A 263722-nucleotide genomic window follows, 5' to 3' on the forward strand; every position below is an offset into this window, starting at 1 on the left:
CAGCACAGAAACTGTCAATAGCTGTCAATAGGCAGCTGTCAGTTGTCAGACAGTAGCTACAGACACTTCTCAGGGTAATCCATGATATTGTAAAGAGGCAAACGTTATTGTAGATTATGTAAATTAGCAGTATCCAGGAAACTATGGACAGTGTGACAAGATGTAATTTCCAGACTGCTCAGCTGACTGTGCTGCATCTCAAGCACTTTTCCTGATAAGAGATGGGAGTATCACCAAAGACTCTGTGCTGTGATGGTGGAGTCAGACCCTTGCATGAGAACCCTATTCTTTCCTTCTGGTTTGATGTGACCAAAGTACCCACACTATTTTGATCTGCTGTAGCACTACATTATTGTTGTTTCTCAAGGGGGACTAAACATGGGCTCTCCAGTGAGGCAACTGCTGAAGACCATGTGAATGCACAAGGAAAGAGCTGTACTGGCAGGTGTGAGCTCACCTTTGGAGTGTACCAGATAAAGACTCTCCCACAGGCCTGCCAGCATTCAAGTGGAAAAGGACTGTGATGCTGTGCATCTGGACAAACCTGGTGCAGGCAAGAACAGGAGGGTGGGAGGAGCTGGAGGCAGCCTAGGACAGTCCAATAGACATGGAATTAAGATGAGCCTCCCATTCTTATTACTGGGAAACACCTCCAGCAAAATCATCTCCCTGTCCCTATCCCTCTCTACTCTAAAGAAGTATGTCACATTTTGGCAGCTCAGCAACAGCTCACTGTCCTACCTATTCTAGCTTTGACCAACCAGTTTTCACTTCTTATTGAGCAGCTACAAGGCTGTCTATCCTAATAGATGTTTGCTGTGGCTCTTCTTGCCCTGTCTCTCCCTGTTACTAATTTACAAGAAGGAATGGGGTTCGCTTGCCAGCACACATGTATGTAAAACTGCTCCTCAGAGACCTAATAGACTGACTATTCTGTTCCAAAGGAGGATGTGCAAAAGCTAGGCACATAAAGATGAATTAATAGATTTAAAGCCTCTGTCTGGTTAAGCCCTCTATGTTTATTCATCTTCTCATTCTGTAATGGAAGAATGCTGGCCAGATTAACAAAGTACAACATGAGCTATTGCTGTGTTTTAACAGAGTGTTCTATATTTTTTCATTTAATGTAAAAACTGAGTACTGAAAGGTTAAGAGAACACAGATTCTAGACTTAATCACAACATTTTCTTCTCACCGTGACATAAACTCTCATTCACTATTTGCAGAACAAAGACAGGATATCCTAGAAAAATCAGTATTTTCTCAGTGATGGTGGTGGTTGTCCTTAGCTTGCCTCCAGGTAACACAATAAAAGGTTTTAAGAAACCGTCAGTTAGTAGAATTGATAGCAAAAGCTTTTGATCAGGTACCTTGTTTGGAAAGTGACTGCAGTAAGGATTCCCATTTTTAAAATGAGGTCTGTTGACTTTATATTGACTTACCATATAATAGATTGTGAAAAGCCAATTTTACTGGAGCAAAATTACACAATCTTTCACAAGCCTGGCCTGCTGATGCACATTTTTCCTTTTCTTGTAACAGTCTGCTATAGGATATAATATGTACTAAAAAACATTATTGCTCTACCCATGCAATTAGAGAATTTTTATTCAAATACAGAATCATAAAAAGAGAAGTCTTCCCTCATACTTTTTCTTTCAAAAGCTATCATAGTAACTCTGTAGTTTGTGTCACGTTGTAGCAACAAAAAAATGAGACAGATTCCGATTACCTTTCTGTCCACTTCAGCCTAGGCCATGCCACTTCATAAGTGTTGACAATTTGCTGGCTTTGGAAAGGCCAAAACATGTATTCTCAAGGGGCTGAATGGAAAATGTTCCATAAATGCCAAGAAGGAACTTGGCACCATGGTCATTTGGCAGATGAACAGCACTGTACGTAAACAAGTAGAGAGAAGGAGCTTAAATTCTAAATACTCTCTTGAGAAAAGATAAAAAACAATTCCTAGGAACAGTGAACAGAAGCTTTCAGGAAAACTAAGATCACTGATTTTTGCCGTGAATGATTTATGATTATGGCTGTGTGGTTGGGATGGGAATGGAAGATTATGCAGTAGAAAGTGCTGTGTTCTCCAGTCTCATGAGAGATTCTACTTACACTCATTAGATAAGGCACCGTGTCATATTTGTTAGATCTTAGGGTTTAAATACTGTATTTTACTCATTAATCCAATTATCTTCCTGCTTCACCACATCTTTATATGACATTAATGTATCATCATCATTTAATAGAAACTTTTTTTATTTCTGTGCATACCTGTGTAGAGGAAAATACACAGGCTGTAGAATAGCCACTGATTTTCCACTCAAATGATCTGCTTCAAAATGAAGCTGACCAAGCTGCAATTTTATTTCCATACCTCTCATACTTTTATTATGCAACACACAAACACTAAAAATAAGAATATATATGGCTCAGAGTTTAGGCTGCCAGTTGGCTATCTGACAAAAAACAGATTAAGCCAAGTAGTAGGATCTCTGATCCAGCAGATGAACAGGCTGTATTCTGCCTTCTGCATATTAACACTGTTCAGACCTCACGGGGATCTGCTGTGACCCACATGCATTTTATTCTGCACTGAACAGCACTCAGGATATTCAATAATCTGTTACCACACTCCACAGTCTTGATATCTTTCACAGTCACCATCCAATACCAATTCAGGGTTTCATAATGCACTCTTACAAAAGCTTTCAAAACCTTACTATGCACTGAAACAGTGGGCATCCTTCTCAGAGACCAAAGTATAGCCTTGCTCTTTACCTCAGAAGGACTTTAGTCCACATCTAGTCCCCTTCTCTTAAAATACAACCAAAGATTAACAGAAGGCAGAAAATGAACCTTCAAACTCACCAAAAAAGCATATTCAGTTCTAAATACTAAAGTACTGCTGTGCAAAGTGGCATTCTACTCTCTTCTTTTTTCCAGGTCTTTTGCAGCTTTCCTTTATTTACAATCCGTGACTTTCTCTTTGTGGGCCTGAACTACACCCTCCACCAAAAAAAATCTATGCTTGTATTCTGCTTTTTCTTGCACTTACTTGTGGCTTGAAAGAAATCTAGTTGTGCAGTTAGGCCAGATCCAGAAAAACACATGAGCACGAGATTTATATATATGAATAGTACCATTGTGCAGGATGCAGGCTCTTTCCCAATAATTGCCATCAGTCTTTTCCCTGCTACTGCCTCTTTGTTCCCTATTACTGCATGTGGCCTTTCTGTTTTTTTCCAAGATTTTCCTCTAAATTCAAAACCAGGTACAGTCTGTGTATATGATCATGCTCACAATGGAGAGGTGTGGGGTCTCAGATGAACTGAGACATGAAATACACATGCAACTGTGTTTAAAATGAGATGTCAGACAGTTCTCAGCATCACTTTCCATCTCAATCAATTAACATCTATCAGCACAACTGTTGAATATCCTGTTTGTTCAACTTGAACTTTGGGAAGCTCATTCTGGTAGCTCATTTAGTTAGAGAAACACCTTAGAGAAGAAGTAGTGAAGGCTTATGAGTTACAATATAGTTGGGACATTAGGCACTAAATATTATAAAACAAAATGACTTAAAACTAAATAGTGTGGATTCTGTGATATTGTGAACCTTTTAATATTCTTTCACCTACAAGCAGTGGTGTATATTTTGAGGTGAGCTATTAATATGCTTCAAACAGTCCCATAAGTAATATAAACATTTACAGGTAGGTATTAACTGATCACTAACATGAATTCTCCTGGAAGTAATTTCATATACTCAAGTCATTTCAATTATCATGCTTTTGACATAGGAATACCTCTTGTAGATTCCCACATGCTAACCAGGCATTTATAAGTGCTGCTGCAATATTTACTCTAGAATGCTAGATGTGAACTCTTCACAGATGTGCCTGACATGGTGCAAGTTCACACTGGATGATTTCAGTGTGAAGGTGCACCATGGTCTGCTATAATATTTCTTATAGTTTAAGTATAGCAGAAATACCAGTGCGGGTCAAATACTTTCATAAACCCTAATAGGAGTTAACAGCATAACTCAGGGAGTGTTCACAACCTTGCAGAGTCAAAGTGCTGGTATCACATAGCAGATTTCTCAGCTTTCTGAAATTAAAATCAGGAAAGAAATTTGAAAGTTGAAAGAGCAATTTTAAAAAATAATTGTATTGCATTAGTGACTAGTAATGCATGCAACATCATCAGTCTGGTTCTCAGAGAAAGGGGTAATGGTTTTGGTGAGAAATTTTGCTTCAGCAAGGCAGACAAGGTCAAGAACAAAAAGTTGATATTACTGTCAAAGTACATTCAATACTGTTGTCCTGATAAAATTATTTTCTAGTTGATCAAAGCCCTTTAATTTGATATTGCTGGGATATTTTGAAAACACAGATGATAAACTTTTGTGTTAGAGTTCATTCAAGTTGAATCTTAAGTCAGCTAGTGCTCTGGCACTAACAACTTACTAAATGTTTCCAGGCAACAGAAAAAAAAAGTAGCAAATGTAAATAATTCAAATATGCTAAAGAGGAACAAACTGATACAAAAATAAAACCTCCTGCTGTATGAAACTCCTCACTTCTAAGCAATGTTTACTTCTTCTCTGTTTCATGCATTAAGAGGAAGTACAGAGTGCCACAAAACATTTTTTCACTGTGTTATTTCCTCAAAAGTTACTCTGATTATTTTCAACACTTCAGCAGAAAATTGTTTCAAACCATGAAAACCATTAGAGTCTCCAAAGTCTTGATGAAGTCATTGAGGTTGATTAAATGTCTCCCTGTGCTTTACATGTGATTGAATGTCTCCCTGTGTTGGGGGTTAAGTGTTTGCCTACAACCACTTTGTGAGGCCTGCAGACTGGGACGTGGAGTCTGTATTTTGTGCCTTGTGATGGTTATTTTTTTACAGCTCTGGCAAACAAGAGGTGCTGAAATTGCAGTTTGTGCCAGCTGACAGCAGTTGCTGACTGTAGTGAACTCCCCTTGGGCCAGTCAGGGTCCAAACGTGCTCTCCAGCATTTTTCAGTGAGTTCTGCCATCAACACTAACCCATCACCAGAAAACCCTCCTTCTTCTCTGGACACCAGTAAACCATGCTCTCAACCTGCTGCCCTTTAGATACACTACAAAACACACAGGCACTCGCTGCAACATCTCTGATGCCCTGGCCTATAGGTGTGATGGCTTTATAGAGGCACCACAGTTGGTGAAGCTGAGCCTGGAATGCAGGAATGAGTGGCAGAAAGGTTTTTGAAGATTTGGGTTTCTTTCTTATTACTTTACTATGATTTGAATGCCAATAAAGTAAATTAATTTCCCCAATCTGACTCTGCTTTGACTCAGATGGTAATTGCTGAGATCTCTCCTATTCCTTATCTCGACCCAGGAGATTTTCATCCTATTTTCTCTTCTCTGTTCAGCAGAGGAGAGGAGTGACAGAGCCATTTTGGTGGGCACCTGGCATCCAGGTAGGGTCAACGCAATATACAGCCCCTTCTATCAGCAAGGGGTAGAATTTTTCCTTTGTCCCTGTTGATGACTCACTACATGTTTCAGTTTAAAGCATTTCTCAACTGAACTTCATGGTCCATTGTCGTGGTTGGCTCACAGCTGCTCGCCCCGGCCAGCCCTGGCACCACGGCCACTCTGGGGTCTTGTAGCCAGGAGAGCAGAGCCTCAGCTATGGCGCAGGGGAAATGAGAGATGGGACTCTGGAGACAGACAACTGAGGTTTATTCCTGCACCCAGAGACCCCTCAGGTGCACCTGTGTGCACCAACTTTTAAAGGGGGGAGGATCTCAGGGGAGGGTAGAGCAAGGGACAAATGAGGATAGATCAGGGAGTGGCTCAGGGAGTGACAATCATAGATAACAACCAAATATATGAAACTGGGAGGGGGAACCCCTGATCCTGACCAACCACGTGAAGCCTCTCCTGGAACATTGCAGGCGTGGGGTGAGGCCCCAGAGTGACTGGCAGGACCAGAGGGCTATATAACTTATGATTGATAGATAACCAAACAGGGGAGAAACCAACCAGGTATAATTGGGAGGGCGGTACGTGGAACAAACCATATGACAATTGAACTTATAATAAACCTAAGAAAACATGCCATGGAAATGGTGGTTAACTGTTAAAGTCGTCCACGCACCGACACAGTCTATGATGTGTATTTGTAGATGTTTATCATAAAAAATAACTATGTAGCTCATTACTAGCTCAATAGGGCAACCAGTAGGCTTGGTATGATCTTTCCCATCTTCTGTGTTGTCCTGGGTTGTAATGTAGGATGTACACAAAGTATTTATTCTATCACCATCTTCATGAACTGTTGGAACCAGGTGGGGCAGTGTTTTCCCAGGCCACCTGCCTTTGGGCTCTTCTGCTAATGGCCCATCAATGCCTTGCCCATGACTCACAGGTAACTCCCTCCAGGAGTTATCTCTGTTTAATGGGCCATCAAGGACCCACTTCACACTCATCATCCCATTGTGAGATGCTCTGCCCAGGGGGAGGAGCCAAGCATTCTCACTTGGATATAATCTGGGATTTGGGACAGGACAAGCAGCCCTGACCCACTGGATTCCCAGAGGAGCAGAGCTACCAGACCTTTCTACAGGATCACTGCTTCAGGAAGAGCCCCTCACCTGGACTGCTTCCACCATCCTGCTCAGGTTGTATTCTGACTCTGTCAGTGGTCCTTTGTGTTATTGCATTTATTTTATTTTATTTTATTTTATTTTATTTTATTTTACTTTTTTCTTTCTTCTTATTAAATTGTATTTCTGATGTGGAGCCTCTCACTCGTTTTGCTTTCAAACCATGTCCTGTTCAAAGCACCCTGTAAACTTACTATGCTAAGACAGGAAGGCACTTTTCAGGAGGCTGATTTTACATTTCAGTTCCTTTACCAAACGGATATGCTGTTGCTCAACTTAATGCACTTTGAAAAAGAGTTAAGACAAAAATAGGAGTCATGCTAATTACGGAACAAGGATACCCACATATGGAGTTACTCAGAAATAGCCATTCTTGTATAACATTGTATAATCAAGCATGGGACATATTTTTAAGTTTTTCTTCATAATTCTGGTAAATAGAGCTTTAGGAATTTATGGGTTTTTTACTTTGTGTTTCTTTCCAATTTTTTTTTAATTGGGTTATCATGGCCAAGTTTTTGGTAGTGGTGAGAGAGGTGGAATCTGTGAGAAGCTGCTGGAAGCTTCCACTGTGTCTGGAAGAGCCAATCCCTGGTGGTTCCAAACTCAGACATGCCCCTGGCCAACACTAGGCCAATTAGAAGTGGTGGTAATGTCTCTGTGGTAACATATTTAAGAAGAAATCAAAACAAAGGCTGCGGTGAAGTTGTAATTTTCCAGACAGTGAAGTATAGAGTGAGAATACGTGAGAACAACTCTGCAAACACCAAGGTCAGTGAAGAAGGTGGGGGGGAGAAGTGCTCCAGGTACCTGTGCAGAGATTCCTCTGCAGCTCACAGTGGAGACCATGGTGAAGTAAACAAAATCAAAAAGAACAAAACTGTGGAACCTGTGGCACGAAATTTGCTTCAGATAAATTGTTTAAAAAGCACAGGAGTATCTCCAACTTCCATCCAAAATTTCGGTAAAAGACACCATGCAACTAGGAATCTCCAAAAATTTTCCGCATTCCTAATATCAGAAAAAGTGATAATTATAGCAAGACATATTAATTCAATATGCAATGGGAAAAAGATTCTGGTCTCTCATGTTAGCTTGGTGACTCAGGCACCATGACAGGATTTCCTTCCCTCTTAAAAATCTTTAATTGGAGTGGATGATGAGGCATCTGTTGCCACTCCTTTGGACTCAGTACAACAGTCTATGGAAAGAAAACTGTTTTCATAAATGGACAATGGGAAATCTTTTTCACAGAGTACAAAAAGCCAACAAGCAGTGGAGTCAAATCCATTCCTGAGATCCCTGAAGAATATCAGTGGCATTATGGCAGAGGTTATTATAGCCTACGTGCTGGATGCTCTGCAACAAATGGAAAGTACTGAAATAAGCTCACAAACCTGGTCCACAGACACATCTAGCTGTTGGGGCATCTGGCTGCGGGTTAAAGTTCCACTTCTTCTAGGAAAATGTTGCTAACTGCTTTCTTAGGAAGACAATTGACTCTTTTGCCTTCATCCTTCTTTCCCTGGCCCTTCAGAAAATCTAGGCTGATATCTAAGGAACAGGATTATACTGTTGCAGCGACATTGCAATATAGTTATTGTTTCCAGCAAAAATGGGAAACATTTTTAAAGAGAAATAACGTCAATTGTGTATCTTTTGTCCTTCTGTATGTGCACAGAGTAGCATAGGGGAGAGGAGAGAGCAGGACAGGATCTTTGAAAGCACTAAGGAGCTAAGAAACAATTTGACCATATGTTTAGTGTCTGCTTATTAGGAATTTTTATTAAAGATATGAAGCCTTTTAACTTCCACATATTCATAGTCCAGTGATGAGCTACTGAAAATAAGAAGGAAAAGCTCCTCATGCAAGTGCATGCACACACCCCCAGCCCCATGCACAGGCAAGAAGAGGGGAATAGTTCTAAGGGAAGAGGAGATGCACTGTAAAAGCTGCCTTCCATTACCTACAACACTCTGCAGTGCTGACCTTGCCAGGAACTGCTGCAGCACCCAATTTACCAGCTCAGGAATCACTGAAGTGTTATTTTGCCAAGGACTCAGAAGCATTTTAAGGAGAGGTAAAATGCTTCTGTTCTCTTGTGTTCAGAAGAGTCAAGAATTCTCACACATACATTATGAGCCCACCCAACAAAGACTATGAAATCATCTCCCTGAGATGATCAAAGGTGTCTGGGTTAAAGACACCTTGTATTTTTGTGTACTAAAATATGGAAATGTATGCATTCTAGTGAAATCTTGCATTGAAATTGGCAATAAAAAAGGGAGGTGAGAGTGTTGTAAGACAGACACATTTACAGACTGATTTGCTGCACACTAGCATTTTTCTGAACAGAACAGTGCTGTTTGGAAAATGTATTAAAATTACTCTCAAACATTTATTGGAAGCTTTTATAATCACAAAGTTCAGAAGAAATATACATAATATTCAGGATCCTGAGGTCATAATCCGAAGGATAAATATTTTTGAAAATTCCTGCGAAAGCCTAATTTTTGCCAACTTTTCAATAAAAAGGGATAAACAGAGAGCAAAGTAGAAGACAAAAAAACAGATCCATGCATAGTTTTCCATCACTACTATTGTGAGTACTCTGAAGGATTAGACTGCATGGGATTTCAAGCAGGAGAGCATCTCTACAATATTATTTTCCCCAACCCCCAATAGGAATTAATGATGCTTCAAACAGGATTAACTCTTACAAATTTTTGTCCTACTGCTGCTGCTACACAACTATGGCATCATCATGGCTTCTGCCCAAGCTGTGCTCTTAGGGGAAGAGATCTGCAGCAGAAACAGAGAGGCACCAATTCCTCGGGGACATCTTACTGATCTGCACATCACTCAACACCATTAACCGCGTAAGTGGGATTCCCACAGTTTAACATTCCCACAGAGTGCTCCATCATCCCTAAAGCTCTGAGAGGACAGCAAATGCCAGCTGAAGCTCATGAAAACTCCTGCTTTGTTTCCCTTCCTGTGGGATGTTGTTTCTGGGGTAAAATGATAAATATGTATTTGTATACACCTTTAATTGAGCCTATATTCATCCTGTCAGCAAAATATTGGACTTATCAGAATAAATGAGTGGGAAAACACTGCAGAATTAATGGAAGCACTCAACCTTTTCTAATTATACTTTTATTAGAGAAACCATATAAAGATGCTTGCTATGAGTGTATTCTCAGAGTAGCTAATTTAGTTTGCTCAGTTTAATTGATCAGGCAAACAAAAGTTTAACCCAACAAAGTAAAAATATTCATGCAAGGGTGGAATCTCTCATTAATCTCAGAATAGAACAAAAGCTAAGAATCACAGAATCACAGAATGTGTAGGTTGGAAGTGACCTACAAGATCATCGAGTCCAACCCAGCCCTAAATCTTCACTAGGTCATGGTATCAAGTGCCACATCCAGTTTCCTTTTAAACACATCCAGGGATGGTGACTCCACCACCTCCCTGGGCAGACTATTCCAGTATTTAATCACTCCTTCAGTGAAAAACTTCTTCCTAATATCCAACCTGTATTTCCCTTGATGCAGCTTAAGACTGTGTCCTGTCGTTCTGTCAGTGCTGCCTGGAGGAAGAGACCAACCCCCAGCTGTCTACAACTACCCTTCAGGGGATTGTAGAGAGTGATGAGGTCACCTCTGAGTCTCCTTTTCTCCAGGCTAAATAATCCCAGTTCCCTCAGTCGTTCTTCATATGGCTTGTTTTCCAATCCCTTCACCAGCTTTGTTTCCCTTCTCTGGACACGTTCAAGCATCTCAAGATCCTTCCTAAACTGAGGGCGCAGAACTGGACACAGCACTCAAGGTGTGGCCTCACCAGTGCCCAGTACAGGGGAAGAATGACCTCCCTGCTCCTGCTGGCCACACCATTCCTGATACAGGCCAGAATGCCATTGGCCCTCTTGGCCACCTGGGCACACTGCTGGCTCATGTTCAGCTGCTGTCACCAACACCCCCAGGTCCCTTTCCTCCTGCGCACTGTCCAGCCACACCATCCCCAGACTATAATGCTGCAGGGGGTTATTGTGGCCAAAGTGCAGGACTTGACACTTGGACTCATTAAACTTCATTTTGTTGGACTCTGCCCATCGACCCAACCATTCCAGGTCTCTCTGCAGAGCCCTCCTATCTTCCAAGTGGTCGACACACACTCCCAGCTTAGTGTCATCTGCAAATTTACTAATGAAAGATTCAATACCCTCATCCATATCATCAGTAAAAATATTGAACACAGCTGGTCCCAGCACAGACCCCTGAGGAGCACCACTGGTGACTGGCCACCAGCTGGATGCAGCACTGTTCACCACCACTCTTTGGGCCCGGCCCAGGGTTTTATTTTTCCTAACCTTATCCCTGGCTGCTCAGACAATCTCCCTGTGTTCCTCCCAGGCTGCCTGCTTTTGCTTCCCTGCTCTGTAGGGCTTCTTTCTGTGTTTGACTTTGTCCTGGAGCTCCCTGTTAATGCACACAGAAGTCCTGGTGTTCTTGACTGATTTCCTGTATTTTGGGATGCATCACTTTGTATGAATCTGGAATGCATATAATTTGTACAGAATAAACATATTCATTACATATACACTCTATACACAGTATGGAAAAAAAGTTTTATGACAGTGTATATGCCATTTACACAGTACAATATGCACTATACTTACCTCAAAAAATTAGCCCAACAATCTCAGAGCAGTTTGATGCCTGCTTGGTATTTATTTAAAAAACAGTCTGTGGCTTTGTCTAGTAATTTGTAGGTGTTAATACCTGCTGGTTGCCTTGTGAGAAAGAGATAATTTCATGTTGCTGATTTGTGACAGACACTGACAGGTTGGTGGGTGAGCAGCCACACCTCCAAGTCTGTGATTTCAGCTTTTGAGAAATAGGAGGTGTGTGCACTGGAAGAGAATGTGGGCTAAGATGACATGACTTCCATGGCCAAATCTGGCACACAGGGAAGTGGCTTTTGAAGCTTTTTCAGCATGTGTTGTCATGCTGGGCATATCCTTTCAAAAGTTTCTCTGCTTGGCAGTTATTGGAGGAAAACAGAAATTGCAAATATGTAATAAAGACTAGACCTGGATGGAAAACAGAACTTTGCCTAACAAAATATTGTGATATTTCAAGTTGGGAAGAAGTCCTTCAACATTTTCAAAATTCTACAGAGGATAATTTTATTTTCCAAATTTCTGCTCCATCACTTTCACACTTGGGGTTTTTCAACAGAAGATAAGAAAGAAATTGAAATAGATATATGATTCCAAATAACAGCACAGAAATCCAGTAAAACTTTTTAATCTAAATGTGTCAAAACTTTTTTTAATTAACATAAACAAAACTAGCCTTTTAATGACTTCCAAAGTCAATATTATCCCTGATGTCTTGCCAATCAGCTGAGTAAAAATACCTACTGTTGTATAATTCTTTGAGAATCAAACTTAAGAGGTGGTATATGCATATAGTGAATAATAATAATAATAATAATAATAATAATAATAATAATAATATCCCTTGTAGATGGATATTGATTTAATAAATTTTTTTTAGCTAAGCTATAAATTCGTAACAATAAAATAAGAACTCCAGCAAAATAGAGCTGAGCTCTCTCGTGGGAAGTGATTGACAAAATAAAATGGTTATGCTAAAACCTATATTAAATGCTGCTAGTCTGAATCAAGATCTTTCACAACATGTTGTACTGAGTTTTCTCTGATTCCTACTGAATTTTTTTGTGGAAAATACTTATTTGTTGATAGCTTCACTATATGTATTGCAGCAATAATTTTAAGGGATATATACTGAATCTTCAAATCATATTTTGGAAGAACGTAATCAGGCTTACATTCCTAGAAATTCCAGATCATCATCTGATATATTTCTAAAGAGATACACACATTTTCAAAGGGAAATGTGGCAGTCAGTGCAGAAACTATCTAAAGAAGATCTTCAGCTGTAGCATGTAGAACCTCAATCTTGATGATCATGTTGTCTTTTTTTAAATTAATATTCTATCTTTTACTCATATATCATGATGGAAATTGCTTAAAATGAAAACAGCTGCTTCCTTATTGCAAACTTTGTGGTATTAGGCACAGTCTGAATTTTGTTTTGCAACAGCATGTGTCATTCGGCTGAGGGCAAGCAATGATTCACAATTCTTTGCTACAAACTTTATCAACCAACTTTAGCAGCTTCTCTGTGTGGTTTAAGGTGGCCATCCAGAATCTAAGAAAACAAGCTGTTTTCCTGACCTGTGCTGCGCAGAAATGTCTGATTTGCCTATGTGCTCAAGCTCTATGGCATACAGTGCTTCATGCTTCAGATTCAGTGGCTGTGATTACAGACACACATTAACCTTGTTCAGGAAGGAAAGCAACACTTTACCAGCTGATAAAGTGTAAACTTCTACTTCATGACCAATTCAGACTTTTCCAATGCTATCTGAACACACAAAGCACTGTGTGGCTTGAATGCCACAGCTCTAGCAGAGTGCAATACAGAGCACTGAACTGGTGTTTAGAAAACCTGAGCTTTGTAACTGGTCTGGTGAATAGACTAAAATCCTCCACTTTTGGAGCCATCGTCCATAAAACAGGAAAAAGATGATCTATCCATTAAAAGGGTAATGGAAAGCCAGTTACAACATACTACTAACATGATATTGCAATTCTTTTATGAACTGGATGGAGTCAGGTCCAAGCAATGAAGTCTAGATCCTAATGCTCCATTTGCAAGACAAAGTTTGCTTGCCTAATGTCACGTCTGAAAATACCCTCAGCATAGGCTTTATGTGAAATATACCATTTTATATGAAATATACCGTTTCTTTATATCAAATATACCATTTTTTATATGAAATACACCATTTCTTTATATGAAATACACCATGTCTTTTCTTCCAAGGCTTGTAACATTTTCTCTTAGGATTAAAAGAATAGCTATTGCTTTTGGGTTTTTTTGTTGGATTTGCTCATTATAAATCACTCAGGAGTTCAGAGCAAGGGTAGGGTACGCCACCCCAAAGGAAAAATTTCTGGGCAGTTATGAGTTCCTAAACAAGAAGCACAGAAAAAGAAGACCCTAGTTTGTTTTATTCCTTTGCCTGTCGAACAGCCATAGTAAAACACAGAAGGTACATAGTGATCTATGTGAACTGACATTATGTCTAGAATTCAGTGCCTTTATCTACTAGATTTTCTCCTATAGCTGAGGCACTCATTTTCCAGGGACAAACAAGTGTCATCTTGTCACACAGAAAGCACCTCAGATATTAAAATATTATCTGCCTGCAGCAAGACAGCAAAATTTATCTCAGTTTTGCATGATGATATAATTAGAATGGGAAAATTTTGAAAAAATCAATCCATCAAATTAAAAAGTTTTCATTAAATCCTATAGGGCAATACCACTAACAGTGGACACCTCTGACTTAATCACAGGGGAAAATGTGATTTTCTTCTATATCTAAGTTTATAGTTTTAATTTAGTTAGTAAAATCTATTTTCATATACATTAAAGAATTATATAAATAAGAGTTACTTAAGGACTACTTGTACACTTCTAACATTTCTGTGACTGCAGTCCAGCCTTTAAGAACTTAGCAATGCCAGGAATCAGAGTTTACAAGAGAACAAAATGTACTTTATGGAGAAATTAGTAGTAAAAGCAGATTAACTTGTTCTGAAGAAGGTTTCAGTATGTGCCCTTTAAAAAATACATGCCCCATCATTTACAGCTACAGTGAGTCAGAGAGGAGAACTGGGCAAGGCCAACTCCTCAGAGAAAAGAATGACTCACCAAAATGTGTTTAGACTGAGCACCCTGGTCCTAACTTCCTTATATTATGAAACAACACTATGGAAGACATGGAGGTGGTCAGATAAAGAAACATTTGGGACTCCAGTGGGACCACTTTTTTCTAGACCTTTGTCATCTGCCTTTATTGATAACTTCAACTTCCTAGATAGAGCTGAGGAATGAAGGAATTCTGATCTCACTGAAAAAGCAGGCATTTTTAGGGGAGGATAGGAATTATTCAAGTGCAAGTAAATAAAATACAGATAAAATGAAGGATAAAGTTCCTTGAAAAAAATTAACGATGACTTGATGGTCTCAGAGATGGTCTAACTTAGACAAAACAGAGTTTCATATGTGGCCACTTCTGTAATTATCAATCTTTTACTCTGTATGTATCCTTTTTTCCCAGAAAGGCTAAAAGCCCCCTCACTGTGCTGCAATCAGAGATGGCCAGGGCTGGTCCTGTGTTTCTGTCCCCAGGTCAGCAAAGACACAGTCATGGCAAAGAGCCCTTCAAAAGCCTGAATTATCAAAGCACTCAAACATAAGAAAGGAGTCTTTGAGTACTTAGCAGTATCACAGAGTAGGACTGGCAGTGAAATAAAATGAAGAGATTATTCTAATAAGCTACTCTGTGGAGCAATGTACACTAATCTCTGTAAAATGAATACCCAAAAATCTCTGCCCTAGAAAGAGCTCTGGTACTGTTGGGTGGGGAGCTTGATGGAGGGACTGATGCCCAGGTGGGCCTTTGACTAAATATTGCATTGCACAGAGCTGAGCTGTCACTGACATGGCACAGCTTTCTGAGTCAGCACAGGGGCTGCCTACGAGAGCGGAAAGAAAAGGTTCACTCCTTCCCAGGACATCCTACCAGGGCAAACATGACCACTCTCAACATAAGTGGATTTAACCAGTCACTAGGAACAAAAAATGATCCAAGAATTTTTGTTCACAGTTTTTATAATATTTCTGTCCTATTCTCTGTCTATAATGAACCAGCTGTTGGATTTAATTAGTTCTATTTTAAATGGTACACGGTAAAAGAGTATCTCACAATCGCATATGAATCTTTCTCCATACTAATTTTTTTAATCCTTTAGTCTTGGTGACATCCCATTCATTCCAAATACTTTCCCCAAATATTTATTTCTTGGGATATTACCTGTAGGACTATGCTTCTTCTTGATAGCTATATTTGATAGTAACCAGAGTGAAATCGATTCTTTCATTGTATAAAAGGGAATAAAAGCAAAGTTGTCATTCAACTTAGTGGCAGAATATTAGTGAGAGGCTTCCATAAGCTCCCAAAACCATGTTCTGCAATGAAATTCAATTTAATTTTATATGATCCTGCTCATCTTGAGAAATGCTGCACATTTCAAGCTGCCAGTCAGCCCCAGCTAAAACTCAAAACTGGCCTTTCAATGTACTTGGGCTTTATATACATAAATATATTTATTTTGGGTTGTCTGAGGTTTCTGTGGGGCTTTTTTTCCCCCGAAGCAGTGAAAATTATTTATATGTTGCTTTCAGAATTGACAGGCAGTTTATTTCATTATCAACACTAACCATACTTCTTGAATTTCCTCTCATTCAGCAGCATCCTAATTGATTCCAAAAGAAGAAAAGAGAATACTGAGTGCCTCTGCAAGAGACTGTGAAACTAATGATAGATATCAGCTAAATTTGAATGCTTCTGTAAAGAGGTTCACATAGACAATGCCTGAGGAGAGCAGAGGTCTGAAATGAAAATGTTTCTCAGCTTTTTGTCTAGTTAATCTCCTTGTTCAGAGATCACTTGTTCAGAGGTCACCTGTGATATTTTTAAAGTCACAATTAAAAGTTTTGTTATGTCTCAGTAAATATTTGAGTAGAAACTGAGACAATTCCAAAATTAAAAATCCAATAAAAATAGTATTAAAAAAAAAATCCCCCAGAAATATATGACTTTACAATCCATGTGTATGTATCATAATTAAAAATGTGCTTTGATGCAAGATATGAGTATCGATTGTACCTCTAGAAATCCATGTGATTCTTGATCCAGTTTTTCCCTGCCCACTGTATGATAAATAGTGGGCATAAATCTATGAAAACAACTGTACCAAATCATCTACTGTCTTGGAAACTAAGAAGGAAAAGAAAACACATCAACCTGTTTATTCAAGTTTTCTCCAGAGAAACCAACAAGGAAGTTCTGCCACCTTGGAAAGGGTATTCTTCCTTACTGCTATGTGTAAATGTGGTTCAATAAAAAACGTTCTGAAATGGAAATCTCAAAAATTAAAAAAAAAAAGGAAATCAACTGTTTATCTCTGATAGATATACCAATCCTGAGTCGAGAGGTGGAAGGTGGAGGTGAGAAGTCTAGGAGAGAAAAGTATGTTGTTCTGTGACAGAACAAAAGGAAATGGTCTCAAGTTGTGCCAGGGGAGGTTTAGGCTGGATATTAAAAAAAAAAATGCTCACTGAAAGGGCTGTCAAGCACTGGAACAGGCTGGCCAGGGAAGTAGCAGAATCACTGTCCATGGAAGCAATAAAGACCATCTAGTAGCACTTAGGGACATGGTTCAGTCGTGAAGGTGACAGTGGTAAATTAATAGTTGGACTGGATGATTTTAGAGGTCTTTTCCATCGCTAACAATTCTATGATTCTGTATATGCTATTGAAGCTGGGTATTATTTAGTTTTAAAATAGAACACGTAAAAGATTCATATGGGGAAAGGCAAAAAGGGAAAAACACTTTGTTCCCTTCATGAAAAAAAGAGGTTCATAGAAAATCTTGAACCTTTTAATTATAAAACTGTTTTATTTAAAAGACAGGTATTTTTTGACATTCAAGTGCAGTCTGCTTTAAAAAAGGGGGTGTGTTTCAATTTGTGAGCTCAGCATCTTTACCACCCTCAGAAGAGGATGAAGAGTTGATTCTAGAGCTGTTTTTGAAGCTGAGTGCTTTGAGACACATAACGTGACACACAAGGTGTCTTTGTGGCTATTAGACTTAATGCCAGTGACTCACAGCAGGAAGCTTAGCAGGGAAATCAGCTCTTCAAACAGCCAAAGGCCTAAAGGCCAAGTTACACTCATCATTTCCATGTATGCAGAACAAGAAGAGCTTCAACCAGAGAAAGCATTTTTGTACTGTTTGAGATTCTCCTCAAATAGCACTGGGAAAAGCTCCAGGGAAGCCAATGAAATCACACAAGGGGTTCATCTTTTTGACAAGCATCATCTCTGCAATGTTTACCATAGCAAACAGAAAGTATACAAAAGTAAACATAACTTTAACAAAAGTAAAAATATATTACCAAACAGAGCTGTAGAAAAGGAAAATATTACCAGTCCACCAAAAATAAGATCATGCAATCTCAAACTTAGCAGATTTTGATAGTTTTTTAAATGCCCTTCTGCAGTCAGGGCATTTACATTCACAAGCTCTCAAGCCTTTCTTCACAGAGGAAGCTTCTCTCTTCACAGTTCCTATGGCCAGGAGCTTTCTTTAATTAAAAACAAACACTCCCAGGCTGTATATAAACCAAGTGGATTTTACAGTCTGAAATCTCCACAGTGACGCTGGGGGTGCCTGCCTAATCCAGTAACAAATCAGTTCAAATCTCAGTCTCCAAGGTGACAATTTAGGGAAAATGTGCGAAATTAGGTAAGATGGTGATTTAAGATACAAACTGACAACACTCAAAAAAAATTTCTTTGCAACATGTTTATGGACTGTGCTATATAGCTGTAATGTGGACTCACTGTCTGGGGAAGTGACAGCCTTCCATCAAATTTGGGCAAGTAATTTCAAGTCTAGCACTGATTATAAACATCAGGATTAGAGTTATTGACTCGACATCACTAACAAAACTGAAAACCAAGGGTGAACAAAGAAGGAACTAATAGATCATTAGACTGTATCAATTAAGTTCTACATTCTTTTTTGTACTTAGACAAAAGCTCCAGTGAAGAATATAAGACTATGCTGTAAACCTGAGGAGATACACTAAAGCTGTGTAAAGAACTTGCAGTTCCTCATTGTCAAAACTTTCACTGAAATGATTTTTCCAAGTGACAGTTATGGTACTACTGCAGTGAAAAACAAGCTGTTTAAAAACAAAACAAAGCACTTCTGTTTTTCTTTTGGGTGCCATTGTATGCTGTTCTTCTTCAGGCAGTAACCCATATCTGTTATTGCTAAGCTTTGTGCATCATTAAGAAAGTTGTTTATGAAAATGGTGTTGTACAGCTTTCTGTTTTGGTAGAGAATGAGAGTTATCTGAAAAACATGGAAATTTTATTCAATCACAATTTCAGCTATTGGTAACTGAAGCGTTGCTTCTATGTGTCCATCTTCTACAACACCTCAATAAAATGTCCAATTAAAATGTTACAGCTTATGCTCTCTCTCTCTATCAAGCAGCCTTCACAATTATATTTGCCAATACTAACAAGGCCCCCTGAATCATCAACACTAGAAAAATCCCACTTTCTCATACAGGCTGTTATTCAGCCCTGATAATTCTTTTTGCTTTCAAAGTTACATCAAGATTTAATGAAAATGTGGAAACTTTTTCTATAAAAATGAAAACAGCCTATTTTGTACTCTTCATCTTGTTATATTCTAAAACTGCAGCTTCTTGTCCTGAGGGTATGGATGAGGTATCTGGTATTACTAAAATTTAGCAAAGGGCTGTCACAATCCATTGTTACTGATCAGAACAATTTGCAAATATCCAAAAAGAACTGCATCAAAAAAAAAAAAAAAATCCTTATCTGAATTCAACACAACTACAATGATAAAAATACAAGATAAATAAAAAAGAAACATAAGAAAAGGAAGTCAAAGAGAAAAAAATACTTTCTTCATTGTTTTGTAAATACTTTTCCTAGCATCACTGTGCAGTTCCCACACTTCCTTTATGTGCAACTATATCAGTGCAGCTCTGTGTGTGACATATAGCTGTGGCTCAACACCACAGTATTTGCTTTTATCATACTGAATAAAAGCAACTTGGCTATCTCTCATCTCTACCCTTTACCTTAGATTTCTGCTCTGATCTTACTCTACAGAAAAAAAAGTGTATTGACTGAATATTTTTCATATAGGTCTTTATAACCATATATGCTACCAAGTATTAGAGGTGGAAATGTTAAGCATAGGAATTGCATATATAAATGCAGAGCAGGGAGGTTTGTGTCAATCTCATTTCTGTGGCCATTTAGTGCCATGTCTGACAGGCCTAAAACACACCTGACATCTGAACATATGAGTTTTACCTATACATTGCTGCATTGTGTCAAGCAAAGGAAGTTAGTATGTTGACCTTTATTTAAGAGTTTTAGTTGGCTGTTCAGAATTAACATAGAAAATGTTGACTTACCAGGGTCAAGGGAGTGTTATAATTCAAAATCCAGTGGGAATTTTACCAGAGAAAAAAGAAGCTTGAGTGTGGCACTGATGATCTGTGAGGCAGAATACATTTCTAAGTGACATTTTATACTTGGTGGTGCTTAAGTGTAGCAGATGTCCCAGATAGACAGAACTGTTGTAGCACTACTGAGAAATCATAAAGGTGAAAATAATTGATGTCACTTTAAAATAATGTCTTTTAGCTACTCACTGACAATATAGGCTTGCAGATGGGGATAAACTCCTGGTTTCTTGATGGATCACAGAAACTGCTGTACAAAAAGTATATTCCAATTGTCTTCCTACACTGAGTTTCTAAGGCTGTGCAGTATGTTAATCTAACACCTTTGTCTCTATTCCAAATAGAGGAATAAAGGCATTTATGTAAACCAAATTAGTTAAGTTATTCTTAGCTCTCATTAATGTAAATAAGAATAAAATTCCATTTAATATGTAAACACAAGTGAACACACATCTGAATACAGTGCTATGCATAACAGTCTCTCTAGTTACTACAGTTCAGACACAAATTGCAGTTTTTCCCCACCACCCACCAAATGCAAAAAGACACATAAAGGGAACACATTTTGACCCTCTTGCCAACAAAACAGCAATAGATGCATATTGAAGTAGGAACAATGTGCTTCACTTATCTGGTGGTGTGCCAGTAACACATCAGCTGTGCTATGGAACAAATTCTACAAAGCCTGAATATTGGCACTGGAGAAAACAAAACAAAACAAAACAAAACAAATCCACACCTTGATATTCGGGAAGACAACAATGTGGCTGAAATGTTCCATACCAGGCATTAAGCACCCAGCCCAAGTTCCTCTGAAGTCAGTAGTAAAGTTCTCATTACTAAATGTTATGAAACAGGGTACAATAAGGTACAGTCACTTTTAAGGTATAGTCCTGTTTCTGACTTGGGTCCTCAGTGAAAGAGAATCAAATACTATATGAAAATGAAAAAAAATCCTCTATGAAATAAATTTTGGCAACATTAAACTTTATCAGTACACATGAAATAGCTGATACTGCTTTCATCATATTTTGTCAGTCTATGCTAGTTGGGACTGATATGTAAATACTTGCTTAAACATCTTTACTTCAGCACAATGCTTCTATAAAAATGCTTTGGTAGCCAAAAAATAACAATTCTAAGCAGGTTATCTTTACTGGTTTTTTTTTTTTTTTTCTACTTCTCTTTAATGCAAAACTGGCAGGTCTTCAGGACTCCATGCTGCTGTCTCTCACATTCTCATCATTTATTAAAAATCTGCCTGAAGAATGAATTCAGAACCATGGCAGTAGCACTATTTATTTTCTAGCTCCTTTACTCTGCTAATAGACTTTCAGCAGCAGCACAATCTAAACAATATATGGCTAATGGAGAATCCTAGCTCTTCGAAATAAAATGTGACTGAAAGCAGGTAATATAAATGGTTTACAACCCACTGGGAAGGTGTGACTAATGAGTGCCTGTACTACTGCCTGTTGCTGGATAGAATTAAAACAGTTTGCTTTCTATCTCTGGGTTAGAAACTGCTGGTTAGACTCATTACTTAATCTGATTTCTCTATGTATATATTTTAGAGAATGTACCTATCTGGTTTGGGGAGATTTTTTTCTCAGATTATTCTACTTCTGCATCCAATAATACTCAACACTACACTTGTGTTTTGCCTGGAAAGGAGTGTCAAAAATTCTAAGTCAGGGAATAGCGTACCAGGAGTGTTGATATTGCTGAGTACAGACACAGGCCCTGAGCACTATCTTCCTACAGAAAACTTCACTTATCTGGGACTGTAGTGAATTATTTACTTCATGCTTTCTATTTTACAATTCAGCTAATCCTGGAGAAAAATAAAACTGCCCACTCAAGCAAAACCCTCTGAACCCTCTTTTATTTTTTTTCCTTTTTCCTATTATTTGGACTGCTCATAAGAATAATAGAATATGCGGTAATCCAGTGTGTCTCAGGACCCCTGTCTGCATTGCCTGGCCAGCCCTGGCACTGGAGCTGCAGTGAAAGGTTTGGTTCTGTATGACACATCCCCAGTCCTGTGGGTTCTTGCCATCAGCAGAATGTGAACAGTGGTGAAGAATAAGGGAGGACTCTCGTCAGAAATTCAACTGGGGTTTATTAAGCCCATGAGGGACTTGTACACACCCAGGGAGACAGCCCATGAAAAAGTGAGTTTTCTCCCTTGTACAGCACCTTAAGTATGGGGGTGGGGAAAGGGGAAGGGGACAGCCTGGAACCAATCCAGAGGGTGGGGGGAGTGACCCAGAACACAAAGGATAATCAATAGAACCGATCAATACATTAAAGGGCGGGAGAACAGGGATCCTGACAACCACTTGACGTCCTCACTAGAATTTTCCAGACATCAGGGCGAGGCTGTAAAGTGAGGAATTCTGCACTCCTGTGTCAAACAGGGTCAGAATATTTACTGACAATTAGCAAAGCACTCATGAAATCATACTGGCAAAGATATTTTGCCTGGAATCAAAACCTTAAGTTTAACAGCAGAGTCTGTTTTCTCCTTTGTCATCAGAAGTTGAAGTGTGATTTTTTTTTTCCATGTTGGTATGATGACCAGTTTTCAAACCTAATTTTTTTGAAAACATATTCTGAATTTGTGAAATGTGTTCTCAGTGCATCAGCCACTAAACACAAAGATGCTACTATCTGCTATTTCATTCAGCACATCTTTCAAGCCTGAAAGAAAAAGTGAAGCTGACTGCAGGGCAGTAATTTCTACATGCATTCATGTAGAAATTGCTTTGTTCATGTGTTTCATTTTCTCACCTCAGAGAGTGACATCTTTGCAAAGATGGCTGCTATCACCCCTCCCATCTGCATCCTCTTTGATAACTCCCTAGAGACATGCCTGCCAGATAGACACAGCCTTTCCAGGAGAGGAAATATGCACTGGAATGTGATCCCATGGTTTCACATAACAAATTTTATTGTTATCACCTTAGTATCAGACTAAGCAACCAGATATCTGCATGAGTTGATCTTATTGGGAGTACTGTGAAGATCAAACTAAGGCTCTAGGAGAAATAATGAAGAACAGATGCACTCCATGAAACTATTATTAATACTTTTTTAAAAATAGCTATACAGTCACAGACAATCAGAATCCATTACAATTGAGAAACACACATGATCTCCTTTCAAAAAGTAAAATAATTTTTTTTTTCAATTATTGATTTTCACATGTATTATAGATTTTCAGGTTTGAACTTGAGTATTTTTCTATTTTTGGATAACAAATTATTCAACTTACTTGGGATTGCTGATGTTGAAAAACTAGCTAATGGAATTCAAATAGCATCTTTCTAAAAATTTGAAATGAATGGGAATGAGATTAGTTATGAATATTCAGCTATCAGATCTCAGATTTATTTTTTATTATTCTTAACACCCACATTCTGTCATTGCTGGTTTTTCTACTTTTCTCTGCATCTACCCATGACTCATTTGTCACTTGCAAATCTGAAGCATTTAATTTTAGGCATTTGTCTTCTGAGAATCAGTCATAAATACTATAAGAGCTGACAGTCTTTTAAGACAAAAATGTCACCTTCCTCCAGAGATGTTGAGCCTTATTCTCCATGCTCTTATCTTCCTATTCTTCCACTAATTTCTACAGAAGTAGTCTTAATTCACATCAGCCTCAATAAAGAATCAATTAGATAATTTCAAGGCTTAGCAAAGAACACCAGTCAACTAGGAGCAATGGATTCAAAATACTCACTTGTGCTGTATTTTACAGCACAATACAAGTAATGTATTTTCAGCAAATACTATTTTAAGGGAATTTGCACCTCCTGCAGTAGAAATGAATAAATGTCAGACCAAAAAGAAAATATAAAATCAGTATTACCCAGTTTTACTTTTTTAGAAGTAAAGATTATTTTAAAGCAGGGATTAAATTTATATGATGACTGCTCCAACCATTTGCATAATTTGTCTTGTAAATAATTTTAATTATCCTATGTTGTTTGTTTTCTTTCCCCTGCTTTAAAATTGAGCTAGTCAATTCTTTTTTGCTGTGATAGCCAGGAAAAAACCTGGTGGGATATCACAGCTATTGTGGAGCTCTGCCAAACGAGTGAGCCCACACAAACTGGCACAGGTCAAATGTAACCATATCAAATGTTCTTGACACCTTTTAAAAAGGTACGTTTTAATCATATTGCTCACAACAAATTGCACATGGGATTTCTTTGACTGTACATAAAGGCAGTTAGGCTGGACCCGTCTGGAAGAAACAGAACTCCATGAAAACCAAGCCCAGATTCTATTCATACTCACAGAATTGAAAAATCACAGAATCAACTAGGTTGGAAAAGACCTTTGAGGTCACTGAGTCCAACCTATGACCTAACACTGCCTTGTCAACTAGACCACAGCAGTGAGTGCTACATCCAGTCTTTTCTTCAGCTCTTCCAGGGATCATGACTCCACTATCTATCCTAACTGATATTAAACAAACAGATTTCTCTTAAGAAAGTATCAGTGCCTCCACAATTTTACTTAATATTTAAGTAATAAAAATGCTTTGAGACCATAAAAAACCAGATTTTGTTTCAAGTGGATTGCCTTAGAAAAAGGTGAGTCTTGAGGGCCATGGAAGACCACAGAGGAAAAAGTACATCTGAGGAACTGAGGGAATGGCATCAAAGTGCATCTATTGAGGTGTCTTCCACTACTCCAAGATAGCTTCAGATGTGAAGATAACCTAACTCAAAGTGTTAACAAGGGAAGATAGACAGAGAGATACAAAAGAGTAGGAATAAGAGAATATGGGGAAAGCCAATTGTGGGCCTAGGCAGGAGTAGGTAAACCAGCAAAAGAGCTCAAGACAACAGGAATGAAATGCCATTAATGAGGGTATTTGCATTAAAGCAAAATTCAGAAAGAAAGGCGAGGAAGGAGAGACTGGGAAGGTCAGCAATTTGCCCTTTATGTTGAGAGTAGTGGGAATGCACAGAGCTCTAGGGATGGACATGAGCCAGCTGGCAATTTTCACATTAGGACTGGTGGGCAGACCGTCATGGGTGACAATGCAGTGGGCCTCTGCTACAGCCCTCTTGTTCAAGAAGTAGATGAGGTGTTCTTTAGCTAACTGATTGTTAGCCTGTGTGAAAAATCTATGAGCTCTTCAGAGGCCCTGGGTGGGTAAAATCTTGCAGCCTGAGTACACTGACACTTCCATTTTAGTCACCAGTAGTGACTACATTAAAGTCATAAAAGTGATGACTACCAAGTATAAAAATAGGCCTTTTGTTCTTGTGCAGTAGTCAGGCACACTAAAGGCAGACTCAGACCTAGTCCAAATGTCTTTGCAGCCTCATGGGTATTTTTCCACTCACTCCAGCAAGAGCTGAATAATAAATACTGCAGCAAAGATGTGCAAGGCAGGCTCATCCTGCAATATATTCATAACAGTGACATTTGACTGAGCTGCAATGGGCCATGAGTCATGTACTGCTAGATGCAAGAGTCTGATAACAAAAAATGTTACACACATAATAAGGAGAGGGGGTGGGATAGGAATGCTTTGCAGGATAAGTAAAAGTTATATGCCTCCAAAAGCCACAGAAACTAAAATATTATCTGGCCATAAATACACTTGAAGGTCTGAAAGCAGAGACATTTTAAAAACTCAGTAAATCAAGAATGCAGGAATTGCCCACCCAGCCACTCGAGATAGTTAGGTGATACCTAAGTATTCCAAAGTTAAGAAATGACAGCCCGATAAAAGCTTCTTGTTTTGCAATAGATTTGAGTGTTATCTATAAGTTTGCTAAGTACAGTCCCAAACAGATTCAATTCTCTGCTGCCCATGGCCAAGCACAGCTCATGGCAAAGTAACAACTCCTTAACCACAGACTCATGAATGTAACCATTAAACAAAACCTTTTATACCAGAATTAAACTACTCTGCCTGATTTCTTTTTAATATTTCAGAGACTGATTCAACCCGTGATCCCAACATCCATGAGCAACATCCGTTTGCCCACTGGAAGAAGCTGAATCCAAGTTTTTCTATCTCTTTCTGTAGTTACAGCAGTGTACAGTAAGGTCTGATTGCTCCCTAAGGGATGGGAAGGTGGAAGCCAAGCATGATGTCCAGCCAGCAGATCAGGTGTTTTGCTAGCCTGGAACCAGCTCCACAGTACCCAGGCAAGGTGAACAGGGCAGGACCCAGAGATGGCATCCAAGCTCAACCAAGAGTGCATATCATCAAGAAAATTCCTGGTGATGAGGCAGGTCTGAGGTGTCCTGGGTTGCAGTGTAGGATGTACACAAAGTATTTATTCTATCACCATCTTCATGAACTGTTAAACCAAGTGGGGCAGTGCTCTAGTGTTGGGCTCTTCTGCTAATGGCCCATCAACGCCTGGCCCATGACTCACAGGTAACTCCCTCCAGGAGTTATCTCTGTTTAATGGGCCATCAAGGACCCACTTCACACTCATCACCCCATTGTGAGATGCTCCACCCAGGGGGAGGAGCCAAGCATTCTCACCTGGATATAAGCTGGGATTTGGGACAGGACAAGCAGCCCTTACCCACTGGATTCCCAGAGGAGCAGAGCTACCAGACCTTTCTACAGGATCACTGCTTCAGGAAGAGCCCCTCACCTGGACTGCTTCCACCATCCTGCTCAGGTTGTATTCTGACTCTGTCAGTGGTCCTTTGTGTTATTGCATTTATTTTATTTTATTTTTACCTTATTACCTTTCTTCTTATTAAATTATATCTCTGACTTGGAGCCTCTCATTCATTTTGCTTTCAAACCACAACATGAGGTCAAGCCATAAAAGCAGCCTTCATGCTGGGGTCTTGATCAACAGAGCCCATGGGCAGGAAGGGCTGTGGCTGAGCTGGAAAGCAGCAGTCCTCTGACACAGCTCAGACAGGGACTGAAGGTCCTGGGCTAAGCTGAAATCAGGCTCCCAAGCCTATGGACAGAGGGATAGACAGAGGCCCAACAGGAGGTTGGTCAGAGCAATTAGGGTCTAGTAGTGCCCTGATCATAGAATGTCCTGAGCTGGAGGTGACCCATAAGGTCACTGAAGTCCAAGTCCTGCTAAGATCCTTCACCAGCAGTAATCAGTCAAATGATTCACCATGCAGTTAAAAATTGTATGTAATGAACATAGATTAGTACCTGCTGAAAACTTTTGCTCAAAGGGCTAAAAATGATCAGTATTATTTCAGTTTTCATTTAGCAATGACAGATGTGGGTCCAGCTTTGTGACTTCTATCAATTAGGAAGGAAGCTGAGACATAATTTATGTTTTACAAAGGTTATGTTTTTATGTTTTGGGTTGGTTTTTTGTTTGGTTTTTTTTTTTTTTTTTTTTTTTTCTTATGTATTATAAAACACTATAAAACATTCTGAGCCACTACACATGAGAGAATTGCAGCTTTTACAACAATTGCCTCTTACAAGCTTAATGGTAATCTTGAATATGTGTCAATTTTTATTTTGCTACTTCAGTTGTTGAAATATAAGTGCTCCATAAAATCATGACCTAGTTAAAATCAATGATGATCATTGTAATTCCCCTTTTTTAGAGTTATGTTTTCAGTTTTTCATTCCTTAGTACTTTACTGAAAATCAATTGTTAAAATAAGCAACTCTTTCTACACTGACATCTGTCTCAAAGTTTCATTAAAATATTGTTAAAATGTTGGACAGATAGATTAACTGAGACCAAACATTACCCCATATAAATTAACCCTACAAGTATAATGAAAGCCCTCTTTCACACATGCCATTATAAAGCTTTTGTTAATAAGAGTTCCCCTCCTTGGATACTCAAAATGAAGTATTGTTCATTGCCATATGGCTCACATTAAATACAAAGAAACAAACAAAAACACAGTAAGTCTCTGACATTTTTATAACTGTGGATCAGCTACTCCTACCAGAGTAGGAGTAGCTAATTACACTCACTGGTAAAAACATTAATTTCAGCTTCTGCCTTTTTCCACTAACTTTGGGTTCAAATCTTGGTAGGTTATATGCATTATCAATAGATAAAGACCTTAAAGACCTCATCTGACATGAGGGTCCCTTTGGCATTTCATTACTAGAATATGAAAGAAAGCTTTTGAATAAGGTTGATTATGCAAGACAGAAATAGACAAATGCTAGAAGTGAATGGACATCAGAGCATCTCCATTTTAGGACAGGGAATTTTCTTCTGTGGGGGAAAAGGCTTTTATAGGATCCATGCTGGTGGTCTAGCTGGCTCCAAGGGCCAGTCAATAAAATTTTACACAAGCACAAGCTTCCCATTAATCTTAATTTTAGAATGCAGGTGAATTACTGAATGGTGCCAGCTCCTACTGCTACCAGAAGCATTTGTAGGTTTGCAGCAGTTCATAGGATCTTCTCCATTTGAAAAGCACAGATTTGCTATTGAATATAGATGAGACAGAAAATATCTTTTCAGTACAGTATTGTGTTAAATGTAAATTAGTTCTCTTTAGAAGGAGAGACACGACGATCAGACTTCAGAACCACCATCTGACTGAAGATGATAGTGGCTCATATAGAATAGGAGTAATTAATTTAAGTATATGAAAGTTAAGTGAAAGAGTGATGCATATGGTAAGGAGCAACACACCATTGAACTGCTGCCTACCATGACGTCAGGTTACTACTTTGTACCACAAGAGATGTCCAGTGAAATGAGGGCAAACCCACAAAGCAACGTTGTTATCTAATTATGAACATTCCCCTGAGACCAGGCTAACTGTGGCTGGCACCTTCGCTTGTAGTCAGTCTCATATTATATGGAGGGAAAATAATGAACCTTTGTGAATGGACAAACTGAGCTTGAGCATCATGGACTTATGGCAACATATCACAGATATGAAAAATGGAGTACCATTAAAATATTTCTTACTCTAAAACACTATTAAAAAATAGTATTTTAAGGCTTTAAGTGATCCCACATAAATATTTAGAAACATTACAGATTCCAAGGGAAAAAATACTGTTTTCAATAAAACAAAGTCACGCAAGCACAATGATTTTCCTAAATACCAATGTTGAGAAAACAAGGAATAGGTGTCGTGAATCTGATGGTGACAAAGACAGCTGCACAGACACATGGCTGGGACTCCTAAAGGCTCCAACTCTGGGTAATACACCAAAAACTCCAACATGGAAGACTGCGCTGTACCCACATATTCACATTGATAGATATGCACAGAGAGAAAATTATCTATTAGCTGTCTCCTTGGTCTCTACTGAAAGATGATTTTGCCTGTTTTTTTCCTTAAATAACTTAAAGTATTTTAAATAAAACCAGTGGAACTGGAGAAGATTACATCTGTACTTCAGAAAAGATTGAAAAGATAAGCATACATCTCCAAGGAACACAATTACTTTCAGCACTGACTTGCTCTGCACGGAATATTACTTGGACATGATGAAGGAAACAAGCACAAGAAATGCAAGGTACATAAGAAATGGCCTCAACAGAATATAGTGATATGTACTGAAAATAGAACTACTCATGTGAGGGGCAGGTCTTAAAGGAGATCTTCAAGGATCCATTTGAGGATGAGTCTTTTCTTAATATTTTCACTGATGACCTGGACACAAAAAAAATACATGTATTAATTACTGTTTGCTGATGTAAAACTGTAAAGCAGCAAAAGTCTTGGCTGAGGACCAGAATATTATTCACAAAGAGCTCTATGACCTTGAGGACTGAAGTAATAGAAACTGGATTAAATTTTAATACTGCAAAATACAGTGTTATGCACTTGAGGGCTGCTATGAAATACAGACAACTGAGGCTGTATAGAAAAAGGATGACCATCATAGGATACCCAAGACACCCATTTGATACAGCTTTGAAAAAGACAACTCAAATCATATGATGCATCTATTTCCAACAAAGAAAAGAAAGTATGAATCTATTGTATAAAGCACTTCTGGTGGTGTAGCACAAATGGAGTCTATACTTCTAAACATCTACGTTAAAAAAAGATATAAACTGGATCAGGTGCAGAGAATTCTTCAAACATAATTAAAAGAATAGACAGCTTCTCTGTGTTCTGAGGGAAGACCTAGAGACACTGACATACTTACACTGGGAAAAATAAAACTAAGCCAATTATGATACCACATATGCTTTTGGCTTGAAGGGCAGTTTTTTTATACTGGTAGGGCTACAGGGGAGGCTCTTGTGAGAGATTGCCAGAAGCTTTCTCAGTGTCCAACACAGCCAAGACCAGCCAACTCCAAGACAGACTGGGCACTGGCCAAGGCCAAGCCCATCAGCGATGGTCAGATAACAGATTTAAGAAGGAAAGAAAACAAATCTGCAGAAAAAGAAGCAGCCAGAGAGAGCAACAGCTCTGCAGGACACCAAGGTCAGTGGAGAAGGAGGGGACGGAGGTGCTCCAGGTGCCAGAGCTGAGGTTCTTTTGCAACCACTGATGAAGAGCATGGTGAGGCAGCTCGGCCCCTAAAACCCATGGAGATCTGTTGGAACCCTGGAGGCAGAAAATTTCAGGGTTTCTGTCCTAAAAGGTACTGACCCTCAAGGAAGCATCACATTTGACTTGAGGCCTTAGAACAGGCTTCCAAGATTGAGTGATAGCACTGGGGTTGTGAGCATGTAGTTTGAAAAGTATTGTGTGATCTCACAGAGTGAAACACTTAGATTTAAGATTTTAGTATATAGTAATACATGTGAGTCAAGATGGAGGACTTTGGGCATTGTCTAGGTTCTTCTTCTCCACCTTCTTCTTTTTTCTTCTTCATGGGTTTGGGTGGTTTTTTGTAATTGGTTGATGGAGTCCAGATTGCAGACTTCAAGTAGTTAGTTATTGGGTTTAAAATAAAAATAATTTAGGTGGCATTTCATAATTGGATGGGTTGTCCTTGAAAAGACCTGGTAGAGATAGAGAAGTACTCCATTTTACCTCATTTCTCTAACTTGCTAGTTAGAGCTCACAGCTTGTGAGTCTGTAAAGAGATAAGAAATAATAAACATCCAAGTCTGAACTAGTATTAATCCTGATCCTGGCAGGGAAAAAGAAGCCAGAATTGTCACAAATGGTGCCCCGTGTGAGGATCAAACTCACAGCCTTCAGAGAGGTCCATGGTGGAGCAAAGGTCCACTTGCAAGGCCATGGAAAACCCCACATCAGAGCAAGGGATGCCCAAAGGAGGCTGTGGTCCCTTGGGAAGCAGGTTTCTCTCAGAACCTGAGGACCCATGGAGAGAGAAGGCCACATTGGAGCAGTTTTGCTGGGAGGACTTGTAACCCCATGGGAGACTCACACTGGAGCAGTCTGCTCCTGAAGGACGGCAACTTGTGGAAGAGATTCATGTTGGAGAAGTATATATATATACACACATTTATACACATATGATTGATATATTGTTTCTCTGTCCAGAGCAAATGTACAATGATAATTGATACAATGATACAATGTACAATGATAGTACAAGGTAATGCTAAAATAATTTTATTGATGTATTGTGGAAGTGAATTCAGAGAATTTTGCATTGCCTTAGTATTGCTACATAAAAGGAACACAAATATTTTTTGTTACAGTAAAAAATGATAAATGCACAGGGCTGAAAACTATCACTTCCCAAGACACACCAATAACCCAAATACCTAGAACTGGTGGGTTCTAAGAGCTACTGACACTATGAGAGACTAAAAAAAGCAATTCATCAGGATAGACAGAGCTCCTGAGACCTAGGATTGAGGATGAGAAACCAAGTACCTATGAAATGCCAGTTACACTGTGAGCCATCATATAGCAGAAAGGAATGATGAGAGTGACAACAGTATGTTACCAACAGATTCCAAAAGATATAATTTCATAGTCTGCTTTCAGACGACCGAATATAAATGGGCAAAGGTCATTCATATCAGGGATACAAAGGCACTTGGACTGACCAAATAATTTATTTCATATGCTGGTAGCTACAGAATCTGGTTTGCAGACAGAAAGGAACATTATCATATGGATCTTGACACTGTGGATGTAATCAAGGGACCAAACGGAAAATGGGAAAATAAGAAGCTCTAGCACAAATGAAGTTAAAAGAAAAAGTGCAATTTTACCTACTGTTATTGTAACAAGACATATTTTCATCAGACTTTTAACCTTGCATAAGATTTACTTCCCAGCTGGTATGCACCAAGTGTGTTGCAACAGCAGACTCCATGGGAAGAGGACCTGACTGCTGGCAGACAAGACAATCAAGCAAGATGATTTTTACTACAACAGGAGTCAACGTTTATTTCTGCAATTCAGAAGTGGTAAGGACTAGCACAAAATAGGAAAAGCAGCAATAGAAGTATCTATTTCCTCCCACTACTCTACTTTTAGGTATTCAGTTAATAATTTATGAATATTCATCAATTCCTTAGATATTGACTAATGCTCAGAATATCCATGTCTCAGATAACCAAAGTGTCAAAGCCTAAGGCTAGGAATTGCTAGTAATTTCCATTGGCAATATTGAATTCAGGGACCACCATAAAGTTACTGCTGTAGGAAGAATAAAATTTTAGCTCAGCTTGTTTTGGGTATTGACAGAATCTTTCTACTGTACGTTATAATTCAGAGCTGCTCTAGTAGTATGAATTTAATTTAGCAAAAGCTAGCCTCTGTGAGATGAATATCATATTTCAAATATGACAACATAGCACATTTTAAAACTGAACAAAGTCACAGCTTTCCTACTGATAAAGAGTTCAACAAATATGAAGTAAGCTGTATCACTCCTTGAAACATGTTTCTTTAGTGTTAAGAATGGGCAAGGAGACCTTTTTCTCCTTTTATGAAGCCTTTATTGATCAGCCTGGGTGAGGTCCCTATAGAAGACTACAGGAGACTTCCTGTGAGGTCAGCGACCCCAGCTCTGCCTTCAGACAAAGCTGTTTGCACCTCTTCCTCCTCGTTGTCCACAGGGAGCGGTGGTGGTGAGCAGCACCCCTTGGGACCCCACCCAGGCTGATCAATAAAGGCTTTATAAAAGGAAAAAAAGGTCTCCTTGCCCATTCTTAATATTTAGCATCAACTCCCACAGAATACTCCTGCAGTGCTTCCTCATTCTTGTATCTAACTCCATGAGCCAAAAGGACATCTCTTCCTAGAGCAGTGATCACCAGAAACTAAGACAGGGAATTAGAAAGCGTTGGAGAGCCTGAGTAAAATTCTAATTTATGCAAATTCTATTCACTTACCATATGCCAGAAGAGAGCCACATGAATTTTTACAAACACAATGAAGTTTTTCAAGACACAAAAGAGAGATTTCCTCTACACAACAAAAGAGATTTCCTCTACACGAATACTGATGGAAGACACAAATACATAAATCTTTTGGACAAATAGACATTCAATTATGAGATTTTTTTTTTTTTTTCATTACCAACCCATCATAAGTTTTATCTTAGAAACACTGTAAAGATAACATAGGTAGTATAAAATCCTGGTCTCTGTAAGACAATAACTGATTTCCTGCAATAAACTGACAGGCTACAGTCCAGGACTTACCACTGTGAAATACATTTTAAGCAGCTCTTTCTTATCACCCAAATCATCTTGACCCAGTGTATGCACAAGTGTCACAACTGCAATGTTTAAAATATAAACTTAAACTACAAGTTTTCTTCATCCTCTCCCAAATGAAAAATGATAATTCTTTCCCAGTTTGTAAATAGATATGAAATTGTCTCGGGTGAACATTGTACATGGTACTTTTTTGGAAAACAAATCATAAGGATATCCTTTCTGGTTTTTTTAATTGTTGAAGGTTAAAAATACAATAGTGAATACAGATAGAACAACATTCCAAAAGGACAGAGTCTTCTTAAGACATGCAAACCAGTGCAGGATTTGTGGTAGAAATAGCAGTACAGGCTTCCACAGTAATGATTCAGTCATTATATGACTGTGAACTGCTGTTCTGCTCACATTAGTGAATTATGGTGCAGTTAGAATCATTCAGTGGCTGGATTTGTCTTGGGGGACATTTATTTCATGGCTGTGCTATTTCCACAATTTATACAGCAGAGATACCTGCTTTTAGCTAATTCAGATAACAAAGCAGTCTTCAAACAGGTTTGTAGCCTGAAACAATCATCCATTCTAACACCTAAACCTTTCATTTGCAGGACTAAATACTGTATTGAACTGCTATTTTTAATGCTCTGATGAAAGTAATAAGACACCACCTCACAAACTATAACTGGTTTGTCCTCTAAGGGGCATGTATTTGAGTAAGGATAACAAAAAACAGACTCTAAATTGATCTTGAGTTAAGGCCAAATAGCAGGAATCCAATCCATTTGTAGGTGAAGTCAAGACTTAGATTTTCATTTGATTAAGTAAACATCTAGGGGTCTTATAGATATTTTAGACACCCTGTTAGACAACCTGTTCTCTTCAGAGATATAAACACATCTGTATGCAGACCAGTGTTCTCAAAAGAGGAACAACTTGGCTATGTTTGTGGTTTCAGAGTTACCTTACACTCAACCATCACAGAGATTGTCTCATGAATCTTTTACTCTCTGCAGAAAAATTACTTAGGGAAGTAAACGCAGACCCTCTCCTCACTCTTCCTCAACACTTGTGCAAAAATGATCCTCCACACCATTATTTTCTGTTCATATATGATTTTTTTTTTTCCATTCAGTAAATATCTGTTTAAAGGAATATTATTTAGGGAGTCTTCCAGTGTACCAACCACTTGACTGGATCCTCTGATTTACCTCATGCATGCAGATATTTGACCATAATTCCAAAAGCATTTGCTTTGAAGACCAAATAGCAAAGCCCCTTGGAAGCCCTATATATTTTTAGTATTTTTGCTTTCAGAAGAAGGACATATTTACTAGGGGGCACATAAAGGAACTACAGTTCCTGCTCGACCTCATTTGCTCTGCAGAGATTGATGTGCTCTCCATGTCATATTACAGAGGATGTGTTGTGCTGTTCAATAGCACCCTTATTCACATCCTGACTGCATCCAGTCCTGCTGTATAGCAGTACTGTGTGAACAGATTGCTTTCATGACAGTTTTGAAACTCAGAGGGAGCCAGTTTGAATTGCAATTTTATTTTTAACTATCCTACAAGGGATGTCTACAATCTAAGACACAACTCTCTCCAACATGATGCCAGTGTAGCTTTAAAGGGCAAGCCATGATCCTGGAGAGATTCAGAGTCCTAGCACCTAGTTAAAAAAAAAAAAAAAAAAAAGGCTTTTTTTTAGTTCCCATCTTCTTTCTCTTGTAGTAACTACATAAAAACGTGATGAATTCAGGAAACTGCTCCAAAAACTATATAGAAGTATCCACGTTCAACTTGAATTCTGGATTCCTGGATAACCAGAGTTGTATGACTCAGAGGTCTGGATAAGCTTCCTAATCATCTATTTCACAAAAGTACTTCAAATACTTTTTAAACATTTTTAACTACAATTGTGTGATTATTTTAGCCCTTTGCACTTGCACTGTGAAGTGCCCAAATTAAACGAGACCAATTAAGCGCATTCTTTTTGTACAGGATGATATTTATCTCAAGTGGTGTAATTGGCACTTTGGTTATCTGTACACTGTAATGCAGTGCAATACAGAGATGGCCAGCCTAACAGGAAAGAACACAATCACAGTAATTACAACAAGAGTGCAGACAATGTGGAAGGGAGGAGAACTTAGAGCAAAATTAACTTCCGGAACAAAACCTTCTTTATCATCCACACTTGGGCTCCTCTAAACAGCTTTAGAATATTTTTACCAGTGAAAAAAATCAAAGTGCCATGCAATGCTTGTCTTTGATAGACAAGAAAAAAATGTCTGTATCTCATTACTGGGTCCTACTACAGCAGATTCATTTTAATCAAGTGATTCCAGTCTCCTTTACTAGACAGAAACCCGTATCTTCCAGAGTAAATGGCCATCTGATTACAGTCTCTATGGCCTTAGAGCTCTTTCCAGGTACTTATTATCCTATCAGGGTTTCCATGACAACTTTCTTTGGTCACAATGGCTACCAAATAAAGCCATTCATGTAAATGAACACATTTTGGTTCAAAGTGAGATGCAATGAACTTTCAGTTTCCATCTTATTCTATCTATTCTGAAGAATACTCACAAGAGATTTCCAACTTCTTTGGCCACATGTTGTATTCTCCACCAGATCAAGGCTCCTACAAAACAAAATCCACTTTTCACTTGTTCAGTGAAATCCAAGTAGGACTGAATAGGAGAGAGAAAATAAATTAATTACATGCAAATAAGATGACATGCACCAACGACATGTATGTAAGAAGTGCCAGATACCATGTAATTTACCTCCTTTTTTGAAAAAAGCACATGGACTCATTCAGCAGCTGTGCTGCATCCCTCTAGAGGCAATATCATACAGACAGAAAGAAAACACCATCCTGGAGAAGGATTTCTGAGAAACGCAAGGAGTTAGCAATTAACTACAAATTGCTTAATTAATAAAGAACCAAATTAATACACTAATTATTCTTGTGATCATAGACTGATTTAAGAGTTGCTGGTGAGTAATATTATTAGTCAGCAATGCAGCCATGTCATACAGTATTTCATTTGCTTTAGAAAAGATGAAAATGTAAGAGGTTAATGCTCTTTCTGATTTATGGAAATTGCCTCCTGTTACTGTTAGTAGCCATGTAGTTAAATCATCTTTCCCCATTTTAAAGAAACAAAAATAGAGGTTTTTTTAAAATTATTTCAATTCCTAATGTCTCTCATGACAAAACTCTCCATTTTGTTGACATCTTGGGTTTTGTCTTATACTACAAAAAACAATTGATTACCAATATCAGGTTATACGAAGATGATGAGTGTGCCATCAGGTGACAATGACAATGGTCCTTTGTGCTTTATATCCATTTCCAGATGTATGTACACACCATAATAACTGTAATAATCCTGGCCTTCTTCAAATTATGTTTCTGCTGGTTCATTTGATTTATTCTGGATTAAAAAAAAATATTTTCCCTCAAAATGAAGCTAAATCAAAAATTATTTTACATAAATGTTAACTTAAATGTTGCAAAGATTTACTTGCATGAGGGAGTGGGGTGGGGGGGGAGTTGAGAAGGAGGAAAAACATATTAGTCATATCACAAAGCAAAGCTAAATATATTAATGGTGTGAATATGAGAGAAGACAATGGCAAAGTTAAACAATAGCTTGTTATGAAGTACAAATCAAATTCTGTATCATTTCCTTATGACTCTAGCAGATGGTCACCTCTCATAACTGACTGAGCACGGAGCCTGCTTGCCACTGGAGTCCCTGCCTGCTCCATGGGATGCTCTACTGAGTGCACCCTCAGCAAATTTGCTTGTGACACCAAGCTGCATGCTGCAGTTGACAAGCTGGAGGGAAAGGATGCTATCCAGAAAGACAGGCTTGAAAGGTGGGCCTGTGAGAGCCCCATGAAGTCCAACAGGGCCAACTGGCCAACTGCAAGGTCCTGCACCTGGGCTGGGCAATTCAAAGGACAAGTACAGGCTGGGTGAGAATGGATTGAGAGCAGCCTTGAGGAAAAGGCCTTGGGGATATTTGTGAATGAGGAGTTTGACACGACCTAGGTAACATGTGCTTGCAGTCCAGAAAGCCAACCACACCGTGGGCTTCATCAAAAGTAGAGTGGCCAGCAGGTCAAGGGAGGTGATTCTGCCCATTTTGTTCTTCTGAAATGCCACCTGGAGTGCTGCATCCAGCTCTGAAGTCCTCAACATAAGAAGGACATGGACCTGTCAAAGCAAGTCCAGAGGAAGTCCATGAAGATGATAAGAGGGCTGGAGCACCTTTCCAATGAAGACAGTCTGAGAAAGCTGGGGTTGTTCAGGCTAGAAAACAAAATGCTCCAGAGAGGCCTTAGAACAGCCTTCTAGTACCTACAAGAGGCTTAGAAGAGAGACAGAGACCTTTTACACAGGCATGTTGTGATAGGACAAGGGGGAATGGCTTCAAATGGGCAGAAAGTAGGCTTACATTAGGAAGAAATTCTTTAGTGTGAGGGTGATGATCACTGGGACAGGCTGCCTAGAAATGCTGTGGATGCTCCATGCCTGGAAGTGCTCAAGGCCAGGTTGGACGGGTTCTGAGTCATTTGGCCTTGTGGAAGGCATCCCTGCCCATGGCAGGGGGACTGGAACTAGGTGATCTTGAAGGTCCTTCCAACGCAAACCATTCTGTGATTCTATGGAAAAAATACTGTTGACCTTTTCTTAAAGAAGACTTAGACAGCAAATGCTTTTCTACAGGGTTTCTGAGATGTTATTCCACAATTATATGTAATCAAGGTGTTTGACAAAGATCGTAGCCTATTTCATTCAATGGCTTAATGCCAGCTGGTCAGCTGAAAGCCACAGCACTTTGCACAACTGAACAATGGGCCTTGCTAGAACCTTCTAAAAATACAGGTGCCTACCTTATTTCTTAGACAATTAAATAATTACTGATCACAACACTCACATACAGTAAAGTACATAATAAAATGTCTTAAAATACGTTAGAATTAACTATTGTAACTCAATGCATTTTTCTGGGAAGTCTTACAACATTGTGTACACTTGAACATATACATCTGACAACAGAAACTGAGCACCTAACAGATACCAATTTGAAAAAATCAGTAGTGCTTAAGAGGGATATTTAGCTGTTTAAGAGGGTAGGGGACACACTGAAGACTCTGAGACTTTAAAAAGTTTGCATTAAAAAGGAGTGTGATTTAGAACATTTTAGTAACATCCAAGTTTGTTTTTTTCTTTACTAATAATGCACCATGGTCCAATTATAGTGAAAGAACAATTAACAGTAATTCAACAACAGTTTCCACAAATCCTTCTTGCAACATCCATCCCATCTGCTGGTCTTCATTCCTCCCCTTTTCCTTATTTAGCTCCCTCTAGTTACAGAGTTATTTGACTCACAGAATCAGTGTAAGAAGTTTTGCTATTCTTTTAAGCCAGCCTTGTCACTGTAAAAAAACAAAACCAAAGAGTTGCAACTCCCACAGAAATTAATGCATTTTCTGTGATGAGGTCCCCACCTAGTTTCCTCCTTTTCTTTTTCAGATGAACTTTTACACCTGTTATCTCTTCTGCTAGGCAACAAATGGGAGAGCAGGTAATTAGAAAAAAGAAATTGGAACAATTAAGGGAAAAAATAAGAAATTATGCAGGAGAAAAGCAGTTATGTTGAGATATGTTGCGTTTTGTTGGGTACTACACATGATTTAAGCTATGTCCTACTGAACAAACTAAAACCTTAAACATTTTTTTGCATTTAGATCTGTTGAAAACTGGGACTAGAAAGACAGGGGTTAAATGGCCAGGAAGCAGGTACAGCTGAGACCCTGCAACCCAAAAGCCAGTGCTGATACTTTGGTAAGAGCATACTGTATAAAAGAACAAGCCTCCTAGTAAAGAAGCATATAACTTTTTTCCTAGACTAAGAGCTTTTTGGCCTCCTTTGGGTTTTTTGGGGTTTTTTGTGACCTGCAATGGTAAGAATTTTCATTGAGAGTTGTTTGTTTTCTTAATCTGCTGGCATGTGTAATTTAATAGGAGGGTTTTAATTCCCTTTTGCTCTGAGAAAAGTAGAAGAATAAGGAGCTTGTCTTACAATAGCTGGTATATTTATCTTTTTGCTGAGAAAGCAACAACTGCTGATTAGCAGAGGTACTAGCTAAGCTGTCTTGAAATTAAGTACTATAAAGTATAGGGAAAAAAAGTCAAATGTAAGGGAGCTGGCAAGATCTGGGTTACTTGGTAGAACTGAAACAATTTGGCTTTAAATGTAGCACAAAATTGTTTGTGCCCCCCCTGAAGCATCTTATAGGTAGTGTTCCTAAGCTTAGAATATATTTTTAAATAGAACAGGTAATTATCAAAATATTTTCTTGTGTAAATACAGAATAACACACAAAGGGGATGAGAGACGCTGTCTTATAGTTTTTCACCAATGCAACATGAATATTCTTCTGCTGTTTGTTGAAAAAGGTGGTGTTGATAAACTTAAGATGATTGTTTGTCTCTAAACTGGAAAATTGATCTCTCTGGATGTGGAGATTTGCATCTGTGTAGTCCGGCACGACCTCTTGATGACTCTGGCTTTTCATGTGGTACTGCTTGTTTGGTTTGGTTTCGATGGCTTTTTTGTGTTTGTGTTTTGTTTGGGTTTTTCTTTTTTAGCTGTGGACATTTTTAAGGCTTTTTCTTGTTTTGGGGTTTTTCACGATTTTTCTTTGAAGGAGGTATGTGGTATTTTTTTAAAAGCCATCTTGGCTAGCCAGTACTACTGCCTGTTACATGAGGATTCCCTCGGAGGGGGCCATATGAGTTTGCAAGACAGAGGAAATGCCTGTGTATTTTTTTCAGTATATTATGAAAAAAGAGTGCTTAAAGCTTGGATTGTACTGGTTAGTACCACTAAGTTAGTGGCATATGAAGCTGTCATGCTACTATAAGTAGGTGATGAAATGCAGTTTCATTATACTCAAGAATATCCCTAAAAGCTGTGGGCATTTGTGGATTTTGAAAAGTAGCATATCTCAACAGAGACAAAGCTTAAATTTACAAAATCTCAGCAGGGAACAGTGATGATGCTGAAGACAAAATCCTACTGTGAAAGAAGTACTCATTACCTTTTGGGGCTATTAAGCAGGCTCCTTTAAGTTGAGGAAGCATGTCAGGCTCATCCTGTGGTGTGAAATGTCTTTTGGACATACTGTATTTGCAGCTTCCCTGTGGAATCTGTCATGATTGTGTAACTGCACTAAGAGTAGATTTAGCCTCATGAAAGGAACAGAAAGCCTACGACTACAGCATCAAGGGGAAATGCCAGGCTCTCCCTTCTCCCACCACCATCCCAGTGAGAGAAGGGTTGTTTCCCAATACTGGGCAAAGCCTGCCTCAGCCAGAGTCATTGTCTTTGCACATGCTATAGCCACGGGTGAGGGCTTCAGAGAGATTTTCCTACCGTGGCACTTGTTTATGGTAGCTTATAGTAACAAGGCAGATGAAAGGTGAATGAAATCACAGAAAACAGAGTAGGATGTTTTCTCAGTGTTCCCTATGTTGTGCAATGGCATGGGATAGCAATTCCAGGTGAGCATCACAGCTGACTGGTTCCAGACTGGAAAGAGTAGAGCTGTGGCAGCTTCAGTGCTGCACCTGATTTAATTAGTCATGCTTATAGGCAGAAAGGGTAACTTATTTGGGAACAGACTGTGCTAATGCTACACAGCCCTAGGCGCTGAAGCTGTTAGCTGGGAATGGCACGGTGAGAATATGTGGTATTTTGTGTTACTAGCTAGCAGAAGTTTACTTTACTGCTACACTAGAAGCCATATGGAGTGGAAACATCTGAGCAGGTCTGAGGGAAGAATTTCAAATATGAGTACAAGTCCAAAGTTGATGTTATAGTTCAGTATTGCCTTTAAGACTTACATTAAACCTAATTTTGGTTCCTTTTAATGTTTTGTGGTTGCCAGGGTGTCCAGAAAAATGCAAAAAGAAAAGCTTCTTACAGAAGTTTCTAAATATAACTGGATTGTTCACCCTAAACCACATACTCAATCCTCAAATTTAGGGACTCTCACAGCAATAATGGCTACAAAAGTTATGATTTGCAAATAGTTTATTGGAAAATCTAGACTACTGTCCCTCAGGATGTTAAAACACAAATCCAAATTTCCTCTGCCCCTGAAGAATCTTGCCTGTCAGTTATAGCCAGTAATTCTCTGTCAGATAACAGAAACATGATCAGTTCTCCCAACTGAGCTGCTGAGTTCCTGAGTCACTCTATCCTAAGCTGAAGTGACTCAGAGCCACAATTTTCTTCCTCCTCACCACATTATTTGTCAGGGGAGGGAGCCAAAGCATACATAATAGATCAAATGTTAATACCATGAACCAGAACTTAAGGGATGCATCTTATTTCTTTATTTGTATTGATTGTCACCTTAATATCCAGAAAGAAAGAAAGACATAAGAAGAAATAAGAAGGAAAGAAGAGAGAAAGACATAATAAGAGATATGATATGTCTTTCTCTCTTCTTTCTTTCTTTCTTTCTTTCTTGCTCTCAGTGTGAGGAAATGGTCCCATGAAAACAGGGTCCTGAGGTGCTGACACTGAAGACTGGGAGGTGGTGTGTACTAATACAACATTAAAGTCTTAGGAGTTACTAATGGTAAAGCAATGTATGAAGGGTTTGTCTTGTTGGGAAACATATTTATCAAGTGATTCTTCTTGCATATCAGAACTATGAAACCTTGCAAGGGGGTATCTACACAGTAGTCATTGATTTAAAATGACTTGCTATTAGATTACTTTTATTTTTATGTATCAGACCAAAAACTTTCCTTTTTCATTTATTGCCTCCAATAGCACCAATTTGACTTGATACCTTGATACTTTTTTCCTCCTTACCTGTATGCAGTATTTTGTACATATGCAGGCAAGTGTTTAAAGTTAAAATTATAGATTATGTGAACCAGAATACCTATATATGACAAAAAACCATAACCTCCTCCAAAAACAAACAAACAAAAAATGGTACCTAGATTATCTGGTTCAATCTATCCTGGCTCAAATGGCTGACCAGAAATAAAACTGGGTTAGACTTACCAACTCTATGGTTTACTTTCACAAGGGAAAACATTGTTTTGGCTGGTATTCACACTAGCAGCCCTTTTATAGGAGTAAACTCTTACAGGAAAACTCCTAACTTCCTGGGATAATGCATTCAGATGAACTGTGCCTCACTGTGTTCAAACATTGACTGTATTTCAAGTAAACCAGGCAACTTATAACAGTAACTCTATAGATGTCTATGGCCATCTGTAAGTCTTGTGCTTATGGCAAATGGTCTAACATAAATTGCAGTTCTGTACAGCCACAGGACTGACAAGTAATTTCAATGCAGAATAGTGTAGGTGTTCTGAGCACTCACAATTTATACAATCAGAGTGGTTTCCCTGTACTCAAATTAGAGCAGAAAGAAAGGGTTTGGCTTGCAGTAAAATACTACTGCCACCATAAAACCATAGTCTACTGCTAGCTGCCAGATCTAAATAATAGTGGTTCAAATGCTGGATTACAGCAGTATCAAGCTGTCAGTTTACACTTCTGTAAAGAGCAGTTATTGTAAGGCTCATTGAAATGATGTCTAGATAATACTGTCTTCTAAAATATTTATCTAACTTCAAGTCCTTCACAGAAAGACTACTTTGTATCTTCACCCATATTCCTTTTTAAACGTTCACAACACAAAGTGTCCTGAAGTCTCTAGGCTGTCTCAGGCAATACATGTCCTGCAGTATCCTGATCAGTATCCAGTTATGACTTTCCCTCTGTATTGTGCTCTTCCATTTATCCTGGTCTATGTAGCCTTCCTTGCAGAATTGCAGAGGGAACTGGCAGGGATCCAGAACAACCTGTCAGCATAAGCAGCAGTGAGGTGATGAGTCAGCAGAGGCACTGTGTGTCTTTGTGCTCTGCTGCAGCACCACTCACTCCCAACCCTCCCGGAGACAAGTCTTGGCTTTGACCTTGAAAACTGTCCACAGCTCCTGCTCATCCTTATTTTGATGAAAGGGAGGATGTGTCCTTCAGTGAACCTGAAAATGTGGAGCTGCCCTACAGAAGCTAATAACCCAAGGAACAGAGGCTCTGTGTGATCTGAGGATTATGTGAGGCTTACCATGAGAACAAGGCTGGCAATTTTGTTAAGCAATTCATTAAGAACAGTCACATAAACTGCAGTGTTAAAACTATTTTGAAATAGTGTAATTTCACTGCATTTGTACCACATTCAGTACATCCCTAACATGATAGCTGCACACAGAAAAATCCAGCAGAGGCTACGTGCACTGTGATAGTGTAGAATAAGACAAAATTATCTGTGGTTCAGAAATATTATGTGTACACTGAAAGGACATCAATGTGGCCACTTGTGTATTCAGGTATTTATTTTGTCTTCGTTCTTTATACTGCTTTTTTAATAAGAAGAATTTAAATAGCTCCCTCTTGTGTCAAGAAAAATGCAGTATTGTGTTTGGCAAAAATTAGTCCTTGAGCAGAAATTGGAATTTATCAATATTTACACTTCAGAGTCTAGTTATCAGTATGTTGTGGTGACTAAAGAGACTGGACACATGTATCCCTTGCTGCTCAGGTGCTCTTTGAAACTACCTAAAAGAAGTACCACAAACAGTTACCTTTTCACTGCATATGATGAAGGATAGGGAAAATAGCTTGTGAACCATAAGCACTGCATCCCATCTAATTTGCTAATGCAGTCTAGACTAGATGGATATCTTGTCTCGGAGATCCCTGTCCTTAAAGATCTGTAACAGCACAGAATATCTGGTTTAGTACAGTTTAATTTACTTCTGGTGTTTTTAATAGGTGAGCAAACCTTCATCTTGTAAGGGGTAAAGGAAAGCAATGAAACAGAAAGCTCTTGAGCAGGAAAGAGTCAGTAAATGGCAGCAAGGAAGCAAAAATCTGATTTCAACAACCCTGCAAGTCTTCTTTCCTTCTTTCTAGTACCTACTAGCTGATAAAGTTTTTGTTCTGGCTTTTGAATCATGAAAACTTTCTTCACAATAATTAATACCCATAAAACTCCGAAATTCCAACCGAGGTTTTTTTCTTTTGCATAGCATGAAGCATACTTTGGATATTAAGCAATAATCTTGGAAATGAACATAGAAGAGGAAAAATACTTATAAAACTCTAAAGTCTTGGTAACCTCAAGAGGCAAATAAAGTGTATCAGGAAATATGTGTGTGTATACACAGGGAGTATCTACAATACCTTTTGAGAAAGCTGGTCCGAGAAGATTTGTTTCAAGGAAACACACTTCAGTTCTGTGATTTCTCACAAAATCTGTTCCTGTATAGCTATCAATTAACAAAACCAAAACAATCTAAACAAAAAGAAACTAGACCCATTTCAGAGTGGGACTAATCATACTGATGACTAGAGAGCTTGATAAAGCTACTTTGCAGGTAATTATCTTGAGATAATCTCAGTTTATCCTGATTCAGGAGTCTGAGGATACACGCACAGGAGGCTATGTTTTCTAGCTTGAAGGGGAGGCTTTAAAATACTGTATTATGAATTCTGCTGTAATCATTTCTCCTTTGAAAAAAGTCATCCCTGTTATAGGCTTACAGTTACCAGAATGAATGAACATAGGACTATAAATATCAAATCATACATGCTTTTCAAATCTAGGGCTTTGTATCCTCCTGCAAATGATTTGTTCTTACTTGTCATGCAAGAGGGAGTTACCACTTGTTCACAGAGAGGAAAAAGTTACTGCGGTGCCCAGCACAATCATTCAGTATCTCAGAATTTCTTGTTTAAGGGCCTCTATAGTGGCACCCCACACCTTCTCTTTCAGAGAAGAGCTGATGAGGGTAGACTTAACTGAAAAGAAATTGAAAGGGTTCATTGAATCCAAAGCATGTACTTAGGTTTAAAACTGCTGTTTGGAAAATACCTCATCAGCGGCCACCTGGGACTAGATACATCTAAACTAAAAAATACTTTTTATCTATCCAGCCATGCGAAGTCACTTTTCTGAACACAACCACCAACATCATTTTAATGAAACCTGCCCCATATTCCAGCCCCGACAGCACAGGATGAGGTCGCTGGGCATTTCGTTACCTATTTCTTCTGAGGTACTCATTCCAAAATTGTTTGGAAGGCACTTACAAAAAGATTGAGTTGCACTACATATATATACACACACAAAAGTATTTTAAAATCACATTTTATCTTAAATATGGCCAAACACTGGCACTCTTTAACAATAATCTAGTAGCTGGGGTAACTGCCTGGAAAGTGTGAGAGACCAGGATTCTGAGATGGAGAGCACTTTGTATCCTCTCCCCTATATTATGTGGTTTTTTTCTGTCCTGGGTTATTTCCAAACTGGGCTGCTCTAGAAGAGAGGTGTTCTTGGAGTCTTTAATAGCTTGTGTGCAGAAAAGAATAATAATAAAAAAATTGATTGATCAATAAAGCTCATGAGCTGTAGGTAATGGCTTCACTGGTAAAATCACTCCAAGTTAGGCTTTAGACACCTAGCACTGAAATTTAGGAGTATTTTTTTAGTCAGTTTGTATTCTTTCCATATAAGTGTGCCTTGTGAGGTACTGGCATATCTAAAATGGGGCCACTATAAATTTATTTGATGCTTACATTACTTCTGTGTCAATGCTATAATGCAAACTATTGTAAGAGGCAAAAGTCAATTTCTTTAAAGGTGGAAAACTTTGCAAATCTACTGTTTTCTTCTTGACCCAAACTAAAGGTAGATGCTTTCATGCTGACCTTATTTACTTGTTTTTCCCCTGGGTTTCTGCTAGCATCTACTATGGCTAAGGTTTTGTATACTAGAAATTATGACTGAGACTAATATTAGAAAGCATTTTCCAAAGAAACCTCAGGCCAGTGCTCTTGACACTTTTCAGAAAGAAAATTAGGTTTGTGGTTTCCTAGTGAGCTTTTGTGCCTCGTTTCTGCTTAACCTCAGGCAATGAAATGTAAATCCTTGAACAAGGTTTGGACGTGAAATTTAATATTCCTTCCTTGTGTATGCAGGATTTTGGTAAGCAAACAACATGTGTGTATGCTGATTTAAACAACATCTGAGAAAGGAGGCTTCGATGCAGACTTTCTTCTGCATCTACATCATAGCAAACCTTGCTGTTTTATGCACAGGCAGTACCATCATCAGGCAGGATCAAGTTTCCTGTGACTTGTGTGTAACTCTCAAAACTGAATGCTGTAGCCTGACTTAGCATCATTGAGCTTTTGTGTGAGTTGTGCAGCTATCAGGTGGTTGAAATGCACTGCAGTTTATCCCTAGATCTAAGCTAACAATCTATACCACAGCAAATATTTACAACACTAACAGACTGCAGGATAAAAAGATCTCACGGTATTTATTTATGCCATACATGCATCTTTCTTTCTGGACGGCACCGTGAGTGCACCAATTCCTGTAGCTTAACTACATAATGCTTCTTTAAATAAACCCACTGCGATTTCCCTTACTGAAACCAAAAAAAAAAAAAAAAAAAGTGAAGATTTATATATAACCAGCTTCCCACTGCCACCTCCTGTGCTGCTGGTGTTCCAGGCCCTCTCCTCTGCACAGCACTTGAGCAGAGTAAGCGGATGTTGCATAATGTGATTATGGGCTGCTTTAACTGAGGGACGTGTCCCACTTGTGCATGTTACACGCGCCTGCCTCGGTTCTTTCACTGAACAGAAGCTGTGATATAGAAGCTTTTATATTCCTGGCAGCTGCCAATTGCTAAAGCGGATGATCAGGGGATTGGTTTGGTTTGTTGTTATTTTTTTCTGATTTGTACTGAAAACCTGTATTGCTTCCTCTCTCTTAGGCCTTTAGCTCTGAGGATGATTACGTTTCAGGTTATCTCTTTCTCTGTCTGATCCCAATACACCGCCCTAACTCATATTACAGGAATTTGCACGTATATGTAATCAGGATTTTAAAAAATCAACCTCAAAATGGTGAATTATTAAAAAACTATGGATATTGATCTAATACCAATATCCAACTATGAGGGACAAAGACTCTCCAACAGTTTAAAGTTAGAAAGTGTATGTTTATTACGACGCCGGGATCGCTCCCAAATACACACCTCAATCCACAGATGGTCACAGGGGCTTTTATGTACAGGAGTATTGAATACCCAAAACACAAATGCACATTCATAACTCTGGTACATCCCATTCCCCGCTTTGTGTGGTAATTAGCCCAAAAAGCCATTAACCGTGTGTGGTTTGTTCTTTAAAATGGGTCAGTGGTCTTTTTTATGGGCTGGGGTCCCAAAATGATGAAGTAAGATAAGTCTTCCTCTCTTTGACTTTTTAACCTTTGACAGCTGAATCCTGTTGTTTTTTTTTTTTTTCCAGGACTGTTTGATTTATGATTGTATTGTATTCATGGGGTCTATTGATTATTCAGGATGCAAAAGCCTAGTTTGACAGCTTCCATGATTTATCAGTTCCTTCAGTCTGGCTTCTGTTAACAAAAGGGAAGTCCTAGCTACATTATCTCAGCACTATCTATTTTGACTAAAGTCTAAATCAATGCTTCACGGGAGTGCCCGCAGCCCGGAGTGCCCACAGCCGGCAGCGCCCGTGGCCCCCTCACGCTCCCGCCCCTCAGGGCCGGCCCGGCTCTGGCGCTGGCGCGGGGCTGCGCAGGCGCGTTGCGCGCGCTGTGAGGCGGCGGGATGCGCGCGGCGGGAGCGCATGGCGGGTGGCGGGAAGCGGAGGCCGCGCGGAGCGGCGGGACCGGCCGGACAGCAGGTGGGGCTGGGCCTGGGGGGGGGACACGGCCGGACAGCAGGTGGGGCTGGGCCTGGGCCTGGGGACACGGCCGGACAGCAGGTGGGGCGGGTGCCTTGTGGCGTCTGTCGGTGCTCCGTCTCCCTGCCCCTCGTTCCGTGTCGCTCCGTCGGTCTGGGGAGAGCCACAGGGCCTCGGGCGGGCACCAGGGCACTCTGGGCCCGGCGGGACCTGACCCGCCACACCTGGCATGGGCCCTGCGTCAGAAATGGAGTCCGCCGGATTGCCTTCCCTTACAAACAAGAAAAAAACCTTCTTGCTTTTATTATTATTTTTTTTTATTATTATTACTATTCTTTCCAAGAGGAGGCGGTGTAGCGATTCTTACCAACTCATGGAGGCTTATGTGGTGGTTGAGGCTGCTGCTGCAGTAATGCGTGCCCGAATGCATCATTTCCTATAGCCTGCTTCAGCTCACCTTACATCCTTTTTAAACGCAATTTAACCTGTAAGCTGCTTCTGAAATGCTGCACTGAAAGCTGCAATAGTCGTGGTGTTGAATAGCATAGTGGTTAAAATAGGAGCGACCAGAGGATTTTTGCTGTATTATTTAATTTGACAATTTCCTGCTTTCCACATAAATGTACTGCATGCAGTCTGCAGTGTGATTGGAAATGGTCATTCTAAAACAGTGCAGAATTAGATCAAACTTTGGGATTGCTTGCTCCTTTGCTTAATTAACTAATAGAATTGTTGCTTATGTTGACCCATTAATATCAAAGTAGGAATTTGCTACTTCAGACGTGTTTAGTACATTTGTCAGACTGCACTTTTAATGGGTTCTGTCCAAAACAGATGATGTAGGCTGTATGTCTGCTGCTTTAACTAACAAACATGCCCTAATCCTTGATCCTCCATTAATACAAAAGCTTTGTAGCATCCTTTGGTAGAGCTGACAGAAAGCAACTAAATTAACTCTGTTTTGGCTTGTTTGAGTGTTTTGTTTTTTGGGTTTTTTTATCTACAGAGTGAAAAATACGGAGCTGTCAAGAAGAGAAGATCAAACCAGGCAGATAACCCCAGCAGTCTTTGCCAGGAAGCAGAAACATGCTATAGGCTCAGACTGCCGGAGGACTTCTACCACTTTTGGAAGTTTTGTCAGGAGCTAGATCCTGAGAAACCAAGTGGTGAGCTTTTAAATTTTGCCTCTTCTAAGTTTCACTCCCAAAAGCAGCCTGAAGGCAGGCAAACTGGAGGTGGTCAGATGCACTTTAATGAGGCATCAGTTTTTCAGCTGAGATGGAGGACGTGCCCCTGATTGATTCATGGTTTGCTTTTCAGATGCACTCGTGTCAAGTGTTGGACTTAAGCTGGTTGGACCATATGATATTCTTGCTGGAAAACACAAAAAAGCAAAATCAACAGATGTGAACTTCAGTCTTCATTGGAGATTCTTCTATGATCCCCCAGAATTTCAGACTATACTGGTTGGGGATAGCAGAACACAATATCACATGGGATATTTCAGGTATTTTATTTCCTGTGTGCTCTTGCTCTACTACAACTGTGCATAGCTTTTGGCACTTTTTCCATGTAACTTAACTTAGGCACTATCACCAAACAAGAATTTTTTTTTTTTTTTTTTTTTTTTTTTTTTTGTAGTAGTAGGATATTAACACATGGCTTTATCTTTTTATTAAAAAAAAATACAGGAACAGGAGTTGAAAACTAAATTTAAATATTTATTAATCTACCTCCTCCAGCAATCCAGAGCACCTTCACTCACTAATCTTTAACTTTTGTCATGGTACTGGGAAGAAAATCAAATTACCAAAAGGGAATGTATATTCTCTCTGCATGTATGGATGTGTGGTCTTTTCAAAGCTTGCTATAAGATTTTAGAGCTTTAGGCCTGAGGGCATTTCTTGGTAGGTTTCTGAAAGAGATGGCAGCATGGTGAGGAGACAAAATTAGTTTTACTTTGAAATAGGAGAAATGGACACGGCTTGACTATTTTGTGTGGACTTTTTCATCAACAGGGATGTGCCAGATGAGCTCCCAGTGTGGGTTGGTGCAAATGAAGCTAAGAAGGGTTGTGTGATTTCACAAGTTGGTGATAACGTCTTTGCTGCAGTCAAGTAAGGTTCACATTTACTTCTATTTATAAAGAACAGAATAGAGAGAAATTGATAATTGGGAGATGGGAGGTGGAATAATGAAGCTAACTTATTATATGTCCTTCTTAAGAAACCCTCACTTATTTTCTGCCCCTGCTGGCAAGTTTTAAGATTCTTTCAAAAGCCTTTGTAGGCTTTTTGACAGTGTTTTCCTTTCAGAACTAAAATAGATAAGTGTTAATTATGTCATGCCTTAAATATTTTGGCAGTGACAGGCTCTAAATTGGAAAAAATATCCACTGGGTATGTTAAAATAATTTTGTAAGTAGAAAAAGGGCATCTCAAACAGTGGTGAAGGAAATCTGAGTATCATAGTAGATGAATAGCATCTGGCTCTTGTTCTTGCCTAGATAAAAATACATTTTTTTGTATATAATTAATATCTCCAAGAAGTACCTTTTCTGCCCTGTGGCAGGATAACACTGACATGGATATGTAGTTCAGGCTGATTCACAGAGCTTTACATGCTCCTGTGTCAGGAATGTAAACAAGTGATCTCATCCCTGCTGGTTAAAAATAGAAAGCTCTCTGAGGACAGACACGTGTCAGTCAGTGAAAGCAGACTGAGGAATGGCACGTGCAGAACAACCCTTGTGCAGTGCAGAGTTAAATGAGGACGTGTTTAGAAAGTACCATTGGGAAGCTCATAAATATGTATTTGTGTGCATGACTTGGGTGATAAATGGTGTACATGGCACAGAAACAGCAAACTGAATTCTAGAAAGATGAACAGTTACTGAGGCTGGGAGAACCTTCAGCACCTGCAGATTGAATAAACTAGACTGTAATGCAGGTACAGATAAGAAAAGCCCAGGTACTACTTGTGCCAAACTATTTTCTTTCCTCCTGTTAAGAGGCTTGCATTTTCAAGGCAATTCTCTTGCATTTCTCTGTATAAATAAACACAGCACTGCTAATCTAAGTTGTTAAGATCTAGAGATTTAATGTTTTAAAGACTATTATTTTTGTTTTGTTTTGTTTTCTTGACATGTTTCATCTGTTTGCAGATTACTTTTGTCAAAAAAACTTAAGGAGGTGGCTGATAAAAAGAAAAATGCTGTTTTGAAAGATATAGATGAAAAGCTAACAAGAACAGCAAAAGAACTGGGCTATTCTCTGGAACAAAAAACCCTGAAGATGAAACAGAGAGATAAGAAAGTATGACTTTCCTCACCCTCTGGAGAGAACTAAGTTCTGTTAATTTTTTTTGTTTACTTCCTTCCATGAGTTTTTTCATCCTTCAAATCAGTAAGGATGCTTCATTAGGAATTTCCAGAGTAATCAGCTCTCTATAAAACTTCAAGAGAGGGAAGATTAATACAAGTGTGTTCCAAATAATAGGATTTAATAAAAACACTTTACTCCCATAAATCATAGCTTGGCGTTCAATTAAAAACAAAACAAAAAGAACAAACCACCACCAGAAAACCACAGTAAGCACAGTAGTCTAAAAACTGAAATATATAGAAGGCATGGAGAAAACTGCTTTAAGTGGAAGATTGTTTGAAATAGTTGAGTTGGATCTGTTAAAAACAGGACCAATAAGGATTATATGGATGGTAATAAAAGATGTTTTTTGCATACCTATCAAAAATAATTATGGTAGGAGGGGACTAAACCAATGTGGTACAGTGCAAGAGAAGTGACTACAGGGGTACCTAGATTTCAGAATTTGTCTGAAATGAATTTTACAGTTGTTTCAAACTTCAGTACTTGAAATTAACTGCAATACAATTTGAAATTAAGTTGATGTCCTGGAGCCAGGATGCTGTATTAGGTTTGACCAGCAGCAGTCAGGTGTTAGTGTTTAATGAGGTGAGTTATTTTTAGGTCACAGTACTGTCTTATGTGCTATGTTCCATTTCTGTGTCTTTAGGTGGTGACCAAAGCATTTCATGGAGCAGGCCTAGTCGTTCCTGTAGACAAAAATGATGTTGGATACAGAGAACTTCCTGAAACAAATGGTAAACATCTTGTTTACTATATCCTTCTGCTTTTTTGAAGTAAACAGCCCTCAGGAAAAAACAAACTGCATTCTTACTGTCTACTTGAAAATTTTGGTGGGAGTAAAACCTAGAAGACCTAACCATCATACTTAACCTCAAAGTATTGTCTTTAAAGGAACCAGATGAGACTCAATGAAACATGCTAAATCTGAGAAAAGAATGCCTGAAGTAATAGTTTAGATGGCCTTTTCTTTTGTATTGTCAGTATTTGTATTGTATCATGTCAAAGCCATGCAGGAAGTAGATCCAAAAAGCTGACCTACATTCAGGGGTGTGTGGGTTTGTTTCTTATCCACCCTCTTCTCCCAGTGATTTCAACCAGAATCAGTTCCTTGATGCAATCTCATCACACAAGTGCTTGTCTCCCTTTGTGAGCGACTGAGAGGGATTGGCATGGGGCAGGAATGAGCTTCCAGGGAAAAGGGGGAAACTTCACCAGCAATTCAGGGTGTGCCCACTTACCTTACACATAAGTGTGACACATGGGTATAGTTTGCCACAGAATACTTCTATACAATATTAAATTTCTTTATTTAAACATCTGCTTTTGGTTTTTTGTAGCTAATCTTAAAAAAATCTGCAAGGCCATTGTTGATGCTCCGACTGATGAGGAGAGAGTGAAGGCCTTTGCACCCATTCAAGAAATGCTGACCTTTGTGCAGTTTGCTAATGATGAATGTGACTATGGAATGGGGTATGAGCTGGGAATGGACCTGTTTTGCTATGGATCACATGTGAGTACTACAACAGTCCTACTTCACAAAATGATGCATTATTTTTTACATGGGCTAGAGGTTGTTCTGCTGTAGATTAAGTATCCCTTGGAATCAGAGAGGTCTACAAGAATATCCTTCATTCATGAAGACTGTTAAAAAGTCACACATCATTCCATGCTGAATTTAAAATTGTGTGTATGAAAGCCCAATCCTGCAATCCAGAAGCAGAGTGTAAAGGGCCTGATCAAATGTAATGAATAGCTGGAGTCCTCTGTCCCCAGCTACTTGTATAGGCGCCCATATTCAACCAGATCAAGAAACAGCTTGATGTTTGTTTTCCCTTCTCTCCTGCAGTACTTCCACAAGACGGTGGGCCACCTGCTGCCCCTGGCCTACACCCTGCTGAAGCGGAACCTCTTTGCGGAAATCATCGAGCAGCACCTGGGTAACCGGCGGGAGGAGGACCTGGATCAGCTGGCGCCCTGAGCCGGGGGCCGCAGCTGAGGGGCGGCCCTGTTTGTGTGTCTGTGTCTCTGGGGCTTTTTGTACACGGTGGCGGTGTCCCCTCGGTCAGTAAAGGTTTTCTAAGGAACGCGCTGCTTTCCAGTGCTGGCTGCGCGGAGCGGGGCCCAGGACAGGGAACGGGGGCCCAGGAACAGAGAGCGGGGCCGAGGTGCTGACACACCCACCTGGCCCTGCCCTGCCCTGCAGGCCCCAGGAGCCAAACTCAGGCTGGGGCTGGTGCTCTAAGGAAGGCGGGACAAGAGCAGGTTAGAATTTTGCTTGAAGCAACTGCGGGCACTGTGCCAGTGACTGGGCAGGGCTGGGCTGCTGTGAGTGGGTCACTGCCCACCTGTGCCATCCACGAACCGAGACCCATGTCCCTGCTCCAGGTGACGGTTCTGCCCTTCTGCCTTTCCCCCAGTTGTGTCCCACCCCTCAGGGAAAGCATTTCCTTACTGCAGCCTTCCCTTCTCTGGCAAAGCACTATCCCTGCTCCTACACTGCTGGAGCTGGCTCAGGTGGGAGGAAACTAATGGGATGAAGGAAATGCTGACTTACAAGAGAAATTAGGGAATTCCACTGTGGCTGTTACCTTGCTAATCAGAAGAAGCCATCTCCAGTTTTGAACATTTAAAAATTAAACCTACCTGATTTTGTACAAGGTGCAAATTAATTCTTTTCAAGGTCCTTAGCCCCAAGTTCTGCGTTGTTGGTATTGCACTTGGAGGTTTATTCTTATTAAAGTAACAGTCCAGAAACAATGGAAAATAACATTGGTTCTTGCTCAACAGCCCTGCCACCATCCAGTGACTTGACTTCCACTGTAGCAATTCACATCAGTGCTAACAACAGCAATAGTAATTACTACTGATAAAGAATATAGGCCACTAAATGTAAGTCATTTGTAAGTCAAATGTAGACAAAGGATTGCCAGTTATGTTACTTTATGACAGAAGAGAGCATTGGAGGTACAATGCAGAGTGCTGCACAAGTATTGTGAGTTTCAAATGCACAAGGGAATCACATGCCACAGCTACTTGTGTAAATTTGACAACTTCACCCCTTTCAGTCAGCATAGAATGTTCCAGTTATTCAAGCACAAACATACATGCACTCATTCACAGGCCTAGAGTTTTGGTTTATACATGAAAAAACAGGTAATTTCCATCTTATTTTCCTTTTTATGTTTCAAGTACAGGAGACCTTTATCTTAATGCCCTGCAAATCATAAAAGTACTAAAAAGGCAGAATCATGAAAGGTCTGCATTGGAGGGGACCTTAAAAATTCAACTTTTTAAATGTTACTTAATACGAACTTAGATCTGCAAAAATGAAGACCTGAGAACTGGACCTCCATACTCATGTATAACCCCTGATGGAGAAGGAAATCTGTTACAGCAGCTGCAAAATCACTGATGTGCTGTGTATCATGAAACTGGAACAGGCTTTTCGGCAGGGCCTGCTGCACTAGGATAAGGAGTAATGGTTTTAACTAAAAAAAGAGTAGATTCAGACTAGATGGGGGGAGACATTTTTTGTTATGAGAGTGGTGTAATATTGAAATGGGTTGCCCAGAGGGGAGTTACATGCCCAGCCCTCAAAGTGTTCAATGGATGGGGCTCTGAGCAACCTGGTCTAGTGGAAGGTGTCCCTGCCCACGACAGGAGTGTTGGAACAAGGTGATCTTTAAGGTCCCTTCCACCCATTCTATGCTGTGTACATCATTAACAGATGGCTTTTAGACAATAAAGCATCATCTGCTTTCAGCTATTTTAAACCAAAAAGATTTCATTTTAATTCTGCAGTTAAAACAAAATCTTAAATTTTTATTTTTGAAAAATACCCCACCTAAGGCAGATGGGTTTGATGGGGTTGATTTGGCTACTGATTTATAGCCAAATTCTAGGCAATGTAAATTTTGCATCTCCTCAACTCCCTTCTTTTCACCAAATCTTACTAGTTTTGTATATAAAATTCCTAGCTGAGTTTTTTTGGTTTGGTTTGGTTTTGGTTTTTTGGGGTTTTTTTTGTTTGTTTGTTTTTTTGTTTTTTTTCAGGGAAAATAAATGCAAAAATCAACACAAATCTTGTTTTTTGAAAACAATGAGAAAACATGACAGAACAATAAACGGTCATACAGAAGTTTTTAATGCTTGATTAAATCATCACAGTAATGAGAATTTTTACTGTAATGATATGCAGTTCTACCACACTATTATAAATAAAAACATTAAGATCAATATTAAATACAGCTCTAGGCAACATCACAGATTAACAAAGAATGCATTGTTCATGAACCAGTATCTGAATGATTTAAAAAAATAAGAAAATGCTGACACTTTCCCCCTCCCATCCACCACCTTTTTTTTCTTTTTAAATTAGTAACTTGAGTAAGGCGCTGCAAATTTCACGTTAGAAATTTTTTTGTTGCACAGCACAGGCACACATACTTCATTAACAACTCTACTGTATGTTTACCAGAGGACATTTTAAATGTCAACAGGGAAAGCTTTGCAGGTTAAGAAGAGTAAACAGAGATGTACAATTTATGTGCAGCACTCGGGATCCACACAGAAATGAAACACAGCAGGAGTGTGAACTGTATTTTAATTCAGACAGCAGTCTCTAGAATTAGGTGCAATACAGTACACACAGCAGTGTTTTACAATAACATCAGACATGGCAGAGATTATAAAGTGATTTTTGTATGTGCAGTGAGTTTGTATTCTTCCACTGTAGAAAAAAAAATCAGACAACAGAAATCAGTGTCACAGACAACTTCCTGCCTTCTGTAAATGGGCTAAATCCTGCTCTTTGTGAAGTTTCCTCTTCTTCATGCTTATGTAATGTAACGGAGCAATTTTTAACAACTAGCATTGACTTCTTATGGAAGAGTACAGCTGGTTGTTGCTATGCTCCCATTTTTACATGGCCCGATTCCCTGTTTCATTTTCAAACCTGTTTTTAATACAAGGCCTGATCACTGTGATCTCCGTGGCACATTTCACTTTCTACTGGTTCCAGTTGCTGCTAGAGCTGAGATGATAAAATGTAGATGGCAGTTTTTTACTAAGAAAAATCAGTTAAAATTCAACAGTGCACTTACCTAAGCACAGCCATTTTTATGCAACTCACCAAAAGTGCCAGAATTTTGGTTCACTGGTATTACTGTATTTAAGATAAAATCATACTGAGTACTTTGTGAATAAAGATGTTTGAGGTAATTGTGATGAATGCCTTAGAGACATTGAAATTATGCTGTTAGACTTTTAGTGTTTATATTCTTGCCCTTTTGTGAGCGTAATTGTTAAAAGACAGAAATTTTATCCAATCTTGTATTACAAAACATGATTTTTGTCAGCCAAATTTCCTAATTTTTTTTTCCTCCCTAATTTAGGCTTATAGCATATTGTCATTTTTGCTCTACATGCAGTTCTGGTGGTGGTCTGATAAAATGAATAGGAACCAAAACAGTGTCCTATAATGAAGTTAGGGATCTGTCAGTTCACATCCCAAGTGTGTGTGTGTGTTGCTGCTGAATTTTAAAGTCCTGCCAAAGTTTCAAGTACTGGATTCAATTCTGCCCTGCTGCTCAGGTGTGACTACATATAATTTACACATTTATGTAGTTGGGAGAAAAGAAAAAGAGTCAAAAGCAATCTAATAGTTGCTTTCTCCTATTATTTTTAAAACTCTGCAGGTTTGTTTTTTTAAATGAAACCCTACTATTACTGTTCCAGTTATCTGCTAGTAAAGAAAAAAGGAAATCCAAGGTAACGGCAGTGAAAATTACATTTGAAAATGATCGTGTATGTAAGCTGGATCATAAAGAAGCCATTTTCTTGAAACCCTTCATCTAGTTGTAAACATTTGCTAATCCTCCATTACTTGCAGAGGATTATGAATTATTCTATAAAATCACATTAAAAAGGTAATTAGTTATGTGAGATATTAACTAATTCATATTTAATAGATTTTTTTAAATCCATACAAATATAAATAAAGAATGGTAAAACTTCAAGAAAAATAATATACATTTAGTGCAAATTATGAGTTACATTTCTTCCTACCATGTCAGCAGTGGAGCGTCTTTTGTGAAGAAGAAAAAATAAAAATGACCATTCTCAAATTTTACAGGGGGGAAAAGATCTCCAGTGTTGAAGCATGCATTTTTTTACCAGATACACGTATACAGAATTGTTCCAGCTCTTAAACTAGTAGAATAGCAGTATTTTTTCTTATACTGCACAACATTGGTATATATCATAGTGTGTTCAATAATACAAAAATTGCATAAGACCAGGTCACATTATTGATATTTTCTGCAGCAAAACCAGTATTTTTCTCTAAAATACTGGTTTCATCTGATTTTAGTTTTCTCATATCACGACAGCACACGGGTTGAAAGAAGTCTCGCATGGTTCTTGCAAAGTATTACCTGTTCAATCTGGTTTCGTTGCAGTGGATCTGCACTGCCCTAAGCATTTCGTGATGTACGAACTTACACGTTTAATGGCACAAGAAAAACCTCCCTTCTTGTGATCACACCTCAGTAACTCACAGTACATCTCAATATGAGAAACAACTGCTTCAAAAGGGCACACCAATTTTAAAGGGACTTTGTTACGGCTCAGGAGAGAGAGAAATAAAGCTCTTCTGGAATGTAGAAAGGTGACGAGTAATAGTTAATACGTTTCATGAGTTAACACAACAGTTTTCAATGGTAAAAAGGGCAAGACCTTTCAGTCTCCACAAGATGGCTCAATTCAGAACGATCCCTCCATAAACAGGGATTAATAACACATCTCTTCAATGCTGAAGTACCAGGCTGGGCTGGAGAATGGCACCACTTTGCAGGGCTCACCCACTGCACTATCATGGCAGACCTGATGTGTCGGGACGCATCCAGTGCAGGACAGCAGCTCTCCCTTCCCACACTCCCATCAGCCTTCCTCCTGGCCACACGCTCCCCCAGACTGACTCCTGATTGCCAGCAGCACTGTTATGTAAAAACCCAGCTCGTCTCTGATTTTGGAAGTTTTCCCCAGACTAAAGTGTTGTGCTATTCAACAAATGAACCTCCTCTTCCGTTTCCTCTCTCTCCTCAGCTATAGGTTTCAGTTGAACATTATGGAGGCGGGGTCTTGGTTTGCCGTCTGGGCCATATGACGGAGGATATCTTTTTTTGTTATAATGCCAAGGAGGCGCCTGAAAAGGATAAACGGAAGATTGATATTAATCCAAGCAGGAAAATAATGAAGTGGAACAAATCTGTAGCCAAGTCCTTTTTGTTGACAGGAATAGAGCAAAAGTAAACAGCCTAATTTTCTTATTTAAACAGAAACATTTTATTTATCAAAATGTTGAGAAACCACCAGTTTGATAAAACACAGCAATGCTGAGACACCGTATCAGATGGTCTCTGACAGCTGTAGTCCATTTTAATGAAATACAAGTCATACAAGTAGAGCCCATTACAATTTTTATTTAACTTTTTGTTTCTACAAAAATCAAATTTTGATTAGCATATGCCAACAAAAAAGTAACAAAGAGGGACAAAGAAAAGAGAGGTATGAAAAAGAAGTGACAGTGATCCCGTTTCATAAGGGAGGCATGTTTCAACCTAGCCATCAGAAGTGATGTACCGTTTGATGGCCCCAAATCAAGCAAATCAAACTCCCCTCCTTTTTTAAACCAAAAGGATCCTTCCAGTCTGACACACTGGCTCAGATTGAATGTATTCATACGAGCACACTGTAGTGGCCATGAAACTTTTTATCATAAAGAACAGTTAATTAGTTTTTGGAGTTCATGGCTGTAGGAAAAAAATAAACTGTAAATAATAAAATTTTTATTTTCCAATTCAGATACTGTGCTCTTATGACAGGGTCTTTTAGAACTATAACTGCAAAACATTAAATAGAGTGAGACTGTCCAAAAGGATAATATCACAAGAGAAGCAAAGAGCAGAATGAATGAGCTGCTGCCCTTGTTATTCTGGTTAGTACATTTCAATTTGTCTTATTAAAGGATGCATGAAATACTTGTGAAATATTAGCATAAAATGAGAACATAATTAGCATGTTTTGCACATTAGCAGCTAAACATGGCAGGTATGTTTAGTAGACATGGAACTAGCAACCCATGTCCAAATTAAGACAAAGTATACCACCTGTCTAAGGGGTTAGTTCACAACATCATGGTTAAAACCATATCTAGATTGTGAAGTCAACAGTCAACACAGTAGCAGGCCACTTGGTGGCTGGTATCACTGCACATTTTGTAAAGGAGTACACTGACTGCTGTAGGTAACAGCGGCAGAATCACAGACTTTATATAAAATCTAATTTTGCTAAATCAGACTTTAGCAAATTTTTTTGCTAAACAATATTTTTTAAAAAATCATGTCAATAAAGGGATTACAGGGAAGATCTAATGATGCATTTAAAACATGCTTATCTTTGCTTCTCAAAAGATGTGATAACTTTGTTATTTAACAGCCATTTAAAGCTGTCCAAATCAAAAAAAGAAATTGGCATATATGAAAATCTTAATTTGCATTAGGCAGAGAAAAAGTATTCCTAGCTGCATGCCTTCCCACCAGGGGAATTCTAGAGATCAACCAGCTGGATCAATGTGATCTCAACAACACAAGTATCAGAAAGTTTATTGTTTACTTTCCTTTAATGTTGTGACTAACAGTATGTTCACATTTACAGCTACATTTCTACAAAAGGATTTTGCACGTTTATGTTTAATACAAATTTTGAGCATAAGAAGATTTCAGTGTTCAGCCGATGTCATAAAAGCCCTGAACAGTTCACAAGTTTCATGCTTCCTGACTTCTAATGTGTCTAATTATGAGATCTGATATATCTAATCACCAAGGGTTCGACGTGCTGCTTTAGTTGCTCGAGATGCTCTAATATGTTCTTCTTTGTGATGATCCCCAAGACAATCCTGCAACAGATTATGTTATGCTAATAACTGGGTGTGAAATCAAATTAAAGAAAAAGTTCTAATCATAATAAAAAAGGATTAGAGAAAACAAACAAACAAACAAAAAAACCCAGAAGAAAATAACAGAAAAAGGAAAAAGAATGGTTGCAGGAGAGCTAATGAGATAATTAAATGAGAATTTATTTGAAAGTCAGTAACCTTTCTCAGATTTTGCTTTTTTTCCTTTTTCTCCCAAATGCTGAACACAATTGGCTCTTCAACCACCCAGAGCAGTATGTTTCTCTTATTGGGTACACATCAGGGTAGCAAACTTTATCTCTTCACCCTAAATTCAGATATTTTTGGGTTTTAAAGGCACTGAAACTAAAATCTACTTTGTATTTCCTTTCTTTAATAGTTATTTCTCCTCACACAAACAGGTAATTATTCACATTTCAACAAGCCACAGTAGATGAACAAAGTAGTAACTGTGTAAAATCATAGTAACTGAGGTTCAAAGTTGCCCTGTAGAGCTGGGCTATCTGATGTCCTTAGACAAATTTCTTGTTCATGGCAGGACAAATCAAGAACAACTCCCTGGAATGGATATGCTGGTATAAATTTGGAGGAGTAAGGCTCAGTCTTCTCTCTGTCATCTGCACCGATTTCTGTACAATTCAATCTGGATTGGAACCAGTATGTTGATGCAAGTTTTTAAATAGGTATATTCAGGTTGTAGAAAATCTGCCAGCCAAAATATAAATTAGTCCTTGATATCCACAAGGCTATATGCCATGGCTAAACACCACCAGTACTAGTATTTATGATCTGTTCTTCTTGTAATGGACACTGTGCTCATGAAATGTCAGAAATTTGTAAAATGAGGTAGGATAAATATTAAAGTCATCTATACTTCCTGCTACTTTATCATAAAATAGTTAGTTAAAAATTTATAGCAGCTTGACGTAGCTTTGCACAATCAAGCTTTCTTTAGAGAAGATTTTAGCATCAACGTCAATGTTTGAGCACTCAACCACAACAGAAACTATGAAAAAAATTACCATAATATTTTTCAGTGAAGTTCCATCAATTCCATTTTTCCTCCCCAAACAAGAATAACTGCATGCCCACACTAACTTCTAAGCGTCATTATGTCCCTTCCCTACCAGAGAAAGGCTTCTGGAAACACTACTTGCCATTCCATACAGAGATGCATTGAAGGAAAAAAAAAAAAAAAAAAAAAAAAAGAGGCAGGAGAACATTTAAATAAATTTGTTCTAAAATACATCTGAAAAAAAACCTCCAACTTGGAAACTAATGAAGTATTTAAACATTTGCCACATATAGCAGCAGTCCTTTTGCCCACAGAGAAACTAAAAAAGTCCCAGTCATTTCAGATTTCTTGTCCCAAGAACATGGATCAATCCTAAACGTGAATGAGCAGACAACATTTCACTCCCCAGGTGCCTTAAAACACATGCTAAAGGGAAAGCATGATACTCTGGTGGTAGGAGCGTTGATGCTGCATGTCAAGTGTTTAATGCAAGAGATACAGGAAAGCAGAATGTTAAATGAACAGCTGCACAGAAAAAGATCATGTAAAAAAAACAAGGAGTGGTTTAGATAAGAGGCAATTACAGTGAACATTTAGTTTCCATGCTGGGGGCTGATTTATTTAGTAGATAATCACAGGACAGCTCCCAACAGTCTCATTTACAAACATTCTAAATCTTAAAATCACTTTCCTGAAATATTTTGAATTGTAGAAACAAAAGTTGCAGACTGAAGTTCCAGAACTAGCAGCAGTTTAGTTGTTAGTATTCCAAAACCCAAATGCTTGGTGGTAATCGCCATCACTAGACTCCAGAAGAAGAGATACTGACTGGATCATTTTCTCCTTTACTCTTTATGAACCCAGTATCTGTAGATGTTCAGTAACTGCTGATACATTGCATGTTGTCAGAACATGGATACTAACCAGGAAATACAGGCCTTAGTGCAGCACACAAGACTAAATTTGTGCAAGACAAGTTGTATCTCCCCCACAAGCAAGTTGCACAGACCAAGCTTGCTGAATGGCAGTAAATTCTTAACAGAACATCATAAAATGACTGAAATCATCTGCCTGCTTACTTGGAATACAAGGAAGGCATAAGAATTTCAGAGAGAGGTGCTACAGCACAGCATATTCTTAATAAACAGCTTGGGTCCTCAGCTGCAATACCAAACTTACGGGTTGAAATACCATGATCCTGGTGTATATCCTGGTTCAAATACTCTGATCCTGGAAGTGAAAATTACTGTATCTAACAAAATGCACAGCATTGCTGCCACTTTACTCACCCATTGTGTGTTACAAGGCACTGCCTCAGCCCCAGCTTCCGGAAAATATCCACCACTATTTCCATTGGTGTGTGGTCTGTCACGGTGAAAGGGCTCATATCAAGTATGCTTCGGAGCTTCAGAGGCCGAGGGCTTTCTGCTGGGAGCGATGGGGTGTGCTGGGCAAAGCATACCCTGGAACTGCCAACAATCCCCTCCTGCTTCTTTCTAGCACTTTCTTTAAGAAAGACAGGAAAGGGGGAAAAAACAGCAGAGGAGGAAGAATTTACATTCTTGGAGTAAGATGTTAGTGCAGACAGACAGTTCAATCAACACTACCAGGCTCTCGCATATGTTTCCAGAGCCATTGCTTTATCCCCAGGAAGTGGTTGTCACAAAATCACAAAAGCCATTTGCCATTCATCACCTTTAGTCATTATTTGACTAATTTTCTCACCCCAATAAGTAACTTTTGTTTACTTTAAAGAGGTGGAAAGGCTAAAAAAATAACACACTCATCTCCTGAAGTAACTGCCAGGAAAAAGCCAGTCTTAATTGACAGCCCTCTGAACCTTTTCCTAATATCCAATCTAAACCTCTTTGACACAACTTCAGGCCATTCCCTCGGGGCTTGTCAGAGGGCACCACAGAGAAGAGATCAGTGCCTGCCCCTCCTCTTCCCCTCACAAAGAAGTTGTAACTGCAGTGAGGTCTCCCCTCAGTCTCCTCTCCAGGCTGAGAGACCTGCTCCTCAAACAGCTTCCCCTCAAGGCTCTTCACCATCCTTATGGCCCTCCTTTGGAGGATCTCTAAATAACCCTCTGATAATCTGGCAGCCAAAACTATCCACAGGACTTGAGGTGAGGCTGCCCCAGTGCAGAGCAGAGAGGGACAATCCCCTCCCTTGCCCTGCTGGTGATGCCCACCAGGACACACTTGGCCCTCCTGGCTGCCAGGGCACAATGACTCTTAAGACAGACACAACCCAAGACTAAGCAACTTCCACTGTACAATCTCAGCATGAAACGAGTCTTATCTGTGAAAATGTATTCCTAGAAGAATGTTCTGCTATTCCCCCATTTACTCAAGTAAATTCAAACTTAAACCAGTATGATGTCAGTAATAATTTCCAAGTTTTGTACATTCATGTACATCCTACGTAATGTAATACCATGGTATGCACAGTAGTAAGAGCACAGGCAAAAATCTGACTGAAGTAAACAGTGCTATGTTCACAAAACATGTTTTAAAAAAGTTGCTGGAGTCTTCAGTCCCTTTCTCAAGTGTCTTTGTTTAAGAGGTATGTATCAAAAAAATGCAGTTTAAGATGCAACTTCCATCACTTATTTCAGGCACTAAATGTTACAGTTTTGTAACATTTTTTTACATAACAGTGTGTTTCTTCCTTTGGTTACTTGGTTTCTTGCCAGTGCACAAAGCATTGTCACAAGTATCCCACAAGCACTAATACGCAGCCAGAAAGAGATGTCCCAAACAGGGCTTGTGTGCTCATGTGCCCAGGGACAAATTTCCCATTACACAAACAGATTGAAAAGCATAAACCTAAAATAATTAATATTGCACTTATCTCTCCATAATACAACTTGGTTGTTATAAAAAAAAAGTAAATAACACACTGTCAAAAAGAAATAGGATATACATTTAAAAATTACTTGGACAGTAATTTTCACAGAATACTGCTGGTCAAAAATGAGAATTACTCAGTTTTGAATAATGTTAGTATAGCATTACTTGAGGAAATGAGGTACTATCAAAAGCTTCAAAAACCTAAAAAATACCGGATTAGATAATGTTTTGACTTACTTGAGTATGCGAACTTTTTTTTACAATAGAAACAAAGAGATGAGGATTTTCTTCATTTCAGAGCCTGCTACTGAAAATATATTATCATATACTTAAATCAACCTGGGGTCTGGAAACATACAGAGTAAATTCTATTTTAAATATAAAATAATATTAAAAAATTAAATTGGCATATATAGTAATGCAGTACTGAAAGTTAATTACCTATTGCAATAGTTAAATCTCTTCTCAGAGCAAACCCCACAAGTCTCTGCGATTCCTTTGACATAATAACAGGAAAACCATTATAGCTGGTTTCATTGATCAAGTTCTCTATGTCTTCGACAGTCATGTTATCCTGCGTCAGAACTGCCAGAGGCGGGTCGCTTCTCCGAGGTCTCATCACATCAGCAGCCAGTGTGGTGTGAGTGAATTCTTCCTTTGCATCCAAGAAAGGATACCCATTCAGTCGGATGTGTGCTTCATAGATGCCTTCCCTACCAAAGGCATCTCCTACCCACTTACTGGTCATGACTGCAGCCATTAGGGGCACAATATATTCCAGCCCTCCTGTTAGCTCAAAGACAATAACTACCAGGGACACAGTCATTCTTGTCACACCACCTGCAAGGAAAATGATAGCCAGGTAACAGCTCAGTATCAGATAACAATGATTTTAGAATTTTCTGCCTTCCTGTTGAGACCTACAAACATAACTTTGACATTAAGGTCATCTGACAAACATCCTTCTGCGTAATACTGACAGAAGCAGACAGAGAAAATTAACACAAAACTTCTAGAAGTGAAAAAGAAAGTTTTAGGGAAAATTCATAGAAAGGGAAGTAATAAAGGGAATTGGAAAATATGTACAGTTATTTAATGTAAACTAAGAATAACACAGTGTATATCTCCATACCACATCAGGGTCAAAAGTACTGTGAAATGCAAGGAAATCCAGTAAAATAAGAATTTGAAAAAAGAATGGAACTAATGCAAAAAAGTCACAGCTAACAAATCATCAGCTATGGTGTCCAAAGGATTAGGAATTTAATGCTGTTGCTTAATTGTAAAAGCTAACCAGAATTATGATCTGATGAAAAGAAAATTTTCTTGGACAACAGAAGACAGGGATTATATTACTATTTTGTTACTATTTAAAATAATTTTTTTCAGCTGAAGTTTCTGATGCCATATCCTCATTTGATGAAACAATATGAACTGTCTTTCAATGCATTTGAGAGTGATTCAATATGCATTATTAAAAACCAGAACAACCTCTCCAAAACCTAAATTTGATTCACTAGTTTGATTGCCCAAACACACTTTTCCTTAAAGAAAAGGTCTACTTCATGCAGAATCTGTCCAAACAGCTTTTACATTTAATTTCTAAGGCCACCAAGTTATAAATGAGGACAACTTTAGGTGCCCAACTTAATCCTCTTTCCACAAGGCCAATTTTCAACAATTAGACTTGTTAAAATTAACTTACACACTTCTAAAACTTTTGTTTGGATTATGAATTTCAAGAACAATTTTTGCAATTCATGTAGGTGTGGCAGCTGATCACACCACTTCCTTCTAATAGTTCTATCTGTACTTGACACTGTAAATGCTCTGTCATACATTTCAAGGAACTGATTTTTCTGACCAATGTGGTAGTGATCTCTCTTGATACCAAAAAGAGAAACCAAACAGTACTAAAATTTTCCTATTTCTCATCAATTTAGATTTCAGATTATTCTTCAGATCACAAGGATTTGAGGGTCTTATGTAGAGATGGGAATGTATTCGTCTGGAGGGAAGAGCCTATAAACAGGTGTTCCAAAACTGCACAAGTTTATATCTCCTTTCATTTTTTAATATTTTTTTTGCTATATGAAGAAATCAGATACTTATTTGGTATATTTTATTTACCTAAGCATGCAGCAGCACCAACCATGGCATAAAGACCAGGTGTAATACAGTCAGCTCCAACTTCACACCACTCCTTGAAAATGAACCAGTCATGATGGTAGTAAGCCAGCTGCTCCACTGCAATTCCTACAATCCTTCCTGCTATTGCTCCAATTGCCATACTAGGTATGAACAAGCCAGATGGAACCTGCAACAAAACCACAACTGTTGTTATGCTGCTGGGAACATACCTGATACATCGCTTAACAAGTGATTTTTTGTAGTTTTTTTTCTGAAAGAGATGCAAACACTCAAACACTTAGATTAAAACCATGGAAAGTGACCTTGGAAGGTTAGTAGAACTTAACAGAATGTTATTGATATCTCTGATTGACCTCATTAGCAGAATCCATTTTATGAGCATGTTTGTTTATATCTTATTGTATTTAAGAGAAAATCTACCACCAATACAGGACCGTGAACTAGACTTGGTGTCAACAGCACAATTCCCTACCAAGTGCATGTCCAGTGTGTGCTGTGCTAGTCATACTGGAAAGTGTTCCTTATCATTTCCTGTGTCCCTTATTCCTTCATGTTCCTCAGAGTCAACATTCACTTATTAAACTGCCTTCCTAACTGCTTCCTGACACTGCTATAAATTAACTGAACAGATGATTTTTAAAAGAGGTTTGTACTATTATTGCTGTTTCCTGTAGAAATGAGTGTACACAGAATGCCAAACACACTAAGAGAGAAAAAGGCAAGATAATCCCCACTGCAAAAAGTAGGTAACACAATAGGTTAAAGAAAAAAAGCTCCTACTGTAATTTTAGTTACTTAAAATATTTTTCTGCTACTAATTAAAGTCTTGTCACACAACCATGGCTTAGTAAAATATTATTGCAAACTTGCTTTTATCAGCAGTTTCATATAAAGAAACTGTTGTGTATCTTTTCTTCTTGTTACAAAGCTAATCTTTCCAAAAGACATACTGGTACCTAAATGTCTTAATAAACTGTAAATGCCTGCTGCTTCTCTTCACAGCACTTGTTAACATGAAAATATCTAATACTGTGACTGAGGTACAGATGTGACTACAAAAAAGGAGCAGAATTTTTACTTTGTCTAAATGCACCTCATCCCATCTTGTTGAAACAATATAATTAAATATTGCGTTCCTGCTGTAACAGGACACATCACGTAATTTTTCTTGTACTGTACAGCTCTGAAATTTAAGTATTGTAGAATTCCAAACTATAGATTCTTCCTGTTGTATTCAATAGCTGGTGCAGAAATATATTTCAGAATTGTTGTCAGCATTATATTTTGTCTGTATTTATGGTTGCAAAGAAGATTTCTAACAACGAACTAAGGAAAAGCAAATATAGCTTATAATTATTATTACTTTATATTTTGTCTATATTTTTGGTTGCAAATTTGATTTCTAAACAACAAATCAATGAAAAACAAACTTTGTGTTAGGCAGTCAGCAGCATGGGTTTTGAGAAAAAGTTTATTAATCCTTAATTCCTCTACTGAATTACCTAATATTTCAGTGTTTATGGAGGTAATGTTCAATGCTATCATTTTAGTCTAGTATTCAAATTGTGCATTTATACCACTACTGTTATTTCCCACAATTAATTATGCATCTAAGCCCCTTCCCAACTGCTAACATCACTTTTTTTTTTCCTGAGTGAAATTCTTTCTTGGTGAACAGTACAACAGTACCCAGAAAAAAAAAAAATCCGTATTTCCAATATAAAAGTAACTAAATAAACCTTTGAAACTGGCTCAGATACTGTGCTAGCAGTATGCCACAGAAATTCAGTCTCCAGGTGGAAATTGTATCCAAACTGTTTCTGGTCCTTTGGTAATATAACTTCTTATGCACTAGCTCCTTCTCTTCTTTCCATCATATGTGGATAATGGTTACAAGTCTAACTGTAATTATGATTTTAAAGGTCCATTAGTTCATGTAATAATGAATAACAAACCACAAAGGGGAGAGGAATCTTCCCAGAGAAGGGAAGACAGGGAAACAGCTAAGTTTTTCCTCTTCTCAACTTTCTTCCCTGGGGCTTGCTTTTGAACAAGCTCAAATGACGTTCCAGAGGAAAAGATTTGTTCTGTGTCACACGTGTCATCTTTGGAGGAAGCAAGGATTAGGATATGGGTACAACTTGCCACTTCTTTGGTAGTGCAGCTGTGTACCAGTCATGTTTTGAGGCAAAACTGTAACTTCTGTAACCTGTTGATCAGTAATGAGTCCACTGATAGTAAGCAGTACAGGATAGGTACAAAAGATGAAAGAAAAAAGAAAAACAAACCAGAATGTGCCAAACCACTGCCATATCAGCATCCTGGTAATGCATGTCCACAGCAGGAATCACTTTGCCCCACTGGCAGCAGCTGGGTAGCTTTGCCCACTTAACAGGAAAGCAGTTCCTGTGGGCAAGATATGTGTTTGCAGATGACTACAGCTCCAGAAACAGACCTGGAGAGCCCAGAGGATTCTTTATAGTGACTTAAATGACAATGTAATTTATTTTTTCTTCTATTTTGAATTTGCTTCTTTTATAGAGATAAAGCCTAAAGAAAATAAATATCATTAAAGTAACATCCTCTTCTCCAGATCCAGGCTGACATTCTAACCAACCAAACGCTTTAAAGCTTCCAAGAAATTCATGTAGCAGTTCCGTCAATGACAGCAATATGACTCCTTGTGTACTGGCAAAATAATAAATATATTCTCACAACTTCACAAAAATATTTTCACCATGCTGAAGTTCTGAGAAAAGGAGCCAAATCCAAACGAAGTATAAACTCTCCCATTCTGTAAAGCAGTGAATTCTAATATGCAGTGTGACCTTGTGGTGACAGCCCCATGAGAAAGAGCAAGATGCACATAAACATGTGAATGGTAAAATAATGTCCTAGATATAAATGAAACTCAGTAAGTGAATACAAAACTAAACAGATTGAAGTGGTCACATCATAGAACAGTGTTTGAATTATGGACCTTAGGAAGACTAGCTTTTAAAATACACACTCTAAGATTCCTCTTACCCACCAACCAACATATAGACCATAACTTCAAATAACAACCTGCAACATTTTCTAAATCAAAACATGAGAAACACAACATGATGTTATTGTTCTCGTTATAGAATAGTTGAGGTTGAAGATGACTGCCTCAAGCAGGGTCACCTACAGCAGGCTGTCCAGGCTTGCAACCAGTCAAGACATGAGTATTTCCAAGGATGTTCTCTGCACAGCATATTCCAATGATCAAACACCCTAACAGAAAGGAAGTGTTTTCTCATGCATGCTGTCACATGGAACAGCAACCTAAACTGAAAAGTTAGGGCAAATTAAAACACAGATCTTGCTTAGTGAACATTCTACAGAAGTTTGCATTAAGACACATTTGATAATGATGTGATTGCAAAAAACTGTGAAGGAAGCCTGACAAGACAGAAAATAATGAAGGCATGACAGTTATACAACATCATTCAGAAGGCAGCTACAGATTGGGGAGAAGCTGAAGCCACCTCCAAAACAGATTATGATACAACTGGGAAAACCAAAAACTACACTGCTTGCAATGGAGAAGAAATTCCCATTACAGTCACATGAACAAAGCTCACTTTCTCTTGATGATATGCAATACTGGAAAATACAGCAAAGGAAATCATCACTGTCTCCCTTTAACATCTGTACTAATTATATTCATGTGAACAGTAAGGAGAGTGTATATAAGAATTACCCCTAATGAGTCAGTGTAAGGGGTACAGTCTATTCTTCTTCCAAGTAACAGGAGTAGGAAACCTGAGTGGTTCTGAACTTTGCTCTTGGAAATTTTAGAATCATCCCTTATTGCTGAATCAGGCCCATACAAACAGCCATCCACTCACACAGTTACTGCTCCCTACTGCATTTAGCACATTTCTATTCAGCTGAACAAAGGGCTATTCTGAATTTAATTAAAGTTAATACTGTTTGCTACAAGACTTGCTTATAAACCAAAAGTAAAAAGACCTTTTTTTTAAAAGAAATAACATGAAAAAGAATAAACAAAGCTTCTAGCTTTGAGAGACGGGAAAGGAGAAAGGCAATAATTAATGATCACAGCAGATAAGAGCTACTGCATTCACACCTACCTTGATACCAAAAGTGAAGACTGTCATGATTATTTTAAATATGAGTGCTAAACACAACTGCCATATAGCTGAATAGACTCCAGTGCCTGCTGGACGGTCAGGAATATCATCTACTATTTTGCTTGCATTCATATCATTTCTGTAGTCACAGAGCGAGGAGGATTCCAATGGCCCACAGTCTGTGAAGAGCTCCTTAATAAGCTCACTGGTGTTTAGCCTTGTATATGGATTAGGAAACGCAATCACAGCTGTTATTGCTGCAACAATAATAACCTCCAGGACAGGATACTTCCCAAATTTTGTAGATTTGCGTCGACGACACCATGCAATATTTGCTCGGATGAAAAATGCTCCCCAGAGCCCACCAAATACTCCCAGAAGAATAAAAGGAAGCAGTTCAAAAAGGTACCAAGGAGTATGATATTCCACGTAAAAAAGAACTAGGCGGCTATTACCAAAAGGATTGATGGACCTTAAAACAAATGCAGCTACTAAAGCAGCAAAAAACGATCTCCATAAAGTTTTCAGTGGGAAATAGTAACTGACCTGCAAAAGACAATACATGAGAATTATTAGTGATTCAATTAAAAACCTGGAAAGATAGGTTTTATGCACTTGTTAGAATACTGCTGTAACATGGTATAAGCTAAAAAAAATTACTCCTGTCACCTGGAGCACCAGCACTCCAGCAGATTCTACATCTGTAAAAAGCTCAACAACTCTAAAGATTTAAAGTCAATACTACAGCAGTGTTGAAACCACTGCTGTTTTAAAACTTCAGGAAATGATGCACTGCAATTTATGCTTGGAAGCTGCTCTGATTTGTGTCTCTTACTAGCTTTCATGAGAACCAGAACATGTACTTGCTGCACTCTCAGATGTCCTGCTAATATTTTCATCTCCTTTCAAACTATATTGAAAGGTTTCCCACAGATCTGTTGTATTTTAAAAGTATAATTAAAACTAACAAAAAAAAATTTAAAAGGCCTTGAAACAGAACAGGCAATTTCATTCTTAAGCTCCACATAACCCGATTTGAATTTCAAGACAGTTTTCTTCTGCATTTTTCTGGCAACAGAGGAATTCCTCAAAATCCCCTAAGAATATAACAAAATTATACATGAAAGAGTATTTCCCCTACTTTTCAATTCTGAGATTTTTAGGGGTTTAGTTGTCTTTAAAAATGCCAATGATAGAAATAACACTCTGACATATTTTGAAAATTACAATTAAAACTAATTTAACATAAAGCATTTTTTTGAGAAAAGAATTTGCTTGCTTTGGAGGTAAGTTTAACAGGATATTTGCCATTTTAATAATTATCATATTCAATTGTGTTTAGGGTCTGAAGCTTTAAGTAATAATTTAAAAAATTGCTTTACAAAACTGTCCAATAAGTTTCTAAAGCCTTTTCTAAATTTAAGAGTCCCATTTCTTTTTTTTTTCACAATAAACTCCTAGACTGAAAAGCTGCTGTGTCTCTATCTGAATGTAAATTGTAATTATTAACAGGCTCAGCCCTTTTCCAGAATAAAATAATTGAGAATAAAGTAAAGCTGGCATTCATTCATTCATTCATTAAAAAAAAAAAAGATCTTTAGGAGTTTGCTGGTAACAGGACTCCTGGCTTTGAAATACATATGAGTCCAAAAATAATTTCTTTCTTAGGAGAGACTCCATAGCTTAAAGGATCTGAGACTATTTAAACTAAGAGAGATTAAAAAAAAAATTACTTTTCAGTGCCATCTCTTGACATACCTCCTCCAGACTGAAAAGGACTCCACCAATTGGGGCACCAAAGGCTACAGAAACTCCTGCTGCTGAGGCAGCTGACAATACCTGGAAAAGAATAAAGGTGAGGGGTTTGTTGCAGTTCATGTTTTAAACATGAACAACAGAATCTCACTATAGCTATAAGCTAAGTTTGCTGGTGATACCAAACTGGGACATGCCAACAACTCTCTTGAGTGACAGGAGGCCTTGCAGAAGGATCTAGATAGATTGAGGCACTGACCAGTGATTAATGGGATCAAGTCTAATGAGTCTGAGTGCTGCACACCAAGCCCAAGTCTAAATTGGGAGAGGAGTGGCTGGAGAGCAGCCCTGCCAAGAGGGATCTGGGGGTGCTGGTCAGCAGCAGCTCAGTGTGGGTCAGCAGGGTGTGCCCCCAGAACCCAGAAAGCAAAACTCCATCCTGGGGAGTATCACAGCACAAGCAGACAACCAACAGAGGGACAGCCTTGGGGGGCCTCATCCTGAGTGTTCTGTGCAGTTCTGGGCCTCCCATGTCAAGAATGTCCAAGTTCTTGGTTGCATCCAGGGCAGGGAAATGAAGCTGGTGACAAGGATGGAAAGAGTGTCTGAGAACTGGCTTGGAGAGGAGGCTGGAGCAGAGATTGCCCTGCAGCTCATGGCAAAGCCTATGGTGACACAGGTTGTTTCCTGGCAGCCCACAGAGGACATGGCAGAGCAGATCTTCACCCTGCAGCTGATGCCAGAGTAAGCTCCTGGCAAGAGCCATTGCCTGTGAAAAGGAGCCCAAGCAGGAGCAGGTTTCTTGCAAGCACTGCAGCCTGTGGGTGATCCAGGCTGGGGCAGTCCTGAATGGCTGTACCCTGTGGAAAGGACCCATGCTGAAGATGTTTGCAAAGGACTTTTCCCATGGGTGGGGCCCCAGGTTGGAGCAGAGAAAGAGTTTCAAGAGGAAAGAGCAGCAGAGACAAAGTATCCCCTGGTGCCACTTTGGGATAGAAGAGTTAGGAGCGAAGCTGAGACTTTTAAGCAGGGACAGTGGGGGCAAGATACATTTACTTTTGTTTTCCTTTCTCTCTACTCTACTATGGGCAGTCGAGTAACTTTCCTCAAGTCTAGTCTGTTTGGCCTGTAATGGCAACTGGTAAGGAATCTCCCAGTCCTCATCTTGACCTCTGAGCTTTTCATCTTACTCTCTCCTGCTGTCCTGCCAACACAGAGGGATGACAGAACTGCTTGGCCAGCACCAAGTCTAACTCACCACACTCTCATTAACAACAGTGAACTAAAACAAGGCAGAAAACACTGTTGTCACCAGGAGTACTTTTTACATGGGTTCAGAACACTCTGCTGTCCTCATAACTGAAGACACTCATCAATTACCAAAATGCAGAGATAAGCACAGAAAGAATTTAAATAAAATCAAATGGTCTCTGAAGTGAAGAAATACAAACTGACTCTGCCATGGAAATTATTTACCTGTGAGAATGCTGGGGATAATACATTGCTTTTAACATAAGAAATAACTATCGATAACCACTAAACATTGTCCAAGAGAACAAATACCATCTTTTAAACAAATCAGTGTAAATGCACCAATATTCAATACATTCTAGAAATGCTTTTTCAGGAACTTACCTCTCTTTTTTTAGCTTCATTTGTACTGTATTTTGGAAAGAGGTAGGAAAAAATATTCCCACAGCAGCAGGCAACATGTACCAAAGGACCCTCTTTTCCTAAACTCAAACCTGATGCAACAGCCAAGACTAAAGTAATTGTTTTTATCATCAAAGTCCACTTCCCCAAGTAACCTCTGATGATGAAGCCGCTCAAAATAGTTTTTATCTGGAAGAAATAAAAAACTGTAGCTGTTACTGCATTCTTCAATTTTCAGAAAATAATTCTTCCTTTTATTTTAGCTGCAGAACTTCAAAGTCAGCCTTTTCAAATGACTAGCTCTGTCATACTTTAAAACACATATCATTCAGATTACCACACTGAGTCTATCTGCTTGCCAGCTTTCCATTTGCAACTTACTCTAAAACACTGGATAATGCCAAACAACTAACTAAATTATCAATTACATTTAGTAGAAATTTAATCTGCAGCAGCTTCTAAGACTGGATTCATTAGTTTATTATGTAAATTATTGAGTGAAAGGCAGAAAATTTCCAAAGGAAAAGTAAACCTGCAAAAATCATACTCAAAGTCATCTATTGTAGCAATATCCTAACTTGCACCAATAGCATGAATACTTGTTTTCATGTTTACCATCAGTACATAAAAATCAACAGCAGATTTCTTCACATAAAGATGGAAAAGATCAACCTATCTCCACCACAAAAATGTGCCACTTGCCGAAAATATTACTTAACAATGTTGTATTATTAGCCTGGAAAATATGCCCATATAGAGTAAATAATATACAGGTACTATAGGACAACATGTCCATAAATAGGATGCACACAAAACACTGGGCAGCTGTGTCTAGAAAGTAAAGACAGCTAGATTTGACAACCAATTTAAGATGAAATTTCTTCTGGAATAATGGCACAGAACTACTCCAGGCTTAAACAGAGGTGGATTAAAAAAAAACATTTACAGAATAACTGAAGAAGCGAGACTGACCAGAACCAATCTGACTTTGGATTTTTCTCTCCCATTCTGTGCACAGTAGAAGACAGCAATTGTAAACAGTGAGTTTTTGAGGATATTACACATTTCACATTGTGACTGTCCACTGGTTTGTGCTAGTTAAGGCAACTAAAGCCATTCCAACAAAAGATTGATTGCTCTATCAAATGACCCATATTGTGTCAACAAATCACTGCTCTCTTATCACCATTGGGGAGGGTGTGAATTACGGGAGATGTGGAAATCATTCTTCAGAAGTATACTAATCCAAGTGCTTCCTTAAAAAGTGGTCCTGACAGAAGTAAAATATACTAACCCAGAAGGTTTTTGTAAAATTTGGGTTATTTTCTCAGAAACAATTAGCACAATTACAAATTTTCAATTTGAATGCTTGTATTAATATATTTCTTCAAAGACACAGGGTGCTTCCTCTTACCTTCCCCCTGACCCACTAAGGCAGCAATAATCTACACATTAATATGAAACACTTATATTACACATATATTCATTCAGTCAGACCTCACCTCAGGTATCCCTGAGCCACAGGCGTAGGGAGCAAATACCTTCACCAGAGAAACTGCTAAGAAGGCAAAGCTCAATGCCCAGAAAATGTACATTATGTAGTTCATTATGTATGAACCTGGGCCCTAAAAGCAAAAACAGAAAGTCAGAAAATAGATTTGACACAAGAGCAAAATCACTACTTGAAATAATCCAGAAGTACTCTTGCTGCAAGTACATTTATACGCACATTTTGAAGCACGATAATTACTGCTGAGAGAGTTTTGTTTGGAAAGCATAAAGTCATGACACCTACACATTAGCACAGACTGGGTTATAAAAGATAGAAAGCATTCTAACACTTCATGTTAAAAATAAAAAACAAATATAGAACAGGTTTTTTTTAATAGCTAATAGCTGCTAAAATCTAGTGAATATTGAGTAATTAAAAAAATGTGGTAGAAAAAATGAAACAAATCTATTCTTAGTTATCAGAGAACACCATAAATGGATTTAATTTACATACAGCTATGATCAAATTTTTGTGTTATTAACAGTTCTATGTTCTCATAACTTCTTTACATTTGCAGTACTCCAAGGTCCCTTGCAGTTCATGAAATACACATTTATTGCACTGTAATCTATTAATCAATTCAAATGCAGAAAAATGGCACAGACAGTACAACCCAAATTCATGTTTAGAATCCTAACCCTAAGACCATTGTTTTCTTTCCCTATTCAGTCAAGCTGTTGAACAAAACCATCAAAGAATACTCACTTCTGCTTGCCCAATTATTAGTTCTGCCCATGTTTTCCACTGCGGACATTTATCTCTCTCTTCAAATGTGGTCTCATTTGAACCCCAACAACACTGCTCATGGTTAAACCACAAAGCACTCAGGCAAATGCCTTCCTTTAAGTCAGTCATCCAGTCAGCAGCTATGTCAATTAATCCTGCCAATGCCCCTGTTGTGGAAACAGTTTTGTATTAATGTTCTGGTAAACAGAAATAACACACACAGCTAAAATGAAGCAATGTGCTTGTATTAATTGATGTAAATTGTGAATACAGAAAATTTAATTAAATAGATATTTAATATACTACTGATTTTCAGGATTGTATCCTGTTTTCATTATGGTAAGACTAATATTTGCTGAAGAATTAAGTATCTTTTCTATTTCCCAAATTGAATGAGATTTTTTTTTCTTGCTTTTTTCTTGTCCATACCACAGCTCTCCAACAGCCCACAGAAACCAAAGAGTTAAGAATAAAAAGAGAACTGTTACTTTTTTGTGATGTACCATTTTATATGGCACCAAGCCTGCTGGAAAGAGATGGGATTCACCTGTCTAAAAGATGGAAAAGGATTCTAGCCTGTGTGTTGGCAAGTCAAAGCAGTATCCAAATTATTAAAACACATAAACATAAGATCTCCTTGTGACTAAACTCAAAGGTGTATCATTTAAGATCCACTAGACATACAAGAGAAGGCATCTGAGACCAAAAAACCCACCAGTGTTCAAGACCAGAATTTGTTCACTCTGTTGCTCAGAAACAGAATTAAGGAATTTTAATAAACAGCAGCTTAGGGGGTTGAGAACGCTATACTGCATGTTCCCACTGAAATTATCAGAAACAATTTCCAGTAATTATACACTCCTGGTTTGTGCATCCAGAAGTATATAAACATGCTACAAACTCTGCAAATATAATAATTATATGCGATTTGTAAAAGTGATTATGTATATACCTAAGTAGTAATTATACTGTTACTATGGTTTATAATAGGTATGGCCTTACTTCACAACTAATTTTCCTAACATTTAAACTAAAATGTCTGTTTGAAATCCTTTTTTTAAAAAAACTGGGCACAAAGCTTGTGACCTCTCCTTCCTGCAGGTTTTATACTAACAGAAAAAGCAGCAGCACTGCCTGGTGGCTGGGCCACAAACTATTGGATGGTATTAGTTGCAAAATTCATTCTAAAATACGTTAAGAAGGAAAGAGAGAAGTGAAGTACAGGTCAACGAACTCTACCTGTTAAAGTCAGTATTTTCTGTGGAAGAACCTCTGTAAAGGTATGACATAAACATATAGCTAGAATTCACTAGTCCATACACACATGCTTTACAAGGAAGTGTGCTCACCAAAACTACACATATACCAGAGCTACTTTTACAATCATTTTCAGAAGAAATCCAACAGGTAAAAACCAAAACTTTGCAAAAAGGGAAACATAAATCTCAATCACAGGATTAAAGAACATTGATAGATTAGTAGGTGGAAATGCAAAAACACTTGAGAAACTCTCTAAATTCAGTGAGGATTTTGGTTCCCATTCCATCAGTAAACTTTTACCTCAAAATGGTGAAGCCTGTAAATCAAGATAGTAAACTTTTTTCTTCCCTTATGGAATTGTTGTACTAGACTGAAGCAGCTCTTAGTTGGGTTGGTAGAGAACAAAGGTAAAACACAGTAACTATACTTGCTGACAAATATAAGAAAAGAATCCTTTGTGTTTTCATTTACCTGAAGCCAAACCAGTTAATGTGACTACCAACCATCCTGACCATGCATCGTACAAACTTTTTGTCATCTCCCATGCTGATTCTTTCTTCTTGCTGTTAATCTGCAAAGAGAAATTGGTATGTAGAGTTGTATGTATTTCTGTAATATGAAAAACTAAAAAAAGGAAGTATGACATACAAATTGCATGATGAAAGCTGCAGGCAAATAAACCCTCTCTTGAAACCACAAGTGTTCTGCTTGTATTTAGATAGATAAATCTTGTATTTAGATAGATAAATCAGCTTAGTTATTCAGACATCAAGCAACTGACAGAGAAACATATACTTGCTTTATTTAAAGAACTAAAATCCAGGAAATACAATTTTAGGATAATTGAATATTTTCTATGGCACACACCTAAAAACATGAATTGCAACATTATTTCCCTCTTATAGATTAAATATTTTTGAACCTTAATTAAACTGTTAGCATACTAATAATAAGCTATTTCATATGACTCAAATACCAAAAATTCTACTTCAAATATAAACATCTTTATCTTTAGACTAAAAAACACATAAAAGTAAAATAAAACAAAAAAATTGGATAACTACCTTATAGTACTTCTAGACAACTATTAGTAATGGCATCTGAAGTTATTGCACTGAAAAAGTTGCTATTCTTATTTTATCCCTATTTACTCTGTGCACTTAGCTGCAGTGGCACAGACACACTTGTGTCAGTTTAAAAGCAATATACATCACACTTCACTTTTCTGTACAAGTACCACCAAAACCACTATTGTACTATTTCAAATACATTTACAGTGGGAAATAGCCTTAAATGAACTAACATGCAAAAAATGCAGTACTATAAAAATGGGACCTATTCCCACTCTATTAAATTACTGCTTCCTTTCCAAATAATAATAATGCTTCAAGACTGCAGGTATTGAACTAAGCAGTGCTTTTTAAACAGTATTCAAGTAGTTCTAGCTGATGTAACTATGTCCAAATGTAAAGGACATGCATCTATTTGTATGCATTACTAAACCAGACCTTAGCTCCAACATCCAACCAAAGGAGTACAGTTATTTATCTCATGTACCCGTCTATGCCTTTCTCTGTCCTTGCACTTCTCTCGGACCCAGTCGATGGTATGGAAGTCATCGTATGTTCCTACTCCAGGAATTGGCTCATCCAGAAGGTCCAGTAAATGGGTTGAACTGTTGATATTTCCACCATTTGTCATTGTATAATGAGTTCCTACAGCAGAGAAACATAGGAATCAATTAATTCTGAAATAAATGAAGTATTCAAATTATGTTCATAGCACAAAAATTTCTGAGCAACTAATTAAGACACTTTCCACAATATGCATGTTGTACCGTCATTCAGGTCTCTCAATATTGCAGGCCACTCCTTTTTACTGTCATTCAGCTGTAAGTTAAATTTGTATATTAGTGACTTTGTGTTTCCATTGGTTAAACAGGAATGTCCTAGTCAAATTATTGTTCTGTTTTCTGTACAGACTCCAGAAAAAGTTCAATAGAAGCAAGTGGAAAAAAAGAGCAGCTTTGACACACATTTAACTTGAAGTTTATTTCAGTTTAAGAACTACCAAAGGAAAATCTGTTTGTACAAAAACAAAGCAAAGATGATTAGCTAGGAAGTTCACAGTACCTTCATATGTTACCAGTTATTTCTAAATATACATTCTATTGATTACCAATCTCTCCTACACATCTAAACCAAACCTAAAATACATTATTAAAAGATTCTAAGTGCAGCTAAAAAGCAACAAATACTCATATTTTGTTGTTTTGTCGTTTTGTTTTTTTTTTCAGGTAAATCACAGAACAGTCCTCGGTCATGAAAAATTGGAAAACTGTATAAAGAAAATATCTTCTACTAATTTGTCATCACTAGCCAGTTTCTTCACAAGCAGCTTGCACAGCAACAGCCCAACAAGTATTTTACTGCACTGATCAGAATAAGAAGAGCAAGAAGGGTACTGAGAATTTTTCCATTTTCAAAAGTGATATAAGGAAGTTTTACTTTTTTTAAGCTTTCAAATGTCATAAATTCTGTAATATATTGGCTTTTTTTTCTTAGTTCTCAATTGTTTGACTAAGAACAAAATAATATGCCAAACAGTATACAGCACACCACAGTAATCTCTATTCATAAAGATGTAGGCTCAAGTTGACCAAGATGTCTATCAGTTCAGACAAACACCAGAACTCATTTCACTAGATTGACACTGGGACGTTTAGACAGGTGTTTTGTTTGGTTTTTTTTTTTAAGCTGGGTTTGGGTTTTGGGTGTTTTTTGTTTTGTTTTGTTTTGTTTTTTTTAGCCCAGGCTTCTTTAATTGAGCTTCTGGGTATTGTCAGCAGAAATTTTCAACTAACCAAAAAACCAAAACTAACAAACAAAAAGCTTGTCAAAGGATCTACCTGTAAACTTCCAAATGTAACAAATGCTGAGTTCACCAGCCCAATTTCTCACAACTCACAATTAGATTTATACCTAAGTAAAATGTGCCTTTTCCCTTTACAAATGTGAATTCTAAGATCTAGAAGCAGTGTGACACTCTAACCCAAGTGGTGCCTAAGTCGTCTATTGCTTAAGAGGTCATGTTGATGCCTACTATATAACACATTGTTTATTGGGACATTTGCTTAGTGGAGAAAGACAAAACAAGAAAATAATACAAGATTCATATTAAGACAAAATGCAACCTAAAATTTTCAAGATCCACAAACAACTACTATTACAAATTCTATGAAGATTAAAAGAAAAGTACAGAAGACAAGGCAAATGTAGCAGACAACTCCCCAGTAATACCAATACTATTCTTTTAGGTGACCCTGGCTGCCATCTTTAGCTTAATACTTTTTTCCCCAGTCTATGCCATACTAAATTCCCCCTCATCTACTTCCCATAGCTAAGCCCTGTAAATCTCTTCCCGAAGCTGCAGTTAGTCTCCTCTCTTAAGGCAGATGTAAAGAAGCATTACCTATGCTTCCATTAATAAAAGGCTAACAACAACAATTTAAATCAGATTTGCTAATAGAGGTGATTGTGAAAACCTTGCTTTAGGATATGGGATTCAATTCTCTTGCCATTTTCAATTCTCCCAACTAGAAGTCTAAGATACATGTCTGGCTAGCTGAAAGGGCAAGGTGATCTTGTGGAAGAGAGAATAACAAAATTCACAGTTTAATAATTAGTTTAGCTCTCAAAATTAAGACAGTAACAGAATATATTATTAAAATATACTTACAAGAAATCAGCTTCCTTTGGCAAAGCAAGGGACATAAATTAACCTCACCCACAGCTTAATTATTAATCTTCTACAAAGGTACAATGGGATCACAGTTTCCTGAACCTGAATGAGTAGGGTTGGGCAAAAGCTTGTCTTTGCTCTAGAGGAGTTGGTTCTATGCCCTGCTGTAGATGAAGCAATATCAAACTACAAAGGAGCATGCAATCCTATGCCACAGAAGACAAAGGAAAGTTGAGAGTTATAAATGTATCACAAACAGTAACAGATTATTTTATGCATATCACAAGGTGCTAAATTGGAATTCTCTCCAGGGGCTCATCAGAGATGCCATCATCAGAGATGGCACTATATTACTTGCACCTGACCCACAGCAGAACTTGGAGTAGACTACAAAGGATGGTCATGGTCTAGAGACAGTAAAAATCCCACTGAAACTATGGCAGGTCCCTACTTTGCCAACAGTCGCTGGCACACCAAAGACTGGAATATAAATGATTATTGTATGATGGGGAAGAGACGCAGAAGAAGATGTGAAGCTGAAGAGAAGGTTTTGTTGAATCCAGAGCTTCCATGAGTGCCTGATGTAATAGCTGAATAGCCTGAATAGCTGTAATCTTGTACCAATGAGAAAACAGGCAGCACTGTGGTAGAAAGGCATCCTTAGAAGACCATGAAGGGGACAATTCTACAAAATCTCATGCTCTGTATCTAAGATACAGAAGTCTGAGATGACATTTTCCTGCTAGTATTATGACCTATGTAGCATACAACTATTCTAAAGGAGATTTTAAAGAAATATACCTTTTACTAAGACTCAACACTTTTCCAAGCTTTTGCTTCCCTTTCTACCCTTCCTTCTCTAGCATTTCATACAGCAAGATGCTCCTTCCAGCTATGAAGATAATGATTCCCATCAGCATAAACACACAAATTTCACTATTTACTCCCAGTTCCAAATGTCATTAAACGTATTTTCAATGCAATGTTAAAACCTTCACCAGAATACAAGTATTTCATCACAACATTCCAACCACCAGGCAGGAAATCATCATTACACAGATAAATTGTAGCACTTAGCAAACCTTCGGAAGTATTTCCCCTTCCTTCCTCTCCCTCTTCCCCAAGTCCTCAAGTTTCAAGACGCTTTCTCAGGCTATATGCTTTTCATCAAAATAGGAGCAGTTTTAGTCTTAAAAACCACAAGCACTTAGCATACAAGATGTATAGGCATAGCCTCCAGCTACATTAAGAAAAAATTTCTGATGTTCATATGAGGCCACTTAAGCCATTCTGGAGCTGTAAAGAAAGTAAAGCATTTTTGTTACACATGAGTTTGCTTAAGTTTTTATGAGACTGGAAACTAATGGTAGAAGTGGCATGCAGAACTTTTACTATTACTGCTATTCCAAACTAACCCATGTCCTCGGAGAGAAGGAAACAGTAGTATAATGATCCTCTCAGAGGCTTAGTACAACTCATAAGAATCCTTACTAAGCAAATACAGTCTTTCCACACTTGACAAAAATAAGGCAAAATCACAGAATAGTTTAGGCTGGAAGGGACCTTAAAGATCATCTAGTTCTTGGGCAAGGACATCTTTCACTAGACAGGTTGCTCAAAGTCCCATCCAACCTGGCCCTGAACACTTTCAAGCATGGGGCATCTACAGCTCATCTGGGCAACCTGTTCCAGTGCCTCATCACCATCACAGTAAACAATTTCTTCCAATATCTAATCTAAACCTCTTCTTCATTTGAAGCCATTCTCCCTTGTCCTGTCACTACACACTCTTGTAAATAGTCTTTCTTTCTCCATCCTTCTTGTAGGCTCCTTTCAGGTACTAGAAGGCAAAAATAAGACCACCTCAAAATCTTCTCCAGGCTGAACAAACCTCTCAGCCTTTCCTCACAGCTCTAGTGCTCCAGCTCTGTGATCATCTTGGTATCCCTCTGCTGGATTTGCTCCCACAGGTCAGTGTCCTTCCTACCCTGGGGACCCAGAGCTGGATGCAGCACTGCAGGTGGGGTCTCACCAGAGTGGGGTAGATGGGAGAATCTCCTCTGTCTCCTGCTTTGGATGCAAGTGCACATTTGGCTTTCCTGGCTGAAAGTGCACACAGCTGGGTCATGTCCAGCTTCTAATCCACCACACCCCCTTGAGGTCTTGTTAAACCTCATGAGATTCCCATGGGCTGGAGCTTGTCCAGGTCCTTCTGGATGGTATCCCATCCTTCAGGAGTGTCAACAGCACCACTCAGCTTGGTGTCATCTACAGATTTGTCAAGTATGCACTCAATCCCTTCATCTGTGTCATTAATGAAGACAGTAAATAACACCAGTCTCAATACGGACCCCTGAGGGATTCCACTTGTCACTTATCTCCATCAAGACTCTTGAGCCATTGACCCCTACCTTCTGGATGTGACCATCCGAGCAATTTCTTATCCATCCAATGGCCTGTTCATAAAATCCATCTCTGTCCAGTTTAGAAAGAGAGCTCTTGTGGGGGACCATGTCAAAGGCTTTGCATAAGTCCAGATAAACGATATCTGTAACCCTTCCCTTTTTCACTGATGGACTCCCTCTGTCATAGAAGGCCACTAGGCTGGTCAGGCATGAACCCTGGTGAAGCTGTGCTGGCTGTCCTGGATCTCAACACATAACTCCTGTGAGCTGCTGCAATCACAGACTTCAAGCTTATAGACAGTAAGCTTCTAGATAATAAAACCAACATGCTTCTTCAGAAAAAGGAAACTCTTCTGGGGGATTCAGTTACAGTAAATCCTGAATGGACTGCCTTCTAGAAAGGCAGCTGACTTTTGTTATCCTTCCATGCATGTAATTCCAAGCCTTGAGCACAATCCTTTCTCAGCAATCAGCTCTGGTATTGTGAAGAACTGTTTCAACTGAAGTTGTTAAAAAAAAATACATTGCACAACACTAAAAGAAAGAATTGTAATAAGCATTAAGGTTAGCAGTAAAACACTATACTTTGGGACACCTGATGAGAATTAAGTGCAAGAAAAATGCTACACAAATGAAACCAGAATAAGAAAAGTGGATTCCAATACTATAAAAAAGCTTTTATATCTGAAGAAGCGAAGGATTTTTTTTCTTTTTTTTTTTTTTTTCTTTTTTTTTTTTTATTATTTTTTTTATTTTATTTTAATGAGAATGTAAAACATATAATCCAAAGTCCCTTCAGCTGATACTATGTCTGAGAAAAAATGAACAGTCCTTACCATACTGCTCTCCTGCCTTTCTCTTTGAACATGAAGTTATACTCAGTGGCTGTTGGGTCCCAATACTGGTCCAGCTTCCTGCTTTGCCTAGCTAGTTTCTCCTGATAGAACCACTAGGAAAAAAATTACAGAACTAATATTTTGCTATACTCACAGAAGCTGTTCTTTATATCAGGATTCCTCCCTGCCTTTTGTCCCTCATCAAGTCTAGGACTATATCTTCTTCTTTCATATTTTATAGATGTGCCTCATACAAGCAGTATTCAATCTTGATTGATGTTGGAACTATGATAAACATGACAGAAGGCTGATTTATGTAGATTACACACAGCCATCTTGAGGCTATGCACAGTATTTTTAAGGGCTGCCTCACCTCCTGCAGCAGTAATCCCATACTGCTTCGTCTTTTTGCAACTCAGGCAACTTCTTTCAAATTTGAAAGTAACCCTGGAACACATGCAGCTGCTGACAGGTGTGCTTTTTAAAGAAAAATACCCAGTAAATTTATAGCTGATTTATTTCACACAAGAAAGGGGTTTTACAACATACATGCTGCTCCCGATTATTTGCATAACTGTTCAAAAATCCTCCCCAACTCTTTCCTCGTAGGCTGTGCTCTTTGTTTTCTCATAAAAATAATGAGAAGAGAAACATCAAGATTTAAGATAAATGCTACATCCTGGGTAGTGAAATGATGCACAACACACTTTTATGTGGTAATCCCCCATGTGATTATCTGAACAATCACCCAGTATCACCTGGAGAACAAATCCCCACAGCTACACCCTCACAAGAGAATAAGGTACAGAACTGAGACATGAACAGACTTCTCAAGAGGGTGGCTATCAGAGTTAACAGGGCACCATAATCTTACGATAAAGCTTAAGACTCCTTCAATATCCTACACAGCACATGATATCCATCCTCTGAATACACATCACAAAATATACCATTGTCTCAAACTGAGCCTATATTACTTTTTTCCATTTTAAGAAATGAGACATAACTCTTGGGACATAATTACACAGTAAGTCTGAGCTGATCTAATTGACTGCTGGAACACAAGGAGTAGATCTTGCTCCCCCTATTTCTCCCTGCTGTTCTTGGTCACACACTCCCACTGTCACCCTCGGATCAGCTTTGTCACCCTTGATCTGACTGCACAGTAAACCAAGCCAACGTGCTAATCCAACTAAGCAGACAAAACTAACAACAACAACAAAAAGTCTGTCATTATATGGAACTAGAATCAAGTTTCTGTGCTGTTGGAGAAGAAACAGAGCCAGTCCAAGGGCAAAAACTGAGAGAATAGATGGGGAGCAACAAGTTCACTCCCTTCCATCGCAACAAACTGTCAGACGAGTTATCCTGAAATACATAAACACACCCCTGGGGTCTTGTTAGATTTTAATTATAACTTTCTGCCGGAAACAACTCAAAACTATAAATATTAATGTCAGACACTATACAGTAACATCTATTTCACAGAGCTCAAAACTCCCAAAGGTTTAGAAACATTCCAGAGTTGTGAAATCAGCAACAGGTAAACAATGTCGATGCTGCTTTCAAAGACAGAGCAATAAGAGGACCTGATTTCTCAAAGGTATTTCTCTACAAGCTACGTAATTGCTAACTCTTACAGCAAGAATAGTTGCTGCTGCTCACCCATCCCTTTTTCTAAACAATGCACAAGTACACAGCATATGCCTCAGCTGCTGTTCTTATGGCTGACAGCAGTGCAACGAGTCTCTTTTGGGCTACCCCTAGCAGTGTGAAAGGAGGAGGGAGAAATAAATGCACCTCTGGGAGTGAAAATGAAGCTAGTCAGATTACAATAAAGACTGGAATAAGCTCCCCCTGACATGACCACCCAAATCTGCTGAGTGTTAAAATCAGCAGGAGCTGTAGCTTTCCAGAGGCTAGACTCTAATCCAAGGCTTTGCTTCACCCCTGTGTCCTTGAGTATTAGGTGGCAAGGGGAGTGGAGGCAGGGAAACACCCTGCATGCAACACGGTAAGGGTCACTTATGCCTGTAACAAAGGTTTGTACACACGGGGTATGTGTTAGTGCCTCAGCTTTTTCTGTCTCCATATTCACACCTCAAAATAGGAGGATTTCAATTAAAAAGACAAGAAACAATTATCAGTTTGTTAAAATTTGTCTGTAACCATTCAAAAAGAGTAATTAAGCACTCTTTCCTTTTCCTGGCTAAAAGCAATTTTTAAATTTCAGAATCAGAAGTATAGCACACAATGCCACTGTTATTTGCTACTGTTGATGATTAACGATGTTGAAGTCTTTGTAATCAAGTAATACATTCCACTTTGTCTGCAACTATGAATTTTTGGCTCTTTTAACTGCATCAAAGGCATTCAAACAGAAACTGGTCTCTGCAATACAGTCAAAATGCATATAAAATTAACACAACTATATATACACAAACTGAAAAAAATCATCTGGAAAAAAAATCTGATAAACGGGAAACAGGAAGACACAGAACAAGTTTTGAAGAACAAGGATAAGTTGTACTATTTACCAAAGTACTGCATGATAATACCTCCCATTTCATCTGCCCTCAAATAGAACTGAGTTTTAAAATAACCTGTTAAAAAGTAGGAGTCAAATCAAAGTTCAATAGTAGCACCTCAGAGTTAAACCAAGACTTTTGAAGATTTGCATCCACCACAAATGGACATGGGAAAAAAACCCAACAAACCAACCAACCAACACCCTGAGCTTTGGCTTTTCAGTTAAGGTAAAACAAACATTTCTGTTTCCTAATGCAGCACCAAAAAAAGGATTCATTGTTATAGATTTCTTTTCTTGTAGTTGTAAAGGCAGATGGACTATAGTTATGTCTGCAATGAATAGAGACTTCATATATGCAAGTGAAAAGTTGTGATCCTCCCATTACTAAATTTACAACTGATATTTCAGATGAATAATGAGGAAAGAGATGAGAAAAATAGAAGGCATAAAATATATAAAGTTAGATAAAGCAAACATTGCAAAAGGGAAGTTATCTATGATCTAACAATGACCAAGGCTATAAAAGTCAGAACACCAGAAATTTAGATAATTAGATTTTTTAAATGCCACTGCTGCATGTACAAAAGAGCAACTTACTTACATGTTCTTTTAGAGGGCAAAGACAGATGCTGCAAAAGTAATAATTCTGCTAATATGATTATCCCAATCAGACCACATTCAGGCCCAAGGAGGGAATCATCTTTGTCTGTTCATTAGCTTTCTAGTATCCCAAATAAAAATACGTCAAAAATTATTTCCACAATTGAGAAACATGCTTTAGAGAGAATTTTACCAGTTCTATAGCACATGCTATACCCGTAACTACCTAAATGAACTGTAGTTACATCTGATGGTACTTTATGCTACAAAGTCAAATGTGCTAAACTCATCATTGAAAATCCTTATCCCTCTTTTATACGAGGAACTTTAAAACAAAGCACAACAGAAATACAGCACCACATTCACGCTGAACTTCTCCAAGTTATGTTTTTACTCCAAGTACTTGAAGTTAGAGGATGATAATAATCTTGATCACATTTTCTATGGAGAACATGTAATTAATCTAGAAAAGTAATTTTTAAACTCTCCCTCAGCAACCAATAAAATTTCAGAGTCAAGCTCTAGCTCTGAGCATGTGTACACAGCTTTCATACCCATTTATTTCAAAGGTCACACTGGTATTGACTTTTATTACTAATTCTTAAACATAAGAGGTCCTTGAGCAGAAATGCAGCCTAAAAGTACAAGTTTTATCACTTAGGAGGATCTGAACTGGCTCAGTATGCATCTGACTCAAAGTCTTCTAGGATATTATTAAATATTCTCTGCCCCACAGCTTACAGTAACAAGTAAGGCTCCAGGTGGCTGAGAAGTTTTCCCTATGTTACTATTACTATTGTCTAAGCAAGAGAAGTTGCACCGTCATGGCAGGTGACTGGTGCACAATAAATGAAATTGTGACTTATTTTGTCTCCCAAAAAATTTAGCTTTACTAAAACTAAGTCATCAGTAAACTTGGCAAGTTCTTTATATATGTAACTTTCACATCTCCTGGCTACTGACTCAATCAGAGATTATTAGCAACACAAAATTTCATTAATTTTGCTTGAGGACTTCCAATTTCTTAAATCTTAAATGTGTTTATGTAAATGCAGAAAATAACTGGGAGTCAAGAAAGCTTACACTTACTACAGACCAAGTCTTGCTTGATCTGGGAGCCTGGCCACTATACGTGTACTGCTATTGCTCAGATTTCAAATTTTTCAAGTGGGGTAAAATGAATGCTTAGTTAGGAATAACAAAAAGAGGGGCAGGGGTGAGAGAATCAGAGTGTGAGCATGTATGTGAATGGCTGGAAGACAAGCAAGATACTGATCATTCTCAACTTTCAAAAGGGTCAAGGTAGTAAAAATGATACAAAAATAAATCCGAGAGCAATACAAGTAATTTATTTACACAACATATGTTGCAGTATATGGTTTGTTATATGAAAAATTCTTTTAAAAATGTACATGCCAGTTACTTGGGATTTATGTGATCCTGAATCAGAACTTTTAAACCCTTTCTGAGAAGTAGTATTTTTAACTGTCATTTAGTAGAGAAGAAGTGAACTGTGTTCCTGAATTTTTATTTGTGTGTCAGGGAGGATAAGTAGGTCTGGAATGATGCATTTAGTATCACATAAAAAGAAGTCTTAGGACAGCACAAGTCAAAGGAACTTCTAGTAAGAAGTATTCAATAATATCTGTTTAGCTTATTTTTTAAAGAGATAGTAGTGAGTAATCAACATAAAAGATAAACACAATTAATAAATACATATTTTTAAATCTTTCCACTTGATGTTTCATAGTGTATTTGTGCAGGGAAAAAAAAATCTTCTTAATGCAAGCTAACAGATCAGGCCTTTAATAATAATGTGTTATAATACTTTGTATTTCATCTCACTGAACATTAGAGAAGGCCGTTAATTAAACCTCAAAGACCCCTGCTAATTTAAACAGTCATTTCATAATTGCTGAGGTACAGCTACTTTGGATGAACCACTGCAGTCAATTAGTGCAACAAATGCTTTGATGTTACAAAGCAATTTTGCATGACGTGAACATCACTCTGCAGGACATAGGAGTTGTCAGTATGTGAATAAGGGAAAAAATTCACCAGCCTTTGACAATTAAGTCTGCTTTCTTGGAATATCTTTACCCATGTTCTCCGAGTTTGTTATCACAATGCTGTGAAATCTACATGACAGGAAAATAAAAATCTTGGTAGCAAACAAGGCAAAGAATTTACTTTCAACTTCTGGTTTTGTCTGCTAGCATTTTGAGCTTTATTTTAACAGCTGAATCACAGTAACAGATTACTGTGACATTGTAAACCATCAGGAAGCACTCACAAATTTTGGTTACATCTACTGGAGTGAGTCTGGAGTCCTCTTCTTATGAGACATATTGTCATGGTTTGATAAGCACTTGAAAAATTCAGGAACGCAAGAGATTACGGTGACACTATTCAGGTTTGTTGTTGGTTGTTTGGGGTTTTTTTAAATCAAAACTCACTAGAGCAAGCCCAAGAAGCACCAGTAACACTGTTTTGAAATACAGTACTAGAATGTGGGAAGCATAAGCCCTAACAGAATTCAGTGAAACTGCAAAAATGACAAGTCACAACTGGGAATTGGCTTGCTTGCCCCCAGCAGTGTCACCACAATGGAACTACCCAGCTGCATCCTCCACATTTTTCATTACAGTATTTTCAAACACTATGTTTAACAGCAATACTCCAGCATGCCAGACATCACTTTGCACTGCAAAGGTCTACATTTTATATTGTAAAAATTCACATTTCAATGTCTAACTATGACTGCAGAGTCTGGAAGTGTCATGTTAGGACTGTTTTGCAGTTCTCACACTTAAATCTACCTACAAATCTAAACTCAGAGAATGGTTGAGGTTGGAAGGGATCTCTGGAGGTTATCTTGTCCAGACCCCCTACTCATGCAGGGCCACGTAGAGCTGTTTTCCCAGGACATGTCCACAGGGCTTTTGAGTATTTCTGAGGAAGGAAATTTCACAATCTCTCTCGGTGACCTGCTACAGTGCTCAGTCAAGCTCACAGTAAAAAACTGTTTCCTGATGTCCAGAGGGCACCTCCCGTGTTCAGTCTGTGCTCATTGCCTTTGTCACTGGGCACCACTCAGAGGCGCCTGTCCTCACCTTCTTTGCACCTTCCCTTCAAGTACTTATATTCAGCCTTGATAAGATCCCAAATTCACATTTTGCAAATCTTTTAAGAACATACTTGCCTCAATTTCTCAAAAGGGGTTCTAAAATCTGACTTAGAGAACTATGTAGCACTTGCTAGAAACTGTAAAATTTGCTTGTCTAAAATAAACTGTATTGGAACTTGTTGATGTTCTTAAGATATGCTGGAAAACATTCTAAGAATCATGAAAAGACAACAAATAACTTTCTACCCAAACTACTAAAAGATAAAATGTTAGATTAAGATAAATGATGAGCTAATTCATTTACAGAAGTAAGAGTCTGCATGGACAGTCAAACCAATAAATAATATGGAGAGAAAAAAAAAATCATTTTATGTTAATCATATCTCTATTCTCAGCATACCTCCTCTCTAATGCTTACGCCAGCAGCTATAAATGTTGATAACTTTCTAATTTTAGATTGCCCAATTTAAACAAAAGCATGAATTCATTACATTTGTTGTTTTAAATACCACATTGTGACTATCCAATCCAAACAAGAAAATATACTTACATCCTCACAATTTGAAGGCATAACTTTTATTCCTACTACAGCTTCTCAGGACAAAACCAAATCTTTACAGAACATATTCTGCTTTAAATTTGCCCTGTGAGAAACAAAATGTAAGCTCAAAAGAGGGTTTTGTTTCCCCTCCCAGAACACTGATAACACTTTTCTTTCTAAATCTGCTTCCTTACAAGCAACAGTGTAAAGAACGTACCCTAAAGTAGCAGTTCCTTATGAGTTCATCAATATTTGCTGAGCTGACATAATACCATTGCAGAGCTTTCCCTTGGCATAGCAAAGCCGGCAACAACCGGCCAAGTCTTAAAACCAGGTAGGGAAACTTCAAAGCCAAACAAACGCTGTTCCTATTCACGCTAGCGGAAAGCAGGTAAATATCCTCTTTGGTAATTAGCTAATCTGGTCGTAATCAAAGATAAACACAGTTTTTGGAGGGTTTTTTTTATGCACGGGATGGCTTTATTGATTAAAAAACACACACGAAAAAAAAATTAAAAAAAACGGAGAGAGAGCGAAAGGCAAGGCTGCCACATATCGAAGATGGAGTCCCAGGGCGATGAGATGTGAAGCAGGACTGATCTGCCCGCAGAGAAAACAACCCCGACAACACAGGAACCAGCCAGCACTGAATTCTCCTCCCACAAAAGGCATCGGGCAGGCGAAACAAAGCAGTTGGATAATCAGCAAGCCTTTACGTGGCCGTTTCAAAGGCGGACAGCGTTCCCGCACGTACAGCCAGGCAAACAAGTCACCCAAACGCCAATCCGGCATACCTCGTTTATGCAACTCCCGGAGCGGAATGCCGTCTCCTCCCCCTCCATCGTAGGGCAGATAGGGATCGGCAGAGACATCCATGGACGTGGCGAACAGGGAGCCCGCCTGGCGGCTCAGGAGGGCCGCGGCATCGCTCAGGCCAGGGCGGCCGCTGCCATCTTCGGCCGGGCCCGGCCTGCGCCGCCGCCGTGGCTCTGCAGCGCCCGGCTCTGCGGGGCGGGCTCGGGCTCGGGATCGGCCCCGCTGATGTCAGCGCGGGGCGGCCCCGCCACCTGCGCCTCCCGCCGCCTCCCGCCGCCCCATGGCCCCGCCACCTGCGCCTCCCGCCGCCTCCCGCCGCCCCACGGCCCCGCCACCTGCGCCTCCCGCCGCCCCACGGCACGGCACGGCCCCACGGCCCTGCCACCCGCGCCTCCCGCCGCCCCACGGCCCGGCACGGCACGGCCCCGCCACCTGCGCCTCCCGCCGCCCCACGGCCCGGCACGGCCCCGCCGCACGGCACAGAGCGGGTAGCACCTGCTGCAGCCCCCCCCCCGCAGAGGCCAGCCCGCCCTGTCAACAGGTGCAGGCTGGGCCCCGGCTCAGACAAACAGGCCAACCTGCCCCACAAGGGCTGCCCATAGCTCCTGCACCTTTCTGGAGCCGCGCCTGCTGACCATTCTAAACACCTATAATCGCGTTGTATCTGGAAGATTCACGCATTGCTGGGTGCGGGGGAGAAGCCTCCTTCCTAGGCATTTCATTTACTCTTTTCTAACACCGAAACGATTACCTCCAAAGAGCAACAACATAACGTGCCAAAAGCCAACCCCTCTGCTCCACAGGATGAGGGCACCCCACTTTCATCAACCCCCTATCTGCTATTCACATAGAACTTTCACTGACCTTTTTTTTTTTTTTTTTTTTTTTTTTTTTTTTTTTTTTTTTTTTTTTTCAGTGATTATTCTGCTATTACAACTGTGTAACATCCATACTCACACTACAAAGCTTGGGGTGGGGGTGGAAGAAAACGTAATAAACACAAGTCCACGCTTGGCTCACATTACTCCACACATTGATAAAATGGTCTGAGTCCCTTAAAAGTCACAGGCTCAAAATAGGCAACAACCCACATGAATGCTAACCGAGGCACTCGTGATGCATCATCAAGCAGGGGCTGTTACAGCACTGCCAAAGCACAGGCACTTCAAACAGCTGCTGTCTAAAGACAGGAAATCTTACACACGCTTCCATTTGAAGCAGATATTATTACATATTGAATCCATATATAATATTATGTTTATTTAATGTATGATCTTGTCCTGGTTCTATCTTGCAATTGCTGATAAGAAAAATTGATAAGAAAGCTATTTTACATGAAATTTCCATAGCTGGTCCAGTGGTAATGAAGTACATATGGAAGGTGAGCAAATTCTTCCTTTTCTTTCCCTTCAGCAGATAGCAAAGTTAAATACATTGCATGCCTACTGCACCAAGGCCCAGCTTTCCTTGCATTCACATAGCAACAAGGAATTAGTTTTATTGTGTATGCCTTTGCACCTCTGTGACAGACAGTTATTTTAGTTTTCAAATGCATTAGTTTCTTAAATAATTTTCCATACATGTTCTTAGGGAAGTAATTTCTTTTATAAGCCAATGTTACAAGCTGTATACTGCAAATGATCATTTTGAAGACAGAGCAGGACATAAAGAAATGTTACATTTACTTCACAGGCTTGTAAATATAATAAATGTTAAAAGTATGATTTTGATACAAACATTGAGAAAATGTTGGTATCTCTATAGGTGGAAAATCAAGTGAAAAAAGGCAGGGGGAAATGAGCATATAGCAAAATATGTTTCCAAACCTTAAAGACTACCTTATCTCCAAGATAAAGGGAATCTTTGAGCCACAGACACTCAATTCTAAAAAACAGACAACTCCATTTGCTACCACCTATACAAACAAATGCTTTCTTAAGAGTGGCCTCCCACAACAACCGTTTTAACAAAAAAACCTAGAATCTTTAAGATCTTGCACATCCAAAACTTTCAGAGCCATTATGTATTATCACCATTTATTTTTGCCTATGAAAATACAAACCTAAGCATCTCTTATCTTCAAATCATATCTCTTATTTCCAGAGAAGTACAACAGAAATTCTTGAGCATTCTTAACTCCTTACCTCAACAGAACCTGGAAGTAGTCTGAAATCTTATTGTAAGGCTCTAAATGAAAAGTCATTCACAGCTGGAAGAAATACAACAGTTTCTGTAACCTGAAGCAAGAATTATTACAGAATGAACCATTAGTGCATTTATTATATGTTGGTTATAGATGACAACACTATCAATTCAACTTCATACTTGAGAGAATATAAAATAAAGGTTATAAAGGACTTGCATTAACCAAGTCTGGAAGATCACCTCTACTTCAGGAGTTTGATATGGTTACTGAAAGCCTGCAATGTCTTACAACTGATAATAAAGATCAGTCAGAGCAAAGAAACGGCTCACTTGTTGGCCTATACCTGTTCATTGGACTAAGGCAAATGCAAAATTTCTGACCAAGACAAAAATCCAGTTTGAGTTGGAAAAAGGGAAGCATGTAACTTGTTGAAGAGCATATCTGATCAAATGTAGATATGAGGGAAAATTATAACAAGAAGTCTGCAGTGTAAAATAGATTATTTCATATTTGCTATGTGAAATTTCAAGAGTCCACCTAATAAAAAATAAAAAAAACCCCAGCTCTTCAAAGGCCACTGCTTTTAGACTGGCTGCCAAACACCGTCCTTTGTCTACTCTTAAAAAGCAGAGCAGTCATTTTCCCTTCTCAGTTACCAGCAGCTCGTGTTCTCATTGTTCATACCCACCACCATGTGTATTCCCTTTCCTACAGTACCATGAAAGGTGATTTTAGTTTTTGTGTTGTTTTGGTTTTCTTATGAAAGAAGGATACTATACATACTAATGTGACAAGCGGTCCTTTTTTTTTTTTTCCCCACAAATATCTAAATACCAAATTACTCTTTTTCTACCTTATCTGAAAAAGTGCATGGCTAGAACTGACAACTTTATATTCTAAAGAGCATGTCAGTTATTTCTTTTGTGAAGTTATGCAAATTCCAAAATGAAAGTCAGTGGAATGGGGCTCTAGCTAACTATGTATTTTGGATATTACAGAGCACAGAATATTATGAATGCTTGTTGTAAGGCCTAAAGCAAGTTTAACAATAGCTTTAAATGGCTGAGAGCCCCTTCAAATTGCCAATTTACTACATAGAACAGCTCACACACAAACAGCAGGTTTGTATAGCACCCTGTTTTCCAAATTTCATTGCAGTAATTATAGACTGAGGTCTCAATCCCGGAAATCCTCCATGCCCAAATAACTTCACACATCTGAGTGCTCCCATTGTTTGCTGCAGGCACAGGCTATGGTTAACCAGAACTTAGATGCACCTGTCTTTGCAGAAGCCCATTGTTCTAAAAATACTGGAACATACACAGGTGACACACCTTTATGGCATACTAAGAATGACAAACGACACTTTTATCCTCTCTCCACACTTTATCTTTTCCAGTTTAGGGAAAGAGAAGAACCATATTCAACGCAAAGTATCTGACAATATAAGAATAAGTCAGAGGTTATACAGATCAGATACACCCAAGAAAATATGTTTTGAAGGGACAAAACAAGGCAAATGAAAAGAAGGGGAGTACCATGGAGGTATGACAGCCTGCTTACCCAAAGCTGGAGGGAAGACCTAAACTCTGAAGCACTTCCCACAATTTCATATTAAAAGGTAAGGTAGGTTTAAAGAAGACAGACAAACACCTTGCTACATATAAAATAAACATGCTCTCACTTCTGCCAATTACTTGGTTTATTTTGGTGATGGACTATGTAACTTTGTCACACCAGATAATGAAAATTGAAACAGTGTCTTTTATGAAATTACAAATGTAAGTTTCAGGATGCTGAATGATTTCACCAGCATAACAAGAGATGCCAAAAATGTGACTGATAATTAGAAATGTTAGTGTGACTGATGCAAAAGATTTTGGTGAGTATCAACTGCCATTTTCTTTTCTATGGTTATTCAAAACTAAAGCTTCTCTTTCAGCAGAGGTAGAAGATAATGTCCTCTTGAAAAATGCTACATATAGAGCACTCACCAAAGCAGCTACCGTCTCCAACCATTTGTAAAAGAATTTAGCTCATATATAGCTGCTCTTTAAGAGTGGCATGAAAGCATCCATTTACAACAGAGTGCCCAAAGTATACCTAAAATGTCTCAAAACCCTCTGTGCCTCATCATTACTCTTCCTTCCAGCTTTACTCTCCCACCTTTTCTCCCAATTTCTTCTTTCATTAACCCTTTTCTTAAGCCATGCAGACAAATTAAGCCCAGGTCTAACCCCTCTACCAGCCTGACTTGTCCTAATGTTTCAGTTTAGTATCTTGCAGCCCCTTCAGGCTGACTTTGTTCCTTCTGCATAAAATCATACAACTTTCTCATATGGGTCACGCAGAGCCTGCTGTGAGAATACAAAAGATGATAAAAGGACAAGCACTATTCTCTCAGTTCTAATTCCCAGACATGGTCCAGGATGGTATAACAAAGAAAATGGGGAGGAAGAGAGGAGAGAGAGGAAAAAAGTACAGTTATACATAGCTTCAAATTGATATAAAGTAAAAAACAAGGATAAATTATTTTAGAAGCATTGTAAATTAGAGTCTTGAACTTCATTCCTTCAATAGTAGTATATAGAATTCTGTCCTTGATCAGTATATCAGGCTATATATAGAAGACTCTGTTACCATTGCCACCTCATCAAAAGCCTCAATAAGGCAGACAGGTAACAACAGGAAAAATTTTAGACGAAATATAATGTAAAAGCAGAAGAAAACAAACGTATAGCATATGCTGTTGAGTAGTTTAAGGTAGATGGGGTTTAAGCAACACAGAAGTTAAAAAAAAAACCCAGAAGAAAATGCACAGCAGTAATACACAGTAAGATTTTTCCCTATTTGCATTTTATTATACAGAAAACAAATAGCTTCTTAACCACAGTTTCTTTTTTCATAATCACTTGTCTCCCACAAATTTGTTACTTAATTTTGCTCACAATCATTTCACCCACCAGAGAACACTTCAGTTCAGGTTCTCACCTAATAAACTCACTTTATTGGCCAAGCACAGGTTTTTGTATTATACTCCTACAGTTTTGTATAACTTCCAATGGTGCTTTTATTCACTGTCCAGACACAGAATGTGGTAATTGAAGTCTAACCCAACCAGCAAACAGGTAGAACAGGTCATATAGCCACAGGCATGTTGTGTAATCAATTCTGAGACTGACTTCCCCTCAGGGAAGTTGAACCTTCACTGCCAATCAGGGAAACAGCAGTAAAGGCTTCCCACTGCCATACAAAACTTCAGGGCAGAAGAAAAAAATAGACTTTAAAAAGGGGAAATGATAAAATCATGATGCAGCATTAACATCTAAGACCAAAAATAAACTAGGGAAAAAAAAAAAAAAAAGTTTGATCCTAAAGACTGGTTTGACATCTTGGCCCAAAACACCGAAAGTCTATCAGTTTTCTTTCCACTTCCTTCTGGGCCTGCCCGTGACACTACTTATGGTGTAACCCAATGAGGCTGGAAGAAAACACCTTACATCAACAGACTACATATAGCTACCAGGTGTGAGAGGTGTGTGTTAGTCTTTTTAGTCTTTGGGGGTTTTGAGGGTTTCTTTGGTTGGTTGGCTTTTGGTTTGTTTTTGGTGGTTTGGTTTTAGGTTTTTTTTAATTGATCAGTTTTACACTGACATTAGAAATATCTACTTCTCTGTATTAGTCACATGAGGAGGACTTGGAAGAAAAGCAAGTTATTTTCTGCAAACAAGTTGCTCTCTCTGATTCTCTAAGAGCCTCTTAACTACTTTCTATATTTTTTCTGTACTTTCTGTTTACAGGGTAGACTTTTACTAAGAAAAAGTACTGCTGCATTTTCACCTTTGCATATGTGTTCTCTTCTCACATTCCAATTTGCTAAAGCTGTAGTTACAATGCATCAGTGGGAAGATTTGTCATCCTTCCCTGAAGTTCACTTCCCCCCCTTTCTCAGACTAGTCAAAATTCTGCTGCAGAGATTGTTCTATTTTTCCTCACATCTAGATGCATACAAGGATATAGGTCTTATCTGCTCCACTGCCCTTATTCTGTTCTAGGGTTGTTTACTGTTGGCCACTATTTCCAACTTGGTGTACAAAGCATATTGCAGGAGATAACATTCTAGCACCAAGGTGTATTCCTCCCTAGATCCAGCACTGTCCTGGTTCTGGCTCAGCTCAGTCGGAGGGACACGACCAAGACATGACATGGTTATTCTATACCACACCATAGCCCCTCACATCACTGCCAGGGCAATGGGACTCTCCCTAATTTCCAACAAAGGTATTCCTTTCCAACTGGGAAAACATACCTGCAGTAGGGTTTGGTTGGGTCAGGCTCCGAGGTGAGAATTTTTGCACGTAAATCATTCTCTTTTTTTGTACATATTGTTATTACTATTGTTGCTGTTACTGTTCATTTTCTTATCTCATTGCTATTTCCATTGAATTGTTCTTATCTCAAGCTGTGAATTTTGCGTTTTGTTCCTCCAGTTCTCCTCTTCATCCACCCATGGGGGTGGCAGGGATGGAGGGAAGGTGGAGCAAGCAGTATGGTTTCAAAGATCTTGGTGGAGAACTACATTGGGGAGTACCACTCCTAAACCACAACAGCCATACAGATATATATATATATATATATATATATATATATATATATATATATATATGTATATGTACGTTAAGTTAACCTTCTTGCTTTGAAAATATTACATCTTCTTCATAAAGCTTTGTGAAAATAGTGTCAACAGCAATTCTGTATGTTGTTAATACATAATACTACACTATGCCGGGTATGTTGGAAATCCATTAAACTATGGGCTCAGTACTTAGCAGTGGTCAGAATAAACTTACTCCATTTCTAGGACATGCCCATCCTCCAAATATTTTGTGAAGTTCTGACCCCTCCCTTAAATTAGAGATATTAAAAAGGGTTCAGAAGGGGGCAGTGAAGAAGATCCAGAGGATGGGATATTTACAAGGTTGAATCAATCAAACAAGACCTCAATCCGAAAAAGACATAACTAAGGAGAAGAAAAAGTAAGTTACAATGGAAATAAAATTTTCACCATCTGTTCTAATAACGGTGACAGCACCATGTAATTCATTTGTTAATCCTTGTTAGTTTCTACATGCGTATGGCCACTGCATGATAGGCTTATCAGGGTATTTGTGTATTTGGCACAACAATCAAGTCATCCTAGTTTCAGGTCACCCTGTTCTAGTTTCATATCAAACCTTTTCCTACCAACAGCAGTTTCACTTCAATAAGCTAATAATACCCCCTAAACTTTTTGTATCAGCAGAAATCTTTTCTGCAGTTACAACTGTAACTGAAAATTAAAAAATACAAAAGAGAACTTAAGCATTTATGCCATACAAGGGTAAGTGACAAGGAGATCCACGTGTCAGTCCATGCTAACACATGGTCCAGTGTTACCCTAAATAAGAGTCTGGCACTTTTATCTCTTCTCAGCAGTATTTATACCTGGATTTAGGTTCAAAATAAAGAAAAGAAGGTGGTGTTTTACATAAAATGTAGCTAAGCTATGAGAGCTTGCAAGGGGATGGTTTGGGTGCTCAAGAATGGTGTTTGTGAGAAAAGCTCAAAATTACACTCACTGATAAAGACTAAAATTAAAACCCACCATTCAGAAGAGAGAGGCCATCAGCCAGACAAAAACTGCTGTACAAGTACTGAGGTGTCTCTCTCACCCTGTTCCTACTCTTCTTTAAGCACTGACTTTTAACCCCTGTCAGAGACAGGATGCTGAGCTAGGTAGATTTGTGGTTGGACTCAGTACAGCTGTTCTCCTGTTTCAGTGACATCATGATATGCTCTTTCAGAATACTTCTGTTTACTCCAAGCAGATGAAAAGCTTTCACTTTAAAATGTTGTTAAACAAGAATATTCACAAAGGCAGAAAGCAAGAGTACAGCCTAATATCAATTTGGTTAAAATCCTATCTGCCTTCTTTGGCTGACTTGAGAGAACAAATAAAAACTAAAATCAATAAATGAAACATTATTAAATATGTAGAAAAATTGTCTATTTAGTTCCTAAAACTTTTATAGGCATATTATACTGAATTATTTTATTTTATATTTCAGACTCATCTTTCTACATGTATGCCATCACATTTCCTCTGTTTCCATTCCTTCACTTTACAGTATTCACACGGTTTGTATGGGAGAAGGACATACACATACTAACACTACACCAAGCTGTCAAGTTGGGAACAACTTCCTCAGCAGCATCTGCTGGCAAAGCCAAAGTGCTTTAAGCACTTCAGGGGAGCTGCAGAAGGAAGCCAACAAAATTATATAATATCAGAAAGATATTATATATAATATTGATATAATTGATAATTCATCTTCTTCCAGAGCATCAGGCTCTATGCTAAATGCACATATTTATTTATGTGCTAAATAAAACTTTGGCAGGAAGAACTAATTAGACAACTCAAGGACAGTAAGTGGGGTTGACAAACAACTCAAAGAGCTGACCATGGTATTGATGAGAAATTGAAATGATAATTATTTGTTTTCAATCACTTAAGAGAACAAGAAACTACTTGGTTACTAAAACTCTACATACACACTGCCATAATTTCCATCCCTCAGAAAGCCTAATGCCACACCAATCCATGTATAATCTCATGGCCTAAAGTAATGCTATAACACCATTACAGGCTACAGTTCAACTACAACAGTATCAAGTGAATTTACATTTTGGACAATAACTACAATAAAAAACCCAATTAAACAAACATTAGAGTTCGGGAAATCACTAGCATAATAAACAGATACTCACTGAAATTCACTCATTCGATAATGACATTCCATAAGTAAGATAAAACATTTTTTTTCCTTAAACTAAGACTCTTCCAGTCAGTTCAGGGGGCAGGGGAGTGAAGGGATGTCGACAAGAATTTTTAAATCCTTGAAGAAGAACCTTTTTAATTAGCCCAGTTACCCATGTAAACATAACGTATAACAATTTCTGTTCCAGAGAGGTGGGCAAAATACACTTCATACAGTAGTAATAAAAAAAGTAGAAAAAATCATTTTTTAATACTGCCAGATATCCTGTGTTTAGCTACATTAGTAGTATGAAACACAGGCAAAATGTCTGCAGCCTAACTACAATCCAACAGAAAAAAGTAAATTATAACTAGTTACTGACAATTTAATTTCATTTAATTTCATTCTATAAATTAGCTGTGTCTCATGGCTGCCCTTGTGATCACAGCAAGTCATGTTATCTCATGCTTCAATCTGTATGGCATCACTTGGGAGTGAACATATTCCTTAAGAATGGCAGTGAACTCTTCAATGCAAATATTGCTAACTTGGAAAATAAGTTGCATGTAGCTTAGCAAAGTGATGTGTCAAACTGTCATAATGACTGTTCAGTCAAGTCAGTTTTATAACACATGGGTGGAATGAATGGATAATAAAAACAATGCCAGTGGTGCAAAATTACTTCAAAGACTCTTCCTCATATCAGCTGTGAACAATAGGAAGAATCCATTAAGGTAATTTCCACATATAAAAAATACAACAGGAATGGTAAGCTATTTTATTGTTTTCTTTGTTTTCTTCCTCCTATTTATAAAGGGTAATATCTAAATAGAAACAAGTATATATGTGAAACAACATGCACATGTTGTTGGAAAAGATAACTAGTTCTTGCTTGAAAAATTACCCACCCCTGTGGTACAAACTTCTTGATTATACTGAACCACATGCACTTGCTGAAAGATGCATTCTGTTCCTCAAATAATGCCATAATATTAGTTCACTATTGTAAGATTTTTAGTGTCAGTATTTAAGGCACTGAAAATGGATTGTTTAGGTCTCTGTTTAAGCAAGGGACTCCAAATCATGGTGAAGGAGGTTTTAGCAGAGATGTAGTGTTTTATGCTCTGACCTGCTGGCATATTGTTTTTCAGCAGCAATGAGACAGTAGCAAGGAGAGAGTAGCGGCTGTAGCAGCAGCTTTTGAATTACCAGTTTACAGGTTGTCATACTAAGGTTAAGAATTGCCAATTTTATGCTAACACCATATGTCAAATTGTAAACCGTCTCCACACTGAACTCACAATATAAGCAACTAAGCTCCTTCAACTGAAGCAGGAATCTCTGTAGCTACCGAGAAGAATGCAAGCTCACTCAGGACTGATTCCCATAGACAGATCAAAGTACCTTGAGATGTAAACACCAGTGAGGTCATTTGTTTGCAAACCATTTTTACTGCAAATAAGGTTTAATCATCTGATTTCAGGAAGTGCCTTGAAAAAATTGCAGTCTGACAACAGTACAAAACCCCACCTCCTATTAAGCTTGCCCTACATTTAAATAAAAAACAGTCAAAACTGATGCAGTTCTCTCTTATATAAACAGCCCTCAATTCCGAACAAAATTATGGAGACCTCTCAGTTTCACCTCACTGGTTGGCTAACCCTGGGTCAGAAAAGGAAAAAGCCTGATCTTTTGAAGAGACTTGTTACACCATTCGAGCCCAGCTAATAGAGAGAATTGGCATTCTCTCAAACTTTGGAGACAGGCAAGAAAAAACACTGCTAAGAGAAAAAGAACTGATTAGACATTTCATCTTCTCATCCCATTCCATGGTTAAAATATTAATCTAATAATATATTTCCATTCTGGGGATTTCATTTCTATTTAGAAAGAGGTTTTGTTTTTTTCCCTCTGCTAAATTGATGGGAACCAATGATAATGAACTATCCTAGTGTAAGATTTTGTTTAAAATCTAAATAGTATAGCTCTGTAAAATTTAAACCAGTAAATATTAGCTTACATGACTTAACTATTAAAGAACTGATAGCTTTCCAGAGTTAAGTATAATATCTTTAAATTGACCTAGCAAGAAGCGGGGCAAAAAGTCTAAAAATAAAACACAGGTACAGATATAAATTCTCTGTACCAGCTCTGGTAACACGTCCTCCATATGCTTCCATTTCAGTATAAAATCACTGAACTCATTAGCCAGCCCTTTAACAAGGAAAAACACTAACTTCAGTACTACAAAGTTTTGATAAGCAACAAAAGCAAGTTTTGTTCAAAGCTGACAGGCAGCATCCCTTCAAGGCAGGGCTTTGGTACAAGCCATCCAAGCTCCCATATGCATGGCAATGTAATTATTTAGCATATTAAAATACACTACACTCACAGAATTCACAATTTCATAATCCCTACTTGTTGTCCACAACAACTGCCACTGAAAATTAGTCATTCATGCAAAGAAAACAGCTACCGGGGAACACAACAGGCATAGTATGTATATAATTACTATACATATGTATGTATTTGGTTTACAATACTACATCACAATTTGTGTATTTTCCTCATATGAGACACTAAAGGACAGGTCACATACATGCTTTCAGATGGTGTTAAGGAAAGCAAGATTGTTGTCCAGCATTGGCTTTAAGATAATGGCGATCACCCAACATGGAACATCCAGAACTCTTCTAATAAGATGACACTAAAAAGACAAATCACTATCAATCAAACATTTAAGAAACCTAAGAGTCTAGGTGATAGGACTTTCTGATTACTGGTTTCAGTTAATGCTCATTTGTTTAGTCCCGTGTAGTATCAAGGAATTTCCCTCACAAGACAAGGAATATACGAGGTAGCATTCCTTCCCATCATCCAATTTCCATGCTTCCAACAGAAGGCATATTCACCACTGTGTAAGAGCTGCAATGGCTTTCTAAACCTCAGTTAGGTACTTAAGTATGAGTGGTAATGTGAATAGCAGTACAGTGCAGGCTTTAGAATTGCTGTCCTGAGAGCCAAGGGACTCAGCAAGTCTAGTGAAATAAGCAGACTTCTGTTAACTTACTGCCCTCTGAACAAGGGGGAAAGACTGCAGTTACTTTAGAAATTCCATATTGTTAGACTTTCATCTATATAATATATGTGCAACCTATGTTTCCATTTTCATTAGCTGAAAAAAGAAGAAAGATATAGAAAGACTATTTTTTAACCCTTTATTTTCTTCTCACTGCATGGTCTTAGTTTTTAAAAAAATCTGCAATTCTATATTTTATTACATAAACTGTAAAATGCTGATGTGCACTCTATTGTCCATGGCAACTTAGGCAGACTGCAGAAATTCATGTCTATGCTTATTTGTACTACAGGCTTACATTCTGCAGCAATGCAGCTTCAATTTCAATTTATCCATATCATTTCCACAATAATTTTAATTACAAATACATTATTGCCATTTTGCTAATGTTGCTAAGATACCAGGCTTATAAATTCTTCCAGTCCCACAGTCTTAAACCACACCATATTTTTAAATAGAGGTTCTGATTTTGGGAGGGTTCACCTGCTAAAGCACAGAGCTAGACCTGAGGCCTCTGCATTCACATCATGCTCTGGAGGGCCTGCAGTGGTGAGAAGCATGTAATCTGCCAGTTGCTGGGATGGTCTTGCCCTTCCTCAGGAGGTAGGAAACATTCCATATTGTCTATATTGAATCCATCTGTACTTCGACTTAACAGAACAAAAGTACAGCTAAAGGATAAGAGCATTTAAGTAATAATAATACAAAAAAAAAAAAAGTATGATGCTAAGTGAGTGAGAAAGAATTACAAAATGGGCAGATGCAAGAAAGCCCTTGTTTTGTCTTATCAATGTGATTTGCTGTATTAAAACACAAAAGAAAAACCACCTGACTCATTTGGACACCTAAGGAATGAGAAACAAAGATGTTCACCTCCTGAATGGAAGTTTATGCATAACATTTTTCAAAGTCTGTTCTCACCACCCTAAAAAGAAAACTAACATCAGATACTGATCTACTTCTAAGGTATTTATTATGATTTGCTGTACAATGAAACATTTTCCACGTATGGGACACATAAATCACCATTCACTTAAATAGAACAATAGGACTTATTACTATTGCTGCCTCCTACAGGGAGTCCAGAACTGGGGCAAGCAGGTAAGTCATTAGCAAAAAATTAAAGTTCCAGGAAAGAAAATACATTCACATTTATGTACCAACCCACATTTTGTTACTTCAGTCTTAGAACAAGATGGGAGCTGCTGGCATGTGCAGCAATTAGCACTGATTTTGACAATGCAAACAAAACTATGGATCTGATTTCACAACAAGTACAGGGCAGAACACTGGCTCTGAAACTATTCATTTTACTGTAAACTCATTTCTCCTTCATGCCTGAAGTGATGGGAATTATCCATATGAACAATAACCAGAGTAGCTTCAGACTTTCAGTACAGGCTGTAAATACATTATCACCTTATTAGTAGTGCCAGATACTTAGAACAAAAAATTGTATACAGAAGCCAGTTCACCTAATAATTTCCCAACTCTTAAGCACTAGCCTTAAGCATGCTGGTTGTGCCCAAATAATCTCCCAGAAGGAATATGATTGAAGGTCTGCTGGCTTTCGATAGCTGTACTGGTATACAAGTTAAACAACTAAATATTCAAGACATATCTAATTAAAAGGAATATAGGTGAGAAGGATGCTTATAATGATATGGCACAACCATCAGTACAGTGCCAACATCCAACGGCCAAGTGCAGCAAAGGGAAAACATGGAGGAAGAGACACTGCAGGGGAGGAAAACAACTCAGTGCTAATGGGAGAAGAAAAGAGCAGTAAAAAAAGCAAAAAAATCCAGAAAGCAGAGTTCAATTTTCAACAAAGTGAGAGGAATTGATCAGAGTATACATTTAACCAAGTTTAGTATATTTAACAGAAATTACTGTCTTTTCCTCCTTCGGTTCACCTCTTTGACTATTGCTAAATGAATAATAATACTTTCACTACATGAACTGTTTTCTTAAGCTAAAAAAAAGAGCTTCCCAGTTCTTTCTTCTTTGTATTATTTCAGTGCTTTTATAGTGTTCACAGTAGAAAGTTTTCTTTGCAACTTTTTATCTAGTCAAAAATTCAGCTCATATTGTGCCCTCTGCAGCTTCTAACAACACCTCTACTTTTGGCATTGGCCTCTGTTTTACAGAGGTGAAGCTGAATGAAGCAAAACAGATTTATCTCTAGAAGCAATGATTAAAACAGCCTGCTAATTTTTGCACCAAAGAAATATTGGAGACATTGAGACTTCCAAAATCCCACTGCAGAGAAGAAAGACCAGGTAGCTGCAGAATAGCCATCCTTCTACTTCACAGCAAGTTTTCCATCTGTCAGCAGCATGTTAATATCTGCCTTGTATCAGAAGTCATCCCACACAATGTAATTGTTAGAGAAGCACACAGAAGAATGTTCAACCCTTTTCAGGTTTAAAGCCTCTCTCTGAAGGAAAGATTACCTTAACAGAAAAGGATCAGATTTGGTCATATAAACCCAAAACAAAATAAAAACCAACAAAAAAAATCCCACAACACATAAAAATACAAGCCAGAGAAACTTTTAAGCTGAAATTCACTTACCAATGGATGCATCACCATCCAAAAGATTGTCATCTTCAGAGGTCTGAAAATCCATAATGACACCTGCTCCATCTAAAAGCTCCTCATCACTGCTTGCACTGGTTATGCTGTTGTAACTGTTTCGATAATAGCCTCTATGAAACAGCTGCTCAGACTCCATTTAGCTGCTTTATAAACTGTATGGAGATAGAAAAATAAGTTATTTCCTATTGGAATATTCAAAAAACAGTAAGAAATTTGTATCAAAATAAAACAAAGTATTTCATGCCTTGGGGAAAACTTTTTTATAGTGACAATACTACAAGTTACAAGAAGGTAGCAGCAATACAGAACAAATATAACCAAACTGAAGAACAGAGAGTTAAGCAGGATATCTTACCTGTTATGACGAGAAAGAGCAAAGAAAGTAATGAGCACACAGGCATAGTATACAGTGCAAAACCTAATGAAATACAGTGCAGGCAGGAAGCACATTGGTAAAGGACAGCAGCAGACAAACAGCTACATTAATAGCAGAAAAAGCATGTAAGGCTGTGCAGTTTTCTGCAGTCTAGTACCACAGGCACTTTTCTGCTCTCCAACACAGACATCCTGCTTCCCTTTCAAGCCCTACAATTAAAAGGTCAAGCAGAGAAGCAAGTCAGCTGAGGGAACCACTTCCAGTGCACAGACGTGTCTATGGAAAAGGCAAAATTGGCCAGTAAAAAACCAGATTTACAAGGTATTTGCTGACAGCTGATCCAAGCAATCGGTTATCTCCAGAATACGCTCTGCTGTCCCATAAAAACACTTTTCTGTGTTTCAATAAAAAAAATTTTGTATCATCACCTCAAAGAGGTGGCAGGAAAAAAAAATAAAGGCATCTAAGGCTTGTTATTTCCTCAGAAGGGGGTAGAGTGAAAACTTTAAAGTACACTTCCAGATTCCAGATTACAAATTTGCTGTAAATAGTTCAAAGTCAAAAACAACTAAAAACCCCCAACAACAAAGAACTCAGCAAGCACAGTCGACACAATGAAACACAAACCAATAAAACCCCACAATGACTGATCTTAATAAAAGAGCTCTTTTTCAAACTAAGAATCTTGATTAAAAAACTCAGAGTAAAATCCAGTTTTTCTGTTCAGTACTAACAACTAAGCTAAAATGCTTATCTGTCCTCTAACTCTCATATATTTTCCAACAAACTCTACTTGAGTACAGCGCTTAGTGAGAATACTCTGCACTCATGAAGCAAAAAGAGATGAAATTAAAATTTATCAATACAAGATTTACACATAAGAATATGTTCTACAGTAGAGAAAATGCAGTGACAGGAACCAAAGAGTAAATTGCTGAAAATTTTTGAAAATAAGATAGAATTAAAAATGGTTTAACTGTTAAGATCTTTCAAAAGTAAATATTTGTTATAAAATAGTCAGGCATTCTATATATACATAATCTTATTTTTAAGTATGTAACTAGTGCATATTTTAAGACAAGACAAATAATATGACAGAGACACTTCCCACACCCATTCTTAAATTAAAATTATAACATGTATCAATATGTGTATGGGGTCTATGTCAGAACACCTGCCCAAGAGATGAAAGCAGAATTAAGCTTTTATCACTAAAATCTAAACCTCTCATATTAAATTAATTTAAAATCCTGTATCTTTTTTAGTTTTAAATAAATCTGCCCTTCAGAAAGACATTTTAAACTCAGAAATGACAAGAATTTTACAGTAGTTCAAAAACAAAAGCCATGTTGTGGCCACTCCTTCTCTTAGTCTCACCAGCATGAAAATTACATTTCCTTTTTGAGCACAGACTCAGCATATCTAGCTTTCATTTATTTATTCTGTTTGCAACATGAAAATGTTTAAGCAGAATGGGAACATCACTCATCTTCCAAACTCCAGGTCTGAAAAATGGGTGAATGAATTGTGAGGAATTTCTCACTGTATTTTTTTAGACCACTAGCGGATTATTTCTTCACAAAAAGGCACAAAAATCTTAACACTTCAAGTTAAGTTTCAACCACAAAATAGCAGTTAACTGAAGCTATTTGACTTTAAAAATAAATTTTAAAAACCCTAAAACTGTTTGAGCTTTTGTAGTAGACTCCTAGGTTGTCTTGAAATAGAAGATAAAAAGTCAGTTACCCAAAATATCCATAGATAAAGCTAAGATTAGTTTCATTCATCGCTGCTTCCAAAATACAACTGAAACTCATGGAAGAAACAGACATACTCAAATATGAACAGACCAACATAGACCAAACCACAGGAAAAGACAATTCTCGTAAAGCCCAGTCTTAGCTTTAAAACTGCAACAAAACCTCTCAGTATTCATATTTATGTTCTACTGAATGTTAACAATCTTAGTTAAGAGCACTTTATATCTCTTCAGCTTAAAAAAAAATAAATAAGGAAGCCAACAAAAAACCAAGGAAAACCCAAGAGCCTATTTACTGATGAATACCAAACTCATGCTTCTGGTCATAAGATGCCACTGTCATATGATGCATTGACTTTAGTTTGTATAAAGTATTCAAAAGCACTGTGTCTCCACTCCCTAAATGTCATAACCAGAGAGATTATGGCTGCCCATAGTTGTGACAACTGAGGAATTATACACACTGGCACAAAACCATCAGCCTACCTGATGGAAGGTATTGCTTCTTTCACACCCTGTCACTAATGAGAATACTTTTTAATGGCATTTGACATTCACCAAATTACTCATGTGAATACTTTAACAGTGTTCAACCAAACTAGCTGAATTATCTGAAAACTCCAATTTAAACTTACAAAACTAACCCCGTTTTATTGATACATTAGAAAAAACTCTGCTAGCAGAGTTGAAGAGTAGTCTCCCACACAGGTACAGAACAAGCAGCTCCATGAGTGGTAAAGTCTTGGAGGGGTTTTCAGTCAACAGTTTAAAAAGAAGGAGAGAAAAAAAAAAAGAAAAATAAAAAGAAAAGCTAACATGCAGATTCCTTAGCATGAATCTGAATTAAGTATAAAATTGAGTATGACTCAAAAGCTTTAGCTTCACAGGCAGGTACTGATCCTTAGCCCAACCACAGTAAAGAACTGTGTCCATGGCCACTGCTTTGGAGCAAGCCTAAAATATATGTAAGATACAGTACTAGTTTCTAAACTAATGGGTCAGTACCATAGCTGCAAATATGCAGTCCAGGAAAGAAAAGATGAGGAGTTCACTTGGCAAAAATAAAAAGTCTCTGGTATTCCTTCTGCGGTCATATTCAAATGAGAAATTGCAATTTGTTAAGACAACTAAAAGATAAAATCCATACTCCTCTTTTGAAGGGCAGGAAATATGACTGCAGTTTCCATTGTAACAATGTAACTTCTATTTGCTGAGTCTTCGGTCAGATGTTCATTTTCTGTTTGATGCTAAGACACTGAAACACTGTCTCTTTAGAGTTTTTAAAGGCTTTTGCTCCTTTTTAATGTGGACTTGTGTTGAAGTCATCTAGGGGTTATACAATGAAGCAGAACTTTTACACATCACCAGAATGACCAGTTCAGAGTCACAGCTGAGCTGAGAACCTTTCAGGCAATTTCGTTCTAGTTCAATGTAACTCAGGATTGTCAAATTGGAATGTGAAAAAGCACCTCTATCCTAAGTCTAACTCAAAGCATCTTCTCAATAAGAGGCAGCTACCACAGATTTTTAAGGTCTGAATTAAAATTTCTTCAGAGACATACTAAAGCCCCTGAGATCAAGGAAAAAATCCTATAGAGGTCTCCAAAACACAGCACAGGCACAGGACCAGTACTTGTGAAATCTTGTGGGGACCCCTGGTGGTTCCTGCTCCTTACTCTCCCCAGTAACAATTTTCCAGCTTCAAAGAAGTTAAGAAAACACCGGCCAAAGAGGAACATATGCAGTGTCCTCTATTAGAAGTGACAAGCCTTTGGTCACCTCGGAAACAAAAAAAGGCTGGGCACTGCTCTCTGTAGGTGTAAGTGCAGAATCCCAGAAGATAAGGGGAGATAAGAGGCTGATGTGTATGTCTCAAACAGGGCTGGCTGGATGGCTGTGGAGCCAAGCAAGGATTGGTGGTAATAACAGATGATTGCTGGTACTAACGTGAGAAAGAACAGGATGTGGCTGGAGAAAGGGCCATGCAGAGGCAGGGCAGCACTGCTCTGGGACAAACATCCTTGGGCGAGTTTCCAGAGACAAGCACAACACCGTACAGTGCAAGCGCAGGAGGGAGGCCAAGGTGTGGGCATGGACTGTAGAGAGGGATCAAGACTATCCAAGAGCCCTGAAGCTCTCCAGCCCATTTCCAGAAAGGTCTGAAAGAATGGACGGTGCACAACAGGTAATTTGCACCTGAAAACAAGAAACCTTCCTGGTGAGGAAACCTAAAAAGGACCCCAAGCAAGCCCAGGAGTGCCCCCAGGAGCCTGGACATGTCATCAGCTGCAATGATGCTAGAACCAGGACTAGTGATCTCTTTTTCTCTCTTTCCCTCTTCCCTTTCACCCTACCCCTTTATCCAAAACCCGCTATTATAGACTAAGACAGCAACTTTCATGCCAAGTGTGTAATGCACTAACAAAACTTCCTGATTGTTTGCAGACCCTCTGACTTTTGTTGTTCCTTCTGACTACAAGCATTTATGAGTCTTGAGTGTTTCCTTTCCCTTATGGGAGGTCCATCACAGTAGCAGAGTGATAAACAGACCCTGTACATACAGCTATTTAAACCTCAAGACCAGGAGCCCAGACAACAGACTTGCTCTTTCTTGCTCTGAAATAAATATATAAATCTGTCCAGAGAGACCTGTGAACCTCTGATGTTAAAAAAACAAGACTGTTAATAGCCTTTTCCCACTTTTAATAAAAATAGATACTCTAACTAAAAGGATTTAAAAGAAAATCAAAAGGCAGTGAAGCCCTAGATGCACAAACAGCACCAAGAGCAAAGTATTTACTAAATCCAGTGTGTTAGCAGTTCAGAACGCACAGCAAGTTCCCCTCACTTGAATATTCTTCTCTCCAGCTGTAAAACCTAGTTGAAACATTGGCAGAAACAAGTTTCTGGCAGGAGAGTCCAGAGGGAAATTTACTGTTCAATAGTGGTATCATGTTGAAAGCAAGACTCATGGTGGGGATCTTACAGGGAAAAAAGAAATTGGATTCATGTGAGATTGGCAGCATATGGAGAACTGATTTTTTTTTCCCCCAACATATACATGAGAAATTAAAAGCAGAAAACTCAGGGGAAAAAGCTGCAGTAGATCAAAAACTGCAGATAACACATCAAAATCCAAGAAATCTGCCAGAGAACACTAATTTGAAGATAAAAGTGGAAGGAACTCAAACACAAACTTATCTTTCAGGAAAAGAAGTACTTGAATTTACACTGGCAGGATGTCAAATATTAAATCACCCCAGTAACTCTATCTGGAATTGAAACAAAGTACCAAAGCAAAATGCCTTTTTTACTATTTCAATTAGGCAACATTGCTTTGTTAGTCCAGTATGAACACGCAAAATATATATTTGAGTACTTCATCTCCTCTGAACTTTTTAGAGAAATTTATCAAAATATATTAAAAAAAAAAAGGAGAAAAAATAACAGCAAAGGTTATTTTAATCAAAGGGTCCAAGCTCAATTCACTTTTTTATTTACTACTCCTCCTTAGCGTCACAAAGTAAGCACAGTCTACTCCTGTAACTAGAAAGCCTAAGGAAAATGCTTAAAAAGCAAAACAGCTGAATGCCTAGAAAGTTCAAGGAGAAAACACTTGACTAGACTCTCTGCAAGTTATTAAAAATAACTGCTGGTAGCCACAATGAAGTTCTAGATCCTGTTCTTTACATTCATTTCCAGGAGTATACACTCAAGACTACTTACTACATATACAAATTAATAAGGGTACTCCAGATATAAACAGATTCATAGCCATTTTAACAGCTTTGTCTAGAATTCTTTCTATTACACATGAAGCCTATGAATTACTTCATCAACTCCCTTCTCCAGTAATAAAAAATACCAGTTCATTAAGTATGATTACTATCTCAACAATTTACATTTTTCAGTTTCTATGTTTTTAAAGCAGAGCATATTTCTCAGCAGAATTAAAAGAATTTTCCGTTTTAAAACCCTCTTTTAAAACCCTCTTATCCTAATCAATTTAAATGAGCATTGTTTTGTCTAGACTTTATTCTCTCAGATCATTTTATAAAGGCTTCCAAAATTCAAAACCAAGTTTCAAGTTAAACATCTGCACTTTAAGGTTATGACATATATAAACAACTAACACAAGGAGGACAGAATTGGGAACGTGCTCACAGGCATTAAGCTGAAATCTTAGTTTTGGGAAAATAAGCAGAGAGAGTAAAAAAGCAGTTCCATGTACAAGATCACTGCCACTGTGAGTTTACTGGGTTACTGCTGCTATCAAGAAATTCAGGAACATGCAAAATAGTCTGAAATGGAAATTAAATCAAACTGGCATTATCACTCCTAGCACAAATCTCTTCAGCAGTAGAGCTATCTTATTTTTTTTAATTTATAACCAAGTTTAAAAAAATCTCTACTGCCAAATTATTATAATACTTTATCCTGAAAACTTGATCTGCACAGTTACACCTATTCCCATGCATATAAAGCCAGCTAAATAAGAGCAGGAAAGAACTATCTCAATGTTCCTAGAATGCCTTTTGGCAATGGTTGCAAACTTGGAACAACTGTCCTGGCTCTAATGGTTACACTCAAGGAATGCAGCTCTGATGTTCAAGGTAAGACACACACACATACAGACCCCAAAGCAAAGTGTGTGTGTGTGGGGAAATTGTATATGTAGTGGACAGGAGAACATACAGACCCACCTGCTCATAGAGTAACCAGCACAGTGGGTTTTCACTTCCAGGTTACTCAAACTTCAATTTGCTACAAATGTTTGGTGTGCAAGAGAGCACAACAGGAAGTATAAACATGCTTGTGAGAAAAATGCTGACAAATTCATCAAATAAAGCGGTTCAGAGTAATGCAATCACAAAGAGCAAAGGCCAACAGCTTCTGATCAAGAATTTGGATAGGCTTGTTCTTATTACAAGAGGAGAAGAGGAGAGGAAGGGGGGGAATTTTACCCAGGACTACTTTAACTTGCAAGTGCGCACCGCAGAGAGAACAGCGGAATAGTAAACCATTTAAAGACAGAACTGTAAACATTTGGTCAAAGAAAACCTTGGAATACAACAAGTAAAATGTGTTTCTAGAAACATTACAGTACACATTGTGTATGACATCTACCATTATCAGGCAAAGAATTTTTAGAACTGACATACCACATGCCACTACTAAACAGAAGCAAACAAGCAAGAAGCTCCATTTTTCCTGAACACCATGTAAATGCTGTTTTCACATGTGCTGCAGAGAGATGCAGAGTCATTGTGTTTCAAGCTACCTGTAGTTTTCCCAGAGCAGAACTCCTGCCCACTCTGAGAACTTTGCAGCAAGTTTACATCTGCTTGCCAGCCAAAGAGACAAGACATCAAATTTTCAGTACTTGACAGTTACTCAGTGAAAGACTTATCTTAGCAAAACCGATAGTGACAACTGGTGAGTTCTTTTTTATTATGCTTCACAAAGGTATGTTTCCTATAACGCACAAACATTTTTTTTTAATTTTACATTACAGTATATTGACATTTCTTTAAATAGAGAAACAGTTTGGATGACTACCTGCTTTCAAATCTGTCATACCAACGCATCCTTTATTCAAATAGCTGTATCTGCAAAGAAGTATCTCTGTTGCTAAGGGATACTGAAAATAAACCCCTTCACAGGTCCACCAAAAAGAAAACCATCTTAAAGCAAAAAGCACCAATTCACCTGATAATTCTTCCACAAACCCTGCACCAGAAACTTCAGAGGTCCCACAACCTCAAAAATGAGGTGCAAGTCCTCACATCCACACGACTATCATTTACTAGTATGTTGCCAAAAATATTTAAGCGTCTATTCCAACAAAGGTTAGCCTCAGAAACATTTTAAATTTGGTTGTAAGGCCATATTTTACCTAGTTTAGTACTTTAAAGTGTGACACAGCAAATTCACTACACTGAAGGTAGTAGTGAACGGTTTTCTGTTCAGCACACGGTTTTCCACTGTCACATTCATAATCATTCATTCTAATTGAGAATTGATGCACACCTGTTTTACAGCCATTTCCACGGTTTTGGCTAGAGAAGGGAAGAATTTTGGACGAGTAGGGAGGATAATATGAAAAAACGCAGTTAATATTCAGTTTTAACCTCGCTGACCTGCACACCCATTTAATTATGGGCTCCAACAAGAGCCCATTACCTCTCTCTCTCTTGCCTGAGAGCGGCCCTACGAGCCAAACCAACATAAAGTGAGCAACTCATGCAGAATAACCCTTCCAGCGCTGGCTGCGTGGGGAGAAGAGCCTGGACATTCCCATCCGCAGAGCCCTCGATTTCTGTGTGGGCACAAGCGCTGCCGGGAAGAACCCTGGGGTGACGTGACAGGGTGTAAACACGCGGGGCTTTCCCCCCCGATCTGATCCCGGCCTTTCGGGGGGGGCGCACGGACGAGGCGAGAGGTGCTCACGGAGCCACCACGTCTGTCTGTCCGTCCGTCCCTGCCCGCCCTGGGCCGGCCGGAGCCGCCTCGCCGGCGGGGCCCGTTCCCTGCTCCCGCCGCCGCCTGGGCCCCGCTCCCGCGCCGTGTCCCCGGGCCCGCCCTGCCCTGCCCTGCCCCGGCCGTACCTGCGCGGGCGGCGCCGCCCGCTGCTCCCCCGGGAGGCGCTGGCTCATCCTCCCTCCCAGCGCCGGCGGGACACGGGCGAGCCCCCAGACCCGCGGGCACGGCCCCCAGACCCGCGGCCCCCAGACCCGCCGCCCGGCACCGCCCCCTCGGCCGGGAGGGCGGGGATCCACCGCGCAGGCTCGGCCCCGCCGGGGTCAGCGCCGCCCGCACGGCCGGTTCCGCTTCCCGCGGTCCGCCCTCAGCGGGCCCGGCCCCGCTCCCGCCCTCACGGCCGGTTCCGCTTCCCCCGCTCTGCCCTCAAGGAGGGGCCGTGCCGGGCTCCCTCGCTGTGAGGGCGGGCCCAGGGCCCAGGGCAGGCAGGACAGCCCTGCGGTTCAGGACGGGGTGGAGGAGAATTCCCGGGTAAAGGCGGCAGGGAGATGCTCCGTACATCGCCTCATCTCTCGGCTTCGGGCTGAACCGTGCCGCCTCTAAACTTAAGAGCTTAAGGGTAAAAGCCTTGAGCGGAACTCCGGCCGAGCACTGCCAGCCGCGGTGCTGGGCCAGCGTGGGCTTCACTTAACACACAGCGAATCAAAGTTCCATCCACCGAAACGTGTCAAGTCAAGGAGCGGATTTTTTTTTATTGTTTTCCTCCCTAAGGAAAATGCCCGCTCGTTGTTTTATATGCAAAGCTAACGAGCGCGGAGGACGCCGTGCCCTGTGTGGCTCGGATGCGAAAGCGCGTTGTGAATGAGGAGCCTTGTTACCCATTGGTGCCACTGAGGCGCTTTGGAGCGGGAACGGAGGAGCCACAGGTGCGGCCCGGCCCGGCCCTCCCGGTAAGCGCTGCGCTCGGCCCGGGGAGCCTGGCGCGGGGCTGTCGCGGGGCAGACACGCACCGGGTGCCGGGCCGTGCGGGGCCGTGCAGGTCTGTGGGCCGCAGTTGCTGTTTTGGGGGAGTTTTCCCCGAAGCGCTGAGCCCCGCCCGTGACGTGACGCGGCCGCGCGTTTCCAGGGTGAAGCGCCGCTAACGCGGACTGAGGGGCGGGCACGGCCGCTGCGGGCTCGGCCAATGGGAGCCGAGCGCCGGGCCCGAGCCGCCAATGGGGGCGGAGGGGGCGGGGCTGGCCGGGCGCGAGGCCGGGCCGGGCGGCCGTGGCCGCGGCGGGCAGGTATGGCGGGGCGGGGACCGGACCGGACAGGGTGGGCGCGGGGGGAGCTCAGGCGGGGTGGGGATGGGGATGGGGACGGGGACGGGCCGGGCCGGGCGGGGCCGCCCGTCCGGGAGCTGGGCAGGTAGCCCGGGGCTCTGCCAGCCACCTTGGGGCGGGGGCTTCCCGTCCGCGCCTCTCGCCCCGGCGCTGGGCTTGCTGTGGCGGCGCGGGGGCGGCGGCCTGGCGGGGCCCGCTTGCGGAGCGCGGCCCGGTTCGGCCCGGCCCTGCCCGGCCTGCCCTTCCCCTCCCTGGGCCTGGCCGCACGCTCCGGGCCATCCCCCCGCCTCGGGCTGTGCCCTGTGCCGCTTTGCTGCGTGCCCGCGGTGGATGAACTGACTTACTGCCCTGGGCTTGAAAAGACAACGCCCTGTCAGCGCTGATGGCCTTTCTCTGCACGCCTCCTTTTCCTTCGCCACGCGTAAAAATAAACTAGATAGCTCATGGAAGATTATATAGCCGCTTTGGCTGAAGTGTAACTTCTCGCCCAAGGGCTGGTTACTGGCCAGTTGTTTTGCATGGAGCAGCATGCAGAAGCAGACCTAAGCTGTGCCTAATGCAGCCGGTTTAACAACGCTGATTGTTCCATAAAGCAGGGTAGGAGGAGAACTTCAGTAAAGTCATGCGAAATTCAAATTGTGTCTCTCCTGCTGTGTTTTACTGTTGCCTGAACGAGAATATTGAGGTGTTAATACCAAGTCCTTCTTACGTTTAGAAGTACAACTTTACATTAAACTATCTTTATGTACTGTAAGAAAAAAAACCCAACCAAAACAACAACCCAACCTTAACAAGACACTGCAGGCTTGTAATTTTAACATTTTCCTTTCCTGGTAGTGTTAGTAGGCTTTGCATCTCCTCTTTTGCAGAACAGATTGCTTTAGATCTCTCTTGTTTTGTCTTGCTATGCCAATCAAGCTTATTGATTTTAGTCTGCTTTCATGGTACAGGTGCTGTTAAGCAGCATCTGTGTCTAGTACATGGTGATTCTGAGAAAAAAAAATCTCAAGTGGAGGAGAGACCCTGATTGTGAGACCTGTGATGTGTGTGAAGTTTGGATCTAAGCTACCAGGATCTTCTCTTGGAGGGAAGCTGGGTACAGCAAAGCAGAAATACAATTAGTTCTTCCAAGTGAGGCTTAAGAAAATCTTAGGACACTTTTGTCCTTTTTTAGCTTATGGAAACTTCCTAAGGGTATGGAAGCTCTTTTTGCTTTAAAAAATATAATCTTTTAGTCTACTGTGAATTTACTCTGACATTTGTCACTTTGGTCTTTGTTTTGCCCTTTCCCTGTGCTGTTCTGACACATCTGTATATTGCCAAAGCTTCTGCTTGCAGCTCCCTAGTGTCCTGTTTCTAACAAAGTATTTTTAATATAGAATCTTAAACACCATCACAGTTCACCTGAATATTCCTTTTTTATAGCAAAAGGTAGTCTGAGTGAAAAATAGTGATTTTTGCCATTTTGTAATGATTTGTTTTATATACAGCATGAAGAGTCTTTCGGTCAGACTTAAGGTCACACCTTTCTGTACTGAATAATGATTTCAAACATGATGGGGATCTACAGGTCCTTTTCAGTCAAAATGAAAGATGAAATGGGTTTTAGTTATGCAGCCCTTGTTGGCCCAAAATGAGCCAACTGTACCAAAATACAACTGGGACTACAGAAAAGCAACAGAAGAGACAAATGGATCAACATTTTGAATGAGAAAAAAGTACCATGCCCTGGTCAGGCCAGATCACTAAGTACACCTAATAAATATGTTCATGGGGTTTTTATGTGTGTTTTTTGTTTTTTTTCCCAGTAGTCAAGTAAGGATGCCTTAAGACGAGAACTATGGATAAATATATCAAAGTACGGAAGATTGGAGAAGGATCCTTTGGGAAAGCAATACTTGTCAAAGCTAAAGAAAATGGCCAACAGTATGTTATTAAAGAAATAAACATCTCTAAGGTGAGTGATTATTAATAAATTCCTGATCCATTGTTTTTGTATTTCTTCTGTTCTCACAAATCATTATTTTCCTTCTGAAGATGTCAAATAAGGAGAGAGAAGAATCCAGGAGGGAAGTTGCTGTTTTGGCTAACATGAAACACCCAAATATTGTCCTCTATAGGGAGTCATTTGAAGGTAAGATTAACTAATACAGTACAGCCTGAAGTAACGTGAGTGACTCTGTGCACTGCTTACTGCACTTAGTCTAAAAGTCAGGGAGTTTTCTCTCTTTAATCAGTATTTCTCATACCTTTATTACTTAGTTCAGTTATTTTCCTTTTTTTTTTTTTTTTTTTTTTTTTTCAGAATTCCCATCCACGTTTAAAAATAATTGTAATTCAGGGGAAAGGGCAACAAATAAACTATTCATAAGACTACCTTACCTGCATTGGTTTTGATTAATGTTTAAATGAAAGATACTCTCTTGTTTCTCCAGAGCATAAGTCTCCTTGAATATACCCTAGCCACTGGAATGCCTGTGTGGGTTAAATTTGTGTAGATTAAATTACAGTCTAAATTTGGGTATTGATAACTTAGCAAGAGCAGTTTTGTGTCCAAGTCTGTTGTCTTAGAGTGCAGTCTTCAGTAACTGCAACCATATAATTGCTTTCAGAACTGGAAAAATAGATAGGACTGTTTAATTCATCGGGCAGTGAAGGAAGGAGAAATATAATTCTACATTGTCTTCACAGTGAATGTCTTGGGAAATCGGCAAAACAGAAAAAAGATTGCAAAAACCTATTATAAAAGTTAAAATATTATTAAAAGGCCCTAAATATTATTTGAAGTGCTGCTTAGAGATTCTGGTCTCTTCCTTTCTGCTGACTTTCTTATGTCTTTTGCCTGGGGCTTTCACTTTTTCTTTTCATTAAATTACATTTTTGTGACATAATCATATTACACAGCCACACTTCTGGTTTATGTATTCACACTGCTTTCTTCATTGTGGTAGAGGCCTGTTCTTTTAAGACTGCTTTTTTCTTACAAGGTAGATCCTGTAATCCATAATTCACAAGACTTTGTGTTGCATCTTTATTGCCAGAACACATTGGCTTTGAATACATTGAATATAGAATTTATAGAAGAAATTTATTTCAGCAATAGATGTGCAAGAAATCCAGACTCCTAGAATCATCTTCTAAAATAATACAGATTAAAGAAAATAATAAAATAACCAAACAGAGAAACAGCATTAAGGGCTTGATGTTTTGAAAGGCAGGTTTCAGAAGCGTTCTGTGGGAGTGAAATTTAAGTGACTTAGATGATTCAATTTATTTTAATTCAAAGTTTTTTAGGTGCTATGACTAGCTTTTTCATAAAATAGGAGGGTTTTTTTTCTTTGAGCAGCATGTGACTGATTTTCTGCAGTTATTCATCTCTTCTCAAAATCATGCCTAGCATGTGAGTAGTGTAGTTCTTAAGCTTTTGGCAACTTGCAATTTGCTTCTCCCTAATCTGTTTTTTCATCAGTAACTGGGAAACCTGTAACTCTGAATGAAATGTATTATGTTTGTTCATTCCTCATACTGGAAACTTGCGGGGAATTTTTTGAAGTTTCCTGAGATTTCATTCAAAAATGAGCAAATAATTGTTTCCATCTCTGGTTATTTGCTGGAAGTTCTCTTACTATTCTTCAGACTGAAATAAACTGCTTGTCTAGTATGAAAGCTGATGGCAAGTCCAGGTAAAATTCCAAGAAAGAACAAGGCAAATAGAGGCAACTTAAGATCCCTATTTTTTTAGGCTAGGGGGATCTATAGGATGTTTGAAGATTGGTTTTATATTGCATTTGTAAAATGACACCTTTAATTTCATAGTGGTTTTGAATGCCGTGTTGGGACATTGGTTCAGTAGATTTAATTCTTTTTTCTTCCTATTGAAGTAGTCTAGTGTTACCAGAATGGGAAAATTGGGTTGCAAAACTAAGAGTAATAAACTTTTTTTTTTTCTTGAAGTTTGAAAAAATGAGTTTTTTCAAACTTCAAAGCTGCATGTGAAAAAGTTAATTTTTTGTTGCTTCTTCTGTGACTGTAGTGAAGATATTTAGAAAGTTAAGTAAAGAAGGGTCTTGCTTTTGTCTTTTTGAAATACTTTGTCTTTTACTTTACAGAAAATGGCTGTCTGTACATAGTGATGGATTACTGTGAAGGAGGAGACCTATTTAAAAAGATAAATGCCCAGAAAGGAATCCTGTTCTCTGAAGATCAGGTAACAGCAAACTGCTGCTATGTGTTTTGTTGCAGGATAGTTTTTCATGAATTTGAAATTATTTTGGTTCAGGTTATAGATGTTGTTGCTTAATGTAAAAGGAGATTTTCAAATAGTCATTCTTGTTGCTGTTGGTCAATATAGTATAATTAAAAAAAAACAAACAAAAACGCAACTGCACAAAAAATACTCCAGAAAGAAAATGTGGTTGGAAGTCCTGGGTATGTTACTTGAGATTTTGTCTGTGTCTGTAAGATGCTTTTAAACACTGGATCTCTTGTGAAGTAAACCAAATCTGAGAGACGAAAAATACTGAAAGATTACATGAATGTCCTTAAACCTCTGAAATCATGTTTCTAAAGGTGTAATGGCAAAGGATTTTTGTATTGTAATACTGATTTTCCTGTGTCATAAGTATAAAATAATATACTTTGTAACTATAATAATACGAAATACGGAAATGCAGAGGTGATATCATTCAAAAGTTCATTTTGCCAGTAATAAAATTTTAATATTCTCCTGATATGCTTCCAATACATTTTTTTTTCCACAAAACTGGTTATAAAGTAATTTTTAGTGAGGGAGAAGTGACATAGTTTGGAATAAATGAGAGGATTTTAAGTACAGATTTGATTAAATTAAGTAAAAATAAGTAATATATGATTCAAGGTGGGGTTTTTGTTAGGACTGACAGGTTTCTTTGTTTATAAATTGCTTCTATGCTTTTGTGTCTGCATCCAGTAAAATCTCAATTTACCTGGGATTGGAAAGCCTTAGTAATATATGAAACATTTGGGGTACAATTTGTAGCACTTCTAATTTTTCTCATTTGACCTCACTTTTACAAGGACTTCAAGTGGAAAAGTAAAAATTATGCCTTGCATTATACTATAATTTTGTTATGTATGTACTTCTAAGCAGTGAATGTAAAACTATAATTCACGTGCAAAGTTCTTGTCATTAGTCACTTCTTAAATTGTGATTTTTGCAAATTTACCCAAAAAAGGGCATTGTTGCCTTGTTTGTAACAGTCTAGTTGGCTGTTTGTTGCTTTTTTTCATCAAAATCTACTTAGCAATATTTTTCTTTTTAAGGTAAGATACACAAAATTGCTACATGTATAATAAATGTTTCTGTGAGCATCAGTTGGCTTCTTAGGACTCTTGGTGGATTGAACAATCTTTTCATTTGCAAGTTCCACATCTTGGGCATTTTAGCCAATCAAATCCATATTGCATATCTTTGCTAGGTTTATTATACATAATGAAAATAGTGGTCTCAATCTTAATATCAAATTTGTGTAATAAGCATCTTTCATTAAAAGGTTTGAGTTATAGTGACAGTACTATTAAGTTTTTAAGTATTCTGTGGTATCAATGAAGCAGGTGAGGGGGGGAGAAAGGTAAAATCCATATTAATAATTAAAGTTGATTTGATAATGTCTTGTAAGTGTGGAAGTTTTCAGATAAATGACAAAGTTGATATTGCATTTTCTTTTATGAATAGATTCTGGATTGGTTTGTACAAATCTGTTTAGCACTAAAACACATCCATGATAGAAAAATCCTGCATCGGGACATAAAATCACAGGTATGTAGGTGGCTATTTTTTAACTTAACTGTCTTTCAAAGTGATTGCAGTTATATCTTCCTAGTTTGTTTATGAAAATGTTTCTAATACTGGAAACACTTCTTCAGTCTGCAGGAGACTTATGTATTTGTACAAACAGATGAGGCTATTTGGTGAAACTACAAGTGTTACTCATATATTTAAGTGTAGGGATAAAAAAGGTTACGTTTGACTATGTGAAGTAGTCTTTTCTCACGTTAATGAAGTAGGACTTGTGTAAGTCTGGTGTTCCAAAGTAGCCAATAACAATGACTTCAGGGGGATTGAATGGTAAAAAACTTTCTTCTTCTCAAACCATGTAGAGAACAAAAAATGTGCAATTGTATGAATATTTTAATTAACAGACTTCTTAACATTTCTATATCAAGAATATATTTTTAACCAAAGATGGAACAATACAGCTGGGAGATTTTGGAATCGCCAGAGTTCTGAACAGGTAACTCCTTTTTGATACTGTCTTTCCTCTGACTTAATTTAAATTGCTTTGATTAAGGAAAACACAATCTGTGTACTTTGTGTGAGTTAACCAGTTGTTAAAATCCATCCTTATTTTTGTCTTAGTACTGCAGAGTTGGCACGCACTTGCATAGGAACACCCTACTATTTGTCACCTGAAATATGTCAGAACAAGCCTTACAACAATAAAAGGTACTAATAAGGATTTTATTAAACATTTTTTGGTAAAATGTAAATGAGTTCTTTTAGGAATCTAAAGCGGTTCTAATCAAATGATGGTGAACATCTCTTAGTTTGTCTCTTACCCAAGTAGTTACTGAGCTTCACTGTAGAGGTGGTATCTTAGTAGGTCTGCAGTACAAAGCAATGTCATGGAGAGATGACTTAGCTTAATGCTCCAAGTTCTAGATCTAGTTGTGTTCTTAATTATGGCTCTACTTTTGCCTGTCTGTGCAGTGGTTGTGCTGCCTTCATTTATGCACTTCCAATGTGAAACTCTGTTAAGGATGAAACAGCAATTGGATTATCTGAGCACATGATGTGCACAGATGGGTGGCTCAGCTTGCTCCAGATAACAAAGTACTGCAGATACCTGGCTTACATCTTTGCTGACCTGGCAGCACTCTATACCTGGTGACAGTGTCCCCAATGTAATTAAAATAGCTGTTAGTAAGTTACCCTTCCACTGCACCAAGCTGTGGCATTCATTGCTGCGAGTGCCTTGTACTCATTTCAGTGGATTTCTTAAGAGAGAAAAAATGTTACAATTCCTTCCTCTTAATTTCTTGTACATAGGGTTTATTATCCAATGCTGTTCTAACCAAATCCTGTAATGAGTGAGGGTAAGTTCAGTCACTGCTAAACAGAATAAATTGACTTTGAGAATTGTATTTGCTGAATTAAGTTATGAGGTTTTTTTTGATTTTGTTTAATTCAGACATCGGGCAAATTTATGTAATTATGTATATATAAGCCTTCATCCATGTTTTGTCTAATTTCTGTGGCTGAGTTGGTTCTAAATTGGAAGCCAAAATATCATCATCTGGGTTTCAGGGTGACCTTATTTTGGTTGATGAATTGGTTTTGGGGCATTTTTTTCCTTGTGGTTTTACAGGGTCAAAGAAGTCCATAGAGGGGAGCTTGTACACCCTCAGAAATCTCCTCTTTTCCTCTTCAGAGACAGATTTCACATATATGAGTTACTAGGCAATGTTAACATAGAACTAAGTTTTAAAGTAATGTGTTCTCTTTGATTTAGTGATATCTGGGCCCTTGGTTGTGTTCTCTATGAGATGTGTACACTTAAGCATGCGGTGAGTAGAAACTGTGTGTCTGTGAGAGAATAGTGCTTTCAAACACAATTCATTTCTGCTGTTATGCAGATATATTTTAGTTGATGAAAGGCTTTCATGGTAGCTGTTTGAAAATTACCTTCAGCATTTTCATCTCCACATCCTGTGCCAACCAACATTTTTATTGGTGTTTCGTTTCTGCCAATCTCTCAGATATCTTGGCACTTTTGTTTTTAATGGATTGTAGTAGCTGAAAAAATTGAAATTGAAAAAATTGAAATAATAAATTCAAATTCAATTCAAAAAATTGAAATAATAAAGGATACTAGGAATAATGGGGGGTATTTGTGTGTGTGTACTTAGAAGAGTATGTCTTCATCATTCATTTTTCAGTTAGGAAGGGACAAAAATGTTTGGGGTTTTTTTTCTATCTTATGAATTTTCTTGTGGATTTTGTTTTGTTTGGAGCTTCAGTAGCTATTTTTATTAAAAGAAAAAGATTATAAAAACATGGAAAAGAAAGCTTTTCAAGGGATAAGGATTTAATTTCATTTCCAAATTTGTAATTTCTTCTTGCTTGGTCTTTTATGTGACAACACTGCTGACAATGTTTAATTTCTGAGAGTTAGTGTCAACAATATGTTTTCTGTAAGATGGGTGAGAAGTATTGTTTTCTTTTTATTGTACAAAGGAATTAAAGTGGTCCCTCTGTTACCTGAGCTTAAACTGAAGTCTGAGCATTCCCTTGGATTTCACCCTGAATGAGTGTGAATACTTAACATTCTGTAATTTGAAATGGGGGGTTGCTAAAAAAGGCAGAAGGCATGTTGTGGTTCAAAGCCTTTGGAATAGGAAATCAAGTAGATTTTTTTTTCTTAATTATATGTCATTGTCAGTCTAGATTTGGAGGGAAATAATTACTTGTTAGCCACATTTGTGTCTCTGTAGTATGAAATACCTGTATTGTGGTGTATTTTTAATTGGAATTTTAATTTGAATACTTGACAACAGATTATTTTGAGCTGCTGGTGTTGACCTTGAAAATGTGTATGTTGAGGCAAAGGAAGGTGCACTGTTAGTTTGGTTTCCTCATCATCTGTATGTGCAGCCTTGCATGTGGGCAGGTGATAAAAATAACTGTTTTCTTCCTTGTGTGATACAGTTCGAAGCTGGTAACATGAAGAACTTGGTCCTGAAGATAATCTCTGGCCCTTTTCCTCCTGTTTCTATGCATTACTCCTATGACCTACGTAATCTGCTGTCCCAGCTATTTAAAAGGAATCCTAGGAATAGACCATCAGTAAACTCCATATTGGAGAAAAACTTTATAGCCAAACGGGTGGAAAAATTTCTCACACCAGAGGTATGGAGTTAGTTCTAATTCTAACTTTGCTAAAAACATCATAGAACTTTCCTTTTTCTTTGTTCTAATATTAATATATTACATGGAAAACTGGAGTAATGGTATTCCCTAGAGCTCTTATAGACAGGGTCAGTTGAGGAAATAATAGTTGTACTATGAACTGTAAAGAAAAGTCTCAAATTATTAAGTGTAAATCTAAAGTGACATTTCCTCAAGTTCATTGTTTTGTGATTTCTGTATCATGAGGAATCACGACTGAGATGATTTGTTTATATATGCATCTTTTCATAAAATGCTGCTGTCAATTATTCCAGCATTGTTGCTGTATAGAATTTCTTCATCCATTTTTTGTTTGTAATTTGGAATGGCCTGAGAGCCTGTTCTGGAAATTAATGCTAAGTAAAATCATCTTTAAATTTCTTGAGTTTTAAATATAGCATGTGTATATACCCCCAAAGAAGTTCCTTTCTATTCTGTTTAAAGTCTATTTATATAATTTGATATCTAATAATGTCCTTTTAATATGAATCTGTCAAAAGAGGTGAAGATTAACAAGTGAATAATAGTACTGGTATGAGGTAAATAAATACAGAAGAGGGGGCATGGAGGAAGTGCAGTATAAATAATTCTAATGGATTCTAACTCACAACTAAAGAAATGTCATAAAAAGGCCATGTATAATTGGAATTTCTATTGTGTTGAAATAGACTTTCAACTTACTTCAGACTGAAGTCCCAAAGAAAGGTAAAATTCAGACGTCTTTACAAATAAGTTTGTTCTGACATTTACAACAATAATAGTTTGATCTGATTTTATTTCCAGTAGCTAGAATGGATATGAATTTTTTTTCTGGAGTTAGTCAGTCAAAGTATGATTAGTAATAGCCTGTCTCTATCACCAGATGGTGATACTAATTTGTCCTAGATTGAGTACATATACTTAGGCACAATTTTTCCAACTGTACCACTCCTGTGTTTGACTTAGAGGTGTTTTCTAATATTTAAAACAACAACGAAAAAAAAAATCCACACAGAAAACACTAAATTTATCATTCTGGTACATTCATATTCAGCAGGAGGTGGTCATTCTATGACACAGCTGTAATATTTATTTTCTTTCAGTATCATTCATGGCTAGTGCTATTGTCCTCTGTTTTCCTTAGTCTAAGCTTAAAAATTATTTCACAGTTGAGATCTTCAGGATGTTGCAACTGTTGCAGAAATCCTGTTCTTAAATGTCAGGAAATCAGCCTTTCAGTTTTATGTAAATTCTTTCTTAAGCTTCATAGTTACTAAGTTGCATTAAAGAGCAGATCTGAATTAGCCTCACTTTTCAAAACAGAGAGGGGGCTCTTTGAAAGATAGTGAAGAGTCAGGTTTCTTTTCTGTCAGTAAAGGTATTATCATGGAAACATACTTCAGTTGTTACAACTTACTACTCAGATAAAAGCTTCAAGATCACTGAAATACCATTAATAGGAAACTGTAGGAAACTGTGTGACTTGTGGCTTATGGAATCTTTGATGCCAGACTCTACAGATTTAAAATTTGCTCTGCCATCATGTGCAGAGTCCTAAGTTCTGCACTTTAGTTCTTGTTTTGGTTTGGTTTGGTTTTTTTCCCAGGTTTAACTCCTCAGCATCTATTGTAACTGACTAGTACATTGTACTGACTGGTACAAATCAAAGCAATCTGGGTAGTTCAAGAATCTATAAAGACTATTCCCGAACTGACACTTTTAATTTATCCTTACTGCTCTTCCTTGAATATTTTTCATTTCTACTATATAGGTTTTGAGGTGTTCGGTTCAGAATTACCTACAGTATTTAGGATGATGGCTCGTTAATATTTAAATATTATGTTAATATTCTTTGTCTAGTCTCAAATTTTTCACCCCAGTAAGACTGCTTTCCATGTTTTATTATCCTAATTTGATATGCCTGGCAGCACACCATATATGTTTTTCTAGATATCCACATATGTGGTCATTTTCCCATTTTAAAAAGGATAACAACACTTTAAAAATTGCAAACGTTTTTAAAGAACTATTTTTTGACACAAGCTGTATGACAAATTGAGGTGAATTTTGGCAGCTACTCAGAAATTAAAATGAATTGTGCATAAAAATTGTATTGAGGCTCACTTTAACTTTTCTAGATTCTTAGCTAGCTCATAAATGAGATAACACATGCCACACAGAAGTCAGACTAAATTGCTTTTTAAAATTACTCGAGTAATTATGCCAAAAATGTTTGAAAATTCTCCAGCGTCATATTGGTGTTAGTAATACTAGATTCAACGCATGAAGTTGAGTATTCATTTAAATGTAGTAAATTCTCTTAGATGCTTACTGCTAATGGCACACTTGTCTGAAAATGAGCTCTTCCTAGCTTTGGTCACAGGTACTATTGACTAACTCTTCAACTTGTTTAGCTTATTGCAGGAGAATTCAGTCACAAAATTTTCCACAAGTTTGGACCACATGCTTCACCAGGTAAGTTAGTATCTACACTGCTTTTGCTTTCAGCTCTGTCAAGGTCATGTATGTAAATTTTATGGAATGGTGTGTTCTCATACCTGACTGGAATTTACAGGAAAAAAGAGAAGTAATTTCCTCCCCTCCCCTAGGGAGCTGGACATATGTTGGGTACAAATAAATGCAAGTACAAGCTGTGGGCCTGTAATATATTAAGTGTAGCTTTTCCTTTTGCAATATGCTACACCTCCAAAATTTAAGAAGACAGTTTAGACTGCAATAATGGAACTAATTCATATGCTATGATTGTATGACTGATTTTTATCCATTAGTAATGACAAATTGCTAATGACAAAGTACAACTTCTTAAAAAAAAGCAGGAGGTTTTATTAGAGATTCCAAGATAAAGCCCTGGCTTCAGTCTAATTCAGTAAAATTTCTGCCAGTGATAACAAAGTAGATTCATTCTATCAAGATGGTCTTATTTAATTTCACTGCATTAGTTTGCTTTTTTTTCCCCCTAGATTTCTTTCCCAATTATTTCATTCCCCTGTCATTATTTGTTGCTCTGGCAAGGGCTTTGATATCTTTTGATAGTGTTTCTGTCCTCTTATTCTGTGGTAAGAAAGCCCTGCTAACCCAGAGTCAAACCCACAATATTGGTATATATTTAGAAACTCTATGGGGAAAACAGTATCCCTGAAGGCCATTGAAGATCTTTTGGAACTCATCTTCTGCTGACATTAGCATTGCAGGTTTCAGTGCAGTGTTGTTAGTGGAGACAGGCCTGTCTTTCCATTCCATTAGGAAACATCTTCCCTGTGTGCATGACCAGTGTGCAGTAAAGCAAGGCAGCTGAATTGTCAGTTATCCAGCTTGAAGGCTTAACATCTAAAAGCTTGGAAATTTTTTTCTTCTATTTTCTTATCAAGCATCAAACTTAGACAAGCTAATACATCAGCTTATGTGAATGAAATGTTAGCAGTTTGTTACGGCTTCAGAAGGATGACCATGCACAAAAACCCTGAAACCCAACCATGACTGCAAAGCAAATTTACATTTGTTACTAGCAGTAGCAAAAAATACATGCCACCCCCTGGTTCCTGCGTATCCACTGGGCAGGAGAAGGACATGGAGAGCATGGTGCTCGTGCAGGAGGGGCAGGCAGGCAGTGCACCTTCAGGGTGTCCCCTGGATCCACATGGTGTGCATGTTGTCCTTGTCACCCCTCCACCCCAGGAACACACCTCATGGCTTCTCAAGAGTGGAATTTTTCCAGTTACAACCTCATCTCACATCTGGGCAGCGCATGAGATGAGGCCACAGCAGCTGGTGATCCCACCTCCACGCTAACAGCAGCTCCATTGTGCATTGTTCCTCTTTCACAGGTTAAGATCCCACTGATGGACCAATACATTGTTTCTTTTTCAAAGGTCACGTTCCCACCAGTTCTACAGTAAAGTTTTTTTCATTATCTTGTCAATATGCACAAGAGCAGACCAAATATGGCAAGGCCTTAGACACGATTTTGGTCTCTGACACACGGTTCACCCATCTTTCTCCAGTTTTGCTGTTCTAAGACTTTGGAAAAGGGAAATACGACACACTGGCCAGCCTGGGTAGCTCAAAACCAGGGTTTTTTTATTGTAGGGTTGGTTTTTTTTTTCAGCTAAAAGACCAGTTCAAGAGCAAACACTGACTTCAGTTGCACCAGCTCAGAAAATTACCAAACCTGCTGCAAAATATGGAGTGCCTTTAACTATCAGGAAGTCTTGTGGTGCACCTAAAAAGCCTAATGAGAAGAAACCGTTGGCTAAAATTAGACAGGTAAGAAGCTAAGTTAGCTGAATTGAGCTGTTTTGTTCATACGTTATTTAAATGCTATGTCTTCCTTTTCAAAATGTCTTGGTATGTGGACATGCTTCATGCACCTGCAGAAAAGTAGAAGTAGTAGTTAAATGCTTGGCTTGCTTCATTATTGATTGTTTGTTTAGTTGGTTTTAATATAATTTTTGTAAACTCCTACTTTAGGCTTGGGTTTTAATTCCAAGGCTAAATTACATTTTTGTGTTTTCATTTGCTTTGTTGGTGTTAACAACTCTTAGAAATACTGGAACTCTGTCAGGTGTACCAAGATCATTGACACTGGATAGGAACCTTTGCATCTTTGTCTTTTGTTCCAAGAAAATTTCAAAGTTTCAAAATATTCTATATTTTTTCTAGCCATTTTACAAAGCATTGTCAGCCAGAGAAAGTGTAACTGAAATAGGAGTTTTCCCAGATTTAATTTCATGAGCTGATGAGAAAGTTTTCTATATATTGTCATAGAGTACTTCTGATCTTTCTTCCTGTTGTCTTCTTTGTATTACTTATTACATTAAAATTTTATTCTCTCTCTTTATTTCATTAATTACTGCATGGTCAGGAGTTTATTTTGCTACAGCTAGTTTTGAACTAGATGCACATGCCAAACAGCTAGCAACCATGAGGCTGCTGCTTCAGCAAGAGAACTAGTTCAGATTTTCTTCTGAATAAGTAACATGGTTGTTGTGGGGCTTGCTTTGTTTTTTGGGTTTTTTTTTTGTTTTGTGTTTTTTTTTTTTTTTTTTTTTTTTTTTTTTTGGTTTTTTTTTGTGGTTTTTTTTTGTTTGTTGGTTTGGTTTTTGGGGGGGTTTTTGTTTGTTTGTTTGTTTTGGTTTTGGTTTTTTTTGTGTGTTTTTTTTTTTTTTTCTTCTCCCATGGCACTTCAGGGAACATAATACTAAAACCTCCATCCATTGTCAAAGTTGCAGGTGGATAGAAAATTATCCTCAAGATACAAATTATCCATGAAGTTCAACAGTTATCAGAGGTTTAGAGAAAAGCTCATTGATCACAAAAGCCTTACTGGCTCATGAAACACAGTTTGAAAAAGCAAGAAGGGAGAGTGCAGACTTCTTGGCTGTCTTTATGAAATAATGAGGTTTATGTGTTTTCAGGCTTGGTTGCAAAGCCATCTCTTAGTCTTTGTCATGGGTTTCACCAGCCAACACTGATCCAACTTGCCCTGAAACTTAATGTGGCAGGGGACAGACTGAGGAAATATCCTCTTCCCACATGGAAGGAGTCAGTCTTTTTGTGAACTGTATCTAGTGATAAGATGCAGGATAGAAACAATGGCTACAACTTAATATGAATGTTCTCTGAGTCTGAGCTTGCAGCTCTTAGCTGCCTTTTCAGAGGTGGATATAACAGTCATCTCCTTTATTTAATAATATTACATTAACGTTATGTTATTACAAGTCTCTAAAGGTCTCCAACTTCTGCAATACTTGATTTTAAAGTACTCATTTGACAGGATTGTCAAAAGAAAATACTGTGAAGCTCTGTGTGTTCTAGTATGGTCAGAAAAAAAACCTCCAACTTTAAAAGTAATGATTGCTTTTTTAAGAAGATTAGAGTAAACAACACATTTTATTAACTATAGCTGCTTCTTTAGCAGGTATTTGGTAGTGACTCTGTTGTCGTAGGAAACAAGAACTGTAGTTAGAGTTAGAAGCAAGCGAAGTACTAAGCAAAAGAGGCCTAATATAACCTACCAAATCTTTTCTCCAAGTAAGAGAATCTTAATATCTAGGCACCCTCAAAGAGTTACTGTAAAGAAAAGATTGTCATGAAGACTGATACTACCAGAGAAGAAAAAATTAGGACAAAACAGATTTAAAAATCACTGTGTTCAGCTTTTGAAGAGCTTTTAGTACAGGATGAACAAGTATCCCTAGATCCTAGCAGTGCTTTTCACTACAAACCTCCTGAATAATCAAGTATTTTAAACCCCATTTAGTGCGCACTCAGTTGTGACTTAAAGAATGTTTTCTGATAGAATTTTTGTCTCATTCTGGCACTGTGCTGTCTAATTTGAAGTTTGACCTTTTATGCAGGCATTTACAATCCCGCTGACGAAAATTATTCCAGTAGAAAAAAGGAGAAAAATGTTTGAGGTATCATGAAATCATCTGTTTTCAAACTGAACAAAAGCAAGAATGGCAAAATACAACCTTCAAATCTTTCCTCCTCATCTTTTTTCCCCAACATTATATAGCAGTGATTTCTTTTTTTTAATCTTCATGGACATACACCAGCAATTGGATCAATAACCCGACTTGACAGAGTAATGGCTCAGTAATAAATACCAAACTATATGCTTATTTTTCAGGAACCTTCAAAAAAGAAAAGGTTAGAATTGCCTGAAAAAGAAAAACGCCAGAGAGAGCAGGTAGACAAGAGTCTTCAGATTTTTCTTTGTTCCCCCATAGTAATTTTAATTAAATACTTTGTGGTGTGGTGTGTAAGAATACGCAGTAGTTTGATTTCCCAGTTCCTTAACATCTTTAATCCTTACACATTGCAGATCAGTTTACCGAAGGCAGATGAAATGAGAAGATTGGAAAAAGAAAGGGTAAAATATGTTTAAAATGTGTTAAGAGTGAACTTCAATTTTTACTGAGTGGTTCCTTGAATTTTGTTTTCCTGTATTGTTTTCTCCTTCAGATGGAACGAATAAACAGAGCCAGGGAACAAGGATGGAGGAATGTGCTTGGTTCAGGTGGAAGTGGTGTTAAGGTTGGCAGCAGATGCAGAAATGTGGTGCAGTCTGTTCCCCCTACCTTTGATTATATGAAATGGTTTTCTCTTTTCAGAAAGACCTGCTCTTGGAGGTCAACTCTTGGGGCTGTCCATTATTAATGTGTGGATAACTTGAGATAGACTATAACAGCTCCTCCCTAGCCTTTTGAAGATTATATGCAATTTTCATTTTTAGTTTTGCCTAAATTTCTGAATCTCTTCTCTTTCTGCCAGTAATGGTTTTCATGCACCACTTTCTTATTTCCACACCTGCTTTTGCTGCTTTTCCTGTGCTGACTGTTTTGCATGAACAGCTTCTTTCACATTCAAGTTTTTTCTTGAATTTTTTTGTTCACAGGTTTTCATATTATAGTAATGGACCTCATTCCCAGTATTAAACACTTGCTTCTAAACATTCCTTGTTATTTAGCAACATAAGTTTTTCTATATATCAATAAGATGTTCAGGAGGGGGGTAAAAAATTCTGAGTAAATCTAATTCTTTTTTTAATGCACTGTGCTATTTAGCCATTCACTTTGTGCATAATATAATCTGATTCCTGTGACAGTTTCTTCTTCCCTATTTGTGCGTGTCATAGTTTCATGGAAACATAACTGTCCTGGAAAGTGGTCTCATCAAGTTAATTGAATATAAGGGTCTGGGTACTTTCATCAGACAGAGCCAGTGCAGGAATTTAAGTAGCGCTATGATGTAAATCTATCTGACAATAGGAAGTGGATTGAAACACAGAGATTTGTTGTGGTGCTAGTGAGTCTTACAAAAATACTGGGCATAAACATGCTTAGTAGGGTTTTTGTAAGCATTCTTTGAGCAATAAAGTCAAAATGGGTAGAGGTTTTATTGCTAGTCCTTGTACAAAAATGAGGAATACACAAACACCAACCAGGTTACAGTACCTGCTTATTAAATATTTCAAAATAGATATCATCTTTGGATGCGTGCCATACATTATATAAGTAGAGCTTAAATGTAAAAGCAAACTTAAGCATACCAGACTTTAAAAACTGCAAAGTGCTGATTTAATAAAAAAAACCCAAAAAATGTAATTTGCCTCCTATGTTGTCCTCCTCTCCCTCAGGATCACACTGGCAGGCACCAATACATCCCATACAACATTATGTGCTTGCATACTCACATTTGGATGAGGGCTGCCTGTGTTCCTGAACACAGTGTTTCTGATTAGCTCAGAGAGTTTTACTGTGAACATGTGAACTGTTCTGTTGTAGCTCCAGCTGCAATCTGTATTCTCAGTTATCTCAGGAAGCTGAGGCTAGTGAGTGTGTCTGTTTTCACCAAGTGTCACTGGTGAAACATCACTGTAGGTGGAAGAATCATTGAGATGTCTTCTTCAAATTGGAGAGTTAAGTACAAATCATGCTGCAGGCTGCCAGTTTACCATCATTTCAGGTTTCCATGTACTATTAGAATATTCTTCACTTAATTATCTTTTTACTTTGTCCAGCATGGAAGCAATATATCCAGCAACTCCCTGACAGTGCTGTTGAATAGCATTCTTTGAGCTTTCCAATAACACAAGCCATACAGCCTCTCACAAAGGCACAACAGAGTCATGCACTGCCTGACTCTGTCCACCTGGGGGTTTTTTGGGTTGGTTGCTGGCACCCGTTTCTGAGGAAAAGTAGAGAAAGAGGTGGCAAGTGTTTGGCTTTGTGCTTGTGGTTTTAATAGGAGCTGTAATAGTCTGTTCTTCAGACTGTTGGTGAGCACCTGCTTCATATCATTTGCCTAGAGAATGATGATTGTTCTCTGGTATTTCTTTAGATTTTGGAAACTGAACTGTAATAATGATAGGTGTCTAAAGTAAGACTTTACCTTTTATTTGTAGAAACTATAGTCTTACATACTTATTTTTATTCGGGCCAAGAGTCAAATATGCAGTCTACCTAAATAGATTTACTACTGTCATCTGGATTATGGGGAGCCACTGATGGGCACTGAACAACTGAAACTCAGAATGTGAGATAAATGCCATTGTCAAATATAGTCTCTTCAAGAATTTCTAAACCAGCAGTCTTAAACCTGTCACATCTGTACTCATCTGTTTGAATTTATATTAAATACTTCAGACCACTCTGGAAGGAAGATTGACATTGTTGTTAAAATACATTCCATAGATTTACTTCCATGGGCTATTTGAATGCTTCTCCCAGGTGTAAAGGAAACCTTTCTATGCATGTGCTGACAACCTTAACCTTGTTTTGCCAGTTTCACATTTTCTGCATCCATCCTTGGCGATTACTGTACATAGCTGCTTGAAACTTTTTTTTTTTTTCATTATTTTCACTTGAAAATCCTGCAGGAATTCTAATGCTTTGAGAATGACAGGGATAATTTGCATTAAGCAATATCTTGTGGTAGGTGTTCCCCTGATCTGAGCTTTAGTAGAGAAGCATCTCAAGCCTAGTGATGGAAATCAAGTTACAGATTGGTGGCAATGGGGATTCTCAGATAAATCTGCACTTAGTGCTATTCAGCAAACTTAGAACTGTGCTCAGCTGTTTCCAGCTTCATGAAAAAATGTGTGTTTGGCTATAAGTCACTTGTCACTACTTCAGTTGGAATTGTAACACTTTTTTTTGCTAAAACTTTGATTTTTACCATGTAATATTATCTATCTCTGTTTACACTTCAATGGAGTAGTTTTCAATGACTTTCAAAATGTGTGACAGACGGCTCATGTATGACTGGACTATTTTTAAAGGAAGCTAAAATGGTGTTTTATTCTGGATTGCTAACCAAAAAAAAAAAAAAAAACCCTAATTTATCTTGTAGTTCATTAAAGTAGGGGCATGCCAGGGATAAAACTAGGAGCAATTTAGAATTGTTGCAGAATATGTTAATATTACTCTGCTGAAAAGGTAAAAATTGGAAGAGCCTATTAAAACCAGTATTGGATATTTCTGCCCCTACCCCTTTTGGTTTCCAGGCACCATATTATGTCGGTGGAGGTGGTGTTGGTCCTTTCCCTATGTCTTCCAGAGGACGCTATGAACACTATCATGCTATTTTTGACCAGATGCAACAGCAAAAGGAAAATGTCTTCAGAGTAGCTGAAGAGAGGGAAGCCAGATGGAGGGCGAGACTACAAGACCGAGGAGTTGTTGAAAGGTATGGCCACTTTCCATTAGAAGTTACACGTGTTCTGCTTTAGACGAAAGTAACGAAAGTTACTGTGCGTATTTATCTACAGAGGAATTCCACCTGGAACACGTCCAGGAGTTCCTAAGGGACCTGCAGGTCATCACCATTTACCCGATGTTGGTGCAGTTAGGAAAAAAGGGAAAAGATTGAAGGAGGTGTCTAAACAAGCCAATGCAAACAGGTTGGACTATGATAATCCGTGGATCTGTCCCTACATGTTAGATTCTTGTTCTGTGTCTGCTTTCATTTAGTAGTTGAGCATGTCTCCAAATCACTTCTATTCATTGGTATTGTCCTGTCTGTTTGTGTGTTGGTCCCTCACAGACCACAATTCTTTTAGTCAGTGGAGATCTCTCACAGTCAGCATTGTGATTCTGGGTCTAGTTGAGCCAGGCAGAGCATGGCAAAAATGAATAGGATGGGAACACTGGAGTGCCCAAAAATAGAACTTTAATGGTGGTTCAATCACAAATGCAGCGACCATGTAGTTTGGGAGGCAGCATCTGAAGACCTGGGGGTGTGGCTAACTCTAACAATATATGAGGCTATCTGGGGGCAGGGCTCCAATCCTGAATGGGGATTAGGGGCATGACTTTGTGTCAAAGGTCCCAAACCAAATGAGAACTGGAACTAGAGATGTGACCTATTTTGGAATGATGCCATTAGCATTCTAATTTCCATATCCCACTTCCCATGGTCTCAGGTTTATGGTTTCTGCATAGGCTACCTGGACTAAGGTATTACTCATCTCAGCTAGCTCAGTTGCCACGGAGCTCTTGGCTTTTCCAATAATGGAAAAAATAGTTTACTAAGCAAATGTACCTAAAGTAGATTTCAGACAAAAATGTTGGCTTAACGTGATTGTAGATAACATCATAAGCCTTCTCCTTTGCTTTGTTCATCATTCCACTTTTTGTGTTACCTGGCAAGATGTGTCCTTCTCCCATCATCTTATTCTTCCTGCCTTCTCTGCACCTAAGTGTTTGTAGTATTGCAAAGCATCTAGAATGATCCCAGAATTGCTGGCTCCTGTTTATTGATCAGTGGAAAACTTATAGGAGCTTTCTTCATTGAGATGTGACTGTCAGGTGTTATAATGGTGTGCAATTTTATTCAAATAGTGAATTAGAAGATATAAGTCTAATTACTGTAAATAGGGTACTTTTATATTTAAAAGGATTGTAAGCAAATACTGATTTTCTTTTTAATGTTTTCACTCTTTCAAATAGCTTCTTCAAAACTTCTTTGCTCTCCTTTAGATCTTGTAATATTGCCCAAAGAACTGTGTTTGCAGTTGTGACTAGTAAATGGGAAAATACCATTTTCTGGAAGTTCAATACTGTTAATGTTACTAACTGACTTTCCTAGAGGCACAATTTTTCTCCTTCATTATTTAAACTTCTGCAGAGCCAACGATCTGTTCCATGGAGGAAGAAATAAATGGAGTTAATGTGAGGAAAAGGAAGTCCCTAAAGAAACCATTTATTCCTGTAAACTAAATTAATTCAATTTTATGTTCTAATATAATATGTACTTGCAATTATAGATTTTTTGCTATTTTAAAATATGCAGCAATAACATCATGTTTAACACTGATATTACAATTCTGAAAGCTCCAGGATATATTTTATATTCTTTATAGTAGGTTGGACTGTTGTGAGATAAATAAAATTCTTCCTGGTACAACCCAGTACTGGAAGGTATCTTTTGCCAGCTGTATTTAAATGTGTTTCCTCCTCTATTTATTCTCAGTGCTTTGCACAAAGCGCACAATCCCCAGCTCTTGCCTAGATTAGGAAACAGTTTGACTCGTACATTTGAAAATATTGATTATATTTGTCTACACCTGGATAAACTGTTTTAAATGTTTTAAATAAAAAATGAGAGCAGCTATAGCAGAGTGCTGTAATTTATAAATAACATGGAGACTGGGAAGAGAAATCAATTCAGTATTTCTCAAATACATGAATTCGGAAGCACTCAATGAAAACACTGTCCAGAAGTTTCAAAATAGGTAGAGATTGGTTTTTTTTCTTTGTATAAACTGGATTACTGTTAGCCTTAAACTGAGGTGCTAGGAGATATTTCTTAGCATCTTAAATGTGTTAAGAATTTGTATTTTACCTAGAAGCAATTTTATTATCATAGCCAGCCTAGCTCTATTTCTGTCCTGTACTTAATTCTCTCAGCTGAAGGCTAGTGTTCATGATGTTTCACTCAATGAAAGAATTTAAATAACAAAAATTTTCTTAAAGATAGTAAGTTTAGGGCATATATTGAAGAAGCTGAGAAATCTTGAAGTTGAAGTCTTTCTCATTGTACTACCACTATTGTAAGCTAAGTATATTCAGTGTCAGCAATCTTGAAAAATTGTCTCAGACAGAAGTGCAGCCCAGAAGGAATCTAGTTGAAATGTTATAATAAAATGAGTCACTCACCTTTAGAGCAAGAAAAAACATTTTCATAAAATATTGAGATAAGTTGTTCCTGTGAATTTGGTTTGAGACAAATAGGATTGTCTTGGTTTAGGTTTTTTTGGAAAGACCTCTCCTCCAACACTATAGGATTCATAATGTGTGACAAACTTCAACTGCATTGACAGGGCTTTGCACAGATTTCACAATCCACCAATTGAGTTCATATGGAATTAAAAGTGAATTTGGTATGTGTACACATAGATTGGCAAGTGTTTGTTTATTTACCAGTAACACCTGTGTGGATTGTCTTGCCTTTTCAGAGCAGTGTTTGTTTTATTGTATCAAAGTAGTTTTATCTCTGTCTTTTAATGAATTGTAGCATGTGGAAAAAAAAATCATTTCCTTTTTGATTGGGGGGTGAAGGGGCAAAATAATAAAATGCAAATATTTTAATTAGCTAATTAATTATGAATTACTGGAGCTTCCTGTTTTGCAAAATTATTTTTTCTTTAACTGCCTCAGCCTAATGGATTATTGCTATCAGTATATTCCAGTTTCTTCCTGACTATTTCCAAACCCCCAATAGTCCTCAGTTAAAGGAGGCTCGGGGAACCTTGGAAAGGCCTCATCATTCTACCATTTGTAGGATATCTCATACCATTTCTCTGTGGTTTGGTTTTATTTTGGTACAGAGCTTCTCTGGGTCCACTTCTAACAAATTTGTCAGAGTCTGGTTCCTCTATGATCTTACAAATGTACTCATAGAGTTGCAGGATGCTCAGTTAAATGTAGCCTTTTTGTCTTCCCAACCAGATCCCTGACCTGGGGTGAAACTTGTCAAAAAAACAATCATCTTGTTATGGCTAATTCTAGGGTAGGAAAATTCCTTCAGGGACCCTTTGAAAACAAACAAAAAAAAAAATCCCCCAAGGTTCCCTAAAAGGAATTGCTAGAACGCTCTGAGAATAGTAGCACTGTAATAATTCCCTAAGTGGCAGAAGCTCTTACTGCAAATGTAGGACAGTCTTGAAAAGATGTCACACTATTGACCTTACTGATTGGCTCATGTGATGAGTTCTTGCTCATCTCCGAGGGGAAATCTTGAAGGAGTCTTCTTTTTCACAAATTATAACAGTAATGAAACAAGCTGAGACACTTCCAGAAGCAATCATATCAAGATTGTGTTTTGACATTCATTTTTGTTTTGATGACAAGGATCTGGAAGGACAACAATACAGTATTTTGAATTTATTTTTTCATAGTTCTTCTCAACTTTAATAGTTCTTTTACTAAGCCTATTTTCCTCCATTTTGTGGAAGTGTGACTTGTATTTTGGCTGATGAAAGGCATTTTTTGAAGATGCCTTACTCATATAAAGTTACTTTTTTCCCTGTGCGGGGGGGAGGACAGTGGGGGTGGTGGTGTTTAGTGTGTCATATTTCAGAGACTTTCATCTTGCTGTGTTGAAATTACTCAGGCAGAAAGGATGGATAGCTGCAGATAGAGCAAAGCAAGTTGAAGAATTCTGGCAACGAAAGAGAGAAGCCATGGAAAACAAGGCTCGAGCTCAAGGACACATGGTATGAAATCTGGTCTTCCTGTGTGTATTACTGTTTCAGCATGCTTTGTGAGTCTTTGAAGTAGCATCATAAGTAAAATGCTGGCTTAATATTTTCCTTAAGTGTTGAAAAAAAGAGAGGGAATGGGAGATGAGTTTTCTGCATTTTGTTGCTCATTTTAATAAAATGTAACATGATTGCACAGTGCATTTCTCATTACTTTAAACTTATTAACAAAGGAAATTATTTTTGTTTGCATGTGTTTAACTTGCTGTTGTGAATTCTAGAAGATTCATTTACATTTTTTGCTGTTTATACTTTGGAGTTGTGGTTAAAATTAAACTTTGTGTTATACAGTAGCTTGAATCAAAAATGAAGTTTAATCAAACTGATGCAGCTAATGGTCAGACAGAGTAGTGCATGCTAGGAAAACACATTCTGCCTATTGAAGAGGTATTATAAAGTCATCCATGTCTGTCAATGTTGATCTTTATAAAACCTTTACTCTTTAGAAATTAAGTAAAGATATTGTCGTAAAATGTTCTTTATGCTTATGGTTCTAAATTCAGTATTCCTTTAGGAAGTTTGTTCAAAACATATATTGGAAATGACTATGTGTTTTGATAACATGGACGGTTTTATTTTTTGAGTGCTTCTCTGCACTGTTCATATGCAATTGTGTGACAATATTTTTGTCAGCTGCTGAAATTGAACTGTCTGTGCTGCAGTAGCAGTGAGAGGAGACCAACTGAAGATTTATAGAAGCATCTCCTGAATTATACCTGATAATCAGATTATGATTTAAAGCCAGATCTCAATGTCAGGGATTATTTCACTGACAGTATCAATTCTTAGTATTTTGATTCACTGCTTTGATGATGAAGTACCCTTAGATTAGTATATATGTTTTAAAACATGAGTCTTCCTCTCTAAAACCCTGGTTCTGTTTTCTAAAACCTTCACGACCAGTAAATAATTTTGAAAAAGATGAGCAATTCTTGGCACTACCTCTTCTTGGACAAGTTGTTAGTAGTACCTACTTCATTTTCTTGCATTGTTGACATTGATATAAATTTATGGGATCAGTTAATTTAAGATACCCAACTTTCAAGTTAACATTTCTCAGTTTTCTCTAATGTGTTCAATGAGCCTAAATGTTTCATTCTTAGATGGTTCCCATAATAAAGCAGGGAGGTCACTGAACAGTTAAGAAAAAGTAACTTCTAGATGTTTAAGACTTATAACTTGAAGCCAGAGTACCAAATCCATTCTTGGATTTGCCATTGAAAGCAGAATTTATCGACAGCTTCCTTCTATTTGTGCAGGACAATAATTTGACTAGCTGGCAGTATATAAGGCTCCTGTTTGGACAATGTTGATCTGAAAGGAGAAATCATCAGCTAATAGTCAACCTTTTGTCCGATGGCTGCCAGTAATTTACCCAGCTTCTATTAAATATAATTGCTGTCAATTTTAATTTTCAACTGACACTCTAAATTTGACTCACTAATTGAGTTGATGGTACTTTCAGACATCTGTTTTTTAGGATAGCTGCTGACCTAATTTGCTACTACACTGTAGCTGTGTGGCATTGCAAAATACGAGTCCTGGTCTCTGAAAATTTAATGTAGGCAGATGAGTAAAATGAACAATCTACAAAAAAGAAAAGCAGTTGTTAAAAATCTTGCTTCCAGTTTCTTTCTTAAGAGCAGTTATATAAATCGCCATCAGTGATGGAAATACCTAAAATAACTTCAATGCTAGAACAAAGAACAATGAAATTCTTTCAATAGTGCCAGTAAGCTTTTGTAAAGCTCAGGAACATGTATTAAAAAGTTTAAAAAGCCCCAGATGTTTTCTGAAAAGATTAATATGGAAAATATTCTGTTCTTTTGGGTTAATGGTCAAGCTGAAACCAGCCTTCATGGAGCCTTTATGAATGTATAGGAACTACTCTTCCACAAAATGGTTCCTTTAATTTCTTCTCTGACCCCCTGGTCACTAAACCACAGAAGTGCACTAATGTGTTATTTCCTTGAGCTATTAATTTTTCTCAATCTGAGAGATTATTTAACCAGAACATTTGAATTCCGTCAATAACTCACTGGAGTATTTACCTATGGTTGTCTACACACGAGGTTGAGAAAGCTCTTGTCTTTGTCTCTCTCTTTGGCTACTCAGAAGTTTTAGTTACTGCTGTCACATGTTTCATGTAAGTGAAAAAGGCTTTTTGGTTAACTTCAGAACATCTGCAGATCTTTGATGGATTTGATTTCTTATAAGTGAACAGTTATTGGATAAAGCAGATCACTTTCCTGCCCCAGCCACCTTAAATTTGATACCATTAAATGGCAAACAGGGTACACTGCAAAGCGTGGCAGATACCTGTGGAGGCAGGTCCATTTCTGCAAGAGGAAGGAAATCCAGAAACAAGGAGGAAGAGGTATGCTTGCTGCATGTTCGCCACTTTGCTCATCACAAAAATAGCACTATTTTGACCTTGACTGTACCCACTTTCCCTGCATGGTTCCATCTGTGTAACAAAATTAAAAGACTTTATAGATTTCTAGGAAATAATTTACTGTTAATGTCGATTGGGTGTGTTTAATTATTTTGGATTTTAAAATAATTAAAATAATAGTTGCTTACGTCAGTCTGTCTCAGAGAGGTTCTTGAATTTGATACACATAGGTATCACTATATCCTAATCCTGTTGTGATAAATGCAACCTTTCCTAGCTTTCAGTAATGTAAAATGTAGTTATAATTACTAGTACTAACAAACATATATTCCAATTTTCTTTATTTTCATTACATGAGAATTTTTCTGGAGGTTAGTAAATGCTAATGAAGTGATTACAATAATATTGGGGGGTGGTTCACCCATTTTCTTTTTTTGTGGAATCTGATATTATAAGTTAATTGTACTGGAGAGAGTTTCCATAGAGCTGAAACTTGTGTCCTTTCTTTGTGTTAGGAATATTTGGCAAGATTGAGACAGATCCGGCTACAAAACTTTAATGAACGTCAACAGATTAGAGCAAAACTTCGTGGAAATAAGGTTGGTTTAAAAATAATCCTAAATACATATGGAAGTTGTTTGGGGTGTATTCTTTTACCCCTGCTGGAGCACTTTTGTTCTAGGCAGTTTTATATAGAGATATATATTTTAGACATATGGTGAAAAAAACTGGAATTCAAGAGCATCAAACCTTTCTTGCGTACCTCACCCACAGAACATGCAGCAGTGATGAGGGGTAGCAGGTGAGAGCCCAGCATTGTAGACCACTTTCCTTTCAACAAGAGGCACATTAATTTTTTCCTGACTTATTAAAGCTTCATGTCTTTTAAAACCAATCCTCCCTGAAAGACCAAACAGATAAACAAAACCCCCACTGATCTCAGAGATGAAGCTCTGTTCAAGTAGACATTGCATTTAAACAGGGAGTTACTTAGTGAAACTGACCTATGTTAGTCATACAGTCAATTAAAATATTCTGAGTAGGCACTCGTATCACTCAGCTTTTAAATACATGAACTGATGATAATTCCCTGAAGACTTTCACTTTGCAGAATGAAGCTGCCAGTTCTGATGGACAGGACTCCGGTGAGGAGGCAGAATTGAAACGCAAGAAGATAGAAATGCAGAAGGTAAGCGTGGAGTGGGAGGAGATGGAAGTTACTGTTGTCAAATATGTTTTATATCTCATGAATGTTCTTGTATTTCGTTTTGGTATCAATAGTTTCTTCATGTATCCACTAAATGGTGGGAGGTTACCTGTTTGAGCAAACAACTCTGTTCAGCTGCTTTATCTCGGCAGTTTTAAAACATGCTGAGACATAGTGTAGTCTAGCCTTTCAAGTCAAGGATTTTCCCTATCCCAGCCTTTGAGATATATCTCTAGGGAAGCTTTAGTCCTAATGGCAATTTGGTATAACTAAAACAGCATTTTGAGACTGAAAGGGTAAGGAAAATACCTTAGACAGCAGCTTTATTTTAGTTAAAGAATAAAGGAAGGCAAAACTCATTAAATGGGCTGACATGGGCTATGTATGGATTGGAGTGTGAGTTATATAACCCTATGATGAATTACATTTAAAACAGATGCATTTCACAGAAATCCAATGTTTGAATAGAACTTTATTCCATGTAGTGGTTTTATATCAATAACTATTTCACAATATTATACATAGCAAGTATTGCTCTTTTCTATTCTATGATTTTTTCCACTCATCATTTGTAAAGTACAGTGTAAAAACAAGCTAACCTTGTGCCTAACCTGAAAACTGGAGATAAAACAGTGATGTTTTTTGTGTTTGAGTAAGTTGGTAAAATTTAAACTGAATATTGAATATTTTTTGATTAATGCACTTAGCTTCAAAGCAGAGAGTCTAAACATCACTCTGTTTAAGATTATAATATGCACTAAAAATACAACTGTGCAAATCAAGAATTAAATTTATTTAATTAAATTTGAGGAGTTGCCATTATTTCAGCATAAAAGATCAGTTATTATACTTGTGTGGTGATTTTGTCAGTGGAGTCCTCCTTTCACAGTCTATACAGTAGTGAGAGAAAGGGAGATGAGTAATCCAAGACTATTCCTCCTTATGATGTTCCATGAAATAGGTTGCTGATGATTTTATGTTGGTCTTTTCTTTGCTTGTTTACTGTAGGCCCAAGCAAATGCTCGTGCTGCAGTTCTGAAGGAACAGTTGGAGCGAAAGAGAAAGGAAGCATATGAAAGAGAGAAAAGAGCCTGGGAAGAACATGTAAGAAAATAAATCTGTTACCTGCAGTCAAAGTATGTAGGGCCATATCTTTGTATAAATAAAATCCTATACTGTGATTTTTCAAGACAAGTAGTTCTGAAAGTGGAGAGAGTATCTTGTATCAATCAGAATTCCCTAATTAGAAGCCTAATCTAAAGCTATACCTAAAGTCTTAGGTATGCTTGCAGGAAGACTTTAAAATGTCAAATCTAAGAATCACTAGGATTGCCCCAACTATTAATGGTCTATTAATGACCAAAATTTATTCTTCTTTTACTTCTGTGTGCTATGGAACAAGAAGTCCAACTAGTAGTAGTATGACTAGAAAAAGCAGGATGTAAAGCTGACAAACTGGAAGTGCAGTGGGTTGTTGTCTTTTATATGAATGTGTGGCATTATTGTCCTTTTGTAAGGATTACATGAGCCTAATTGATAATATTGTGTTAAATCTGCAAAGTATTCAAGTTAATTTTTGATTTTTTTTTAATTGAATCTATACAGCTGGTTGCAAAAGGGGTAAAGAATCCTAATGTGCCTTTTCATGTGGAAGCTGTAGAACATAGTCCTGTGAATGGACTACAAGAGCCTGGAGCAGCTCTTCCTAAGCCACAACATCCAGTGAAGCCTGGTGTACCTGTCATCTCCATGACTTCTGCTTTGAAGGAAGTGGGTGTGGTAGGTACTTTTGCTAAGAGGGTAAAATGAATGGAAAGGAAATAGATACTGGTTGGAAAGAGAATATCGAGAAAATGTTCAGGTTAGGTAGAAAAAGATCGTTAAGGACATTTTTTGTTTCTAATTAGGGAAAAGAAATCTTAAAAAAAAAGAAAAAAAAAGAAAAAAGAAACCAAAGCTTGGAAGCTGTTGAAACATATCTGTACTCTGAAACTGAAATTCTTGTTTTGAACAAAATAGCTTATGAAAAAACCTAGGCTGCGGTTTCCATTTTGACGAGGGGCAGTTATGTTTAGTCGAAGAAGACATCAATTTCCAGCATTTTCATCAGCCTTTTGAAGAGAGGAGTTAATGAGTTGGTTACTTGGAGGAAGTGAGCAGATAAATTTCAAATTATAGAATTATGTTATATTAATGATTGATTGTTTTCAGTGAGCTTGAATGTGCCTAATATTACAGAGAAAACAAAGCTTAAGATTCTTGAATCTGTTAGTGCTGTCTCTTCTTATTGTCTAAAAGAGCATCTTAATTTCTATTTTGCATACTCTTGGTCCTGATATTGTAAATACTTACATGTTTCCCTCAACTGCTTTATGTTACAATTGTGAAACTGAGCAGGTGTGTGTAACCTTGTACAGTTCAAAATTTTAAAACAATCTGTGTAAATTTGAATGCTAGCTTTTGTACTTTTACCTAATCTGTTTCTAAATTTCAGTGTAGTGTAGTACTTCATACTGCATTCAACCCTGAAGGCTATGACTATGGGAATAGAGTGAAACTTACAATAAAGAGCATATATACAATGTAATACACTGAAAGATGTCAGATGATAGCTGGAAAAATAAATCATGACAAATACTAAAATCATTAGCATATTTTTTCTACATGGACAGTTTGTCTCACAGTATTGTGACTATAACAAACTGAAAAATAGTGCCCAGAGCAATTGGAAATGGACAATATGTGCCTTGTACACAAATTATAAATTCTACATTTTTGCCTGCAATATGTAGTTTGCTTATTTACGTGTCACTTAAGTTGTCTCTTCTCCCTTCCATCTTTTCTTCACAAATTATCCTTGACTCTGTGTTTGCCACTTTTTTGGTTCTCTTGTGGAATTACTCATTTGTAGCATAGGAATTTGGTGGCATTTTGCTGTAGAGGTAATTTCTGGCTTTATCTCTACATGTTTTGTGCTCTGAAATCTCGTTTATCTGTTTAAATTGAGTGATACATTTGCTCATCAGTTTCAGATAGTGATTGGTTCAAAGATGGAAGGTGCTCTTGAAATGCTGTCTTTGGGACAGAATAAAACAGAATAATCAAGCATTCTGTTTGAGTCTACCTGCAGTTCTCATTGGAAAGGTTTTATTATGTCTATTACTATTCTCCAGATCATTTTTTTCTGACATGTCCTTTTACTTTTTATTTCATGCTTCTTTGACTTAAAGGATGAACATGTAATAACTGTTGTCCAGGAATCTGAGGAGGAAATAAAAAAGCCAGATTTTACAACACAAGTATGTCAAATTATATATAGTTTCATTTAGGTATCCTTTTAAGAAAGGCACTATTTTAATACATATGTTGGTCCTTCTTTCAGAACAAGCGAGACATTCTGAGAAGATTAAATCAAAATCTTAAAGCTCAGGAAGATGAGAAAGGAAAAAATGAGAGTAAAAATACCTCTGAATCAGCTGGATCTGAAGATGGTAAGGAGCAACAAGGTGACCAGCCACTTCTGGGAGATCGCAAAAAATGGGAATCTGGGGCATCTGAGTTGGTCGTTCCTCTAGCTCAGTTATCGTTGGAAGAGTCTCTCTCTGGAACAGAGTGTAAGTACTTCTCCTTTTTTTTTTGTCACCTTGGTATTAGTAAATCAGTTTGCCATCTTAGTGTGTGTTTTTATAAACCAAGTATTCTTTATTATTATCATCTTGTTATCAGTTACATGTCATCCTCTTCTAAAAAGTGTGTGGTTCCCTTAATTAAGAAATGAGGCACAGGCTGAATAGTTAAATGGGCCTGCAGGAGATTCAATAAATAATTTCATAATTTCAAAAACAAAGAGTTACCTAATTAAATGCATGGTTACTTTCTTTGTGTCTTTTAAATAGGCACTAATTTAACAGAAAGAATAAAAAGCATTTAAAATATATGAAAGTTTCTTACTTAACTTGAAAATCCTGTTATGTTATCAGTAGGAAAAAAAAAACTGAGTTTTTTTTCGCAGTTTATATCTGTTATTTCTGTTGTGCCTTTCTTAGCTTTTTCCTTTCTTAAATGAAGACTGTCATTCCAGATTTTCTAGTTGCCTTCTCTGATCCTTTGGTTGGAAGCCCTTTTTCCTGGTTTCAGTATATCTTACTGAAAGTTTGTTTCACATTGTAGAAAGAAATAATCACTGAGAATGTGACAGATTTCCATCTATGCATAGTAGTTTTATAGTGCTAGAATGTTAGAAGATCAAGAAATTTCTTTTACTCTGTTTTTCTTTGTTGCTTTATATCCTGTTTTCCTTGGAGGGATAATTAACAGAAATAAATGCCAAAGGGGATAGCAAGACAAGAAACTTTCTAGTTTACCATTTCAAGTGAAGTTCAAGACCATTCCATGCCAGTGTTAAATATCTCTCATACTGCTTTCTTTTGGAGTGCCTGAATTTCTGAAAAGAGCTACTGTGGCTGTTAAGTTGCATATGTCAGCTGGTATCGAATAACTCCTGTTATTGATTGGAATTGGCAGAAGAAAAACTCTAAATAAAAAGTCTTTAGGCTGTATGAGTTAGGGTGAGATGACATGAGTTCTGGCTTTGTAGCCTTTTTAGTTTCAAGTTTTATGGAGGTTGTTTGATTGTTTATTATATAGAAAATGAATAAAAAATTCTAATTTAGAAATATTTTTATGTCTGTGTCCCAAAGGTCAAACTCTGGGGGAAGTAATTAAATTAGATATTGGTGAACCTCACAGGAAAGTCTGGGGCAAAAGCCCTACTGATTCAGTTCTGAGGATCCTAGGAGAAGCAGAGCTGCAGCTGCAGACTGACATACTTGAGGAGCAAGAGGAGATAAATGGTAAGCACAGTGGGTAATTATCTGCACTGCAAGTGTAGTGAGAGTTTATCTACTGAGAAAATTTGAAGTAATAGGAGCATATCCTTATATTCTCTCTTGCTTTCTACTTCTGGGTGTTGTCTCAGTTCTGAATGTAAGCACAAGCTGATACTGGAGGACACCAAAATATTTCAAACTCAGTGAAGTGGTAAGAAATTAACCAGGGTTTGTGCTGAAAGGATCTTTGTTTTGCTGAAAAGTTTAAAAAATTAAACTTTAAAATTAAAAAAAATTAAACTTTGCCTTTTAATGGAAACAATACTATTTTTTGAAACAATGTCATCATCTGAATATTGCATTAGATGCTTCCTGTAACCTTGTTGGCAGCATGTGACTTACCATATCAGTTGATTTTTTTTTTTCCTGGTCAACTCCTGCCCTTCTTTCTTTTTAAGGACGAAAGGAGTTAAATTTATTCCAAATATAAACTTGTACTAATGATAATGTAACATATGAAATTCAAACTTTAATATTTCTAGCTTTCTTCTCTATAATAGATGTACTAAAAGCATGCAAATTTTTCTTTCTGTTTTCCTTTAAAGAAACAAAAATTCCCAAGTTACCTTATTAGCCAGTGTAGTTTACTATCCAAATATGGTAAAGCACTGTTTGAATAATAGAATAATTTTCTATTAGGTACTGCAGAACTTCTTGAAGGAGATCATCAGTCTTCATCAGAGGAGAAGGAAGAGAAGGCTTTTTCTCCTGTTGGAGCTCAGTCTGCAGTACCAGTTGCTGTTACGGAATCTGTCATGACTGTACCAGAAGAATCTCAAAGAACTGGACCCACCTTGGTACAGAGAAAACCTATTGTGCTGGATGGTAACTCATTTCATCAGTAATTCTACTTAAAATCTGTTTATCGAGTGCAATAAGTGAACCAATAATCCTGTTTACTTTTATATCTTCCCATAAGTAATATGCAGTTATTTATTAACACATTTTAGGTAGGACCAGGTGCTTTCTACACCTGTTTGTAATCTGATTCAGTAATGTATTTAGTAAATTTCCAGAAACATTTTTTGTGTGCTTGTAGAAAACTGCAGAGTACAAGTAGAATCCTAAAGTGCTTCAAATTTTTTGTTGTTAATTTGGTGGGATTTTGGTTTGTTTCTCCCCATCAATTGTGCTGGAATCTTTTCCCCTATATGATACCAGCATCCTTTTGATCTCTGGGGGCATGTTACTGAGGTTTTTAGAAGACACAGTTCATTGGAGCTTTAGGATACTCTACTGGCATCAGAAAAAAACCCAAAACTTTTAGCTCTGGGATTACAAAACTTCTGCTGTTTCTGCAAAATGAGGAAAATTATTAAAGCTAAAGTATTTAAGTGTAATCTTAAAATGTATATTCCCCCATCTTTTTGCTTGATTTGGATTAATTTTTAATAAGGTAAATGGCTATTAATTTTAGAGCCTGATGATTTGGAAGCAGAGGTGCTGGAAGAAAAGGAAGATAAAATGCACCAGAGTCAGGAGAATAAAGAGCTTCCTAGCACTGTTAATGAAGTGTGGGTAAAAGAGAAAGAGGATACGTAAGTACTCTCTTCTGACCTCTCTCTCCAGTTCAAACAACTGAGCTTTAACTGAGTTTTATTTGGACATGTCAGTTAAAATTACACTTAGTTAAAGCTTCATTGCTTGCTGCTGTGTTAGTTTTACTGCACTTGATGACTTCAGTAGACTAATGACCGTTTTTTACATGGTATTTCCCCTTGATGAATGTGCTATAATAGGGCACAACTTGATGGAATGAATGATGCAGAGTTGGAGAAAGCAGCACTCAACAAGTTGCAACCACAAAAGGAAGCTCCAGCAGGTCAGTGCAAGTCTCATGTTCCATGGCTTGGCAGTGTGGGGTGCTTGACACTTCCATTCTCACTGCATTAACCCCAAAAGAGCAAGTTTTTATTTATTTATTTGGTTCTTACTTCTAAAAAGGAAATTTCTGATGGATTAGGAAGACAAATTGTGGGTGTTATGTTTGTCACTTTGAAGGAAAACATGTTACAAGAAAGCTACACTGTATAGATGAACAGGACAGTGGCTGATACCAGATAGTTCATACTAATGAACATTAACTTTCTGAATGTTACAGCTTTTTCAAATGACTGTTTAGGATGTTATGAGAGCTGATTATTTACTTAATTGAAGTGTTGCTTTGTTTATACACATCTCAAATTAATACTGAGATGCAGCTCAATGTCTTAAGTGGCTGCTAATGACAATCTTTTATCTTTATTGCATAGAAGAATTGCTTGTTCTTGGAGGTCTGGGAAGTAATTTCAGAAAAAACATTGTCAATATTGCCAAGTATCATTGGTGATACTCTTGCATCTAGTTAATGATGTCTTAAGCAGACTGGATAGGTTTTTTCCCCCTGTTTCGGTGAATTATATTGAGATAACTTCAAAGAACTCTAGTATAAGGTGATAAGCAACAGATGAAAATGGATGACAGTATCAGACATGGACCGGATAATGAGAAAACAGAAGGCCTGAGAACACAAGCTATAGCTGAGGTTGTATATTCTCCAAAAGTTTAAATGAGAAAATTTCACATTGTAATTGTATTTACTAAAATAATCAAAAGTATTTTAGTACTTTTAAAGTGCTATCTACTCTTCCCTCTAATTGTATAACAGAAATTAGTTAGGCGTATTCACAGTAGTTACATTTTCCTTAAGTATCTTGGGGTTTTAATCTAGTTAGATTTGTAACAGACTTTCTTTTACCACATCAGAAACTTATCCCAGTGACTCTCAGCAAGCCGAGCCCTTATTCCAAAGGGTAATACAGCCCACAGCTCTATCAACAGCCTCACCAGTTCTGTCAGCTCAGTCTTCACAGGAAGAGTCTTTTGTACCTCGTTCACGTTCCATATCACCAGCAAGAAATAAAGGCAAAAGTTCTCTGTTGATTGGACTCTCTACAGGACTTTTTGATGCAAATGACCCAAAGGCAAGTTTAAAAAACTAAAAAGAAATACTTTTTTGTTCTATAGTATTATTCTTACTTTCTTATTGAAGTTGAATGAGGCCAGAACAGATGGCACAACTCTTTCAGCAGGTATTTTTATTTGTCTAGCTGTGTCTGCCCTGTAGTTCAGCTACACTGTGCTCATGGTGTCAGCAAGTCTCATGCAGCAGTGAAAGTCTCTGGTTTCACCATTCAGCATTCTATGTTCCAGGTGTTAGTGTAGGAATTCCACCCTTTCTCTGAGACATTACTGAGGGAATTCATGAAGACATTCATAACTTGCCCTATTTGATTTCTCCTTTTTGTGCAGTTTTTTAGAATTATCATTACCTTGCCATCATAAGCCATCACTGAACAGGGCAGCAAAGATATCTTGTCACTTCTGCCAACCAAATGATTTTTCCTGTAGGATTTAATCTACTAGCACAGCTTCTGACTGTGAAGCAGGAAGCCTGAAGAACAGTGAGATCTCATTTTAGTGTTTTGTAAACTCAAACTGTCTTTAATATTGTTACCAAACAGGCTTTCTATTGCCTTTGTAGATGTTGAGAACATGTTCACTCCCAGATCTTTACAAACTGTACAGAACTTTAGTTGATGTTCCCAGTGTAGCGGATGTGCAGCATCAACATAATCTTGAAACAGATGATACAGAAGATGAGCAAGCCAAAGAAGGACCTTCTGACTCTGAGGATATGTGAGTGTATCAAGTTTATCAAGTATTTTAACAGGCATCTTAGATCAAGAATGTTTTTGGTTAGACACTAACTGTTATACACACTATACCAGCATGGAGTTTTTACCCAGATTTTAAAAATTTTGTATTGAATCACCATTTAAGTGTTGTTCCAGAGAACTGAGAAGCTAATGGGGTATACTGCATATAATAACTGTCTGAATTTCTTTCCCAAAATCTATCCAAGGTGCTATTCTGTCTGGTGTCTACAACTTGCATTTTACTCAAACAACTCAGGGTTGATTGCTAGTGCTCTTCTAGAAATAAAAATTTCTTGAATATCTCCTTTCTTTGTATGTTCTGGGAATCTTGCTCGTTTATCTCCTCTACTGTTGTATTAGAAAGCTCTTCAAGTCCCCCAAATTCTTTCAGGGGCTTCAAAATCTGACCCTGGAATTGACTAATCCCCACAGCTTGGATAGTCTGATGTATCTATTCTGATTAGAGCTAGATCTCTTTTTTGCTTCAGACACATTTTTATCTGGATTGGAAATGTTATATTTGCCAGGGTTCTATAATAGTGCACAAATACAAGGATTTTGAAATTACATTACTAATTAAGTTGAACTGAGGGCTTAGTCTTTTTATGAGGCTGTGGGTTGTGTGTCGTGTGATACATTGGTATCAATGCTGCCCTCATGTGGGACTCAGGTCGCAAATAGCTGAGGGAGGGAGGGTGGAGGGTGTCTTTTTTTTTTTTCTTTCCCCTGCAGCTAGACTAGCTTTTTGATTTGCTGCTTAACAAAAGAAATGAGCTCTTTCTACAGGGTTTGCCTTGCAAAGTGTTAATTATCTAAACTTTATACCACATTCCTTTAGTATGTTTGGAGAGACAGATACAGATTTGCAGGAGCTCCGGGATTCGATGGAACAGTTGCTTAGGGAGCAGCCTAGTGAAGAATTGAGTGAAGAAGAGGAGTCTACTTTAAAGGCTAATGCTGTGGAATGCATAACAAATGGTACTGAGCTGGATGAAGGAGATGAAAATAACCCCAGCAGTGAAAGTGCTCTTAATGAAGAATGGCAGTCAGGTATAATTTCTGTGATACCTGTTTTATAACTTATTTATTCATGTTAAAAATTCAGACACAGAATAATGTTTTAGCTTCATTAACTTACAGTGAAGTAAAGCTCTAATTGATAGCTTTTATACATAAATTTTAAAAAATCAGATAATATTCAGACTTTCTGAATGCTAAGGTCAGCATCTAAGCATCATTCCATATTGCAAATTAAAGCTTGGCTGTTTGTTGGGTAGTGATGGTAAGTGCCTTTTTCTCTAAGTTGTCTAAAACTTGGCTACAAGGAAGATCAAAGACAGAATGCATTGTACGTCTTGAATAATTCATGGTTGTAAGTGTGAAAAAGAAATAGCAATTGACATGACTGGAGTATCTGGGATTCAGCTTAAATTACAGTTAAGTAATTTAACAGGCAGTCAGAAGGAGCATGAAATTATTGACCTTGTCCTTAGCCAAAATTAGGTATTAATGCAGTCAGACTAAAAGTGAGACAGATAAATTAATTACTGCTTTTAGCATTTTGCAATTTTATATGCACAACGTCCTGAAGTCTCATTTCTGTATTTTAGATTCTGGGGGAAATAGAAGTATTTTACACTTGCTGTAAAATTAAGTGCAATTAGAAATATAGTTAAGAAAAGATGCAGAAAATCAGTAACTCATCTAAAACAAAGCTTTTGTGTAATTTTACTGAAGAAAATTTTCAACAAATTGAACATCTAATAATACATTCCAATAATTATTATTTTAAGGTTAAATAAATTTTGTTAATGTCTTTAAAAGCAGTGCTAATGTTATACACATGGAATACTATCTGTGTTTGTGATTCTGCTGTTGTTGTAAGTGCTGGTGTTTAATACCAGTGTCCTACCTTCTAGATAGTCTGTAAGAATTTCAAGTTTCATTGCTGGGGCAGGGAGGAAGGCAGGCCAGCCTTCCAAAGGGTAACAGAAATTGAGACAAAATCAGCTCAAGATGTTAAATAGAGGATTTTAAATAACCTAATGGGGTTTTAACCCCATCTACAACTTTTCTTTTTATTTTAATGTTAATTTCTTATTGATTTGACTGTTGATATTGAATGATGGATGTGATTTGGTCAGACTATACCTTGCACTAGTCATATATAAGAATTGTAAGTAGTAGAGTTCTAATACTAAGTCATGAAGTCTGTGATCTACCAGGTAATAGTATTTAAAGGTTTGATATTACATGCTCTGAAATGTATTAAGTTTTTCTCTGGTAGACAAGTTCTCTCCAAATTTGAATGCTTATTTAAGAAAGTATTTTTTCTTGCATTTTACAATGAAATTTTACATAGGGATTCTGTCTTGTATTTTTTAAAACATCCTTTTTGTTAGATTCACCTAATGTTTTACCATTATAAACCTATTTTTTAAGGTTTCTGTAGCCTATAAGCAAAACTATCCTGATTTCTCTCCTGTATCTTATTGCACCACTGGGCATACTCAATTGGCTACACAAAGGAGATGCACTTATAAAAGAACAAGGAAATCTGTAGCTAAATTAGTGCTGGGTTTTTTTAGACTTTCTCCATGGAACAAGATGTATCTCAGGACAGAAAGTAATGGATAGGTAACATACATATCCTTATTTTTTACTGGAAGACAGCTGCTTCATTAAGGAAATCCTTTCCCTTGTGTGGGACAGCTGCCACATCCTTCATGAGTTTCACCTCAGAAATTTATAGAGTGGTGGTATGGAACTTGACCTAATTTGCTAACCAAAATTCTGCTTTAAGACCATACCTTGTTTTCCTTCAGGCTGAATATGGCTAATTGTCAGAGTGGGGATATGGAGGGGATAGCTGGATGCTTCCCATTTGGGATTTGGGATTATTTTCAAGAAAGGGACTATTCCTATTTTCTTGCACATTGTCAGAACGTCTGCCAACATCATCCAGTGCTCCTGAGCTTACCTGTTTGGTTGCTTTTAAAGGATATTTGTTTTAGAGATTTTGAAACACCGTTAAGAATGTAGGAAAACTGAGGGGCTTTTACTGATGTTTTCTCTCTTTCTAGATAATAGTGATGGAGAGATTGCCAGTGAATGTGAAGAATGTGATAGTATCTTCAGCCATTTAGAAGAGTTGAGATATAATCTGGAGCAGGAAATAGGCTTTGATAAATTAATCGAAGTTTATGAGAAAATAAAGGTTTGTGGAATAAACTCAAGTGGAAATATTTTATGAAACAAGCACCTAGGACTGTTTGCTGTGCCAATTAACTAATTTTTTTGTATGATTAGAGTAAAAGGTTTTTGCTATAGTCTTTTAATCTGTTTTGGCACACTAAAATATTAACAGAGAAAATGCCTGGCCAGTGGGTTAAAGAGAAGAACATTGGGTTATACCATGAATTGCATTTAATAAGTTTGAACTATTTAATTTTATACCCATTTTACTTTTGATAACATGGTTTGTTCTTTCCCCTAGTCAATACTTGAAGATGAAGATGAAAATATTGATATTTGTTCAACCATAGTTCAGACTGTTCTTGGAAATGAACAGAAACACCTGTATGCCAAAATACTTCACCTGGTAATGGCAGATGGAGCCTATCAAGAAGGTAATCTCAGTGTATCCTGGCAGTTATAGCTTGTCTTATCTTCTCTCTTGGCCATATTCAATATAGGTTCCAATATATTGTTATCTATATATTATCATAGTATCACAGAATATAGAACATATCTTAGTATTTTTATTCCTGCAACAAAATGTGGCAAACTTTGCTGACCAGTCTGATTTAACAGAATTTGCATGTACAGTCAACTGTAACAATAACTGGCTTACAAAAGGTACAATATAATTATTTAATTTCTGTAAAACAGTTTCACAGACGGGGGAAAGGAAATCCAGCACAAAACTTGCAGAATCAAGACCATTTTTATCTTAAGAATTAATGAACTTTTAGCTAAAATAGTATTACACTTTCTGTGATGTTACTTTTAATAGGTTGCACCATCACTCCTTTTCTGAAAATTTCATGGAGCTCTTTATCCTATAATTAGTATTTTTTCAGAAGACCTTGATGTGTATGTACCATCCATCTTAGTTGGTGACTCAGTAATACATTAAAATAATTTATTTTGCTCTGGAGCCCTGCCCAGCTTTAGCACAGGTTACAAGGCAGATGTTCTTCCATCTCTCAGAGTTACTCTTAGGAAAAACTACTCAGACCACCATCAGTGAGGGAATGCTTTTGATTTTTTTCTATTTCTCTCATGTCAAAAATTTAACTGCTGTTAAATATTTTTAGATTTCTAATAGTGAAGTCTTCACTGGAGAGGAGAAAAAGAAGAAATCTAAAATTTTAATTAGTTTTATAGAAATCTGAAGCATCATATATTGGCTTTAGAAGTGTGTGTAATTATCACCATTTAATGTATTTCAGTTTTCAAAAAAATATTCTAATGTATGTTAACCAGTATGTACCTTCTGCATCTTTTAAGTTCTTTTACAAATACGTTGCATTAGCAGTGCAAGGTCAAGTAAGTGTATGGCTTTCTATGACTTTTATATGTAAATACTTGGGGAAGGGTGTCTTAAAACTACTTACAAAAACATAATCATTTTTTAAGTTCTAATTCAAATTACGTTTTCCTGATTTTTTTTTCCTACTGATATAGAACTGCTAGGTAAGAGCAATCAGTTCCATGTTGTTTTCATGCTGTGTTAGAGAAGTATGACAGAGAAATGTCTGAAAAGTATTTTTTCAGGCACAATTTATTGATTTAATGACAGATTTGGAAGATACATTGTAGTAGTTCATTTTTCCAGTATCCAAAAGACTGGCAATGCAGAATAACAAGAAAATGGTTACTATAGTGTCACCATTTTCTTTTCTTGCTACTCTTAAGGATATTTTAAAACTAGTACTAAAAGGCTTAAATGAACATTTGCTGAAATGTTGGCTTATAAATTATAAGCTGTTGTCTGAGTGAATCCTATTAAAATGAGCTGACTTTCATCTTGCAAAATGCTGATTAACAAGTGGCTATTTTTATTAGATTCATTTCTAATTCTGTATTTTACAAATCTGTGGTAGCATCCAAAAAATGATAAGAAAAAGTAATTCTACACATTTCAGACACTTAAATTAAAAAGTCCTATGCTAATAGGGGTGAAGAGAGGACAAGTGACAGACAGAAGGATCTTCATGAGCTTCTGTCTCAAAAGTCTTATACTCTTCAAATAAGAAATGTTGGGAGAAAATCTGTTGCTCTTTCCTAAGAGGATTGTTTTAACTGAAGCAGGCCACTTGAGGTGCAACGATCTTAAATTCACTGATCCAAGACGACACGATGTTCAGTATTTGTATGTAGTGCTTTAAGGCAGCTTTGGTCATGGTCACCTCATTGGTGAAGACTTAGTGGATTCTTGTGTTATTGTTTACTAAATAGTGGTTTCTAGATTGTTTTGTAGCCCTTGCTTGTGTTTCTGTGTGTCTCATTTTCACCCTGTCTCTCCCCCTTTTCTACTTTTTTACAGGTAATGATGAATAACCCTGACTCAGGAAATTCCTTAGTGCTTACTACATGTCAGTGTCTGAAGTATGCACAACTGAACAACAGATTGTAGTGGAGAATGTAACATGGGTCAGGAAATGGAAGACTTCAAAAAAGAATGTTGACTGTATGAAAAAGAAAGAACATGCTTTTGAAACTGAGATACCTTTAGAGTTCTCTTGTGTGGATTTGTATACGTGTTCCTTAAATATTCAGTGCCCGAAATTTTACAAACCCACAGCAACCAACCAACAACAACAAAATAAAATCAACAAAACCCGAAAACCTCAACAAACCAAACAAAAACCCCCAAACCTGTGACCTATCAAATTAAAAAAAAAAAATAGAGAAAGAAATACCTGTATGTACTCTGATACAAAACTGAGACCTATAATTAAAAGACAATTTCTGCCATATGAACAGGGAGCTGGTATGGTAGAACAGTTGGAAAAATTACTGTGTTGTGGAAATACATCTAGCTATTTACTTACACACTTCAAGTAGCTTTTCTTTACACCTACACAAAGAAATTATTTTGTTTTTATTTACTCTCATGGTTGTATTTTAATAGTATCTTAATCTAGTCATCCAGTTCAAGCATTTCACTTTTATTGTATTTTGAAGCTGAAGGCTTCTGTCACATCTGAAATATCTTGATGCTGTTTCTGAATCAGGGCAGACTGGTACATAAGTCATCATTGAAATGTCTGGGTGGGGGGTTGAGATTGTGAAATCCATTTGGAGCTAGAATACTCTGTTTTCCAAAATTTTTCTCCTTTTTCTTCTTCTTCCCCTTCCCAAAAATCCCAGTTGTTTGCCTCTCTTGAATTTTGTAATCTGGTCAATGATGATGTACTACACTCTTGAACTGAAAAGGGGGAGGGAGTTTCCAGTTTGGCTTTGAAGTCTGAGTCTTCTAGTCATTGCTCCAGAAGCCACAGGGGAAAATGAAACATTGCAGCCACAAGTGCTGTGTCATACTTCACATCTTCTGGCTTCTCTATTGTATAGCTTGGTTTCCAGCCCCCTACAAGCACAACCAGGTTTCTTCTGACACACATTTCCTCATTCGTTGTGTCAAAGCAGTGTGATACAGGGCAGGCATTAGAGATTCTGTTGGTTTCCAACCATCATCTCTAGTTTTACTAGTTTACTAGTTTACCCATTACAGTAAGTCTCTTCTTGTGAATTTGATAAACTGTCAAACTTCCAAGTGCCCTACTGGAGAAAAATAGGTTTGGTTTCTTTTTTTTCAGTTACAACCAGCCACAATTTTAAACTGTCAAAAGTTGCTTTTTCACAAAGTAAAAACAAGTATATATATAAATATATATATAATTTAAACTGTCAAAATATGTACATGATTTTTGTATAATTGTTTTATGGTGTCATTATTAAAATTTTGCTCACTGAAAAGTGTTAATTTTTTTAGACAGATACCAAACTTACTCTAGTTCAGCATTATCGTGGGAATCTGCAGTGAGAATAAAATTAATAATAATAATAAATTGCCTTTAATAGATTATTCTTTTTATCTTTATTTTTTTGATAAACACCTCTTATTTTGTCTGCTGAGAAACTATGATCAGCTGTTGGAAACAGCATTGGTTCTGGGCTATGCTGCCTCTCTTCTCATTCCCTTTCCTTCTTTATTTCCTTTTTCTTAACTTCCCGCTATAAACCTTTTAGCAGTCTTCTCTTCCATTCCACTTTTCACTACTGCATAATTTATCCTCCTGAGCTACATCACTTATGACATTTAGCAAGGACGCCCTAAAGACTCTGTTAAAGAATGATGATGAAGTAATTTTCCTTTTTCAGGTTTGAGTTTTCAAATCATGCCTTGCCCACCTTCTGGAGAAAGGGAGGACTCAAAACCTTTAGATTTAAAATAATATAAAATAACTGTATGGAAACAACAAAATATACAACTGGTATATTCTGTCCTCTATGGTTTTGAATCCCCTTAAGGTGATACAGTCTTACTGGAGTTAAGGATTGGGCCTTCCTTTAAACTGAAATGAAACGAAGGGATTCACTTCCTTTAAATTGAAATCATATCATTGCTGACAGTCTTCATTTCTTACACTGCTGTGTACTGGCTTGCTTCTGGTGAGAAAAATGGGCATCATCTGCAGACTGCGAGATTTACAAACAGCTTTTTACCAATTAAGAATTCGAAAAATACATGTAGATTGTGGACAGCTTTTTAAGAATAATCTTCAAACCTGCCACCCAAGTCTGAATATCCTTGAAATCCCTCAAAAGCTAACTTAAAACCGACACAGTAAATAAGTTTGTCTGCAAAAGAAATACTTTCATCTGAAATGTTAAATCCATATTTAACATATTCTGTAATGACATCAAGGACAGTGTGGCTGCAAGATCTCTATGCAATTCATTGAGATCAGTTGAGCATTTGGCTTGTGTGCATATTACATTCACCTTTGAAGAATTTTCTCTTGTAGTTCTAGTAGCAAATTGAGATACGGAATGGTATTTTTCACACAAAATATATTCTGTGAACTACATAACACTGATGTCTCTGTCCTCAGACTTGCTTCTTAACCCTTGAAGCCAACTCTAAGTTCAGTTGAGGAATGTTTAAAAAAAACCCAAAGCAACCAAACAAGCAAAAAACCATCAGCAGAGAGAAGTAAGACCTCCAGTGGTGAACTGGTTTGAGCTGAACAGGTACAGAACTCTACTAGGAGCACTGATGCCTAAAATCTTTTTTGAAGAAAAAAGTCTGAAGAGGCCTGATGAGTGCCTATTTGAAGTTACTACTAGAAGAAACTAAAGAGAAAAATGTGTTATCTGGTTGGGAACATGAACCAAAGCAGAGCACAAGTTTTTCTGTGGTCTGTTAAGTGAATGGCTGATTTAAATCAAGTTCAATCTACCACAATCCTAACAAGGCTATTCGTGCTCTTGAGAAATCTGCACTATTTATTAGTAATTCTTACTTCAGCTTTTACTGCTTCTCCGTCCCTCTTGCTCTCATTTGAGCATAAATACGGGTGTCCTGGGGGGGGACACAGTGGGGCCGGGGTGGGACAGGAATTCCCAAGGCCCTGCCATTTATTAATTTTCCTTCTACAAGGCCATTTTCTGAAAATGCCCATAAATACAATTTTTTGTCTGTTCACAAAATTTTACATTCTTTTTCCTGGAGGATGATAGGAGGCTTATAGACTCATAGAACATCCTGAGTTGGAAGGGACCTACAAGGATCACAGAGTCCAACTCCTGGCCCTGAACAATCTCACCATGTGCCTGAGAGCATTGTCCAAACGCTGCTGGAACTTCGGCGGTCACTCTGAAACCATTTCCCTGGGGAGGCTGCTCCAGTGCCCAGCCACCCTCAGGGGTAGTACCTTTTTCTGATTTCCACCCTAAACCTCCCTGACACAACTTTGGGCCATTCTCTCGCGTCACTGGTCACTACAGAGAAACGATCAGTGCCTGCCCCTCCTCTACCCCTTAGGAGGAAGTTACTGCAATGGAGTCTCCCCTCAGTCTCCTCCAGGCTGAATAGACCAAGTGATCTCAGCTGTCCCTTATATTTATTACTTCCCTTCTCAGTCCTTCACCATCTTTGTAGCCCTGCTTTGGATGCTCTCTAGTAGCTTTATGGCATGGTATGTCCACTTTCCCCAAATGACTAGATGTAAATTTAAATAAAATACAAGACTTTTAGCACAGAAATGTATGGTTGGGCTCTGTATAATCTTCTCCTCTTCCAGAGCTTGGGGTAGAAGCATGCCCCTGACTAAATTGTTGATTTGACTTCTGTCTCCACTATAAGCACCACATCAGAGCTCAAATAAAGCTACACTCTACATAATTTTATTAGCTGTGATTAACCAAAGGCAAATACAGAAATGTAACTTTTCAATTCTTTTAAATGTTTTTCTTTTCAAATAACTGCTTTCTCAAGTCTTATTTTACCATTTGTTCATTCATGAACCATGTAAACTCAAATTTAGCGTGAAATAGAAATCAACGTTTACCATTTCTAAGCCTTTTTTTGCCATTTTTATCATAGCAGTTTAAATGGAGCAAATTTTATAGTTTAACTAGTAGTTTTAAAACCCATAAAGAGCTTTCTTTAAATTAAATTTGTTTGTTAATGCAGTTCACCCTTCAGATGCATTTCCAAGTTGATATGTTTTCCAGCTGAGCTGACGAGTTCATCAATTCAAATTGTAGCACTTAGAATGGTTGGCTTGTGTAAGAGTCTTAAAAACACTTCTTCATCAAGTAAAGCTTAATTGAGCTGCATCCACAAAGATATATTAATTTGCTGTTAATTATGAGACATATACATATATGTGTGTATGTATATATATGTGTGTGTGTGTGTAGACATATGGATAGATAGAAAGATAAATTAGATAGATAGATAGATAGATAGATAGATAGATAGATAGATAGATAGATAGAATTCAACTGCTGCTCCTAAATTCCTAAATTGCCTGCCTTGAGCACTTCTGATCTGGTTCACTCTTCCGGATTTTATTTCCAAGACATTTTTAAACCAAGATGGGATTTAGCCAATTCCATTCACTCTCTTTATAACAATACAGTTAAGAGAACTCACAGAGCCAAAGACTTGGAGAGGTTTTTCACATGAACTGCACAACGCAAGCCAAAGCCATGGGCAGGTTGCAGAGTGGGAAAACTCCAGCGAGGGAGCATTTCCTTAGTTTCAGGATGGCTGTGATGGTTCTTTTGCAAGTCATCCCTGAGGTTGACTGTATCAAGTGTGAGGCTGGGGCGTTGCGTGATTCACTTTTGCTTGGCTGAGGGATGTTCCCTTAGGGACTGTAGTCAGCCAGGAAAAAATACAGTTCACATTTAAATAGGACTGTGGCTTCAGCTGATGCAGACATGCTCTCAGGAGAAGAGAACCAGTCATACCCTAATTTTTGCTGTATCCTGCACACAGTCCTGACAGTAATCTCTCCCCTAGGGGAAGGGATGAAGTATACATTTTGGCTGTGTCCTTGATATAGAATAAAACTTCCCTAAATTCAAATTGTTGGCTAAAAGACTGTGGTTCCATCTCTCTTAAAAAAATTTAAATCTCAAGCAATACTTCAGGGATGCCATACCTTTCTTCTATGGGTTGCCCCATGTGCAATCAAATGTTCTTACTGTTCTTTGTTTTATTGCTGCTACAACTATACTGAATGCTGTCAGAGAAGTTTTGCAAAACTAAGGAATGCAGCTGTTTTCTGAAGTGATTGATTTGATATAAATACAGAAAGGACAGAAAACCTAAGGTGCCATTAATGATGAACCACAACTCTGTCTATTGTGGAGCTCTACCAACTTGAGCCCTGCTTAAAAAAATGCTTTTTATAAACTGCTGTAGGTGTTTTATTTCCTCTAAATTCTTTGTATGGATGTGTTTAAGAAAAGACTGGATATGACACTGCCATGACCTATCTGACATGGTGATGCTCAGTCAAAGGTTGGACTCAATGATCTCAAGAGGTTTTTTCCAACCTCATTTATTCTGGGAATCTGTAACAATTCTTGATAAAGATGTCTGAAAGATAGAAATAAAATGCAACTAATTTGCCACAATTATACCACATTCAATTGATCCTTTCCCACTGACATTAATTTTGATAACTTACATAGCTGTTTGGAGTATTTTAATCCTCTTCTTTAAACATTGTAAGAAGAACCTAAAAGATCAAGTCTATGTCAGTCGAGCTTCTCAACAGAGTACATGGACATGACATTGGACATACTTTTATGTCTTTTAATTATTAGAAATATGAGTATACTTTATTTTTTTATACTCTGTAGTTCTAAGCTTTATTTAGTAGACCTGTATTTATTGTTACATATGTGGGAATTATTTCAATGGCACTAAAATATCCCTGATGTGATTTTTAGCTTAGTAATGCAGCACTGTTTTCCCAGCTGTGGAAAAGCCTGACTGCGGCAAGCTCTATATCCAGTGCCACTGTGGCCTTTAGTACATTAGTTAATGATCACAATGCCCTGAATAACTTCACTCACTTTATTTACTTAATACTGCTTTGTTACCTTTCCTCAGATGACCACTATTGCTTTCTCTACATTGGACAATCCTCTTTGTCCTGAAACTTCAGCAAATTCTGACTTCACAGACCATGAGGTCAAACATTGCCAGGTAGGAAAGGAAGCACAGTTCAGTCCTGGCCCACAGCCTTTGTTAACCATGCAGTGACACTGTAGTAACTACTTTGCTCAGATCCATAATGGGCAGACTTTCCACCACAACCCTGGTCTAGCTGTACGTAACAGTAGTGGAGCATGGATGAGCACAGTCATAAGGCCTCCCTCCTCACAGTAAAATTAAAGAAAGCTTGAGTCAGATCCCATTGGGATTTGTTAAGTTTCTCCTGTTCACCACAGTCTGTTCTTTCCCTCTGCTGATGATTCTCAGGACCAGCAGAAGGAAATGTTCGCCCACCCTGGTGCTTGGGCATGAAGCAGAGCGTCATTGATTAAACTGCTGAGAAGATGGGTGTGAGCCAAGGCACCAGACTCTGAGCTGCATTTGGTGAGGATATGAACACGTCTTCCATTCTGCTTATTCTGCCACAGTGAACACAATCTCCATCAGAAGGATGGGATATAACAGATGGAGCTATAACTTAAACCACTTTGTAACAGTTCCTAAAGCTCATCTGTCAAGGATAGTGCCAGACTGCTTGTGCAGTGTTAGTAAGAGAAATTTATGTATGAACATACAATTTGAAATAGGCCTGCTGAGGAGCAAAAGCTGTGTAGCCTGTAGTGCTTTTCTTGCATTAATCAAGTTGTAATGTATTTACTTAGCACTATTTTTGTTTTCACTTGCTGGCAAAATCCCCACAGATGTTTTATTTTGCCTTACAGCAGTTAAAAAGGTGAGAAATGTATAACTGAAATAATTTACTAATTGTGTAATTTCCTGGCTTATCACACAATAAACCATGGGGGCTTGTTAGAGGATGATGGTAATCCATAGTATGACACGTCAGATCACTTCCTACAGTCACTAGCTTTAACAAAGCGATCTATGACAATTCTACTCAGGTATTTTCAGCTGAAATTCAGAAGACTGGCAAGCCTGTAAGATGTGGGTGTCCCCTGTCCCTCCATTGTGCATTTCTGTCTTAGTGCTGTCTGAAGAATATGCTGCTCACAGCTACACTGATGGTCATGGAAATTACAGGTACCTCGTTTCTGGAAATCTTGCTGCTTTTGCAGCCTTAGGGAAATGTATTTTCTTGCCATAGGATAACAGAGAGGTCAAAAGGTTTTGTGATCATTGGCCAGAAGATTGTGTAGAATAATAGAGTGAACTGGGGAAAAAAATGCACTGAAAGCATCTGGGAGGTTTTGTGCATACTAGACAATACATTCTATACTAATTTTCTGTGGCTAAGTTTACTGTTACTGAAGCCTAGAAGTAGCCAAATAAAACAGCAGGGAAGCCTTTTCTGTATTTCTTGCCTCCATTTCTCACTAACATTTTTTCATTTGCTCACTCCCTCTTCCAATGGAAGCTGGGGGGAAAGTGCCGAGTGCAGCACTAATGACATGAAGAAAAATACTGAGGGAAGCAGCATGGAGGCCATGGTTTCAACCACTCTCCCTCCCTTGCCCAGGAGAATTTCAGTGACCTCTTGACACCTCCCATGGGAAACTTTAAATTGACAAGAGTATTTGCCAAGTAAATACAAAAAATGGCATTAAAATAGTATTGTTTCTGACTTAATCCTCCTAAAGTCAATGCAAGTGAGTTAAGGTTCCCAGAGCAGCTATAACACACTAACCTCAATCTTGATGGCTGGGTATGTGAATGTGTAACAGGACTGATTAAAAAATACTTCCACGCACTCACTAATAGTCACTGGGAAAACTGAAAATAAAAATGCCAAAAATTAAGTTACAGCTTGTTCCTGGATTGTGCTGGTATAATTTGGTTAAAACTAATACGTTTCATGTTATGCAACACTATCTAGAGTCAAAATATTAATTTGTCCTACAAAAACAAAGGGGAAGGCATTTCATGCTCATTATAAGCTGATTAGTTATTCTGCAGCGTTTTTGCTGGGGTAAGCTACTCAAGAATGATTGTTGTGACTCTTGGAAAATATTCTGGCTTTACTATATGTCAGTTGCCAATTTTTCCTCTGAAATCTGAATATGAGGAATATGAGAGTATGTTGCACCTCAAGTGTCTCCATACCATACTCCCCTACACCCAGAGAATACATTTGCTGCCCAGCAACACTTGCTGGTCATTATTAAAGCTGATCCTGCTTATTAATAGTAGGATTATTTCTACTCCAGGAGACAGGTTGCTAAAGATCTATAGTTTAGTACTAGGAATTGTTCCTTTGCTTCCTCTCCAGCACATTATTTAATTGAACGTGTAGAGATAAATGCATGTGTGCCAGTCCTTGTCTCGTTTGTCCTGCCCTCTCTTATCTTTCCAGTCTTTTTTGCAACAAGTTGCCAAGTCTTCCACGTATGAGGTAACTCTGCCTTCTTGTTCCCCACTCATGTCATATAGGAAAGGATCAGCACAATAAATCCCATAAATAAGAATGCTTCCAGAAGACAATACCAGAAAAAAATGCTCACCAATGTATGAACTGGTATGTAGGAAAAGACCTAGCACAGGCTCTTTGCTGACAGTTCTTTAGAGCACAGCTGCCTTAGCTATATATAAGGACTATATATAAAAATACATCAGTTTTTTAGCACAGGTGTGACCTTAGAGAAGAATTGTGGTAGAACTGCCTTAGCAGTTTGCAGGGTTTTGGCACATTTACCCATTGTCAGTGCCCCAGTTCATCCACACACAGAGTTGCTGTTTGCATTTTCTGGGACACGTGGGAAAACATTACTTGAAAATGAGTTTGACTATAGCTCATATAAAGTGTCTATTTAAGAGGTATTTAAGGGCTGATTCTTAGCTGGGGGATGGAATCCAGCTGCCTGTTTTCTTTGGCCCCAAGAGCCAGTTTCATGTGATTTACATTTTCAAAGCTCAATGAAAGAGCTTGAGGCTTGGCTTTGAGGCATGGCATGGGTTTTTTTGGGATTGGAGTTTCTTCTCGTGGTGGGGGCATGCTAGTGAGTAAATATTTTACAGCCCACATTCCTAGTTCTACAAAATCAGCAACTCCAGGCTGTGGGACAATGTAAGTAAGCACAAAGGCTGGAATTTATTGCTAGTAATGATCTATGAGATAAGATTTTTCTGCTAAGCCAGTGCAGAGTTCTCTTGCCAGATGTGTGGGAGTGAAAGTGACACAAATCTTTAAAAAAAAATTTAAAAAAAAAAAAAGAGAGAGAGAAATCTTTGGCAATCCCAGAGTGATTATCTAGCCTTGTGGTGCTAGCAGCCTCAGAGAATTCATTTTGTCTCAATGTCCTTATTGACTTAGAAGCCAAGTCTCAAGCTTTATGAAAGAAATCCAAAGTAGTGCCATGAATACTCCATAAATTTATCTCACTTCCTTAATCTAATTTTGAACAAAGATAGTTTTGGGGTCATTTTTTCTACATTCCTCTGTTTATAAGGAACTGTAGTAGCAGAATGATTACGATTCTGCAAAAAAATCACTGGGGAACTTGTCCCTTTATTCCCTTACTTTCTTCCCAATGTAAGTAAAAACTTTCCTTCAAAGTCAAGCTACATCATAAGTCCTTGGTTTTTTTCTTGCAAGATATCAAGGACAAAAGCACAGTATGCACCTGGTACACTGATCACATCCAAACACCTGCCTACATCCTTTCACAAGTGGACCAGGAAATGCAGAGAACCAAAGCTGTAAAAGAGCTTCTGTACCTTTCAGACAACCAAGATGCCTAATTTGTGCTAATGGGGCTGCAACTTTCCTTGGAGATGAGGGCACGTTCCAAAAAGGGATACTAAAGTCAAAGAAAATGCTTTCCCTTGGTACAAGGATACTGTTTTGACCAGTTTGGAACTAAAATGGTAGTGCACATTAAAGGCTGTAGCATTTTAAATTTTTATATCCTAGTACATACACTGTTTCACAATCTATCTCATCACTAATGTATGACAGCACAGCAGAACTGTTCAAGTGTGGCAGAGATGTTTGAAAAGTAAACATGCTGATAATCCTACTTGCCTGTCACATAGCTCTGCCCAGCAGGCACTTTTAGTAAGAAAATGCTATTTTAGGGAAATAAATCTCTCTGAAAAAAACCCATGCTTTTAAGAACTAACATGACAACATTTTTTATTATTATTATTTTTGGCAAACTATCAAACTATTGCAGCACTTGAAATTCTAAAATAACTTAGTTTAGAATTTAATCTTCTTGTAGATTTTGCTGTAAAAACACATGAATTTAATGAAATTCATGAATCTATGAATCATGAATCCACGTGACATGGGAATATGTCACATATTTATCCTGGAGCATCTTACCAGTCCCTGCTCCTAAGTCTGAGAGTATAACACAGCTACAGACTCTTCTGGGACAAAATCCAAATCAACTCTCTGCAGAAGAGATGCAGGTGAAGGGATTACAGTACTTTTCAACAGATTGCCTGATTTGGACAGTAGGAGGAACTGCAGGACTCATCATAAAACAACACAAACCACACTCCAGATACATTATTGCTACACATTTGTCACTTTAGCTTTCATGACCACAAAAGCATAAGTGGTTTTAAAGAGTTCTGCCTCTGTTAATGCACTTCTTGGAATAAGACACTTTGGATAAGGTGTTTGTTAAGACCTGCAGAAATTTCTGAATTTTCATTAGGTTGTCATGCAGTTACCCAAAGGAGAAATAAAATCCTTTACATCACCTGTTGCAGAGCCTATGCTCTGAGTGGACATGAAAATTTCTCATCTAGAAAGAGTGAAAAGAATGCTTAATATGCTCTAAAGATTTTTTTGGTGTGAAAGTGTGAATAGATCTGAGGTTCCACCCTGTTACTCATTGGAGGACCCCAAGGCTTTGGCCATGGATGTTTGATCTTGGAGGGTTAATTTGGCTGAAGGATCCCTCTAGATAAAATAGCACAGTATTGTGAATTCTTCCTTACTGACTAGCTTTATCTTCTCACAGGATTTTACAGAGTGAAGCTGTAGTGTGTTTCTAGAAATACAAAGTATAACAAAAGGCAGAATCTAGGAATTGTAGACCTGACATGATGGATACAGACATTTAAACCCACCACCTCCTTCCCTCTCTGCAGCCCACATGCAAAAGTGCCTCTGACTCTCCTCAGCAGTTCCTTCTCCTGTCTAAATTTTCCTTTAAAATAAACAAACAAACACATACAAACAAACAAACGAACAAAATCCCCACCCAAAACAAAAAAACAATGTGCCAAGTGTCCACTCTCCAGTCCACTTTCCAGACATTGGGCATCTTGCTTCTTTCAGATACTTTGGCAATGAGGAGTGTTAATGAAGACCGAGTAAACTTTGATGAATGTTGAATATCTTCCATGATATTTTTGCTTATTTAAGAAGAAGAAAAATTGTTTGGGCCTTGAAACTCTTCTCATTTGTGTATTTGAACACATTTGGGTGTCCAAAACTCCAACAGTTGTCACAGTGTTCCTCAAAGATAAAACTGGACTTTAGTCATTCCAGCTCACTATCACTGGAAGTGGTTTATTACAGTTCTGCCTGATCTCAGTCTAGAGTCAGTAACATGATAGTTTTACTTCAATATTTATATGATTATTGGTTTACTGTTTATATGAAAGAGCTTTACCCTGTGACTGGAATGCAGCCTTTGCAAGTGGGGAAAATACTAATAGCTTTTTAATAGCTTACAATTTGCTAACAATATAGCAAACTATTAAAGCAGCATGTAAGCATTCCAAAATGTCTAGGGCAGTCAATAATTCTAAAACTACATCCTGAATCATTTACAAATCTTTGGGAGACCAGACCTTAATGGGGCTGGCAGATACCCAGAGCAGGACTGAACACAGTCTGGTATGCTCTGTCCCCACAGAATCTCCCCTGTGGAGAGAGCACCAATTCTAGAGGGACAAAGAAGCATTAGGACCAACTGTGCAAGTTCACAGGTTAGGTCTGTAGCTTATCAGGTGTATGCAAGGAAGGAAAAAAGATACTCTGATTTTCAAATAAATTTATTAAGAATGGATTCTAACATTTCTGCTCCTCTTCTAAAATCTTCACAGCTGTACCATTTAGCTTGATTTCTTTAAACATGCATTCTCCTTTGTTTTTCCTTTAACCTTATTTGTAGTAAGGGCAAATTCAAGCTTGCTGGTTAATGAGATGCAGGCACAATTTTCCCATCAGCATAATGAATATTTAAATCAAGTTCTTGACCAACTACATAACCCAACACTCTATTGTATTTCTACAAGTACAGCATTGAGTGATGCAATCAGGTTATGGGGATCATAAGCACCTATAAGCTCAATGTTTTCCTGTGACTAACCTGGTGGGAATGTCTTATAACAAAAACTCATCCAAACCCTAAGAACTTGTAACATGTTTATTCCCTAATGCCACAGACACTTTTTGTATTGCACATTTCCTCCCTGTGACTCAAACTGAGCTCTTGCAATAGCAGCATTATGTATAAAGTTACAATCCCAGGTTCACCTTGAGAACCAGGTTACAACACGAATACACAAATGATACTGTAATCAAGAAAGCTGGAGCCTTGAACACAGCATAAAGATGTGCTTTCAGTATATTCTGGCTTCTAGTTTTACAACTCATTTCCCCCAACTCCTCACCAATACCTGAACAGCAGAGATCCTTCTGACAGAATGCAAAAGCCTTAAAAGTACATTTGTCATTGATGCAGTTAAAACTAGTTCACAACCCAGAAAGTGCATTAATGATAGCATAAAACTCAGTTTGCCAGCAAACCAATTGGATCACTATCAACCATGCTGAGCTCTTTTCTCCTAGAATTGTTGCCAACAGTAACTGAGCTAGGTAATTTAAAGCTGGTAACTGAAAAAAAACCCCAATAAACCAGGACACCAAAGCAAAACCAAACTGCAATCCTCCCTTAGCTCCCTGCAAATACCTGAAAAGAAAAGGAATGGAGTCCTTGAAGAACATCTTTGCTCATTTCCACCAGAGACCAAAGAAAGTTGGTCATGGGCCATCCTTCATGATGTGCTGTACTTGCCAGTGTAAAACCAGCAAGTCCAGCATGGCCATCAGCAGTAAACTCTCACTAAAGGGATGCCAGTGGGAATTTTGCATGGCCTTTGAAAGGGGATTGCCACCATATATCTCCAGGGATCATTTTACAAGGAAATAAGATCAATTTTTTTGGTCTCTGCCTGAGATCTATATTACATGGGAAAGACTGGCTAATGAAAAAACATGATCCTTTCTGACTAAATTTTAAAAAAAACCAAAAAACCTTTAAAAATACTTTAATACAAAAATGTAGCTCAAAACAAAAACATGCTTACGAACCTAAAAATAAAATGAATTCAGACTATGACTGCCACTTCAGACCATGGCTGCCACAAGACACTGTTGTGTTTTCTTTTTGATAGGACATAAGACCTCTTGTTCCATGAGTCTTATTATGTTTGAGCCTTTTGCAGCTATCTGAAGACTTTCAGGATGGAATTTTAAATATATATAGCGCTAACATGACTTTTTCAGGCACAAGGATTATCCCTGCTGTCAGGGGTAACAATCTTCAGGGATATTCTGTAGAATGAAGATTGGATCTGGTGTTGTTCTGTAGTGCATTAGTGTATTTAGGGCATCAGTTACTAAATGTCATTATGTTTAAGATTTGCATGTTGAAAAATGTGCAATTCTGAAATATCCCATACTACTTATCCAGTAAATTTCCTAAGAATCTAGATGCAGATGACTATAGACTGCATCTCTTAGCCCCTCTTCCCAATAATTCATTAGCAAAACCTGATGGAGTATCTGGAAAGATATTAAGATTCTAGAGGTTTTATAGAAAACAGTGGGCATATAAAAAATAATCTAATATTGAATGTCCCTCCTACAGCAAAGGGTGCAGCAGATGTTGTTCTCTCTTCTTGTGAGCTGCCAACTTATCAATTAACCAGTGTTGCTCAAAGCCAGGCACAGTACAGACTGTCTCACATTTTAAAGACAGAGGTAAAACTAAGGGTACTTGGAAATGTGCCAAAACCAGGAATTATTGCAGTAAGAGTTAAAATAGAAAGTGTGATTGTTTCAACAGAGTTGGCTGAAGAGGCCTTTAGGCTGTTTGGCCCAGAGAGGAAAAATAAGGTATTGGTGAAAGGGAAGGAGTGCAGAGAACACAGTGAGTTTATTGCACTAAGGATGCTGACACAGAAAAAAAGGAAAGAAAAAGGTGTTACTAGTTCTTTCTGCTACTGACATTGTCTTTTGCTGGTATTCCTCTTGTCCTTTGCTTCTTTCTTTACTCAACAGCTTCCAGGTGAAGAGAAACAACATGCATTGGAGGAAAAAAAAGTGTGCCTGAAACCCACTGACATTACACTAAAAATGTGTAAAATACAAATATTAATAGACATTACAATGTTAGAAACCCAGGTGGTTGAGTAACTGGAGGGCCTCATCTTTCAAATCTGTGTTTTTAAGGGATTTCTGCTCTTTGCATCATGTACTTAGTAAAAATTGTACAAGGAACTAACGAGCTGTGCATAAGGATGGGAGAATTTCAAGAAGTGAGGCCTCTCACGTAGAAATGTCTGAAGAGTGCAATTCCCTGCTTATGGCTGGTAGTAAGAGAGAATAAATGCTTCAATGTAACAGCAATTCTGTTCCTTTCAGTCCTGGCACCAGAGTTTTCCAGCCTCTCTGAGTCAAACAGTTCATGAGTAAGAGGGCAGTGGCATACATCTGCACACACCCCCACGATTTTTTACATGCATCATAATTGTTTGAAAATTAACTACAGCTACTGCTCAGGAAGTAACATATTTACCAGACACTCTTCAGAGTGTTTACTGCTTTGGTTTGTATTCCACAATGTATTTAGTATTTTACAGACTTTACATAAAACACTATCAAAGACCAGCCCTGATAAAGGGGTAATCTTTTTATCCTGCTTCCCTGAACTTTCATCTTGCTCCCCTGGTGCACCACTTGTGTTGTAAATTCCTTTACTGTTTTAATAGATATTTTGCATTCCTTAGGCAGCAAACTAAGTTTAGACAACAGTAATTGTCTTGCTTACAAAACTATGCTAGAAAGGCTGGCAAATTATTACCATGAGACATTTTGAAGAAACTGTGTCCAAAAGTGAAATCCAATTGTGAGATGAGACTGTTTAGATTCAACAAGTCTCTGTTTCAAAAAGGTCTCTTTTTTTCTGTAGTGACGGCATTGACATGGCAAGATAGAGGAATACTATGAGACATAGGAATATTCTTATGTATCAGATGTTTATACCCTCCTATTTATGTTATGATACTCCCTGGAAAGCACAGACATAGACCAGAAACCCATCTGTATCAGTTTTCCTAAACTCCAGAATTCATGGGGGAGGAAATCTTATTTCTTAATGAACTGTACATATTTAGCAGCTTCAATATTTTCCCTACTATGACTGAAAAATAAAATAAAATATTAGAGATGCAGTGTGAATACTTACTTGGAAATCCTATTAATCAGAGAATATCATTACCCTTGGAAACAACAAAGTTAGCATATCCAGAAAGTAAGACAGAAAAGCCTGTCATGCTATCAGCTTATCCAAACCTACACAATCCATGTGTGAAAAAGAAAAAAAAAAAAAAAAAAGGCAGCTTTTTATATATACACAGAATTCAGTAAGGATGACAGCAAATTTAAAGTTACAGAATATCCTGAATTGGAAGGGACTCACAAGGACCATCAAGTTCAGCTCCTGACCCTTCTGGGGACAGCCCCAAGAATCACAGGAGTGCTGGAGAGCCTTGTCCAAATGCTCCTTGAACTCAATCAGCCTTTTGCTGTGATTCGCTTCCCTGGGGAGCCTGTTCCAGCACCCAATCACCCTCTGGGTGAAGAAACTTTCCCTTTTATCTAACCTAAACCTCCCTTGACACAATTCCATACCGTTCCTTAGGGTCATCTTGAAATCTAGAACTACACACAAGCTTTTGGATTGCTTCCTTTTTGAGTTGCAGTTGGCAAGATGAATAACTGGAACTTAAACATTTGTCCAGCTTTTCCATCGCCCACAGACAAGGGGTCTCATTTGATTTTTAAAAAAACGGGCTTTAACATCTTTTTGTTTCATGGTAATTTGTATGTATCTCAGGGTTTACTTCCTCCTTCATTCCCAGTTTTGTAGGGAAGTATCTCCCACAGCACAGCCCGAAAGCAAGCGCATCATCTCCTGAATACAGAGGTGTGTGGGGGGAGCGTGTGAAGAGAGGCACCCACCAATTTTCTGGCATCATTTCTTTAATTAAGCAGTGCTATCACAGAACCGTTTGGTTTGGAACAGACCTTTAAGCTCAGCGAGTCCAGCTGTTAATGCAGCACTGCCAAGCCCAGCACTAACATGCCCATGGACAGGCTGCGCTCGACCTGGCGAACTGCAAGGGCCCGAGGGGGCCTGGCCCGCCCGAGGGCCGCGATGGACGGGACACAGCCCCGGCCCCTTCCCCTTCCCTGTGCCTGTGCCCAGCCGGGCCCGCCCGAGGGCCGCGATGGACGGGACACAGCCCCGGCTCCTTCCCCTTCCCTGTGCCTGTGCCCAGCCGGGCCCGCCCGAGGGCCGCGATGGACGGGACACAGCCCCGGCCCCTTCCCCTTCCCTGTGCCTGTGCCCAGCCGGGCCCGCCCGAGGGCCGCGATGGACGGGACACAGCCCCGGCTCCTTCCCCTTCCCTGTGCCCGTGCCCAGCCCGGGGGGGCCCGAACCCCCCGCCCCCGGAGCGGAACGGCCGCAGCCCCACCGCGCCCCCCGAGAGGCCGGGAGCGGCGGGCCCACGGCCGGGGAGCCCCGGGGAGCCCTGCCCAAGCCCGCCCAGCGTGAGGAGCCTCCTCGGGCGGGCCCCGGGCACCCCGGCTCCTCCTTCGGTCGGGCCTGGCAGCCGCAGGCCGGTATGGCTTCCCACAGAGCGAGCGGGGACAGCGCTGCCAGGAGCGAGAGCGACCACCCGCCCCCGTTCCCTCCCGCCGTCCCTGTTCCCCCCCGCAGACGGCGGCGGCCCCGGGTGCCCGTCCGGGCTGCCCCCAGCGCACAGGGCGGGGGAAAGCGCCTGCTCCTCCTGCCCCAGGAACCCGCCCCTGCTCTCGCACCGCCCCAGCCACTGCCCCAGCCACCCGGCGAGGTGAGGCGGGTGGGCTGGCGGGGGAACGAGGCCCGTCCCCGCCCCTGAGGGGCGGTGCTGCCGCCGGGCCCCGCCGGGCCTGCCCCGCTCCCTGCCCGCGGCCCCGCGGCCCCACGGCGGGGCGGTGCCGGGCGGGGCGGGCCGCCCCTCGCCTCAGCGGCCCCTGCGCGCCGGGGCGGGCTCGGCTCGGCTCGGGAGTCTCGGCGCTGCCGCGGCGGGAGAGGCACCGGCGGCGGCTCCTCACGGGAACAAAGCGGGGGCGGCGCGGCCGCACGGTGAGAGCCGGGCGAGGGACGGGGAGGGGGCGGCGCTGGAGCTCCCCGGGGACCCTGCTCTCCCCGAGGGGCGGCTGGGCTCGGCTCGGCTCGGCTGGGTTCGTCTGGGCTCGGCTCGGCTCGGCTCGGCTCGGCTCGGCTCGGCCCGGCTCGGCTCGGCTCGGCCCGGCTCGGCTCGGCTCGGCCCGGCTCGGCCCGGCTCGGCTCGGCTCGGCGCGGCTCTCGGAAGGGCCCGACCCCCCTCCCTGTGCCCAGCGCCCTGGGGCGGGGTGACAGCCCGGGCCCTGCCCGCCCCCGCCCGCCGGGAGCCGTCCCCCTGGCCCCGTGTCCCCGCGGGGACCCTGCGGGTGGCTGTTCCGGGGGCAGGGGGGTAGAGCCGGGAGCCGGGGAGGCGGTCCCAGGGCAGGGCAGGTGGGTGCGGGCCGGGCACACGGGGAGCCGCTCCCGCCGGCGGCTGCGGGGGCTGGGGGAGGCGCTCAACTTCTCCCGGCTCCTCCGGGCACTGCCCAGGTCAGCAAGCCTCTTTCTGCCCGTGAAGCATCCTGGTGTAACTTCTGGTGCAGATTTTTTTTTTTTTTTTTTTTTTTTTTTTTTTTTTTTTAGGGGGACTCTTTAGTGGTGTTTGTTTTTTGCATAGGCTGAGCTGGCCGGGGCTCGCCTCCCTCTGTGGCCGCATACGCAGCTCTGTGCTGTCCTGACGCTATGGCAGGAGCACTTCCTGCTGTAAATCACTTGGCGATAGTTTTTGAAGCCCTTCTTAAAGGCGGCACTGTAATGAACCCTCAACCCTCTTGTCAGTGTTTGCGGTAGGCTCAAAACCTTGCGAGCTGGAGGCTGTGCTCAAGGCTGAGCTGTGCAATGTGCTGCAGTAGTTTTCATGGAAAGAGGAGAAATGTGGTTCACTCTTGGCTTAGTGTTGGCATAAAAGTAATTCCCCTTGCTGTGCCCTGTTGGTGTAGGCTGTGTGGGTTTGGACCCCATTGTAGTTACCTTTGCCATCTTTTTGTTGTGAAAGAATGCTAATCTCAAAAGTTCAGAGAAACTGATGTATTAGGAACTATGAAAAGTATGCTTTATTATACTGCTGTACTGGGGATACCTCTTTGTTCTGGAATAATTTGAGAAAATAAAATCATTCAGACAGAAATTTATGGGGACTTGAATTTAAAAACCTTAGCTCTTAGCATTTGTTAAATATTTTAAATGAAGAGATGCATTAATGTAGCTTGCTATTACTGTATTCACGTTTCATTTATTGAAAAGATCTACTGAATTAGTCTAGTGATCTTTTAGCCCGCTCTTTGTAGGAACATCATCATGTAAAATGGTCTTGCTGACTTCTTCCAGCTTATTAATGCCTTTTTCCCCTCAAAAAATTTCAGAGCACTGTCAGAAGAGGAATGGATGTAACATGATACCCTTGCAGTACTCAAAACACACAAATTCCGCAAAGGTTTGTTTTCTCATTAAATAATACAAGGAAAATGGATGAGTCGGCTTTGCTGGATCTGTTGGAGTGTCCCGTTTGCTTGGAACGCCTGGATGCTTCAGCAAAAGTCTTGCCTTGCCAGCACACGTTCTGCAAACGCTGCCTGCTGGGCATCGTGAGCTCCCGCAGCGAGCTGCGGTGTCCCGAGTGCCGGACTCTGGTGGACTGCGGCGTTGACGAGCTCCCCAGTAACATTTTGCTGGTCAGACTACTGGATGGCATCAAACAGAGGCCTCGAAAGCCCAGTGCTGGCGGGGGGACTGCCGGCACAAACGCTCTAAGGGTCCCCATCAACACTGGAGCTAACTGTGGATCAAAGGACCCGCAGAGCTCCCAAGTTGGACAGCAGCAAAGGGTGCAAGCACGGAGCCCTCCTGTTAGGGTGAGTATCACATAGTGACAGTATTTTGTTGCATTCCTGTCCGTTGCTGCACTGTTTCAAAACAGCTGATGGCCTCTGCTTTGGGACAAGGGCAGTCAGACAGTTAATACGGCAAAACAACGTGATTTTGAGAATTTCTGTAGATTTCTAGCAAAGCATGTTGGTGTTCCTATCAGTATGATGTTATATAAATGCTAATAATGCTTCAGAAAGCATTAAAAACTCTCATGTTTTGAGACAAGAAGAAGAAATTCTTAACTGTCTTATTCAATGACAGTCAAATAGGGCAAGGTAACTTATGTGGAAAGCTTAAGTTACATTAGAGATCTTGTAAAGAACATTTGAAATGTTTTTTTAGTTTGTCAACTGCAAGACTAGAGACTTTGTTTTGTCTCATGCACTTTCTGAAAGGATTCTTACAATCAGTAAATTTCCTTTAAGTTAGACATAATGAATGTTAAACATGAGGTTTGCCACTGTCTTCTGAGTACCTAAATTTTTACTTTCTTTGCTTCAAAAAGAAAATTTTGAATTCCTGTAATCGACTAAGTTATTTGCACTCTCAGTCCTCATAGTTTTTTTATTAGTTTTTCCTCAAGTATTTTTTCTAGGGGATTTGGAAGATCTGTGTACCATGATGGGAAGACATTGCCTTCTTTATATATTCTAGTTCTTCCTAAGAGCTGTGCAACCTGTAGACTCTGTTGTACCTTATAATCAAGACTCAGTAGCCTCATTTATGATTATTCATTCGAGAACCTGTGTCAGGAAATGTAATTTTATGAGATGACAGACCTTGCTCTGTTTTATCCAATGACAAAGCAAGACAGCTTCCCTGAAAGGTTTTGCTGCCCAGTTTGTTTGAGTTCCTGTGTTTGAAGTGGAGTTTCTGAATGGTTTAGGGGGTTTCCTGTCACCCCTCACTCAGAGGGGTCACACATTGTGACGTGGTGTGGGCCCTCACAGAGGACAGCAACAGCAGCAGGGTCAAACATGGAAAGCCTCTTTATTTTTCTGACTCTACCTACTTATATCCACTTTTTACAGAAGGCCAAGATTGGCCCAAGGAGGCCACAACCTCCTGACTCCATTGGTCACTCTGACCATCAGTTCCTCTCAGAGAACAACTATGCAAAACACAAGATAAATCCTAAAAATACATATAGTTTACATTAAAGCAGTGTGAGAATCAGGCTGCAAAGATTCAAACACTTGAAAGCAAGAAAAATCAGGGGCGGCAGTTTCCATCTTGTGTAGTTTATTCAATCCTTATGAAATGTCTTAAGGAGTTCCAAGAAGAGGACTTGAACGTATTTTTGCAGGACTAGTCTTTATTTTGAAGTGTATCTGAATTATTTAGTTTACTTACCCAGAGAAGGAAGCCTAACACTGATTTTCCTCAGTTGTACTTGACGTGATTGGAATCTCTCCAAAAGATCTTAGATACACCTCTTAAGTTTACATAAGGGTTTAAAATACATTTGTTTTTCCATTAGGTGATACTGCTTTCTCTGCTTGCTGGAGATCTCATTAGATTCTTTACTTTAAAATATAAAAATTATAATTATCAACTCACTTCCTGCTAATGAGTTTTCTCTTGTATATATTAATTGGTGAGGAGAGAGGGTGATGAGTGGGGTTTTTCTGTTAATGGTTTGTTTTTGTGGTTTTGGTGAATTTTCTTTCCCAAATGTAGAATCCTTAAGTATTCTTATGCATTCCTCATGCAATTAACTGATACTTATTGTATATTAGTGATAGTTTTCAGTGTTTTACAGTAAGTCTTATTCCATCTTTGGTTTTGGAGTTTCACAGGCATTCTTGTGCCTTCTTTCCTTTGGGAGACAGAGAAAGATGATGATCTCATCATTTGTCCACTTTGTCCAGAGCCTTTTTTATTTTTTACTAGGAAGCCAATACTTTTAAGAGCATGAACCAACTTGGATGGATAACAAGGTGGAAATATGGACTGCTTTTCTGTTTTCTATATGAAAAATGGTTTTGGAAAAAAAAAAATCCAGAAAGCAAAATGCCACTTTAATGGACACTGTTGAAATGAATGCCCTATTTGTTTTGCTAACTCTAACATAAAGATGCTTGCAAATACAGTTCCTCCCTGGGAACTGAAGAGGAAAATCTGTTTCTAGATGAGTGGCAGAGTCAGATTTCCTAAACTAATTTTGCTGAAGGGGAGCTAGTAAATGAAAGTTGCTGTTATATTAAATGAAGTGAATGTGGATGAAGGCTGTCAAGTCATAAACATTCTGCTTATACCCTGAAGTAATACTAAGCTCATAAATGCCCTTTCAGAGAATGCCATAATTTTCAGAAAAGGTTAATACAGCATGTACTGCAGCATAATTTCCTGAACTGTATCACTGACTGTGGAGTGGCTAGCCCTGTAATTGCACAGTATATTGCATTCTCTGTATGTATGTGGTGATACATGGCAATAAACAAATAAATGGTTCCTTGAGTCTTTAAACTAATGAAGCTGGGTGGGTGGTGAGGATTAACAAATTGTGTGCCTAGTATCTCCCCCACTAGAGTAACCCTGTTTCTTTCTGTAACATCTATAAGCTTTCACTGCTGTAACAGTGGCAATTTCTCTGCTCAGGTTCTTAATCTGTTTTTTTTCCCCTGCTGTTTTGATGTATAAAGCCTCCTGTGCCTTTCCCTGGTACTGGTTGGCCAAAGGCAGCAGCATCCTGCTGGATCTGATGGAAAACTTGTGTTTGCTGTCTGCCCAGCAGTTCTGTTCTAGATAGCCAGTTTGCCTGGACAGCTAACATTTATCCACATGCTGCAACTTCCTCTCTGGTGTGGATGCAAAGTTAATGCTTTTCTCCTTTTCTTCAAGTGAAAACCTTCAGCTTGGGAGAGCTGTAAGAGCCACTGTCAAATCTGCTTGAGACTGGTCATCAGGAGGAAGTTATTGAGGGCTGTTGAGGGACTGCATGATCATATCAGCCTTGTTTCCTTCAAAAGAGCACTCAGAAGTGTTAGGGTCCATCCTTTTATGTTTATGCTCATGTTATTATTTTTTTCATTTTCACAGAGTCTGTCAAACAGAAATTATCCTAGGTTCATTATGACAGTTTCACAAGGGTATGCCTATTGCAGGAGTCTAAAATGTAGCTGTGTGTGTAAGTTGCTCGATGTTGGAGAGCTGTTCTCTCCTACATAGATTTAACATGATCCATGTTTAACTTTTCCTTTGAATTTATATTTGCCTAAGACATACTAAGTCTCCTTCTAGTTTGTTTATAGTCCAACTTTCTGAAGTTGGAGCTATCTTTTCCACAGAACCAAGAGGAGAGTTGTCTAGATAGTCTGAAATCTCATCACTGTTGAAAATACTTTGTAATAAGGTTTTCATCTATTTTCTGGACCAAATGTAGGCAGCAAGAGCTAAGAGAAGAATTCAAATGATCTCCATTAACAAAAAAAAAAAGCATGAATAGCTCAAAAGTTGACCATTCCTGATAGAGTTCATACTTATTCTAAGTAAAAATTGATGGTGTAATTTGAGTCTATTACACTGTATGTTAGTGGAAAATCTTATCAAGAAATGTTCCAGTGCAATGTGAAAGTCCTAAATCTTTTCCCTTTTTGGTTGTTTTTATTCTGGAAGGCCCCATGAAACCTCTGGAGATAACCATTCTCAGTGAAGTGGACTTGAAATGAGAGGGTAAAGAATCATTACAGGCTATTGGAAAATGCACCTTTAGGTGTTAAAGGGGACTAGAGCCACGAGTATCTGAGCATCTGAGTTGTTTGTGATAAATTCTTTTCCACTGAGGAGGAAAGAAAAACCCACTAACAGGAGATTGTTTCATGAGTTTCTGCTAATGCTTAGCAGTGGTGCCATGTCATGTAAACCCATGCATCCATTTTCATGTTTGTTTAACAAGGAAAGCAATACTAAAATTTTAATTTCCTGTATCTGTACTGCTGCTGCTGCAGTCGTTTGTGATCCAGGAGGCTTGCCTGATCCTGGACTTGCTGAAACAGTTGTAATAGCAGAAAGGAAAATAAATGGAGCCAGGTTTTCTACCTGTAGCCAGGGTGTTTGACCTTGCCACACACCTTAGGGCAATAGGGACAGTGGGCCACCTTCTGATCTGTGTGGACTGAAGCAGGTTGGGCTTCTCTGTCAGACTCAGTGGATGGTGTAAGCAATCAGTTTTCTTTTATCATAATCACCCTGGGGAAGAGAGCTCAGAGTGCAGCTCTCACAGTTTGACTGCTGAGCAGTTGCAAAAATCTGACAGGAGCCAAAACAACTGCTGCTTTTGTAGTCATGGCATTGCTGGACTATGGAGATCCTGGCAGAACTTAAGTATCAAAAGAAACCTTTTAGACTAGAAAATAACAATAGGAAAATGCGCATTCTTAGATCAATAACTGTATTATGTTATTGTAAATAAATATAGGGATCACCAAGCATAGCAACAGGTGTACATTGGAACAGATCTTTAAAATCATCTTGGAACAAGTGTTAGTAGAATAAAATAAGACAAAGAAATGTATCAGTAAAGGGGTACTGGAGGGGTACTCTTAGAGAAGGTTCTCATTGTCAGTTCAGATTGTAAAGTATACCCATTTAAAGGAAAACGTAGCTGTAGAAAATGCAAAAAACAGTGGCTGGTGCAGTTAGTTCCAGTTATTGTTATTTGTGGTCATAGGCTGGAGAATCATTACTCGAGGGTACCTGATTTTGAGCTGACCCCCTGACCAAAAGGTTATTCCATACCATTTGGCATCATGATCAGCATATAAATCCAGGGAAAGAAGAAGGAACGGGGGGACAGTTCCCAAGTAACATTTGAGAATCTGGAGATAGACACGTATTCATGTTCTGGAGTGATCATTAGAAAATATTTTGTGATGTCTTTGCAAATCGTATATGCATGCTTTTGTTTCATTTCATGCTTGCTGAGATAGCAGATTCTGCTTTTCATGTTTACATCTTGTATAGGTTTAATTACTTCTGTGTAACACTGTTGTATGCTATGTGAAACTAGAGAAAACTTAATGGAGATCATAAATATAAAAGGAAAGTAGACTGACTCTCATGGTGTTAATGTGTTCCCTTTCAGACATAAATAATTAGATGGAGAATGAGAATAAGCAAAAGGAAGAGCTGTCTCTGTGTCCAAAGGCACTGGGCTGGGATTGAGCGCTTCCGGGCTCCGTTCTGGCTTTGCTACAGACATCCTTTATGACCTTCACAGAGTCACTCAAAGCTCTTTGTGCCTCCCTTTCCCATCTGCAGATATGAGTGATAGTACTTTCTTTGTTTCACTCACTATTTAGACTTTTGCACTCCAGGGCAGACATTGACTTTTTTAAAATATTGGATGTATCCATGGTTGTTTTACAATGGTTCCACAGTCTCAGTTGAGGTCAGTATATCCTGTTAACTCTAAATCATTGACTTCCACATTACTGGAGAACTGTTCATTATCCATTTCCTGTCCCAAAGATGGTGCAATGCTCAGTGTCACATTGTTAGGAGGATTTAATTTTGTTTGGACGTTTAATAGGAAATCACATGAATACCTCAGTGAGGAAAAGCCAGACACTTGAAACATTTGTGGAAGTGGTAGTCCACCCTTCAGCTAGGGAAATTTGCATCTGACTGGCACACTGCTATGTAGATTTCAGTGTGTTTTGAAAAGAATAAGAAGAGAGTATATAGTGTAAATTGTGTTGGTAATGCAGAAATGTTTAATTCCATACTTCGAACTTGCATAGCTACCTTGAACCTGCCAATTAACATTAATCTGCTTGATAAAATAGCTGTCAAACTAGTGTAATACCTTTTTAAAAAAACAATTAGGTTTTGAAGTAATCTGATCTATAAGCTAAAAAAGAAGTCAACATTATGTACATGTGATACTGAAATCCCTTTTAAATTTGTTTACAAGTGTTATTTGTGGGGTTTATTGGTGTCTTAAGTAGAAGAGAGGGCTGTCTCTATTTCCCTTTAGTTTCCAGTTTAATATTCCTCCATTTATGTAGATTTGTTTAAAACCACCTACATGAAATAAAATAGTGTCTTTTTTTTCTCCACTTTAATGTGGCCAGTGAGTTGCTCTACTCAAAAAGCTTTGATCATTTAGAAAATTTAAACTTCTGCATAAAAAGGAAGTTTCAAGCCCCTACTTTTAACGGGCTTATGAAGGGAAGGTTTTTTTTAGAGAGAATAAAAATCCTTGAATTTTTTTCTCATATTACCAAAAAAATCAAATACCAATGAATTTGTTTATGTAAGTGATCAAGGATCTGGTTAGAAAAGTTAGTCAGTAGTGCTGGTGCTGTGTTTCTCTGTGCATAGTGTCTGGCTTTCTGCCATGCATTTGGTGGCTTGATAGGCATCAGGTATGGTACAAAGGGCTGGTTGGGATGGGGTCACCTGGAAATCCTCCTTCTCCCCTCTCCTTTAACTGAGTGAAATGGTTTTTAATGGAAATTCAGTGTTTAGCGCATGGGTAGGAACTGCAGAAAACAGAAAACCTTTAACTGCAGCTGTGATAATAAAACTGGAAACTTATTATGATCAGTTGTTTGTCTTTCTTTCGGTGAACTTCCCCTTGCAGTGATTTGACATTCTCCTTACAATATGCTTAATGCCTTCCTTGGTCTTTTCTTTGGCTCCATTGCTGTCCTTTATTCAAATGATCTCCTGCCTCTGATCTTACTGTACTACTTCCAAGAAAAAGAAAACTTAAGTTTTCTTACCTCTTGTGTCCCATTTGTCCATGACTGTGTCAGACATAAGGAACAAAAAATAAACAATAAGAGAACTTTCTTTCTCTAGAGGTATATGGACTATGTACAGTTTTGTAGTATATATGACTAAGATCTGCCAAACACATGAAGAGCATAAAGTATAACTAAATATTACTGTATTGCCTAGCCTCCTGGGATTATTCTTCCTTTTGCTTTTTCTTCTTCTCCTTTAAATCACTGACTATATCCACATCCTAGTGTGGGCAAGAATGTGTCTCAGTAATTAAAGCTGAAATATCATCTGGTCAGTGCTGTTCATGCATCCACCTCGTTACTGCCTTTACAGAGGAAAAGTGTGCATCTGTTAAACCTCATTTCCTGCCACATCCCTCTGTATTAGACAGAAATACTCATCTTGGAAAACAGCAGTGAGATCTTGGGTCAGTTGAACTAGATCAAATCCTTTACTTTTCATATCACTAGATCAGAGTCTCTTTGGAGAACAGGATTGGGGTTTTTTTGGACTGAGAATTGCTGCCTTGAGGTGAGCTGGATTAATCTTAGAGAGCAAGTGGCCCTGAGGTGAGAGAGTTGCACATCCAAGTGCTCTTTTCTGCACTCCATTTCTTTCTTAGGTGTAGAGGGGAAGATGACAGTATTGTCCTATGACTTGCAGACTGAACACTGGAACTCATCCTGCTTAGAGCTTTGGTGCACTGAGCATGCCACTTACCCTTTCCCATGGATATTGCCAGAGTTGCCATGCAGTTGGGGTGCAGAACCCGAGCTGGGCAGCACAGAGCCAATTGGTTAAGTCTGTTTTCACATTTGCATCCTCTAAAATACCAGGAGTTTGAGTTGGGACTCAGAAAGATATTCTAGAGAGAAGGGAAATCACTCCAAAGAGAGAAATTGAGTCCAGTATTCTGAAATCTTTAGACATGTGATGTTTATCCACGTATCTTTAAAATGTCATTCAATGTTTCCTGGAAACCTCCAGATTTGGATTCTCCAGTTGAAGGAAAAGTGAAACACAGAAGTTAACATTTCATTTACACACACTGTTACCAAAGTGTCTCAGAATCTGAGCCTGCTAGGTACACGAAAGTCAACTGTGGTGCATGTAAGCAATCTGTCATACCCTTACAAGCTTTGGGTTGTGACTCTCATTTTACATTTGTGCCACTCAAGTATGTGATTTATTGTCTGAAGGTAAGTTTTTGTAGTGTAAGAGTATAAACACTTCAGAATTTTAAGTAATGTCACATCTAGGTCTTTGTTCCTATCTTAATTGGGTGTTGATTAATCCCCTCTACCACCACCCTCCCCAGCATAAGCACTTTAATTTTCAAGTATTGAGAAACCAGAACCTGTGAGGACGTCTCTGATCTCTACAAATGAGGACAAGGTTCTCTCGTGCACCATCCCTCTCACACAGTAATTCTGTTTGAAATATTGCTCATATGCTTGGCCTTGCACATCTAATTTTTTGAATATGGTGTGAATTTCTGTTTGAGTTTTTGTTTGTTTGTTTTTAATTGAACTAAAAGCTCTGTTCTGGTATTTAAATATTCTATCTTTCTTGATTTTTCAGAGTCAATTATAGATAGTCTATTTTTATATTCTGTAAATGTACAAAGTATAATTTTATAGTTTCTAGCTGAAAGTAGGCTATTAATCATAAATGGATTTTGATCAAAGGTAAGCATTTCAGTGTTGTTTAAATATTAATATAGATAGTGTTCTCCTCGTCTCTGAAGTGAAGGACTGCTGCCAGTGCTGTTCAGAAGATAAGCCTAGCATCAAGCATCCTGTTGGACTTTGTAACACCTGAAGTGCTCCTCAGTCTTTAGCATTTCTTTGTTAATAAAACTGATTTTATTTCATTGCATTAGTGTTGCAGAAAGATAACTTTGCTTTCCTTTTTTTGTAGAGGAAGGATGTGCATATTGCCTCTCTTGACTTCCTCTTTTCAGCATCTAAGATTTCAAAATATACATGTGCTTTGAAAGCTTTTTAAAGAACTGAACCACTGTTTTACCTTGTGTGAACCACAGTTCTACAAGACAAGCTTTTGAAAAGCTCTGATTAAAGACAAAAGTACTCATTTCCAGCAGACTTTCAAGCTGCTGAACTCAAGAGAAGGAATGTAGTCATACTTGCACAGAGGTGGCAGAACATCAATACTGAATAATTTGAAACATGTCTGTCTAGCCCTTTAGGTTATAGTATTTATTTTATTTATATTTAAAAAAGGTAAGAATGAAGCACTTCTGACTTTGAATGACTTTGAAAAATGTTAAAATGAAAAATAATCAAAGATAATCAGATGATGATCTAAGTTGGCATAAACACGACATAGCTATTCTGGAAGTTTATTTTTAAAAAAAATCCAGTAAAGTTGAGTTCACTTCACTGTGGTAATGTGCCCTTGAGTAGCAAAGAAGCTTTTATTGTGAAGCTGAGAGCATGTTAAAGGAGAATCAATGTCTGATGGACCTTCACTTGTTCATGTGTGCCAGTGCCCTTGTTTCTCACATGGCTTTCTTATGAGCCAGCTAAAGAGAGGAGACTCTTATCCACACTAGCAGGCTTAAGCCATTTTCAAAACCTGTTTAATTTAACACAGTTTTAAATCCACAGCCTTATTAAGTTAACAAGCCTTCAGCCTTACCACCAGGTTCTGTAATCCTCTTATGTCTTGGGACTAAGCAGGGCAGGGTTAGTCAATAAGCAGATGAACAGATAATCTTTCAGAAGACAGATCTTAAAGTTGAAAATGCTGATCTGAATTTCCATTCACTATATGTACTACCATGGTACTTACAACTTGAGAAAAAAGTTGAAATTACTATCTCTTTGTTTGGGAGGAAGAAGAGTAAATAAATGATTTTTAAGAAAATGCATTAATTCCTGGCTTGCAACCCAATAAAATAAGGTTAATTTTTAAATATCAAATGATGCAGGTAAAAATAACCGTTTGTTTCCTTGCTGTTGTGCATATTCAGATTAAAATCATCTCATGGCTGTTGCACAAGCTATTTTTGCAAATCTTTCAGGCAAACAGAAGTCTATGGACCTGAATTTAAAGACCACAAAGAACATTATGCCAATAATATGGCCTTGGCCACCACTGCAGTCTGGATATTGCTTCTGTTTAGTTTTGGCTCTTCTAACACTACTGAGCTTAAGCTGTGTCTGTCTCCTGGGCGTAACTCCTGAGGTAGTAGAGTTGGAGGAATTAAAAAGAAGCCATATGTAGTGGAAGAATTCAGCTTAACAGGAGGTTTCCTGCCAGACGTGTTCACACAGCACCAGAGTAGGAACAGAGGAAGTGGATCATACAATCATTAATGTTGAAAAAGTCCTCCAGGATCATCAAGTCAAACTTTTGACTGAATATCACTATGACCACTAAACCACATCATGAAGTGCCACATCTACTTGTTTTTTGAACACTTCCAGGGTTGGTGATTCTGCCACTTCCCTGGGGAACATGTAGGACTCAAACCAGGTCCAGGAGATGGAAAGGGTGATCCTGTGTTTGGAGAGGGTGGCAGAAGAGCTGAGCACACATCTAGCCTTGAGGCATGAAAGCAATCACCTCATTGAAAAGCTGGGAGAAGGCCTCTGGGAGGAGACATTTCAGTTCTGATGGGTCATAAAGACCCAAATGGTCAAGTAATAAGGGAGGAAGAGAGACAGCGATGTTGAAAGAAAACAAACTGTGGTAGTAGGCTTGGAACATAGCAATAGACCAATTAGATAAAATACTACAGAGGAAATGGGATCAAGCAAATGACTCTTGGCTCACTGGAATTGAATTAGAGATTTGGTGAGGGGGAAGTGCTGCAGGAGCAAGCTAAAGAGGTAGTTTGATGTTTGGGGAAGGTTTTGGAGAGCATCAAAATAGAAAAGTTGTTATGGAGGTGTTGGCTAGACAAGAGGTGAGAAAGAAATGTAAGTGTGTTGAGGCACATGCCATCTTATTTCCTTCAGTATGTGTGTATTTGAATGCTGTGTATTTTATTTTTCATTGCTCGTTTTGTAATAGTGTGTCATGTAGACAAGTACAGTTCCAAAGTGGTTGAAGAACTTCCATTCAGAACTTTGAGTATTACTTCTGGTGTATCTCTCCAGATTCTTAAAATGTCTGCTTTATTACTAAAAATGTATTCTCATTGTTCTTATAGAGTCAATAAAGCTATAAATTCTGTATTTTATTAAATGAACTCAAAAAGAGTATAGGAAAAGGGTGGCTAGTGTCCTAGGAATTGCTGGGAAACTGAAAAAGATTCTCAGAGAAGGAAGAAAAAAAATCAACATAATCTGTGACTGTTATGATTTGATGGCATTTTCTTTCATCTTGCTTCTATGTTTCCTCAGTCTTTTGTCTATTCCTTCAATTAGTAATAACTGAAAATAAGGATTTAAATATCATTACAGAACATGGTTGCAATCTATTCTTTTGAATCCAGTAGTGATGATAAGAAGAATAGATTTTATGGTACATGTTCTCCAAAAAAAAAAAAAAAAAAAAAAAAAAAAAAATTCAGTATCTTTTCAATCTGTTGGAGCAGCTCACCTTTCCGTAATACCATTAAAAGAACTACCTTTCCAGAACTATAGTTTCAAAATGCATTGTTTTTGTTTTGTAAGGGGGATTTTGTTTACTTTAGCTAATAAGGGAATTGGTTTTTCAGTGCAGAAGTAGAATAACTAGTGGGCTGTTTCTGGAAATGGGTTCCCTAAGTACTTTAAAATTTCAATGAATGTTTATCTTCTTGTAGTGAAACCTCTGAGCCCAGAAAGAAACATAAGCATCAAGGAAAACTCATTTCTGACTTCAGCTCTTGTGGTGGATTTATGCTCTTTTCTCAGGAAATCATACTTTTTCATATATTCAGCTCAGAATTGTGTTGCTTGCAACAGGGAATGGATGTTGTTTATGCTTTCTATTTGTTTTTTATCGCCCTACCATTTAATGGAACAGCATGAAAGATATCAACATTTATTTTAAATGGCATAGAAGAGAAACCAATTATCCTCTGCAGTCCATACACAGGTGGTATAGATTTTTCTATTTAAAAATAAAATATTATATAGTATGTCTTAAGCAGTTATATAAAGGAATATTCATAATTGCATTTATAGTGTTTGATAGGGAGACTTTTGCTTTAAAGTATAATACTTGTTTCAGATTTTCTGAGTTTACACCAAAAGAATCCAAGGAAGATGAGGGTATGAGTTAAACCAGCTCAACTGTCAGGAAGTGTTTGTTTCTTTTTTTTCTCTGCAGCAATCAGAATTTTATGTAAAAAGTGCCATTTTTAAAATATTCTCTGAGTAAAACTTTATGTAATGTGGCATCCGTATTCCTTTTAGAGATTTTAAAATGTCTGCAGTTAGGCTTTACCACAGAGTTCCTTATTTTTTGATGTTGTTGGGAGTTCTATGAGTTACAGAGATAGATAGATTGATGAAGTTTATGCCCATTTCCTTGGGGTTTGTAGGCTGTGGTTGCCTAGGTGGGTGTATATTTTTGTCTGTAGTGTACTGCTCAGTTCACAAGTAAGAGCTTATATTAGAAACGGTTAAAAAAGAAATACAATTATTTTAGAGACAGTTTGGTACTTGCAGTCATGGAAGATACGGACTTATAATATTCAGAGGTACAGTCCTTGGAAGAGACATCTGAATGTATGAAGTTTTTCATCTCCTTACAAGGCATTTCAGTGCTGCTTCGCTTAGATACAGTCAGATTGGAGCTCAGTTGTACATAACCAGATTGAAGTTCAAGGTAATTTATCCAACTCAAACCTCACACTAACTTGGTTATTGTAGTTAAGCATGTCTTACAGCTTGAAAAACCTTTCAGCCCAGTATGCAATAACCACAGCACAGTCTCACCTATAGTAAATGGAAAACAAAGTATTCCAGTATTCCACATGGTGTTTCAAGCAAACCTGAAAGTTAATGCTTTCAGGAATTAGTAAGTTTTGTTTGCATAAGATACCTTATGATGTTAGAGAAATCGTCTTTGTGCTCAAACACAGAACTTCACCCTCAGATCTAGACACTGGCTGCAGTTTAGTTTAGGAAATCTTTGTGCTGTCTCTTCTAACTACTGCTATTTTAACATTAACATTTTAACATTAATGTAACATTAGCACCCTGCATCTTCTTGGGAACAGCATCTAAATCTTGGGAAGTCAAGTACCTCTGGTGCTTAAAGCTAGAACGTTAGTAAGAATTTTTAAGATTTCATATGAACCAAACTCAAGTTATGCACTAGTTTTCTAGACTTGAATGCATAAATGTGTTTAGAAACAGAGATTCATAGTCTTTCTGCATGTTTTGTTTTTGGGAAGGAAGTAGAGGCAATGAAATTTTTGTGAGAGTGTGGCTTCTCTAACTTAAGGAACACCCTCTACTTTTGCAAAAGATCAAACTTGGCACCAAGTTGTTGGGGCTTTGTTAGTACCACAGAGCTCTGGTTTTGGGTGTGGATTCCAATTATTGAAGTTCAGGCTGAACATACCATTAGATGCCAAACTGTGCTTTGTTTTTGGAGAAGATAATTGTTTTTTATAGGATAAATGAGTTAGAATGTCTTAGTAGTGGTACTTGGTGGATGAAATAACATTTGATTTGTTCTGTATTTTGAAACAAGAATAGTTTTTTGCAGATTTCTTTCGTCTGTTCAGCATATAAAATTTAATGGATGAAATCTGTCCAAAGGGGTCTTACGTAAACACTCACTATGTTTATATTTTTCAGGATCTTGTAGCTATAGAAATAGAATTGCAGTTTTGAACTTTGCTATTAAAATATACATTGGAAAATATTCTGTTGGAATACAGAGGAGTGTTAATGGCTTCCATAAAAACAGATCTGGTAAAAATCAGTAAGTGCAGTAGATATCCTTCATTAGAGGGACACCAGTGTTCCTTTGGTAGCTGAAGCAATGAAGCTGCTGCTAAAGGCACCGATCAGCAGAGTAAGTCTGGAACAGGGAAAACTACTCTATGAAGACTGATAAAACTGACCATAAATAGCAGAGCTGGGTCACTGGTGCATGCCTGAATAAAAATGGAATTTTTTGAGAAAGTGTTAACAAGAAGGAAGAAATGCATCAGAACTTTGCATGAACGGTCAAGGCAACAGATGACACTCTAGGGAGCACAGTCATTTCTGATAACATCAACAAATTGCAGGGAGTGCTGTTCCTTGGTCATGTTAGTTGTGGATAAAACAGTGATTTTATGAATATTCTTGGTAAATATTCCTTTGAATTTCATTTTGTCTTTCTAATGGAGGTGAGTCAGCAAGACTTAGGAATGCTGGCTAGCTGTTTGGATTGAGGGCTAACTGATATTTTGTATTTTATCTCTCTGATTTTTATTTGTCTTTCCATGCAATGTTTTCAAAAAGCATTGGAAAAATTTATACTGGATATAGGAATGCCATGTTTTCTCTGTTTTGTCATTTTGTCAGTATGCATGAAATCTGCTCTAAGTGAATCTCCTTAATTAAGGTAAGTCAGCTTTTGGTTCAGTCTTTAATATGCTGTGAAGATTGGTACCAGTGATTGTAGTGGCTTAATCATGTAGACTTTTGGCCCCCTTTCTAAAGGGGAACAACTGGAGTTGTTCCGCTCTGTGAAAAAAAAAAAAATTCCCTGGAAAAAGGATTAAAACCCAACTGTTCACGTCCCAGGTGGGGGCCTGGGTCATTGAGCTAGAGAATTGTTTTGTCATCACTTTCAGTGCTCCAGTAGAGGTTAGGGGAAATCCATGCCAAGACGTCTGTGGTTTGGTGGTTAGATCTCATGCCGTGTTGGATCATGTACTGCAGGTATGAATGATGCTTTTTATGGAAATAGGAATTTTTTCTTTTTTTTTTTTTCTTAATCTCCTTGGTTGTGCCCACAGTGAATAATTTGATGAGATAAAATAATTCTGATTGCATATTTTGTCTAGAAAGCACTTAATTAACCATGGCTCAACGTGTGGTTTTCCTCTACTTTTTGACTATCAGATGAGGAACATAACATTTGTTGTTTGTGTTGGCTTAGTTGTGATATTTCTCTTCTCATTTTCCTCGTGTAAATATGAGATTAATTTAGGAGAAAACTGTTTGTTTCTGACTTCTGTTTTTAATGAGAAAATAGTTTCTCTTGGGATAAACTTTCAGATGGTGGCCCATTATTGTTTTGAAAGAAACTAATATTTGGTAAATCATAAATTAAAGGGTTTTTTTACAAGTTAAATTGCTTTTAAAATGGCAGCTTTATAAGCATACCTAACTTAGAACATTATGTTTCAGGTATGCAGTATCTCTGTGATCCTGTGGAAATTATATGACTGCTATTGAATTTGAAAGAAAAAAACAAAAGCAGTAATCTTAGTTTTGTTCCCTTAAGAATACTAATATCAAAGTACATTGAGATGTGTGTGGACTTCAGTTTTCATATGACCTTGCACACTGTAATCTAGCCTTTTTCCTCTTCAAGTGTGTTCTTTCTAGGTGATAGAAAAAGAAAAAAAAAAAGATTAAATTTTGTGTGCTTTATGTTACTGCACAAAAGCTTAATAGTAAATCTATATTTGAGAAGAATCACTGAGCAGTGTAATACTACTTTGTTTCTTTTTTGTAAAAGTAGAGTAGAACCTCAGTTTTTTTACCTCCAAGGAAAGAAAACAACTGAGGCTCTACAAATGTCATATTATTGAGAAGATACTCATCATGGCTCTAGATGAAGAATAACTGTTCTACTTGATGCATATAGATGAGGGAATAAAAGGGCCTGTAATGGGCTGTATAAAATGTTGGCACTAGAAAGCTGAACTACTGGTGTGTAGAAACCATCCCTTTGTTCCCTTTGCACATTCTCCATTTACTCTGTGCAATACTTCAAATAAAATGGAAAATTAGGGTTGTCATGGGTGTATTTTACTTCTTGCCTTCTACTTTTTTTATTTATCACTTGATTAGTTTTTTTAATGTGAATTATTTTTATGTATTGCTCGGGTTTATGTATTTTTAATCTCTTCTAATCAGGCTGCATCAGTAATGATTATCTTAATGTGGCTATAATGATTTTTAAACTTACGGCTTTGTTGCAGTTTCTGTTGGTGTGAACCATTTAATATAGTTTTGAGGTTGGAAATATGGTCACCCAGCAGAGTGTGCACAGAAAAGACTGCTGGAGAGGCTTGGCACTCTCTGGTCTAATCTACTCAGGGATAATTAGTACAAGCATTAGAGATGGTTCCAGCCAGGCAGCATTAACACAAAGTCTCTAAGGAACCTCTTGTGTCTAGTTTTGTTTCATTAGGATTGGCAGTGCTGGAAGCAGAGGAGAGTGCTGCCAAGGTTATTACCAGTGTATGGCCCAGCCTGTTCTTGGCTGGAGGTGGAACCCAAAACACTGGAGTCTAGCTTACATCACTACTCTGCTCTGGATGTTGCTTAGTCCAAGGCTGGCAAAATTGAGAGAAATTCTTATTCCAAGTGACATTGTGCTGGAAGCTTCTCTGAAGTGAATCATCCTTGAATAGACAAGACTGTTAAATGCTAAGCATATCCACCAGCATTTTCCTGTGTGTGCTTTCAGTGTTTGGGTTTTCCTGTTTGTAAGGATAATGTTGCAATGAAATGTGCCACCAAGGCACATCAGAGCTGCTGTCACTGTCAAAAACTAAATTTAGCCTCCAGTATTTTAACAGTAAAAATAAGCTGTTCATCTATGGCTTAAGCTAATACGTTGCTGAGATGAGAAAGATCTGTTAATGAGCAGTAGCCTTTGTGAGTGTAGACTTAATCATAGTAGATGTAATGATAAGGTTTATTAATGGAATCCTCGCCTCACACTTGCTCTTGTTAAAATTCAGTGTGCTTTCTGTGACAATTATTTGGGAGAGATCTTAATTTAATTGCTGCTTTCTGAAACTAATTTTAGGCATATTTTTTGCAGCAGGTAGTGTATGTATCCCATGACACTCTTCTGCAAAAACCTGTTTTTACTGTTGGTTGGGCAACATCAAATTTTTTCTCTCTGACCCAATTGTGTTTATGTTCTTACTGTCTTTTGCTAGACTGACAAAGACTTGACTGTTAAGATGCTTGATACTGCAGCTTTGATCACATCCATGAACTATGATTTTGGTTTCCCAATGACTGGTATTCCACAGAGATCCTTTGCAGGTAGCCCTGAAAAATAGTAGGTACCTCTGAAAAATAATAAGTGTTTGAAATCCTGCCTCTTCACAGCTGAGTGAAACTAATCTGAGCTGCACAAGACTAGTTCACTGGTATTCACAGTATGAAACACTCTCGAGAGTGAAATGGTTACTTTGAGGATTCCTTCAAAAGTTGTTTTTTCTTCAAAAACAAAAAACTCTGCTTAAAATAGGACAGTGTGCTAAAATTATGATAGAATAGAATTGAAATACATATGAAGTAAGTAAAAAGTGAATTTTTAGTCAGGCACAAAAGCCTTTAGCCAAAGCAAAAGATCATCTGTAGACTGAATAGTAATTGTAGGTTAAATGTTTCCAAAATTCCTTGTATATTAAGCAGGTTTTGACTCCCAGTTAGAGAATTATTTTTGTTGTAGTTTGAAAATTTGGAGCTTTTTATTTTTCTTCCTTCTTAAAAAGCATCTCAGTGACCTTAGAGGGCACAATTTTAAGAAAACAAATTTTCAGTGAATGACTGTCAGTACTTAGATTAACCTGGATTTCTCAGATCAGTCTATTTCATTAACTCCAAGAGAAGGTGGAATGGAAAGAGCTGTCACCATGCTGGCTGGGTGAACAAGGCAGTGCCATGTGGCACTTTTGGTCCCCATACCATCTTATTTTTTATTTTTTTTTTTAATTTATAGTTGCTTTCAGTATTGTGTTTGTATTCCCAAAGAATTTTTAGTTTCAATACTCAAAATTGATTTAAGATTCTTTTACTATAAACCTTTTAAAACTCAATGCTGGATAGTATCAAATAATGTGAGATTAAATATTCATTGATAGATGTGGAGGAGAAATCTTTCTTTTATGAAAATCTGATGTATCAGATTTTAGGATTCCAAGCTACTGTAGAGATTGCTTCTTTTAGTAATATTTCCAACTCTCAGATTATTTTGGAAATTACTAGAACAGAAGTAACGAGCTATCCTGTATTTCCTGCCCTTAAATTATTTTGGGGTGTGGCAGTGATTGATGAGGCAAATTGCTGCCTTCATCTTGAATGGACTAGTCTTATTTATAAATTAATATGTAGATGAAGAAGGCTGTAAAATAGGTTTAATTGTAGTCCTCAGTGGTATAAATAAGGAAAGAACCACTGAATCCTTCACGATTTCAGGTCTTTGTTACGAGTCAATATATAATTTAAACATGGCTTTTAAAAATCTGTAACTTTAGTAGTAGTGGGAAAGTATTAAGTACTAATTTCTATTGTGGCAAAATTAGTATTTCTTGCTTTCTGCAAGTGTATAAGTGAAATGAAGATAATGAAAATTAGTTTCAGTGTACACATTCTGTAAACAACTGTGGAAAAGGAAAATGAGTTATAAAGTAAGAATTTTTCTCAATAGTCATTCACTTGGTGGATAAACTTACAGCAAGTTATATTTCTTTATAAAAGAGGTGGTGTAAATATGTATAAGTTTTTGTGGAGAAGAGTGACAAGAAATAATCTTTTATTAGTTTCTCCATTTTTTCTTGGATTTTTTTTCTTGCCATTGAAGTCTGAGCCCTTAGTGGAAAGATTATATTATGATACAAAAATACTTTCTGAAATATATTCAGTGAATTGGATTACCATTTAGATCCTGTTTCCAGCAGCTGGGGAGTCGAGGCCTGTAATTCTCAACATGTACATTGGAGTGGATCAAGGAGAGTTAGATGGAATCTCATTCACAAAACTACCTCCTGTAATAATGATACGTTTTTCACACACTCATTTGTTTTTGCCTTCTCTGCTAAAGTTTCTTACCACAGTAGCTGATCCTATTGTCCATTGCAATAAGTGTAGCAAGCTGTGAAAATTACATGTTTCCAGAGGTAGGATGACACTCGTTTCCTTTTGAACAAATAATAGGTTGTGTTTGGAAGTTGTTTTCACTTCAGCCTCTGTGTGAAGATGGAAGCACAGCAACAGCATCTGTATTCTACTATATTTAGTAACCATTGTAGTCATACATTCATAAATATTGATTGGTGTATTATTATGTGTTCAGCCAGTGTTACATACAAGGAACCTCTGATGAATTCATACTTTTTGAAAGGAAGCAAAATAAATATATGACGATCGGTAGAAAGAATTAACTTCAACTGAATTTGCTGAAAGAGATGAGCTTGTATCAGTGTTCTAGACCAAATCTAGAAGTATTCTTTCAGTTCAGGCTCCTGTGGTCAGGGTTGCTCCCCAGCCACATGCAATATTACACTATGTGAATTTGAAAAACTTCTAAATTGCAAGAGAGAGTATTCTCGGTAAGCTGTGGATTTTTTTTAAATTCTTTGTAGGCTTGGGTGGACTTGGACATTATGGGAAAGAAGGAGGGACTGGAAGCACTCAGAAAAACCCTGAAATTTGCAGGATGAATTCAGAAACCTTCATTTTTGCCCTCGGTAATAAACTGCATTAATGAAAGCTGTCTTGTAGTTATGGCTGTAAGCTACTGTTAAGTTCCAGCTCTTAAGCTGAATATATGACATTGGGCAGATCACTTTGTGTGCCAAATCACGATTTTTGATACGTTTATCTGTAGCCATTTGAACTGTTACGACTCCTGTTTCCTGCTGAAGGTTATTGATAAAGTCAGCTTAGGCTAATGGGCAGGTTATGAACTGTGCCTGCTGATGAGTTAGCACATGGGATTTTTTCCTGTTGTCCTTGCCAAACAGACTATAATCTTCAGCAGGAAAGTGGAGTAGAAAATAAAAGCAATAACATTTTAGATGATGTTGTAATGCTTCCAGAGAGCTTGAATTATTCTTTAGTTCTTGATCTGTGAAATTAATATAATATTATTTTATCTTTTTCTTTAAAAAAAAAAAGAAAAAAAAAAGTCCACTGCTTATTTACTTTGTGCCTAAGATTAAGGGGAGTCAGAAATAATTTTGTGCTACATTTAGATATTAGAATGAGGAAACATCCATGTACCCGAATAGAGAAATAATACATTTCTCTACCTTGTGCAACTAGATATCTCAGTTGTTGTAATTTACAGAAAGCTTGCCAAAGCAAAATATTTTTCATTTATTAAATACATTAAATATTATTTATTTCATACTAAACTTTTAGCAAAAAATTACTACACCTGAAACAAGGATTAAAAGTAGCACTGTTTTACACAAGCAAGTATTGATTTATTTATGATCAGAGGGCTGAAAGACCTTTCCCGTAAAGCTGAGAAAATTGTAGTTGTTCCATCTAAAGCAGAGATGGCTCCAGGGAGACCTTAGAGCAACCTTCCAGTACCTGAACTAGTGAGAGGAGCAGATCTGTTCTTTATTGTATTTTTGTCTTTCTACAAACCCTGCATCACTCTTTTTTAATGAAATGAGCATGTATAATTTGTATACTTACAAAACATTTGGTTTCTAACACATTTAGATCTTCTTTGTGGGTATGGTGAGAAATCTCAAACATGGAATACTGCATAGTGATGGTGTTTGCACTAGAATATTGTGTGGTATTTTTAAAATTATATATGTTGCTCTTGAACTCTGTAATACAAGAAATTAAGGTTGCTTACTCATAAATGAGTTTTTTAAGATTGTATCTACACACTTGTTGAAATGGAAATCATTGTACTGATTAAATGGAATGAACAAAAATTTCCCAATGGCAAACAGAATATTAAAAGAACATAGACAAGTCTTGGCAAAAGTGGTTACAAACTCCCTGTAGATTGCAGCAATATAAATCAGATATATTTTTAGCATAAACTAGATTACCTGTATTGCGTGCTGTCTTTGTGATTTTTTTCTTTTGAATTAATGTTTAAGTATTTCCATTATGCATTCAGCAAACAGAAAAATGGCCTTTTGCTTATTCTAGCTGTATGTATACAGCTTTAGTAATATGCAGTTAATTATTCACTTCAGAAAGCTGTAATTAAACTAGTGCAGAGTCTTGTCTTTCGCCTTTTTCATGTGCAGTCCTTAATTACTTGCATTAAATGATCTTATAATACAGTTTTTAAAACCTCAGATACACGTGTGTTTCAGTTTTCTCTGCTGAGATCAATAAAAGCTTAGAGAAGTACATACTAAATCACTACAGAGGATGCTGTGAGTTAAGTGTAGTAACTATAGTTTCAACATTAGGGTTTCTATGTTATAAAGCATATTAGAATAAAATGAAATTTCTGTTTAATTTCTTCATGTTTTTCTAAATTTCTTTGTATGAATTTCACTTTATAATGAACGCTTCCTGAAATATGTGGTACATTTATAAGTTTCTTCTAACTGTTTTGCTACCAGGTACACAAATACAACTTTTTCTCTTTAGCGTGGTGCTTCTTTTGAAGTCCAGCTATCCTTGAATTGATCTTTAATAAGCAAGATATCCCCACAGAGCTCAATGCTTTACTTTGGGCTAATTAGTGAAATCTGGAGTTAAGTGTAGAGAGTCTTGTCCTGTGGAATAGAAGGAGTTGAATTAACCAATTGTGTACATTAGCACACTAGTTGTAATAATTCTGTAGTATGATGTTTGCTTAAATTCAGTGTGTATCCATCATTTCAGAGTGTGATGTTAAACATCCTGTCAAATTTTGTTCGAGTAGTCAGAGACAGTGATCAGAGAAGTAGCATTATTATGTTCTGGTGCTACTAATAGTCCCAACTATGAAAATTCAGAGGTTTTACTCTCCTTGTTTGAAGTCTATTAGCATCTCATGCTGGTATGAGTTACTACAATTATCTAAAATATGAGTAGAATAACATCTTTTGGGTTGCTTTAGGCAATTTTTGATATAGCAAATGTAAACCATGAACTGTGGCATCCAATATTTTTGTTTAAACTGAGGGCGGTTTTTTTAAGCTGATTTGCTACTTGAAATAAAGCCCCATAATAACCAAAATGCAGAACTCTTCAATGACTGCTACATTTTTTAAGGTAAATATCACTTTTAAATTAAGAAATTTAAATATTTAGAGGGGTTTTTTTTGTAAAATTTATTCTTACTTTTATTGAAACATGGGAAAAGTGTATGATCTATTATGTATGTATGATGCTATCATCTTGAACTTTAAAAGCAGACTTTTTTTGTACCTTTTGGGTGCTTGTAGCAAGAAGATCTAAAATATGTTGACTTTTTCAATTATTTTTTCAAGTTTCAATTTGTTAGTTATTGTAAAATATTGTGACACAGTGAATTTAATTTTTACTTCTCTCTAGTGTTGTAAAAATAGTGCCTATTTTAGTAAAAGAGTAAGACAATCCGAAATTGATTTTATAATTTTCTGGTTCTTCTTAATTAGACATTCTTGTGGTTTTAGTTGACATTTATCATCTGGTATGAGCCAGAAAACTTTGATTATATGTCGTTAGAATAGATGGGACATTTTAGTGAGAAAACTATATAAATTGTCTATAGCTAATGCAGTTGAAAAATTGGGTGGTGTTTAAATCACAGTAAATATGATTGGAATTGCTGTTTGTCTGATAGATGGTGCATAACTTACCTCACATGTTGAGCTGTGCAGAGATAAATTTATAATAAATTTTTTTAAGCGCTAAGGTCTGCGCATATCTAATCCTAAATGATCATGTATGAACATAAAATTTAAGACCGCAATTGTAAAACGTAAAAGGATTTTTTTCCCCTATTAATCTGAAATAAATCCATGCCCTCAAATAGAGTGACTCACATTATTCTGTTCCAGCATTGAAATGCTGAACAGTTTTCCAGAGAGAAAACTCAGAGCAGAGCAGGTCTGTGTGCTGCCAGCAGCTGGGCTCTGGAGAAGACACTCACTGTCAGGCTCTTGACTGCTTCAACTCTGAAGTGGCTGGAGATTTTCACTGTTACATCTAAAAGATTAAAGCTACTTTGAATGTTGAATTTTGGTGAGTACGTGGGAGGCTATTTGAATTTTTTCCCTGAAGACAGTAGTTCAAATACTCCTGCCGGAATGGGAATTGGTCCCCTTTTAACTCACGCTGTTATTTGTTGCCCTCTGATTGAAGAGTAAGATGGTAAATATTGCTCATCCCAGCAGGCAGCTGGAAGGCAGACAAGAGCATCTCTGCTAAACTGCCAAGGATTTCAGCCTGAGGAACGAGGAGCCAGTTGGCAAAGCGGTAAATGATTTGGCCTGATCTTTGCACTTATTTGTTTGCAGAAGTTGAGGGATGGATTGCAGGAGGGTTCCTGTAAATCCTGATGTTAGGCAGGAACTGGCTATCACGGCTATGCGAAACCCTCTTGCTGGTTTCTGGCATGGGTTACTAAGTGGGATTGAAAAAATCAGAAAAGAAAAAATATAAAGAGTGAAATACCATGTGCAATGTATCAGCTATCCTTTTATAGGAGAGAACTCTGCTTTTCCACAGTTGGGTGTGATGTGGAAGCAGTAGTTGTTTGTGTGATTTGACATGATGTCGTGATGTTTCCATCGGCCCTTTTCATTGCTTGAGGCTGTGGGCTCTGGGAGGCACAGAGCTATAAATAAAAGTAAGATGGAAACAAAGACTTCATTTTTCTTGCTACTGTATAGCACCAGCATGGGGAGAAATAATCTGGTGAATTAACAGGAGAAGAAATATTTTTTCCTGCAGGGTTGCTGGTTCATGGTAGATGTCATTTTGAAAAATTTTAGTATTGCCCCAACCATATCCTCTAGAAACCATTTTTGTTTTGGCAGTGGTTTAAATTGTGCCTATCTCATTGGGTTAACTAAATTGTCAATGTGTTGTTTATAATGTTTTGTATCATTTTTGTAACACTAGGTTTTTGTTAGTGTTTCCATGTAATGCTTATTTTTTAGAAGGATTAGTCAAACCACTTATTTTAGGCTTTGTGTTCCCTCTTTATGTATTTCTGAAAGTTAGGTTTGATTGCCAAAGTATATTTCAATATGTAGGAGTTCTAAAGTAGTTCAAAATTTTGCACTTTTGCAGCTGCCACTTTTCTGTAATCTTTGGATACTTTTGTGTTTTATTGCCAGTATCTTTACTACTCCTAGGCAAAGAACTGTGATCAAGGAAAATGTTATTATTCTGTATTGCTGACTGTGAAAATGACGTTCTTGTATAGTCGTTGAGGAAGTCAAGTCATTTATCCTCTAGACTCTTAAACTGAGATTGTTCTTTTCAGGTACTTTTTCAAGGAAATTTTCAAAGAAGCATACTGTACCTCTATATATGTGAGGAGTGGTTATTAAAAGGAGTTGAGTCTTTTCTCATACTCAGCTGCACAGGTGTGTTACAAAAGCAGGAGATGTGCCTTTGTTCCTCCGTGTATCTGAAGTCTGTGTATCTGAAGAAGCAATAGCAACAGTGGTAATATGTTGTGAAAACTATTAGTGTAGATAAGGATTATGTCTCTTCTAAACAAATACAGGTTTTCTAAGGAAAGGTGAGTTGAAGATCATATATAGACTGGTTTGAGATGGGTGGGGGTGCGACCTGTTTTCCCTCACAATTGCATGATGAAATGTCCATGAAGACATGAGAGCAATGAGGGAATAGATAATGAGGAAAAATAGAAATACCCTTAAATTTTGTATTTAATGTGGTAATTAGTTGTGTCTACAGCGAATTCACTAACTTCTTTTGGTAAATTTATGGGTAAAAACTCAGATTACATTGAAGTACAATATGAATATTTGTCCCTGGACATTCTCCCAGGTCCTAAAGATTTCCTTTTAATTTTTTTTTTTTCTTTAGTCTGAAACAGCGAATATGTTCTCTTTTAAAGACCAGAACAAAAGTGGCAGGAAAAAGTAAGGCAATAATGAATTGCAGAGTGTTACAAAAGGATGAATAACATTCCTAAGGGAAACAAAGTAGGAGGGCAGGGCAAAGGTCATTTAAACGCTGGACAGTAGCAGCTATTGTCTGCTGGGAAAAATGAGGGCCAACAGAAAAGCATATTTTTTTCTCAAGAGTCTCTATTCCCTGCAATAAATATTTGGAGAAAACAAAACAAAATCTAACCTTCAGCATTCTCCAAAGTGCTTCCTTCTAAGACTCAAAGCCTTCAATGCATCTGCAAAATAGAAGGCTATTCCCAAGGAAATGATACTTTGACTGCATATGTTTGTTTATCTAATGCATTCAGTTATGTGTTTTGAGGCATCATAAGGAAAAATTGTAATATATTGTAATATTCCCTCTTTTTTTTCTTCAGTGTCCAAAACATGCATCATCTTGAAATAACACAGTAGGTCATTATTGCAGAAAGCTGCTGTTGTGCTTTAATGTCAAGTTGCTAATGAACAAGATTGTGCCAAAGTATGAATGGGTACTAGCCCTTGTTCACCCAGAAAAGAATATTCTGCCTGGCTTCTGGTAACACTGGCTAACTAAACTGTAACATTACATTGCTGATTGGTTTTGGGAAACAGAAGAATAGGAGATGAATTTTTGTCGTTGTTACAGGTGTGATAAAATGCACAAAATCTGCTATAGTATGGGTGCTGACTGCCAATGTAATGAGCAATTCCTAAGAGGAGTCTGTATGCATTCAATAAGTGTGTTCATGTGAGCATTTTTAAATCATCACCTGTGATTTTAAAAAGCATTTTGCGAGCTATAATAACATAGTCATTAACAGTGCATTAAATAATTTGGAAGTACTGATTACTTTTTCTTGGATTTCCTGACATAATTTGTGAGGTTTTTTTGAGTAACCGGAGTCCCACTGCACATCTGGAGACAGCTGATTTCTAATTCATAGATTCTTTGAAATGCTAATATAAAAACAGTATATAGAACATAGTTAGGCTGATGGACATTAGCTTTTCCATTTCCAGTTGCCTGCCTCACGTACTGTAATCCAAACTATGAGTCAGGCTTCAAATTACTCTGTCAGAATGAGAAACTGTTTAGCACAATGAATTTAAATGGTGCATTTAATAGTTTGGAGGGTTTTTTTCTAATGTTAACTGCAGTAGTTTTCTGGAGTTTGTTGATTATTCAACACTGGAAAATACGTTTGCGGAACATAGTTTTTCAATATTTGCTTTTGAGTAGGATGTGGAGGATGACAGGAGAGACGTGTATGTTCACTTTTTCTAGCAATTCCTTTTGACAACTAGGAAGGGTCCACAGTTGAAGGCTTTAAGTCTTAGTGCTGTGACTTCAGGTTGCTCCTGGGTTTTTACTGTTGAAAGTACATTGATGTCTGTATGCCTGGTCATGGATTTGAATCAATGCTCTGTTACTCACATGAGGAAGTGGGGCTCTGTCCATCTTGAGGAAGGAATCAGTGAGACTGTCTGGGAAGAAGCAGCTAGAAAATAATCCCCCAAATGTTTTCCATTCAGTAAAATTTGCATATTGCAGCTGGTTTCTCCAGGGCCAGATGTATTTATATGAGATTATCTACAGCTAACTAAAAATAAAGGTCTAAGGAGAGAACAGATTTTGTAGGTTTTAAAGCAAGGGACATTTGATATGTGCTCATGGGGTATAAATGATGCTTTGTTCTAAAAATTTGCGTTTGAGTTTTTTTATTCCTACAATTGCTTGTAAGCCTTCTTTCCTCTTTCTCCAAGGTATCTAACTGATAATTTAGCTGATCCACTCAGGTAGGCAGGGCCAGAAAAGTGCTGTGAACCAGAAATGCAAGGAAGGGACTGGCTTTTTTTTTTTTTTTTTTTTTTTTTTTCCCCACAAAAGCTAATACTTTTATCTCTTTCCATTGTCAAAGAGGATTGAGTTTAATGGCTCACATTTGACAGCCATAGCGCAAAGCTCGATATGGCATTGCTACTTTTTGTGATCCCATCAATATACTGTCTCAAGCATTCTCGATAAATTTGCTCTCCTTATCTGTTTTTGCTTGTGAGTGTTTGGAAGGGAAAAGTGTTCCTCCTGTTTACATACACATAGAGCATAATTTGGTCTCTTGGCTAGCTGAGTACTTCAGATGTTCTGTCTGAATTAGTGATTGTGTGATATCTTTCTTTTCCCGATATTTCTTACATGTTTCAGTATTAACTCGTAACATGTCATCCAGTCATAAGTCTGCAGGAGTTTCCTATATGGAAGTTTGTTTGTGTGTTCTACCATGTTGATGTTTGCCATCATTGGTACCTATTGTATGAAATTCTGAAGTACAAAACTGAGTGTTCTGTATTTTGGAAAGGAGAATAAGAGAGAAAGGAGCAAAGAAAGTTTCCAAAATACCCATCTAGGAGCAAAGCTCCTAGTTTTCCTGATTCCCTCTGCTAGAGGGAGTGAAGACTTCATGTTGTTAACTTTTTGTCTCTCTCTGTAAAACGGTGAGTTATGCCACTCCATCATCTCATTTGAACAATTTTAGTTCAGGGAACTTTAGTCAAGGAAACTGAAAATTGAGTATTCTGGCTTAGTCAGAGTAAGACATAGAGATTTATGATTAATGATAAGAAAACAATGTAATGCAGTCTCCTCTCAATAAAGTTAAAACAGTGGTCATATCATCAGAGACTGTGTTATGATATGGAGATAATGGGAAGTTTTGCAAGCACTCAGAATTTACTAACTTGGAGGACTTGAGTATGTAATGCTGCTGGCTTTTAATTTAAATTGTATTTGAAAGGAAGACACAGTAGAGCTGCCTTGTGTCTGAATGTAAGTTGGTTCCAGTAGTGAAGTAATGAGACCAGCTTTTCTGTATTGCTGGAGGGGTTGCTTTGTTGTTCGACTAAAATGCTTTTCTTTTTCAGAATCCCAGTATGACACCAGTAGGTAAAATACAATCTCTGTGTTGTATGTTTTTCCTCTGTCTTAAGAGAGAAGACTTTTTTTTGATTATTAGTTTTCCCCTGTTGCCTGAACAGATGAAGTTAAGCATGATATCTTACAGGTTTCTGTTGGGGTTTTTTAGCTCTTTGGTAAAAAGGGAGGTGGGGGGAAGATACTGAGATGATCTGTGTGATGACACTTGTTCAGCCAGTTACTTGGCTGTCAGAAACTGGGCATCTTATCAGTCCAGTTTATGAAAATTATTAAATCTTTGCAGGGTTTTTCAGTCTGAAACCAAGGCAAAATACTAACACTTCCTGAAGTTAGTGAGAGAAGTTGTCTTTAAATTCAAATCCTAATTTTTGTTGAAATATGTCTTAGCAATATTCTTTCTCTTAAATATAAAATCAGCGTATTAACTCTGTGGAGGGATCTCCTAATTTGCACAGGGCGTGCCATATCTATCGTCACTCTCTCATTTTTCTTACTGCCTTTTCCATCCTTCATTTCTTCACATTCTGGATTAAGTGCCTTATTTTGTAAATATTTTAATCAAATAAATTCAAATCCTTTTTGACGTAAAGCTTTCTTTGTTCATAGTGCAGTTTTCTGTAGCATCACTCCATCTTTGGACGGAACACAACAAAACTGAGCTTTTGGTGCTTCTGGAAGAGACCAGTTGGGCAGATTGTTATCTGTTACTTTGTCAGAGCAATCACTGAACTCCTGGGCACCTGGGAACAATCGAGGTTCCAAGGGCTTGAAATAAACAATACTCGTGTGTAAATGCAAGGCAGTAGGGAAGGAGTGTTAATGATGCAGAACTGTTAGTCTTTGCTGGAATAAACTGATTGGTGGATATAATAAAAAAAAGGCAAAAAAACCCACTCCACCCAAATCCAAAACATCTTTTTTTTTTTTGTTTGGGGAAAGGTAAAAAAGTAAGAAAAAAAAAAAGGAAGTTAATTCACATCCTTAAAAGATAGAGGATTAAACTAAGCTTTAGAAGTTTAATAGGGCTTTGTTTAATTTTTGTTTTTTTAAATAATACTACGTTTTCTGAACCCTTTCTCAGAACGGGGTATGAAGAAAAGCTTTTCTTCCTCAAAGGCTGGAAGAGAGCATGTTGAAATTTATGAGGAACAGAAGATAAAATTGAAGACAGGAGAAGCATAAACCTCTCAACCTGTAAAGTATTTATTCCAGGGTGACCAGTTGTAGCAAAGATATGAAGGGGAGACAAAGTTTGGCAAGTCCTTCCAGTCACAGTGATGGTACAGATACTTAGATAGAGTTAGATATATATATATATATATAATTTTTTATCTACTAAGCACCAAACAACCATACAAGAACAATCTTGTTGCTTGAAATAGATTGTGGAAGTCTAGAAACTCTTGGAAAAGTCCAGATTTCTTCAACTTGTAATGTTAAAAGGTGAAATTTAATTTCTCTGTTACTATGTTGAGATTTTTAAGCGAATTTTTAATATTATAACCTCTGTGTATGCATAATTATATAAAAACCCAACAAAAGCCCCCAAGGCAAAGTGTCTATATAGAGGAAGATCCATGTTATGTTTTATTTTATACAGTCCAAATATATTAGAATTTGTTCTGACTAATTTTTCTTTTGACTTTATATTTTACTGATATAATCTCAGAGGACTAAAGCTGAGAAAATATATTAGCATTCTACATATTAGCATAATTTAATAATATAGAGTAAAAAAGGGCTTAATATTTCAACTTTGAGTTGTTATTTACTGGGCTAACTTGGGTATCAAAATCTCATCTTAGGAGAAAAAACCCTAACTTCTAGGAGGTCTTTTAGTTGAACATTTGTTAATGAAGTATCATTACAATGATCTCTTGGGAGTGATGTAATGGGAGAATAATCTCTCTATGGTTATGTCAAACAAGTAGTCTAGTACATTCTGTCTTCCAAAACATCAGGTTCATTTCTGGAAAATCTGAAATTTGTCTTGTGGATGAACCAATAAATTATCACCTCTTTGAAGCAAAACTAGACTGGGATCCTTTGCCTTCCTGTTTTTGATGTGAGATCTTTCTCTAGAGGGGCATTTTGAGTGCAGGAAACAGTCCATTCTTGTAGAAGACTTTAAGTATGTCATGTAGGAAAGATTTTAAATACTGTATTTCTTTGTTTGTTCTTGAATTTCATTGGTGTGATAAGATGATTTTTCAGAAGCCATGACAGCCTGTCTGGTGTTTGTAGGATGCCAGCCTGCTTCACTGACCATGAAGCCACACTGATGTAATGAAGGTAACGGTTCAGAAGAAGCAGTAAATTATTTCAGACCAATGACTGACAAATTTGAGGTCTTTAGCTACAGCTTGAGAACACAAAGCCAGCTAAAGTCAATATGATGTAATTTGTACCAGAAGTTGTTAAGGTGAGCTTTTACTTAGGAGTGTGTTGCTGGTCCTGGTCCTTAGTAAGAGCAAGCTAAAAAATGAGTTGCTCCTAGTTTGTCTGATCTGCAAGTGTTGAGGCTCCCTGGTGCTCTGAGCTGCCTATCAGAAATCCTTATGCTCAGTAACATACTTCACAAACTGGGACTTGCTTTATTTAGCCTAGGCTAGGCTAGGATAATAGGATAGGTGAGGTTTTCCCCTTTGTACAAAGATGGAGCAGTCACTGCGCAAGGAGCTGCGGGGGAGCTGCAGTTTGGATTTTGATGGCTCTCTTACACAGTTGGGTCTGCCTGTTACTGTCCTCTCAGCCAGGAGCTTTTTTTATTAGGAAGTCTGGATTTGTAACTCCCTATCAAGGCAGATAATTTTATTTAACAAAGAGAATAAGATAATGGACATTTGTCAGTAAATGAAGTGGTTGGTCTGTGTGGGCTGATCTGGAAGCACAGGCAGAGAAATTTCTTCCCTAGAAAGACCAGGTGAATGCTATTATCTCAGTTTGTGTGTTGTTGAAGCTGTGGTTATACTGTAATTGTTAGTTTGGTACCTTGCCTGTATGTTTGCTTTCTAGCAATTTTCCCTTCACTGGCTGATTGGTCTTTGTTCAACACCTTGAATATTAGCTGGTGATAAACTGCAACAGTCCACCGAATCCAGGCAAAGGAAAAGACTGATCCTGTTCCTTTGGCTGGGGAAGAGTAGAAGACCACCTACCTTACTTCTCCAATTCATGCATATGTAACTTTCTTGAAACACATTTCAGCTTTCAGTCTCCTTTTTAAGAGAAGGTTGGTTACTTTAATTAGATTAAGATTTAGGCCTGTATCCATACTGGAATGACCTGGGATGCCTCTTCATGTCCTCTGTGTTAACTGGTCCCATAGTGTTTGGGGTTTGCCAGTGTCCCCTGTCACTCTAATGTCCCCTCGCAGCCATCTGGAGCAGGGACACTTGGAGCTGGTGTCAGATTATCCGTGTGCTCAGTGAGCAGCCAGCAGCCGCAGAGAGCCGGGCAGAGGATGGCACTAATGTGGCACTCTGCCTTTTTTGTGCCTGCTTGTTTTAATGCAGCTTGATAGAGAGAGGAGTGGAGCTGGCCAAGACCGCAGAGATTCCTTTTCAGATGTAACCAAGCTAAAAATTGCCTTTGGCTCCATAAGAGACATGGAACATTTCATACAAATCCTTTTTTTTCCCCGTAAAGTCGTATCAGATCTTGGAATTTTCATCCACATTATTAAGGTTTATAATCTAGCTCATGTTTAGAGCAGATGTTAACAATAACTGTTGCCATTGAGAACAAGATTGAAAGTTTGTGTGGCTTTTTATTGTTGTCTTTAATATCTTAAAAGAAAATCAATTACATGCTTTTAAAATGCATCCTGATTCGTAATGATGACAATGCTGATTTCTAAAATGCCATTCTCTGACATGTCTTTATGCTTAACTCCTCTGTACAGTGTTCAAAGATTCATGTTGAATTTAACAGAAAACATTTAAGTGTGGGTAATTTTAGGGACAATGTTAGAGAAACATTTAAGTATGGGTAATTTTAGGGACAATGTTAGAGATATAGGTAAAGGAAATTTAGGAAACCAAGCTGTACTACATTTTGCAAATCTGGAGAAGCTTTTACTTATAACTAGTTAACAGTGTATTTGCAAGGGCAATTTAATACAGTGCTTTGATTACTTGCACCAAACAATGTAAGTACATTCCAGAAATGTCTTTTTTGGTTCAGTTGTTGGTTGGTTTTGGTTTGTTTTTTTTTTTAAGGAAGGGAGAGGAGAGGCAATGTCTGATGTTTCATAACATCTAAATGATTTAATTGGAACATCCAGCAGTCAAACCTTATGTTACCAAACTACTGAGCAGTATAGCTCTGCCAAAGCAAATAGGAAGATGTATTAAGCACTCCCAGCTGAAAGTCTGAAAACTGCAAAAACATTGTGATGCAAGGAGCACAGGAGATACTCTCTGGCCGTTCTTATGAAGAGCTAATTATTTACTGTTTATCTGGAAGTTTAAACTAAATATATGCTACTAATGTAGACTTAAAAACTGAAAGGAAATTTCATTTGAACACTTGAATAATGAGATAATGTGTTTTATTTCCTTTAGGCAATGTAATACATTTGCAGTGTATTTTTGCCTGATGTGTGGATGATAAATGAAGTTTGCAGAAGTGTGTGCAGAGCACTTGGGAGCACCATGGTGTCACACCAATTTTTTCTGAAGGGTAGAATTTTGTTTGTACTGCTGGATGATCACATTCATGTCTAACCAAAATGGAGACATGTCACAAGGAGAATACCCTGATATGTATCACAAGAGACTTTCCTTGGTGTTCCCCAAAAATGTAAATAAAAAATGAAGACATGCTTAAAACACTGTTTTGGGTATTTTTTTCTAGCTAGACCTTATGTATTCTTAATTTTTTTAACATTGCCAGGAATTTATGATAGATAATCAACATAATATTAAAGAAATTCCCTGGGTTTTTTGTATTTTTAACTGATATTTTGGAAAAAGAACTGTAATAGCCTTGCTTTTGCATCTTAAGCTGTGTTTAAATGGAGAATCTGTGGCTTCTTTTTTGTGTTTAGATTTCCTTCTCAGTCTGCAAAGTTTATAGGTTGAATTCAGGGAACTGAAAAAAGTGGAACGTCTTACAGTTTTAGTAAATAAGGACTCCTGTTACAGTCCTCACAGAAAGTTATTCCTTTGGCCTTTCCTTCCTGAATTATATACAGACTGTTAAGGAATCCAGAGAAGACTTCAGACAAACCTACTAATAGGGAAGATTTCAGTTTCCTGTAGAGGAGACACGATGATAGGGGAAGGCCTTACAAACTCTGGTTTAAAGAGAAGAAAATGTCAAGATTGGAGGTGACAACCTTATTTTAAGGTTACTTTAAAGGAGGTAATAACCTTATTTTAATTTCCACGTTTTAAAACCTTATTTGTGCTAAAGCTAAAAGAGTTTTAAACTTGTGAATACATCAGGATGTGTGTTTAAGTAACTGTAAAGCCTGGAGTTTTGAAATAAATGCTAAGATTAGAAGACTTGTTGAGAAACCAGAATTATATGACTGAATTATCAAAGCACATGCAAATTGGCACAAATATAATTCATATGCCATTTCTGTGTTAATATTGCACAGCTGCAGAACTTGTGTTCATGTGACTTGATTCCTCTTTGCTATTTGAGGAGATACTTTTTGTGGTGCAGAGACATTAATGGTATCATTAATGTAACCATTCTGATTTAGTGAATCCCAGATTTCCAAATACCTTCTTGAAATTTGCTTCCTGTATAGAAAATATTGGAATTTTTTTTTTCCAGTGAAAGTATCTGCAGATAGATTTAAACAATACCTTGTTGTACTGGAAAGATTTTGAATGCATTTAGGAGTAGCACTTCCCAGATTCTGTATATGTATTCTGACAGTCTGAATGCTGTCGTCCAGAATTCATAACTGATAAGAGATTATGAAATAGGATCAGTGTGACTTTGTACTTGGGTAAACTTAATCTGTTAGGAAAGGTGAGAAGAGCTTAAATAGTATTAGAAGGAGAAGAGAGCAAAGGAAAAGATTATATGTAATTAGTTTTAAACTCTTCAAATAATTTTTTTTAAAGCTTAAAAATGGAAAAAATTATTACTGCTTAAGCTTTTAATGTGATATCAAGGAAGAAGTGTCCCAGACTGAAATTCTACCATACATTAGTCTTATTCTGAAGATCTCATTCAGGTCGTATTAACATAATGTTAGTTTCTAAAATACAGATTTTTTTTTTAATTTTCTAGAATGTATTGAACCTTATAAATTATGATTGAAGTATAATTTCTTAGTCCAGGAATCCATTAATTTTGGAATGTCATAATGAAGTTCAAGACAAAGTATTAGTTGCTTATAAAAAAAAGGAACCATTTGTTCAATATAAGCAACCCCGATATATATGTTTGGTGATTCAAAAAGGGTTACTTTACCAAAATTAGCAGTACTAGTTTCATACAGCGAATGGCAGAATGAAGGAATAGCAAAAGTAATACAAATTACAGCTTTTTGTAATCAGAAGAGTGATAGTAAATAACAGACTAAAGTTACCCGGAGTGCACAAGTGCATTAAGAAGCTTCTAAAATCATTGTAGCATGGGATGCCAGTGAAAATCTACTAATGGATAAATTATCTATCTATCTATCCATGTTTTCAGTTAAAGATTTGGTGCCTTTCTGGAAAAAGTGTTCTGCATCACAGCCTTAATGGGCTCTTTAGAAACAGCCTTTGGTACTGGCTTTGAGGCAGTGCAAGGACACACTTAGGAGTGAGCTCTGTTGGAGGCTGCAGATTTTGGACACAATGTCATGATCTACATTGGTATTTCTATACCATGCTTTCCAAAACTGTGTATATGATCATATCAAATCCTAAACCTCAGCCATCCTAAAAAGCGAGAACAGAGTTGAGTGAATAGAGAAAAACTGGATTGTCAAGAAAACTTGACAGGAAGTTTAGTTAGGAGAAACTGACTGGAGAGGGGAGAGTTTCTCACAAGGTAATTTGAGCTTACTTTGAGCTTAAGTCAGTGGCTGAAGAGTATTTTTACCTTGCCCCATCACTGAAAGCATGTACAGTGACCTAGTCTGAGTGTTGTTTCAGCATATGCTGCTTTTGTACCTACAGGAATATTCAGAGCCTTATTCAGGTCCCTATTTCTGTGTCAGCACCAATTCACACAAATGTGCTGAGTGGAACAGTTACAAAGCTGACGGCTTTGTTCATGTTGTTGTGATCCATAAGGCTTTTCCTATATATTTATGTTTCCTTTAAGAGTAATTGATCTGTTTGATTCTATAGAAATAAGCTACAGTCTCATAACAAGAGCTGAGCAAAAGCAGCTCCATTAGCAGTGTGTAAGCTGTCCTACCATGGTGACAAAAAGAGGTGGAGTTTCACTTGGTTTGAGAGTCCTGTCTCCAGGAGTTGTCTTCCATCAGGCCTGAGTCAGAGAACTCTGAAGCAGGATGACTGAGTTCTGCTTTCCAAATATATCTCAACCAGTTGAGTAGCATGAATAGTTAAGAGAGAGAATTAAAGAGCTGTCAGCCTTTCATTATCCTATCTGATTCTTAACTCTTGGCTCCAGAGCAGTGCTTTCCCTTAATAATACACTTGCTTAATTAAAATATTTTTTATTTAAATGAGAAAGTTGTACTTCTTGTAAGCTGTTCTTGAGTATTTATTTATGGAATATAATTATTTGGTAGATGATTATTAATTTGCTTGCTGTGGAGTCTTAAAGACAGGAAGCCCTGGTACAGTGGAAGAATATCATGGCATTAACTTCCATGGAATAAACTTTTAATGAGATTAACCTGGCTGGAGTAAGAACTTTAATTATTTCAAAGAAAACATTGAGATCATGGTATGTATCACATTTTACAACCAAAGGACTAAAAAACTTCTTTAGGCTGGGGAAACTTTGGCTGGATCTATATTACAAGTAAGCTGTAGTGGGAATGGATCCATAGAAGAAAAACAGTGGGTGCTGAGGACTTGGTGGCCACCGCCTGTATTTCTTTAGAGATAATACTTTGAGTGAATTCTACTCTGATCCAGAAAATGTTTGGATGAGTAGACCACTGTTGGAGAACAGTTTTTGTTTTAATTTAATCAAAAAAGCAGTACAGTTACTATATGTTACGTTAAGTCTGCTCCAAAATAAAAAAAATTAAAAAAAAAAAAAGAAAAAAGGTACCAGAATATGCTACTTACTAAATACTTTCATTCATATAGCTGTTTGATTAAAATCATTATATAGAAGCTTGCGTTTTCATTTATGGCAGGAATATATAAATGAAAACTATAAGCAGATCTGAAACAGTTCATAGTATAAAATATAAACCCTCTTTGCTGTGGAAGTAAAATGGTTATTTTTCTTCAACTGGATGCAATAATGGATTGTTTATTTTGTGTTTCTATCATAGAAGAATGGAAAAAAATTACTTCCTTAGCTTTTTCAAATACTTGAGAGCAAAAAAGCCCCAACCCTTGTACAGATTTGTTTTTTATAGATACAGAGACCCATGAATTGTGTTATAAGTCCAAGAGATGTTGATTTACAAAGTGACTACAAAATTCTCATAACATTTAGTGAGGTGAAGGGCTTTTAGTAAAATGCATATGACAGTAGAGTAGAATTGCTATTAAATTGCTGCTTGAAGTAGAAAGGATGCGTATTTTGAAATAGAGGACTACCTTCAAGAAGCAGCTTTGTGCATGGATGACTCAAAGGTTGCAATTTATAGGCAATGTCTATCAAATATTTTAAAAAATGGTGGAAGATTTCCTGATGAAATCATATGTAAACATAGAGATTTAATCTGTGTTATGACAGCGTAGTAATGATCAGCCTGTTAATGTCAAATTTCCTCTTCCTTCCACAGTGAATGCATACACAGTTGCTGAAAGATCAATCATTTAAGTAGTTTAACTGCTTCTAGTTTCTATGTTGCAGTGCAATCTGTTCTGTTTATTATAACAAGCTATTAATAAAATAGTAACAGTGCCAGTGGACTAGAGGAGCAGAACAGGTGTAAGCAGAGTCAGACTAACTTATGACCTCCTTGGGCCCAAGTTCTGATACCTTTTCTGCAGTAAAAGACTAAGAGGTGAACAGGTTGCAATGTAAGCCTTCTCTTGCCTAGCATTTCTAACCCTTCCTCACCTGTCACGCTTAAAGCCACAACAAACCTTTTGGAGAAACAATTGCATTGAAAAGCGAAATGGGAAATCCTTATCTGTCCACCCTGAATTAGCTAGTTATACTTTGTGTATTGCTTATGCAACTCTTCTTGCCTCTGATGGTGGAGTTGGAGTAGAGATATTCTGTTTCATTTGAGCTGACAGTTTTTGTAAGAATTAGGCTCTCCTGTACAGTGGAGGACAGTCTAGGCTTGAGCAGCTTGGGAGAAAACCTGGCCAGGGTGTGCTGGAGTTCACCATCTTGGTTCATTGCTAGGTGCCATGTAAAACCAGTGGCAACTTTTAATGGAATAAGAGGTTAATTAAGATAAACACCTGGCTTTCCACACTACTTAGAGAGAAGAGCCAGTTCATCTCCAGGGACAGGCAGAGAGGGGGAGGTGGGATAGATCTGCAGAACGGCTTGGTGGGCTTGGTGGGCTTGGGAGTCTGGAGCTCCTCACTGACCTCCCCTGCAGAAATGAGGCATGGGGAAGGTGGAAGTGAGGATGAAGGATGCTGGAGGAATTAAGAAATACTGAGCATGAAGGCACAGGATAAAAAGGCCACAACTCAGGGAGGGCTTGTGTACAGGTACAGTGACAGCAGACAGGAGTGTGATGCTAAGTTATGTACCAATTCAGACCTCATAACTCAAGATATGTGGATCAGTTTGGGGTTTTATGGTAATGCTTCTATGCTAAAACAGATTCATTTGAACAGTATGAAATGTGAAGCATAATCCTTGTAGGCACTATGTGTTCAAGCCTGTTCTAGTAGTACTCAACTGAGCAGAAGGCTCGTTTGTTGTTTGTCTGCTTCTACAGAGTGGATGAAATAACCAGGAGCTGCAAACTCCAGCTCGTCACTGTACAACAGATAAATGTTAATGTAGCATTCTTCTGGCTCTTTTGTTATAATAAAGAGCATACAGGAACTTCATATTAAAAACAGATGCATAATTTCAGCTAGGATTAGTTGCCGTTTCAAAATGCTGACCAGCTGCTTCAAGTAGAGAACCATAAAAATCTTCTGCTTTGAAGCATGAAAAATTTAAAAGATGAGTAAGAATAAATAGAAAATAGAGTTTGTTATTTACTCTGTGCATGCAGTGGAAGTATATTTGTATATGCTACAGTAACAGCTAAGATTGGCACCTTTTCTCTTCTGCAATAGGCAAGAAGCTGTTTGAAGTCACGATATTAAAGGAATCAAATTGATTCCAAATGAATTTCAAGAGAGTGAGGGATTTAAGAGAAAGAGGACATGATACCAGTTTTAAATCAAGCTTAACAAAAGTCCCTCCAGTTTCTGGCAACAAAAGTTTGCAGGGAATACCTGAGAAGGATGTGTGATGGTGATGTTGGTCTCATTCAGAAGGTTGAACAAGCTCCAGAGCATTTACAAAATAAGTGGAAGTGATGGTAAATAAACCTAAAAACACTCTCTCAGAAGGTAATGGAATGTCAGATGCTATCTCAGGACTGTAAGATCAAATTCAGACAGAAGAGATGCCTGTGGTTACTCTCATTTTAAATACTATTAACAGTGCTGTTGTAATTTTAGAGCTCGTACTGTTTTGGTGGGAAACAAATTCACACTTGATCATAGTGCAAAGCAAAGCATGCTCAGATAAAAAGTCAGGCCTGTCAACCTTGATAGGTTTTCATCAAAAAATGCAGCAACCTCTTAATTTGCAGCTCTGTATTTTCCCCTTGACTAAGTTTTGGCAGCAAAGTATTTGAGAGATTAAAGGAACATTTCTTCATGCTGAACTCACCAAGAATAATCTCACCAAGTCATTCCTTTATTCAGAGTCATTTGCTCGCTTTGCTCCTCCTGTATCATGTTCTAACTCCTCACCTTCAAAGCTCAGCAAGATTTTGCTTTTAGCAATCTCATTTCTCATTTATTCTTTTTTAGATTTTTAGATTGGATTTTTTTTCAGTCTTCTCATCTGGAATTCCCTTACCTTTTCTTAGTGCAAAAAGTAAATATATTCATTACACATCATATCGAGGGAAGTTTCTTTATGTTCACTTTCAAAGTGTAAAAACCTTTAGAACAATACAGAGCATTACTCTTAAATTTTTATATTGTTGGTAAACCCTCTGGAACTTCTGAAGCTTGTGTTAGAATATCAGCTCCCTGAAAAAGGGAAAGGGCCTTCTGTGTCCCAGTGATTTGTTGAGAAACCAAATGTTCCAATCTTCTACACTAAGTAGATTAATGTTTTGGGGCTTTTTTCTTGTAAAGTAAGCAAGCAGAACGTGTTTTATGAAGAGATGTATAAAGTGCTGTTGTAAAGTTCAGTTTGTGAGAGAGTTTGATATGTGGTCAGTAAAATGCATCTACTTTTCCAATATTTATGGCTTCTGTTTAATGCAAAAAATGATAGAAGATAATGATTAGCCATGAAAAGACTGGCAGATGACATAGTTCAATTTATTATCTCTACTCCAACATAGCACAACCTGGTAGCATGGCATTAATCATGGAATCTTTTCTGGGTGTTAGTAATGCCCTATGGGTTTATGTAGATTCCCTTTTATTTCTTTCTAACGTGGTGAGGTTTTTTGTTAATGTATTAAACAAAAAATTGTATTAAACCAAATGGAGATGCTTCTAAGATGACAAGATGGTTCCTTTCTCTGAGATTGCTGTTGATGCTTAGGTGGCAGTTCAGTTAGTAGGGCAGATTTGAAATTATAACAGTTGCAGTTATTGATGCTTTATTTGTGGAAGGGCATATATGGCTTCTCTAGCTGCCTCCCATTAAGCCAAGAGGAAAGAAAAGCATTCTGAGTTAACATGAAAATCTCTCTGTTCTGGACTTGATGCTCAGAATGGTGCACATCTTGCTTGGGAATTGTTTGTCTGTTAAAACAGTTGCATTTATGGCTTTTGACAGTGAAAGTAAATTTTAAATCACTGTATTTGAAGGATAAGTATGAATTTAGGTAGCAGCAAAAGAATGCTAAAGATGTGTAATTTCCAGTTTACTTGGAAACTTAAAATGAAGAGTGAAAGGGAGGGCTATGTATTAGTTTTGGTAGTGGTCTGAAGGGTTTTCTTCTCTTGTTTTGTGGTTTTGTGTTCATATAGTAAAGAAGCAGAAAGGCAAATGATATTTAAGAAACTCTTTGCACCGGAAAGTTTTCACGCTTCCTTCACTTGGATGGGAGTGAGTAGTTATGAAAGGCATTTACTGCATAACTATGCAAAATGAGGCTTCTTGATAAACACAAAAGTGCTATCTTGGAGTTAGGTATTTTGGACAGTCAAATAGTTCTGTACTCTGAGCTTCAGGGATATATGTATCTTAGAAAAGTACTCAAGGCATACTATTTTAGAGTCTTTTGCTAGGTCTTTGTCAGGCATTTGACCTTCATATACTTTATCCTGATATTTTTAAATTTGTTTGTTTATTTTCTCGCTACATTTTTCCAGTTCACTTCTTTCTTTTCTCCCTCCGGCAAAAAAAAAAAAAAAAAAAAAAAAAAAAAAAAAAAAAAAAGTTTGTCTTACAATTATAAAGACACTTTTTTGAAGCCAACTAGAAAAAAAATAGAAGTACCTTAGTGGATTAGTAATCAACTGCATCTATTTTTATTTTTCCAAACTGTTCTTCAAAAAGATGAAATTAATAACTGGGAGACAATTGCAGTTTTATAGGGGTAGAGGAATTTGGAACAACAAAACTTTCCAAAGCACTCGGTGTTCCCACTTTTGTAACTTTGGATGTTCGTGGGGGCTTTAATAATGAAAAATGGGATATAATTGGGAACATTAGGTGTATTCTAACATCCCACACTGAGACTTCTTCAGGGATGTACAGAAGTTAGTGGCACTTCACAGTAGGACTAGTAAGTCCCACTATCCAGTCTCAGAGTTGTAGAGGTATCCTTGCCAAGAGGGGTGCATGTTTTTCTCTTTCCTCCTTCTTGCAGTATGCAGTGTTTTTGCCTTAGAAGCCATAGGTAATATTACCTGAAAAGAGACTGCATTGGCAATTACACTACTGGGAGAACCTAAGTGCAGAGTGAATCTGTGCTGCGTATTAACTCTGTGCTAAAAGAGATGAGGAGATCCGTGCTGCTGTATGGTGGCACTGGGACAAGAAAAATTAAGTTTGATGGAGACATCAAATACCTATGAGTCATAACATACCAAAAGAACCAATGGAGAGAGTGGCACTTTCAGTTTGAACAGTGGTGTTGGTGCAACAGCTTATAAAAGCAGATCTTTCAAACAAATCATTGCTTTTTGGAATAGCTATTTTATATAAGCATCCTAGCTCTATGTAGTGCACAATTTAAGGTTTTGTTTACATTCTTACAAGGATCTGGGGTTTTTCAAAGCAGAAATGTTTTGTAGTAAACAATTAGTTGAAAGGTTTTTAAAGATTCGGAATGGAATTGTTTGATATGCAAATCAACAGACCTGCATTCTCTTCTGCATCTTGAAAGTTACCTCTGCAGTCGTTCCTGTGCAGAGCACTTTTCTCATAATTCATTTTGTTTGCTTGTAGAAAAAGCAATCTTGAGCCTGTCAAGTGCATACAGTTAAAATATTTGGGGACATTTTTTCCTCTATTTTCTCCTTTTTTTTACTTACTTATTTTATTAACTTAGGAGTTTAGTTCAGTGGAAAATGTACAGAAGTTTCTTAAGAAACTTTGGGAAAAGAAGTAGCTGAGAACTTTGCATTTTGACTACGCAAAGGAAAAAAGGCACCATTCTGAAGATACATTTTTTAATTTGAAAAAAAAAATGTTTACAAAAGTGACAGAAAGGGACTGGGAGAAGTGCCCTTCAAAAATGTCCCTTCCTAACCTTCCATATTATTAGTGTGATTGCTTAGGCCTTAAGGCAATACTTTTAAATTCCTTTCATTCTCCTTTATTCCAGCTTTTAATTTCAAAACAACTTTGTGGGAAAGAGTTGCTCATACTTACATTAAACAACCTTATATTTATTTCTGAACATCAGACAAAAAAAAAAAAAAGAAAAAAAAAAAAAAAAGAAAAAAAAAGCCAAAATGTTTTCTTCTAAAAGCTGTTAAGACAGAAGAAGCAAAAAGGGTTTAATAAAATGGATACTTTAAGAAGGCCATTGAGAATTTACCTCAAAAGAACACATAAGAATTGCTTACATAAATAAAGGAGCTACCTCTCTGCTATAAAATACAGGTTTCTCTGAGTCTGTGCTGTGAAATTCTTCTGCAGTTTACTAAGAGCAAAGTTAACTGGCAAAATACTCAAAAGAGTCAGGCAAAGGGCTCTAGGAGGTGTCAACCTGTGTTAGATGGCTGAAACCTTGAAAATTAGTCAAGTCTAGTAAAGAATTTTTAACTTCAGTTGAATTACGCAAGAGTAAAAATATAATCCTGTTTCATTTACCAAGATCCTAAAACTTTTGCTGATTGCCATAATTGAGTTTTCCAAACATATAATAAATATGTTGGCTTGATTATATTTTATATCCTTACCTTGGTATTTTTCCTAAAGTAATCTTTTCTCAAAATTATGATTGTTATATGGATTAAGTTACACACAGTTGGGTTTCAAATCTGATCTCTTTAATCAGGGTAACATGGCTGGCTTGTTTCCTATTCATGCTAAACTTCTACTTTTATTAAAATCAAAAGGTGTATAGCCAGTAACTATATTTGAATATAGCATCTCAAAATAACTACAAATCTGCACTGTTTTAAAATTCTGTGTCAAATGTTCGGTTATTTACTTTATGTGTGAGGAGAAAAATGAGATTTAGTACAACTGTATCACAAGAAACCAGTGGAAATGAATATAGTTACCAACATTAACATTGCTCACTTCTTTAATCTAATGAACTATTACATAAAAAACCCCAAACCCTGATTTATAATATTCAGTAGAGCCATAGCAATTTATATCAGAAGTTACCAAAGGTTTGTTTTTACAGTTATTACAGTATACTGGCAACTTGATACAGTCTCCTGACATAAAAATAACTTACATTTTTGCCATCCAGAGAGCAGGAGCCTCAGAGACACTTTATCTAGAAAAAACTTCATTTGTATTGATGACCTCTCCAGGCTTCTGAGATAGTTCTGATGGCAGAAGTGTGTAAAGGTGATTACTCTAACAAGTTAGTGTTGGGTACTGATGAATAACACTCAAGTCAGCCTTTCTTTGCACAAATCTGACCTTGTTTGAATTGTTCCTTAGATGAGAAAAGTAAATGCAGGGAGTCAGCTTTTAACATTCTTCTTGGATTATGGAAACACTGTGTTCTGGAGCTCAAAAACCCAGGGAGATTTAGTTTCAAATGTTACCGTCTCTAGGTTGGTCTGTCCTACCAAACTGAGTAATTTTTTCAGGCCAAAGCAATATACCTGTATCTTAATATAGAGAACATATTTCCTTCCTTTAGAAGGAAATCCTACTTAAGAAAACACATCTTTAATATAAGCAGTTTGAAAAGCAGTCTTCGGTAAGGTATTTTCATATGCTCTATGTCTCAAAATACATGAAAAGTTTAATACAAGCAGAGAAGGAACAAAGGAGGCTGAAACAAAGAAAATTGAATTACACAGATCAGGTGGCTATAAATTAAGTCTTGAAACTACTTATTGGAGCCAGTGAGATTAAAGAGACATAAAAATACAGGTGCAAAAGGGGTTGTTCTTGCATCCAGGACTGGACAGCTTAGTAAAGTCAAAGAAGGCAAGGAAGCAAAAATACACTTTAAAAAGAGTAATAGGAAGGATCCACTTGGAAGATTTGAATCAAGAAAGCAATAATATGAAATAGAATAGACCAGAAGATTAAAAGAAGCAATATTGTCCTTCAAAAGATTTGAATGACTAAGAGTCTGAAGAGGAAATCTCAGGTTTACCTGTACCTACTGGAGAATGTACACATTGAGAACTCACTTGACCCAAATCTGCCTTGCAAACAAGTTTTGGCTGCAAACATTTGCATTATGTTATCCTTATGTAAAAACACCTTTCACTGGCAATCAAGTATGTCTTAAAATACTGGTTATTTGGAGTAAAAAAAAAAAAGAGTTGGCTGAAGAATGTACCTCTGTATCACTAAACTTACTGCACTTCTGTGTAAATTGCTGTGTAATTGAGATTTTTTCGTGATAGTTTCTCATCTTGTTGTGGTTATTAATGTGACTCTTTGTTTGATTTAGGAACTGCATGGTGATGGGAAGGCTGACCTGAAACAGACTGAACAGGCTTGAGAATAAAGGAGATATTTATTGAAAGGCCTTTAAGGGCACACCTTGGGCAGGACAGGAGCCTGACCAGGGCTACACCCAGGGTAGACTTAGAGGTCTTACACTTTTACAAGTTTTAGTTTATTTGCATACTGGGGTTTAATTGTCCAATTGCAGCTTCAGGTTTTGAGGTCTCATCCTTCTTGTTCCTCCCTTCAGTCCACCCTTGTTTATGCTTTGGGGCCTGAAAGTTGTCCTTGGTTCTCAGCAGGAAAAGGATTTGTTTTGTCTACCTACTCTGTGAAGAGAGCCTTAATACGAGGCTCAGAACTACATCCCTAGGCAGCACAGAATCTGAAAAACATGAAAGCTAAAACTTAAGGCATCATTTCCACATTTTGTTTAAGAAAACAAAAACGTTGGTGAAGAAAAATCAATTTTCTGTCTTTCCTTGTAAAAAAGTTGCAAATAATGGATGTTAAAGATCAACTTGTGACATGGATCAACTTCCAGTTTTTAGATTTCTGTTAAGAAAGGTGGGCCTAAAAGCTGCTGCTGAGGTATCTGAACAGGCTGGATTTTTCTGGAAGTGTTGATTGTCCATGTAGCCAGTTTCAGAAAAGTGTTTTTGTCTATCTTACTACCAACATAAGCAATACTTCTATAAAAGGTACTGCTTCCTGGCCTCTTGATAACACTCGGTGTCTGAGAAGCTCAGACAGGTGAAACCAGTGTAATTATTGTGGATGTAAATTCTAGTGGCTCATGGGGAAGCCCAGGCCACTTCCCAACCTTGCAGCCAGAGAACAGGGAATGCCTTGCTTGCTTGGAGGAGTGACAACTACCAGCACCGTGTCTGGGAGGCTTCTAAAGAAACACAGATGCAGCTGATCCAGCATCTCTTCCATTTGTTTCATTGAGACAGGATTTACTATTTTTTACTACTTTAGCTTATGTTGGTTCTTCAAGTGCAGTAAGTACAGAATGTGCACTGTTTTGTGCCAGTGTAAGCATATTTACATTTGGGCTTCTGCCACTGAAACTCCTTTTTAAAGGAAATCAGATTTTGTGTTTCTCCGCAGGCATGAGTTTCTCTTGGCGTAAGCTTATGAAAAATACATACAGTTGCATATTGCCCATTAAAAAACAAAAGTAAATTTCAAAATAAGGTGACTGAGAACAAAAGTATAAATCCAAAGAGCAAAATTGTGCATTCCATAGGTTTCTAAGACAAAATATCTGGGTTAGGAGAAGAAAACTGAGGAACCTGAGCCTCATATATGAATGCATATGAATGCATATGCATTTTTTCATATTCTTTTTAAGCCATTTGTTTTGATGTCATCATATATTATTTTCTTTAAAAGAGTCTGGCATGTGAAATATATGTACATCCATGCCTTAGCTAAAAATTAATTAAAACAGTTTGTCTACCAGCAGTAGCTTTAGAAGTTCAGATATTTTTCCATAAGGACTAAGGAAATAATTCCAAGAACCTATTGTGTGGAGTCTTTCTGAATTTCATATTTTCATTTCCTAAAATGGTTTCTGTCTTGGTTTTGTTGTTATTATTGTTGTTGTTGATGCTTCCTCAAAGAGCTGGCAGGGTAAGTGGCAACTGTAAACTTATGGGTAGGCTGCAAAGTTTTTCTTCCAAAGCCTTTCTTTGATGCTTGGCCGAGTGAGAGACATGGAGTGAAATGTAAACTGTGTCGTGGCCATCTCTGCTGGTGAGCAGCCAGAGGGGCACAGGGGGGATGGAGCTGCCCAACACAAGGGCCCGGAAGGCGCCGGCCGTGAGCCGTGGCTCCAGGTTGCTCAGAGGAGGAGGAATGTCAAGATGGTGTTGGAGGGCTCTTGATCCTGTGCCCCTGAAAGCAGCCCTGCCCATTGCACCTCCTCTTTGTCACTTCATCCTCCCCCTGGGACAGAAGGAGAAGTCATCCACTTCTCTCAGTCATTTAACTACTTCTCTTTAATCCCTGGCAGTCCAGCTGGGAGCAGTGTGTTGTTGAACTTTGTTTTATTTGGAATTATGGACTGGAACCATTTCTATTTAACGTGGGAAACAAGCTTTGCAGAAAGTCAACCTTTACACTGGGAAAGGAACTTCCTATAAAACATGAACAGATGTTTGTACTTTTGTATGCGGATTTGTTTGTGGGAGCCTTTGTGATAAACTGCATAAATGCAATATGGATTTCTAACAATTAAATTATGACTAATGAGTTTGATTTGACATGATCTGCACTGGTACTCCTAGCTTGTTCTGTTTGTTTTTTAAGAGATTTTTTTTCCAACAAAGCTAATCTAAAACCTATTTTTCAGCATGGGGATGTAGAAAGCTTTCTCCCAGGACAATGAGGCGATTCCTGGGAGAAGTTAAAATATTACCTCCAGTCTCTCTACCAAGAGAGATTTCTATATCCTGTAGTAGCCATAATTGCCTGGTACCTGCTTTGTGTCCAATAATTCTTGGCTCCTAATCCTTTTGTTTGCTTGTTTGTTTGCTTGTTTGTTATTGTGATGGAAAGGGATAAGCAAGCGGTGTTCCCTCTCTTGTTTAGAGGTGTGTTTCCTTTTGCTTCCTCTCCCCCACAGTTCTCTCTTTGCACTTGTTCTTACTCCATCTACACTGACTGCTTCCTTCATTCTGTCTGTTTACTCTGCAGAGACCATAAAACTAAAAAACACATATATGTGCATATATATATATGATTTTTAAATTCTTCTATTCTGACCATTAATTTTGCCTTCACTCAGCTGAGGCCCACAAATTCTCTAGTTGGTGTCTTTTTCCGTATCCAGGTTTGTATAGAGTGTGTCATCATTGTGCACTCATGCAATTAAATGTGATCATGAAGGAAAATGATTTCTCCAGTCTGAAGTTGACTGATTATGAACAATTGCTCGGAACTTGCTAATATATTATTTTTCATATTCATGCTGGAGACAATAGAATGAACTTTGATTTTTCCTGTATTCATATGTAAATCATTCTCTATACCTATGTATATACACATGGTTTTCCTTTGACTGTTTGGTATAGAAAAAAGGTTACTAGAGAAGTTAATCTTTGAGATATTATTTATACATTTGAGACATTAATGTGCATGGACAAAAAATTAAAGCTGTTCAACCAAATTGGATTATATCGAAAGACAAAATATTGCTAAATGTGAAACATTATCAAAACTCTGTCTTCTGCCCAATGGACAGACTCAAAGTGATAACTCCTTCTGAGAATTAATTTCCTTACATTCTATGTGACTTCTTGAGATATTGCAAGTGGAACTCCAATTTACAATCTGGGCTGGTGGAAAACTTGAGAGACATACCATAAGGTTGATGTGGCAAATATCGGCAACCTTGAATTTAATTAAATTTTGCCTTTTCCATATGGGCTTTTGTCAAAGCTGTGAAATACTCTGCTCGTCTGACTATAACGGTTGCCTTTCCTTTGGAAAGGCTCTATTAGTAATGCAAGTTACTGCTGTTTGCATCCTTAAGGGGGTAAGCACCCCTCCAGGATTTAAATTTGGAGAAAAAAGAGTTTTGAAGGCAATAGCCCTAACACTAGAGTTGTAGAGTTTTATTGCTGTCTCTTGCAAAGTTTGGAGATATAGGCTGAGCAATTAAAAAATAATACCTGCAATATATATAAGGAAGGATGACCGTGTTAAATTCCAATCCTTCTGATATGCATTCAAGAGAAGCAGCAATGATCTATAGTTTTCAGATGTTATGGAGGAATCAAGTGAAGGAAACCCAAGGATGCACACCTTCAACAGATCTTTTCCAGTAATCCTTATTAGCTGTGGTTTGAAATAAATAATTGAATTACTAGAGTTGCTCCAGGATGAAATTTTTCATTTTTAATAAACTGAGATTTGTTTTTCAAGCTGGAAAACACCTCCATTATGTCCTTATTATTCTCTGCCCATGAAGTAAATAAGGTGAGGAAGATAATAAGAAAGTCAGGCAGGAAAACTGCCTTAAAGGTCTTATAGCAAATTTTTTATTCCAGTGTTGTATTTTCTTGTGGCATATTTCTGCTGGTGGTCTGTCAAGCGGTCAGATTGCTCTCCAGTTTGCTTACTTTGTTTTTTTTTAATGTTTAATCTTAGTGAATTAGTATATGAGGGTTAAAGTATTATGTTTTTCTGCCTTTCATGTGTCTGGCAACTTTTAATGATTAAAAATCATAATGAAACTTAGAGGGATCTTGAGACTGGAGAACAGAAGCTCTTCTCACTTGTGTGGGTAAAATCAATAGAATCATTGCAATAAAATGTGTGTATAATTTTACTTTGCAATTTCATACTTTGCAGTTTCATTCACATCCTCAAAAATACAATATAAATTCTATTTAGTAATGCTCATCTAATTCTAATGATCTCTTATTGTTTTCTTTTTCTTTAGGGTGTACCTCAGTTACCATGTGCCAAAGCATTGTATAACTACGAGGGAAAAGAACCTGGAGATCTTAAATTCAGTAAAGGAGACATCATCATTTTACGTCGACAGGTGGATGAAAATTGGTATCATGGAGAAGTCAATGGCATCCATGGCTTTTTTCCTACCAATTTTGTTCAGATTATTAAACCTTTACCTCAACCTCCGCCTCAGTGCAAAGCACTTTATGATTTTGAAGTGAAAGACAAGGAAGCAGATAAAGACTGTTTACCATTTGCAAAGGTAAATAGAAAATATAATTACTACTTTCTTCTGATAATTTCATTCACTTGGATAAGAAATTATACAACTGTTTTGTAGTCTTATCTGCATTTCTTATTGGAGTTGCACACATATGAAAAGGACAAGTAATTCTGCAAGTATTTCTCCTATGTTGATTAGTTCTGCCTTCTCTTTCTAAATTACATGTAATTTTTCTGATGTTTTATTTTTGAAAATGCATTTTTTTCATAATTGCTGTAGTGATGTTCCTAATTTATGAGACATAACCTATGTTGTGAATTTAGAACATTTCCTCTTCTAAAGAAACATTCAAATTGCAGATGTGAAAGAAGTCATATCACTAGCAATGTTCTTAAGTACTTAAGTAGAAAAACAACATCTAGGGAAGGTTAGGTAATGAGTCAGTTGAGAAGGAAAATGGATGTGGTTCTGTTGATTAATGCCAAGGAAATAAAGGGGGGCTGATGAGTAACATGGGCTGACTATGACAGGAGGACTGGCACTAAGGGCAAAGTCAGGTCACTGAGATGTGGGCAGTTAGTTGAACTCTGACAAAATAGGAAACAGAACAGCTTGAAGTGACTTCAACCCCCAAAGCAGCATATTGCTCTTACAGAGTGCCTTCTCTGTGGTTCTTGTCCATGTCTTGCCTTCTCTGATTACTCCTGTGTTCTGGAGGAAAATTAAATGAGAAGTTAAATTAGAGCTGGGAGACGTAATCACTGCATGTTCACACAGGATGATGTTCTGACTGTAATTCGCCGTGTGGATGAAAACTGGGCAGAAGGAATGCTGGCTGACAAGATAGGAATATTTCCAATTTCGTATGTTGAGGTGAGTAAAGTACTGAGTTCTCAGTCCTCAGTAAGGCTGTGCCCACTGTGTGTTAAATTATCTAAAAGGAAAAATAATCAGTACTGGTGATGACTCTAAAATTACCTGAGATATAAATAATCTTAGACCTAAAATGCTTTTTGGGAAAGTTAATGGCCTCAGCAGTTGAACCAGTGATTTTCACTTAGCTATTTCATACCTATTTTTATTGAATGGAATTGAAATGAGTGTAATTGGAGGCAGGCACTATGTTTTCTTGTTAATACCGGAGTCATGCAATCAACCCAAACCACACTTAGCCACAAAATGAAAACAGTCAGCAAGTCAGAGAAATAGTTAGTGTTGCACTGTTCGTAATATCCACCTCTCAAAACTGAATTAATGCAGCTAGGATGTCAAAAGATACAGGTTGTTTTTCAGCAGGTAAAGGATCAGCTTTTTCATCAACAGAGCCATATATAAAATCTTCTGTATCTTCCTGCATTCCTCATATGTGTTACAACAATTAACAGTAAGAGGTAGCAGTTGAAAAAATTTCCCCAACCTTTTAAATTTTGTGAGTTGAAAGCTATATCTTTTTATAAAATGACATCAGCAATTAGGAACAGTGTGTACAGCTACAATTATTATTCAAATTTGCATTACAGAAAGATACAAAGGTTTGGAATAGTGTTTGTTCTTTTCTGATAGGTATGCTGTGAATACTTGGTAAGATACACTTCCCTGCACTGACACTATTTCATTTAAATAAATGAGGCAAAATTATGAAAGAAAAAGGTATTTTCACATTATCTCTGGGATGAGAAATATGTACTTCAGGTCAAAGAAATGTGTTACCATACTAAGAATCAAGTCAGGTTTTATTAATTGAATTTCTCAATCCTATGATGAGATGAGAACTTCAAAAAACCTTACTGATTTCAATCAAAATAGAATTTATTATTTTTAAAAGGGAAAATATATATTTTTATAGTTTGATGTAAGGATCAGTATACCTGGGGATAGAAAATTTCACATGACTGTGAAAACAAGAAGACCAAAAATGTTTCAACTTGCTTAGTGCAATTTTGGCTTCAGTTTAAGAAGTTTTTAAAAGCCAATTTAACAATTTCTTGCCCTTGGGTATTCTTTCCTAGCTTCTTGCAATTAACTGCCCCTTCAATTCAGCCAGTAAAGCTTTTTGTAGTTTTTTCAAACTAAATTACTCAGCCTTGTTAAAAAAAGCCCTTTCCTAGGCCTGCCACTTGAGCTATTTAGCTAACTACATTCCTATCTCTACAAAAGCTGCAAAAAGGAGATGTGGCCTTGAAAAATATCATGTAAAAATGAGAGTCACAAAATGTATTTCTGTTAATGTTTTTAGACTGATTCCATCAACTAAGAAAATGTATTTTCAATTAACCCTTTTAGGACAGGCATTAACACATAAGTAAGTACACATTTTCAAATCCCCACTGAAGTATGGAATGGAAAGTCTAGAATGATAAATTATACCCTAGGAGTTACTTCAAATCAGATAGGTGGGTTTTTTCAGTATATACTAAACTGAAATGCACGCTGTGGTGGAGGGCAGTAAAGAGATGTGCAGTAAAGTGTGGGTTTGAATTTTGAAATGCCTGGTTTCTGAGAGTATATAACTATTGTTCTGGAAAATATACAGACAACTGAGAGAAACAAGCACAGAAAACCATTCTTATCTATTTTATGAAAGACCACGAAGATGAGAAGTAATTAATACTTCTGAAAGATTTTTACATGGTAGTTTTCATTGCATTTCCCAATACTGTAATCATTGCCTTTTTTTAGGGAATTCCATTCTATTATAATGACAGACATACCTTTTATCTTGTGTATGTTTGTCCACATCCTTTTGTTTAAAAATATGAGTTAGTAGCTCCATTTACTAGAGATTTTCTGAAGTCATTGGCTTTAAAATGGGTGTAGTCTGTGATGTTTATTCTGTAGTATAGGTGTCATAATTGTGATATTTCTTGTACAGTGACGATAAAATTTTAGGTGATGTTAAAGTCCATGAAAATCTCTGATTGTATTTGAGGGCAAATTTTGCCCTTTTATGATTCAATGTTCACTACTCTGATGTTTTATTTTCTAACTTTCACTTATTAAATTTGTGCTAATAGTAGAAGTAAGACAACATATTTTGAGAGAAATTTTAAGAGTGATTCTATTCAATCAGTTAACACTTGTAGTTATCTCTGTTCCAAAAGGAAAGATTATGCATAACTAAATAGATATTATTGGAATTTTTCTGCATCTATTGCAGTTCTGGGTACAATATACATTTCTTAGACCTCAAATTGAATGTTTTGACCTAGTTTAACACTTTTTAAACAAATATAAATGCCCAGAATAGAATAAAAATCAGGGAAAAGGAATCACTTTTCATTCAAATTATCTGTAGAAAATTATGTCAGCTTTTGTTTATTTTTGTGTGAGTAAAGAACACCTGAATTAATTTGTAAAATAAGTGTAGCATAGCACAACTCTATGAGACCTTGCAGTAGTGGTAATTCCTGCAGACATCTGCAGGCAGATGAAAGCTGTGTGCTGACCTCAGCCCTGCTGCAGTGCTGAGAAGCAGCTCAGCCAGCTGCCTGTGCCTTGCCCTGTTTGGAAAGTTCTTCAGTTTCCTGGAGTTTGGTGGGAAAGGGAATTAGATTTCAGGCTTCCTGTTACAGTAAAGATTTTGTTAAATGGGAAAAAAAAGAAAAAAAAGTGAATATGAAGATTGAAGTAAAGAAGTCTCAATGAAAATATGTCTGTTTAGGATAACAACTGATGTAGAAACTGCAGGCCTAGATACATAGATAGGTATTTGTTGCAGAAAGGAATGCTAGATTGAAACATTTCATAGCATGCCTTGGGTTCAGTCCCTTGTCTGCTAGCCATTTCATTGGAGAATGCATGCAGGTTCTTAATTTCTCTTATCAAGGAAGAGAAGAAAACTGCACTCTGTAAAACATTCTGCAGCTGTTGCTGTCCTCAGGTTACTTCAAAGAGGAGGCCAGTAATCAGTTCTCTTCCACCTTCAGATTTGTGCAACAGTCATTTGCTTGTTTCTCTGCATAAAAAAGCACAGTAGGCTGCTTATATTTGAATCAGTCTTTAATTGATCCCATGGGCAAGCCTTAACTTTTCCTTAATAAGTTGTTCACTGTATAGAGTAATAAGATTCTGCAAGCATTGATAGCTGCTGGAGGTAAACAAATATAATTAGGTGTAACAGGTACCTTGGGGTGCTGTTAGCAAAGTGCCTTTTGGTTTTGCTTTTCATTCCTCTGTGATCCCTTGACTTCTCTGATTAGGTAGTTCTTTGCAAATAAGAATATAGATTACATAGAATAGAAACTGTCACAGCCATTGTATCAACAGGATGGAATACCTAGATTCTCAGGAAGGATGTGAAGAATTTCAATCCAAGTTGAAAAAAAATCAATACAATTATTAGATGAAAAGCCTGCATGTTTGTTGTGATGACAGATAAGACCCTGACACGCTGAACAGGAGAGTAGGCTTTTTTTGGTCTTATTTCCTACTTGTTTCTACTATCCTTCAGCCTCTTATCAGTGTTTTCTAATGAAATAATGTTTTCACTGGTCTATTTAAAGTATGTTTGATCCCAATAAAAGATTCAATAATCATCTAAATAATGGGCTTCATTGGAGAAAACGGTGTATTTATATCTTCTGTTATACACAAGTAATACAGCATTATTTTCATCCATATGATCCATCTTGAGTAGTAGCAGGATGCAAAATCTAGCATCCATCTTTTTCGTAGGATTGTTTACTGCTCTGATATTGTCTTCTGCTATCCTTCCTTCTTACGAGAAACATGGAAAGGGATTTTTTACAAGAGTATGTAGTGACAGGAAAAGGGGGAATGGACTCAAACTGGAAGAAGATAGGTTCTGATTAGATATTAGGAATAAATTCTTTACTGTGAGGATGGTGAGGCACTGGAACAGGGTGCCCAGGGAAGTTGTGGATGCCCCATCCCTGGAGGTGTTCAAGACCAGCTTGGATGGGGCTCTGAGCAACCTGGTCTAGTGGGAGGTGTCCCTGCCCGTAGTAGACAGGTTGGAACTTGATGATCTTGAAGATCCCTTCCAACCCAAGTGATTCCATGATTCTGTGATTCTAGTTCTCTTCAGTTGTGTTCTAAAGGACCAGCAGTAAGAATATTTAGGAAAAAAATCTATATTCTCGACTTCATATCCTGTTTCATATCCCCCTTATGCCCCTCCTCCACATTCCATGTAGTTCTTCCTCTTCTGTAGAAGGTTTTTATGTCAACTTCTCATTGTTCCAGTAGTTCTGGTGTTCATCTTTTTTTCTGTATATGCATGAAATTTTCTTCCAGATGACATCTTTCAAATATCACTTGCCAACCTCTTCTATATTAAAAAAAATCTTTGTTCTTTTACACCACCTTATATATCTATTTCTATAGATATCTACTTGTGTTCATAATACAAGCTGGTCATTTGTGGGAGCTGCATTTAAATCAGTGCTGTTGCTGTCATGATTAATAGTTTGTTGTTTGTCTAGTAAAGTTTCAATGGCATAAAATACTACTTTTAAACTCTTCATGAGCAAAATACATATCTCAAGACTTGCAGGAGAATGGTAAAATAAATAGAAAAAAATAATATGCTGAAGAGCAGAAATAGTAATTCCACAGTGACTAATTTCATTCTTTCATCCTGATGTTCTTCAGGAAAGGTCTTTCCTTTCTAATAAATCAGCTACACTTTTCAAATAATGGTATCCGTATTTAGTGGTACATGTCCAGAAAACTGGTGCTGGTGTTATTTCAGCTCATGATTACATGAGAGTTCTGACATTATTATTTCTAATACTGCTAAGATTTTCTGAAAATAAAGGATTTTTGAAAAATATGGAGGGTTTGTTTGTTGGTTTCCTCTCCTCCTCCCCATTATATAGCTTACATTTCATTGTAAGAAGAAAATGTGTGGGATTCCTCATTTCTTCATTGGAAAGGAAGGATTTGTTTGAATTTAATGTAGTATTGTTGTTACAAATTATCAGATAGAAAATCCCAGTGTGAACAAAAATTCTTTAGCTACGCTTAAAAAAGAAAAAATGGCAGAGAGATGGTGCCTCTGCATTAGAAAACTCTGAAGCTGAGAAGGTATTTCCACAAAATTGTCTGTATATATTTCTTTTCTCTTTATGCCATCTTATGCCTGTATAGGTGCCTGTTGCCAGGCAGTATACTGATACAGCTGGATATTTAGTCTGTCCTACTGTGTTCTTAAACCTGCATCTAAGAAGCCTGTGTTTTCACTGCTGGTAGTGTTAAAGATGTGCACAAGTACCAAGGGATACTAGGAGGAACATCTTCAAGAGCCCACATGCAAATATGTGGGACTCTGTCATACACAAAACCAAAAAAATGGCTGAAAATGACATAAACATCCAAGAAGTTTTGTAACACAGATTTTTTTCTCTTATAAGGTCAAAGGGGACCACTGTGTTTTAGTCTGACTTTTAGATGACACAGGCAGTGGTTATTGCTGAATTAATGCATGTCTGGACTGTGGCATTATGTCCTTTGTTGGTTGATGTTACCTCTGATGGATAGTCCAGCCCAGCCCAGTGAGTGTGTTGAGTTGGTAATGAATGATTTGTCACTCTCTACTGACTGATTTGTAGAGTAAATTGGTATGCCACAGTTTTAAGTTGCATGGTTGAAATGATCTTATGCATAAAAGGAAAAGAGATCTTTTGTTATGTTTGGGTGGCTTTTATAAATAAAAAAATACTAACATGTTACTGGTTTTTGTAGTTTAACACGGCAGCCAAACAGCTGATAGAATTGGACAAGCCCTCAGTTTCTGCTGTTGACTCTGGAGAAGGTACCTCTGGGGCAGCCCACAACAATTCAACCCAAAAGCACACCGATACTAAGAAAAACACCAAAAAACGACACTCTTTTACCTCCCTCACCATGTCCAACAAGGCTTCACAGTCTTCTCAGAACCGCCACTCCATGGAAATCAGTCCTCCCGTCCTCATCAGCTCCAGCAACCCAACAGCAGCAGCGCGCATAAGTGAGCTGACAGGACTGTCCTGCAGTGCCCCCTCTCAGGTAACTCACATGAAATCAGCCAGAACTATAAAGGGTTCTCATCTTGTCAGATTACTTATTTCAAGTTATTAATTATGTCTAATTAATATTAAATAAACTGTTTCAAAATACTTATCTTCCAACATTTAAAGAAAATATTTTCTAACACTTTTTATATAATGTTAGCAAGTAGTTTTGGTCTTGTAGGCTAGTTTTTTTTACAATTGTTATATTCTTAAGTGCCACAAAGATTTTTATTAACTGTGGAAACTAGAAATGAGATTGATTTGATTTCTTGATTTCTTTTTTCTAAATTGATTATTATAATGAATATTAATAAAATGCATGCTATAGAAGTAAAACATTCAACTTGAAGGTTACAGAAATTCCAGACATGTAGCATATTTATCTGGTTGTGGTAAGTAGAAACATTTATCCAACTTTATTCATTTCTTCAGTAGTTTGTGGAAAATTGGCTTTTTCATATAATGATTACACTCTGGGAAAAGAGAGAGCAAGAGATGGAGCCCAAGAGGTATTAGGGATGTTATACCTGGACTCGTAAATATGCTTTATTTGCACATCTTTGAGATCTGACAGCCTTTTATAGAGAAAAAAGAAAACTGACAGTGGTTAAAAGTGTGTTTCATGCAGCTGGTTCAATGTATCTCCAAAGACTGAGAAATGTCAGTGTGGAAAACAAAAGTGAGCAGTGTGATCCAACACTGTTTGTGTGAATATCTAACTAAAATTTAGCTCTAGTTACAAGGAGTAGAATACTGCTGATTTTGACTATGAAGTTTCCAGCTCTGTCAAAACCAGCTCTTACTAAACTACACAGAAGTGACCTGCTGGGTTTTTTCTCTCTCCCAGGTTCATATTGGCACTACAGGGCTGATTGTGACTCCACCCCCCAGCAGCCCAGTCACTACAGGGCCTTCCTTCACCTTTCCCTCAGAAGTTACCTACCAAGCTGCCCTTGGTGTAAGTACTGCTTAAGAAAACTCAGCCTTCCCATTTTTCTTTGGTCTCGTACAGTAAGCATTTTTCTCAAGTTCCAACATACTGATTTGAAATGATGGTTTTATGGGAATTGAGTCTATATCATAGACAATGGTATGAATTTAAATATAGCAAAAGCCCTATTGCTACAATGTTTGCATCTTGTCATACATATCCATTTCTCTAGCTTTCCTCTGTAATTTTTCTGTAGCAAGAAGCACACTTTCTTCCAGAACAGTCTTCCTTTTAAGCATGAGTAGAAAAGAGATTATGCTGGGGGGAAAGTTTGGGGAAGCAAGCAGGTTCTTACAAAAAACATCAACTTGCAACCACAGCTGCCAGGTGCTTCTGTCTTACTTAACTCAAGATTTTCAAGATTATCTGAAATAAGCTTCAAAAGTCTGCCATCTCCTCATTAAATAAAGTGATTTTAGATGTGTGTACACCTGTGGCAGATGAGGAACGTGTCTAGCATGCTGGAGTTAGGTTCTTTGAGATCAATAGGAAAACATGTAGCAAATGGCCATCTTTTAAAGGAAGAAATACATTGCAATGCTGTTTCCTTTAAACAAATAAAATGACATTTTCTTTAAAAAGTGCAAGATTTCTTTTCAAAACCTACTGGAATTCTTTAGTTTCCTGTGCTTATATTAGAAAAACTGTGGAATGTCATATACTGTACTCATCAGAGCCTTACCGCAGTAAAGATTGTGGATAAAGATTGTGGATACCAGTTTTCAGAGATCTTTAAAGGATCTTAAGAAGACTTTATTTAAATCATAGGAGTTCCTGAAATTAAGTTCTTTCAGTATAAAATTGTGCCCTTAATTTTTGAGGGGTAGGGCACAGTTGAATAATAGATCTTCACTTCAAAAAAACCAAACAACCAACCCAAACAAAAAATTCCAAGACCTGATCTTGTTTAGATGTCTTTCCTTGCAGTCCTTAAACCAAGTAAAATATGATGAATAGCATTGCTGCTAAATAGGTCTAGTTTTGTTTTCAACTTTTGGCATTTGCATCATTTTACACATTTGACTGCAAAATTTAAGGCAGAATTGTCTGTCTTCTGGTATCAACTTTCTGTTGTTTACAAAAATGCTTAGGTGTGGCTTGGTTGCATTTTGACACCTTTCTTTGGAACTCTTAAATTGTAGTTTTCAGTCCTTTGAATTATGATGCTGTTGTTTTCTGAATTATCTCCAGTACTTCCTCTTGGCATGGTGACATGTCAGAAGTGGGTGCAATACTGCACAGTCTTTTTCAGTGAAGAAGGTATTGATAGTATAACCCTTTTACCTTTTTAGCCTGATTCCTATATCTTGAAAATTTGCCTGAATGTAGCATAAAGTTTATGTTTAGCTAAATATCCATGCTGATGCCACAAATTTTCATTATCTTTTGTGATGTAGTAATTGCTCTCATCCAAGTTAATGTATTTCACATTCTTTGCTCTTCAGACAGATGACTTTATTTTGACAGTTACATGGAGCAGGTGCTTTTGCCTGCCTTACTGAGTAAGGCAGATTGAGCAGTAGCAATGCTTTGTCTTATTGTCATTAAATTATTGACTCCTTCAATCTGGATTATTTTGTAATCCTCCTGTTAAATGAATACTAATCTGGAAACAGTTAATAATCTCATTATATTTAGGTTAATATTTTAATGTCATGGAGCAGATGAGTTTAGAAGGACCTCTTGATGTTGTCTAGTCTAACATCCCCTGCTCAAGCAAGGCCACATAAAACCAATTGCCCAGGACTGTGTCCAAATAGCTTTGGACTATCTCCAAGGATGAAGACTTCAGAACCTCTCTGGGGAACCTGTGTACATTGTGGGCTCTTGTTCAAGTTGGTGTCCACCAGGAAGGACCCTCAGGTCTTTTTTCTCCTAAAAGGTATACATTTTATATTAGAAACAATTAGCTGCTTATATACTAATCCACATAGTCTTTTATACTTCTTTCATCCTATCCTTCAGAAAATACCTGTGAGAACTGAGCAAACAGAATCACCTTAGGTGCTGTTAGGCAGAAGGCAAGTCAAGCTAACATATAGGCTGCAAATATTGAGTAATTGATTTGATTTATGAGATACTCAAGTTATGGAGAGGATTGAGCAGACAGCAGTCAATGCATAATTTCAGAAGTTCTCTCAGAAGTTGCTTTTTTTTGCTCTCAATAACAAACATTTCTGTTTGTTATTAAGAATCAGTAGTTCTTTATTTGATGCCAACATAGGAAAATAGTTTGGTGCTGGTTCAAAGTCATTAAACCACCTTGGGCGCTTTAGTTGCTTAAGCTTGTTCAAAGGCGATCTCACCGTGGGTATTCACAGGAATTAAATAGCAGTGCTAAATGCAGCATGCAGAGAAACTCCTGCTGTATGATTGTCCTGTGTCTTGGGGTGCTACTTTCTCTTTGTGATAATCATGTTCCTGCTTATGTTTCCAATTAGGCATATAATTCCCATTGAGAACCTGAATTATTCTCTGCCACCCTCTTTAAAAGTCAATAGCCTTCTGTACATAATGTTCTATTTCTTCTTGACTTCTTTTCAGCATGAATAAAATGCAAGCTGGCAGCTCAGGCTGAATTTAGGTGATTCCTGTGTTCTTTTATGATAGATGATATTAGATAATGATGCAGTTTGTAAAGTCGCAGACTGTGATATCTTTTACTTACACTTTTCCTCTTGCTTCATCAACTCTTCATTTAAGAAATGTGCAAATAGTTCTGATCAGTCAAGAGAAGCAGTGATGTTCTTCTTTCTCTAGATGTTTCCCTTCTGGAAATACCCTTCCCGACATTCTGAGCATTAATTTTAAGCTGTGGAGCAATTGTGATTTTATCTTTAATACATTAGAAGTGGTTGGCTTGAGTCTTTTTGCTCTTGTATTTTTTTTTTTTTTTTGCTTTTGTAAGTAGAAATTCCTGTATTTTTCTAAGTTTCTCCCTTTAGCATTTTTTTCTTGATATCTGAGTACTGAGCAACTGGGAAATTGGATAGGAATAGGATGAGTTTTTCTTTAGCATGGAGGTGGTTTGTTTGATGTCCTTCCTATCAGTTGTTTTGGTGTTTGTAACACTATCAAAAGTAATTGTTCTTTGAAAGCGAGCTGTTTGTTCACTTCTTTTATATAATGCTAAACTCAGATTAAAGGGAGAAAAAATAAATCTGAGAGGATAGGCATGATTACCCATCAGTGAAGAAGAGAATATATTCCTTTACAGTACTTCCAACTTTATGCATCTTTGCTACATTTATCTGTCCTGAATCTCAAAGGGAGGAAAAGCCAGTGCCTTCTCTTATCTCTCGTAAGAAAGATGGCATTGTTATTGTCAACAGGAGATATTTGGGCTATCTTGCTGTCTAACAAGTTTCTCTAAGACAGTTTGGATTAATTCCTAGCCCAAGGGAGTCTGTGACTCTTTTATCTATGTGCATGTATAGGATTGCATTTTACTTTTTATGTTGCTCTGGTGGTTCAAAAATGCCAATTGTATTAATTTTATTTTGTCCATAATAATGTTTTGAAGATGCTATTTGGTACCTGATATTGTATGAAATAAATAATTTACAATGCTTCAGCCAAAATTGACATAATGAAGCTTTAGGAATGAGAGTGTTCTTGTCAAGTGACCATTTATGCTCTCTACTGCTTCTTGGCTTGTGTTTTGAGGTTTGATTCTTTGAAATTGAAGAAGCTATGAACTGAGACACTTCTCACAGCTACAGCTTTTTGGCTGTGATATTCTCTCTTACACTGTTCTTTGGGACTTCCAACCACAGCTTTACCCTTAATTGGGGCAATGATTGGTCTGCTTATCTTAGCCACTGGCATTTTTGAACCTTGTAGATGTTCAGAATTTTTAAAGTTCTTTTGAAAAATACAAATAACAGATGTCAAGTTCAGTAGTTGTTGGGTGAAAATATGCACATACAATTATGTAAGGTTCACTCACTTGGAAGGAAATTCATGGATGTAATTTATAAGGTAGTCATCTAACAGAGGAGATCTAGTTGCCGTAGATTTTTACTGAAAAATAATTTTAAAGTATGTGATTTGAACCATAATATGGGAAAAACAAACGAAATATACCACAGCAAAGTTAGAATTACATTCAAAAGCAGCAGCAGAAAAACAGTCTAGCAACAAGAGATATCTTCCTTTCGGTCTGCCTTTACAGTCTCTTGAGAAGTGAAGTGTTTTGGATTGCAATCGACCTAGATGTCCATTCTGCTACTTCTACAGATTGGAAATGTTGACTTTGAAATGGTGTCTTGGTGTGTGCACTTATCTAGCAGAAAGAGGTGGTCTATATTTGGATGGTTTGCATTCACGTATGTGCTGAAGGTTTCAAAAAGTAAAAAATACCTAGTTTTTCTGGTCTTGTTCTCTCGTACATGCACAAAAAGAGAAATTGCTCTTTATGTAGAAGAATACAAGGTAGTTTGAATTATTATTAATGAGGCACAAGCTGTGAGGATTATATAATACACTGATGACATTTAGCTCTTTCATGTAGTTCCAGTGCAAGTTCAATAGTGTAAGTTAGGGAGGTTTTAATATGAACTGTCCTAATTTTAATCAACCAAAATTCAAATCAACTTTTGTTGTGAAGAGGAAGCAGCTGGAAGAAACAATGAGGTTATGTGTGAGAGACCTGTTTTTGATAACATATAGTTTAGGAATTTTGTTAAACATAAGCCTTAATTTGTTAGCCCTCAGGGAATTTTGCAAGCCATATATTTTTTCCTAGACATTGTGGGAGTGAAGACTGTTAATGAATGTTCTTTTCCACTGCTGTGCCTTTTATAATTCTTTGAGTGAGGTGATTACTGATCTTCAATTAACTGAATGCAGCCTAATTAAGTTTAGAAATATGTATATGTTTCTAGAGCATGAGTATAGATACTTTTTGAATTTGTAATATACATTAATTATCAAATAATGTAATTTTTCGTCTTCCAATTTAAAAAAGTAATTTATCACTTCTTTGCTGTTTTATATGCTTGAAAGTACACCTGGTGTCTGAAAAGTAGTTGGAGAAACATTCAATTTTCCCCCCTCACCTACCTAAAATACTCTTAATTATGGGCTGAGCATATTTTATTGAATCACATGTGGTTTGTGTATATTCTTTCACGGAATGTTGACTATGGGAGCCATCAAAACTCGCATGTGCCCTGGAGGTAGGTGTGCTTCTCAGCAGCTAGAAAAATGGTTACATGCGAGAAAACTTCTTGAAAACTTGGCTAGATCATTTGGAACTATTTTACACAGTTTGGGAGTGTTAGTCCTCTAAAGCCTATCAAGTAGTTTATTTAGATTTCTTAGTACTTGCCAAGTCTTTGGGAGTTTAATTGGTCTGTGGCTCACTGCTGGTCTCATTACCATACTGATAGACACAGGGAGGGGAGCAGAACCTGAATAAAGCACAATTAAATAGAGCTGTGAAGGTGCCTTTATTGCAGCTAAAGCTTCAGTGCATGTTATGTGTTCAAATGAATAAAATGCAATGTTCAGCATCTTTAGAGATGCAGGAAGTACAAAACCATGACAGCCTTGATATTGTGCGTGAATAGGTTTAATTTTCAAGAATTCCAACTAATCATGTCCTAATGTGGATTTACAAGTTCTACCATATATAAAGAAATCTAGACACCTAGAAAAAGATTTAAATTGATATTCTATTGATAGGTTGCATGAAAGTTAAATGCTCACATTTAGCTTGGATTCAGCTAAGATGTTTGCTGAATGTCTAACTGAGTGGGACAAATAACTTCAGCTGTAAAACAGCTGAAAGAGAAATGTTGGTATTTCAGTGTGAATTATCTGGATACTCTAAAAAAATTGTTGGGTATATTACGAAGCAAATGCTATTGCCATTTTTGTAAAAAACTATTAGTATCAAAGCCCTCAGTGATGTTTCTCCAGCAGGTCATCTCTGTTCAGTGTTGGATACAGAAGGCCTATTTGGTCTTACAAACGTGTTAATGTATGACCAGAAAAAAGCTTTAAATAAAATAGGAATATCTCACAATATAACATGCAATTTATACCATAGCTAAGCATAACAATTTTGACTGAAACAGTTTTCTCTAGGTTTGAAAGTCTGTAATTATGCAGTACTTTACTGTGATTTGGCAGTGTAAAATTGGTTTAAAGAGCTGTCTTTTTATTAACATTTTCACCAAATGCAGCAAAGTAATAATCACGTAGTGTAGAACTAAAACTCAGTTTCAATATAGGTTTTTGTTTAGAAAAACAAAAAAAAAAAAAAAAAGCGCAAAACCCTTTAGAAGTGCAGTATTTGAGGGGAGTTAAAATGTCTTTCAATTATATATTTTCCAAACTGATAATGTAATGCAATGCATTTATATGATGATGTATTGGAAGTGCCAGAATATTTTGTTAATTAATATTCTAAATTTGTGGGTTTTAGGAAGATTATGTTTGAAATTAATTCAGTTTCACTTTTTCAAAGGTGGGAGGTACTTATTACTCTTTTTGTGTGTGTTGTAACACAAATAGTTATTTTTGGAAGGGGGGAGGAGGGAAAAGCTCTCCTTTTGTGAGCGCCTTTTCCCAGGAGTGTCAGTACACAAGGTCCTAAAGAAGGCCTCACAGAGCAGAAGGTAACAATTGCTCCATTGATTCTCAAAAGGCACAGAAGTCTGTAGGCAGGACCCCCATTATGATCTGCGGTGCCTTTTTACTGGGGTATTTGTTAAAGATTACCAATCTTGATAATACTGAATTTCAAAAGCTAACTCTTTAAACTAAAAGAATAGGAGAAAGAGGTAACAATAGCTCGGTGACTATGGCCTCATATTGTGCTTGCTTTTGTAACCCATACATCAAAAGAAAATTGCCCACAGAAGGGGTGCTTTTGGGTGCACTGCAGATGAATTGTGTATTATGTTTCAGCTTCAGGTTACAAAAACAATCATGTTATGAAGTACAGTCAGCAGCAGGATGCAAAATCTACCTCCTGGAAGGCTTCTGAATTTTTGTCAAGCCCTATCCTAAACATGTTATAGCTAGAAACAATGCTTTCCATTTTTCCTGTGCTGAGAAATTGCTTGTCATTTGCTTAATTAGCTGCCAAAACTTCAAGATATTAAGCTGAAGAAAAGAGAAATAGAGACAAAGCTAACTCTCCAGTTATATTGTAACAGTAGGCAAAACAATACTGGACTCAGTTGCTTTTTTCCACTTCCTTAGAATATCATGCCTTTTTTTTTTTTCCCCCAGCTGATTGAACTCATCAAACAATATTGATCATCTGTTGTTATTTTTTTTGTTCTTATAAAATCAGAATATGAATCCCCCACTTCCACCACCACCTCTCTTGTCTGCTGCAATCATTGCATCGGCCACTTCTGGACCTCAGTCTACAAGTGCCATACAAAGGTCTGCATCAGGATCAACTGACCAAGCTGCACATTTACGACAACAAACTCGTCCAAGTGTGTAAGTAAAATTGAAACTTTTCTTCAGTTAGAAAAACGGAATGAAATCACTGACTTCACCTTGTACATTTAGCATGGCAGCTGGCTCTTTTCTGCTGGAATTGCCAAAAAGCCAAGCATGGAACTTAGAACAAAAGCATGCAGAAAGGAGATATCCCTAAACAGGCTCCATACTGAGCATTGTTTATAATCTTAGATAAATATAATCAGCTGTTGCTGTGTATAGAAAGAACTCACATCAAAAATATAAAGTATTAATCATGCAGAAAATGAATGAATCTTTGCGTTAGCACTGAATACTGGATAACTCAAAAGTGTCATTTTACTAGAGTGAATTTATTTGATGTTTTCCATTATGTATGGTATGAAAAGGCTATTCTCATATGGAATAACTTATGCCAAAACACAGCAAGTGCTGTATTTAATTTAGACTGTTAAACATGTTACTGTCAGACTACTTGTCAGTTGCAATTGAAATTTGACTGAAGATTCTACAGTGCACTTAATTAGTGGGTGGCAATTTGAGATGAAGGCAGAAAGCTGCTAGTTAGCATTATGTCTTCATGCTTGTAATACAAGCAAACGTGCGTCATCCTTTTGGGTGAAAATATTTGGTATATTAACATGTGTTGCTAACAACATCTTTCTTCTTAAAAACTTCTTTGTGTGCAGCTTGGGGAATAAGAACGATTTAAAAAAAAAGTAAAAGTCAGGAAGTCCTGAACCATCTAATGGGACGAGTTTGAATAAGGACTGCTTTTGTTCTGTTCTTGTTATCTTCCCACCAGGTTTCCTCCCACTCCAAAAAAGCACCCTTCTTGTGTAGCAGGTGCATTTGGATTTGGGCTGTTTCTTGGTGTCAGGCTGATTCTTATGGATTATTGCACCTAGTGCAGTTAATCAAGTTCCCATCTCATTTACTCACATCCTCTGTCTTCAAAGGGTTGCTCTATACGAGGATACTAGTGAAATTTGAAATAAATTAGCTAAAAAGGAAGTTAATGAACATCAATTAAAGCAGATCAATTGCTTTTCCACAGAGCTTCAGTGTGTGGCTTTGTAGATCACTGCTGAATCATGTACCCATGAAGCCTTCTGCTGCCAGTGTACCATGTTGCCTTTAAAGTGTATTTTTTGCTTGCTTTGGGTACCTGTATTGCCTTCAAAGGATTTTCGTAGATATTGCAGAGTTTCTTGGGTGGACAGCAAGGGCTAAAAATGTAATGCGAAAAGGAGAAGCATGAAGTTAATGCTGTTGTTACTGTGCACAAGAGACAATTTTGATGAAAGAATGATTTTGTAAAGCCACTTTTTTGCCCTTGGGGTTACAAGGGGAGTGGGAAAGACTAGCACTGCAAGCAACTGTGGATCCTTTTTCATAGAAGGGGATAGTCTACGCATCTACTTAATTGGCTGCCTCTTGTGAAAAGTATATTTTAGAGAAAATGGGATTTATTGGAATGCTCTTTTCCATAGGCCTGGGTCAATAATGGTATATAGGGTTCAAATAGTTTTTTTAGGTTCAAATGTGGCAGAAAATAGAACACTGTGGTGGTTAAAACAGTATCACTTTCTAATAATAGAGAACTGTGCAATCCTATTTGAAAAGTTCCCTAGGAACATTCCAAGATGCAACTACAGGAGCTTCAGCTTCAACTTTTTTTCCTAAGAATTTTTTTTTCTAATGAAAAAATGTAAATGTTTCTGAACTCTCAACATTATTTCAAATGCTCTGTATTATACTTTGGTGTTGTTTAGAAAACCTTAAAGGAAATAAACTTTACAAGTGAATTAGCTGCTAACCACCTTACCCATAGACTTCAATTTCTAGTAACACATCTTTTTCTTTTGCACTGAAGTTTGCACAGGAGCTTCCAGTTTTGCAGTTTGAAATATAGTTCTGACATCTCTTTTCCTGTCTTTTAGGTATATTGCTATCTACCCCTACACTCCTCGAAAAGAAGATGAACTGGAACTGCGGAAAGGAGAAATGTTCCTAGTGTTTGAACGCTGCCAAGACGGCTGGTTCAAGGGAACTTCCATGCATACGAGCAAGATTGGCGTTTTTCCTGGAAATTATGTGGCTCCAGTTACAAGGTACAGTATTATACAAGTGTCTAAATAGTTTAGCTAGTTTCAAATCCAAAATTATTCTGTTATTGTATTAAATGCAAAAATTGCATAATAGAAGACCTGTGGATTTTAGTAACTAGCTAATTTTTTTTTCAGTTGTGTTTCAGTGTTTGCTTTAAATTTTGGCAGGACGGTGACAAGTGCATCACAAACAAAAGTTCCCATGTCTACTGCTGGCCAGACAGGACGGGTGGTGACTATGGTCAGCCCTTCCACTGCTAGTGGAACATCGCAGAAGCTCCAGGGGAATGGCGTGGCAGTGAACTCCAGCACAGTGCCCACAGCAGTGGTTTCTGCAGCACATATCCAAACCAGTCCACAAACCAAGGTTCTTATGCATGTGACAGGACAAATGACCGTCAACCAGGCTCGAAATGCAGTTAGAACAGGTAAAAAAAAACCCTGAAATTTGTTACGTGTGGTAGGCAAACTGGACTCTAGTCCATCTTGACAAATGACTGCTGTGAGAGTCTATGTAAGAATATGCTGAGGTCTTTAAAAGCTTTTCTTAATGTCATTGTTTAGAGTTGAATGTTTTCTGAAATGACAGTCTGAGTTGTTAGATCTTTTATTATTCTTCTCTAAGCAACTGTGTGTATGTACGTACTCCCGCTATTAGGAATTTATATGCATAAAGGTGGAATATTTCTTTTTTTGTTGTTCTAGAAGTATCCGGGATGGAGATGTTCTTTGAGCTTCCTCACTCATACACAATTCATATAGTAATAAAAGCGATAAGAACATCTGAGTCATAGCTTATTTTTTGTGTGTTAACTGCATAAGAGCTACAGATTGCACTAATTTAGCATTCACTTCTAAATTACCTTCTAACATCTTTGAATACCTTTAGTGTTCCTTTTCACATCTCTGGCTCAGGTTTGGTCCTTAGGCATTCCAGTTTTTTCTCTAACCTTGACTGTAACTTCTTTCAGCTTTGACTCTGAAACACTAAGGCTATACTGGCTTCAAGATCTATATGATCTATGTAATAAAATTCTGTATTTCTGAAAGGTGTAACTCTTCATTTACTGTCTGAGGCAGGCCACATCATAGTGAAACATGCTTTCTTGTTATTTAAATGCAGGTCCAAAAAGACCGATAGTGGTGTTTTCAAGAGTTTTAGTTTGCCAAATCTATGCACTCCTCTGTGGATTTGCCAGGCTAAGAAAATACCACACCACTGGACCCAAATCTGTTCCAGTTGCTTCAAGGGCCTCAAAAAAAAAAAGGAAAAAAGGAAAACTCCCATTTCAGGCTAACCCAATGTTTAACCTTTCAGCCTTGAATTTAGGGTCTATGATCTCCTGACTGAGTATCATGACAAAAAAGGCTTTTCTAATCCCAGGGTTCTTAATAGCAGAGCAAGAGATAGCAAAAAATGGTAATGGTATGCTCTCTTATCCCCATAAGAAGGGTTATTTCTTCTGGTTTCAAGATCCATGGATTAGCCCACTTTTCAGAGTCATGTATCACCTAAAACACCCTGTGCATGTTCAGATGTCAGCACCAGGTTTGCTTTTGAAGGTAGGATATGTACATGTTTTCAGTTCTTTTATTTCCTTAATTGGCCCTGTCTTCCTCCAGTCTGATCTGAAGCTGGAGCAGGTGTTTTAGTCCTCTGTAACAACTTTATTCTTTGCCTTTAAATAAAAATAACCAGATGCTGCTGGCAACTGGTAAGAGAAACTAAGCAAAGCATCTGTACTTTCCTGCCTCTTAGGCACAGGTGGTTTCTCCTTTAAATCCTTGTTTTGAGCTGCCTAGGAGTTTGCAAGTGACAACACAAAGGGGAAAGCTCCTGTGGGTTCCAGAGGCCTTTCTGTCCCTACAGCTCTGCACCCCTGTCAAGATGAATAAGCTTTTACACTTCCATTCAGCTGACAAATGTGACAACATACTTCCTACCGAGTTTTCAGGTCCAAAATGAAGAATTCAAAGGGACTGGACTCCCACCACAGAGAACTTAACATTGGATTTTGCAAAGGTGTGCAGTTAGTCACAAATACAGATCTGGGTGAGGCTTCACAGGTTAATGCAGGGCTCCAGCTTCAGTTTAGCTCAGGGCTTCAAGGACCATTCTTCAAATGATCTTAGTGAGACGTTGCTTGACATCACCTTTTACTGAGGGAGTACACATCCTTTGATTGGAAGGATCTATAAATAAAATTCTGCTTATTCATTAAAGGATAATCTATATGAAAATAGGATTACTTGAAGCATTTTTCCTATCAATTCCATCAGCAATATGAAAACAAAGCCAGAAAGCTCTCCCATGCTTGTCATACATAAATTGCATGTGAGTGTGTACATATCTTGAAGAACAGCAGCTACTTCTAGGAGAACTGTTGTTGTCTCATGAACAAAAGCCAGCATTAATAATTGTTTTTTGACAAAAAAAAATCTTTTTATCTGTCTTTTGAAATGTTCATGCTACTCAAGAGTTTGAAAGGGTCGGGTACAGCAGAAGAGATTATCAAAAAATTAGACATAGCATATAAGTGATGTGCCTTTTTTTAATAAAAAAGAAAGAATTTGTGTTATTGCAGAGATTGTAATTGGGTATAATACTGTAGGATTGTTATATAAAATTTGGGACCTTTGTCAGTCTTTCTAATACACTGTTGCAATCTAACCAAATTACCAGAGGAATTTATAGAAAGCAGAATGAAAAGTGCAAGTGCTAGAGGTTTGGTTCCAGGATTTCACTTATAACAAGTCTGAAATTGTATTAGGATCTGAAAAATCAAAAAATGATACAATCAGATATACATGTGCCAAGCTAGAGGGATGACCCCTTCTTAGATAGAAAGTTTCAAAGTATTTGAAGGAAGGAAGTTGTGCAGTGCTGGGGTGTTACATTTTCCCTCATATTGTTCAGTGGAGGTGTCTGCATTTCATACATTTCATACCACCCAGTGGTGCAGAGATGCCCAAGCTGTTGGAATGGTCCAACAGCGTGCATATATGATTTGCCATATGACTTTAACAGCAGTGTTACTTCTTGGAAGGGAAAAATTAGTTCATGCAAGCTCTGTGCTTTGCAGCTTTGCATTGCAACCCAGGTTAATATACTCAGCCCTGTGCAATTCTCCAGCTTCCAGTGTAGATATTCCTTTCCTTTCACAGGGGTATGAGTAAATCCACTTTCCATATTTAAACATCCCAAGAGACAACAGCTTATGTTTTCAGAGAAAGCACTCATAGCAGTAATTGCCACTGTGCTTATTGTTTGAAAGACCTGTGAAATCTGTTGTGGATTTTGTGAATAGTTTTCTGGAAACAATCTAATTATATTTGTAGCAGCTTCTATAAGGTGTGTTTCTTCCTACTTCCCTTTATATGCCCTGACAAATACATGTCATATTAAAAGGACCAAACAAGTTCCAGGCAGTATTTAGCTAGCTCTTAGGTACTAAAGTGTAATCTTCACTTTGCATCTGTCCATATGTGAAGCATTTGACATAGCAGCTTGGATATCTTCACAACAGGGAAGTTGCAGTGCTGGTGCAAGCAGCATATGCAACAGCTTTATTCAGGAGAAATAGATTTGGTGGTGTGCATCATGTCACTATAGTAGTATAAATGGAAGTTTGAAAGGTAAGAAGAATACTTCTTGTGATTGATTAGCTGTAACACAGTAATTGTACCTCACTTTGTGTGTCTTGTGAAAAGGTGACTCTCACATTTCATTCTTTTGTTCTAGTTGCCTCACATAGTCAAGAAAGACCTACGGCAGCAGTCACACCCATACAAGCACAAAGTCCAACATGCCTTATTCCTGCAGCTGTGATCATTCCCCACCACTCTGTTGCCTCCCAGCAGCTCCAGCCTCAGCTTCCAAATACTGCTGCTTATGTCACAGCTGTGAATGTGAACCGCTCAACCATCCCACTGGCATGTACAGCAGCTTCTTTGAATTCTCCTAACATTGCTACTTCATCTTTGGAGGCAGATATCAGTGGGAAAACTGCAAGTACTCACCCTGGAGCTCCTGCATCTCCAGAGAGTGCTTTAACAGCTGGTGGAAATGCTGCTGTCAGTAAAACAGACAAGGATGGCAAGGTGGGTAGAGAATAAAATAATTCCCTTGAATTCTCCTATTTTCATCATACAATATTTTAAGAGATTTAACAACACAACCTAAAAAATCTACATAAACTTGCAGGAATGTAAAAATTTCAATCTAATAAAATAATATGAAAATCAGAATTCTTTTAGGTTACCTTTCTGAGATATTATGAAAAACACATTACCAGCAATGTTTATTGGACAAAGGAAAAATGCACATAACCATATTTTTTAAGTGTAGGACAGCGGAGTTTGTAATGGTCCTGCTTTCCTTCCTTCTATTTGAAGTATTTCCTGTGTGTGTAAACTCATTCTCACTGTTCACCAAGGCATGTGATTATGTTATATTAGTGTCAGAAAAATTCTTCTAGCTTTGTAATTGATTTTGGTTTACAGTTGTGATGTAGTTAGAAAACGTTTTTTCTCCTTGTGAGAAATGTCTTTACATCTCAAATGTTTTAGACTTAACCTTACTACACTTCAGTCACATGTACTCCTTAGTGAAGTTTATGGAGATTTTAATTGTAAACTGTACACTAATGTCAGCCACTTTTTAGTTATTTTTTGTTGATTATTGTTGAATGGACGTGCCTAAAATTTTATTTTAAAATTACTTTAGCTGTAGACCTCAGACTGAGGTGCCCTTAGAGAAAACTTATTTGTAGTTTAAGGTGAATGATGCTAATACGTGTGGGTTGTTTTAATTTCTCTGAGTTTATCTTTATCTTTGACATTTGCTAGACAGCAGATATTTGCTGAAATGGCTCTAAGTTATTGGAGACTTGGAAAAAGGACTGAGGATTTTTATTCACTAAATCTACTACATTCCAGGCTATCAAAAAAAAAATAAATTCTCAATGCTCATGCTTAGTTCTCTGTCTATGGTTAAATATTATTTTTGTCTCCAGGGCTTACAATCTGGCACCTCTCATAAGCACTAAATTCACTCAGTCAAAGGGTTGGTAAGAAGATCACTGCCACACCCCTTAAAAAAAAAAAAGACAAGAAACACAAAAGCTACTTAAATAATTTTCTTCGGGGTAGGTAAGTCTTCAGAGATTCTTGTCTGGACAAGCAAAAAGAATGTTTACAATCCTCTCCTTTAGCAGAGCAGCAAAACACAATGCATTCCCTTCGGGGTGAATTTTTGTTAAATCATGAAGGTCTTCCATTGCTAAAGGAGGATAAATACAAGAAACTTACCTAAACAGAAGCTTCCAGAGCAGACTTTTCTCCCTGCTTGGTTTGAATGATTCATTGTCTTCCTAGAAACATCCACATTAATGAAATGTTTTCCTTCTTAGATTCCTTTTGTGGGAGTCTTAACTCCTCATACCTTTTTCTAGACAACCTTTTGGGACAGAGCCATTTCATTTTAAGTTACACTTTAACCTAACACAGTGAAAGGACATAGCCCGGTTATGATTTAAATTACATGCTTTTTTTCTCTTTAAAATGTTAATTTTCTTTTTCTTTTATAATTTTCATCATTATCTCTCTAATATCACGTACGTCCTCGTAATTTACTGTGTCCTCTCTGAGCACGATATCACCTATCAGAAGGAAGTGTTCAGTTCTTTATGGGAGAATTTTTTTCTAAAATGGGGCGCTGCTTTTGGTTTACAGAAAGAAAAAAAAGGTTTGCTGAAGCTACTTTCTGGAGCATCCACTAAACGAAAGCCTCGAGCGTCACCTCCGGCGTCACCCACCCTGGAGGCTGAGCAGGCTGCGGCAGAGCTGGCCCTGCAAGGTGCAGTGGGGCCAGAGATTCCATCAGCCAACACTCACAGCAAGGCTGGCCCCTGCCCCGCCGACGGGGAGCCCTCGGGGCTGGCACAGGAGGCTCCGCACCGCAAAGCCGCTCCCCTGGACTCCTCCGTCCCCATCGCCCCGCCGCCGCGCCAGCCCTGCTCATCGCTGGGGCCGGTCCTCAATGACTGCAGGCCCCTTGTCTGTGAAAGGTAAATGATCCTCCGCACCTAGGCTTGGGCAAACCAACACAGAATCCTTTCTCCTGCACTTGTAGGGTGTGTTAGAGCTGCTGCAAAATGCTGAGATTTTATAGCAAGATCAAACTTATTTTTTCACAATTCTTTATTTAATTATCAACCAGTACTCGTGTTTATATTTGTTGATCACAGGTTTGGTATGAGAACTGAGGTAGACAAAAAAGGTCTCCTATTTTTCAAAACAGAAGCACATTATATTCTTGCACTTAGGAGTATCAGGTTAATCCTGATCTTTAGCAGTGTATAGCTGCCGACCTAAATATATGGTGAATGTGACCTTTATCTATCTATGTGTAGGCATCTTAATATTTGATTTCTTGAGCTTTTGAAAAGATACTTTTTACTGCCTGAATGCCCCATGGCTGTGCATCCACACAGGCTATTGGGTGGCCTCTGTGCTCTGACAAGTGAGTCTAAAAACCATACAGTTGTCTGGACTCTGAGACTGACAGGCAGTGGCTTAAATTTTCTGTCACTTTTTGTCCACCTATAGTTTTTAAGTTTCAAATCCTCAGTAGATTGTGAAGGAAGTGGCAGTTTTCTAACTATAGGATCTTTTATTCTTCCTGGTAGCAGGCAAGCAGTATGAAGAGTGTCATGGGATTTCTTTTGCAGCAGCTCCAGGATTGTGTGGTGTACAGAGAAAAAATGGTAGAGTTACAATATGAACAGCTCTAGGACTGAACTGATTGAAGGTGACTATTGTAGATTTTGTTCTGATGCTTTTATCTCAAGGTGTGTGGGCATCCAGTTGTACTTCCAGAGGTCCACTACCTTAAGCTATATCCATGTCTTAAAATCTAGACAGTATATAACTTTCTATTTGTCTTTTAGTTCACTTATGTCATACCGCTAATATTTTTGAAAGGTTATTTCTGTTCCTACACAATTTCCTTGCAAGAGATTTCTATTTCATACTGAACTTGTGAAGTAGATTCACACGTATACATGGAAAATAAAACCTGAAAGACACTTCCTTAAGAATAACATTTTCACATTATCATAATTCTGTTTGGCATATTAATATGTTTTTATGCTTTGAATGTGAAAATAATACTAAATTTATTCTGGCATAACCAGTGCATATTAGCATAAAGCTCTTTCTATCATCACAAAAGGTAGTTTTTTCACTTCCATGATGGATTTTTTTTTCTCAGAACTACTTACAGAAAATGATGCTGTATATTTTTATTGATCTAGTAATAACATACACTCAAACATTCTGTTTATCTTTACTATTATTTAAGTGATAATTGCTACTGAAGAATCATTGCTACAAGATAATTCTCAGTGGTAGGTAGTCATGCAGAATTGTTACGTTTTTGTCAGTGTATTTAGACAGAATTTCATCTGAGTTCCCTTTGTCCTTTTCAGGACAGGGTTAAATTTTTTCTTTCCTGCTAATTTGCTCTTGCACATTTCCTTTGGCTAAATTTCTTAAAATGTGACAGTTAATAATACTTAAAAAGTAATTTATAAGCATTGATTACTCTTCAGCAGTCTGGTAGATGTGGTGGGTAAGAATCATATGGCATCTTCAGTGAAAATTTGAGTTAGGGAGGCAAATATTCATGAAGATAAGCTCAACAAAAAGCTGAAGAGCAGAGAAACCTCCTGCTCAGATTATTCTGCTCTTACATCTCACAATTCCAGTCACAGATTAGAATGTAACTGGAGAATTCCAGTTTGATTCTCCACTTTGGAAAATTCCTGTTACCTGAGACTCTGCAGTGGGGCTCACTTATTTCTTCTGATTCTCCAGCCAATACCTAGGTTGTCTTGAGGTGATTTCTTGTATTGATGCAGTGCTGACAAGGCCAAGGATCATTATGTTTTCTTTACAAAGATAGACTCAACTCCCTGCAATTCCCAGGGTGAGACATGCTATGCTATGAATATAGAGGAATTTAATTATCTGAGGAGTTTACTTTTTCTATAAAAGTTAAAAGAAAACTTAAAGCTCTTTTCACGAGCTTTCTCTTTTAGAGGGAAATGTTGCTTAAATAGCCTTAAATCTTACAGTAAATATACAGCATTGTAATAACAAACTACCCAGCACACCACAGTGGTGTTAGAGACTTGAAGTTGAACCTAAATACACTGCATATCCTAAATTATAAAATGTATCTTTCATTCAGTTACAGTGAAAGAAAAGCAGTAATTTTGTTCTGTGATTAAAGTGACCCTAAGTAATTTCATCTACCACAAAATGACTGGTGTAACATCTGCTCCCAGTGAGCAGGCCAGTGGCTTTATAGGGCAGCAAGCCTTCCCACATCTGGCACCATTTAATGCTGGTAATAAATTTTGAGAATCACTCTACCTCCATGGGCATTGGTGATCTGTAGGAGTCAAGGCACCCACTCAGAAGACACAAGTTGAGCACAACAGCAGGGCACACTTGAACTGGAAAGTAAAAATTCTAAGGGCAAGGAAAAAAAAGCTAAATTAAGAAGCTGAGTAATATTTATTAGTTTAACTTGTGTAATGGAGGTTAATTCCAGCTTTCTGTGTTTCTCTCCACTACAATTTTCTGCATGTAAGAAAGTATTATTATTCACTTGTTGATCAGGAAAAACACAAATAATTGTCCAAAAATCAACCACAGCTTAAGCGGTATTTTGTGTCCAGTGAAACAGAAGCAACGAAGAAATGGAGAAACACATGAAAGATAGAATCTTTTCCATGTTACTGAAAAGTATGAAAAATGCTAATATTAAAAATGAAAACTAGAATGGGAAAATGTAAAGACAGGCCACCCTCTTCAAAATCAAAAATAAATTCACAAATACAAAGCAAAAGCACTGTGGGATACAGCCATACACATTAGGAATATCAGCAAACAACTGGTGGCAAATGTATTGGCTACTTCTGGGAAGCTAAAGTACTATTATTTTTATAATACTCACATTTTGTCACTAGCTGATTAAAACTAATTAGGATAATATTTGGAAAATTAATGAAAGGACAGACAAAGTAATAGAAGAAAGGAAAAACTTCATACTTATACAGCTTAGGTGCATGTAAAATATTAAGTGACCACAAAAGATCTACAAATTTTATCTTCAGTCAGTGAAAACGTTTTGAAATACTGAATAGAAGAAAGTGTTTTGGAAGGTTCAAACATGTGGGAATGAACTTGTTTTTCCAAAACATAGGTCATGCTTAGTAAATATGATTATTTTTTTCTTCAGGGACCTTGCAATGAACTTTTGAGCTGAAGCATAAGCTTTTTATTCTGCATGAAATCAGTAGTTTTGGCAATATGTTGTAGGTGATGAAATAAGTAATAGAAAAATAGTTTTTGTTCCAAAGCTAATCCAGGGTGATCTGGATAGACAGCTGTGTGAATGTGTGATGGGTCTGGGTCTGATCACCTCTCTGGGCAAACAGGATTTGAAAACTGTGACAGAAAATTTGAAGAAGCACACATGATTTACATGTGCAAAAATGTTCATTAATGTTCATTAAAAATTGAAAAATACAGTAAAATAACATGTTAAAACTAGGGGTCTTATGCTTTGTTATAGACACTAGATTTCAAGATGAATATCAAAACAGTTGGGAAACTGAAATTTAACAAGAAGTAGCAAATTACTGCAGAGGTTGTTGGACACTCTATGGAAATCTCCAGACAATGTTTCTGTGCTAGCTGATGATCCTCAGGGGAGGCCAAAGACAAGATGGGAGCAAGCAGCAGCAGGGAACAGACTTGTCTTTCAATTCAGGGGAGCCCAGAGGTTGCTGACAGAATTAGAGACTGAAAACAAGCATATTTCAAGTCAAACGTTTACAAGGCAGTATTTGACAGACTGCAAGATGAGGCAGGCAGGTATTCTTTCTTTAAACTCATTTTTTTAACAGACTATGTAGTGTGCTGGTTAATTTTCAGCCTGGGAGCAACTTGCTTGTTAACAACAGTAGAAGAAGTTCTTCATAGCTTTATTGCAGTTCTTTATCCTTTACTATCTTGCCCTTCACACAGTTTACAGTCTCAGTTTAACTTACAGTCTATTAAAAATATTTTGTTCTCATTTCCTAAGTCAGCATTAAAACCCAAGTTGCCCACAGCAGAAGTAAATGCAGGCCTAGGTTGGATACAGGGTGTTCTGGAGCTGCACACTAATAAATCTTGTAATTGGCTTGGTAGCTTTTATGAAGCATGAATGTAATAATTCCGTGCTCTGAAATCTGGGGATTGCCACAACTGAAACAAAGTCATGGCTTATAAGTCATTAATAAATAACATTTGACAACTAATTAAGTCCAAATATGTTTTGCTATAGTTAGATTTCCTAAGAGACTTTTATTATTTATGAAGTGCGGCTATACTTTTCTAAATACTTTTAACTGTATGGACAGACTTAATTTTTGTTTCATATGTTCTTAAGCAAAACATTCTACTATAACACAGTGTCTTTGTCTGCTCCAATATTACAGAATTAGCTTGTTTTATTATGTGTGAATTGAGCTATAATTGGCATTCCATCCTTTACTAGACTATATCCTGTTACTTTGTCTTTTCATCAGATTGTTCAATTATTGAAATTTATTAAAATAATAAATTATTTTAAGCTTATTAAGATAAGAATTATCTTAATCTATGAAGTAATAGAGTTTTACGTTGATGTGAACTGAAGCTTTCAGAGAGATTGGGTGGTGTTAAGCATGTTAAAAACAGAAGTGTAGCCTCTTTTTAATGCACTCATATTTGAAAAGTGATTTTACTGTGACTCAAAAAATACACTTTGCGCCAAGTGCTTAAGAAAATTGTTGAGTTGAATATGGTTTTTAACAGAGTAGTACAAAAGTTGAGCAGCTGTGTCCAAATAAGATGGAATATGTTGTCTTGAAGAGTTTCTAAGGAAAATGAAAATAAAACAGCAGATCATATTAATAGGTTTTGTTGGTTTCTTCCTTTTGTTCTTTGCCTTTCCTTAAGAGCCATTGCTGGAATAATAAAAAATTAAACATACACTTGTAAAATTATCCCTAGCTACTGCTGTGAATGCTTTGATTCTTGTTGAATCACACTGACTGAAAGAGTCTGAAAATTTATATTGGGAAAAATGTTTACAATTTTCTCCTGTTATTTAACCATTGTCTGTATTTTACAGGGATCTTGGTGAAAAAACAATCATAGGAGATGCATGAATTTGCCTTAAATTTATTATGTTGCTATTGTTATTATCTGTTCAAGACATACTTTTAAGTTGTTACATACTCAGCAAACAGTTCTAGACAGTTTCCTGTGTTCATAAGCTTCAGCAGGCACAGAGATATTTTTAAAAGTATTGGGTTAAAAAAAAGGGGAGGGGGCAGAAAAAAAGAACCGAAATGAAGGTGATTTTTTTCTATTTACACAGGTACAGGGTTGTGGTATCCTATCCTCCTCAGAGTGAAGCAGAACTTGAACTTAAGGAAGGTGACATTGTTTTTGTGCACAAAAAACGTGAGGATGGCTGGTTCAAAGGCACTCTGCAACGAAATGGAAAGACTGGCCTTTTCCCTGGCAGTTTTGTAGAGAACATTTGAGAAGATTCATTCCAAGAGCTTCAAATCATGCTGTACTGTAAAATAGCACAAATATTTTGCCAGAAAAAGCACAGTCATTAAATATTTTCAAATGACTGTAATATAAACAAAAATTGACATATTTTTACAGTGTCTATAGCACAATTACACCAGCGAACAAAGGAGATGAGAGCATCTGCTGGTTTTATCACTTTGAATTCTTAAGTGTGATGTGTGCCTTGTACTGTCTGATTTATTATATAGAGGAATTTTTTTCCCCAAGTATGTTACATAAATGAGCAATTGTTTACAAGGCTGTAACTAATTTATTCTTGGGTTGTTTTTTTTTTTTTAAACTTGAATTTTGTGTAATAGCTAAAATTCTTGTGACTATGATTTTAACAAATTATTAATTTATGAAAGAATTACAAAGGGGAAGCTGGATTCTCTCCTTATGAGCAAGCAATTATATCTGATAAAGAGCCTCCCATTTATCCTCTGGACATTTTCCCCCTGCTATGTCTGACAGTGGAGTAAGTCTCTGTTGTATGAGTTAATGTTGAGTGGTGGTGATGTGGCGTCAAATAGAATTTGCCAAATGGGGGAAAAATGTGTATTTTCTTCTTTGGACAGAGAAAAAAAAAAAAGTCAGTGGTGTTCTTGAGTCTAGTTTTACTTCTTCATGATTCACCTGAGTAATGTTTCCAGGAGGCAAAGATGTATGTGAACAACTGAGCAAAACCATCTCAAGGTTAGGATCATCTCAAGGTTAGGAAAGAAGAGATTTAGGAGTGCCAACAAGAAATTCCCTATACCTTCTGTTCATGTAATAACTTGGCTATTTGAACAAAGCTTAGCTTTGTATTTGTATATTTGGCCAGGCCTTTGAGCATTTTGCGCTCAGGATCCAACAAAATTGGAAGGAATGTTAAAGCCCAACACTTAGAATAAATATAACTTGAAAACACCTGTTCAATAAGACTGAATATAAAAATAAAATTATAAGTTGTACTTAATGTCTAAAAATGCCTAAGATGTGTAATTTGCTGTTTTCTTCTCAAAATGATCTGCATGGCCAAGAGATGTTTTAAAATGTCTGAGCAGTAGTGGTGGTAAGTGATGCACTTGTGTTAAAGTAAAAGGCTGTATGAAACACTGTGAAAACTTTACTAACTTCTTAACCATTGCTACTTTGCTATGTTCTGACTTTTTCTTTGTCCTGCATGTGTTACTCAATTCCTGCAGTAAGGTAACTGTGCATGGTTGGCATTTTCCATTCCAATTTCCTGTCGCTGGGTTATTTTGCTCTGAAAATTTCCCAAAAGCCACTTGACCAAAACTAGTGAGCAACTCACCTTCAGCCAGAGAAGGTGTCCAGTGTTTGAATCATAAATAATTTTTTTTAATGTCCTTGCAGCTGATGGATAGAAAGAATGCAGCCTGCAAGAAATACTTTGTTAGTCTTTCAGGGTTTTTTTACAGAGTTGACACTGGTGAACACATGCTCTACTCAGCTGAACTTGTTTTATTTTTTAATTGTTTGATTATAGCAGTTTAATGGTGATTTTTTTTTCTCCTAAGACACTGAGCACCATCATCTCCGTTTAAATCCATTCAAATCTGATGTAATTTAGCTGTTACTCAGCACTTTACAAAGGGAAGCCAGTAAGGTGATTCAGTGTCACACAGTACACAGAAACAGTGATCTGTTAAATCCTTATCATTTTCTTGAAGTTATACATTGAAAAATATCAAATGTTAATGACAGAGATTTCTTGCAATATCGGGTAGTATCATGATGGTCTTAAAAATAAAAAATAAAAATTATATCTATAAATATATATAGTTGGACATGACAGCATTCCCAAATTAACCATCTCTCTTAAACACTGTATCATTCAGTTTTTGTATTTTTAAATCTTTTAAATAGTTTACTTGAATATTCATGTAATATATAAAGGTTTTGTGAAATGAATTTTAGTTAGAAAGAAGCTGATATCAGCTTTTGTCAGCATAAATTGGCACTAGTGTGTCGTAATCTTATTTTGGAAAATTTAGTGCATTTTATATTAAAGACTACTAAAAGTTAATTTTTTCTATCTCTACTCTCCATATTTTAAACTAAGTGACTAAGGTACCTCTATTAATAGAATTTCATGATGTAAAGTCAGTTAAAAATCAGCTGTTAATCCAGTTGTTCTGTTAGATGGAATACATTTTTAATTGATTTTTTTAACATTGAGTAAATGTTTGTAAAAAGGGCTTATTACATAGCAGTGCAACAATGAAAAAAATGCAGTTTATCATGCCTTTTTTGTGATCTTTTGGGGGTTATTTTTTTTGGTTTTGGCTTGGGATTAATTCAGTGTAGAAACAGACAAACCCTGTGCATTTGCTTTGTGTAATTCCATTAAAATTTTTTGTAAGGTATTTTATATCTATGTTTGAAGTCCGGTGAATGTTAAGTGTTTGATTTATTATGTTAAACTTCCAATCCTAATAAATATTTTCTTAGCAAACAGCTAGAGCAAATAGTGTATGCAAACATTAAATATAAATTACTTGTAAAGAATTTGCCAATAAAATCCCCAGAACTTGATTTCTGAATTCCTAGGAGGGTATTTCTGCTCATAGAGAAAAAGGCTGCAGATTCCATGATGTAAGAAGCTTGGAATGGCGACTATAATGCAAAAACTGTAGAGAGAACTGTGGACTTGGCTGATCTTTTCCCAACTCCCTATTTCAGTGAGAAACTTCAGAAAAGGGTATGTAACTCCATCTCAGTCTGTACATGATGCAATTACTGTCTCATCAGGTGCACCATAGTTATAAACTGCTTTCCCTAGTGGAAGAAGTGTCTGGTGTAATGGACCTGCTGTGGATATATTGGGAGAGGTTGAAGCATCTGCCTGAACTTCCACTGTGGGCAGAAGTGTTGGGTGGCAAGAGGCTCGTTTGCCTGAAGAAGTTTTCTGTGCACAGCAGTCAGGCAGCAACTGGCTAACGAGGAGATTAGCATGATTTGCATGTGGTTACATGTCTGCTGTATACATGTGGCCTCTGGGAAAATTGGTGGAAATAAATCCTACAAGTGTTTGCAAATGTTTGAGAACTTGGTAAATGTTGCAGCTGCTATGATAAGCTCAGTGTTAGTTGGGACTGACGAGCAGAACCTAAATTGTGCTAGCGGTGAATGGTGCAGCGCTGGGTGCTCTCTGAAAGAAGCAGCATCTCATCTAACATTCCTTAATTAAGCAGAGTGAGGGGAAGGGGAAAGCAACACAATTTATAGAAATGCAGAATGGAGAATATAGAAAAGCAAGATGTATTTGTTTTTTCAGAATTGTGGTCTGACATCAGTGCATGCATAGGAGAAAAGTGCACACAAGCATTGTGGCTGTGTAGCAGCAGTAAGACTATTTCTTTGTGTTGTTTTCTTTTGTTTCTTCGCTTGTTTTCTACTGTAATTATTGAGTAATTCTAATAATGTGTTTAACATTTGGCTTGCCAAAGGTACATGAAATCCTGTTCACTCTCATTTCATTACCTCTGCCTTATAGCAGTAATGGCAATTATGATAGTTTTGCATGGGCTTAAAAATACGGCTTCTGAGCATTCTGGCTTTTTTCAGAGAGCTGACAAAATATTGTATCTGGCTTGTTCTTTCCAAGTAGCTTTAAGCAAATGTGTTTAAAGGTGCGCATTGACCTTAATGAAACACAAGAATCCACCTGTCTAGTTAAAAAGATTTGTGTCTGGCATTACTAAAACTCCTACAGTGTAGTCTTTCATATATGTGCACAATTGTGGTGTCGCTGCTTTCTGTACACCAGATACACCAATATTCTTTGGATTCCTACCATGCTTCTGCAAGATGTATACTTCTCAAATCGTGCTGAGGTGCTCATTCCCCTGCACTTGGTTAATGATGGAAATAATGTGCAGATTTGAAGCTTATTTGAACAAAACCAGTGTCATAAATATTTTGAATAACAACAACAACATCAACGACAACACTACTAATAATTATTCTTTTTCATACTTGCAATATTTGTATATAGGAACAAAAGAGCTGAGAATGCTGATGATGAATGATGACAACATGGACATTAGATCTGGGGGAAAATGGGAAAGAGAAAAGGATTTGGAAGATCCATGTATGGGACCTGAATCTTAACTAACTTAGTGATCTTACCTTAGTTACTAGAGTCAAGCTCTGTGAAAGGACCTGAGAGGAACTTGGATGTCTAAGGCTGAACTTGCAGCCCTCAATCTTTATCCAGTCTCTTAAGCTTGTGTTTGTTTGGTGCTTGTGTCTATAACTGCTGTTCTCCTGTCAAATACATTTGAAATCCAAAACTAAGCATATGTATTTCTGAATTTAGTTGCCAGTTTGCATTAATGAACAGGGGTAGTGTCCACTTTCTATGCATTTTATGCAGTAACATTAACATTAGAGGACTGAATCTCTTGGGAAACGCAATCCAAGATGAGTGCATTCTTCTTCCACAGTGTCATCCCCAGTAGCTCTCACTTTTTGGTAGGCAAACTTGTTGACAAGCACCTACTCTTGAAAACTTGAGGTGTCACCTTTGTTTTGCATCTGTTTCCTCCTTTGCCAGCTGAGGATTCCTGTGCTTCTGAGGTATGTGGTGTAAAACTTGTTTTCAAAGTCAAGGCTAACTGTTTTTTGTGAGTTTGAAGATAGATTCTGATGGATTAGATCTGCCTCCAAATATGATCATCAGCATCTAAACCCTCCTAGGAGAAGAGTCCTTGAGCCTGCCTTCTTTGGGCAAGAGACATAGCTGCTCCATTTTAACAGCTGCAGACCACTTTGTTCAGAATCACCCCTGGTGCAGGGAACAAAACAAAATGAATTTGCCATACCCAATCTGCAGTGTGCAAAAGCCACTCAAAATGTTACATAATGAGCATTTAATGTGTGCCTATCAAATCAGAGTGGTTACACTCTACATAATATTACCAGATCTCAGAAAGCATTATCTATCTTTTCCTTCTACTATACTCTTTTCTGTCAGCTGCTAAAAAGTAGCAAAATCAGTTCTTAACTGCTCTACTGTTTCTACTCAGTGGAGTAAAGAAAATTTAGACACAGTGACATTAGCCCCAGATTTCAATTACTCCCAGTTCTAACAAGCTTGTAAAAATTCCCCTTAGCACATGTAAATGAATAGCCCTTGGCTGCACTGTGCACCCAACTCTAGTGCCCACATGGTTCAGGTTACATGGCCCAGACGCCTTCTGATGTTTGCATCTAGTAATCATTCAGATCAAAACCAGTTCACAGGATGTCCAAACACTAGCTGCATTCTCATTTTAGAGTGGTGAGAACAGCCTGTACAGGACTGTAGAGAGTGGAAATTTGGCTGGCACATCAAGACAAAATGCATTTCAATTACAAAGGCAGAAAGAAAAGTGTCAGGATTTTAAAATATCTGTGCAGGTGTTTTCTTGTCTCTGCTACCTTAGATTGAACCCCATTTCACAAAGCAAATGGACTTTAATTCCTGACCCCCCCCAAACCTCCCCTTCCCCATCCCCGCTTCCCAGAAAGGAAAGTAATATAAGCCCTTAGAAATATCCAAATTCTTTGGCATTAGAACACATGGTTGAATTCTCAATTACTCCAAATCAGTGCTACTTCATTGATTTCATTAAACTTTGCTGGCATACACTGAATATGCCCCCTACTGTTAAATAGTGAAGGAAAATATCTCATCTGCCCTAAAGGAATGAATATGTTTGAAAGAAACTGAGCTGGATGATTTTCATATTTGGAAAATACAGAGCTATTCTGGTTGTGTTATGCTTCTCTCAAAAACCGTTTTTCCCACTGGTACAGCTGAGGCACTAGATCAAAGATGATGCCTTTTTAGCAGCACTGTAAAGCATAGAAGACTTGCTCAGTTTTCAATCAAACCTACAAATTTCCAGATCCACAATTGCATAGTAGGCTTTGGTTTGCTAACAGCTGCTAGTCCCAGAATCTTTTGTGGTTAGTTGCTGCTGTATTTTCTCATGGTGTATCTGTGAATGTTTGAGAGAGAAGATGAGTCAGGAGCAGAATAACTTTAAAGTGGTCATTGACTTTGTTCTCCACAACAAGGGACGTGCCCTAGGTCAAATTTCTTATTTCAGCTGGCTGAACTTCTGAATAAGCTGAAGAATGTTAGCTCTAAAAAGTTTACAGTTCAAAGAATTTCTCTCCATTCCTCTGATAGGCAGTTTAGTGTGTCTTTTGAATACACATAGATCAGGGAAATCTCCTTATTTTCTTGCTTATTCAGAGCATTATGCTGCTATCCAGCTTCTAAGTTTATAGTGCACAAGTAACTATTTGCCCCTGCTGTCACTGAAATTTTTTGCACTGAATAATTTAAAATCTGTGATACACAATATAGCTTTTTTATAAGGATAAAGTTTAATCATTTTTTTAAAATGAAGTACTACTGGGCTTTGTAAAGATCGACATTTTCATGGAAAATAAGAACACATGCAAAGAGATAAACATTTTAAAAGTTAAAAAAAAAAACCATCCTCCCTAGGCATTCAGTATTCTTGATTACTTGCACCAAATGTGTATTTCTTAATACTGAATGGGTTATTTCTGCCATAGACTGTTAAAACTCTCAGAAAGCTGGAGAATTTCTGTTGAGAATGTCTCCAATAAATAGGAAAAAGAGAGCAAGAATGAGATGGCCTTGGAATTCTGTCTGAGGAACCAGAGACTGGTTCAGGGCTGAATTTTAAGTGGTCCAGTTGTACATACCACAACCATATTGCTGTTTGGAGGTCTGCCATAGCTGCTCTCAAGAAAATGGCAGATGGTATTTCCCATTTGTTCTTTACCTTACCTAGAATACCTAGAATACTCCTTGTTAAGGAAATCCACGTAACTTAGTGTCAAATGCAGATAAAATTTGGCCACAATGGCAAAACACAACAGTGCTCTTGTAATTTGTTTATCCGATTTGGCAGTGTTAGTGAACACTGAGATGATCAAAGAAAAGTTAACTACTAAAATATAAAATTCTGTAGGTGATGCTTCTCAACACCATGTGCTGTTCTCTACAGCACAGGATGAGCAGGCTTGAGCATCAGTTTCTGAGTCTGGGAAAGTTACACAGTTCTCTTTGTAAAGACTGACATGTCAGCAGTGAATGTGCTAGTGGTGAGTGAGTGGGAGGAGAAACAGCCCAGTAATTACAGAGATCAGTGAAACATTGTCTGGTCCAACCACAGGTATTTTGGGGTTTTTATGTTACAATATGCTATTCCATAGTAAATGATGCTAACGCTCCTCTCCCACAGTAGGTCAGAGAGGTCTGTAAATGGATGTGACCAAGTATGACCAAGTGTTTGAATGTTGGAAGATGAGGACCACAACAGAACTTAGGTGGTTTCATGTCTGAAGGGGCTCTGGTGACAGGTGTCTTGCCAGAGCCCCCTGGTGCAGGCACAGCCAGGGCTGATGGCACGAGCTGCAGCTCAGATGGCAAAGGCAGGCTGTGAGAGCTGTCCTGTCCCTTCAGAAGTCACACTGACGGGAAATGGTCAGTCAGTAGGACATATCTCAGTGCTGGGGTGTGTTTATGCTGGCAAACCTTTGTTGTGTGGACTCTATGTTGTGTGTTACTGATGAATGAGATGATGTGGGAATTGTTCCATCTGCTCTCTTGGTACTTTTGCCAATCAGTGTAACAGGTTTGGTTTTGACTATGAAATATCCCAGTCTCCTATAGACAGTAACAGAGTGTGCTTGTGCAGCCATGATTTAATTAGCCCACAGCCCTGTTTCTGTTGAGTAATGGCTAAATCTAAGTACAAGAAGTAGCTTTTGTCAAGTGCAGGAACTACTTTGGGGAAAAATTAGCAAACCTGTACTTTTGAGCCTCTTGGACTTTATCATCAGATACTGCATCAGAGGCTGGAACTCCTAGTTGTTTGTGTGTCTGAAGAGCTCTCATGCACCTGTCTGCATGTTTTCTCTATTTCAATCCTGTCAAAAGCAACATTTTTAAGGAAATAGGGTATTTTTTTCAAGAGCACACATTAGATTCTGGTCAACATCTGGTTAATCTTTGTTATTAAAAGCTTATTTCTGTCTGGCATTACAAAAAACAAATAGGAAGCCCATGTTTTTGTAACTAAGGGCACTATGGACAACTTTACAAAAGCTTATATAGCTGGCTTATGTTGTGTTTCAGCTATATATGGTAACACAGTGGAATGCTTTTGGAAGAGATATTAGATGCTGAAATAGTGATTCTATATATAAACGAGTTCCCTAAGGCATGAATGTAATGTCTTGCTTATAACTTTAAATTACTTTTTTATAGCTAAAACTAGCATGTCTAGTGGCTAATTACAATGTACCCTGAT

The 263722-nt window shown here is 37.8% G+C and overlaps 4 protein-coding genes across 16 annotated transcripts; 3 read left to right on the forward strand and 1 right to left on the reverse strand.

Moving 5' to 3' along the window:
- Positions 1-48109: 48109 nt before the first annotated feature.
- Positions 48110-53868, forward strand: HPF1 (histone PARylation factor 1). The gene is made up of 8 exons (XM_083860816.1): positions 48110-48346; positions 49353-49512; positions 49667-49853; positions 50365-50463; positions 51510-51660; positions 52379-52466; positions 53070-53242; positions 53579-53868. Exons 1-8 carry the CDS (start codon positions 48125-48127, stop codon positions 53708-53710), a joined length of 1212 nt encoding a protein of 403 aa, XP_083716942.1. The 5' UTR covers positions 48110-48124; the 3' UTR covers positions 53711-53868.
- A 1985-nt stretch (positions 53869-55853) lies between these two features.
- On the reverse strand, positions 55854-115859 carry CLCN3 (chloride voltage-gated channel 3). Of its 4 annotated transcripts, XM_083862034.1 has the most exons (14): positions 115760-115859; positions 106993-107168; positions 79352-79509; positions 78266-78365; positions 76514-76701; positions 75759-75881; positions 74239-74445; positions 72607-72687; positions 70849-71394; positions 66707-66893; positions 65018-65416; positions 63011-63227; positions 60613-60688; positions 55854-58936 (listed from the first exon to the last, which is right to left on the reverse strand). In XM_083862034.1, exons 2-14 carry the CDS (start codon positions 107150-107152, stop codon positions 58778-58780), a joined length of 2601 nt encoding a protein of 866 aa, XP_083718160.1. In that variant the 5' UTR covers positions 107153-107168; positions 115760-115859; the 3' UTR covers positions 55854-58777. The 4 variants fall into 4 exon arrangements, with proteins under 4 accessions (XP_083718160.1, XP_083718162.1, XP_083718161.1 ...); XM_083862036.1 differs by lacking the exon at positions 60613-60688 and having other exon boundaries at positions 115760-115858; XM_083862035.1 differs by lacking the exons at positions 106993-107168; positions 115760-115859 and adding an exon at positions 92369-92537.
- Positions 115860-116378: 519 nt separating this feature from the next.
- On the forward strand, positions 116379-158318 carry NEK1 (NIMA related kinase 1). Of its 8 annotated transcripts, none has more exons than XM_083861158.1 (34): positions 116379-116581; positions 118762-118910; positions 118991-119087; positions 121063-121160; positions 122667-122750; positions 123158-123225; positions 123351-123437; positions 124504-124558; positions 125700-125900; positions 128333-128393; positions 130045-130202; positions 132571-132630; positions 132766-132813; positions 132906-132977; positions 135949-136130; positions 136213-136344; positions 140058-140160; positions 142499-142582; positions 143116-143199; positions 143697-143789; positions 144816-144911; positions 145413-145586; positions 147038-147106; positions 147190-147421; positions 148508-148660; positions 149336-149521; positions 150114-150234; positions 150436-150518; positions 151442-151659; positions 152220-152374; positions 153233-153444; positions 155478-155611; positions 155891-156023; positions 157946-158318. In XM_083861158.1, the coding sequence occupies exons 2-34, from the start codon at positions 118794-118796 to the stop codon at positions 157957-157959; spliced, it is 3864 nt and encodes a 1287-aa protein (XP_083717284.1). In that variant the 5' UTR covers positions 116379-116581; positions 118762-118793; the 3' UTR covers positions 157960-158318. The 8 variants fall into 8 exon arrangements, with proteins under 8 accessions (XP_083717284.1, XP_083717285.1, XP_083717283.1 ...); XM_083861159.1 differs by lacking the exon at positions 116379-116581 and adding an exon at positions 116867-116914 and having other exon boundaries at positions 118765-118910; XM_083861157.1 differs by lacking the exon at positions 116379-116581 and adding an exon at positions 116869-116914.
- A 17134-nt stretch (positions 158319-175452) lies between these two features.
- SH3RF1 (SH3 domain containing ring finger 1) lies at positions 175453-258336 on the forward strand. 3 transcript variants are annotated; one of them, XR_014590230.1, is made up of 12 exons: positions 175453-175542; positions 176925-177413; positions 225889-226164; positions 226903-226998; positions 232831-233133; positions 233986-234096; positions 241439-241593; positions 243519-243689; positions 243855-244114; positions 247429-247787; positions 248702-248837; positions 249420-249529. XR_014590230.1 is itself a non-coding variant. In XM_083862408.1 (12 exons), the coding sequence occupies exons 2-12, from the start codon at positions 177027-177029 to the stop codon at positions 255335-255337; spliced, it is 2622 nt and encodes an 873-aa protein (XP_083718534.1). In that variant the 5' UTR covers positions 175453-175542; positions 176925-177026; the 3' UTR covers positions 255338-258336. The 3 variants fall into 3 exon arrangements, 2 of the variants coding, with proteins under 2 accessions (XP_083718534.1, XP_083718535.1); XM_083862408.1 differs by lacking the exon at positions 248702-248837 and adding an exon at positions 255169-258336 and having other exon boundaries at positions 249420-249754; XM_083862409.1 differs by lacking the exons at positions 175453-175542; positions 248702-248837 and adding exons at positions 175587-175953; positions 255169-258336 and having other exon boundaries at positions 249420-249754.
- Positions 258337-263722: the final 5386 nt, after the last annotated feature.

This window comes from Zosterops lateralis (assembly GCF_965231275.1).
Source record: "Zosterops lateralis genome assembly, chromosome: 5".
In the NCBI taxonomy this organism is placed as follows: Eukaryota; Metazoa; Chordata; class Aves; order Passeriformes; family Zosteropidae; genus Zosterops; species Zosterops lateralis.

Excerpts from the sequence above, each read along its gene's own strand:
- HPF1 (XM_083860816.1), top strand. The coding sequence starts at position 48,125 with ATGCTTCACGGGAGTGCCCGCAGCCCGGAGTGCCCACAGCCGGCAGCG. Across the intron at positions 50,464-51,509 it reads AACGTCTTTGCTGCAGTCAA|ATTACTTTTGTCAAAAAAAC; the intron begins GTAAGGTTCACA and ends ATCTGTTTGCAG. Across the intron at positions 51,661-52,378 it reads TGAAACAGAGAGATAAGAAA|GTGGTGACCAAAGCATTTCA; the intron begins GTATGACTTTCC and ends CTGTGTCTTTAG.
- CLCN3 (XM_083862034.1), bottom strand. The coding sequence starts at position 107,152 with ATGGAGTCTGAGCAGCTGTTTCATAGAGGCTATTATCGAAACAGTTAC. Across the intron at positions 78,366-79,351 it reads ACAGAGAAAGGCATAGACGG|ATTAACAGCAAGAAGAAAGA; the intron begins GTACATGAGATA and ends TTCTCTTTGCAG. Across the intron at positions 58,937-60,612 it reads AGCAGCACGTCGAACCCTTG|GCGCCTCCTTGGCATTATAA; the intron begins GTGATTAGATAT and ends TATCCTTTTCAG.
- NEK1 (XM_083861158.1), top strand. The coding sequence starts at position 118,794 with ATGGATAAATATATCAAAGTACGGAAGATTGGAGAAGGATCCTTTGGG. Across the intron at positions 143,790-144,815 it reads AGAAGATAGAAATGCAGAAG|GCCCAAGCAAATGCTCGTGC; the intron begins GTAAGCGTGGAG and ends TGTTTACTGTAG. Across the intron at positions 151,660-152,219 it reads TTGATGCAAATGACCCAAAG|ATGTTGAGAACATGTTCACT; the intron begins GCAAGTTTAAAA and ends TTGCCTTTGTAG.
- SH3RF1 (XM_083862408.1), top strand. The coding sequence starts at position 177,027 with ATGGATGAGTCGGCTTTGCTGGATCTGTTGGAGTGTCCCGTTTGCTTG. Across the intron at positions 226,165-226,902 it reads ACTGTTTACCATTTGCAAAG|GATGATGTTCTGACTGTAAT; the intron begins GTAAATAGAAAA and ends ATGTTCACACAG. Across the intron at positions 244,115-247,428 it reads TCGAAATGCAGTTAGAACAG|TTGCCTCACATAGTCAAGAA; the intron begins GTAAAAAAAAAC and ends CTTTTGTTCTAG.